The sequence below is a fragment of the Echeneis naucrates genome, chromosome 3 (genome assembly GCF_900963305.1).
Source record: "Echeneis naucrates chromosome 3, fEcheNa1.1, whole genome shotgun sequence".
In the NCBI taxonomy this organism is placed as follows: domain Eukaryota; kingdom Metazoa; phylum Chordata; class Actinopteri; order Carangiformes; family Echeneidae; genus Echeneis; species Echeneis naucrates.
In genome coordinates, this window is record NC_042513.1 from 5,228,855 (window position 1) to 5,459,428 (window position 230,574).

The 230,574-nt window shown below is 39.5% G+C and overlaps 11 protein-coding genes and 1 long non-coding RNA gene across 16 annotated transcripts; 6 read left to right on the forward strand and 6 right to left on the reverse strand.

Annotated features, from left to right (window-relative positions):
- Positions 1–3,168: 3,168 nt before the first annotated feature.
- LOC115041159 (homeobox protein aristaless-like 4) lies at positions 3,169–21,199 on the forward strand. Its single transcript, XM_075353360.1, is given in 6 exon segments — positions 3,169–3,213; positions 4,866–4,961; positions 5,137–5,584; positions 14,724–15,040; positions 20,648–20,776; positions 20,879–21,199. Coding segments are annotated over 6 exon segments (1,356 nt in total).
- Positions 21,200–25,199: 4,000 nt separating this feature from the next.
- Positions 25,200–44,388, reverse strand: ext2 (exostosin glycosyltransferase 2). The gene is made up of 15 exons (XM_029498007.1): positions 44,253–44,388; positions 43,147–43,474; positions 42,822–43,045; positions 42,499–42,588; positions 41,595–41,711; positions 41,196–41,391; positions 40,558–40,697; positions 40,384–40,477; positions 34,955–35,086; positions 31,706–31,895; positions 29,276–29,442; positions 28,520–28,663; positions 28,092–28,220; positions 27,298–27,380; positions 25,200–26,634 (listed from the first exon to the last, which is right to left on the reverse strand). Exons 2-15 carry the CDS (start codon positions 43,459–43,461, stop codon positions 26,496–26,498), a joined length of 2,160 nt encoding a protein of 719 aa, XP_029353867.1. The 5' UTR covers positions 43,462–43,474; positions 44,253–44,388; the 3' UTR covers positions 25,200–26,495.
- Positions 44,389–45,796: 1,408 nt separating this feature from the next.
- dagla (diacylglycerol lipase, alpha) lies at positions 45,797–75,425 on the reverse strand. 2 transcript variants are annotated; one of them, XM_029497585.1, is made up of 21 exons: positions 74,737–75,425; positions 62,958–63,059; positions 62,610–62,821; positions 62,294–62,395; positions 62,054–62,192; positions 61,828–61,915; positions 61,117–61,251; positions 60,939–61,016; positions 60,184–60,308; positions 59,677–59,827; positions 58,942–59,025; positions 58,157–58,234; positions 57,775–57,855; positions 57,434–57,576; positions 55,756–55,824; positions 55,593–55,665; positions 54,959–55,167; positions 54,139–54,265; positions 50,150–50,313; positions 49,855–49,872; positions 45,797–49,398 (listed from the first exon to the last, which is right to left on the reverse strand). In XM_029497585.1, the coding sequence occupies exons 2-21, from the start codon at positions 63,050–63,052 to the stop codon at positions 48,294–48,296; spliced, it is 3,276 nt and encodes a 1,091-aa protein (XP_029353445.1). In that variant the 5' UTR covers positions 63,053–63,059; positions 74,737–75,425; the 3' UTR covers positions 45,797–48,293. The 2 variants fall into 2 exon arrangements, with proteins under 2 accessions (XP_029353445.1, XP_029353446.1); XM_029497586.1 differs by lacking the exon at positions 49,855–49,872 and having other exon boundaries at positions 74,737–75,424.
- LOC115040674 (uncharacterized) lies at positions 75,187–79,503 on the forward strand. Its single transcript, XR_003840580.1, has 2 exons — positions 75,187–76,631; positions 77,357–79,503. It is a non-coding gene; the product is annotated as an uncharacterized LOC115040674 (long non-coding RNA).
- Positions 79,504–80,099: 596 nt separating this feature from the next.
- Positions 80,100–81,663, forward strand: polr2l (RNA polymerase II, I and III subunit L). Its single transcript, XM_029498048.1, has 3 exons — positions 80,100–80,224; positions 80,728–80,832; positions 81,114–81,663. Exons 2-3 carry the CDS (start codon positions 80,738–80,740, stop codon positions 81,220–81,222), a joined length of 204 nt encoding a protein of 67 aa, XP_029353908.1. The 5' UTR covers positions 80,100–80,224; positions 80,728–80,737; the 3' UTR covers positions 81,223–81,663.
- Positions 81,664–81,665: 2 nt separating this feature from the next.
- Positions 81,666–86,553, reverse strand: LOC115040912 (cleavage and polyadenylation specificity factor subunit 7-like). 4 transcript variants are annotated; one of them, XM_029498046.1, is made up of 9 exons: positions 86,094–86,553; positions 85,412–85,615; positions 84,085–84,188; positions 83,773–83,918; positions 83,330–83,669; positions 83,093–83,196; positions 82,605–82,749; positions 82,279–82,494; positions 81,666–81,975 (listed from the first exon to the last, which is right to left on the reverse strand). In XM_029498046.1, the coding sequence occupies exons 1-8, from the start codon at positions 86,175–86,177 to the stop codon at positions 82,284–82,286; spliced, it is 1,338 nt and encodes a 445-aa protein (XP_029353906.1). In that variant the 5' UTR covers positions 86,178–86,553; the 3' UTR covers positions 81,666–81,975; positions 82,279–82,283. The 4 variants fall into 4 exon arrangements, with proteins under 4 accessions (XP_029353906.1, XP_029353903.1, XP_029353905.1 ...); XM_029498043.1 differs by having other exon boundaries at positions 82,279–82,497; XM_029498045.1 differs by having other exon boundaries at positions 82,271–82,497.
- Positions 86,554–86,803: 250 nt separating this feature from the next.
- sdhaf2 (succinate dehydrogenase complex assembly factor 2) lies at positions 86,804–90,106 on the forward strand. Its single transcript, XM_029498694.1, has 4 exons — positions 86,804–86,959; positions 87,775–87,998; positions 88,128–88,237; positions 89,085–90,106. Exons 1-4 carry the CDS (start codon positions 86,927–86,929, stop codon positions 89,213–89,215), a joined length of 498 nt encoding a protein of 165 aa, XP_029354554.1. The 5' UTR covers positions 86,804–86,926; the 3' UTR covers positions 89,216–90,106.
- Positions 90,107–96,467: 6,361 nt separating this feature from the next.
- syt7b (synaptotagmin VIIb) lies at positions 96,468–133,694 on the reverse strand. The gene is made up of 13 exons (XM_029498481.1): positions 133,682–133,694; positions 133,409–133,512; positions 126,868–126,947; positions 125,632–125,766; positions 122,217–122,417; positions 117,911–118,258; positions 114,753–114,875; positions 103,054–103,189; positions 98,912–99,179; positions 98,633–98,802; positions 98,251–98,365; positions 97,847–98,046; positions 96,468–96,572 (listed from the first exon to the last, which is right to left on the reverse strand). The coding sequence occupies exons 1-13, from the start codon at positions 133,692–133,694 to the stop codon at positions 96,468–96,470; spliced, it is 1,998 nt and encodes a 665-aa protein (XP_029354341.1).
- A 45,271-nt stretch (positions 133,695–178,965) lies between these two features.
- On the forward strand, positions 178,966–180,047 carry saa (serum amyloid A). The gene is made up of 4 exons (XM_029498482.1): positions 178,966–179,033; positions 179,134–179,233; positions 179,392–179,530; positions 179,903–180,047. Exons 2-4 carry the CDS (start codon positions 179,146–179,148, stop codon positions 180,045–180,047), a joined length of 372 nt encoding a protein of 123 aa, XP_029354342.1. The 5' UTR covers positions 178,966–179,033; positions 179,134–179,145.
- A 16,592-nt stretch (positions 180,048–196,639) lies between these two features.
- On the forward strand, positions 196,640–222,642 carry apba2b (amyloid beta (A4) precursor protein-binding, family A, member 2b). The gene is made up of 15 exons (XM_029498280.1): positions 196,640–196,736; positions 203,546–204,042; positions 204,973–205,226; positions 205,380–206,018; positions 208,574–208,654; positions 209,897–209,936; positions 210,451–210,596; positions 215,197–215,232; positions 217,033–217,119; positions 218,141–218,326; positions 219,638–219,817; positions 220,873–221,085; positions 221,236–221,355; positions 221,889–222,029; positions 222,470–222,642. The coding sequence occupies exons 2-15, from the start codon at positions 203,586–203,588 to the stop codon at positions 222,539–222,541; spliced, it is 2,652 nt and encodes an 883-aa protein (XP_029354140.1). The 5' UTR covers positions 196,640–196,736; positions 203,546–203,585; the 3' UTR covers positions 222,542–222,642.
- Positions 222,643–224,234: 1,592 nt separating this feature from the next.
- sord (sorbitol dehydrogenase) lies at positions 224,235–227,622 on the reverse strand. Its single transcript, XM_029498212.1, has 9 exons — positions 227,479–227,622; positions 227,348–227,381; positions 226,686–226,850; positions 226,253–226,412; positions 225,999–226,117; positions 225,492–225,557; positions 225,220–225,398; positions 224,858–224,979; positions 224,235–224,665 (listed from the first exon to the last, which is right to left on the reverse strand). Exons 1-9 carry the CDS (start codon positions 227,530–227,532, stop codon positions 224,500–224,502), a joined length of 1,065 nt encoding a protein of 354 aa, XP_029354072.1. The 5' UTR covers positions 227,533–227,622; the 3' UTR covers positions 224,235–224,499.
- A 960-nt stretch (positions 227,623–228,582) lies between these two features.
- Positions 228,583–229,921, reverse strand: terb2 (telomere repeat binding bouquet formation protein 2). The gene is made up of 5 exons (XM_029498483.1): positions 229,827–229,921; positions 229,587–229,726; positions 229,216–229,277; positions 229,069–229,132; positions 228,583–228,725 (listed from the first exon to the last, which is right to left on the reverse strand). The coding sequence occupies exons 1-5, from the start codon at positions 229,919–229,921 to the stop codon at positions 228,583–228,585; spliced, it is 504 nt and encodes a 167-aa protein (XP_029354343.1).
- Between the last annotated feature and the right edge of the window lie 653 nt (positions 229,922–230,574).

Here is a 230,574-nt window from a genome sequence, read left to right on the forward strand (position 1 = left end):
CATTCATACATCTGCATAAAATTTTGTTGTCTGATATTCATCAATAAGCTTTGAAACAATGTCTAAAAGTGAACCCTCAAACAGAAGACCAATTCAGACTGAAACTGAATGATACAAGAATCATAGCATTATACAGCAGCAGTCAAACATTTCCCATTCAAACAAATAGAAATGTGTGTCCAAACCCTTGACTGGTACTGTATTTACATACCACTAAAGCTTTAGTTTCCCAAAATATAAAGTGAATGAAACTGTTTGTAATGTGTCACCACAAACACAATACATCTTAATGTACAATATAAAAATTCTGGGAATGTGGAGAGAAATTATGTGCAATATGTTAAATTTATGACACATTTTCATTTGATTATTGCACATGAGTTCAACAGTTTTTGAGTTTTAGGAATTTGGAAAATAATAATAAATCCAGTAAGTTATGAAACACTGTAAACTGCTCCAGATTAAAAATGTAAGCCTCCCTGCTGGTTTAAAAGGCAGAATCAGTTTCAGTAGTGCAACATGTGCGACTGTTCTCATTCATTTATCCAAAGCTTTTGTTGTGATTGGCATCATTTTCATAATTATCGGAAGAAACAGCTATAACCCAATATCCAGTGAAAACACAGCAAACTTCTATTGGAAGATTTCTTAAAACAACAAAAAAGAAACTTTAGAAGAATGCAGAAAGTTTGCTTAGAAACGCAATTCATCTCATTTTTCAGACCATCCTGTTATTTTTTGTTTTGCTGAATTGAAAATGTAATCTAGACATTTGACATTAACTTATCTTATGAATAATAAAACAGGTAGTCAAATGACCCTGAAAGGGCTGGCCACACCTCTGCTACAGTGCTGTTGTCCCACACAGAAGACATTGTAAGAGGATACAACAGGAGAGTGATCGAGTCAGATACACTCCAGATATTTACGTCAGGAAGATGAAACACGCAAGTAGGCCTTAGCTCATTCTGCGCACTATAAGAGACAGAATGTGGTCAGGACTAATTATAGATGTTTGGCCTGTGGGCAGAGCCAGGTAATGGCTGAAAACATTCCTCGATGCTGACTTTAGCCAGCTGCGCTGAGATCTAATTCCAATGTTTTTGAAAGTCCACTGCTATATGTGATGTGTTTCAAAATGCTGTTTTTCTGGCTTCATAAATGCTCGACTAATGTAGGCTCACACACAAACACACACTCACACACACACACATGAAGATGCCCAAACATGGCCTGTGAAGATGGAATGTCTCTTTTATGTGAAATTAAATAAGATCAGCTTGTGGCCCTCTCTCCTTCCTGTTCCGCTTTCCGTTTTATGTTCATTTCCATTCCCAAACAAAGCCGTCTCTCCACGGTGTATTAATGCCCATCAAAGGCCTCAATCAAGTTGCCTCGCCACAGGCTAAAGTCAAACTGGAGAGGCTAAAGTTTAATGTTGCCAGTGCAGCAAGGATGTGGGCTCGTGTCTCTTCCATGCCCTTATTTTCTTTTGAACCCCACATTCACAAATATCTTCCAAGTCTGGTTAGTAAAAGGAAGCATCTGAAAACAGGACACACTAACAAGCCATTTCAGGGTCACTGACTGTGACAACAGTCTCACTCATTGTGCCATTAGGACAATGTCTTTATGTATTTCACTGAGAGAGTAGAACATTCAGAAAATCAAATGTAATTACACACTGCTTCCTAAAAAATTAGTCAAGGTTGTGGGTCAATAGACTTTTAGTTTAGAAGCATCCAGCACTGTGAAATATTTAAAAAGAGGCTGACAACTTTCTGCTGACATTTTCTCTTCCTGAGTGAAATAATGTGCTTTGTATCAGTTTCAGTTAAACTTTCCTTTAACATATTAAAGGCGTCTATTGTGGGCTCAAAAAAGAGTTTATAGATGTAGTGGAACAAGCAACAAGGGAGGACTTCACTTATATTTTTCTCCAATGAACTGTTAACCTTAAGAACTAAATAGATTGCAAAAATAGATCATTTTTTTCCACATATACCCATTTTTTTTTCTTCTGCCATTGTTAGACATGTATTAGTCCATTCAATGAATAAAAAAAATAATAGATTTTCTCAACTTAATGTTTTATCATCAGGGAACTGTCACTGTGTGATTGTTATGCACTAGCAGATCGGCTATCCACAGCAAAATGAAAAGTTTGACTGTATGGGGTTTTTAATAAGTACAGTCAGTCCAAGCTTTGTTTTAAAAGACAGAATTTAAAAAAAAAAATGTCAGGACTACTTTTCTTTTTTGTTTGTGTGTGTATGCATGAATGTATGGCCGTATGTGTGTGTCTGTGTGTGTGTGTGTTATAAAGCTCACTCATTCACTGCAGGTGTTAAGTGGAAACTTTCACCCACCTTACCAGTAAAAGTAAATAACTTTCTACAGTCAGGACCACAGTCCCTCACAATTCAAATATGGCCATTTGGACTATAAAAAGGGATTTTCCTCTTGGTTTTCAGAATAAAACTATTATAATTTCTAAAACTAGAGACACTTCTCCCTTTTGAAATAAAGAAAGATAAAATCACGCTTGTGGCTAAAGAATGAACCACCACCATCCAAACAAGCCAACTGAAATATAAAACACATTGTGTGTCCATCTTTATTTACAGTGGTCACAGACTTTCTGGACCTACACGAAAGAGAAAAAACAGATTAGACAATATTTGGACAGTCCTGCTGATATGAATGGTGTTTCATGATGAGCTTTTTATATATATTATCAATCAATGACCTTCCAGTTCTGGTGCTTAGTCCTGCACAAAACAATGAACACTGAACACTGAACAGTCAGTAGAAATGTTGTGAACAGTAGTAGAAGCATTATTGATTTGCCCTGTAAAAATCCCACAAAAAACAAAACTTTCATTGAATTGTTGTATTGGTCTAAAAGCTGTAACATCACAAGATCAACACCTCCCAAACACACTGCTAAAAATAGCATTGACAGAAGTGAACTGCTCCAGCAGGTTGAAAAGTCGGCTAAGTAATCATTAAGTCTGGGTCGCTGCCATAAAGCATGCTGCTGAGTTCAAAGTAATTAGATATTTGACTGTATTAGATGAAACATAAACTGTCTTGAGAAAGTCAGTCCTCTGAGTCTCAGAGTGAGCCGTGTTTTCAGAGCATGAACATTACATCAGACCTATAAGAATGGACACCTTTCTGCCCGATGGACTTCATGACAAATCCAGTCATGTAAAATGGAGCAGATTCTTTCTTTTCTCTCTCTCCTTCACACACACATGTACTTGTATATGTGCATATGTCCACCATGTGTGCATGTCTGCATGAATATGTTTTTGCAGAATATGCACACGATGTATAGTTACTGAAAGGCGGTGGTGTTTGAAAGAATAAAAACATCAACAGAAAGTGAGACTTGCACACCTGATAGAGAATATGAACCAAACTGGGCTGTTTATCTCAACTGAAAGATGTTACATTTTTTAATTTTACAGCATTAAAATGTTCAGCTTCCTACATATTAAAATACATGTCAATGCGCTATTCAAGAATGATTTCTGTGTGAGCATGAAATATTCCCTTTTCAGTATGAGAAACAAAAAATAATAAACAAATTATATATATAGGATGACTTTTATAAATGATGCAGATAAGGAGCACAGCACAGGCTCTTCATTGAGCCCACTATTTAAGCTTGTGTATGAGAGAATTCAGCATGTCTCAATTTCAGGATTATACCCAGTCCCAAATGTAATCTAACAGAAGTATTCAAAACTGCAATATAAGAGAACATTTCATTGGCAGGGCCTTTCCTTACAAATGGGGTGGGGGAAATTATGTAGAATTAAAATAAATTGGATTATACAATCTACAATGCAATCTTATTTTAAGGACACGTTAAAGACGGTCTTGATATATATTTAAATGATGACAGAATAAAATGTCATGGCTCAGGAGGGGAAACGTATCAAGCCTAAAGGAAGGAACAGGTGTGTTGTGGTTTCCCTGCATGATTTATCAGATAACGAGATATTTTGCAGTAAAAACCACAAACACTGAAAAGCTTCCAGTCGGATTAAAATAAATGATTGCAGTGACTTTAGCATGAGCGATACACAGGGCCCTTAATACTGCGTCAGTTTACGGAGCAGCCTTGGACCGGACCTGCAATACTGTCTGCAAAGGAGTCACATAGACTTTTTCGATCCAGGTTGTTTAATCTTACTTGTTTCGGCTCCAAACAGCATAGATCAGGATCCTTTGGAAACAGCTCACTAAAGACAATGTCTGTATCACATCGATCATCTCATCTCTCCGTGGTCACACGTTGGCTGAGCACACTGTAAAAATGTACACACTGAAAAATGCACCGTCAGTCCAAACAAGCTGAACCTCTAAAACCAAATCTGAGGGGAAAAAAATAAATAATAAAAAAAAAAGAACAAACAAAAACAAAAAAACAAAACACAAATAATGTGGTTTGTGGTTTGTAGATTGATTTATTTAATTGATTCCAAACTGTCAAATTCTCATCAAATACCGACCTTCTCGTTATAGTGTCATTATCATTAAAGTATGTTTCGGTTAAATGTTATCATGCTTAACTACATTAATAAACTCAATACAGGTTAAGCGCGAGTAATGGATCTGAATCGTTTTTAAACTGTTTTATAGAGAAACCACAGACTTGGCTGCAGGAATATAATGGACTGTGTCTGAGCTGCCCCCGGTCAACCTCCGTGAACGAAGCGTCAAATTGTGCCCTCTCCGCCCCAGTGAGGTCACCCACAGCCCATATTCATGTCCTGCATTAATGTCATGTGTTAAACCCACCGCCCCTATTTCTACAAATGTTTTGAGTTTTTTTTTTCTCTCCCTTCCAGATAATAAGCGCCCAAACTGGCTCATGTCATCAGCAGAATCACTCGGGAGAGTCCTGGAGCCAGCAGCTCCGGGTTGGATCCTCCGAGGAGAGCCGGGTTTGTGTAACTCTCTCCAAACCTGCGGGGGAGTTTGGAGTGTTTGGTCAACGATAGTGGTTCCTGGAAAAGATCTGAATCGTTTTCTAACCAAACCCAGCTGCGGTCTGCTGCGCGCTGCACTATCTGCCTGCCTGTGCGTGTGCGCGTCCGCGTCGATGTGTGTGTGATGTAGACAGGGAGAGAGAGAGGAAGGGGCGTCTGCCTCCCCCTGCCAGGAGAGAGAGAGAGAGAGAGAGAGAGAGGAAAGTTAGGTATTTTTCCCCCTTGACTCTTTTTTTTAGGCGTGAACGCCGAGACTCGTGTTTCATACAGCGATATGACATCCATGGATTCATATTATAGCCCCTCTGCAGCCCAGGCTAGGGACCGCCAGACCGACCACTTTAGGACATTTCCAGCCTCTGACACCAAATACAGCCCCGCCGCCTTCCTGCCCGGCAAAGGTCAGCCCTACGGAGAAAAGCCCCGGAGCCCCTTCCAGCAGGAGTGCCAGTCATTGGATGCCACTGCGGCCGGGCAAGACTCTTTCGGTAAATACCACCTGTTTATGCAGAGGTCTGCTGGCAAACCCCCCCCGGAGGACGGCAAAGGACACAACGGAGCGCTGGTCCAGTGTTACGGTGAGTGGGACACAACTGGAGGATGGCTGAGACAGCGGAGACAGCACTAACACACACTCTTACTGTATGTGTATTATCAGGAGAAACCTGTCACCTTTAGTTCGGGACAGAGCCGCAGCTGACAGAGGTCACCGCTTTACTGCGTGTTTACTGCCTGCTCGTTTTTGGACTGTGTCGCAGGTTAAGACACCCAATCAGGAGACACATTCGTGTTTTTGTCAGAAACGGGACATGGGTGGACAGCACATCCCGGCACGGAAAGACACGGCCCGGCGCTTTGGTGCGTAACGCAGTTGGGAAGAGACATAATCTACCCGACTATCAAATTGTCCCTTTGGCCATCAAAATTAAATTAGGGCGCATTTAATGCGATAATCTGCATTACAATCCTCAATATTGGAGCTGAGTCGGACAATTGAATTAACAGGTTTTCAGATGGTACAAATTGTGAGCTCCAAACTGATAATATTTTCCTTTCATTGCGCTGCCCGCTTGGTTCCAATTAGGTTTAATTGCGCCGGGAAGCTGCTGTAATGGCTCAGTGATGAGAGTGCAAATAAAACTCTGACCCCCATTCGGCAGGAAGCCACTTTGACGCAATTCCTGCTTTTTTCCACCTGAGGACCCCCTGAAAGTGAACCCGGAACACACAGGACATCAATTAAAACCCAAGTCAGGGACAACCTGAATTAACATCGACAGTCTGCTCGCACTCGCGCGCCGATGCGCGTGCTCGCGAAGACAGAGATATTAACCTATGGCGTATAAATTATGTCAGAAATTACATTTCTGGCCACAGCTGGAAACGAATAAAAATCTGGACTAAAAAAAAAAAAAAACACACAAGCAAAGACACGGACCAAGACTTTTTCCTGCTCTGTAAAGACTGAAGATGAGTTGTTCATGAGGGGCCCTCCAGTTCAAACACGGACACACGCACATGCATCTTAAATTATGGGCTTTGTTTACCGAGTTGGACACATGAATGTGTTGGAGTTTTGAGGCATCAGGAAGCTTCACTGCTCCTTGTCTTTCTGCATAGGCAATATTTCATCATGATCCCCGAAAATAGGCCAAATTATCGGAAGAGATGTTTGACCAGAAATAATTCCAAGCAATAAATACCAACAAGGGGAGTTACACTTAAACTAAGCTGTGCAGAAAAATATCTGCTCAGAATCACACTTTCAGCTAAACTGAAACTGTCAGTAAATAATGCAAATCAAATAAAAATGTATGCAACTTAACTATCTATATTTAATGTGGAATAAAATAAAGGCCACATTTGTATGCATGACGTTAAAAGCTTGTAGTTGAGGTCGCAGCCGTTTGTCCTTCAGCATTTCATAGAAATGTTTAATGGATGTAGATTAAAGACGTTTTAGTTTCTGGATGTCGGCCTGCTGGAAAAAACAAACAAAACAAAACAAAACAAAACAAAAAAAAAACAAAAACAAAACAAAAACTCTAACTTCTGCAGAATTTTATAGAAAAATATGCTGCCAAAAGCTCATATTCTTTTATAACTGTTATTCATATTGAACTAAAAAAAATCTCTCGTGAATAATTCACAGTTTAAAGGCTGTGAATCAACTACATTTTAAAGAAATATTTATTTTTTTCGACATATAAATTCTTCCAAAAACTAGGTAACTTGGTTAAAAAATGTATGCTTTTTAGATAGAAATTTCTCAAGCCAATATAGTCCGATTAAATAATTGTTTTTAAAAAAGAATTTTCCTTTTTACATAATAAAAGGATTGCTTCTAGCAGATGATTGGGAATGGGATCTTTGTCGACTTTTCTTATTTCACCTCGAGGGTTGGACCTTCGCGGTGCAGCGATCAGCATTTTATCAGTCTCACTCTGACACCTGATATTCTTGTTTTACAACTTCAATGTGTGGATGTCCGGATTCACACCGGAGACTCAGGAAAAAACATCTTGCTCTGCAGACCAGAGCAGTCCAGGCAATAATGCCGCTCAGATGTCAAACTTCTGTTCACTGTCACTTTAAGATGATCGTTCAGATTTGGAGCATTCGTGTGTTCATCGTAGATGTGAAAATAATATCATGGTGCAAATTCAAGTTGACTTCGCTCATGTGTTAATGACGTAAAGACAAAATCTTTTCAAGGACTCGATCAAAATGTTTTTGGTCTGCAGATAGTCTGAATAGTCTGATAGACTGAAGGCTTTAGTTCATCCTTTTTACTGATTGGACGTAATTTGAAGGCAGGAGAAAACTTCGCAGAATTTACAAGCGGATCAGAAAAATGATAAACGGTCCCTGATGTTTTTAGTGGAAAGTGCTGGAGTATTTTACTTCCTGGCTCCCTTCTTTTATCAGATGTGTATTTTACACAATTGATGGATAGTTTCAAATTGTCAAAGTTTTGCTTTGTTGTTATAATTTGTGGCTTGATCCCTTCAGTCATAGGTGATGCGAGTGCTGCTCTCAGATCTGTGTGAAGCTGCCAGCTATAATTGAGGTTTTCTGGCTGGCAAAAGAAAAACTGTCCAATAAACATTTATGTACTTTACAGCCACTACAGCACAAAGTGGTATTGTTTTTACCGAATGCGCTGCCAATCATGCTGTTGCGTGAAATCGGCAAGGCAGCTTTTGGAGCATGGACAACACTGAATATCAGAATGAGTAATACGGAAAAAAGCAAACTGTATTGTAGGCCGTCCTACAACAGCCATTCAGGTCTGTGGCACAAGTAGCAATAATAACAGAGAGCAATACATAAAAAAACAAAAAAAAAAAAAAAAAAAACAACCGGTGGCTCAAGTAATCAGATTTAATTTTCTCAAGTCAAAGAAGCCCAACAACAACATAAAACCTCGGGCAAAAATAAAAAAGCCTTGCACTCAAAAAATGTAACTAAACTTCGTATCAAAAAATGGAAGAGTAAGAATTAAAATTACCCATCTAGCAGAAACTTGCAAGAAACATTTATTGTTGTTTTCACTGTTATACCTTCAATAGAAAATATATAAAAATAACTATATAATATATAATAACAATAAATAACTGAATCTATGACATCATATTACACCACATAAAGTAACTGTATATTTGGGATAGGATGAAATATTAATCTGAAAAGTGAGAAGTAGCAAAGGCGGTCAAATAAATGTAAATGAAATAATCTCTAAAACATGGCATAAAAGGGAGTTTAAGATATTTCAGCTTTGCTTCTATCATTTAAAACTTCTGCAGGTGTATAAAAAGACCAGCTGCACACAAAAAAAAAAAAGTCTTCAAAAAGCTAAACTGTATAGGAGTGACTTGATCAAAAAATAAGTTATCTCATATAAAATCCCAAAGCAGCTACTTACACATCTTTGTGAACCTCCAGACACGGCACACTTCCTCCTGTGATCTGTCCGGTCTTCTCTCAGTGTCTCAGGGTGTTGACCTTTAGCTCAGCTTTCCTGCCCTCATCTGTTTGGAGAGGAGGGTGAGGTCCCATGCATCCACGCAGCAGAGAAAATCCATTCGAAACCCCAGCTGAAACTCTCAGAGAGCTCTGCAACATTAGGAGTCCAGTTTTACACAGTAAACATGAAACTACTCTGGCGAGAGAAAGGATGTTATTTTGTTACAGGCATAATTACAGCGGGATCGTGACTTTCATCACATTTTAATCTGACTGAGATGAGCAGCATAATGAAACTGTCAAACCACTGATGGTGTAATTTGAAAACATAAAAAGCTGCAGTTTATTTCAACTTTGACTAAAAATTTGTTTTAGAGCAAACCTGGAATTCAATACAGTTCAGCTGCCTTGCAAGTATGACTATTTAATTTGTTGCAGAAGCAGTGGAAGACAGTTATCTCCAGGAGGATCAGCAATCAGGTGTGATTGCAAAATGAAGATCTCCTCTTTTGTATTTTGGTTCCCTCACCTACTTTGAGCCAACACAACTATTTCACCCCTTTGTAATGGCCGTTTGCACTGATTGGTTCGAGCAGGGAGTACTGGGAACCAGACATGCAGGCCTGACAACTGAAGCACACTTCAGCAAGGCAGTGACATGAGTGGAGGTGACAAGGACTCAGGATCGTTTTACCGTTTAGCTTAAAGTTTGGCAGGGCAATTTACATTAGGCTCAGTTTGCATGGCTGAGTGAGAGCAACGGGCAAAAAGGCTCATGCAGTCAAGGACTTCGTCTGGTGTCTTTGGCAGATGGGAAGTGAAGAACCAACTTGGAGTACTGCACATACGTACTACAGGACTGCACATCATAGATTGAGGTTTTGGCTTTTTTGTTTTGTTTTGTTTTACCTATTGTGTGACGGTGACTTTATTCAATTGTAGGTCCTTTTATTTTTCACATTCAGTTTTCTTTGCAAGGCTGAATTGTTTTATGTACATTCTGAATGGCTATGGTTGAATTTTATCAGGAAACACACAGATGGTGATTTTTAACTATTACCTTTGGAGCAAAGAGACAATTTATTGTTGTGTTAAAAAAAGAAAGAACTCCAAGAGGATAAGCAAAAAGGTACGGCATGATTTCTTTTTGTCGTTCGGAAAAAATGTTTACAGTGGTTGTGGTTTTTCAGACTATTATTTTGTTAAATGTTTATCATGCAATAGAGAAAGAATCTGATTTGTTGTTTTTGACATGTTAAATTGTGCAGATATGCCTACATTAATACATTTAAATATTATATTTTGCTGGTAGCTCTTTGAAAACATGAATAACTATCGTATGTCCAGGGATCTGGTTAGATGGACACGGGCCTCAGGACAGTAGGGCTGCTGTCACAATTTCAGGCCTTTTTCTGTTTTTTGTCAAGTAAAGTTTCTGGACCTAAGAGAAATTTAGGATGCGTTTTATCAAGATTATTGTCTTGGCTGGTTAAATTTGGTTGAATTATGAGCTCTGTTGTTTCAGCTTGGTTGTTTAAGTATTCACTGTCCCTGATTACTAGGAAGGAAGGAGCGATTGTGCACTCAGTTAAAACAGAGTGAGCGCTTTGCCATGTGACCAGAGACACAACTCCAAAGAGAATAAAATAATGCTGTCCCATAATTTTGGTTGTCTAAATTAGTAACTATTGGCTAACAAGTTCATGGTGTCAATATCAGAGGGGGTGAAGAAAGTGCTCAAAATTTGATTCTACTGCCTCCACGCAGTAAAAAAAAAAAAAAAAAAGAAAAAAAGTTTGAAGTCAAAGTGAAATGATAAATAAGTAATTATTCCATTCAAATTAAGATTTCTTCTGTCCTTAAAATTTTAAGTGTTTTATCAACTAACATGCTTAAAGTGTTAAAGGTCATCGAGCTGTTTGTGGCAGAGAAAGCTGAATTTTACTACTAATAACAAGTTAGTAACCAACTAAGCAGTCTGAGTTCCATCATATATTTGTGTACCCTAAAAGAAAATGTAACTTTTACCTCTTTTTTTTAACATTGTCTTGGTTTGACAACTTGGCTCACACAATATCATCCATCAGTATATCAGATTGTCTGCAACTGGGCAGCTAATGAAGATTTTCAGTGCTCCATACCCAATCATCAGTTTAAGTCAGAAAATCAAACTCCATAAACTTGTTCAAACAAATACATTGCTTTCACATTTCCTTACTACAGTTTGCTGCATTTAGTGCATTTTCTACTTCCTTCCATTTCACCTCTTTTCTTTTGCTCTCTCTATTGTTTGCATATCCCTTTATTCCAGATATTCCTCTTTCTGTTTGAGCAACACAGTGTTCATCTCACTCTGTTGCTACGTGGTGTAATTTATAGTGCTTCCCCTTAACACAGTGCACTGAACCCAGTCTTCTCAGTGAGTAAAGAAGCACGGAAGGTGCCCCGTCGCTTTACAGCCAGTTAAATTACACTTTGATGTCGCCCCCTCGTTTTTAACTGTGAATTAATAGCTGTCCACGCTGAACGTCTGACCCATAAGAACGTCAGTGGTGCTGATGTCCACATGGGCACTGTCTCACATGCTTAAGAATGAGCCACAGGGGGAGCCACTCCGTTTTGATTTTGATACCAATATCACCGGTGATATGGATTTATATGGCGTACATACTAAGCTGTTGTGTATGTTGGATTTGAAAACTTAGACTTGAATACAGACTGTTGTTCTGTGGTCATATCGAAATTTACATGAGATAAATTACAAATCACCGCCAAATTGCTCTGTAACACTTTCTCTGGGCTTTATTCCTGCGGAGCTTTTTCTGTGCCCACCACACAAACTCCTCCCTTCCATGCACAGTAACGGTAACAGATGCTAACTGTTGGATCTATGGTAGTGAAACTAGAACATGCTGTGGTTGAAACTCAAAATATTTTGCATGGCATATCCTTCTGAAAAGAAAAAAGAATTGCTGCGTGTGTGTTTGCTGGATTATTACTGGGACCTCGACACTACATGAAGTAGTGCAGTTGTAGGCTCAAAAAATCTTTTGAGTAATGGAAGAAGAAGACAAAGTTTTGATGCAGCATGTTTTTCACAGTCACTCCTTTCATCTTTCCACAGAGATTACATCCTGACAGGCATTGTTTGCAATAGAGCGTTCTTTAGTTGATCATACATGTGTCCTTGGCAGGAGGGCCCATCGCCATTTACCTTGGGCAGTGTTGGAGAGCCTCACAGCGACAGCAGATCGCATGGATAACAAGAAGGAGATTGTCACAATATCCCAATCCTGCCAAAAAAACATCAGCGACATGCAATATAAACAATGGTCTTTGATCAGCGAGAGGCCTTATGATTTTAAACAGTCTGACAGCTCTCGCCTTGTGGGGCCTGTGGGTGCCGGCCAGGGAAATATGATGAAATAACTAGAGAGTATTTACAGTGGGATAAAACCCATTTGCTCCCTTCAACCCAAACAGGATGTGTTCATCATGGATAGTGAGGGGATGTTGCAGGCGTTGAGACCCCCAGCAAGCGGCCTGCCACCAAAACATGGCTCCTCAGCCGGAGTCCATTTCCAGCACCGCTGGGCAAACATCTCAGAAACCAGAGCCCGATAGCTCATTGGATCTTGCAGGCCTGAATTAAATCTGGCCTGATCCACTGTCATCCTTCAAAATCTTTGCTGTGTGCTGCATGGTGCCTCTGATCAGTGGAGATTTACTCTCTCCTTGTAAGACTAAAGAAAATGAAACAGCAGCTTCATACGACACTTCTTACCTCCAGTGTTATTTGTGAGACAGGCAGTCAAACCTCACTACTTTTCTTGGTACAAACTAACATGTTCCCATGGAAGTATCAAAAACTATCTTACTACAAAAACTACCATTTTAATATTCTTGTTATTATTTCGATCAAACAGTTATTAGTTTAACTATGCATTGCCCCTAATTTAGACAGACAAACAGCAACATGAACAACAATAAACAAGCAATAGCTCTTGCCAATATATATTTTAACACCCAGTTCTATTTAAAGTGATAAAATAAGATGCATAAATCCATCACAATTCAGACAATTCAATATAAACGGATGTAATGTAAACTAATCTGATGTCAATGAATTAGAAAAAAAAAAACAAAATCAAAACAAGCAGTTTGCTACTTTTTTTTTTTTTTTTTTGGCAAGACAGTGCCTATCCATTCACATCACCTCGCAGCACATTACCCAACATGGCTGTAACTTTAGGGTCACTGGGTGCATGCCTGAGATCTTCTTCTGTGCTGACTGATTGCTGAGAAATGAATGTGGAGATCACTTGAACATACACACCTCCTAGTTCTAACCTGACAAATCACAGGATATGCTGATGAGCAGAGATGTCCTCGTTCCTGAAAATAACTTGACCTCAGATGTTATAGAGGATCAGGATGCTGTATAGCTGCCCACTGACAGAGCCAGAGAGAGTGTGCGCCCAGGGCTGAATGAAAGCATGCCCTGTACACAATTTCACCCATCACATCCTGCAAAACGGGAATGTGTGGGTGTATCAATCCAGCAACGTGTGTGCAAACTGATTAGTTCAATGAAGGGCAGCAGCAGATTGAGAAGAGCTGTCAGTTAAAACGAGAACACTTGCAGAGACGTGGCTGTGGAAATTTAGAATTATTAAATTTAGAGCTGCCTGAGGTTTTACAGTTAAGCTGCAGCCATGAAGCAAGCGTGTGTGTGTGTGCGTGTTACAGAAAGAGTACAGAGATTAATCTTTTTTATTTTTGCATGGCTACAAATGTGTCTGCTGCCAATTGCTTGTAGCAATCCTGCTGACAGGTGACTCTTTTGTCAGACAATTGACCTCGACCATATGCCAGATTGATAAACAGACCTAAAGACAGAGACAGAGGTCAAGGTCACAAATGGCAATAGATGATACGCAATAAAAGGAAAAAACAAATGATGCAACTTTCTGTCACCTTCAAATTATGGGCTGGGTGTCTAATCCTTCACACATCACAGAATGATCTACAGCTCGCGCCTGTGCAGCCAGTGTTCCTGGACATCCATTAATTACGGAGCCAGAAAGACAAACAGTTCAACACACATACTGGGCACCGCAAGCCAGATTCCAGCCAGCGAGTATGAAGGTTTATAGAAGAGGAGATCAATATTTTTTTTTTTTTTTGATTGTTTCCACAGTATATGTCACTGTTAATGTTCCAACAGCAGTTTGTTGAAGTTTCAAATTTTATGAATTTAAGGAGCAGATTAATTTTATATGGACATTTGAAATGTTTTAAACTGTTTCCCGAAAGCTGTCTAAGATGTCACAAAACCATTGCAGCAAGCCAGTTTCAATCATATGACTGAGTAAAGGATCTTTGAAGTCTGAATATTAACAGCTTTACCCTTGTATTTTATTGTCCTATTCATGTGTGTGGCTTCTCCACACACATGATTTAAATCAGTTAACTGTGCAGACCAGCCTAAATGTTGAAGAAGAGCAATATATCACAATTTGTCTTATTGTACTTTTATATGTTGTATCACAGCCAAGTTAAAACACCCCTTTTTGCTCAACTTCATGTAATGACTTTCATACTTTCCTCTTTTTTCAAATTCAGTTTCAGTTAGAGGCAAAAAAAAAAAATTCATAGAGAAATGTTTCCTTCCTATCCTTTCAATCCTGATGTAATTATATTTAAACGAAAAATAACCTCTTAATTTTCATCTCCTCCTTGTCTCTGTAGGTAAAGACAGTTCAGGTCAGACAGAATCTGAATTGGCCCCAGACTCTGACACACCTGGAATGGACACCAGTTATCTGGCTGTGAAGGATCAAGGTGTCAAAGCCTCTGACAGGCTGCCAGGCACTGACTTAGCAAGCTCTCTGGATAAGGCTGATGGCGGTGAAAGCAACAAAGGCAAGAAGAGACGCAACCGCACAACCTTTACAAGCTACCAGCTGGAAGAGCTGGAAAAGGTTTTCCAGAAGACACACTATCCCGATGTTTATGCTCGAGAACAGCTTGCTCTGAGGACTGACCTGACTGAAGCTCGAGTGCAGGTAAATTAAAGTGAGATGTCGTGCATAGCTAAATATTCTAAAAACACAACATAGGTCGAAAAAAAAGAAAGCAGAAGCTAACAGATATATATATTTTGAAAAGTTCCTATTTACGATAACAGTCTAATGGATGCAACCACTGCATACAACCACATGCCTGTCCTGTCAAGTTAAAAAAAGGGGGCTCTTCATCACGGCAGAACAGATGATGTTTAAACAACACAACCTCATGAATCCTTCAACATCTGCAGCTCTGCAGAGATAACGTCACTCATAGAACAACACGAGAGATTTATCTGGTAATGTGGGAGTTGTGGGGGAGAGAGAGATGGGGGAGTGGGAGCTAACAGAGGCCAGGGGCCCTGGGGAGGGGGGGGGGGGCTGAGGTTTGAGCTGCATGGGTCTCATATGTGCAGTTGTATGAGAGCCGGCTTTCATCAGCATTTGAGGAGCCATACTCAACTCTATGATTTCAGTGGGATTATAATAGTGGCCTGAAATCAGGTCAGACAGTAGTAGTCGAACTTGAGGTGCACAGTACCTCCGAGTGAAGTCCCTTTTGTGACCCTATGGCCCAATTGGGGCAAACAAATGGTTTGTGACTGCTCTAATGAATTCTAACACTGGCAAACAGAGAGGGAGACCTGGTGTATGTGTCTGTATGTGTGCCCTGTGGACTACCAAAGCCCATGGATTTTCTGTGTTTTTCTTTCATTAACATCCTGTCCAGGCAAGAATGTGTCCCTGTTGTGGTCTCCAGGGTAGGTGTGAAACCCTTCCCATGGGCTTTGAGTAAGTCAAAGACTGATACAGCAAATCATGTCTAAATTTTGAGGCATAGTTCACTAAAGCGAATGCAAGCATACCTACTACAGCTCCATTTTTATTGTATGCCGTAGATGTAGATAGTACCAGATAAGAGATAGATCAAAATTAAGTCCTTTACACAAGGAGCTGGAACAGTGATCAGAAAGGCAGAGAAGCACAGGAAGTCTGAGCAGCCAAGGGGTTATAACTCAACCCCATTCCTCTGCTCCATTGCTCATACTATCACATATCTGCCTGCCTCAGATGGATGCAGCTTTACAGCCCTCAGCTCTCCCAGCGGCCCTCTTAAACACTCAAGTTAAAAAGATAAAAGACATGAGATGCCTTGTCAGTCAGAGAACAGGGTTCTACTCTGTTGAGGTAATTCACACACGAAAGGACTAACAGATCATGAATTCCATCTCTGACATGAAAAAAAAAAAAAAAAAAAAAGCCTATACTTACTGAAAAGTTTGCTTAACTTTAAATCTTGACAAGCATCGTCGTTTAAATGTTAAAACTAAATGACACTTTTTAGAATATAATATAACACTGAGGAGTGTGATGTTATACTTCGCTGTCTGATGGTTCTCACACAGAAAAAACAGCTTTTGAGGGTCTGAAGTTGTTTGCTTTTTCAGTCTCTGGGTTTCAAAGGGAGAAAGTAAGTTCAGATCTGAGTCATATGCACTACAGATACACGTGGAGGTCAAAGGTCAGGGGTCGGGGTTTCAAAAACATCACATCTATCGGATTTGCCGTTCTGTCAGCCAAGAGAGCTCAGAGAGCCAAGATGACATCTGACATGTGGAGGTCACCAATCAAACACAGATGTCAATATGAATTCATAGATCTAAACATCATCAGCAGGAAAACATGATTTGACTGAAATCTGAATGAAGGGCAGAAGAGATAGTGGTCCCGGTAAGTGGAGGGCCTGTCCTAAGATTTGTTTGACAAAGAAAAAGAAAATTATCTGCTTGTTGAGAAACCATTTTCAAAATAGTTTTATATGATAACAATGTCAGTCGCCAAAGAAAGTCCATTTGTGAGACCTTAAGGCGGGAATCAGTCATTTAGCAACAAAAGAAAAGAGTTGATCAGGAGGTTGTCAGGATGTGGTGGGATGTTCAACAATCAAGGAAACACATGCCAGATTAATCTATGAAATATATCATAAGAGCAAACCTGGTGAGAATTACAGTCAAACTCATTTATAACACTGAGCGTGAGACTTTCATATACCGACACAAACATTTTTCTAAGTCTAGCCAATTGCCAAATAGCATAAAGCAGAGACATCAAATTCTCTGCATCCATTTTGAATCAGTCCAAGAGTGTCCCAGATTAACTTTTAATCAACGCCAGAAATGAGAAAAAACATGTTGGAGGACTTTTAGGGAAACAGGAACAAACTTAGATTTGAGGAACAACATTGGTCAGCAGTGTTTCTCTGATATTACTTGTGCTTTGGGGGTGTTGGAAAACCAAAGCCAGGCTCAGCTGAGGATTTCTTCTTACTTTGGTATGGAAGTTGACATGAGTGACAGCAGAGGCGGGTTATCAATCCTCTGAGCTGGTCTCTCACTTCAAAGTGTTTTCAACCCCATACAGCTCTCCTGCTGGGGCCAGTTTGGCATTTCTCTGCTCTTTCTCTTTGGGGCTGTAACATAAATAAAGTCTCATTGAAAGTCCACCAGCTACTTAAGCTGTCAAGGTCTTTACCAATTACTGTCACAATGCAGTGTGTGCAACATTAAAATATGTTCTCGCTGTATAATAGCCACCAGACTCAGATCAGAGATGTTGGTTGCACTCTATATTAAGACACCTTGCAGAGAGTTTTTAATTTTTTTTTTTTTTACGAATCAGGAGAAGAGCAGAGTTGCTTTGATGAAAAGTAAAAATTTCATTCACCATTTCTAGTTACAAAATCACCAGCCTTGACCAAAATTGTTACACGTTGGGATTTTCTGATGACTGATGAGTCTTTTACCAGCTGTATGATCAGTGATGTGCTTAGACACAAGGCGGGATGCTGGATGCTCTAGAGGGAAATTGTGCCAGTTGAGATGTAGCTCTACCGATAAATGTTACTGTGGACCAACATATTTCAAATGTGATCACAACACTGATTCAGTATCTAGGCATACAAATGAAAACCTCACTGTTGGATTGGATTTAATAAGAAGCGCAGGATGACTGTATGGTATCAAGCTCACATCATTTTCCTTTGATTTTTCACACTTATGAAAGCAGTATGTTTATTAAATATACATAAAATCTCAATAGATTAGTTTCTTTATATCTTGTGATATTGAAGTCATATTCAAGTCATTAGATGCTTATTTAAAATTCAGCATAGTATTCATTCCTATGTTTTATATGAAAAGTCATCTCCATCAGTGCCTTATCACCTCTGTTATTTGGGGCTTTTTTTGTTGGTTAAGAAAATACAAACTGATGGACCCTGGTCCAACTCTATTACATCATCTAACTGACATGAAATATATTTAGTTTTCATTTAAACCACTGGATTTATACTACTATATTCGGTGTACAAAGTTGAACACAAATCAGAATTATAAAAGAAAAAGAATTTTAATTAGCTGCATGGCATTTTTGACAATGACAAATGATGGTGGTGACAACAAAACAAACTAATAGTGATTTGAATGAATGCTTCCAATTGACCAAATTGTGTTTTGGTAGCAAAAATAAAGCCAATTAAATGTAAATGTAAAATATATAATACAAGGTTTTATATTGAACAGTTTTTTCTTTCTTTTTTTCCCCAAATGTCAAGTAGATTTTTTCTAAAACCTGATTATTATTTTTTTTCTTCAATTAAACATCAGGCTCTTGTACAGGGTTATCCTAAGTGTAGAGGAGAACATTCAAAAATATCAAGGAAAGAAAGATGATGTCTGCTGGTTTCTGTGCATCTTTGATTTAGAATGAGACTGAATCTAAGAAGTGGAGCTTGAGGCCTTTTAAATTTTAATTTTTAATTAAAATGGAAAAAACAAACAAATCGCACTTTTATTCCAATCGTGTGTTTAAATTTAAATTTAAACCCAAATTCCCTCTTAGGTTTATAGTAAAGTAAGCGTCCTAAGTGCAGATGCATGAGATGAAAGTCAGACAGTAAAAGGTTTTGTAATGCTACATGTGGAAAAGTCATTCCAGCCAGGTAGATAAAATCAAATAGCCAGAGTTGCTTAGCAAAGCATTAGAAATTGACATTAAATGGTATTTCAAGTACAAGCACTTCATTTCTTTCAGAAATCAAAGCTAAAATAGATCTATTCTGCATACCCTGGGTAGTGAAGGATGCAATACAATGTTGGCCAGATATGCCCATTTTTAAACCACCTTCAGGTGCACTACACAGACCAAGAAGCATAAAATGTTTTTGATGTTCATATGCTCAGGCTTTTGACTGCATTGTATGGGATCATATTGAAATTTTCTTAAGTAAACTTAGATTTACATCTATAAGGAAATATTAATTTTAGATTTGAGGTTTAAATTCTTGTTAGAGCAATCTTGAATGCCACTAGATGTCATACTGTACCAGCACCAGCTCACATCAAAACAAATGCTTTGTTGGCCTGATTTCCATTTAGCCAGATCCAAAACTGTTACAAAGCAGCTCAAAGAAATCACTAAATCCCTAAGCAGACAAAAAGATGCACAGCTGAATGTGAAAGTTAGCCAAGCGACAAAAAATAACAACTGCAACCATTAGCCCAAACTAGCCGTACTACAATGGATGCAATGCCACGGTAACATTTGCCAACACATTTCTAAGTTTTATTATAACTAGCTTGTGTTATCATGTTACTGTAGCCGGACACTGATGAAAACAGACAGGTAACATTATGTCTCATCCAGTTACTCATTCATGGAGAAGAAATCCAGTTCAGGGTCAAGCCGAAGCATCTCCCTCTGATTAAAGCCAGATCATTTGTTTCATGAACATCAGCCTTGGATTTATCCAACGGACTAACAGAGCTGGTGAAGACACTGATGAGGCCAGTTAAACATTAGACACTTTCTCAACGTGCAACCACCCAATCAGGATTTGAGTCTGTTGTTCCCTAGTGGCAGCCCATCACTCATCAATTTGTGAACTGACATTTTGAGGCTTTAAGTTTGTAAATTGGTGGTTGCTTGTTTTTTTGAAACCATATTTGGAGCAGAAGGTGAAGTTGAGGGGCAGGCGGGGCATGCGGGGGGGTGACCTGTCTCTGTGCAGTTTAGTCTGTCATTCATATTGTAGCCACACCTTGACACATATGCTGCTTCATGGTATATTTGAGTCTAAATGGCACCATGATTAAGCCTTTTCCTCACAGACTGCTATTTAAAGGGAGTTATTGTTGCAACCAGTGCAGTTACCTCCTAATGGTCATTAGACAGACTAACACTTTACAGCCCTTCAGTGTCAGCTTCATTTTTCAGTCGGAGTGTGTCTGCCAATTTCCTGTTTCTGTCTTTATTTAAAAAGTGCAAGTTTTCTCTTCAGTGGAGAATATTTAAGAGGGTTGGTATCACCTACATGCTGAATGCTGTGTTGATTCTTCTCAGATTGGTTTGTGGTCTGGGCTGGTGTGATTATAAACATGGGGAGGACTGAGGGTTTCTCAGGGGTAACACAAGCACACACTTTAACGCATGTGCTACCAAACAAGAACATGAACACATTCATACCTGGATACTCTGCAAGATTAAAGTATAGCTTGCTTTTCCTCACATATAAATATATTCTAACATTCAGAAAATTCATCTCTGCAGGTGTGGTTCCAAAACCGAAGGGCAAAGTGGAGGAAGAGGGAGCGTTTCGGTCAGATGCAGCAGGTGCGGACACACTTCTCAACAGCTTATGAGCTGCCTCTCTTGACGCGTCCAGAGAACTACGCACAGGTACAGAATGAATACTTCAAAAGGTACAACTAGCTTAAGAGAGCTAGTGGAGTTAATCAAGCAGTTTCATCTCTTTAAAAAGATTTCCTCTCAATGTTTCAGATTCAGAACCCTTCCTGGATCAGTGGCAGCAGTGCAGCATCTCCCGTGCCAGGCTGTGTTGTGCCCTGCGACACGGTGACCCCTTGTATGACACCTCACCCTCACTCTGCCAGCGGGGTGTCTGATTTTCTGGGTGTATCGAGCCCTGGAGGTCATGTGGGACAGGCTCACATGGGAAGTCTGTTTGGAGGGTCTCCTGGCATGGCTGCAGGCATCAATACGTACGATCTCAACATGGACCCAGACCGCAAGTCCTCCAGCATAGCTGCTTTGCGCATGAAGGCCAAAGAGCACAGCGCAGCCATATCTTGGGCTACATGATATGTTTATATGTGATGGATAGGGGGGTCCTTGATGGCCCCTGAAACATCTAAACATGGCATCATGGTGTGAGGGCGCACTAAAATCGAAATCTTAGAGGCAACAGTGACTACCTTTATACATGTTGCAATAAAATAATTGTACAAATATGCGGATGGGTGAAAATTACTCGAAGAGAAGACATCACAAGATTTGGTATGAAGTGGCATGGCACCGCCACGCTACTTAACTTCTGTGGAGGGAGAAAGCAGCTGCAGTCAACAGAGAAAGCTCTTGAAAGCCTGGTGGGAAGGGAAGCTGTACTGTATAACAGGAATTGCAGTGTATTACTGGCAATAGGCAAAAGAAAATGTTAGAAAAAGTATTAGAGTTTGGAAAAAAAGCCATGCACTTATTTACTAGATGAAAAGAAATTCAGTTTGTACAGAGCTTTTAGTGTCATTGTAGTTTTTGTTCAGGTGCTATTTTATTCTTACCGTGTTATTTAATTTTTGAGTGTTACTGTGTTTTTCCCTCCCATTATTCTCTGGCTGGCTTTGGTTTGACAAATAGTTCAGCAAGTATCATTAAAAACTGAACTTTTACATGTACGTACTATTTTAAGGCAATCTTTATCAACATTAACCCCTTCTTATCCAAAGTCATGCTGATGCTGGCAGAAAGCTACAAAAAAAAAAAAAAAAAAAAAAAGCTTATATGTAACATATCTCTATCTCTCTCATTTAAAAGTGAAATGTGGTTTGTTTCAGTGTGGTCAGGGTGAAAGATCCACCTGCAGCACTGGCTCCGTCTGCTGATGGCCAGAAAGGAGGAAGGGATGGAGAATGATGTGTGGGAGTATAAGAGGGGCACAGCAGGCCTGCTGCTCACAGGGCTGAGGAGCCGGGGAGCCCCAGGCTCCAAACAGAGTGAGCTCTGTCTCTCAGGAGGGCAGACTCCAAGTGGACATAACTCTGCCCTTTGCATCTCCAGTCTCAGGAGTTTCAGGGAGAGAGGTGCCTACTAGTCAATCAGACTGCCAGAAATAACAGTCAAACCAGCAGCTACGACCTTTGAAACAGAGGCAGCTGGTGGAGATTACACTTTGTGTGTTGACACTTTTGATGACTGAAAGGATGTCAGTGTTCTACAGCCTTTTTTGAACGTAAACATGGCTGTGTTTGACTGTCCAAGCTGTAAATTCAAATGGCAGCACTGGCAAAAATGTTATTTTTTCCTCATTTTCTCTCATTGTTGCAGTCTAAACCAAAGGAATTCATCGCTCAAATTATTGCATAGTAAAATAAAAAATAATATAAAAAACAACTTCATCAAGGTTTAATCACATTTCAACTGGATTTGGGACCACCTTTGTTCCCCAAAATTGGTAATTTGGTTATTTAGGACTGTATGTGTGATTTTGCTTGGATGAAGTGCAATATCAGCCGGGGCCATTGTCTATATGAAATCCTGTGGTATTAACTTTAAAAGGTTACACCACAAGATAAACGGTCCAATTGTCAAAGTCTACTACTAAAATCTTCCTTATTCCAATTTACATCTTGCCCACATGGTTTATTTGTCTAAAAAGGAGCTTGGCAAACAGAAGTACTGGGATCATTTGAATTCCAGTATGAGTGTACTAGTTGGCGTCTCTTAACTCTGGAGACTGTGAAGCTGTACTGTGCTCTGTGCACTGTTCTGCCTAACACCAGCTATCAACATCCATAAGGTTAATATTAGTCATTGTTTAGATTACAGAATAATCAGAATAATATCAGCTATTACACATGTACAGTGAGCATTACCTCAAACATGTCAGAGTATCACAATGCAAGAAATGAATCCCACACTCCCTGTTTACTTCAACATAGGCTTGGAATAATGATGATCATGAACATGATCGCTCTGAACCGTGTTGTTATGTCACTATCCTCTTATCATTCAAACAAACTGACTGTGGAAAAAGATGAGGTTTACCTGTGAGGTTACGCATGTCCTTCTTTGTTTACAATGCCTGATTTAAGCCTCAAGCATAACAGAGGTTTTTTGGTTTTGAAAAGCAAATCTGATACCCCGTAGTACACCTTCAGGCAGAGCAACCATTGCTAATTCTCTAAATCGAACCACATTCTCTGCCCTTCTGGGCAGGTAAGAGAAGCAGGGTGCAGGCTGTAACCTGTCAGCAGAGCAGATCAGCCCAAAGCCATCCAAATTACATCCAGTTTTACTCTCCGCGCTAAATTTAAGGCACATGCATAATCCTGACTAAAGAGCGCACATTTAAAAATTGAGAGGGTCTCCTTGCAAATGTGGACATGGGGCCCCTTTTGCTCTAGCTGTGGGGTTAGACGGAGGGTGAGTCGTGAGGGCGTCTGCTGTGTTCCGGTGTTCTGGGAAAAGGACAGTGCACACAGCTGCACTCGGGGGGTAAATGCAAAACAAACATGCCTCACACATGCTTCCCCCTCAGCTGTCATGGCTCTGCTTTCAAAGATTCACCCCCAGCTCCTCATCACCCACCTCAGCACACACATCGCACTGTCCCTCTTTTTGCTCACTTGTCAACTGGTCCAAAGCCGCCCCCACCCCCTCACACATTGCAGGGTCCGGGGCACAGCCGCACGGCCAGCCCAGGAAGGCTTTTTAATTAACACTGAGCCATGTGGAGGCTGTGCACCGCGGTATTGTGTGTCAGGCAGGGCCGCCTGTCTTCTAACTGGTTTAATGTGGACTGTAGCAGACGTTCTGGCTTTCAGTAGCTCAGGTCTACACAATACACGCTCTTTTTTAGTGTTTAAGTTTCATTATCCTTGGATTGAAACCTCTGTAGCTGTGTCTTCCTCCAAACAGTGTTTAGTCCAAAAGGTGCTCATGCAACATCAGCTTTACATATAAAGCCTCCTCCTCCTTTATGCTGCACAACCTCTGAATGATGATGTCATCAGCCACTTTTCTCATTTTCTAATACTACTGAAGTCAGGCAATCAGTATAGGAGTAAATGTATGATAAAATGTGTGCTGGTGTGTGCATGCGCATTTTCGTGCATGCTAAATGAACCGAAGTGTTATAAAACTCTTGGAAATGTTACGAATTAGATGTTTTGTTTTATTTTGGGGGCAATTTATGGAAGATTGAAGCAAAGTATCACTTTTTAAAATTGGGTGGTACATGGAAATATTGTTTTTCAGAAGTTGTGTTTGAACATTGTTTTTCTCTTGCTATGTTAATTCTGAATTTAAAAATGTTTTGTTTTTCCCACATTTTTGTGGCTTCAAGTTGTCTTTTGGAATGTGTGTATGAATTTACTAATTCTTGCTACATTTTGTGTGATTAAAGTACAATAAGTTATTGCACTTCTACGCAGAATCTGCATTTTTAATTTAATTTTATCATCAAACACTTAAAGCTTAAATTAGCAATAGACCATATTTCAAAGGATTTTCCATCGGATCATCGATTTAACAATGAAAGTGAGAAAACCAACACAATCCAGACTATTGTCTTATCTATAGTTAAAGAATGCTTAAATTATGTCCATTTTCAATAAAAGCCAAGTCTTCCACTAACTATGCTGCTGGGCCACAGCTTGGGATGAAGTTGTCTCCTGGTGTAAAAAAAACAAAACAAAAGATTTTTTTGTTTCTTATTGCTCCAGCTTGCCAACATATTGTGTCATCCTTATAGTCACATTCTGAAATTCCCATATATTTCAGTGCCTTTGAAGGGACACCAGTGCTGAAATGAGATCGCAGAATCCGCAAGAGTATCACTCTAATTGAGGTTGACAAAAATACGAACTGCACCCTTTTGAACTGCTGACATTGAACAGGGTGGATTAGGGAGCGTATATTAACAACAGGTGACAGGCTGTCAGTGGATCGGCCGTGTCATGAAGGGTCTGCTCTGGATGGTCCCAGATTGGAGTAAAAGCAGACATGAAAAAGAAAAATGTCTGACTTCATCTTCTTCCCACTTGACTCGCACATGGAGGGGGAAAATAAGAACATTAAACTAAGATGAATTAGTCTGGTCTTTACTCATCATGTATTATAAAGTCATATATAAACTTAGATACATAAACTCTGTCAAAAAAATTTAAAACAATGTCACTGACCTCATGATAGAAAAATAAAAAGGCAAATAAAACCATCACAAGGACGTGTTAACAGCTTACAGGTTGTGCTGCTGTATATGGTACAGCCTAAATACTGAAGCTGGAACAACTATCGATAAAAAGGACAAAATGAGGAACATACACACACTAAAGGTAAAATGGAAAATAGAAAAACCAAAGCACTGTATGTCATCAACTTTCATTGTAGACTGACAAACAAATAATTACTTCTACATATTCAGTGCTCTTTCACATCACTCAACCCATGAAATGATTTAATGGCTGCTTAAATAAGCACCATGGCTTTTTTTTTTTTTTAAACATATATAAATATGATGAATGTCTTCTCAGGCAGTATAAAATTACAACTTCTAGATGTTAGAGTAGTTTAGCATAATCTGTTTTTTTTTTTTTTTCAGGTTAGCCCCACCCCCATCAGCAGTTACTAACTCTCAATATCAGACTTATGGTAATAACTTTGTCTAACAGTCTAATAAGGGTAAAAAGGAATGCAGGTGAAACATTTACTGTACATCATCTGTTAGCCAGCACACTGCGTTATGACATGTATGCAACATTTGATAAAGCCTATGTAGATATGCAATTTAATAATTTACTATATGTAAAGCAAATTAATCATTTATTACTTTTCTGTTTCATAAAGTATAACTAAAATAATCCAATCCATGTCAGCTTTTGAAACGAGGAAAAGGGGGAAAAAAAGAGTCCATGTTGAAGCATCATTAAATTATGACTATTGTACAGCACTGCTGCAAAATACAAATATATACACTGTATATGCTCATTCCACCGTGGCACTTTTAGCTTCAAAACAGTAACATGAGGGACCACAAGCCTCCTATCATACAGCTTTTGAAATATCAGACCCAGAGTGACCCTCAAATAGTAGCTTCAGTAACGTTAGTATAATTATTCATATTTTTCACATTACGACCTGAAGGCAAATTGTCCTTATCACACCATCACCAGATTTTAGTCTCTTCTGTCGCTGAAGAGCAACAAATCTATGTTTTAAGTTTAATTTAAAAATGTAACTATACGTCATTTGAACTGAGATGTGACAAGAGCATGTTGCATCCTTACTCTGAATACTGATGCTCTGATATAAGAGTTGATGATGATGATAAGTCTTGAAGTTTTGAGGCTGTGACAAGGTCCAAACATCTTGTAGTGAGTGGTCAGAGGCTGCCGATGTTGGGGAAGCTCTTGAGCTTCTCTGGGAAGTCGTCTTTGTAGAGCACCGGATCTGCACGGTGTTCGACCACCTTCAGCGGCATTGTGCCAAACACTGACGCAAACTTGTTGATGCACTCAGATCTAAGAGTGAAAATAATGTTTTTACTTCAAAACATGTATTTATTTCTGATAAATAATGCTTGCAAATGATTTGTATGGATACAGGATATATATCTTTTTCTTTCTTTGCAGTTATTGCAAGGTGTTGCCGTCAAAGACATTTCATATAACTTAATATTTTTATTTCCGTTTTTGTCTTGTAGGGGGGGAAAAAAAAAAAAAAAAATCACAGAACTCAGCTGTGTGCAAAACATATATGCCTTGAATGAACAATTGCATCTAATTTTAAAGAGGTGAAATTGAAATAATTTGGGCACAACATTTTTTTAATTACATTTAATTGATAAATACAGTCGGTTTTTAAAAGGAGCTCCACACATATTTTTTGGCATTACAAAAGGTTGTCATGTTTGACTGATTCCTTCCAAGTAAGAAATCAAATTAAGTTTTCAGTGACAGTGCAACCCTTGATTGTCTGGATATTTTGGGGGCATTTTTGCCACTAGGGCTCTCCAGTAGCCTGATTTTGATATCAAATGTAAATGGGATTTTTTTTTTTTTTTTTTATTTATGTAAAGTGTGGTATAAGTGATTACATTCTGAAATTGCAAATAAAACCAAAACACAAACAAATGATTTAACAGTGCTTATGCCATTCAAGATTACCCAAACAAAGTTCCATACCTCTCCACCATGTGTGTCTGATCCAGGGAAAGTCCATCAATGGCAGTGCACTCAGGGCACTTGAACTTTTTCCTGGGGGTCACCTAAACAGGAACGGAGAAAGGTCACACCAGTAATGTCAGCTCACTTTAAGCATTTGTAAAACTTCAGCAGCCTAGACAGAGGCTAATAGCACTGCAACATCCTACAAGAACTTTTTTCATGTGCAGTGCGGTGAGACATGTCATCAGTGGGGTTGGAGACCGATGATGTATGGCTTTCCTCTGTCTAGCCTCCCGCACATGTACACATTCCTGCACCCAACAATCTGGAGCTGTGAATGTATGTGTGCGGAGTAGAAAAAAGTGAAGCAGAGAGGAAGACAGACAGGGTCAGATGAGTTGTTTTCTGAAGAACCTGCTTGAGATATGGCGGGAGGTGAGGGCATGAGTTTAGGCACGGTGAAGTGCGCAGTTTGTGTTTCGATGGCCATGGCCATGGCCGTGTGTGTGTGTGTGTGTGTGTGTGTGTGTGTGTGTGTGTGTGTGTGTGTGTGTGAGCCTGAGAGAACTCGGGAAAACACACTCAGAAAGCAGAGCACCAGTGAGTGATACCAAGATAAAGGAGTTTAAGGCTGGGCTTTAGTTTGGGCCCCTGCACCTGGGCATAGTCAATGTGATGGGGAGGGAGAGAGGCAGTGAATCAAAGGGTGAAAGCTGATCAGACCCAGAGATGGTGGTCCACTTGGTCAGGGTCCAGACTTCCCCTGCGAGCTTAAAAGACCTCGACAAGTGTAGCCAGAGCTATGTATGTACCTTTATGGGGGCTTTTCCTGTGATGTTAGCCACCAGGAAGTTCATGGCAATATCTTCACAGTTCATGTGAGCATCCACCCAGTTCTTGATGTCTCCTGGCATCTTGTAGGTGTACAAATAGTTAAAGTACTGGAAGGACAAGAGATTAAAAACACCAAATGATTACTGGATGTCATATAGATATTCTATTATGCAAAATACAACAATCTTTGACCAGATGTGCCTTTGATATGTAGTGGGCACCACTGTTCAAGTTAAGTGTGTGTCTGCGGCTTAGTAGAACACTCCTGCCTGTCACTGAACACTTCTTCATTGCACTCCTATAAAAGACAAAGCAAAAGGGCCTTGCATGACAAGACTAGCTCTTAGTAAAGCAGGAGCTTGAGGAGCCAAAATAACATAATTTTAGCCAGGCTTTGCCCGGTCACCTTGTGATAGAAGGCAGCTCCAGTAAGAACCATGGAGACCTCATTGGTCCACTCTGACTCGTACTTCCATTTCCCCATTTCATGGTCCCAGAGATGCAGCCGGCCAGGGTAGCCCACCAGCCTGTCTGGGAACTCCCTCCAAACCTAAAACCACATGAGAAGAGACACTGTCAGACCTTTTCAGGAATTGAATTCCATTAAAAGATTAACTTTTTGTCTCTATTTAAAGACAATGAGGAATTCTTGTTGTCTTGAGTTTCAAAATATCTCTGCTTTCCATTTGCAGACTAAAATGTGTAAAGACTGAGTGAGAGTCAAATTAGAATATTTTCAGAAGTAGAAGTAGCTTCACTACTGGCTGAATATCATAGGCTTGACACCAGCAGAAGGTCTGGTCCCTCAACAGCAAGCAAGAAGTAATATCATCCAGTCAGACAGACAGCTTCTTTATCCTGCCTGTAATTCCACGTAATTATCCTTAAACTGAGCACAATTTTATTAAACTGCATTTAAATGGATTCAGGTGAGTGTCTGGCTAAGTAGGGCTGGGCAGGTATGTGGGGATGGAAAGCATCAGCTCTAGACCTGTCATCATTCTTCACACATCAAACACACCAATTCAGCAGGCAGCCAAATCCCCAACTTGTGGAGAATGACACTGTAATCTCCCTGTATGACCTTAGACCCTGTGATCAAATTGAAATGGTTCCCTGTAATAACTGGCAAAGATGTGAAAGAATGTAAAAGTCCTCTCACCTCGTAGCCAAACTGCAGCTCATCAGATGTCAGCATGATGATATCATCATCGATTGCTAACACGGCTTCAGTCTCTATCTCGTCGTAGGGGAAGAAACGGTTGCTCAATTTGTTCTCTTTTGTCCGCACAACTTTGAGAGGAACACCAATCTTTGGCCAAAGCGACTCTGTGAGGGCGGGGACAAACAAACAAAAAAAACAGAAGAAAAATAAAATATTGTTTTATACACACAGAGCTGAAACTATTTAACTGATTCATTAACAAATGAATATTTACCTGGCAAGATTGATTTTGCTTTTTCAATAATCAATGAATCATTCAAAACAATGTTTCCTACCCAAAGCTTTTTGGTTTCCCAAGTGACCGTATTTAAATTTCAGACTGTCATTAGGACAAAGTAAGCTCTATAAATATCTTACCATAACCCATGTTAAATTAAATATATGCATAGATAAATACATTCAGAGCGGAACAGTGATAGTTGACAAATCTTTCGAGATTTAAGATTGACATCATTGAAGTCTGTTTTGGCAGTGAAAAACTGTCTCTAGGAGTTTAACTTTACTCACTGACTCATATCGTTACACAAACCTCAAGCACGTGCAAATCTAACCACACTACAATTTTTCATGAATAAGATCAATAAACCTTTTTTTTAGTGGAGGATTTCAAAGATCTTGGGTAGTGTCCATGGCACGGACTATGGTAAACACAGATCACACAGAATGTGATCTGTCATTAATGGGGGTAACTGGGGCCTGGCAGCCTTTGAGAAGAGCTCCAGGATGTCCTAACCACGTCTGAGTTCTCCCGTCAGAAGCTATTGTCAAGTAAAATCCGATGTTAAATGCACAGTCTTTGTTACTGTTACCCCTTCATTTACTTCTGAGGTTGGAAGGAGACAGTAGGAATGAGGGAATTATAGATAATTATCTTTAGTGCCAACTTAGTATTAGTCAAAATGTTTAGACTGCTAAAGCTGCTCCAACTCCTTAACCTGCATCCAAAAGTCTATCATACAAAATGGCATCATCTGAAAAAGAAATTATTATGCATATTTTCTGAGCTTACAGTGGCTGGGCAGGAGTTGCCTTGTGCACAAAAGAACAATTGTGAAAGAGAAACAAGCAAAAAAAAAAAAAAAAAAAAAAAAAGGTAAAATCATGGAAAGCAAGCCAAGACAATTAGATTAACATAATGTAATTTATGACAGTTGCAAAACTTTAGAAACAACAAACAACTGTTTTACTTGGTCAGTATATTCTTCTGAGAAAAACAAAAAATAAGCATGAAAAACAACAAAACAAAACAAACAAGAGCAACAAAAGTGTAAATATAATGAACCAAGGCTTGGTGTGAATGGGAAACAACTCTGCGTTTGTATTGTACTGAGCCCCACAAGTTTGACCTGTTGATGGCCCCTTGTTAATTCGAATAGGCCACAAAGCTTCAGCCAGGCGCCGCTGATGCCTCTAATGAAAAGGCCACTCACAGCCATGACTGAACACTTCAAAGTCCTCTTGCTACTTCATTACATTAGCTAACTCTTACAGCAACAGGACTGCTTACATTCCTGCTCGAGAAGTCTTTGTCAGGGTAAAGCCATCAGTCAGATAATGCACCATTAACTGTCCTATACTTGTGATATTAAGCCAAGTAATTTGAGTGCATAGTGATATAAATGACAACTACTGAGAGCTTACTCTGACACATCTGATTGACTAGAACCGAGGAAGGCTTTGAGCCATAAACTGGTGGTAATGAAAGGCAGCAAAAGGGACAGACAAAAACAAACGTTATGCCTCATAATGCTTTTTCAGTAAGAACGGGAACCTACTGATGGCTTCGACTTTATTGGTGCAAGGTCATGAAGTGCCCTTGATGTGTGTCTATGCCTGGGGTTCTGAGTAGGAAAAGTTTAGCTGTTCTGTGATCACTTCAGCCTCTGTCACCCAGAAGTAGCTCTAGTATTTGGCATGGCCTGACTGTGGTATGAACAAAAATCGTAAAGGACAACTCTACAACAAATTTCTGGGTTATTATGGCATCACTTCTACTCAGCTACTCTTATTTGGATCCAGCTTACATGGTGTGGCACCCATCTAAAAGTGGGAGATTTCTATGTGGACATTAAACGTTTTCTTACATTACAGTCAAGCTGATGTGGGGCTAAATTAGTCAGTTAGGGCAGCACCACAGTGCTTGCAGCTACCCTGTTTCTATCACTGAGGGTTGGCTAAATATTAGAAACACTGATCACACTGGAATGCCAAAAAAAATTGTATGTATATATATATATCATCATCATCACTACGAACCACAGGTTTAAGCATAAATATAGGATTTATTTTAAATCCCATGGGAAAGTATACACAACTACCTCTCTTTCAAACCTCATCGACTTCAATGTGAATTCAATGAACACTCACCTTCAGGAGGACTTTTGTTCTGATTATTCCACACGACCAGCAGCTTAGCCAAGCTTGGCACCTTGGAGATTTCTGTGATGACCCTGAAAAGACTCTCCACACGATCATAAGTGAGCACCACTGCTGTAAACCCAGGTGCCCTTGGTGGAATAAGGGGCAAGAATAGAGGGCTATTGACACTGGACCACTTCTACATAAGACAGAAAAACAAACAAGGGAAAAAAAAACATTAGACTTTTAAACCACAAACGCCTTTTTCATTTCTGTGTAAACAGAAAATAAGAGCTGGTCCATGGTATATTTTTCCAACTACATGCACTACAATAATAACTCACAGGACAGTGAAGTCACCTGCAGTAATTTACAGATGATGTCCTGATATTATCCCTGTGATGCTCTATAGAGAGAGAGCGAAGAACTTACATGAAAGTTACATGAAAGTTACATGAAATACCGAAAATGACTTGAACTAGTCTGTGTGCATATAAGAATTCCTTTTTTGTTTACTAAGGTTGTTTTCCTGAGTGAGATAAAAAGACAACCCATATATCTGATTTACAAGCACGTGTTCCTATAAGACTTGCAAATATATGAGCATTAGGCTTCACTTTTGATAGACTTCAAAAGGCACCAAAAACGTTCCACACTGGTTACAGTGACAATCAGTCTCTGGAGTGCAAAGAGAGCATATTTAACAGTTAATATGTGGGCTTCTTGAAGTCCATATAAACTTAATTTCTCCTCTGGTCCGAGGTGACCACAAAGTGATTATGTGGCTCCTTCCACAGCATCAACACGAGTCTGTCAACAGAGACACAGTCACTCCTCCAATAAAAGATCAGTTAACTGGCAGGTGGAAACTTCCTTGTGGTTGTTCTCACATTGTCATTCAGTCAGGGGGGAACCAATTAAACATACTCATATAGACACCAGAGCTGCATTAAAACAAATGCAGTCAGGAACCACTTAACTCATTTGTCTAATACTATGTATGAGATGAAAAGAAAACCACAACTAAATAACAGCTCTGATGAAGTTAGTGTGTTTTCTTATTGTTTTTACATTAAAATAGAATGCTGATTTGGTCATTTGAACTTCTTGAGTTGTTCTTTATTAAATTTCAGAAACTTGAACACCCTTTATTTTTAAAACCTTTATCTTGCTCTTATGTTGAATAAGCAAGATAAAATGAAATAATATGGTATTCGAAATGCAATTTGTTTATATGGAGAAACATCCCTACTACGACATTTTATACTCAATTTTAATAACACAGAAGATAGTGAACATGTAGATGTATGAAGATGTAGAGGTACAGTATATGTAAAGTGGTGCTAAATGATGCAAACAGTAAAGTTAAGAAGGTTGTGGGTTCTGTTCCCAGGTCTGGGGCCTTTCTGTCTCGATGTGTTTGACCTGCGATGGACTGTGGCCTGTCCAGGGTGTACCCTGCTCTTGCACAATTTGAGCTGGGATTGGCTCCAGCGACCCCCCGCAACCCAGAAACGGATAAGCGGTAGAAGTGAATGAATGAATGAATGAATAATTTTATTTATATTGGCCCGCCAACTGGATTTCAAAGAAAATGGTTGTGGCTAAGGTGCTGATTTTCATGAGGACACAGTGAAAATACAAATGTCCAAACCCAAACTGACTGTACTATAATTTTTTTTAAACAAGTCAGTGATCAAATAAGACTTTCACATGTCCAGGTGACAATCACCAAAAAAAGTTCTGAAATGCCTGAATCCTTGTAATATTTAAACCTTACAAGTATTCCCATTGCCTACAAATCCCAAACAAAAACCAGCTTGTCCTATATTCTGAACCCCCCCCCCCCCCCCCCCTCCTAAAGGCACCAGCAACCCTAGGAAATGTGCTTTCAATTACCAGACTAAAGAACTACAGGAAGAGAGGGGGAGAAATGTCTGCCTGATTTATTTAGAGCTCTGTGCAAGTTCTTCTCTCTAGCCAGTCACTGAAGCCATTGAGAAAACACTTCATCTACCATCTCAGGCAGAAATGGACAAAGGTCTGTACCTTTGACACATTTCTGACACATTTAACCTACAGGTCGGGACAAACCTAGAGACCTGAGTGACACAGAGATTGGGCTGAAGTCTGGATGTACAAGCACAACATCTTTTCATAAGAGGGCAAAGTCAAGTGTAACTATTTATTAACAAGCTACCTGCTCAGAAGAAAACAAGGAACCACGGTCAACACAAAGCAGCTGCTTGGCCAAAAACCTGGCAATCGTGAAAGACTGAATGAGTTAGAGAAGAACTAAAGTGGCAAGCACCAGAAACCACTCCACTTAGCACTGCCTGTTCACACCAGCATGACTGGATCTGGACTAGAAACCTTTCTATTTGAGCCATTTCCAACTTGAATTTGACTGTTCCTTTTAAAGGACAAACAGAAATGTGTGGAGTCGTTAATCTTCAACTCCTAATCTCGCAATATTCATTTTTAATAAAAGAGTAGAAATTATAAAAATTACACTGGCAATATCGTCAATTATGCAATATTGTCAACCGCTAGCTGCAAAGACATTATTAGGCATCACCACGCACACATGCATATGCAAATACCTCTACCCCACAGGCTGAGGAGACTCTAGATCAAGCCAAGCAGATTAACAACTCCTGAAGGAGGACATACAGCCAAACTGTCTGCAGCCACAAACTCCCAGAACCACAGGGAAGTTGAAGACACACATACACACAAACACCATTCTACATAGAGAGTGTTCTCTCAACACAATGACTCAGACATGCAGGAACTTATTTTTCACCACAGAGGAGGCATCCTCCTAGTCTAAAATTGCTGACACAAACTGGCTGTCTCAGAGCTAGCTGGGTGTAAACCAAACTATGAAGTGCTGCATGTGTGAGGCTTCAGAAAGAGGGAATGCATCTACTGTCACTCCACCACAGAGGCTTTGATTTAGAAGTCACAGGGGAGTTGAGAAGCTTATCTGTCACTGTGAGTGTCTCTATGGTCAAAGCTCTATTCTGGATGCTGTCAATTAGATGTCTGCAATAAAAAGACTTCTACGAATACAAATGACTGGCTCAGCACAGTAGAGCAAACATACTGTATGGATTAAAAAGTGCATGCTGGAAGGCAGCAATCTAAGGGCTATAGATGTGGCTAGATACCAGATTTAGGAATCATGGAAAGTAAGAAAGACAATCTTGCTCAATTACTAAAAGTTACAAAAACTTGAAAAACATAGCTACATACCACCACAGGTGGATTGTTCCACTGCTCGTAAGTTCGTGCAGCATATGGGTATATGCGGTCATTGATGATCTGGAGTGTTGTCAAGCCAATAGCCTTCATGGAGCTGAAGTAGGCCTCCCAGAACCAGTGTGCCTGTGGAAAAATTTAAGAAAACTTTTTAAAATGTACCATATATAAATAATGCATTTACCAATGGACAAAAAACAAACAAACTTGAATAACCAGATGTAGGATCAAGTAAGATGGACTACTTTGTTCTGAGGGCAATATTAATTAACATTTTCATTATTTTTGTTCTTCTTTTACCCTTTAAAGTAGAAGATCCCACTAGTGTGAGGTCATAACTGTAAAATCCAGATCTCCTTGGTACACTTCTTTAGAGACATCTTCGGACCCCTCTCCAGAAAAAAACTGTTCTTCTGAAGCCTACTAAAATGTCTTTTGACTGTGGCTGTTTTATTTCAACAGGCCCCTGATGTGTAATGCAGACTCTGGTGATAAGTTAACTCCTCACCCGTATCTTAATGTTATCATATTGGATGATAAAATGCTCAACTGTGAACGCCCTAATTCACACTTCACATAGTTTTACCAGTTAAAGCTACAAGTACGAGAAAGAATAGCTGTGCACTCAGTTTTGTTTTGGCTGACCAAAAACTTAACATTGACCCAATCAATTTGGTGTGGTGTCACTGACCATGACTTCTTGGCTCTCGCAGGCCCCTAAACTATTCAGGCATCATGTTAAACTGACCCAACTCCACCTCAACAGAAGGTTTGTGTGTAGAGCACTGACCTACATGTATATTTCTATCTTAGCATTTTATTTAATGATTATGTATTTTGGCTAATGTGTGTGCTACGTGTATTAAGACAGTCCTTTGTGGCATGTAAACAACATCTGACCACTTCCTGTATCATCTATATCTGTGTATGGGATAAGGCCTGAAGACATACATCACAAAAACAGCATTTATTTTTATAGAGGGGGTGAGGGGAATCCAAAAAGACAATCTAAACTCAGGGGGGAATCCCAACGGCTCATAAATCAGCCAGTGATGAAAGTTTCTTTTCCGACTGGGAGGAGGCAGAAAGCAAACTGTGCTGCCCTGAGGGCCTGACCCACCTCCCTCTACCCACTCCCAACGCCTGCAGGAATTTTTATGAGTGGTGAAGACGACACAACATTATAACTGCAGCATCTATAGTCTACACTTTGATCTTCTTTAGTAGTACAAATAAAGCAGCTGACACCAACTCACTCAATGAGCTAATGAATTACTTTCACCAATAGGGAAAAAAAAAACCTGACCCAAAAAACGATTAGGGGCTATGTTATTGCAACTATAAAAATGCCGCAAATCACAGTAGTGTCAAGTAGGGTTACAAAGGAGAAACTTTTTGGAATCTTTCAATGAAAATTTTGAATTTTTTTAATTTCCAATTTGGTGATTGATAAATTAAAAAAGGCTAGTAAAAAACAGCTATGCAAGGCCATTCAGAGATATATAAATCGTAAGCTCAACAATTGTAATTACAAATATTTCATAGGATGGATGAATGCACAATGCAGGGTTGAAAGTAAACGGAATTTCCACCAAATCCAACAGTTTTAACCAAGTAAAGCTTTTTTTTTTTCAGCTACATTGAAATTCCATTTATTCTTGTTAATTCCCAAAAATTCCCAAAGAACTTTGAAAATTCCCAGAATTTTTTTCCAAAATATATTCTTTTGAATATCAGAGTCAACAGTCAAACAATGCAATGGCTATCTCAAACTATTCTTTCCTCAGGGTGGGAGGGTTTTCAGTCTTTTGCTGTTTAAAATTGTTACAATAAAGGTCAAAGATATCATCACAAGTGGTAGATTACAGTCTGCAACACTTTGATAGAAGTTGCCCAATGTCTGACAGATGAGTCCGCCTATAGATTGCAATTGGCAGCAAGTGAGTTGTGGAAAGAGCCAGACAATCATTAGCATTTGACGTGACAAATCAGTGGCAAACAGAATTTCTCAAATGTTTGAGCAACTCCCCGTTTGTTTATTTGCACTTTATTTCTGACTGTGATCATTGACAAGTCATGTGTAAGTGTAGAATGTTTTGATCATAAAAACATTCCTACTCACACACAGACACACACCTTCCCTGTTAATAATAATTACCTAGTTCCCAGGTGTAACTCCAACTTTTGGTTGGTGTAACCAACCAAAATGTTGGTGGACATGATTGAAGAGAATTGCTTAAGCAGTAGCTTTCATGTGGGATTACACAGTCTTGGTGCAAGTGAGCCCCATGGTTTTCTGAATCACTGACTCACAGATGGACAATAGTAAGACATTCTGCAGAGCAACACAAAGCCTCATCATGGCACTGCACAGCATCCTCTTCTGTTCAACCCTTATATTTTGATATTATAATGATGTGTAGCTCTCAAGTTTAGGCTATAAAGTTCTGGTAACGCCTGTATTTGTGCCAGTAAAGAGCATTTCAGTTGAAAGCTAACGGAGATAAAAATCTGCAGGCCTAGACTGGTAAATCAAAAAAATAAAAAATTAATTTAAAAAAAAAAAAAAAATTACATATCTGACTGCCAGATTAGCAGACCTGTCATCGTCCTGACTGTTTAACTGTGTATAAGGGGGTGCAAAATTGACAGCATGTCAGGGAGAGAAGACCAGACTGACTTGATATATTCTATAAATCAGTTGCAGACAGACAGACATTTGGTCAAATGCTGCAGAGACTGCAGTTTGTATACAATGTATGGAGGCTTTCCAAAATTGAAAAAAAAAAACAAACAAAAAAAAAAAAAAAACAGGTAGGATTATTGTACAAGAAAAAGATGGCTGTCAGGAAATAGTAAGCAAGTGTAGAGTAAGGGACATGGAGGAAGTTGTATTCCATCATGCACTGAATCCTTCCTTCCCTCATATATATTCTAATTTACAAACAAGCTTCATTTGACTGTGGTAATCTGATAAAATTCTGGCATGCATGTGTGAGCTCAGTGGTCTCACTTTAGCACTGTTATGTTGCAGCTCTATGCTATGTAGCCATTTTAAATTACCTAATTTCATTTAATGGAGTGACCAAAATAAATGCTATTACCTCATTTGAAAATGAATTCAGCTATCCAAAATACGTCTCCTGATGGTAGCTCAACAGTAGCCTTTCACAAATTGCCCTCACGTGGGTAATTATCACTGTTTTACATCTACATGACAGTTTAAGCAAATGTTCTATCACTGTAGGATGAACCTAATGTGGACTGTTGATCCTTATTCGGATGTTTCTTTGAAATGGTCGAGAAATAACAATGGACAACAATATTTGATTAACACTTGACCTCCCTGACAACTATGGGTGACTAATGGACTAGTTTCAGGGACCTAACTTCCTTTGTTTTTGTTGTTCTCTGACCTATGAATCTTAAAACTATAAAAGTAACTATAAAATACTTAAAGTATTTTTAAGTAACATTTTCATGACTTGGTAGTTCCTTTTAGGTAAGTATGAATTAAGTAGTTTTGCGATCACAAAAGTCAGACTGCATAGGAACAAAAAGACATGGAATGATGGTATGAATGCAGAAGTTGCTGAGCCACCTGCTGGCCAAAATAATTAATGCAGCAACTACAACAATAAAAATGAAATCAATTTTTGCTAAGCTCACAGTATTCATTCAAATTATTTCTTACAAAAACTAGAACTGAAATCAAATCTTTCACACAAGAAAAGGTAGAGGACAATGTGTGGAAACGGTAGAAAATATTCCCATTTATGCAGGTTAGATTAAAACAGACATTGGCTTGGCTGTTACTTAGCATGGTTGGGATGGACATTATTGTGTTGAATCTTTTTAATTGTTATTTAGACATTTAACAGTAAGTTTCAGCTCTATGCTATGTAGCATAGAGGGTTAGGTTTCATTAAAACATGACAAAATAAGGTAGTCAATGCCTAACCATATCATTCCATGCATGTCTGAACTTCCAGATTTTATATTAATACCTTTTATTAGCTAATAATAATTTTAGCATCTATCCAAATACATTTGCTGTTTTTACCACTAAAGTGCATGAGCATTCAATGAAAGGAAACTGCATCCCAGGTTGGAAAAAATACCAATTTATGGTCTGCTTAACCAACATTGAATCTATATCTTTTCTTATTGGAAGCAGACCTAAGTCTGTCCAAAACTTCACAAGCCTACTTGGACACACGGTCTATGGTCTGGTTTCAAGACCCACAACAAACAACAGACATGAACACGTTTAAGTTTGTGGTATGTTGGAATTAAGGTGAATGCCACTATTACAAAATTGCTTCCCATAGACAACATTTGTGAGTGTGGTGGGATGTTCCTTTTAATCAATAATGTCCTGGTGAGCCCCCAAAAACTTCCTTATGATGGCAAGCTTGAGAGGTACCTGGGCACTATGGCAGTTACTGGGACTACATCACACAAGCAAGCTTTGACTATTTGCAAATATAGGGGACACTGAGAGAGGACATTGTGTAAAAATTAACCAAGTTGTCTAATGAGTGCTCAATTTTGTCTGCCATCAGTAAACAGTGCCCTTGTTCCCTATTATGTCTACCATCTCCAAACTCTGTAAAAAGAAATGTTTCTGTTTAAATTCTCAGTTAACGATAACAGATATGCAAGTCTGACAGAGAACTGGGACCAATGGCACCAAATAAACCTTTATCAGGGAACATGATTAGTTTCACTTAATTAATTTCTCTGCAAAATTAATTCATTCAGATAAGAACTGATCACAATTCAATCCATCTGCAAACCATCCAAATAGGCAGAAAGAGTACTTTTTGATACCAGGTTACCTGTGAGCTACAAACAGCAGGATACCCAAGTCCAATGGAACCATCTCACAAGCAAGCCATTTTTTGAGTCCGTCTGGTGTAATCCAACCCCATGGCTGTCTCTGAGCCCTGGGCCTAAAATGTCTGTTTGGCCGGTATAATTGGTAAATGGACCAGAGTTGATACAAGAGAATGAGGAGCAGCTGAACTGGTGCACTTCTCTCATAGCTGCTTTCACTTTTGTTTATTGTGGATTCATGCTGATGTCAAATAGAAAGGGAAAGTGAGCAGTCTGCATTTCACTCAAGCAAATATCAATATAGTTGATTCTTCTGAAAGCTTTTGAAAATCTAGTAAAGAAGGAAATATAAACTTGGAAAAAGGGAGCGTGGTATCCAAATTTCTGTCTGTCACACAAAACAAAATTTATTTTTACTTCTAACTTCAAACTTCTCCCAACTCTAAGACTTGACCAGTTGATTGGTTGCTTATGGTATGGGAACATCTCAGACATGAGCGCTTTAACCCCAGAGACAGCACCCCTGACCACCATGTCAATGTGAGGTCTCACTTTAAGTATTGCTGAAACAGGGTGACCATTACCTGTCTCTGCATTTCTTCAACTTGTCTGTGAGGGATACTCTTTAGGATGGTGTACATCTCGGAGAGCTTTTCCTCTGGAATAACCACAGATGCTCTGTGTAGACACATTTAATTAGTAAACTATAGATGGAAAAATTTTTTACTTTTCTCAACTGCATGGTGACTTATACTGACCTTTTCCAGTCAAGTACTTCAGAGAATGGCAGAATGTAAGAGTCAGCAAGAATGACAGGGACACAGCCAGCCTGCAAGACATCACTGAGGGCAGCCTGGCCCAATCGTGCCCCCCGCAAAACTACACAGAATGACGACTCCTGTAGAGATACATTGTGAGAACATTGTTTGTGGTCCATGCAGTTTTGCTGATGTTTTGCATACATTTTACAAAGTCAAACTGATTTTTAACAACAGTATCCTCGTTCTCTACTTTGGATGATGGATTGCAATTTCAACCTCCAAAAATATTTTTGCTATGTTAAAGGCAATTCACTCAATTTAACACCCAAGGAATACTCAGTCCCCAGGAACTACAATTAATTTAATCACTGAGCTGTGAAACACGAACCTGTAAGCTGCTCATATATGCATATGACACCCTTTCAGCCTACAACAAGCCCTGATTCTTAGAAGTATTAATCTTAGAACGTGAAATGTGAATTTCTATTGACAATATTAAGTCTAAATATGAAGCCAAAAGTAACATTGGATTTTTGTTCTGAATTCATGTAAGCAAATAATTTTAGAAAAATAATACAGCTAGATACACTTTGTCATTGAAATAAATATTTTTTTAATACAGCTGTTCTTCTCACCTGCAGGATCTGTGGGTAGTCATAAACCTGCCCCTTGTAGCAGCGTTTTCGTGCAGGGGCAGCACCCTGAGAGAGGTTACTACATTTGTCCAGGAGGAGCAGTGCTTCTCCATTTTCTTCTTTCAACCGCTCCAGTTCAGCCCGGTACTCACGGTGGATGGCCATTTGAGATGATAGAATAAAGTATCGCCTTGGCCTTGGGAAACAAAAAACACAAGAAATACTAGTTCACACTTCATGTTGATTTAAGTTTAGTCTCCAGAGTGTAATAATACACAAAGCACTCACATATAACACATCACTATGATCCTTTACAGCACTGTCTTAAAGAAGTTGTTGATGAATGATTTAGGTAAAGTAACTGGAATTTGATTAAAGTAAAGAGTGCAAATTGCTTACCCAGGCTGTCTTTCAGGCAACTCAACATCTGCAGAAAGTGGGCTGTAAACTGGAATGCTGACATCATAACCTTGTCTGTAGGTCCATGTAGAAAAACCACCTCCAGCCAGCAGTGCTCTGAAACAAATGGCCTCCATTTGTAACACTGCTTCAACACACTGAAGATTTCAGACATCAGCTACAGGGGACCACTTTTAATACTAACTATGTTCTTATGAGACAGGTGGTGCAATCAAACAAGGCTGAGAGATCTGGTTTATTGATCCTTTGTTTGACCACTAGACCAGATGTTATAATGAATTTTGGAACCTGTTCTCTTTCAAGCAAAGAGACTATAATGTGGAAACACATTGTCAGCCACACACCTGGTTCTAATGAAGCTCCATGCTAAACAGACTACAGCTGGATGAGCCCAAGAAATTCTCTACAGCAAGAGTGTTCGCTGTCTCAAAGTTCCTAAACTCACCTTCTTTCATAATCAACCATCACTGCTGTTAGAACATCTTGAGATACGCAAGCTCTGTGCTGCTATATGCACCCAAATTTCAAATACCTCCTCAAGGCTTCCTGAAAATATTTTATATCCTTATTGCTTGTAAATATCTCTGTAAGTAGTCTTTATTGTGTGATAGCTAACAGCACCTTTTGAGCACCTTTTGATTAATTAAATTAATACCAAGCCTTTGGTGAGACATCTATACCACTGGCCTAGATGTTAGTGTTAGCATGTCATTCCATTATATTTCCATTATGTCAATACAGCCCGTTCACTACAAGTCAGCAGTGCAATTCATTCCACTGTATTGTTTCGATTAATTCTTGATTCTTAATTATTTAAATTTCACAAATACTACTGTCAGAATATTATAGGCTGTCTGAACCTGTAGCATGTATTCATAGCTACCTGTCTCTGGGCACATCCAATGCCGTATTGTAGTCTGGGGGGCCTCCAGGTAACATGTTGAAAAGCACGTGATTCATGCCTTTGTCCCATCTACCAGCCACACACAATAAGAACAGATTGATTAAACAAAAAATTTTACAGAATGAGTTAAGACAAGATTTACCATTATTACTTTCTGTGCTGTGAGCTTTAATATTAATCATAAGAACACAGGTATGGGGTGAAATTCAGAAAAAGTTGTTCATAAAGAGGAATGCCCTGCGAGTAACGGAAAGTAACAAAGCATGATTAAAGCTGTGAAATGTTAAAGTATAAACGTTTACCTTGGTAGCATCGCCAGAGCCTGGGCTGTCTCTCTGATACGCAAGGAGTTCTGGTTCAGCACATCAATGGATGGGATGAAAAGACATGCCCTGGTGACGTCATCAGTGTAAAAGTCACTGTCAGAGACAGCACTGAGCAGGTCATTGTATTCTCGAGACAGTCCAGTGCTGCTGATAGGAACCCCCAATTCATCCACAAACCGCTGCAGGGGGTAGATGTAGACCTACAAAAACAATCACTTCCACAATGCAACTACTGAAGGGATATACTTGGTTTGTATGCATTTGATGATGCAAGGGCTACTTTGAGTAGCCTTCAAGTTACCTTGATTCTGTTCTTAGGGTTGTAGCCACATCTGTATACATCAAAACAGGTGTGCATACGGCAGCTGAGGTCACCCCTCTCAGGTATAGGGCTGGAGACAGGGAGGCGGACCAGAGGCGCATCATGGACACTGCGTTTATCAAGGGCCCAATCAGCTGTGGACTCAATGGAGTGAGGCCAGAACTGAAACATCCCAGTGGCAATCAACCCAAGCAGCACCACAGAGAAGAGGGTGATGTAGTAAATACGATGCTTGGTTTTCATCCGGGGGATAAGAGCAGGGCCACGCGAGCTGTATTTCCCAGAGGGATACATGGCTGACACCTCTCTGTCCAATCAGCCACCATAAAGACAGGACGCACATCAGTTACAGCTTCATGTAGTTTATATTAGAGCCAGAACAATCATTTGATTAATCTAACATGAGTAAAAAAAAAAAAGCTAATTTGATTACTGATTCTAAGTAAAAAATTCTAAGTAGCTTTTTCTTCCATCATGCCCTCAAGTAAGATGAACATCTTTAAAATAACACGCAGGGCATTTTCATTATTTTATGATATTTTACAGACAGAACAATTGGCACTCAAACATTAACCGACGAACTTAACGATTATGAAAATGATCCTTCGTAGCAGCTCTAGGTTATGCACTATTATCTGGATTATCTGGATGTTCCCCCATAGGTAACAAGAAAATAACAAAATAAATGCCTTTAAAATCTATCGAGAATTCGGGAACACGGGTGCTCCAAAATCTCAGTATTTGACTGTCAAGTTTTCTAACAAGACTAAAATGGGGATCTGTTTCAGATGATTCCAAGCATTTGCTGTCAATTAGTAACGATGCGATCAACCTCATTTTTACCAAGTCAACCCCAGGACAACACTATTGACCTTGACGTTGTGTAAAAATAAGTTGTCACAATACAAAGAGTTGTCTTTTAATCTAAAATGAACCGGGAAGCTAACTCAGCTAACGTTCTCCGTTAGCTAACTCAGCTGTGTTAACATTCATGCTAGTTAGCCAGCTACCTGGCCTGACCAAACATTATAAATGACGGGAAAAGGGGGTCATTTTCGAACTTTTTCTGAATAAAGTTTACCCACCTAGACGTTGAACGAACCTGAGTACCTGCTTCGCCCTTAATTCATGGTCACGGTAGGGAAAAAAGAACAAAAACAAAACAACCTACACTCTGGACTACAGTGCTAATGCTAACCTAGCTTCGAGCTAACATTAGCGGTCCAGGAAATGCTGCAGTTATTTCCAGAAGTCCTTCCTCTTTTTCTGTATTTGCTTCCCTCTGGCGGACTGGAGGTAAAGTGAACCCGTTACATCCTATCTGGAGTCGATATAAAAATGTTTGTATAGCGTCCATATCGTTCACTATGTACCTTTTCCCACTGCTCAAAGACAAGATGTGGTGAAAAGCACATAGCAGTGATGTGAAAAAGGCCCGTCTGCACATTAGCTTGCACACCTCACTTTTCCTCCCATTCAAATATTAGATCAGTAAAAAAATTACCAGTTTACATCCTTGCCACCTTACCTTTCATTTGTGTTTGTGCCACACTTCAGGGTCTTCTTCAGCTGGCTTTCTTGGTGTCACTTTTCTGTTTTTGGTCAGTAGTAAGGACATCTTAGTTTCTTCTGGATATAAACTTGCTGATTAGGTACTAAATACTGGGCTAAGCTTCTTGACAACAATTCGTTTCAATTTGTTGCTTGACTGTCATCTTGTATGATGATTCTGAGAGATTTTATCAATAATTTACCGCTTTTCTTTATCCTTACTTTGTAATATTCTAATGCTGGACATTTCCTTCTTCTGTCCCAATGGGTTGGGCAGCATATTCACATAGGACAGAGGTGGAAATAACTCCAAGATCATATCTGTGTCAAAGTCAGATATGTTGTGTTACTTTTGCACATGGATTGGAATCTGAAATCCAAACCTAAAAATGAATTGTGGTGTTTTGTGAGAGAAGTCCAAAGTTTGTCATCTGTGTTGTTAAACAGACACCTCCCATCCATGCTGTGTCGTTTGACCCAAGACACCTCCTGAAGGCTCAACAGTAGCAAACCTACTCTCTGTACACTCCACCTACACTCAAGCTTAAATATAGACTTGAACAACCCATGCCATCTTTACTTAAAATCCATCAACATTCAGCACTTCTAAAAGTGATGACACACTCTTAACATCGCATATAAAGCACAGGCTTTTTCAGGATGGATCCCTTTGGCAACATTTGCTCCCAAGTATAACACTTATAGATCCGGAGTACTCGGCATGGAAAATCATTACCTTAAAAACTATGCAATATTACGAAGTGCAAAGTCTATTTATCTGTGTAAATTTCTGAATAAAAATGTGCCGGTAACATTTGGAACTTTTTAGAAGAAAAATTTTAGCAAATACAATGTGGACACACATCTAAAAGCAGAACATTTATATTTACACAGTACTCTTATTACTATATGAAATGTAAATAGGAACAGGCTGCTAAATTCGTAGCAGTGTGGAAAACAAATAGTCCATGAAACTCTAACTACAATGAAACACAAATTTTGGCAAATTTTAAAAGACATTTGGAAAGAGATGGTGAAAGAGAGATGACAGAAATTCAGTTCTATTTTCATAGTTTGCAGTTTATTCCATTACAGGCAGGGTAGATGGGGGGGAGGGGGGAGGGGTTAAATACATTCTATTTGTGGGGCAGGAAAGGAGGGGAAGCAAACCAGGTAAACATGGACAAGACATAGTTGAATTATTCTTCTTTCAATATAGACCAATTTATAAATCTGCCAATAGTTTGAATAAATAACTAAAATGAAATATTTTTGTTCTATGTCAATACTGATATCTTTTCATATATCTTTTAATCATTATCTCATTATATATTTGTTTTCTATATGACTGTAGCAATTAATCTTTTTTTAGACATCTGCATAAATAATTACATATAGAGGATGGTGCTGTACACATTATGGTGGAAAGTATTATAATGCTTTCTTTCACCAGTGTTTCGCATATGACCACCTGCAAGCAAAGCCAGTGAATGCAGAAAACTGCTGGCTCAACATTCTTGTGAGAGACTGCTGGGACTGCCAGCATGATTTGAGTTGTGTCAGACTGTAAATTGTCTGGAAACGTCTGCTGTGAGTAACCACAGCAAATCTTGTTCCAAATGGAAACACTGAAGCTCACTATGGTGACTCTAGGTATGATTGTGGCGCTGCATCAAAGGTCACTGAGAACAGGCTGTCACTCTACAGCATGCCTCACCACTATGAAAGATTTTTAAAAAGACCATATTGTTGTCATGCCATGGGAGAATGTCACATACTTTTTTCACTCGGACAGAAAAAAAGCTGAAATATATAACTCCTTAAGTTTGGGAAAGTCTAAAAAATTTCCCACACTCTCCCAAAAACTGAGATATAAACCACTGACAACAAACCAATCAGTTGCAAGCGCATTAAGGATAACAATACCATCAAATATAGCAATAAAAGTGATATCAACATTACCAATAATAAATAATGCAAATTGTAAGCCACCTGCCACACCCAGAGTAATATTGAAAATTGTATACCCCATACAGTATCTAGAATTGGCATACATAATGTTAGAACCCCTTTTTTTTCCATTCAGTCCAATCTCAAGCATGTTTGAGATGAACCAGATTAAAGGGAAGCAAACACCTTGACATCCAAGATGACTTGGAGCACCTTGAGAAAAAGTGATATTATATCCTGGGATACTTTTATTATACACAGTTTGGCCTGTCAGGTGACTGGGGCATTTAAGAAGCCTCTCAAAAGTTTGAGTTTACGGGATTCGGCATCTGACAGTGTACGATCATGTCTGGACATGTTTAGAGCTTATTTACTATGTCTTTGTGAAAAAAAAAATTAAATAAACCAAAAAAAAAAAAAAGAACTTGTTATATTTCAACCATGCTACTCTGAGATGCATTAGGCATGCAGACCCTGACCTGGACAAATCTCTAAGAGCTCTCCAAAGACTAGTAAAGAGTACAGTAGTAAATAGATGAGGACTATTAGGAAGTTCATATTTGGGCCAACCAAGGTCCAGAGGTTATGTTTTCAAAATGAAAGCCATGGCAGTGCTTTGAGGTCAGGATGACATCTCTTCTGTGGTGTTGCTGTGTAACAGTCTACATGGGATTCAATGGTGAGGAGACCATAAACTTAGTCTGTGTTTAAACAAAGTCCATATGCATATACAGAATTACATTTCATAAATACATTTGGCAATACAATGTATTAAATTATTTGGCAAAAGGGGGCTAAATTGAGCAAAATAATGTGTGCAAGAGTATTCAAATGTCAATCTAAGTGGCTTAGTGACAATTCATTTTCAAATATGAAGAAAAAAAAGTCTTCATGCATTATAAAGAGTAAACAAAAGACTTAAAAACATCCATAGGCGTCTGTAATAACTTTGTCACTATCACTACATTTTTAAGACACACAAATTCTCACCAATGTAGCACACTTACTCGCTTTCTCAGTCAATTCTTTACAGACCTGAGGAACATTTTGTAATGTCTTCTCACTTCTATTCATTGACCAATATGTCCATCTTCACATTCCTGATTTTGGAAAACAAAAAATGTAAATAAAAGCTGGACAAAATTTCCAGAGCTTCTGAGGGTGCAGGAAGTTGTACAGTACATCAACCCCAGATGATGTGCCTATGCTAACCTCTTCTACAGTGTTAGTTTTTGAATCCCTGCTCAGTTAACTATTCTCCCTTTGATTTTACGTCAGGGAATTGATGTAATGCTGACACGTCCCTACGTGGGTGAGACAACATTGTTTTGGAATGGCAACATGAAGCTACAGTTATCTATATTCACCCAAAAGCAGCACAGCCCCCTGGCATGCAGAGAGAGGTATCTTTTTTCTTAGTCATTGCAATAGTGAGAAAATGCTATGAACAGCGTTCAAAGGGGACACCTGAAGAATGGAAATAGTTTGTGATCAAGTTAAAGTTCTGTCACTGGATTGCTGATGAGTGATTGCATTCCATTGCATGCATGTATTGTGATATGTTTCAAAATTTGGATGACTGCACCTCTAAATGTAGGGCGAAGGACATCAGTCTTAAGAGCACCCTACACCATAGATGATAGTGTGTTCTCTTCAGAGCAGTGGCAAGGCGTTGATGTTCGTAGGGAGTGCATGGCAGGAGGGGCGACCTCACCGGGGGAAAGGTCATTAAGCTCCTCAGATGACGAGAGAGGGAAGGAGGGTGACAAAGAGATGCCAGAAGAGGGATCAGCGGATCCAGCAAAAGTGCGTGGGGGCTTTGGGACTAGATTAGGCTCTAGTGTTGCTCTGGCCAGAAGTTGTTTGTCATCCAACTGCTGTCCATCTCCGAGGCACTCACCTTGCCCAAAGGAACCCCGGCCTGACTCTGACTCCCCATCAGACAGCTCCAGAGGTGGTGAACAGCTGCCATCCAGTCTGAATAGAGAGTCTAAGTACTGCGCAAACTCCAGCACTGCCTGGCTGGGGTTTCCATTGGATAGTTGGGGTGAAGGACTTGAATCTGACGGTCTAGTCTCTGCACTTAACAGGTTCTCCGCTGTTTCCAGCTCCCAAACTTCCTTTTCTGTATTCACTGGTCTAGAACCAATTTGAGGGCTAAGAGAGGCATTAGGAGTGCTCCCTGGGCTGTACACACCAGGAATCTGTTGGTGATCCTCATCAGGAAGAATTTCTGGGTTGGAATTAAGCTCTGGCTTGACAGGCTGAGCCAAGATGCTCTGATTTAGCAGAGCTGGGGAATGGTTACCACTGTAGTGAGGTGTGGCAGGAGATAGCCGCATTGAATATTCCGGGGTGGATCTGGATTCCACTGGGGTAAAGAAGGGACCAACCTCACCCAGGTGCTCTGGCGTTTCCTGGCAGAGGCAGTCAGCAGCCAGTAACTCAGTGCGAGAGCTGAGAGACGGGTTCTCCTCTGGGATTGGAGCATCCAAAGGGAATGGGAGGCTACCCAGTATTGGCGAACCTCGTAGTGCTGCTGAGGAACGCCGAGAGTCGAGACTATAGAGGGATTCGGCATCTGACAGACTCTCCATGACAGCCAGTGGTGCTTTGCGGTCCCTCAGTTCCACTGCCAAGCGCTCACGTGCTCCACGTAACACTACAGGCACTGGGGGAGGCGGGCACTCAGAGAATCCATCCAGAGATATTTCAGACTGGGCACATGAACTAGAGGAGAGGAGAAGAATGGGTTGGAGAGTGGTGACAGGGAGTGGAGGTTGAGAGGGGAATCCAAAATACAAGGCACACAAGTAAAATGGATCGAAACACACAGAGGGTTAAAAAAAGGAAAATGGGAAATGTGTTAGTATTTAAACCAAATCTAGATTCTACAGACTAAGTTAATACCATTGAAACAATAGACAGATGAAAGGAAGAACAGAGTAAAGGGGAGACTGGGAACCCAGGAGTGTAATCTAGTACAAATACTATGCTCCTGTATTAGCATTCATCTATCACTACCAGGAGTTCACACTGACTTTGGACAAGGGCTACACCAGGAAGGCTGTAGTGGGTACTGAATACTACCATATGTTGCAACGGCTCTGTGGTCATACAGCGTGCATGCGTGCATGAGAGAAGGGAACACATTATGCAAAATTAGTATTGGCATGCTTTGCTTACCGTGACAATGGTTTTTGTCTTGGTTTTTTTTTTTTTTTTTTTAAACCAAACGAACAGACAGAAATGATAATTTTGAGAAAACAATAAAGTAACCATTAGTAGTAGTATATTTTAGTACTGGATATATTATTAAAAGTAGACATGTCCTAATGATTACCAATTCAGTGTAGGAAGGAGGCTTTCTCCAATATATTTTAAGTTAAGAGAAGAAACTGAATATACAATGCATGAAATAAATTGTGTTATATATTGTTTTAAGCTCCAACACACCCACAGTGGTGCTTGGTGTACTAACCGAACACTACTGTTCCTGCGGTGGTGGGTTGTAGGCGTCGGCTGCTGAGAAGTTGACGTATCCATGAACAGGGTCTCAGGGTTCAAGTCCACTTCTGTGGGGCTCACCATGATCTTAGCTGCTGACAGCAAAGCTGTTTTCCCTTTATTGAAGTTCTCCAACACCTGTGAGAAACACAAAGTTATACGTCGACATGTGACTTCATTGGCATAGAGATGGTAAGAGTAAGAGAGCAGGCAATTTGTGTATTAGCACAAGGGAAACCGCGTGGATGGAATAGATATCGCATTAAGAAAGATACGCAAGGTCAGCTCTGAACCCAAAAAAGATATATCACCCTTTTTCTAATTTTCTAAATTAGACTTCGATTAGTGCTGTACAAAAGCAATAGACATTCAAAATAATTTGTTCCCTTGCTTATTTTGCAGACCAACCTAATAACCCTTCAGACTCACATCATTTAAACATTTCTCATCATTTCCCAAACATGCAGACAGGCATCATTTACTAATCTGAAAGAAAAATGTTAAACATTTTATTGGTATTAAATAGAGGTTTATGCTTTGATAGATGAACAATTGATCATCACATGGACAAAATAATGAATGTTGACTTATGTAATCACCCTGAGTAAGATCTATATTTAAGTGAAGACATGGTTACTTGTATCATTATAGAAATGAGAAGCTCAGCGTAGTTGAGAGAAGTGTAATCTAAAGGTGAGTTTTCACCTACTCTGTGTGACATGGAACACCCACATGCGAGTGATGATGCTTTGGCAAGAAGTACAAACTAAGACCTATAGTACGATAAAGAATAGTTAACCATATAACAACTGTATACGCATCTACAAAAACATTTAAGAAAACCCTGTCCCACACAATGTTTAATGGGTTATATGAATTTGATAAGATTGTGAGGAACAGAAACAAAAACAGCCAATCACATCAACACACAATTACTACATATATTTGTTAACTTTAATGGATTGGTAGAAGCACATTGTGGTAGAAAAAGACAACAAAACACACAAACCAACATATAATACATATGACAATGGAACATAACACAGGTAAATGAAAACTAATGTACAAACAAGTTAAGTTAAAAATGGCATGATATTAGAATGTTAATATGTTTGGGTGATGCAGATGTTTACTGATGAAGAATGAAAACGTGTTACATGGATGATTGTGACCAATGTGAATTCAAGGCATGACTTCTGCAGATGGCAAACAACAATAAATATTTGGCACGATAACAATGCTAAACATATCCCCTGCAGTTGTAGACACAACAAACAACTTTTTAATCACCAAAGAAAAAAAAAAAAAAAAATCAAACAAAACTAGAGCCCATGGAGGTAAATTTATGCTTGTAGTTATTGCAATGTGCAATGGAGTTTTGCATTATGTATTAGTGTATTGCTGCTGTTAAGCAGCATTATAGCCATAGTGTAATACGATAATTTATTAAATCATGACAAACTATTATGAAATGTAAAGTAGGGTACAGATAAAACAAAATTCCAGTTTCAGTCACTCCACTGTACCAAGTCCATTTATAAATTTTTCGTAATCAGTGAGCATCAATTTTGCAGCCGAGTCATGGAGGTGAGCAGAGTTCTCCATTATTTACACACTACTTTCCCCTTGTTACTCCATGTGCTGGTGATGAGTATCTGACAGTTCCTTGAAGGGTTATGAATTAGAAAAAGCTTTCAAAAAGGAAAAAGGGGAAAAAAAAAACTCTAAACAGAAGAGCTGCAGCTACTTAAAACCCCAGCCAGTAAGGAAGAAAGAGCAGTTAATGTGAAAGAATTTAGGTTACCATGGAAACGTGAATACAAAGACAACTTGTTAACTTGAGGACCAGGGTTAGCAAATTCATCCCACAACAATTGGCCAAATGTGCCATAGCTGTAAGAGGAATGTAAGAAAACGAAAGGGTGAATTAGGGAAAGATGGATGAAGAATCTTATTGAAGAAAACTGGAGTCCAGCTGGATTTGGACTCTTAATAGTATTGTAAAATACAGTTTTTCAATCTTTTGACTTTAAGGTTTATAGAGATTGTACTGTTATATACACACCATAAACCCGAAAGGTGCTTCAGGGACTGTTTAATGACCATTTACCACCTTGACGTGTTGGTTCCTACTTTTCCTGGAACATCTTTTCAACGCTTCGGTCAACTTGCCTGGACTTGTATCCAGCCACTAGCTTATGTGCAAGTGGAAAGAGCAAGGAAGAGTGATTACTCATTCTCCTCAACTGCTGCATTAGCTAAGCTGTATTGCAGACATTTCTGGAATCTTCTGTGGAGGAAATATCAGGCTCTCTCCACTTTGTTTATAATGATTATGCAGTCATCAGTTTTCTATGGCCCTTCTTAGACGAGTGACACCAAAGCCTGAATTGGCCAAAATCTTTCTCCTGTTTAACTTCATGGACATGAAGTCGCTTCATCTTACTCTCTCAGTATTAATCATAATAACAGCAGTCATCAAGTGCTAATAATAACTTATATTTGCAAACATGACTATTTAGATTGATAATTATGGTAAAAAGAGGAGAAGGAACGCAAAGTCTGGACAGGAGAATCAAAAGTATTGTTTGACATTTGTAAACAGATTTCGTAATTTTCAGCAAAAGAATCAACTACTGCATCAACACATGGGTGAGGGTTGGGTGGGTCTGATGGCGTTTATGGAGGAATGCATGAATCATTTTCAACTGAAAGTACTCCAGACTGGGAATCACAAGAAGTGTCACCCAGTGAGGGTATAGAAACCAAGCACTGCTGTGGGACAGAATTACTTTCTGATGGGGGAGAAGAAGGGAAAACAACAGATGCTGCATCTAAAAGAAATGGAAAAGCAGCAGCAGTCTGAGGCACAGAGACTGCTTCAGTCTCTGGAATGAAGGCAGCACAAGATGAGTCTTTGTGGGTGGGAAAAGCAGAATTGGGTGGAACAAGACTAGAGTTTATTTTGTTTGTGTGGCTTGTTTGTGAACAAATTGGTACTGCAGACAGGTTGACAGAATTCCAGTTGCTTTGGTTTTCCTGCTCAGACAGGGGACAAAATGGTTCCAGTACCTGCAGAAACACCAGAGGTATCATACTACAGACTAGGCACAGCAGTCTCAAACACATATCAGACCTAGAGAAAACCAAAGTACAGCCACAAGAAGGTGCAATAGCCAAGGTGGATCTGTCACACACCGACACATTAATGCCCTGTTGTCAGAACAGAGGTTCGATTTTCATGAAGAATATGCCCAGAAAAACCAGTGTAGACCATGGAACCAACCAAAGAGTGAGCAGTGCACATGCTTTGAGACCAGAACAAAAAAGAGGAGAAAATGAAAGGTGTTTTCAGATGCAGGTTAACACATGCATCAATCTTTTCAAAGAGCCAGAAAAAAAATGATCAACTGTGCATTAAAGGGAAATTCCAGTTAGTTTAAATAATCAAGTGGGTAGATTCAAATGCCAGGGAGGGTGTCTTACTAATAAGAACAGCGCCGGTTTGTAGACACACATATATATGATATAAAACCTTTATATGAGGAAGTAGTTAGAGAACCATTGGATCTCATAATTTTTCCATTTTAACTTTTAAAAGCATCAGGTTCAGATTTTCAAAATTAAACTCTGTGTTTAGGACACTGAATTTTTTTCACTGCTCTCTCTAGGCAAATCACAGCCACCTAGCTGGAGTTCAGCCACTGGTCACTAGCTTGAATTAATTATGTCTGGACTTAATCCTGTCTGACAGTAAAAACATGTCAGTTTTAAACAGTGGAATCCCCGTTAATGAATAGTTGAATATTTTTTTTTGTGAATGCCTCTGCATCATTTTTAAATAGTTCTGCTTCTAATACTTGTTAACCATCAATTCAGTCACTCATTGTTTGAAAGGATTGAAAAACCACCTCACCATCATTTCAACTATTGACCACTTGCATGCTCACACATAAAACAGACCTTGTTTAGACCCTCCATCACCATGTGAGGCATGTGCTCATTAAGCATAGCAGGTGATATGATGACCTCGTCGAAGGCTTTGTTGTCTCCCCACAGAGCTGAGTAGGTCGGCTCTTCCTGGCCACAGCTGCAGAGATATAAAGAGAATCCAAGTCTTTCAATCACAGTGGAAAAACAAAGTGAACCTATAGAAAAAGCTCATCAGCTGCCTACAACAAACTCTCGACATAAAACATTGAGAGAAGCAGAACAGGATAGGGAGTGAAGAAGTGTCTCCTTGATGCTGCACTTCAGCCACTGAAATGGCTGACTTGGCAACTTAATGAACAAGCAGGGGTATAGGTGTTCCTTAGTGCTTGATGTAGTATCACCACACTTTACAAAATACAAGACAAGCAGAAACAAAAATGCTCAGCTACAAAAGACACTAGGATTGGAAAATAAAATGATGTTAGAAGAAAAGTGCAGCAGAGAATGCCAATAGAAGAATAGGGCCTTACTGCCTCACCCACACTATAACAAATATCCAGTGCATGCCTTTGCCCAGAGCTGCCAGTTCTTTTATGTCACAGGTGTGAAATAAATTCAAGATTGCGTTTGAGGTAACAGTGACCACGCAAAAGTTACACAATACTTGAAGTGGAGTTGTACTATAAAAAAAATGTATACTTGTGCACAAAGACGGGCTCCAGCCAACAACATTTAACTGATGATCTCACTTGTGGAATGTGCAACACATACAGCAGAACAGTAGCAACGAACAACAACATTTGGGGAAATTGCTTTAATCCACCCACGTCTTTCAAATCAATTTTCTCACCATGTTTCTGGAGGATGGTTGTGCACCACATGGACGATTCTGCCAGGAGGATAGAGGGGGGTGGAGGCTGAAAGGGCAATGCTGAGGTCACTGGGGTGGAGCCACAGGCGACTGCTGGGAGGTGCTGCTGGCTGAGACTGAGGGTCCTCATCCTCTAGCGGAAGCTCTGATTTTGGGATGCATTTGGTGCCTCCCGCGATGATCCTCCACTGTTGCAAGGAAAAATGTATTATGTTACATAACACATCTGATTCTAAATTTATCGTCTGTATGTTGTATGGTTGTTTTCTGCAACAGTCAGGGGTTATCTAAACTATTCTTCAATTACAGCGAAGACACCTCCAGTGTTGTGAAATGATGTGAGGAGCAAAATCCAGCAGAACCATGATTTTACCAGGTGTATATCTTTGATTTTTATTGGTGAAAATGCAAATATCGTGTAATATTATTTAATCATTTATTAGTATTTGCACAGTAGAGGTGTTTTGAGGGAAGGCATTCTTCCATGCACAGATTTTAGTAACAGAACTTCTTGTCAAAACAATACTTTACTTTTCCTGTTGGATGCCTTTATCATACAAAACATGTTGGGTCTCTGATTGACATACACTACAATATTATGAGATCAAGCCACCTTTGACTTGTTACTTTTCTGTAGGACTTCCAAAAGGTGGCGTCGGAAACCCTCCAACTGAGAAAGGCCAAGCCTGTGAGAAACAAGAGGCAGGCAGTGTTTATAGTGGTATAACTGCAAAGTGATGTTCACCACTGAATTCTGCATGTAGTCAGAGAGATACCTTGGTACCAGGTCTTTTCCTAATACCACAGATGTTACAAACTCTTTGGAGTACTCCATGGCATCCTCACTGAGTAAATAGAAGAACGTTACATTTTGTTAGTATGTATTGTGCACAGAATAAAAAGTGTGAACTAAGAGGAAACTAAGTTCTCAACATACATTTCTGCCTTTCCAATTGATGTGAAATAGACATTTGTTTTAATGCAACACCTGGATCACATACTTAAGGAATACATTCATGTATACATTTGTACAACACGTGAGATCTTATGCAACTGGAAATGATGAAAGGGAAACAAGAAAATGAAATTTTCTCTGTAGATCAGAATCTACAGTGAAACAGAAATGGGAAATTGTAATGGCTGATTCTGGACATTCAAACGGTCCTCAGTGGGGCCATTAATAAAAGATTGAAGTTCTGATAAATGAGTACACCTAAATATGATAATACATTCATCTATTCTAACTAGTGCATAACCACAACTAAAAAAGTATTCCTCAAATGAACAGTGCTTTCGGTCATCCATTGAATAATGGAACCATTCAGGCAAGAGCATGCCACCTGCTTTATATCAATCAGTGACGTTGAACACCTTTGGGATAAACTTGCCTAAAGTATTTATAAATAAGGTTGACTCTACGCATAAAAAAAGTTGACACATCAGAGAAAAAGCTCATTAAGTGGAATCGGCAGGAGCTTTTAGAAATTCTACAATCTCTAAACCCACCTCTAAATATGAAATGTCAATGCTTTAAAAGATATTCCTCCTTTAGGTTTTTGGTGATGATGGAAGTGATTCAAAATCTGCTATGGTCATTCCATTAGGTTGAACTCTAGTGACTGTTATAATTTGAGGAAATTTCATGCTCAAACCTTCCAGTGCGACCAAACCAAACTGACAGATCGCAGATGAACTACTAACTGAACTAAAGATACAAACGGAGGTGTAACAAGTGTCACTGTTGTGACAAAGTACAGCTGTATAAAATGTTCTTGTTCCTGTTTCCTGGGTGTGGTAGAATGGGAAGCACATAGGAGATGTGATTACTAATGTGTGCCTCCACTGAATGAAACAAATTGAATTTCATTAAATAAATCCCAGCTTGCAGATACATGACCAAATGTTTTAGCTTTTCTGGCTCCATGGTCATTCTTTTTATCTAGGCATATGGCAGGTCAGTGACAGCTTGGCTTTGAAGAAATTAGAAACTACAGTATTACACCTGGTTTAAAAAAAAAACTATTATTATACAACAGATAATTTGGTGGAGACTTGTAGCTTTTTAACCAGATTAAAACCAGATTAAAAAATAGGTAGAAAAGTATATTCTATAAAACTTCACAATACATTCACACTGTCAGGCATAAGATCTAGTGTAAAATCAGGAAGGAGAATTTGTGATTAGTTGAAAATTCACTGCGCCGAGCCAAAATATTTACATTAAACTTGGTATAACTCTTGTTAAGGGCTGATGTGCACTGAGGACAGCTACAGAGCCTTGTCTCAGGTTAGCAGCGCTTGCCTGGGTATATCCCATGATAGGAATCTGGAATAAAACACATGTCGGTTTTCTAAACATGTTCATGGCTTTTAATAACTTTCTCCACAGTGTAGTCAAACAGAATGACTGATTTCCTCTTGTATTTTGTGGCCAACACACACAGATAAACTCACCTTAGAAGGCCACCTGGTGGAGAGTAAGAATAGCAGTGAAGTGTCGGGTACTGAGGTCTCAGTAGGAAGGAGAGGATAGCAGCAGTGCCTGCACCAAGAGAATGCCCGACTATCACCAGCCCATAATGCATGGTCCCCTTGCTCTGTGTGGGAAAGCCAGAGGCATCATGATCACAATTACACATTGTTAAAACAATTAACATTTAACCAATTACCTCTGCTATTGTTTGTAGTAGATTTCTTTGTATGCAGTGGTGTTTACTACAGTAACTACTGTTAATACAATTTATAGAACGTGCTCATCATTGGTCATTTTTTATATGCTGTACTGAGTCGTGTACCAAGTCTCTTCCAAAGGCTTGTGACAAGATCATTTCCTGCTCCAGTTTCTTCTTAATATATTCTGCTGAGTAAACCATCCCCTGAGAGTGGAAAGAAACAGAAAAAGATAAATTAGGAGGAGAGGGCAAGAGAAAGGTGAGCGCGAAAGAAATATGGGCAGGAAGGCTGCATGATATCTTCCATATATTATATATCAGTACATATTTATATATAGAAAGCTACTATTCTACTATATACTAATAAAAACTAAAGTGACCTTTGGACACATCTGGGAACTATGGGAAACTAGAACAGAGAAACTTTGGGAGGGAAAATGTCAGGGGAGATTTTACAGCAGTGTAAGTTTTCTAAGTGGGGTAGTTTGAAATAGTAACCTCTCACCTTGTGGCCAAGCCAGGTCCCATGTTGCTCCTCCACTGGCAAACGTTCAGAATCTCCTGTCAGATCAGTCAAGGCGTCCTGAAACATACAACGAAACATTTCATCAAAATTCCAGAAAAGATTTAACAAAACAAAGAATACAAAAAGGCAAGGCAAAAGTTAAAAAGGGATATTTCAACCAAGAAAGTGAAAGAACAGTGAATACAAAGATCCAGCAGAAGAATTGGGAATATCTGTAATAGTTTCTATTTCAAATCTATTTTTTATTTTTTACTGTGCTTGAAAATAAAAAGGAGCCACATGAATAGCTAATAATTCTTTATGCTCATATAGAGTAAACTTTAAAGACATTGTGGTTGCCACTCCCAAACTACTGAAGTATTATGCTCCCTAAGAAAGTGATTTCACTGTATCTGAAAGACAATGGCCACCATTATGCTAAGTAAGCAAAGCAAAAGCTTTTTTGCTTCCACTTGGGTCTACAATGATGCAGAGCACCAGCCTTTGAACAGCTTTTTACAGTAATATCTAAATGATGTATTATGGGCTCAGTTTCACTAAGACTCGCCACCGATTTAAATATTCATGTTGAAATTGCATCTTTGACCTCAGTAGTGTATGCATTTGTAAACTGCAAGTATTGACAGGAAGATAGCGTAGCATCAGAGATCAAAGAAAGAGAAGTTATTTTCCTCTCAAAAGAAGCTGTGCTTATGGAAAAATGGACAGGACATTTACCTACAGTTGAGGAGATGTTATAAACAAGATAAAAAAAATTATTTCACCTTTGGTGATAGGGTCCCTCTGATGCTAATCACAACCTTCTCTTTTTCGTGATCCACAGCCACAAAAAATGGAGTCTCGTAAACCTGCGTAGATGAAGAATAGACATTAGAAATTACAGCTGTTATTAAGTGGGGACAAGTGTGGAAAATGAGGAGTGGCTTTATGAGAACATTTGCAGGCCAGAAAAAGTACTAAGCTTGTCATACCTCTCTTATTATGTCACAGATCAGTCATAAAACTTACTCCATAACAGGAATTAATAGATGGAGATTGTGCTGGACAACACCACTAATAAGTGCTCTGCTCTGGTATGAAAAGTCTACATAAGAATAGAGTTATTAGTCAATGTAATTTGGAAGCATTTTTTAACAACTAATGTAAAAAAAATATGCATAAACCGTTATCACTAAAAGAGCAGAAATTTAATGTGTGGAAGTGGCGACTACACAAGTTATTTTCTTCACTATGTGACAGCCTGGTGGTTATTTTTGTAGCTAAAACCATCATGTCATTCAGTTCCATTGCCCATTTTTACTCATCAGCTCGACTGCCAAGAAATGAGATCTACCAACACTGTGCAACATAAATTATAGTGGACAGTGCAACAGCATACCAATCACAAATCACAGAACTGGTCTCCAATATTCACTCTTTAAAAACGGAATACAGTCATTTAACAGAAACGGTACAGAACAGCACGTGACTTTTCCTAAGTGCAATGGCAGATTACTCACAGCATCGTGGCAGGAAGTGTAGACAATGTGAACCTGCTTCAAGTCCCGATCCAGGAAGTGTCTGCGTATGGCCAGAACATTACAGCCACAACAATTATCCTCCTCCACAGTCACAGACTGCGACAACCTAGAGCCGGACACTGATGTACATCTGGGAGGAGACAGGGAAATAAGGGTTAGGGTTAGGGTTAGGACAAAAAAAGATTAATAGCAGATACCCATACCGCATTATAATGCATCTACATGCTTTGACTCAAAGCCATTACAAGTGAGGGACAACAGGTAAAACCAAAGAGGTGTAATCTAATATCCCAGTGCAGTCAGTTGGGATAAGTGTATGCCATTAGTTCAATATTGCATGTGTCAGTGAGTGGGTTTTTCTAGAGTGGCATTGTCTCAGTGGATAACCACTTGGATAAAATATTGACACATTGAAATTTGATACTCATGAGACACAGAAGCCAAATAAAACAAACTGTGCTGGTGTGTGTGTGTTTGATTGCATACGGGCAGGAGCTGGCGAGGTGGCACAGCCCACAGGCGGGCTTCCTCATGAGGTACATGGGCCAGCCGTATGCAGCCAGGGCAAATAGCATGTAATAACACACCTCCTTGTACATGTTCATCTCAGCCTGAGAAAAGAAAATGCAGACAGACGGACGGACGGACGGACAGACACACAGACACAGACACACACACACACAAAGATAAACAAACAAACGAGGGATAAGAGAAATAAATATTATTTAAGCTAGATCCATACAGCTGCACACTAAAAGCAAACCATACACCATGTTAGAAAAAAAAGCTTGTGATTGAAAAAGGTTTCTCATCCGACTGATTGTAATATATGATTCTTTACCATTATTTTTCTTGTCATATATAATATACACAAAGCTTTGTTTTAAATGCAGCTAATGGACCCGTGCGTCCTTTTAGTCTATTTCCCAACCATAATTTGTGAAATTCTCAAATAAAGTTGGCCTTACAAAGCATTTGTTAGCAATAGTACAAATTAGCCACATTTTTTTAATCAATTGTTCAACTCTTCACTGAACAAATAAAATCCTTTCAAGGGAAAATACAGTGAGGAGAGTTATGAGGAATGACATGAAATGCTTATTATATTTTTGTGATTTTGTATTTAATTTCTTACTTGAATTAAAATCATTTTTACTTTCACAATGGTTTGCAATGTATATTCTGATGAAAAACATCAGTCAACTATGGCACAGATAGTCAATCACACAGAACAAACTTACCGAGTTCTTGAGGTCCAGATATCTAGTATTGCGAGTTACAGGCATTCCAGATAAGAAGGCTAAAATGTCATTGTTGGCCTCAGGAAGAGAAAAGAAAATAGAAAGGGTATTTTTTAATCAGAGCACACAAATATAAATACAAAACACAGACAATAAGATAATTTATAGACAGTGATACCTGGTCCAGGATAGCAGATCTCTTAGATCTCTGTCTCTGGCGGAGAAGTACCAGACCAGCAATAATATCACTAGGCACAATATCCAGGTCTCTGAAGAACTCTGCAAAAAGGCTAGCTACTTCTGAATATGCATCCTGGAGAAGAAAGCAGAACATAGAACAGAGGACATTACAAAGAGGATTGGGTTGCAGAGGTTTTTCCAAACCCTGTGATGTAATGTGTTTGTGCATCACAAACTAAAGTTACAGTTTCACCCCGCTCCAAATCCAATTTTGTAGTCTTAGAGATTAGGTCATTATGGCTTTGCACTTTCTTTACCTAACAGATGCTACTTTTACAGCACATACACATCGCATCACATCATACCTCCATGCTTGGCTGCAGTCAACAAAAGCTAAAACCACCTGGATGTTAAACATTTTGAAATGTTAGAGTCTACAGTCTAGTCCAAATGAACAGAAGCCAAAATTTCCTATGACTGCACTTATATCCCAGAGGTTTGCACACAGGCTGTCCGACACAGCTTATGAAAGCAGCCATATTTTATAAAAAATATTTAATTTCACTAGTAAGTGGATAAGAATATCCACCAATATCTCTGTCTGTTAATCCTGACTGGGCTTAATCATGTATTTCTGGCCTCTTTAATGTTTTATTCTGTTGTCCTTTAACCAAAGACAAGAAATTATTAAGTGTTTGTCGTGACTCACCGATTGTGTATCTTGGGCTCTTGTGCAGCACATGAAGAACTTAAGTCTCCTGCTCCAGCTGCTGGCTTGGCCTTCCTCTAGTCTGTGTCTAATGGAGATGAAAGAGGCAACAAATACTGTCAAGTCTGTATATGCGTAAAAATGGGCAGGATGTGCATGCCTGGACTTATGCTTGAGTTAAATTTTGTGTCAAAACAAAGTAAAGGAATCACGGGCCTGTAAATACCTCAGTGTGTATGTAGTGAGGTTACGTTGACGACGCCGGGTGGCTTTCAGTTTGACAAACGTCCGACCAGTCGGATCAAAGGTGCACATGAGGGTAATACAAACGCTGAATATCACAAGCCAGTTACATGCAACGATTCCTGCAGAAAATATTTTTAAAAAATCATTCACATTCAAAAGTAACAAATCCATTTAATTTAAATGTCTCTTTATACTCCCCCTCATACCCTCTTTCACTCACCCAAAGCCAGGTTTTTGGCTGTGACATCAGAGCACGGTTGGTAATACTGGACAAGCCAGGCAATTCCCACCACGGCGTATACCAGCTCAACCAGCAGAATGGCTGGAGAGAGAAAGACTTAAAGTTAGTGAGAAGAAGAAAAAGAAAAAGATCAATACCTGCTTAACCAATACAGCAATGTTTCAATGTTAACTTGAAACACAGCTAATGTTTACAGCCACCTCCTTTAATTCCTTCCTTTAATCCCAAGGAACAAGAGAAAATCCTAGTAAAGGAACCACATATTAAAAAAGTGTGTGAGCCTGCAATGTCTTACCGAGACGTATATAGAGGACATACTGCACAGCTTCCCTAGGCTGTGTATACAAAATGCTTCCCCTCATGCTCAACCACATGATGGCGCTCTCACAGATAAGGCAGCTGACCAGGATGCCCAGGTACCCTCGGCCATGGTCCACCAGTGTGACAGAGCAGGACTGGTCTGACCCATATGGGAGGCCGAACAGAACCACCGACAGAACCACCAACCTGAGTATGAGTTGAAGAAGTTGCAATGAACATGAAGAAGAATGAAGAAGAAATATATGGTGTGTGATTGTAAGTGATCTCAGAATTTGTGATGCCACAGATAGAATTAAATGTATATACTGAAACACTGACTCACCAGATGCAGTGTAATAAAAAAAGGAAGAGGGCGGGCAGTACCAGGTCATCACTGCCAACTGACCAGCGCCGCCGAAACATCACCATGCCAGGCATCACTGCCCTGTGCAGAAACCAAAAGCAGAGAAAAGCTTCAAGAACAAATTACATCCATTCTCTCAAAGCTGTTAAAGCTGCTTTTTTTTTATTATTTTTTTTAAAAAGGTATTAAAAATGTTTTACTTAAATTGTGGATCATATTCTTACATGCTTCAAACAGCAAAAGAAGGATGGATGGAGAACCCATCACGTACATTCTCACAGTGCATAATACTGGAACAAACAGCAGGATAGATGTACAGCATCATCCATATGACACGGCCATTGCTCTCTTTTTTCTGGACTATCATCATACTAAAGTCAAGAGAGGGCTGTAGGTACCAGTTAATGAACAAATGAAAGGGAGACTGTTTCGGTATGAGATGACATCATGCTGGTTATGGTCATGTGATAAAGCTCAATCTTTTACTTACTCACTTTCAGTCACTCTGTCCATTATATGTTGAGAAAACTGAGTGTTTACTCAAGTTGCCTCTGGGCTGAACGGAAATGAACTATAAAAGACATAGTAGGAGCGAAAGAGTTGGTGAAAAGGAGCCACAGACAGGCTGATGGAGGCTTTATGGTTGTGTTCAGGCTGATGCAGCCTTTATGGTGCACTGCTCCTGCATATTTGCTGTTCTTTTAGTCATTTAGAAACTGGTGGCATTTTTTTTCTTTCCCCTTCCTCACATTTGTTAAATCCTCGCTCTGCATTGTGCTGACGTAAAATAGCAATTGCTATAATAGTGCCCGGTTACATATAAATTTAGGAAAGCAAAAGAAATCATGAGTGGTGTCATGTTAAGTGCATCATTTTTATTGCAAACAATCATGAAGTGCGCACTAGTTTCCTGGGTAACTTAATCCACTATGATGACAGAAGAACAGATGAAAGGCAGTCTCTCAAAGGCCTTGCTTTGTTTTGAAGAGATATAATAAAGCAAAAGCATTCACACCACTAGTCATAGTGGTAGGTAGAGTAACTGTCAAAGGGAGTGTGAAAGACCTAACTACCGAGACCATGTGGATCTAGGGCTGGGCAATAAAACGATAACGATAATTATCACAAAATAACTTTTCCTCAATATAAATATAAGACATGGTCAATAGAACTCATTCCATCCATGTTTTGACAGACAACACCAACAGCCAATGACAGTGAGAATAGAGCCGTGCCAAGCCAATCACACAGCTGGAATAGATTTACAGCCACGTCAGGCTAGGTTGACACACACAGTGAGTGTTGGTGATGCAGCCAGCTTAAATGTAAAAACGGCAGAAAATGTTAACAGGAGCGACAGCGTCCCCGAAGAAGACACCCCAACGGACACGGCCCAAGGCTCAAAAGAAGAGGACATTGTTGAGAAGAAAGGGCCGAGGAATTCGGTAGTGTGAGGAAATTTTGGCTATTTAAAGTCCAACAAGAAACAGAGTAGCGTGCACTGCAAATTGTGTCGAGCTTTTGACTGGTCAGAATTGAGACTTCTCTATTTCGTATTACCTATTTTATTTTTTTGTAGTTGACCAAAGAATTTAGTTTTCGGTCAGAATTAAGATTTTAGTTTATTATATAAAAATTTTATTTATTTGAAATACAGTTCTACAAGGTCTGTAGTACATTTCATATGTTTAACTTCTGACAGAAAATAAATAATATTTTAACCAATATTAATGTGGTAGCTTCACATCTCAGGAATATAAAGGAACCTTTAATCTTGACAGAAATAGTTATTGGATTTGTATCATATTGACTATCGATATCGACTAATATGAAATATCGTAATAGGATTTTGTTCCATATAACTCAGCCCTATGTGGATCCCAACATGTAATACATTCAGTGTAGTAGCTCAGCACATCAGCCTGAATCGAAGCAGGCTCTAAAATTGTTTACATTACATTGCATTACTTGAACAAAAATGCACCCATTTACCTCTGATAGCAAGAATCAAGAATCAGCAGGGGAAAAAAAAACAAAAACTAATTCAGTTATCTCTGCTACTACCTACATAATTTCCTCTGCATATCTGGTGGAAAAGTTGATTTTTACAAACAGAAGAACTGGACACAAAATTAAATATTTGCAATCCAGCAGGATAAAATGAATTAAAGTGCATACATTGCAAAATAATTACAGCCCTTGCAAAGCTAAAGAACATTATTAAGATTATGATGAGGGATGGAGCAATCAAGGAGCAAAACACCACCTCACATGATTTCACAGGAAACCACATAAATAGAAGCTATAGTGCAACAACTTATTGCAACATCAGTGAAATGAATTAGGGCAAAAAAAGAAAATCAAAAAAGGACATACTTAGAAGGGATGAAAGAATGTTTTGTGATCAGATGGGATCCCTCCTCTGACCAGGATGGGTGATTCAGGGATACATTTGGCCCAAATCTTGTGTTTTTGTCACAATTGCTGGGTTGGTTTATGATAAGGTCTACAGTAAAAATTTGATGTGATGGATGATGACAATAGGGGATACAGGGATGAAACACTGTTGTTATTTAGCCTTTATTTCCAAAAGGACTGCCTATTCAGTCTAAACATCTGCACTGCCTTGAAATACAGCTCAATACAGCTAAAAGGTTTCCCCTTTTGATTAAAATAACATGAGACCTGTGAGCATTTCAACAGGGTTGTGAATTTTCTCTTTCAGTCTTTTCTTTGACCTGACTGTGACCAGCTGCAATTATTTCACAGGATAATGTTAGATTGCTTTGTTCAGCCACTGCTGCTTCATTATGTGCAGCCTATTAACACCAGTATGTTTATGATAAATGCGATATGTATGTATGGAGGGAGCACATCCACGCATAGCACACAGTCAAGTGACACTGTTAACACATCACTGCTAATAGTTCCTTTGACAGGCAGATTTTGCATTTTCAGAGAAAGATGAGACATTGAACACATTTGTGAATTCCCAAGCATACACACAGTTTGTTTTGGTGAGTAACACTGAATGTAAACAAGGCACTTCTATAACTTTTATAGCATTATTATAAAGCTCTCGTAACACTACTATCCACTAACTAATACAATTCAGCTGGCAATTAGTTAGGGGCCATATATGTAAACATCATAGGCAAGGATTGGTGAAAATAGCATACACAGCCAACTCAAAATGGATCACATTTAAATGGGATGAGAGGATGTGGCAATAATTAACGCTTATTATTCTACCACAAGGAGGAAGTGACTAGTGTAACTACCTTTACTTTAGAAACCATATTCAATTAAACTCACATCCACTATTCACCTGACTGAAACAAGTCCATAATGGGTGCTTGAAAACTGATATCCAGTGGCAAAGAATTCCATTCTCCTTTTTTTGACCATGAAAATGCTGACTGTGCACATCCCAACAGTGGACAAAATTCAACCCTCGCTAAAAGGCTTCAACACAAAATCTGAAGAACTGAAAGCTGCAAAGTCAAATTTATACATGTTGGAGTTTAATAAACTTCAAGAAACTGACATTCGCCATTGGATTACAATAACTTGTGTTATACATCTTATTTGTCTTTACAGCAGCTGTCACATTGAGAGGGCTGAAACTCAAGAGTGAAAAATTATTGATTTGATTAAAACACCAAAAACCCTATGATTTTATGTAGTGGTAACAATTAGTTCAGGATGTTTCATGCCAACTCAAAGGAGTTTTCTTCAGTGGCATAATGACATGAAAATTGCTTTTGTACCAATTTAGCCTGGGAAATGCTGGCAGTGTGATTACAACCAGCAAACTGCTTCAAAGCAGAAGGGAGTCAAACTATGAGTAGTGGGGCGACAGTATGAAGGTTTCACCTCCAATCAAAGCACAACAGCAGGTGGTTTCACTGATTGGCACTGAATGGCAACCAAACATGACAGACCACACAGTGAAATCAAGAATGTTTTCCATGGCAAACGGTGTGACAACCCAATATGGAGCGTGTTACTTGCCATGAATATTCATCAAAGTGATGCAACACGAAGAAACCACAACAAATAATTCTTTAAGCTAGAGCCACAAAGGATGCTGAGAACCTGCTTTATGACACTTGACCTACAGATTCCAGTCTGGTTTTTCAGCTTTGAAATAAAGCAACAGAGTAAAGAAGACAGAGGAGTGTGAACAGGTTCATGTGACTAAAGGCAACTCCTGGCTTCTTGTAAAACTCTGTTGAGGTAACACGAAAGAGAAAGTTAAAGGAACAAAGAAGAAACAAAAAGGGGAAAAGAAATTATGCAACTTTTAAACTCTTGTTGAAATCTCATTTAGGCCAAAACAATCAGGCCAATGAAATTTTAAAGATCTGTTAAATGTAAGTCGCAAAGTAGATCGCCAGGGACACTTATCAGCACTCTCCTCCAGGCGTGTTGTTAAGATGTGGTTTAAACTCCCAGCAGAGACCCCCAACAGCGGAAAAAAACATCATGGCATAATTAGGAATTAAATGGGATAAGAACGTAACAGCATGACCTTGTTGTAGTGTAAATTTATTCAGTAAAGTTTGTTTAAGTAAAAGGTCTGAAGAGATAATGTCAGTTCTTCCCATCTGAGTATTCCTTTATTTTCTAAACAGTTTGTCTTCATCCCATCACAGGAGGCTGACACTTATTCCAAAATGCACAAGGCAATTTTGGTTTCTAAAATAATGGATGCTAACTTTAAGCTTTCTCCTTAGAAGCAACAGAAGGTTTACAAGCGCATAATGGGTTTCAGGACCATGACCTTTGCTATCAGACGTATTCCCCCAATAAATATTTCTTTGACGAATTTTTAAATTTTAGTTTGTCCATTTTCTTTTTGTTGATGAGCTTTAATTGTTTGATTTGGTTGGTTTGCTTGCACCCAATGCATATAACAATTTTTTCTGTTAATGTTCAAATCTACAAAATGTTGATCATGGTTAAATAACCTGTCTGTGGAGCCGTGTAGTCTGTTAAGTCCATGTCAGGCAGGAATGCCAACAACAGATCCAAAGGTCAATAGGTATTTCCTATTAGTCCTGCAGACCAAAGAAAAGTGCTGTGCAATCCCAGTCCAGTTATTATAATTAGTGGTGCTGTTTGGCCTCTATATTACAGGCTTTAGCAGATGCACCCACACTTTTTTTCACCACAGTGAAATGCTAACAGCTCAATCAAATGTTGCATTCAGCTTTTTAACACAAATACGTGGACTATTTTGACAAAATTTCACGCTAACCTTGTTGTTCACAACTATTCGTCATACAGAAGGCACAAATTTCTTTGCCAAGGAAAATGGTGTCTGATATTCATAACAGGAAAATATGATCAGAATTTCAAGACTCCATTTATCAGCTCCAATCACAGGATTATTTCAGACTAACTAGTTTGACTGCATAAATAGTTTGTGGTGCATTTATATTGTAAGACCAAAAGGTGGAGGTATTTTATTTCCATTAAAAATGGCATTTATTCAATAAGTAAAACATGCAGCAGGTTTCCATCTAGACTGTGAAATAACCTTGGTAAATCCACCTGATGTTAACCAAGCACACCATAAAATAAATAATATAAATAATAATAATAAATATGTACAAAGGCTGCCAGGATTAAAACATACGTTTATGAAACTAATTAAGATTTTAAAAATACACTTAGGGGTGTTAAGGCTTCACAATACACACAACTGTGAAATATAATATACTACTCTAATTATTTCTTAGCTAGACCAAACACAAGTCAACATGCTTTCACACACATACCTGACTCACTCAACTGTCACAGCAAACATCACCCCACACAAAAAGCCATTATTATAAGAAGCTTAAGCTACACCTCAACATCTTTTATTGTGATATAATCGATGCAAATACAATCGATAAGACGCTGGACAGGTCAAATTATTACCATTTTCTGGACATTCAAGCCTACAGCAAAACTCAGTTTAAATATAGACAATTGAATGTCATCGTTTAACTTTCCAACACTAATCTTTGGGTATATATGACATTTTCAAATTTAACATCTTGTACATTATTGTCAATATCTCTAAGTAATGAAGCCCTCAGTTCCAGCACTTTTAGCTGGCACACCACACGCTATGATAAAAAGTGCATTCTAAATATCTAAATCCAGACCTTTAGGTCAACTCTACTATACATACAATACCAAACTGAGTGGCTGCCTCTCACTCTGCTGTGACTGTTTACTTTCTGCACACCATGAGTCACACAAATCCTTAACTCTGATTATTAGCTTGTGATGCCTTCTGAATCCAAATGACATGTGTTTTGTGAAAAGACTGACATATTCCTGCATGTGAGCCATGCTTTTGTCCTCACAGAGTGCTACTGTGTGCCAGGCCCAGGCCCGTAGCCACGTGATGCGAGAACAACGATGCAACAACAATGACAGGGATCCCCAGCCATTATTATGTCTTTGTCTTTGACTTGGACTTATTTACACAAACAAAGCACAGGCATGCACACAGCATCTTTTACATATCCTATAACCTTATAAATCCCAGGGTCTTTATTTGCAAAAAAAAAAAAAAAAAAAGTAGTTCACCAAATTACTGATTCCGTCAATACACACATATTCCCAATTAAACACAAGTACGCTTTGACCTCATCACTGCTGCATCTTCCCTGTTTTACAGAACTGGGACTGTTCTGGTATGACTGGCAGGAGGTGTTTTGGTCTCCTACTGTTCTCTCTCAGTCTCAGCGAATCTGATTCAAAGACAGCAACATCAGCCCAACCTGTGGCGCACACTGTAGTCAGACTATTTCATTTTCTATCACATGCTCTGAATGTTTGTTACTTCCCAGCACAAGTTGAATGTTTACATTGTCTAAAAAGCAGCTTCACACACAAATGAAAGTAAATGATAGAACTGGTTGGACCAATTATTCAGATAGGAAATACAGTTTACTGGTTTTACTGGTAAACCTTCACTTAGAACCAGTATGCTTATGCTGACAAGATATTGTGATAGTAAGATAGTGGTAAGAAATTTGAGTTGGAGTCAAAAGTGATGTACTGATATCAGCCGATATGAGGTATTTGTCTATTAAACAACAGTAACTGTAGTCTGATAAATGATAAATAGTATATCATTATTATTAGTAGTAGCAGCTGTGAAAGTGGTAGCAGTAATAATGTTTCCTATCTTGTTTATATGTCTGTTTTTTGTTGAACATTTTGACAGATGGCAAATGAGAGACAAGGTAAAGAACAGGAGTAGTTTACCACAGACCCACGGCTACGGCGATATCCAACATCTGCACAACTTCCGTGTGCCAGGGATCTGTCACCTTTGTACCTTTGTTAAAAATACTACTTATGGCAGTAAAACAAGTTTATTTTTAAACTGCATTATGTCTCATTATCTTGATAAGGACTCCCAAATAACTAAACATAAGTAAGTCACCACTAAACATAATCAAATATTATGGAAAATCTTAGTCCATGCCATATAATTATTAGTTTTTTAAAACCCCAAATTTCTAAATCGTTACTGGTCATCAGTGGGGCTCTATAAAAATGATGATTGATAATGATTATGTGATTTTTGTTGGGTGTTGTACCAAACAAACGACCTCCCAGAAGCCCAGAGAATACGCTTTATACAACTACACATATTACACATACAGACGTTGAACAGATGTGTGATGGTACAGTCACCAGCAACAGGTGTCACCCTGCAGACACACCCATTTAGTCTGAAACTAAAACAGGATATATGGATGTCTTACAAGCAGTGGAGCTTTAATAATGTGGCCATTTGTTTTTCAGCACTTGATCGAACAAACATAAAACCTTCCCCTAAAATATTCCCCTATTGCTTTAAGTGGTTGATGGCAGCAGACAGCAGTTAGAGAGTTCATACAAGATGAGATGCTCTGCTCTGATGCACTAGATGTACCCTGATGAGTTAGAGGGTTAGGGTTAGGGTTAGAGTTGAAACGTTAGAAGTTAGAATTGAAACGTGGCTTCACATAATATTTCACTGGATGCTCTGATGATGTGGACATTAGTTCCATTCCTGAAACACAAACCCTGATTAATATAGTATGCAAAGCATTGCTTTGCTACTCAAGACAGTAAATACCAACTATTATGAGCACAGCATATATTTTACATCTGTGCTGGTCAGTTCACCTGTGGGCTAAATTCAGCAGGATGTGCACTAGAGGCGAGTAGAGACTCTAACTAAATCTAACTAGTCTGTACAGAAAATCTGCAAATCTCCGGTTCCAGTGACATGGTTGATAAACCATGTGTGCATGTGGAAGTCTGTTTGGTGGAAATTTGTTTAAAATTCCTGTATTCAAGCAAATACAAAACTCAGCCATAAGTACCCCTCAAAAAAGGATTGAGTCACAACAGTGTCATCAGGTATTCCTGTCATAATTTCTATTAAACATGAATTAAACTATTCCAAGATAAATTGAGGAAATATTATTAAAGAGAAACTCTGTGGGTGAGCATGTAGGCATACAGTTACGTAGTGACTTCACCTTTCCTAACAGTGTGATGGCAGAATCAATATGTATCCACTAGAAAAGTAAAAATGTTTGCCAGTCAGAACAATGAAGGCAGAATCTGGAGGACTGGATTTGTAGTGAGGTGGTGACACACAAAGGCTACTAAGACTGAGAATCAAAAATGCTGAGGTTACTCTGGGTTGGGATGATGGCACAAACGCAGCACAACTCTGCATGTCTCCATCTCATCTGCTCTCTGTCATACATCCATCTGCTCCAGTCCGGTTTCGTTGCCTGGGTCAGTGTTACACTCACTACGCTCAGATCAAGATTGCCTCCAGCATTCGTCACAACGCTGGCTCTGCTCCTGGAGCCTTTCATGATCCATCTCTCCCTCTTCTATCAATCCCAAAGAACTTTACCTTGTCCTGTCTCCATCTCGCCCCCTGCCTCTCTCACCTTCTGTCTTCTCATCTTCATACTCTCTCTTTCTTCCCACACACTCATTCCGTATTCACATTGTAGAGGAGATTTGTGAGCATGAAAGCAAGCATGTGCATCTGCACCATTTTCAGTGCAGAGAAAACCTACATTTTCTCCCCAAGCTTTCCTCTGTGTGCCTCCTCGTCCATATCTGGCTAATCCAGATTCTGGTTTTGGTTTCTTGTTGCTCATCTTTTTTTTCTTTTTTTTAGACCAAGAGCCATGTGCCACTCACTCCTACTCTGCCTCTATCTCCATCTTTATTTCCCACTGCCACCCACTCAATCCCTTTCACCTCTTCCCACTCAATTTTCTCTGCATCCATTCGACAGTGATAGTATGTGCACATCAGATTGCATGTGCATTCGTGTTGATATGAATATTTTTCTTTTGTGTTGGGGCGGTAACATATGTGCTCTGCCAACCTGTCTGTGGCCTGATACCACAAACCATGTACAGAATCTGTTTGTTGTTGCATCTGATTACATACTGAAAATAAATAACAAAATAGCAGTTTTGGCCATGTAACAGAACTGCAGCTATAGGTTTAAGCTGGATGCCCAGTGCATTACTCTAAATTGGCATTGCCACACAGTAGTACTGTCGTCTGATGATGACTTCTCTGCAGAATCAGTTTTGCAGCTTATAGATTCTGCAATACATCCAAACCTGTTCAGCAGAGAGCACACACACAAATATGCACCCGCCTGCAAAGCATCTGCCAGATCTTTGAAACTGTTACATGGATATTATCATTGTGATGCCGTTTTAAAAATTGTGGATCACCTGTCCCATGAGGCACTACTGAAAAGAGCAAACCCCAACTTAACATTCATGCAATAATCTATACATCTCTACGAGACACATGGAGGTCCTTAGGTAAATCCCACCCACCCCTGACACACACACACACGCACACATTCTCGAAATTCTCTTGTGAAACACCGTACACTACTGCTTTGACAGTAATAAGTTTCATTCAAACAACTCGTGTCTTGGGGGTTAAAGTTACTGGGTATTGACAGAAAAGAACTAAATTCAGATAAATAACTATAGCTTAACTGTGCAATGCTATAGTTTTGTTATATGCCTTTCATCGTACTTTATTAAAAGCTTTTGGTGTTTTATTTACTTATTTAATTAATCTAAATATAATTCAAATCACAACATGGCCAAATGCAATATCCAAATAGCAGCGGCTGAACATAGATAGTAAATAAATAAGAAAAGATCAAATGCATCACAAATGTTGCACCATAACAGTTAATGCTACATCAATGTCCCAGCCTATACATGTTATTCTTCAAATGTAAGGGACCATTATCATCAATTTCAAAATATTCAGTGAATTCGGTGAATTATGGCCCATATCACAATCAGAATATCAGGCAAAATAATCCAAGCATGACTTTGTCACATATTTTTTAGCCCAAATTCTGACCTGATTCAGATATAGACTTCATATACCTTACTGGTTGTATGCAACTTTATTGATGCACCCATGCACCAGCACTGGGCTCTCCAAAATCCAATGAAATTCATAAATCTGTAGTGGAGAAAAAGGAACCCGTTTTTAGGCACAGAAAGAGATGACACATGAGAAACTCACACACTCTGATGGAGAAAACAAAGAGGCAGCATATCTGCCACGGCTCACTGAGGGCAAGTTGTTTGAAATTGGGTTGTTTTCAACAAAATTGCGTAACAATTATGTTCAAAAGTCAAACTATTAAGGTACACCAACTTTTCCTATGTCTAATACAACTTTATTTTCTTGAAACTACAGCACTTAAATAGATGGTATGAGGACTCAGGATAGAAAGGTGCAGTGCAAGCCATTTTAACTTAGACTTGATCAAACATGTAATACCTTAAATTCAGGCTTTTCTTTGTTTGACAGGCTTATGGCTAGATACATGCCACAAACACCTCAGCGCTTCTGCTCACACTCAACTGGTGCCTGAGCATCAAGCAGACAACTAAAACCGGTCTGTACTCCAATATTTGCCATTCTGTGGGTCATAGGTGACAGTCTTCTCATTCCACTTCCCTCAAGTGACTGTATCACTCTCCTGGACTGGAAAGACATATCATTATCTTTCAAAACCTTCAGATATGTTTACCACTCTAGTTGGGACAAATGACACGGTCTGTGATTTTTGCCCAAAGGTGGAAGCATTTTTTTTGGCCCCTAGGTGAAATGACTGTGATCAAGCTGTCAGCAAGTGAAATTCATCAGCAATCAGCAAAATATTCTCAGTGTGAGCGATAAAGAAGTGTCACACTCCTCTTGCTGCCTCTGTGCCAGGTCCTTGCTTAAAGAGGGAATGTGCATGTGTCTACAAAGGGCATATACTGTACTGCACTGTACAATATCAATCATTTGTTTGGGCCCCTGGTTAAAATCCCAGTGACAGTTAAATACTCAAGAAAAAAAAACGGTTGGCACCATCACTGGTAATGGGATCCCAATTGACTTGACCATCTTATAGCTGCAGCTCCACTGAACAAACCGTCTCATCAGTTGTTGCCCTTACGACTTGTGATTTGACATTACGGAGCTACCGTAAGTCATCCGTTATCTGTCACTGTCGGTAAGTGTAACAGCATCCAAACCTGCTGCTGTAATCAGGACAGCTGCTTAAATTGGCATCGGGGCCTCGATCCCCGACATGGGGCCTTACCCATCAGCAGGGCGGGGGCCACAGAGCCGGGTCACTCCACTTCCCCCGGAGCTGGAGGCTTTGTATCAGTCTGCTCACCTGTGTTTTGACGATCGCTTGCGAAGAGCCACTGCATCGGTTCCGCTCGCTCTCCCATATCCTTCCGACTGCCGTACCCCCTCAGCCCCGTTCGCCCCGGTACGGGCTCAGGTTTGGGAGGACAGACACATAAACGGCTCTCCGGTTAAAAAGAATGGAGGAAAAAAAAAACGAGTTTAAAAAAACTGCAGTAGCCGCACAGACGTCATTATAACGGGAAAACGCAGAGACATCAAGGACCCGGGGCTTCCTCGAAGATCCGGGCAGACCTGACGGCGGGCATCGAACAGCGTCTTGAATCACACGCTGCAGTCGGTAGCTGGTGTGCGGTGACACCTCCCGGACCTCGGTCCGGAGAGCAGCTGCACTCCGGCAGTGATTCCTCTGAATCTGGCCCTTCCCCTCGGACACTTACGTACGAAGCGACTATTCCCCTTCCGTTTTAGGCAGCCTAACCCCCGCTCTCTTCACGCACACCTGGCTATCCTACCGTCTCGGGTTTTTTTTTCATCTTTCCTTTATTTATTTAAGTGTGTTTTCTCTTTTTTTCTTTCTTTCTTTCTTTATTTTGATCGCCAACACTTCGGAGATCCTGCAGAGAAAGGGCGCCACCGGTGGTTTGTGAATACCAAGCAGCGAGCTTCAAAGAGAGGGGTGTTTGTCGAGAGGGACACCGCTGCTCTCCAAACGTCCCCCTGGTGGTTTAAGCGGTTGAAGCTGAATGGATGAACGAGTGAATCGACGCTTTTGGCCAACGATCACTCTCTTGGCGGACACCTCCTCTTTGGAAGGACGTAGACTGGGCGTGGACTGGCGTCATACTGCTCAACGAAGATGATGATGATGATGGAGAGATGAGCAGGAACCTGTCAGAAAAATGTAGACGGACGAGCAACGTCCCAGTCAACCAGACCCACACGAATCAGCCAAAAAAAAAAACAAAACAAAACACTGAAAGGCAGCAGTCATGTGGCCTCTCCACTTTCTCACAGCACTCTGCAGAGATTGCTGACCTTGCTGCCTAAAAGTAGAATATAGATGTATTTACTTAATCAGATTTTAGTTTGTGAAGCCAACATGAAGTATTGTTTGATAAAGTCTTTAATGTGAGGAATGCATGCTATACAATGTCTAACCTGAGCTCATGTGATTACGTTATTTTGGTGGTTGCCCCACCAAGAGAAGGTTCTGGGTTCGTTTCCCGAGGTTGGGCAGGATTAGCAGTTGCAAAAAGTGAATGGGTTAGGACAGAGATAGAGGTGAGGCTGTATAAATCAAAGATCTTGTAACTATAAGCCCTTAAAATGCACTTGAACTTTTTTCAGCATCCATTGGCTTTGAAATGAAATGCCTAAAAGTCACTTTTAATTTTAGGGTTTTTCCATCCAGCTGTAGCTCAGCTCCACCTAGCACAGAAACATTCAAAGGGGTAATGTTTTCTCCAGAGGCAGTTTACAAAACAAATATGTCGACACACCCAAAGTAACCTAAGTAAACTGTTAAACTGTGTTTAATCCAAATCAATAAAATATCCTCTAAGAAGTACTCCTGTTATATCAACAAGATCAGACAACTAATCTGCATTGTATCTGATGATTTGATAGTAAGTTTTTGTCTCATTGTAATAACCCTTACTATCTTCCAAACAAACAACACGAGATATGAATTCAAAAAGACTATGGATATAATGAGGGGATAGACTACCCCTATTGTTCGTACCAGATGGTACATCCCAGTTTCTCCTCCTCTCCTTCTTATTCGCCTCCCTCCTGCTTCAGTGTCCTCGATCTCTCTGCTTTCCCTTATTTTCCTATTAGGACATTCTGAATTCTACAGATCGCCATACTTCCTCCTCAATCTGTCATTTTTGCCATCTCTGCAGAGCCATTTGAAAGGTATGTAACATCCACATTTTCTTTCAACACATCACCACCTCAGAATTTAGGGGGCATTTTCTATAGATGTGTCCTGCCTTCATTCTGTAAAGAGCAAGCTGCTATGATGTATTTATGATACCAGAAGTATTTATTCCTCGTTGTTTTACATAATTTGCATTTCCATTAATATGTTATGTCGCAGGCACTTTCTTATTTCCCCTCATCCATCTTGTCCTCCATTTATAGCACATATGACTCATGCAGTTTTAAAGTGGGAGAAGAGACAGCAAAACGGGGAAGGATTAAGTCTGTTTCTGTTTTGTCTGTATTATCTCTTGTCTGAAATACAAGATTCAACCCCTGACTATGAATAGGCTCTACAGCTGCAGTATCATTGTCCCCTCCTCCATTACAAAATTGACAGATTGTTCCACGAAATAGCACTGAACAGGAAGTAGCTGTAACATTATATCGTTCTAGTTCATTATACTCTCATTACAGTTTAACATCATGTCACAGCATTTGTGACCAAAATAAACAATTCCCTGTCCCTGTGAGCATTGCTGTATTCGCATCAATGTCATCTTTTTCCAAGGTCACATGTAAGGCCTCAATGGCACATGAACGCTGCAATGCATGAATATTAAGGACAGTCCTGGCTCAGTGTCCCTTCACTCAACAGAGCTGATAACATGATGTCTGAACCTAATTTAGAGGTTTAATGTGGCTGTGTTTTTCTTCAGTGAAGCAGCACAGAGCTGACCTTATAGAGACGCCTCCTGACCAGACCACACCTCTGCCTCCGAGTCCATGGAAGCCAAAGCCAAGTCTGGAGCTCCAGCGCCCAAGGCAGCCTCTAAAGCAGAGAAGAAGGAGACAGCAGCTACACGTAAGCCTGATCCAGCACCTGCCGCCCCTGAGCCTGAGTATCCTCCCGCTCAGGATGGAGCAGAAGAAGCTGAGGCTGCAGCGGCAGGTGATGAGGCTGCAGCCTCCAGCACAGACTCTCTGGAACACCTGAAGCCTTTTCTTATTGGCGGTGCAGTTATTGCTGCAGGAGCCATCTTGCTGGGAGTGTTGCTAATGGCGAGGAGAAATTAGAGTGTCACTGCTGATTGGTTCACAGACTACCGTGGTAGAGATGGGGGAATGGGGAGACATTGTGCAAATTATGTTCCTTTTTTTTTTTGGCCTGCTTTTAGTTGTAGTGTTTCAAACTATTGATATTTTGATCAAGCCTGTATATGGAGCATAATGCACATAGGATATGCATTAAGTTGCTTAAAATTTGCATCTAAACTATATTAATGCATTTCTTACAAAAAAAAACAACAACAACAACTGTAGTACTGATCTTAGAAGCCTAATCTCTCTAAAGGTATCATATTTAACTGCTTTTTCTTATTTAATCCAGTTGCACAAATATTGGCATAACCTTGCAATGTTTGTACATTCTTGCACTAGAAATAAGCTTGGTTCACTTTGCTAAAAGATCATGAAAAACTGTGTTCATACTGTTGAAACCTATAGATATCAGTACTGATTATCGAAGTTGTTCTACATTTCTTTTACTTTGTAATAAGATAGAATGAAATACCAGGTTTGAAAATGAATATGCATTGTGATATATTGCATACATTCTGGCTAAAACAGTGCCCAATGAAAAGGGTTAAGTTTCTCGTTAATCTGAGCGCAATATGATGCATATCAATGAAATGTCAAAGAGAGGACAGTACAGGGTATTTTGAAGGATCAGCTTTCTCAGACACTTAAAATATAAGTATACAGTGATTCAGGAATAGAATATAAAGGATTGTTAGAGATAAAACAAGTTACATCTGTGGGAGAGAACAAAAGTAGAGTTAAGTGCTGCTGTAGATTAAGGAACACTTTTATTTTACTGTCAAATTATATCAGAAATCACTAATCTTTCATGTGTAACATATTGGGCACAGTTGTACTTGTTTCAATTTGTTTACATCTTACTGTAGATAATTGGCCATAGCAGCCATTAGTGTTGCAGTATTAGTTTTGAAACTTGTTGTCAAAATATGTTTGTTTCTGTTTTTGCTTTACTCCCTGTATGTAGCGATACAGAAAAATATTCTTATTTTCCTAAACCTCATCTATAACAACGTAAAACAACAATGTATTGAGCATTCTGAGATGCTAATACAATGACAGTGAAGTGTAGATTAACTATTATTGTACAGTTTACTCAAAGGAAAAAAAATTATTCAAGCAGTCATAACTTTGTTGCTGAATACACTCACCTGTACAGCTGTACACAACATCCACTTGTGTAATTGTCATGAGTCCCTGTTAGATAAGCAGATTGCAATCGACTTAGAGACAGTTCTGACACAACCATTACTTGACTTTAGTTGTAAGGGGCATGTATGAACAATTTACCAACCACATATACTTTAGGAACGTACCACATTCACCACAGTTAACACCCAAAACACATCTAAAGGATAGTATGCCAACACCAAACAAACTTTACCATACATTGTACAATACAGTGTACCAAAAAAAAAAAAGAGAGAGAAAATCCTATTTTCATAAATTCAACAGCGTATAAATGCAATAATTCAGATAGGACTCATCATTTAGCACATGTGCCGTAGCAAATTAAATTATATGAATGATGATGTAATATTGTTGTTGGTGATTATGATATACGATGGTAGTGATGGCAATGATGGTGATGTCTCAGAAAATGATGATAATGGTAATGATGGTTTCCAAGGTGACTGTAATGATCAAAAGAAGGTTATGATATATTTTTGATATATTTCTAATATATTTTCCTTATGCACATTCTTCTGCCCCCAAACCCCTAAATGTAAAAAAAAAAAAAAGCAGTTTGAATGCAACCCTCATTAAAGGCAGTGAACCAGCCCAAGTGAGTATTTCTTTTATAACTGCAGTCTTCATTTAGGTAAGTCAGAGTTAACCATCAAATACGAGAATAGTCTGTATATCAACCAGTGGTAAATGGGCTAAATGTTAAGTAGTTCATATGTCAGTACATAAACAAAATCTACCTTTTCAAAAGCTGATTGAAGGCTAATGATTTGGAGATACTGGCTTTGAATTTAATAACAGCAACAGAAATATGACAGAAAACACCCACTCTCAAATTCGTGCTTTCATGTCCGTTTACATCGAAACATGGATGGGGTACGCTTTAAGATCTGAACCACTTTTTTAACTGCACCAGTAACTTATTCATTCAAAGGTTACTGAATATTTACCAATTTGTCTAAAAACTGGTTATTGTTATGTGGCTATAACTCTCAGTTATTATTATTATTATTATCTATCTTGAAAAACATTACCACGAGTTGACTTTTCTCTTTGTATAGAAGATCAGATCTCTCTGACTGTGGAAGACGTGAGGAAAAAAAATCATAATATCAATGACTCGAAACTTAATAACCAGCTTATTAGTAGACGGAAGTTGCGCTCTTATTTTGAAAGCTTTGAACCGATAGTGTATCTGCTGTAGCATCGACGGAGGAGGGAAACGACAGCTCCTGTCTATTTACTCATTTCTGTTAAGAGCTACACCAGCTTTAACTTTTAGGGTAACTGGCCTTGTGACGGTGAGTACATCGAATTTGAAAGGTTTCTACGTTTCTCGGTTTACTAATAAATAACTGTGTTAACACGTTGCTAGCGGGCTAACGTTAGCCAGCAGGACTTTGTTGTGCTAATCGCGTGGTTCAAGCCAGTGGACGAGCTGATGCCGTGTACCTCTGAGTACGAAGGGTCCTGTGGCTCAAACACATGTGAAATAAACCTTTTAACGAATACACTCTAACTGAAGTCAAATGGCCTTTTTTAAACAGAAATTTTCAGCTATCGACATGAGTTAGCTTTCCGACACAACACTCAGCTAAAACATCCCTAATTGTGTGATTAAACTCGTGAGCTGGTTCACAAATTGTCCAAAACAAATCAGTTACCACTAACGGTACTTTAAGACAAACAAAATGGCGTGGTTACCATTGATCCGCTAATCTAAGCTTTCTGTCTAGTTACCTTGCTAGCGTGACATCAAAGTTTCAGGTACAGATGCTAACATGAAGATATGCTCTGTTCCCAGGTGATCCACAATGATCATCCCTATCCGCTGCTTCACGTGTGGGAAAATCGTGGGTAATAAGTGGGAGGCATACCTTGGCCTGCTCCAAGCCGAGTATACTGAAGGGTAAGTTCATTTCCGCTGTTTTCAATTTCCAGAATAGTTTTCCTTAAATCGTCCCACTGAATCTAATCATACATAAACTTTTAGTCTATTCACTTAACTTCCTCTAAACTTTTGAGCTGTCTGCAAATAAGATCAAAGATGCAATGATGGGATAACTGATAGCAATTATCAAACGCCATTTGGCGGACATCCTCCCTGCTGTTTGCAGTAATGTGCATGTACTTTACTTGACCTATACGTAATTCATTACAACTGACTTTACCTTCTCTCTCCCTACAAAGTGATGCACTTGATGCTCTGGGCCTGAAGAGATACTGTTGTCGGAGGATGCTACTTTCCCATGTGGATCTTATCGAGAAATTATTGAATTATGCTCCGTTGGAGAAGTGATTGGAACTGGTTACCTCTGAGAAGCATACAGACTTTGTTGGGCTGTGGCCTGGACAGATACATGTTATTATATTGATGTGACAACAGGCTGACAGTAGAAAAAATTGTTGAAACATTACTTTGGGCACCTATTTTGATAAATTGAGTTGTAAAACTAAATTCTTATTTGGATTATTTGTCTTACTGTCTCCCAGTAATGGTATTCATTAAATCAAGTTTGCATGTTGTATCAGGGAGAAATGACTATGCCACAGAAGGAACCCAAATCAGTTGATTGGAAAACTATGTTAAGCCTTCTTTTTTTTTTGTACACATTGACTGCTTAAAGGTGAAATGCTGATAAACATCTTTCCAGTATGTGACTATACAAATTGACTTGGCTTTCAGTGGGCATAGGATAGTAATATGACAAAACCTTGTGAAATAAAGACCTGAAATTACTGTTTCGGGAAATCTTTAATTTGTAAGTTTAATACAAAAGCAAGTCATGAAAACAATACACTGTGTAGCGTAGTTTATAATGGAGTTCCTGTGCATGCAAGCATTGAACTCTGAAGTCTCAGCAACAAGTCTACAACCGCATTTTTTTAAAAAGAGGAAAAGTCCCAGTTTGTACAGTTGATAAACAGAACACAAAAAAGTACACTTGTGGTACTTTTGATACAGTCTCACCTTAGGTTTCTTCAGCTTTTTTCACAACTTGTTGCAGAAACTGTTTTTGCACAGATTCGTCCTATGAAAGACTCAACCAGTCTGAGGAGAAAAGAAACATATTTGGACAATTTAACAGATAAGACACAAAATAGCACAAAAGCAGTCACACAAGCACACGTCTCTTAAAATTTCCTTAAACAAATACTTAGATTTTAAAGTTTCAACTTCTCAAACTTTTGGGCAACATCATTTGATGTAATTTTACTCAATTTTAAAGCACAGAAATTGAATGGAAAAAAACAAAACAATGATGGAGCTATTTATCAAACAACTAAAAAGTAATGAAAAGATCTGATGATGAAAAGGTATTTAAATCAAGTAAAGAGAAGATTACTAAATTACTGAAGTCAGCGGTATCTGTCCCTGTGATCTCTGTGCCTTTCCCGTTCCCTCAAGCGCTCCTTGTCTCTGTCTCCACTCCAGGAACGTTCCCTGTGTCTTTGTGACATTCGTGCACCCTCCCAGTCTGAGGAGTCCTGGTCCCGATTTCTATTGCGCTCTCTCTCTCTTTCATGACCCCTGTCACGGTCTCTTTCTTTGTTTCTAGAACGGCTGCTACTACTGAAAAGAAATGGTTTATTAGCGTGATCTAAACTTATCTTAGATTCAGTTTTAGCTTGTACAATAAAATGCATCATGTTTTAGAACCCTGGCATAATTATACAGACCTGTAGCCATAGTTGCCCTGGATAGAGACTAAGCAGTCTTTGAGTGAGGTGACCAGGGCTTGACAGCGATCGTCTCCATATACTCTGGACTGCTTGATGATGGCAATGGCAGTTAACAAAGTCTCCATGGCAACCCGCAGGTCTCCTGCATTCATAATTAAAAGGGATTATTTATTATTTTTTCAAAACAATTACTTTTTGATGACATATCCACCAATGAATCAAGGAGGCAAACATTCAAATTGAGCAAGCACAATTTTGTTTTGTCATTAATAAAATGTAGTAAAAGTCTCCTGTCATTACAAAGGTGCTGTATTTGAACTAACTTTTACAACATCTTTCACAACATAAAACCAAAAATTCTCTTACTGTCTGATCACTTTGTGAGAGTGGAGAGAAAAAGGTCTTCATTTAAATTTTGTCAGATGGCCATCACATGGTTTGTTGAGGTCTGTGTTCTTGCACTTGACAGAATGAGCTATACTTACCAGCTGCAGCTCCAGATACAGCCTTGGAAATGGCACTGCTGGCCACAGCTCGATTTCTGTTCATTAGCTCATCAAAATCTCCATCTGAACTGTGAGATGTGTGTCTGGAAAAATACAGACAGATTACCATACTGGCTGCCTGTTATTAAAATTGAGCAACCAAAGGTTCTTAATAACTGCTGTCACAAGACTTAAGGTATGCAACAGCTATGAATTTAAAGTAGTATATGTTCTTACTTTTGTTGGTTGTAAGTTTTGCTGCTGTGTCCATCTTGTGCCAGGGAGAAGAACGCTGGATTTAAATGTGAATTGGGAGGTGGTTGGCCAGAAACATGGGCTGGATGAGGAGGGAATAAGGGGGGTGGCAGAGGTGGTGGAGTGATGTTTGCAGGCATATGTGGGAAAGAAGCAGATGGCTGGCCGTGAAAAGGGCCAGACAAATGGGGATATCTGTTTGAAAGTGATGGAAAAAGTGGAGGTATGGGGGGAGGGCTGGGCTCCTGTGATAATAATGAGGGAAACTTATCTGATGAATCAGAGTCCTTGGAATCTTTGGAAGTAACACGCAAGGGAATACCTGCAGAGCGACAACTCGTTGTTTTTGTCAATTATGACGATCACACATTACTTTAAAAAATGCATCATTGAGTTCAAAATGAAGGTGATTGTGGTATTCTTACGTTTATTTGCTATTTCCTCGAACACAGTAAGGTTTTGCCGAGTGGCAAAGCGACAGTCAATCCTTTCCCCATTGAGTTCACACTGAGGTATTTTTTCCAACAATATTTTGAATGACTCTTCTGAGGTCACCACTACTTCTGCAAAACTGTAAAACAGAGTAGAAGAAACAATGCATGCAATACTGTACTTTGTATTTTCAAATATATCCTGCCTTTTGCACATTGATCATGCCAGGTCCAGACCTATTCCACATTTTTGCAATGCCTTGTGTTTATATGTATTTTTCAAAAACTCAATCTATAACCACTCACCCTCTTGACTGGCCATTAATTCTGTTCTCTGCAAATTTGATCTCTTTGATGTCCTTCACACCCAATGTGTGGACCATACATGTGAGGTCCTTATCAGACGTCCACTGCAAATGTGCACAGGTTTGGGGAAAGGGAATGAGAAAATGATAGGTGGTTAGATAGTTTCAGATATGTAATCCTAATGACTAGAAAGACTGAGCCAATTACAGCACCAGACTCATAATTCCGGTTAAAATGTTCTATTTCTTATAAATTTTTTTCCTCCATCTTCAACCGCTTATCTGTTGATCTGACCTAACCGGAGTACCCAGAGGAAACACACACTCCCCAGGCCCCAGGCTGGGAACCGAACCCACAGCCTTCTTATTGTGGGGCAACAGAGCAGACTCCTGAATGCTTAACTTCCACTTTTTAAGACAATCCATCAAAACAAGCATTGGAGGTTATTTGCCCTTTAATTTGTGTTGATGATTAGCCTAATACTCTAAGGGTTGCTTTTCAAGGGAGTAACAGTTGCCAGTGGTTGCCACAGAGCAACAACAGTTCAAGTTTGTTGACGAGAGGCCTTTTACACATTGTTAACCTTGAGGACCAGCAGAAAATCTTGAGACAACTGAAGAAATGTTATGTCGCCAAGCGGATGTGTCATGCACTTGATCATAAAAAGTGCTCACTGAGTCTACATTTTGTTTCATCCAACATACTATAGTCATATTCACACCCCTCATCATCAAGTGTTATTTTGTCCTTTTCATATACTGAAATATTGCACTCATCTCATCACCTCTCTCCAATGATGCCTGCAAGTAGTACTTAAACAAAAGCAGTCTAATATGAAAGTCTTCCAGTACATTCTTTGCTTATAAAAGGTAAAAGTTTTCAGCTTGAAACCTTTTTCAAGAGGTGTTTTGTTAAACTGTGAGGTGAGTTTGGCTTTTGCTTATCTATATTAATAGGCAGGCAGAATAATAAAAAAAACACCTGGCCTCATAATGGAACATATTTCAATATTAGCACTAACTGCAGCCTCCAATTTGACCAGAATGACATCAGTTTAACTACAAACACAACTTTATAACCTTCATGAAAATAGGATATATTACCGCCCTGATGTATTAGACAGAATACATCAGGGCTGTAATATATACCTTTTTTTTTCCCCTGTCTTGACATTTTACCATATAGTTCCTGATACAAGAGAAAACCATGCCATTGAAATTCTGTCGGGGTACACTTAAAAATTGATTTACAAATCCAAACACAAAAACGGCAATAAACAATACAATAAAGAAATCATCGCCATGAAGACAAGGAGAACATTACTCACCCAGGGAAAATTTCCAATATATAATGACAGTTTCTTCAATGAATTTCCTCCTTTTGGGGATTTCAGTGCCGCTGATTTAGCCTCCTCTTTCACTGATGTCTCCTTAGGAGAGGACGTCTTAACTGTAACTTTCTTCTCCTGATCAACGGAGCCAGTCAGAACAGCATCAAAAAGTTCATTCGCTTCAGCAATTCTGTTCAAATCCTGTGTAGGAAAGAAAACAACACACAACAATTGTGGAGGGCATCAATGAACAAACACAACCTTAAGAAATACAGATCCTAGGGGTCAGTTGAAAGAATGAAATGAACCATTACCATACAGTCATTTTAACAGATCACAATAACTCTAAATAATTAAAGGAATATTTATATACTATAAGCATATATGCTTGTTGTAAATATTTAAGTAAATAATGATGAGCAGAATACCTTAGGCATACTAATAGCTTGTTGGATGAAAGTACTTCAACCAAGCCAGTTGTCAGTTTATTAGGAACACCCAGTTAAAAATAACGCAGTAGTCCAGACAGAAATCCTCAGTTTGTGTTGAAACTACATTAAACAGGTGCCGATTTTATCATGGGATCATTAGTTCCTAATGCCACTACAGTCACAATAACTGACAGACCTCTTTGGACAATGAGTTATCGACTGAAACTTGTTTTGCTTTTTGCACTCACCTCCTCGGTTTGACTCAAATCACCGTAGATATCTATGAAATCATTGGAAGTGCTCGGTCCGGACGCGGTTCCTGCAGCAGCCATCGTGTGGGCCGAACAGATGATCCAACTGGTGGCACAGCAGCCTCCGGTGTTTTCCCTTTGTTTATGTTCAAATGATAGGACTACCGATCCAACCTCACCGATCTCAGCTGCTCCGTTAACATCCAGCACCTGGAACGTCACACCGGTTTTTTTTAACTGTCCAACTGTTAGCTAATGCTGCTGTCGAGCCCGAAAAACAGGAAAATATTAAAACAAGGCAAACCACGAAAACGCTAAGCCATCAGAAAACATGTTGTTGCAATTTTAACATGTAAAATATATGGAAAGGATTAAGTGAGTGCACACACTGGTAGTATCTTGTCACTGGTTACTGTATATGTGATAAGCTAATGCTAATGTTTCGGCACAACATTCAGATGCATCACGACGATCGGACCGGGTGACACAACATAATTAATTGGTTCCTAGCGTCTTTCCATTTTAATTTCTGACGTAAAGGAGATTGGTGTTACGTCGACTCTATTAGATATTAACTTAATATACACATATAATAAAATTAAAAAGGTGCATATTATTTTAGATCTTCTCCCGAGGGTACATATGACGGGCACCTTATCTATGAGCCTCAGGCGTGCGCAGCCCCTAATCGTCCCCCGATAGTTTCCCGTGAAGTGAAAAGGCTGCTTGTGTAATTTCTCTGTTGTGTGTCTGACATTCAGGCATCGGTAGCAACTCTCGCAGGCGTACCAGCTCATCGGCTTGATTCTTACCGACCCAGAAAATAGAGCATGAACATGCTGTCGGCTGTCGTGGCTAAAAGGGTGAGTTATGGACCAAACGTTACTTTTCTTTGTACATTTTTGTGGGTTAAAGTGTCGAAGTGAAGGCAACGCTCATTTTAAAGCCCTGATACTAAATCATACGATGTGATTTGTCCTTGTGGTTTGATCACTATTCGTTAATGTTTAAGCAGCTATTGTATCGTTCAGTATGTGCAGGTAGTAGTTGTGAGCCGAGTTGGTGGAGGGCAGTTGTACAACAGGGCAGCCTGTGGTGTCTGTTGTGTAACCCTGCCCCCCTCTCTCTCTCTCTCTCTCTCTCTCTCTCTCTCTCTCTCTCTTGACTGCATTGATGTTCGTGTTCACATTCATACTAAACCTTCGGTTCTTCAGCTACACATAGCTCCATTATCTAAAGGAAAAGGCAGACATTATTGCTAAGATTAGATTTCCTGTGGCTGTTCTTAACACTGATACTGAACGTATCGTAACCTTGAGCTTCCATTTTCACTGCTTTCTTATTGCACTCCGCTTTAAGGATCCAATGCAAAACTTCACACAGAGGTACATATTCCGACACGTGCTTGTCCATATTAGTTTGTGCATATCAGATGTATTTCCTTAAGCAGACATGAGACTCACCGACCAGCTTGTATATAGATGAAATGTCAATTTAAAATATTGTGCTCGTTTCTGACACAAAGGCAGGGTGGGACAGTCTGATGTGACACACCGGCATTGCATTTCAGCAGATGTTTAACAGAGTGCATAATGTAGTTCTTGACTTGTCACTTATGCTCGATGACATAATACAAAGCACTTAGTATTTGTTGAATTGTGTTTTTGTTGCCCATCAGCTGGTGGCAGGGGTGTGTCGGGCAGCATGGAGACCAGCTGCTGCAGGACCAGTATCATCTCGTAGTTACCGTGGAGATACACCAGATGATACCAGAGGGGACCTGATCGAAATCCCTCTTCCTCCTTGGGAGGAGAAGCCGGGCGAGCCCACTGACATCAAGAGACGCCGGCTTCTCTATGAGAGCCGCAAGAGGGGCATGTTGGAGAACTGCATACTGCTCAGGTTTGTCTGCCAGTCATGTAGCCATGCGGGCAATTTTGGGTGTTTTTTGTTAGTTTTTTTTTTCTCTTCCATTTCAATCTCCAAAAACAGGAAGCTGCTGCTCACATGAATTATCCACCTCTCTTGTAGTCTATTTGCAAAGCGGTATCTGAACACAATGAGTGAGAAGCAGCTGCAACAGTATGACAGATTGATAAATGAACCAAGCAACGACTGGGACATCTACTACTGGGCTACAGGTGAGAGAACAGTTCTGCCGATGTAACAGTTTGTGCAATCTCAGTTCAGCACTCACAGAACATAAAAGCAAGTCATAAGTTAGTGAGCTGGCAAATGATAGAATCACTTCAAGAGACATTTTACACTGACAGGAATTCATATACTCCCACAGCAAAACATTTTAATATTTAATGATGCGAAAACATTTAGCTATGCAATAATAATGCTCATGCAATGTGCAAATTAGAAGTATTTGCTTTGAGTTTTAGTTTTATATTCACAGCAACAAATAGATCATTTAAAATTATGTCTGTAACACTTAAACATGTAGGAAAGTCCAGTGACAGAATATTTGACAAGGCTTTTTTTTTTTTATTAATTCTGCCTGGTAATTCTAAAATATATAGATTTTCCTTACAAATTATCTGTTTTGTTTGTTTTGGTTTTTTTTTACATATCCTTTTGACCTGATCTTTAAAGCACTTTCACTGTATCAGGACAACTTACCATTTATTCTAATAGTGTTTTGTGAATTTGATACAGTTTTCATGTAATATGCGAAACAGCTAAAAGGCACAATCAGTGTGACCACAGCAAAAACACCAAAATAAAAAAAATAAAAAAATTGTAGACTGTCTGTATTTATAGAAGTAATTGTTATGCACATTTAACTCGTTATTGCATTTAATATCACATTGTCAGGTGTGAAATACCATTATTTCATGCTGTGCTCATTGGTCTTTACTTCTCTTATAACAATAAAATAAAGACTCGCTAATTTTCTTTAGACTTCACCCTCAAATTAAGATTTTACGACGATAATTAAGAATCTCCAAATAATTAAACCAGATCTGTTTATGCTTCCAGAAGCTCAGCCCACCCCTGAGGTTTACCAAGGAGAGGTCATGGATATGCTGAAGGAATTCACAAAGAATCACAACCACGAACAGAGGCTGGATGCACCCAGTCTGGAGTATCTGGAAAAGGAAAACCAATGAGGTGCACGGCCCTCAGGACCTTCTCAGAGACTTGGGGCATGGAATGAATTTCAGTATCCCTCAAAATCTCTCCAGCAAAACATTATGGAGTGCAAAATATTTGGAATCCATCTAATTCTGAGAAATAGTCAAACGGCAGCAATTTGACATTATAGGAATTATAACATTTGTGGAAGATTCTTCGGGATTTTATGTCTCAGATAAAGACTGATAAACCACAACAGTAGGAGCGTGTTAATATTTAGCAAAAATTGTGTTGTAAATTTGTGATTCTGTAATTAAAACTCATTGTACGAGTTGCTTTCTGGATAAGCCAGATTTCATGAATGGATACAAGTTCATCTAGAAAATGATTTCACCGTACCTGCTACAGACATCATGGGTTATTTAATAAAAAAATTGGTTGGTGTTTTTTCTCTTTGATGGTTGTCTTTTACCACAGGGTTGGACCACGTGACTGGAGGATGACATATTTGTCAATACTTAAGGCATCAGTTACATTACACTGGTTGCGTTGCCTGCAATGTCTTTTATTGGACACCAGATGGCAGCTTACCACTTAATTTTCAGTGACTCCAAACTGGCACATGCTCCTCTCAGTCTCTGTGGCAAATGGGTCACCTCTAATCTACATATGCTTCACCTACCTTTTTCTTAATGCTGGATACAATCAATTCTCTGTAGCTTTATTACATATTTGCCTGCCCCTCTGTTGAGAAGCTTCATACAACAAGTTAAAGATGATGAAATGTAACGCACAAGCTTCCTGTAAAAAAATAAACATTATATTACTGTTACTACATTAATGCATTTAAGGAGGATAAATGTGATGGCTTTGGCACTGTCAGTGTGCTGTGTTGTATTGCAGTACTAACCCTAACCCTATCAATCACATATATGTTTGCAGACTTTTCAGGCTGGATAGTTTAGTCATCAGTGGATGAGTGTATGTGTTGATTATGGGGAAGAAGTCTTTCCTGACTTGTCATGTCGGTTAGTGAAACGACAACCCTGCTTGGGTGTTTCCGATGAATTAAAAGTACACACATGATACGCTATCAAGGTGATTTCAGAACAAGGCAATCTTACACATAAAAGACAAATGAGTTCTTGTCACCTTCACATGAAAATATGTTGGGTAAAATTTCCAGCCTTCCAAATCCCAATTTCTGTGTTGTCAGCTTCTCCTAAAATAGACTGAGATGATGTCAGAAGGGTCCCCCTCTGTGTGTGCTTTGCTCCTCACCATCTGTCTCTGGAATAAATAATGTCTGTGTGTAGTATGTATTGTAACAGTATGGATATAAATAAGTAAAAGTATAACTATAATGATTAATAAATACACAGATACAGATAATTGTATTGCAAATTTGGGATTCTGTAACTAAAGCCTCTCTTTTTTGAGGCTCTATTTGACAGTAGTTCAATGTGGCCCATTACTTACAGTAACTATTTGGTATCTTAAATAGAAGAAAAGGAAAAAAGAAGATGCCGCCTGTGGGTTCCACATACAGGGGGCACAATTCCTCTAGTTACTGCTCTGAGGCTTGTTGAAAGTGTGTATCATCAGTTGCCCAAGCACACCCCTGTGCTTCTCTATAGCCCAGAGCTCCTGTCATCGTCCACAGCTGCTTCCTGTGTCGTGACAGTTCCTTCCCATCACCCTCTGCTCCCTTGGAATTTCAATTTCACATTCTCATGTTTCCTTTCTTCTCTACACCAGCAGAACCAGCAGAAGCACCAACAGAACCAACAGCACCAACTGCAGCAGCACCAACAGAACCAACAGCAGCACCAACAGAACCAACAGAACCAACAGCAGCAACAGCAGCAGCACCAACAGAACCAACAGCAGCACCAACAGAACCAACAGAACCAACAGCAGCAACAGCAGCAGCACCAACAGTACCAACAGAACCAACAGTACCAACAGCACCAACAGCAGCAGCACCAACAGTACCAACAGAACCAACAGTACCAACAGCACCAACAGCAGCAGCACCAACAGTACCAACAGAACCAACAGTACCAACAGCACCAACAGTACCAACAGCAGCAGCACCAACAGAACCAAAAGAACCAACAGAACCAACAGCACCAACAGTACCAACAGCACCAACAGAACCAACAGTACCAACAGCAGCAGCAGCAGCAGCACCAACAGCAGCAGCACCAACAGTACCAACAGAACCAACAGCACCAACAGAACCAACAGTACCAACAGCACCAACAATACCAACAGCAGCAGCACCAACAGAACCAACAGTACCAACAGCACCAACAACAGCAGCACCAACAGTACCAACAGTACCAACAGAACCAACAGTACCAACAGAACCAACAGCACCAACAGCAGCAGCACCAACAGTACCAACAGAAACAACAGCACCAACAGAACCAACAGTACCAACAGCAGCAGCACCAACAGAACCAACAGTACCAACAGAACCAACAGTACCAACAGCACCAACAGCAGCAGCACCAACAGTACCAACAGTACCAACAGCACCAACAGTACCAACTGCAACAGCACCAACAGAACCAACAGTACCAACAGAACCAACAGAACAAACAGCAGCAGCACCAACAGAACCAACAGTACCAACAGCAGCAGCACCAACAGCACCAACAGAACCAACAGTACCAACAGCAGCAGCACCAACAGAACCAACAGTACCAACAGCACCAATAGCAGCAGCACCAACAGCACCAACAGAACCAACAGTATCAACAGCACCAACAGAACCAACAGTACCAACAGCAGCAGCACCAACAGAACCAACAGTACCAACAGAACCAACAGTACCAACAGCACCAACAGCAGCAGCACCAACAGCACCAACAGTACCAACAGCACCAACAGCACCAACAGAACCAACAGCACCAACAGTACAAACAGAACCAACAGTACCAACTGCAGCAGCACCAACAGAACCAACATTACCAATGGCAGCAGCAGCAGTAGTATGATCCTTCAGCTTCATCTTATCTTTACCTGTTTGCTGGAGTGTCATGATCAGAGGAGCACAAAGGAAAGCTGCTGTGAAAGAGAGGGAAATTGCCAGGTTGCCATACTTCCATTCAGGCCGTGTCTGGAAATGTTAGATGATAAATTAAACATGCAACTTTTTCAACATCACATCCGCACACAATTTTTCTCTCAGAAGTTGTCTTGTTTGGCAGATGCAGTGAAGTCTCGTGTGTAGGAGTAAATCTAAAGAGCCATGTTAATTATCTCCTTAAAATTTCAGCCATATTTAAATCTGAGAGAGGAAAACAGAGGGAAAAAAGCAGCTGTGTATTTACAGTTGTTCCTGTGGCAAATGCTGCAAAAGAAGCTCAGACAACTGAAATTAAGTTTCTTTTTTAGCTTGCGGCCTTTAATAACACCTCGTTAGGTGATGTTGTTTCTCTCCACAAATCCTCAAATGTTTTCCTGCAATAATAAGTTAAACAAAGACTTTTTGAAAAACCTTTTTTTCTATCCTAACTATTAAATCACATAACCACAGATTCATCATGGGGCTGTTAATTAGGAACATGTCCTCTGCTGGAAGTCACTCATCTAATGTACCTCGTCAGACTATAGTAGCATGCTGCCTACTTTCTTCATTTGATACTATTAAATATATTAAGGTGCTGGTATGGTGAGGCAGTGTGGAGAAAGAAGGTTTTGGTTTTGATTCCTTGAGCAAAAAGTCCAAAGACACGAACCATGGGGTTAACTGGTGACTCTAAATTTCCCGTAGGTGTGAATGTGAGCCCAAATGCGTTGTCCTGTGGCAGACTAGCAACTTATCCGGGGTAATTACACTTAATATACAATATACAAGTAGGGTTTTAAATGCAGGACATGTAATGTAAGTAATGTAATATACTTGTAGTTAAAGTGAGTGAACAACTGTTGAAACCAAGTTTCTGAACATGTCAGACCAGAATTACATATGTAGACACACACATACAACACCAGACCAGAAGTATCTTTGATTTATATACACATTTATATTTTTATATACACTGTACAGATTTCAAAAAAATAAACAGCTGATATTTAACATTGTGCACCCCACATGTGTGACTACAAAGAGAAAAGAGAGTGAGCGAGGGGGCTGAGTGATACCAAGTACAGACAGATATCAACAACCCCAGTAAATACTAATGATTTTTTTTTTTTTTTTTTTACTTGGTCTCTTCATACAGGACACTTCACAATCATTTGTACAGTATATAAATTAAAATGTTGCTGGTTAACCTCTCTTTTTCTCAAGCAGAATGCCCCAAATCGGAAATGTGAGCCTGTCAACTAAAATTTTTCAGCATGTGGCATTTGGCAGCTGAAAGTGTTGGAGAAAGTGGAGAAAGACAATTTTAGCTCCATTTCTTGATTTTTAAACAGACCCGACCCTGACTGATATCTACCAATATTCAAGTTGCATTGCTTGAAGTGACTTTTATGAAGCCATTGGAATGTAATGCTTTGTCAGCAAAATAAGGCCTTGTTTAACACACAGGGCCATCAGGACAGATGGATGATGGGGTTTCTGGTTATTTTGGGATTCGCCAATGCGCTGCTCTGACCTGAGACCTAGCTAACAGTGATGCAGAGAGGTGATGATTATCTCCTATCACACCTTTTTTACTCTGCCCTCACTGACACTTGGAAGGGGAACGCATATGGTGAAGAGCTAGGCATGGTTCAGTTCATAAGGCACACACAGGAGACTTTGTGCCAGAAAACATGTGTGCACAACGGGGGTGTTTACAGGGAACGTCAGCCGTAATGTTTGGGAGCCACCCTTCATGCTTTTTTTGGCTTTGGCGAATAATGTTGGACCAGATTGGAAGGACAGAGAGGACAAAATGTCAGTAGCTGCTTCTGTCTGAGTTCAAAATCTGGTGCCTAGTGGAGAAAGAAAACTGGTTCGAACTTGGGTGGTGTAAAACCGGATTATTACATTTTTCGTTTGACCTTCAGGCAGAGCTCATGCATGACAGATTTTTCCTCTGCGCAAACCAAGTGTTTGAACCACACAAGAACCACACAAGGAGAATGACCCTGCTAAGAAGAGAGGTTTGTTCCAGCATTGTCGTCAACAAGTGCAGTGATTCTTAAAGAAGTGGCAACTTTTAAAAAAACACATTTCTTTGTACATCTGGATTTTTTCATACAGAATAGAAACGGTAAACAATGTTGTTCTGTATTAAACTGGCAAAATAGAATTCATTGCAGATATACACAAAAAGGGACTCACAGTAAATACAATCACACAAACCAAAGTTCAAATATTGACACTCACCCACAGCGCAAACATACGCATACACACATTCAGTAGACAAAAACGAACAGTGGAATGTAGAAAGACCACCTCCCCATCACCACCACAATATTATTACTGTGAGTTATTTCCCTTCATCCTCTAAACATATGTCCATTTGGGACTTAGGGGAGGTCACGTTCAGGCAGTGAAGCTAACATCTGGAAGACTGGCCTGTATTTAAATTTAAAACTACATAAAATCAGGTCTAACATTGTCCTTTGACTTGTAGTTCTTTGTAACAATGAAAAGAAAATAATAATAAAAAAAATTTGTGTCGTGACTGTTCCAGGTTTAATGCCGGATAAATGCTGACATACTCTTCATGAAATGGTTCACAGGGGACAGAGAGTGAACTATTTAAACTCCACATGATTCCTTATCTTACTGTCTTAACACTAGTATTTTATTGCCTACCCTTAAATGTAAAAAAAACAAAAAACAAAACAAAAATTTGAAAAACACACTGTCACTGTAATTTCCAAAAGCCATTTCAAATACAGGGAGCACCAAAATGAAACATCGCAATGACATGGGGGACATTGGCTAAACCTCATATATATGTGTGTGTGTGTGTGTAAATACAAATATTTATACACACACACACACACACACACCTATAGTTTTTGGGGTGTTGTACTGAGGTATACTCTTATCACCTTGGTGACCTCCCCAAGTCATCAGCTAACTTAAACACATAAATAAGTCCTCTTTTTTTTTTAACCTACTTTCATTATCAAGGGCATTGCTATTTTCGACAACAACTTTTAATTTAGCTGTGCAAGTCTAAAGTACTGCCTCAGTCATACGCACAAACACAAACACACATGCACACATGCACACACCCATTAACCCACACCTCCACACATATGGAAGCTGGCTTTTTGCTTATTTTCTGTCTGGAAGAACAGGTTGATTTTTTAAGTTCTTTTGAAAACCAAAAAAAAACAAAACTAAACACAACATTAATAATTTTACTCTTTTTTCTGTCCATCAGGATTTCTTTTCCAAGAAAATAGGAAAAAAAAAAGTTTTTTTGACACTTGCCCTAACGGGCCAGTGGTAAATGATCATGTTCATATATATTTATCTTTTTTTCTTGTTGTTGAAGAACTTCATTTGGGGTTACACCACATCACCCACAGCACGCACAGACGACAAAGGTTTCCAGCCAGGGGAGAATTATTACAGTGGTGCAAGAGAGAGAGTGAAACGTGAAAAAGATCAAACATGAATTGAGTGACAACGTACAGTTGCTGTCCAATGCCATTCTTAATAAAGACCATCACTGTTCCACTGCCTGTGTCGGTTTCCTGATTTTCTGGGCATTTCAAAAGTATGGAAAATTAGTGACAGCGACAGAAGGGGACTCGAACGAAGAAGCAAAGAGCAGAGTGGAAGATTCCTCACTGCAACACCAGATGTGTTTGGTAAATTGGTTGCACAGATCAGCACCATTCACACTCAGGTGCATTTTTGAATGCAGCCCATCTTTTGGCCAAAGTGAATGGTTGGAAAATCAGTTTGTTACTTTTCAGTTGGTATTTTATACTGATGAGTGACAAGAGGTATTGCCCTGATGTTAAGAAAGTGGCTGACAAGGGGAAGAAAAGATTTAGGGATGGATTGGGAAAAAAAAAACCTCATTGAAAGAGGAGGAAGTGAGGAAAATACATCAAAGATGTTTTTAAGTTCAGACAAAGTGATGAGAAAAGGTCAAGTGGGAATCAGAGCTTGACAAGTGTGAAAGTTTAGGATGATGTCAGGAGGACTGAGGGCAAGGGATATCAAAGAGGCCTGAGAACAAAGAGATGACAGTTTCTGCAGCCCGTGACAGCAGTCAGGGAGTGAGGGATACATGTCGAGGGCAGGAGCTGATCAGCTGATGCTAAATTCTGTGTGGACAAACACTGTAGGCAGGTTGGTTGTTGGGTCCCTCAGGCCTTCAGAGCATGCCACTGGGCCACGGTAGTACGAGGATGACCCATCATGTCTTTCCAGTGCTTTACCTCTGCAGGGCCACTCTTCCAGGAAAGGTAAATCTGTGAGAAACAAAGTGCCAATGTAATATCACACATCATACGGTTAATAAATAAATAAATAAAATAACTGAGGGTCTTGAGTCTATCCCTGCTTTCACAAGTAAGCTTGACACTTTAATCAGAATTAACCTCAAATCCTGGGCGGACAAGGAGATGTTACAGGAAGAGATTACACTTGCTGAAATACTGAGAAAGGCTAAAGTTGACACTGATAAAGATCAAATACTAAGTGTTAAAGTAATCGTGTAGAAAAAAACTCCAGCTCTCTATATGTCACATGTAACACTGTCCGAGTATTCACTGTCTCAACTATGACCACTTTTAAGTTATGAATGTGGTTATAACACACATTATAACTACAATGTGTAGGCAGATGATATATGTGGTTAGGATTGTATCAAGCAGAGTACCTGCAGTTCCAGTAGAGGTCTATGAAAGGCAGAGAATATAATAGCTAATCTCTGCAGTACATTAACTCAAAGAGGATTTTTACAGTTACAGTTTTACAGAAGGATCAGGGGCCTGAGTGTCTTTTCAGCATTTGGGGTTTTTCCAGCATTTTAGATAACAGCATGACTTGTGCTTGTGCTCAGGTATGTGCTATATCTCTACACTTGTAGAGAGGTGAGCACTAAGCATTAAAATAAACATATGTCAACATGCACAAGGATGTAGGGCTCTTTAGAGCAGAGTTAAATATATTTTTTTATCAGTAATGGCATAAAATGAACGTAGAGAAAGTAACAGAAACTAGGAAAAAAGTGTTATATAAGTACACTTCAAATGGATTAATGCCGACCAACTGTTAAGCGAAGCCGAGGCTATCGTGCACTATGCGTTAATGTTTGCTTCTAAAGCAACCACACTGTTATACATGAGAGACAGGGAAGTTTCCAAAAACTGATGAATCAAGTCATCTTATTCAGACATTTCAACCTTGTTTGTTTTTGTGGCTAGGAAAGTGTGGTTAGACTCTCCACATGGTAACTGTCCTCAGGGAGTTCTCCTGCACATCTTTCCTTGACATCATGATGTTTCCCATCGGGGTCAAGGAAAAGTCGTTAGGAAATGGGATCGCTTTTGACTTTTCAATTACAGCCTAGGTATGCATCTACCAGCAGGGGGCAGTAAATACTGGCTGAGTGATCAGCTGCTGATGATCTGTCACAGTCAGAGAAAAACACAGAGCAACAACAGAAGACGGGGGAGAAGAAGGAGGAGCATGAGAGAGCAGGAGCAGAAAGAGCTGAGAGGAATAAAGGGGAAGGAGTTACCTTTCCAATGACATCATTGCGACTGAGCCTGTCCTTGTCCATGACGGTGATAATTATGGTGGTCTCCCTAAGCACGTGGGCAGGCACGTCAAAGGGGAAGGACTCATTGAAAACAGGGTTCAGACAGCGCTTCATTACCACTGTCTTCTTCTTTTCCACACGCTTGTCCTTGTGCATCAACCAAACTTTTACATACGGGTCTGTGGAAAAGGAAAATCCATCTGTTTGTGTGCTGTTTACAATGCTCAGTCACTGTTTTCTACTAAGTAATACTATATTTGCTTGTGTTCTCTCATCTCAGGGCACTTTCCAGTGGCAAATCTGTCTCTCATCTCTATTTTGAAACAGTGATGTTGTAGAAGGGCAATAGTAAAAGGACATGTGAGATGAAGGAGCATCTATACCAGAAGTGCCTCCGATGTCCATGGCTTTGAGGTTGCGGGCTTTGATGATGCTTACAGTGATGGTGTTGGCTGTGGGGTTGTAGCATAGAGACACCAACAGATCCCCCCGACTCCCCTAGAGAAATCATATACAACAACAGTGAATTTTTTGCTTTTCTCCCCTTTTCACATCCCTTTCTTTCTCTTGCTTTGTGTTTCTGCTCTTTGCTCTGGCTGTCTGTTGTCTGTATCTACCCGTCAGGGGCTCCATATTCCCACCTATCTCTTCTCCCACCAGCTTGCTGCCATTTTCCCCCTGGGAGTGTCGTGGCAGTCAGGAATGCTGTTACATTCTGTCCCATCGTCTCTCCCCCCTTTCCTCCCCCCCTTGCTTTTCACTCACACTGCCATCGCTACATGGTTTCAGCTCCTTCCAGAAAGTCTGCATGTTGGCCAGGTCCAGTTTGTTGAGGGGGATGGACACCTCTCCTATGGGGTCATTCCTGCTGAAGCGGTCATAGTCGAGAACTTGCAGATATAGAGTCCTCTGGACAACCTTCTCGTAGGGAAACCCTGAGAAAGAAATCAACAGGAGTCCTCAAACCTCACAATAACGCAGATAAAAAAAACTGTTTAAGTATGCCTGCATGTGTATCAGGTATTGAGTAAGCGTCAACCAAACCTTCAAACAAGAAGGTCTCGTTCCAGTGGGGGTTCAGATTCTTCCTCTTCACTTTAGTCTCCAGTTTGTGCTTCTTGTCAGGCAGCAGGTATAGTTTCACAAATGGATCAGAGGTGCCAGAAAAGTCCTTAGCAGGCAAATCCTGGCCCTTAAGAATTTTGACAGTGAGGGTGGAATCCTGAAAACTGTACCCAACACTGAACTGAATGCGACCAAGCTTTTCACAGATTGGACCCTCATGGTCATCTTCCTCTGAACCTGGAGACAGCTAAGAGACACGGAAGAAAGTAGAGACAAATGTTATTTCTCTGAATTAGTTATGTAACATTTAGATAAATCCGAGGAGGTTAATTTGCTCCTCGTTGGGTACCACGTCTTTTAAGAAGCTTAGTCCAGTGAGAGGGAAAATAATTCATCCTTAGAGTAAACAGTCCCATTCATTTTAGAGCAGAGTTCAAATAATACTTCACATGAAACTAGTTTGTTCTTAAGATTGCATTCAATGTACAAATTACTTAAAACTTTCAACATGATAAAGTAGAACCTAAGACATGACCACAAAGTTGCTGATATAATCATTTCAAATTATGCTGCACAGTCCCAGGTGGTGCCTGAAGTCACCTCCTGTTTATCAACATATTGCATTAAATTCACTATCTGACTTTCATTTGCACACGGAAAAAAATGCCCTATGATGCAATGCATTATGTATGTTATGACTCATGCTGTCTTAACAAAAGTAACTCACAGCATGGTTAATAAATAAACCAAATCAGGATCCCAAACTATATTTTCACAGCACGAGGTGGGAAAATCAGCAGTGTGGTGTGCATAAGTGTGAGCGTGTATTGTCAGGTGTTGTAAGGGAACATAAGGATTTGAGGAAATATAACCGAGACCCAAACTGGTGGTGCGTCTGCAGAGAGGAGCAGAGAGAGAGAGGTGCACTTTACACATCCTGCAACACACTGGACACCACACATATTTGAGATTCACCATTAAACTACCTCACAGACAGAGACAGAATAGTAAGGTGAACTAAAACCAGGAGAACCACATGGGTCATTACAATAAATCACTGATGTATCATAAACCATCAATCTATAAAAAAGCCAAATGTCTAAATGTGACTGCAAGAAATCTCTCTGTTGAGTAAATGACCGAGGACTCTTAGACAAGGTGAAGAAGGAAGACACTTTGGATACAGTCCCTTGGACTCATGGTTAGTTTGGGCAATTGTAGCAACAAATTTAGTGCAGCATCAAAACATAAAAGGGGGATATCAAAGACACTGGAGATTCCACCATGAGGTCAATCAACACATCTAAAAACATCTCGACAACAACTGAAGCCTAGCTCTTTAATGGAAGGCTCCTTTACTGGACTGATGTCATAAACACATTAGGCGTACCCATTTAACCGTCAACAAAGTTTATAAGCATGTGCACTTCTGTTAACCTGACCAGAGTGACACATTGCCATATGTATGGCAGGGTAGCTAACATACAGCATCACAATAAATGGCAAACGTGGGCTCCAATCCACAGGGGGCACTAACTCACTAACTGCACTTCAACATCCAAAATAGCTCTTACTGGAACATTAGCATAATGTTAAGTCTCATTGTTGCTGGCAGCTGTGCAACAAGGCCCCACAGTGTCCATGGCTGTGTGGAGATGAGATTATCTGTTGGCAGACAGACCCTCTGACTGACGGGCCCACGACGTGGAAGTAAGGAAAGAAAATCCATTTAAAACGTGCTTTCTGATGGGGGAAAGAGCTGAGGCCATCAGTCATAGAGCAGTTTCAGAATTGCAATATCCAATTGCATATTCTCCCACACATTTCTGGTGGTGCTGTGAACATCATTCTCCATGCTGAATATGATCGCTCTTAATGCAGTCTTCCATCCAACAGCTGGCCAAAATTGCTTTTCCTCTAGTTTCTACATTTGGCCACCCTCTCTTTTTCCCAGAGCTCTCTCTTTTCATTTAATTCCTAAATTCTCTACTCTAATTTCTTTTTCTGAAAACCCAGATAACTCTGTGTTCAGAAGATGCAAACTCTCTTGGAGTACAAAATATGGCCAGGTACTTGTAGCAATTGTGATGGCTAAATCTGATGATTTTTCTATATTTGCTGTTTAAGGAATAAAATGACATCCACACATTTGCAAAAGTGTGTGTGTAAAATGTACTTATTTACATAAAATTAAAATATGCATCCAAAACATGTAGGTTGGACTACTATAGCAGCCTATTGATGGCCCTCCAAAGATCAGCTGTGCAGCAATTTCAGTTCAATTCAAAACGTGACAGCATCCTCATTAGAGCTAACAAGTTTGAGCACAGCCCCAGCTGTTCTTTCAATGGCACCATATTAAAACCAGAGTTGATTTAAAAATTCTTCAGATTGTATAAAGCTCAAATCACCATGCACCCCAGAATATAAAAGAACTGAGAGTAATAAAATTTGAGCTGATAATCATGTTGTGACAACCACTTATTCCTCTTCATGCATATTGTTTGAAAATATGTCCAAACTGCTCCTGAATATCTTTGACCAATTTTAAGATGTGCTTCCTCTGTAAGATGGAAAGATCTCAGTGCTGAGAGCAACAAAACTGCCAGCCTTATCCTTCCACAAGTGAAGCACATAGAAACCTGGGCACGTGTGTGGATGTGTGATGACACAGAGGCAGAGACACATTCACACCACACTAGCCATGGCTCTGTGAACCTCACATGAAATGAAAGCAGTGTCAGGGTACAGCCTGATAAGGGCCATGTGAGACTGACAGGGCCCACACCCAACCTCCCTCCAACCCTTATCACCTGAGGAACCTGACGGGGTTGGATGTGATGTTCAGTGCCATTTCACAGCAACCGTTTTCTGTGGCGCAAAGTCTGCATATGCTGCCATCCCTTTCCCTGTAAGAGCGCAAGTGGCTCAAAAGTGCTGGATGGGTATTTTCAGCATGAAAAGATGGGTTGTGTAATATATAGCCGCCTTTGGCAAAACTGCCCAGAATGAGTATTATCATTAAGCACCACTACTGTGAATTCCTCAGACACGCCATGAGACCCACATAATTACACACTGCTCATACCCATCTCTGCCATACTCTTGTAGCACCCACAGAAGTGTGTGTTCTTTTGCAGCTAATTACTGAACCTTACTGAACAAGGCCATGTCCCCTCCCCTACCAGTGTCTCTCCTCGGGGTGATGATCACAATATGTTTCTGTTAGCTGAGATACTGTATGGAAACTAACTGTTGCTCTGCAGATGGGTGAGCTGAAGTGGGATGAAGACAGCACTTTTTGATTGATGAAAGACTTGGTAGGAGGTAACACTTCTCATAGGACTTTGAACAGAAGTGTGGAGGCTGCCTTTCCTCCCAGTTTTCTCTACAACCAACACAGTGTGTTACAGCCTGTACTGTAGGTGTTAAGCAAATAAAGGTTAGCACCTCAGACAAAGTTTTTTAGACGCTTAACTCTGCTTTGTTGGTCTCATTTTTGTGACTTTGGACCTGGAACATCAATTCTGAAAAACAAACTTCAGTGGAACTTTTAAAGTTTGCGCAGCTGCAGTTCATGACGTTAGAAGGAGATGGCTCTGCATCTTTAAGCTAATGCTATGAATCTTTAAACTGTTACATTAGACAAACCCACATTTGCTTATAAAGAGGAGGTTGCGGTGGCATAAGTATATCAGCAGAAAAATACCTCAAGGTGCCAGTACCACTCCATGCACATAGTTTAATAAGTTGGATATATCCAACTAGGGGGGCTATATTTCCTGATAAATTTAATTGATGGTGATGGTGTTTAGAATAGTGGTACATTACCAAGAAGCTGAAGTCATGTGTTGAAATTGTTACATTATTTCCTCCATGCCTTGGCTCGCTTTCCTCTTCCCTCTCTCAAATCCTGCTTGTAACATTTAACTTACATCAGGAGAGACCATTTGGAAGCAAATTGCAAGTCTCTTGGCTTTCTCATTTATTGTAATTTTTTAACTTTGCTGACTGGAGTTTTCCTAATCTTAATACAGATGAGTTCAGCGAAGCAAAACACAACAGAGTCAATGGTCTACCAATAAAATGTGTCTCATGGGTTTTGTTATTTTTTGTATTACCATGAGCATGTCACTGGTGACTGAGTTGGCCAAGTCAGAAACAGATGAGTTGGCATCATGGCTTGGCCCCTGGCGGCGTCCGGTCTCATCTGGGGTCTGACCTCTGGGACTACTGCCTGGTTTGTTACCGGGAGTCCTGTTAAAGTGGAGGCAAGCAAACACATATTAATAAACATGGCCATACTCGGTTCTGGTGTATACACACACACACACACACACACACACACACAGGGATCTGCCCATCGACTTTTTTGCACTTTTAGCCTGGGGCTCTTTTTCATGGTTTGGACCAAGCCTTTCAGTTCAAATGATGGGAAATGTTCATACTGCAGTGTACACTAATATATATGTATATTTGCAATAATTTGGAGAGGGTTGTTTCCAGTTTCAAAATGATAATACTGAGGTGAACAGGGAGTTCATTAGATGTTTTTCCAAATTTGGCATTGAAGACTCTGACCTCAGCCCCATGCATTACTTTTGAGACAAACTGGCGCACTGATGGGCAGCACGGCGGCGTAGTGGCTAGCGCTGTCGCCCCACAAAAAGAAGGTTGTGGGTTCGGTTCCTGGGTCCTTTCTGTGCGGAGTTTGCATGTTCTCCCTGTGTCTGCATGGGTTTACCCCACCATCCAAAGACATGCGTGTGTAGGTTAACTGGCGACATTAAAATTGACCGTAGGTGTGAATGTGAGTGCGAGTGGTTATTTGTCCTTGTGTGTTGGCCCTGCGATGGACTGGCAACCTGTCCAGGATGTACCCCGCCCCTCGCCCAATGTGAGCTGGGATTGGTTCCAGCAGCCCAACGATACAGATAAAAGCGGATGAAGATGAGTGATTGAGTGGAGCACTGATTGCCAGCCACACTTTATGGACAACTATTAGTCTCAGACCTCTCTAATATCTCTGTGGCTAAAAGGGAGCAGCATGGCTCCAATGTGCTGTGGAAGACCGCCCAGAGATGGAGGTTGATCATGTGATCATGTGAGACATGTGAGACTTACAGCCTGTATGGTGAAGGTTATGTGACAGAGGAAGGCAGCTGAAAGAACAAGTAGTCAGCAAATCTGGGAGTTTTTTTGTGTTTATTTTAAACTTTCTTAATTACTTTCATAATTACACTTTCTGTATTCAGATTTGTCAAGCTGTACCTTGTTTCTGTGATAAGCCAAAAGATGCAATTAAAAATAGAACATGGCAGAAAATGCTCCTGATTTACATCATGTAACATGGAAAAGAAAAAGGTCTAATATCAGTCTAGGCATAGTGACAAATAAGATGAGCCATTTAGACAGAGAGTGAGAGACAGAGACAGAAATAGTGTTCAAGTGATCAGGTGAGCAGTAGAACACAAACGTAAAATCAGAGGTGGCATTAGATGACGGTATTGTGAGAAAGATGATGTGAGAAGGAAAGATAATTTGAAAACTCGTCTGCAGACAGAGGTTGGGAGAAAGTGAAGGTGAGGATTTGTCTTTGTTAAGACAGAGGATTAAAACAACAAACAATGAGGTTACTGAATGTGAGATGTTACTGGACGCACACAATAACACACGCTAGTATTAACTGAAAGAGAAATTGAGGAGAGAAGGGAATGGAGATAAAAGCATGTTAACAAAAATGAGCCAGATTTGGTTTGGGATAAGAGTCAGGTGCTCTAAAGCCAAGATAGGAAGCAAACTGACTGTTACATGTGCAAGTAGCCGGAGGAGGCTGGAGAATGACTGGTGAGAAATGGACAAGGGTTGTCGACCAAAGAGGCAAAATACAGGAAGGACATGGCACCGAAGAGAAAAGAATTGATTCGTCACCCTGCTTCTATTTCCTGTGATCTGCAGGTCATAGGAGTCAACAGCGCAGAACAGACTGAATTCAAAATGTGATTGTTTCTGTTTCAAACTGAAACTGAGGTGTTTTCTGTTCAAGGACCATTTACAGTTTTCTCTACAGTGGTTTAGCTGCTGTGTAACCTTTGTAGAGTAGTGGATCATTATACAAAGCACACAAAAACAATTTAGATAATTTTCCTTTCTTCCACGCAGCCAAAAAGAGAAAAGCACTGATAACTAAATTCAGTTATTATTGTGAATTCCTGTGAATCATTGTGATGTTTTGTAGTTTTTTGGTTTTTTTTTTTGGTAGGTAGGGCCACAGACCCCCAGTTTTTAAGGAGGTTGCTGAAGGAACTGCATATACTGTGTCTGGTCTTTCAAGAGCTTGTTTGTACAGAATCATTTAATTTTCTAGAGTGTTCAGTCATCAAGTTTCAAATATATGGTATTCTTTCAACGCGTTGAGGTTGGTTTGAAAGAAGTCAAGGTAATCATCATCCTCTCTCTGTACATCTGTGATGCTATTTGTTGATGTACCATGCGCCAACACATCATCCTTCTCACAGTGGTTTTGGCTGACTGGTTGTTTATCTTCCAAGTAGATTTTGTGGCATGACAGACAACCAGCTGAAATTGAAAACTTTCTCTTAAGATGAGGGTTGCTGAACAACTACGCCTCTACTACTCCACAACAGTTAAGTTGAAGCAGAGCAACATGGATGACTCTGAAGAGCCCTTGCCCACTTTCCCTATGGAGTACATAATATATGCCTGTCAGCGGGGTCTCAACCCAAAGAGACTATAACAGCTTACTTGTCAGAGGCATTGGTGCAATGACAGCCCAGTGAACCCTATTAAAGCACCACCCACCCCAAGACGAAGACCACACGAACCTAGAATCAGCTTTACATCCCTGAACATTTCCTCCAAAATTTACAATGGAGATGTGTATTTCATTCTACCATGCTACTGTGAATATGGATATAAATCATTTTGTGCCATGCTGAATACATGCAATACCTTAACGCAGTCCCTATAAACATTTTTAAAGCCACTGTAGGCCTACATATATAATGAATGTTTTTTTCTGACTGTTCAGATTGCCACTGTCCTGTCTACTCAAATATAATGAAACACAGAACCAACCAAAAAGTCAGACTGGGTTTTTTGGTTAAATTAAATTCATCTTAAAACCCGAGGCTCACTTTTGCCAGTAAAAAGGAAAAAGAAAGCAGAAGAAAGGTTCGTTAAAGTACCCACTGTAAATCTACAAGCAATCTGAAACACAAAGACATGCAACTTGGTGTTAAATTGCCAGATATACGTTTAGAGATTATAGTATCCAAAAAAACTGATGCTGAAAATAAAAGATGGCGGGGGGTACACCTTGGACAGGTCACCAGTCCATCACAGGGTCAACACACAGAGACAGACAGAGACCAACAACCACACACACTCAAACTCAGACCTACGGACAATTTTCCTCCATGTTATCACTTATTAACCAGTGATGTCACAAGCACGTGCAGGCTCACTAGCCAACCTGTCAAGCCAAGCACCTGCAAGTTGGTGTTTTTAATCACTGTTGGCTCTTATAATACGTTGGACAAAAGATATTTCCCCGGTGTACAAGCAGAGCGGCCAGATTCAACACTCACGGCTTTTTTTCTTCTTTGTTTTGTAGTAACGAGTAACAATGGTGGTTCTGGGAGATGCAGTGAAGTAAAAGCATAAAAACAGGTCAAGGGAAGTACAGATACTCCCAAAAACTATTCAAGTATTGTAAGGAAGTATTATTACTACGTTACAATTAGTGTTGCCAACTCCCTTACAAAAAGAATTAAGGGACACCTAGTGGGGAGTGCCCTCACCATAAATATACATATTTATTCACCTTTACATATACACACACCTGCAGTCACACTCACTGATACTTCACAATATCAAAGCAGACCTGATGACGTATATCAGCTTTTTGTCCAGAAATATCAAGACAGTCATGGTACAAGCTGCAGAAGAACTGAGATAAGGGGCGGGAGCAGCTGTTCTTAAAAATATCTGAATTACACATTTTTTGGCCATTATTGTAAAAAATTAATAAATGAAAATGTATCACAGTGGAATTCATCCAAACAGAAGGGAAATATCTGTAGTTGTGAGTTTCCCCTTTCTGCCTGCTAGTGACTATCTCATCCCAAACACAACACCACTTACATAATTCATCCTTTAGAGGCTGTTGTAACCATGACGACAGAAATGTGTGCTCCCACTTAAGATTGTACTTACTACTATCATGTATTTTACACAGGGTTGCAGTAACCATAGTAACATGAGCCTTTCAAATAGAGCAGTAAAATCCTGCCTTGGGCAAAGGGAGCAAACATTTAGAAAGCCTTTGAAACACTGATTGACTTCCCCTCAATCTACACTTCGGCAACCCGCGTGACCCTGCAAAAACACCACTGCACATATCTCTGCATGTGTGTGAGCGCATGGTGTAAGTGGATTATTCATAAATGCCAGAAAAAAAGGATAAAGAATCCCAGACAAAGATGGACCGAGATGAGTAACTAGGGAGTCAGTTTCCCTCCCTGTCCGAATCATTATACTGACACAAACTCTGCCCTCACTCTGCACACTGCTTTTTTGGTGCAGGGAAATGCTAATGAAGAAGTAGCCAGTCTCAAAATCAAAACAAATGAATGCACACACACACTACCTCCCTGTGGGCAATGGCCTGGAGAAGGATCGATCGATCTGGTGCATTGAAACTGAAAACACTGACTTTTGACCTCATGGCCTCGATCTGAGACTGAGCTGTGAACCATCTTTTGTGTGATCTGACTAAGCGGGTCATTATATCCCAGACATGCAGACATATTTTCATCTCCTATCACATGTGTACTTTCTGTTTCAGTGCCAGTTTAGTACTTCATGGAAACAACACACAAACATTTAAAGGAGTGTGTTTTGCTAAAAATAAGAGAAGTCAATCTGCTCTTTTTGTGACCGTGTTCGTGGTGACGCTGCACAGCTGTGACATGGAAAACAATGAGAGTTCGGTTGAGAGCCAAGGTGTAGCTTCTGTCTGTTTTTGCATCACTTTTTGCATCATATGTGAGAGTTTGTCTTTTCTAAAAATAAACAGCACCAAGGGAATGAGAACAAAATAGAACCTGTATCAAATGCTGATTTCAGCAGCTCTGTCCCAAATGATCCATTTATTTAATTACCTCTTTAGTGGTCCTTACACAGGACATAACACTTCCTCCTTCCACTCAGAAAACGAAGCATTTTGAGTGAAAGTAATGTTCATTCATTCAATTCAATTTCAATTCTTATCCCTTTCTGGGTTGTGGGGGTTCTGGAGCCAATCCCAACTCACACTGGGCATGGGTGGGGTGTAACCTGAACAGGTGGCTAGTCCATCGCAGGGCCAACACACAGAGACAGGCAGGGACAAACAACTCACGCTCACACTCAGAGTGTGAGACCTACGGACGATTTAAAGCATGCATGTCTTTGGCCGGTGGGAGGAAACCCACGCAGGTACAGGGAGAACATGCGAACTCCGCACAGAAGGCCCAGGGTCCAGGAACCACCTTCTTATTGTGGGGCAATAGCGCTAACTACTATGCCGCCGTTCTGCCCTGAAAATAATGTTTCTTGCCAAAATTAACCTGAAAATGAGTTTTGAGTTGGATTTATTTTGTGACACAGTTGAGAAGTCCACTGTGTATGACTGTGTATGCCTCGACTAAACAGCTTGAAAATAGGTGCAGTTCTAATTAAAAGTCAATCAGCGAACTGATTTGATCTAAAAAAGCTTTTATAGTTTGTATTCTACCTTCCATCAGCTGGTAATTTTTCCTGTAAAACCTATTCTGCTAACCTGCCTTCAGATATGAGATAATTTATAAAGTGATACAAGTGCAGATTTATCTTCATGGCTGTTGTCATGTGGACATAAGATAAGATATAATAAGACTGCCTTGTCATGTATGGTGCATCTGGACATTATTCAGACCGTGCTAATTCTTTTACACATTGTTCTATTGAAGACTTGGGCCTGAGATAGTAATAAAAAAAAACAAAAAAAAAACAATCTAATCTATACTCAATTCAATATAGCCACAAAATCCAACAGAATTTTAGGATTTAAAAGTAAAAACTGAAATGTCACATTGACTTCAGTATTCCATCTCTTTACTGAAACATTTGTAATTTAGCTCAGGTGCCTCACTTTTCTTTTGACAATCAATTTTTTACATCTTGACTGTAGTCTACTGTAGTCTACTTGTGGAAAAATCAGGTCAGTGAACATGCTTTGGAAAGACACACCTGTCTGTACAAGGAGTCAGATGACAACATAGATCAGAGCAAACATGAAGGTATGAAGTGAAAGAAACTACCTACAGAACACAGAGACTGGACTCTATCAGGACAGATCTGGGGAAGGCTACAAAAAAAAAAATCTGCTGCACAGACAGTTCCCAAGAGCACAACAGCCTCCATAATTCTTAAACAGAAGACATTTATAACAACCAGGACTCTTTCTGGGACTAGGACGCATGACCAAACTGAGCATTCTGGGGAAAAGGTTCTTAGTAAAGATGTGAACAAGAACATTAAGGGTACTGTGGCTGAGCTCCAGAGATCCTGTGTGATGGTTCAGATTCTTTATGTCAGGTTTTGTCCTACAAGTTTCTGAATTCCAGTTTCCAACTGTTTTCATGGGAGTGTTGAGTGTAGATTGAGGTATGTACATTCTTTTTAGCTGCAATATAGCAAAATGTGAAACCAGTTAAGGTGCCAGAACACTTTCTGAATAGTGGGGGATGTAGGTGAAACAAAAACAACACACCTGAAAGTGTATTAAAGAAAATAGAGGGGTGTCACATTAAGGGTCAGGGTTAGTGTGGACGTGTGAGCAAATATATTGTTTATCAGTGCATGAAAATCACCCACAGGGGACTTTCTTTCCTTTTTCTGATGTTCAGATTTATCAGAGTCTGGATGTGCTGACAACCAGACTAAGAGAGGGGCTCTGTGACATCATCCTGTCACATGCCAGTCAACACCCAGAGGAAAGGGAAGAATAATAAGATAGTGACATGGGAGAAGAGGAAGGAAAGGAAACCAACTGATTTAACAACGGGCAAAGATAGAAAAAGGCTTTAATAGATCCAATTAAATAAAGCGCAGCAGAGAAAGCAGAGGTGGAGAAGGAATGAGAGATGAGGAGACAACGTCTTTATTGAGAGAGAAAATGAAGGCTATGGAGGGTAGAGAGGAAATTGATGAGGGAATGGGAAGGGGAATGGGAAGGAAAAGGTGAGGGAGGGAAAGTGGATCGACAGGTGAGAACATGAGGGATGATGGTTACCAGTACGAGCTGAGTAGGAGGTGTGTCCTCATAAACAGAATATTGTATCTGGGTCATGCTGATCATACACAAGCCCTAGGAGACCATGAAACACAATATAGGTCCCATGTCCCATGATGGATGAGGCCCAGGCTCCAATGTCAGCCCACTCAGCACTCCCAAACAGCATGGACAAATCACTCAGCCGCCCCTCACCCCGTCAACACGCAGGCTAATACAACTAATGGAGCCATCTGCACTATTCGACTGGCTTGATGCTTTGTGAATATATTTCTGCTGCCCTGTTAAGATTTATCCACGGAGGCCTGATGATTTTGGAAGTCATGCTCCACGCATAAAGAGGGAGACAAAGTAACACGCAGTAATGTCAAATACTTTTTCAATATTCGAGATAAAAGTGAATAAAATTTGATAAATTCCTTCCACTACCACCGTTCCACTACTCACTGTCACTTTTGCTGTGACAACCCCCTCCCTCTCATTTCATGAGCTCTATTAAGTAAGCTTCCTGCTTGCAGCCTGAAGCAGCAACAAGGGAAATGGTGAATGAGCTCCAGACTTAGATCTGACAGGTTTTTCAGAAAGATGCCTTGTTTTGTGCTGACCTATATCGCTTTTTCTCTCCAATCATCTCTCCTCGTGGGGTATTGCCGGCTCCAGACGCTGCCACGGGTACCAGTGGCCAGCCTGGGAAGTCATTAGGAGGCTTGACTCACAGGTGACTGTTGGCAAAGGCTTATGATTTAAAAAGTCGGATATGGGCGGCTGATAGAGGATGGGCACAACCTCCTGCTTGATTAATTCTGTAGAGTCCGCTGTTGCGCAACTCAGCAAGGGCAGTACAACATCGTCACTGCCGTTGGCAAGATTCAGCCTTTGATTCCCACTGAGGCCACACAATGTACCTACCCATTGTTTGAATAACTGCCCACATCACGTTATGTGCTGCTGAGCAGTAGCCTCAGTTTATTTAACCTCACCTCCACCATGACCATCTGGAAAAAAGTTTCCTGGCCAGATTCTGAGTAGAAATATCAATGTCCTCCAACAATACTATATCATTTTTGATACTATTCAGGAAAACACTTTCTCAAAAAAGTTAGATGTGAAAGAATTACCAGTTAAGTGACAAGTGCACCATTTACTTTCCTTGGCTCTTAATAATATCAGGCTCTTTCAAGGCTAAATGTTTCACAGCTTCCTACTAACTATGCACTACTAGTGTTACCAGGATGTGCAGCTGAAACTACACAAATGAGAGACAGTTCATTTTTTGCTTGTACAACCAAAACAATGACCTTCAAAACGCTAAAACACGTGTGCCTTTTTTACTTTTTAACTAAAGATATGGATTGTTGCAGCTTTAAAAGGCCACAATGACCTTCACCAGACATTTCTGTATAAACAGTATCATGTTGCAAAGAAGCACCTGAAAAAAAGCCAAGAATATTTTACAAAGTAACATGGAAAAAAGAAGATGGTAAGGGGTGGGAGAGGGGGAATATTTTCTGTACACGTGAGTGCACCACACTGACAGTGCTCATTATAACAGACTAGGACAAGAGCCAAAATTATGTGCTTTAGTACACGATTCTTCTTTGTAAAGGAAAAACAGGATTATGTAGAGTCAGATATGTAGCTTTATGGTGTAATGAATATATTTACTGATACCAACTTAATTTGAATGTGCTTTTGAGCGCAACACAATCGTGGCTTGCATTGAATGGAAGCAGCCACTGCCATGCCCCATTTCTGATACTGTTGTACATTTCATTGCCTTTACAAACTCAACATCCAGAGTGGAGGCTGTCCAGGGCCAGTGAGCTCTTCTGGGCTTATTCATATTTATTACTCTGTTGCATCTCTGTGCGTGGTGAATCTCTCAGCTCATTAGGATGCAGCTTTGCCATGCAACAACAGCTTTCTGAGGTGGCAATAACGTAAACAGCTTTAAAGCTTCTATTATGGTCATCTGCAGGTGGGTGACTCCACCCTGTGTGCCTGGACATACATGGCTTTGACTGGCCTACAACAGTGATCCAAGGTAACTCACAAAACAAAACATGGGATGAGATTGGAGGTGGAAAGATAAAACAAAGAAAAAAACACAGGCTTGTCTTTGCATTGAAAGAGAATATCTTCTTTGATAACAGCTAACTGTAATGGTAACTGTGTTTTAAGGGATTTGATCCCCAAGATATATTAAATACAAGACACCTGCAATGTCCCAAACAAAGCGTTAGTGATAACTGACTCTGTCAGTTTGTTCAGGGGAGATTTTACTGCATCACCCTTATCATAGCGCACATGAATTCAGCTGTAGTCAACTAAAACAGGCTGGGTAAGTGTTTTATCTTTTAAATGAGTGACGTGGTAAAAATAAAATAAAATAATATTTTTGAAGCTTTGATGGGCAGTTCTGAGTACAAGAGTAACTACCTGCATATCACTGCTGATTTACAAACTTCATATTCAACATGAATTAAGTCAATCATCTCTTCATTCATGAAACGATGGAGACAGTTGGGCTGCTTTGAAAGTAATAGTGATTCCTGACATGACAATCTGATTCAATCCTCAAACACACAGCTGCACCGATATTTCTGTTTCAAAAATCCCTGTATGTCACATCAAAGAAACATAGATTCATTGTGTTTTGGTTTACACTGTACACAATATTATAAGTTTATCAAACACAAGACTTACTCAGAATAAATGGTAATGCTCTGTGTCTGGTGATTAAATGACAAGGCAAATGTGTGCCACATAACATGTTGATGCAACAACAACATAAATGTTGTGCCCACACCTTGTGGCTTTTTAGAAAGCTTAAATTATAATTGTCTGAATATATGAAAACTTTTACTTTAGGACAGTGTCACTTGGTCTGCTTGTTTAATTTCCATATTTAGAAAGGTTGTCTGAACAAATATAGATAAGACCTAATACAAAGTGCACACTGGTTTTGCTTTAATGCTATCATTTCTCTTTTGTCAGATCTGGTCTTTGTAGATGTTTGTGCTCTGAGATGTATTTGATTTCATTAATAAACCAAGAGAATCTCAAACCTCTATGGTAGTTTCTATTTTTAATCTTGTAGCATATTTCTCTAGAAAGCTGAGAGCAAAGGTTTCCCACTCTTTCTCTCTGTCGTTCACTGTCTGACAGTGACTTGTCTTATCACATATATTCTTGGCGGGATCATCCAGTTCCATCGTTCTCAGTCTGCTGGTCTCAATGAAAACAGCCCAGAGCAAGCCAGCAGACGGGCAGAAAGAGGTTACGGGTTAACTGCAGAGACAGAGAGATGAGAGAGATGGACAGAGATGATGACGGAGAGCTGGTATTAGTTATGGAAGGACACAAAACAACTTGGCCCACACGACCCCTGAGGGAAGTTGCTACTGGTTGGTTGTGATTACAGTTAAGTGCTTGAAAGACCTCAGCTCAAAGATAAGGAGACTGGATGAGCGATGTAAGCTGGTCCTCATCCTCTAACTGACCCTCAGAAATGGTTCAATAGAATTGTGAAAGCAAAGGCAATCAGAAAGTTGCAATAACATCAGAAAATGGGCAAACTTATCATGTTCCTTTCTCACAGGACAGACCACTATTTCCATGAACCGCTAACTCACAGATGACCTACTTAGAACAGCACACTTGGATGCACTACTGAGAGGAGTTTTAGATTTGATTTAATTCCAAAGTCGCATTTCTGTTAAAAACAGCAAAAACAAAAACAAAAAAAAGCAACAAAAAAACAAAACACGCAATAAAAGACATGGGACATCTTCCAGGTTCAAGCTCAGCCCAGTCGTGTCACAACAGTAGGTGAAGCACATCAGATGTGATAACCGGGCAGTCTGTTTAGGCCTTTGTTCACCAGATAAGAGACTGTGTTAGTCTCATAGGAGCTGTGAGATCACTGCTAGATGAGAGATTAGCATTTTTTAAAGTGTTTCATGTGAGGAACCTTGCTTCTACATAATGAGGTTGGCCTTTTTTCTTTGCCGACATGAAGAGCTGCCTGCAAGCAGACTTACAAAGGTCTGGGCGGAGAAGAGGGAGGACATGGAAAATGAAAGAGACTCAAAATGTGAACTTTGGGGAAAAATGTGGTGATATGCAAGGAAAAAAAAAAAAATCTTATCATAGGAACAAAAAAAAACCCAACCAAACAAACAAACAAGTAAACAAAAAACACAAAAGAACCACAAGAACAAAGAAACAAACAAAGAAACAAAAAATTTATGTAAAAACAAAAAAATTGAGTTAAATTACAAGTGGGATCAATCTTAATCAGCCTTTAATTAATGTCCTCTGAGTAGAATAAACAACATTACTACAGAGATTTTGTATTTTGGGGGGGGCAAATGACCCCTCCAGTTCAGATCATGACCTGTTTGTTGTGGCCCAGTCCTTATTGTTGTGCCTAACTAATCACATTCTGAAATTATCCTTCTCTCACTTTCTCTTTATTACCTCTTTTCTGGTGTGGTTTCATTTTCTTTGCTGGCTGGTGCTTCCTGTAGATCTGGGAGGTTGGCAAAGTCATCCTGTTCAGCTAGCCCGATCGCTAGAGACACAACAACCATCTTCCCCTCACTGGGCACACAGGCAAACAAGACATCACAAGGCCACAAAGGTATGTAGACAACAGGTCCAAGTTACACATATCACACACACACACAAACATATTCCACCATACAGGTAAAATGCACAGACAGGTAGAAACACAACACATAACATGCATTCATTTCATGTACAAAGAGAGAGTGGGAGAGAGGTGGTAAACTGTTGTGAGGACATTATTTCATTTCATTATCTCACCAACAAATGGTTAAAAAAATACATACTTTAAATTAAAGTGCATCTTGACCAAATCTGTTTGCCATGGAGCTGAAGCGACAACACTGATGGCATGCATTTCTAGAATATCTGTATAACATGTTTGATTTTCTTACAGTTACATTAATGTTAAGCTCAGTGAAATTGATCCCTGTCAGAACACAAAACGAGTACATAGAAAGCAAGAAACATCCAGGATTAGAATAGCTTTTTTCAATGGTGACTTCATTCGTCACACCAGAAAACATTATCTGCCATAACAGCTATCTCCCTTACAAATAATAATTAATTTTAAATAAAAAGTTTCTTATTTTATGTGCTAGCGAATTTCGCCTCATTACCATGAAGTAAAAAGGAGATCTGTTGTTACTGAAAGTGGCTTTACAGAGCTTTTCTTTACCATTCCCTTTATCAGCACTGGGAGGTTGATAGTGTGCTATTAAGAGCCATCTGACTAATTAGTCACTGAGTATGAATACTTAATGTGCTGTATGCTCTACCATTAGCTCAGTTGTTACAGAAGAAACTGACTTTTTTCTGATTTTGTCTCAAAGTGGGAACACTGGCATGTTGTTGTATGGAACCTATTAAAGTACTCACACGTTTCTAATATCTATTGTTTTACAGTTTAGTGTGCCAACTAAAACACAGGGGATAGTATACTGTAGACTGCTTAGAGACAGGCAGCGTTAAATAATGCATCAGTGAATTCTTATTAAAACAGGGATAGCAAACATTTCATTTCAGGGTTTTCTTGAATCCACTGCAGATATGGTAATGTTTAAATGCAATTAGATAAAATAAGAATCATTAGATGTAAGTGAATTATGGTGGTCTCCATGGCTTCATCATTATCCGTTTCATAAAGGAATAAATGTATAAATATAGAAAAGCAACAGTCAAAAAGAGTGCATTGGATTGCTTATGAGACCATTAAAATGACATACAGAAATAACAGAAGAAGAAAAGCAAAAGGAGATCCAATGAACATTTTGGTGGCCTTAACAAAACCCTGCAACAAAGAAACAGACCACATTGATTTCCAGTTGTTTTTCTCCTGCTTCACATGCCTGAAGTCATTTTGGCATGTCAATTACATCTCTAAGTGTGCTCTGCTGGGAATTCAGGCCACCATGCAAACATTTACCTTAACAAATGACAACTAACCTTGTAATTCACAGTCACCAAATATGTGCAGCACATAAGGAAAAAATCCTTGCTTCTCATAAATCTCTGCCTTAGCCAAACTCTTTTCCTTTTCATACAGCTGATTCAAGGACAGGTTTTATGTGTTTCCTTTGCTCATGTTTTAACTTTACCTGACTTGAGGATTTTAAAACATGAAGGGATTAAACTTCATTTTCATTTTTATACTTTGGATTAGTATCTGTCTTGCTTTGGTTTTAATGTCAGCTTGACCTGGGGATGAATGAAAGAAGGTGGTGCAAATGTAATCACAACCATGAAAAGATTATATAAAAAAAAAAAAAGGTGCAATGTGCTGATGAACATGAAATAGTAAAAATAATAGTAATAATAATAATAATAATATGATCAAATACCAAAAAAGTGAGATTATGGTAAGATTAACGTTTCATTGTGCCTTTTTTTTTTTTTTTTTTTTTTTTAAATATGGTTACTCGATCTCACATTTGCAGTCCATTTTCCCAGCTACATGCACTTTCTGTTGTGCAATCACCCTTTAACAAGCGGCTGTTAGCTGAGGCAATATCAAAAAATATGAGGAGCAGATAACCACTTGAGAGACAGCAACCCACTGGGGATGCGTAAACAGCACCTCCATGATGCTAATCGATAAAGTAAATGGATTTGTATTGATGACCAAGAAAGACACACACATTCCAACCACAGGGCATTGAAATCACTAGCTCCTCCACCAGCTCTATCAGTCAGAAATTTAAGCGGACTGGCTCAGCCCCCTATGCCGTGTGACAGGCATGGATGCACATAGAAGGTGAAACTGCTGCATCTGATTGTTCATACCCCACTGATCGCAAACGCATAATATCCCCTCTGCCCGGGGGTTAACAAGTGATGTATTTGGTCTAGTAAGATTCATGAGGACAGCGACAATGGCTGATGCCACCTCCCTGTGTATGTGTACAGCCTTATTTGAATGATGATTCACATAGGCAGGGAGGTCATTGGCCTGGAGACACTGTTAATGGGAAGACACGCAAAAAGTACAGGAGCACATGGATGTGTGTGTGAATGTATGTGAGTGTTTGGGACGGGGGGACTGTTTATGTGAGGCTGCTTTGTAGAGCACATCATCTGTAATCTATCATTCAAGTCATGTGGAGGAGGAGAGCTCTCCCTGCTTGTACCTCAAACAATCAGCCTGTTCTTCCCAGCATGTGGATGAATTGGATAAGGCGGCTTTGCTTCATCATAAGAGCATTTAGGAACATATTTCAATTATGTGTACTGTCCTTCCTAATATTTCTACTCTACATTAATTTCACAGTTTCCATTTACTTTGTACATCAAATTTGAAATCACAGAAAGTATTTACACTCAAAAATAACAAATAAGTAATCAGTGATTAAATTTAGATTTTGGGTTAGGTTAGTTTAGACCAGTTCTAAACGCTTTTTATGAAAGGATAATATTATGATTAGAATATTATGACAGCCATAAATAACCATAAAGCCTGCAAAAATACAGAAAAGGTAACTTAACACTGAAGACAATTTTGTTGTATCACTGTATAACCATATAACTGATGATAAAAGCAGCAGGTAATAAACACAAGAGTGGAAAACACTTACAGAAATGACTTGACATCCAGTCCTCTGTTACGGATCTGCTCCATCATGTGATCCCAGCTGCCTGGATTCGACCTTGATCGACCCGCCCCTGCCCCTCTGTATCGAGAGGCTCCAGCCGGACTCCCCCGGACCCCCCGCGGGCCCCCGCGGTGACCCCCCCCACCTGGGCCTGTGTGGAGTTGGCCCAGGCTCTGTGAAGTGACTGGGGGGTCGTTGGGGCCCGGAGGGGGCTGGTGAGTGAGGGGCTGTTGCAGGCTCTGCTGCCGGACAAGGGGCCGTGGGCGTGCCACAGCTGAAGATGGGATGTGCTCCAGGGTGGAGGCAGTCGAGAGCGAGGTGTCCCCGAAACTGACGCCGGGCACCGAGGAAAAAGATGGATACAACAAGGTAGACATTGGAGTTAGAGATAACATGACAGACAGAAGGCAGGGCAGGAAGTTTTGAAGGATTTAGAAAAGATGAAAGTATAAAAAAGGTGGTTACACATGATCATGGTGATCTCAGAAGGAATGCAGAGAGGATAAAAATGTCAAAAACATATATAAACAAAGCATATATTAAAATGCAAGAACATTGTGTGCACAGTGAATTTCCAAGTCAGAGAGGATCAAGAGAGAACAAACAACAAAGCAGGTTAGTAAAAGAGTAGAGAAAAAAAAACAAATGAGGTGTGAAACGGCTTTAGAAAACTATATGTCTGTATGAATCCCAATGGGTATAATTCTAAACTTATTCTGTTACAGTGTATGTGTGGATGAGCAGGCATGCAACGTGTCATCGTGTGATTATTCCTCTGCAAACTGGTGTCAAAACAGACCTCTGCTGAAGTGGAATGAAACTCAAGCTGAAGGTAAACTATCATTATCACTTAACTTGAGTCTGGTCTCTAGCTGCAGTGGTAAATTCTTTCTGTACATTACCTCTCCCACTAATTAGTCCTGACCTACTTCTACCTTTTTGCCTTGTTGCCTGATCCCTCAGTCTTCCACTGAGATACTGTCTGCTCTTGCAATTTTTTCTCTTTCTTTTGCATTTGTGCTTCTGATGTCAACTGGTCTTCATCTCCTCTATCTATTAATCTTTTCTCTCAGCTCTCACATCAATCTAACTCCACGCCACCTCCATCGCTGCTCTCTAAGTCTGCTCCCTAATTACCGGTCTGCTACTTTAACAATCATGTAATAATGCTTCACCCCTTACCTTCGCCTCAATCACTGCCCAGCCTAATGACTGCAAGTCTGTACTACACAACTCTGTCTGAAGCTAATGCTGTGAGGGAGGATTTACTGCATGGACCTGAGTTGTGTTAGCGGGACTCTTCAGTATTAACTCAACCCTACTCTGTTGGAGAGCCAGGATACAGCCCCCCTGAGGAACATAGCAATGCTGGATGAAGTGAGTACAAGCCAGATCTCAAATACATGCACTCATGCAGACATATTTTATCACACACTCTCTCTCTCTCTCACTCTTGCTCTCTCTCTCTCTCTCTCACACACACACACACACACACACACACACACAAAAGCAAAACCACTCATATGTTGCAAGCTGTTGGAGTCTTTCCTGAGGACAGGCTTTGATGATATTTTAACTTGTGCAAAATATTTTAGCAGACATAATGTGACTGAATGTATTCAAGTTGTTTGCCGAATTTCTGTTGATGGTGTGTGTCACAGAGTCTTGAAGTGGCAGAGGTTACTCTGAGCGTTTAGGGCTCCAGATGGTGAAAGTCTCAAAAACATTAGAGGACAGATAGCTGGAGAGCGCCCAAGCTTGAACGAAGCTCCCAGTTGAATAAATACTAGAAAGGTTCGAGAACTGCATTCAAGTATATTTTGGTTCTGAAGTCTGTGCTCATTAAAAACCTGTTGAGAGATGTTTACCATGTGCCCTCAGGTGTTTTTTGATTAGAAATAACCAATCATGGAGCTTGAAACTGTCAGCTGCTAACAGGAAAAGGAAACCAAGAGGAACAACCTTTGAAAATTAGTTATACAGTTTTAATCTGATTAATCTTGGTTCCTCTCCTCAAGTTAACAAGTTTTATTAAGAAGTTAATATTTATAGTGGGAGAATACTGACTGACACTGGGTCCTGGCACTTCTCCACTCAATGTGATAAAGCAGTTCAGTCTAATCAAGTAAATAAACTCAAGGTCTTTAAAGATCCATCTATGTTTTTTACAGTGTAGTATGTGTTAAATATTTGAGAATTCTTGACAAGGCCACATTGAAAGGTCTTGAAGCAGAGTTAATCTGATGAAATCTGTGGTCAAACTTAACATATGAAAGATATGAAATTATTGTTATTTGGCTATTCTAAATATGAAATATGAAGGATAAATAAAAAGGTTAGTTGTTGCACCTGGCAAACTCTACATTGTTCATCATTTTCTGGGCCCAACAAATATGTTATCAGAACTGACATCATGATAAATCAATATATCTGGCTGGATTCCTGGTGGTATTTGTCCAGACATCTCGGAGCCACTCCATGTGCTCATAAATTTTGCCAGTCTGCAATGCGTCATAAATCTTTCAATGAATTAACTCATATGAAAAACTGAAAGGCTCTCCAACCCAGGCTCCTTTTCTCACAGAGATGTCCTTGATGTTAATTTCTGGTTGTGCTTTCATGGACTGTAGATCTTCCCTTTTATGCTGTACTATTCATTCATATGCCCTAAGGGTGAACCCTCTATATAAGTTGTGTCCTATACTGATTGGCGCAGTACGTTTTCTCTTGAAACTCAATTCATATGACTATAAACATTGAATGATTATGTGATTATGAGGAAAAGTAAGGGGGCGAAAAACAAGAAGGGATTCAGGCCAAGAAAAAAAGAGCGAAAAATAAAGGAGAGATTGAAGAAGACAGTGAAGGGAAGACTCAAATGCCTGAAATGGAATTCAACTACAGAGGGGTGGAAATACAGATTTAAGAAAAAATGGAGCAAGATAGGAGAGTAACAGGAGTGAAAAATAATACAATAACTTAAAATCATGAGTCCATGTACTATATGTCAAATCTGACAAGTCAGAGTTAAAAAGTTGGTAAATGTTGGCTATAAATGATTAAAAGGGTCACTGACTGTGAAACCTCAGGGTTACATTTGTTTTTTGTTTTTTTGTTTTTTTTGTCATTATTATTTGTCGGGTTCAATGAATCAACTATTTGGGCAATTCAGTAAAAAAGTTTGTTTGGGCTCTGATTTTCATGTGGGGATCTAATGTTTATTATTTTTCATTCATCTGGGACAGACTCTGAATACAGAGCAGAGAACAGAGAAGTTGGTGGTATTTTCAGCTGCCTAATGTTTTCATGATAAGAGCTGCCCTATAGCATTTAGCTTACATCTGCCTAAGACACAAAACAACAAAACAATTTAATGCATATTATGTATTATGATTGATATATTTTTTTATATATATTTCCTTTATAACTATTATTCAAATTAAATAACTCTACAAAATCAAGGAGGATGGGCAACTAGTAGATATTGGCATTTGTTGTTTTGGTTCATTTGAAGAAATATCACATAATTACACTTTAAACGACCTGCAATATAAGTCATTAAATAACAAATGATTCATGGTTAATCCAGAATTCGTAATCATGAGTTTTCATTTTATTTTGCCAGGTGTCAGAATGTTTGGAATCAATTACTGTTTAAAGTTCAATCATTCGTTAAAAAAATGTTGCATTAAGCAGTGTTGCAGAAAATGGTTTCATTTGCATCACTCGCCTGATAAAACTGCTCACCTGCTGTTTATACAACAGCCCACTTTGAGTTTGAAAAGCTGTTACGTCAGATGAATAAACAAGCTATTTCTGAAGACCTTCTGTGAGCATCTGTCGTGTTTGAAATTCTTGAAACTGTCACTGCCTTCAGTAAATTGGAGCCTGCAGAGGAACAGTGTGACTGTGCACACTCACTTTGTCTGAGACTGTCCTCACATCATCTGGTGGATATTTGGCAGCTGACATAAAATTGCTATTTGCTTATGAGTGTGGATGCCCTCTGTAGTCAAGACACATCAAAGGTTTTCAATACGTCAGAGGTAAACTCAGCAAATCAGCTGGCTTCTCCTTCGAGTCTTCTTTACATTATCTTATCATTATCTTCATCTGCACAAATAAAATCGCTTCAAAAATAGCTTCATTTCCATGTTTGAGAGCACATGCAACAGTCTCAGTCATGATGCCTTTACAGACTCACACTCTTCGTTGATATCCACACCATTCTGTTCTTGTGTCCATTGAAGCCCCTCATGCGTGCCCCCTGTCACCATGCACCACTCACTTGCTAAACCGCAGGCCTCCAGCATGCATGTGGCTCTGGACCGTCTGCCAGCGCCCGGCCTTGCTGCCCCCCGTCACCATGCTTCGAACGCTGTCACTGCGACTGGGTCCCGCCCCAGTCCCAGAGCAAGTACCACCCCCGCTGTCACTGGCCCCTGGTGAGGGTCCAGCACCGCCCTGCCCACCCTTATCCACAGCCCCACTGGAAGGAACGGTGGGGTTGATCGTAGACAAAGAAACACGAACAGACAGGAATAAAAAGGACCAAGAGAGGATAGAAAGTAGAGAGAGATGAACAGACGAGAGACAGACGCACAGACGTACAGAGCCGGAGAGCAAAAGTATTATCAGTTAGTCAGATTTGTGAAAAAGACACTCATGGACTCTAAAGTCCAGTCACAAGTGTCAAGTATACAACAAAAAACTGGAAGAGAAGTTTCTAGTCAGCCAGAAACTCAATAAATAAAGCAGTGAGGAGCTCTGAGCTGACATTTGATGTGTAGCACTGAATAAATTGGAGAGCGCACTTGTTTCGCTCTTTGGACACTAGACTGAGATACACAACTGAGAATAGTTCTGTCCAAAATTGCACACAATGTTAAGGCCATTACTTTATTTACTCATTCACTTCATTTATGTACAATGCCCAATTCCCTTAGTGGTTAACACTGGCAAGATACTTGCAAAACCCAGAGATAACATTGATTTTGCAGTTACACAAACCACACCAATCTATTTTTGGAAATATCTAAGGTGAGAAATGGGCCAAGAGATGCAGCAGGTCTGCTCCATTTCACCCCACACAGGGGGACAGCAACGGCCAACCTGCTGGCTCTGTGGATTGGCTATAATAGCCCAGTAATGATACAGATGCATCATCTTCAAATTTCAGGACTGCAGATGAAGGTGATGAGAAGAGACCACTAATGTCTCTGTAAGCTCACAGCATAGCAGACTTTGTGTAAAAATGTTTTGGGCAAATATTTTTAACAGGCTATTATAATACAGTTTCTGTTATTTCTCATCATGCCAGTAGACCCAGACTTTGAACTTACAAAGATGAGTACAAACAGAACGTGAACTTCAGAGCAGGAATCTGCCACTGATTGAAGACAAATCACACAACACACACTGCACACTAGGACAACATCTTCAACAACATTTAGACGTTAAATGTAGGCTTACAGTAAAATGAATAATTTCTCTCTGAACAGCACTCAGAATTTGAAATGTGATACTGAAGCCAAGAGGGAGTGATGTACTGAATGTATGTGGCTGCAGGGCTTAACAGCAAGTTAACCTTGAGTCTTGCTTTTATTCGGTAGTGCTACAAACGTGCATTAGCAAAAAGCAGTAATCTTATCATCTGTTGGTTTATTTCATTATTTACTTTGCTGCTCCAAACTAACACAAATGGAAACTGTGCTGATACTAGACCGTTGCTAAACAACACAAACATTTTTCTTGACCTGCACACTAGCCTTCTCTTACTTTCCTTTCTACTTGTACTTGTGGCTGAGGATTGAAGGCTTTAGCGGCTAGCAGAATTTTTAAGGGATGCTACTGGGCAAAAGGGAATTTACTTCTGTGCAATCACAGATAGATAACAGCTGTTGGTTTAACACTGATTTAAAAAAGATTTCATAGAAGCTGTGCAAAGTGGAGTGATATTTTTAGTTAAAAGTCTCAGCGCTGCTGTGACGTGTATCAAGATTCATCCAATAAAATGCTTTCGTTGGAAATAACTGTTGTATAAACATAAACCAGTTTGCCTTGGCTGCCTAAAAGCATCTCGTTTTAATGGTATGGAATAGGAAATGGTTGACTCTGAGACATGCCATTATCATCCGTCTATTCAATGCCATTCAAATATAAATAATTATATTATTTATAAGATAGCGGGTAATTGATCACCCTGCAGTTTTCAGTCAAATGAGATTTAATTAGAGAGGGTAAGAATAAACAGGTGCACTTAATGCCTCAGTGACACATGAGGTGCATCCAAGTGATGGAGTGGAGGTTGATATGAAACAGACGCTTTACCTTTCAAACACTTAATTGCTGTGCTGTACTGCACACGACAGATACAGTGTCACTAAATGTAGAACAGGGTTCAGTAGACTAGACTCAGGAGGGCTATCAGCCAGCCTCAAAACACTTACAGTATCATGACGGATAGCGAGAGTGGTGACAGCAAATGAGCAGAAAACACAAGAAAACAGAGTGAGACGTGAGATTCACACACACAAAAAACGAAAACAGTGAAACAGGTAGAACAGAAACCACCGCATTAAAGGAACAGCTGGACATTTTGGGAAATATGCTTGTTGGCTGTGTAGTGGACAGTCAGATGAGAAGACTGATACCAGTTTCACAGCTGCCTTCTAAATACAAGACATCAGCCAGATGCCAAAGAGATAATGTTGGCAAAAGAGTTTTAAAGTTAACAAAATCCATTAATTACAAAGTTGATTTCATTTTCAGTTTCAGTAAACACATGGCTTTTCAGCCTTAATGCAAAATGAATATTTATCAAGCAAACTGTATAAGATTTGTGTTTATCTTATTTAACTCGCTGCCAAAAAGCAGCACAACCCCACTCAAAGATAAAGCAAAGGGAAAAAAACTAAACAAAACACAGGAGTCTATATGATTAAGTCAGTTCTGCAAATTTGGCTGCAGGTGGAAGGTAAAGAGGGTCTGATGAGTCTAGCAGGGCTGTGTGGAATGGAGCTATCAAACCTTTACATTTGTACACCCTTTTCACTGTTAAAAATGATATGATTATAATAAATCATGACCGTCGTTTTCCTGATTTATTGTTCAGTGTTTAGAGTTTTTACTGTAACATCCAGACAGTGCAAATGTATATGCTTAACAGCCATCATTTAAAGTGCGATTTGAGTTTTCCTGATCTGACACATTCACTAATTTTGTAGGGCTTTTGTCAGAAGTAAACACTGTTGCTCTATCTCAAAGTCATCATTTGGAAAATGGTTGCAATTTCTGCCAATGTTAGGGCAGTCCTGGGAATCAGCAATATTGAGGGATGTTGCTGCACATCTCTATCAGATGTTACACGGCCGGCAGTGCATACTAAACACCACCTCAGTGTGGGCATGCCTGAATGCAAAAACATGAGTATTAACAGGGAAGAGAGGAGACCTCTGTCAAATCTGACCTTTTCACTCCTCAGGGGCTCTATTGATCAACCACTGGCTTTAACTCTGGGTATTTTTTTTTTTTATATGTCAGGTGTTAAGGTACACAATTCTGATGAATTTTTGTGTGCAAGAAATCTCAAAATGACTAATGTCCAATTTTGGGTGTGAATTTTTTGAGGTACACACAAGCCCCTGTTCACAACAGCCCTGCCCAGATAGAGGGGTCCCTTACCAGCCGTGACTGAGACTCACTTGGGCGTGAGGCGAGGGTCTCCATAGGGAGCATATGGAGACATGTTTAAGAGGAACTCCTTCGGCGGGTATGAGCTCCACCTCTGTTGGACGTTGCTGCTGTCATTGTTATTCCAAAAGTCTCTGTCTAAATCACTGTGCCAGGGAGATAGAAAAAGACAAAACAAGTAAGAGCAGCAAACAAAGACAGTGAAAAAGACTTAACTAGTGAAAGATGTGTCATGATTCTAAAGGTTAGCAGGAGAGCATTAATAATTAGGGGAAATCTGATCACATACATTCCTATAAAGTTATATTGTAAAACTTTGTCTCAGTGTTTTCACAGATACTTCATATTTTTGTTTAAAAGCAATCAGTTGAACATTACATCAGTCAAATAATTCAGCATGATAAAACTTTAAGATAATAGCAAAGAAAAGGTTTAATATCCTAGGTTTCATAGCCTTATGCCCAAAACTCTTTTATTCATAATATTAGTGCTGGACAAAACACTGATGACATAGAAACGAGAAGTGACCTGAATGCTTTAGTACTCGGTCAAGGATGAGCAAACAAATAAAAACAAAACAGGCATAAACAATAATTATTATCAAGTTACTGAAAACAGACAGTTAATATGAACCCTCAGTAACAATCTGCAAACTGAAATAAGAGTAAAACAGTGAATAGTGACACCACTCAAAAGTTTGGACACACTTTCCTATTCATTTGAATGACAAAGTGTGTATATGTATTATGTTTCCAATTAATGTTAGAAAATCAACGCAACAGCACAGATACCATAAGAGACTGTTATAGACATGGATATTCTGAATTAACCATTTATTGTTTCCTACATGAAGTTGTTTAAGAGATGGCCTGTGTTTGCATGTGCTTTGCAGTGAGCATAATCTTAGCTTAATCTGATCTATGTGTCATTTTGTGTAGCCAGTCATGCCCAGACATTAGTCTTCTTCATGGCCTTCTAACACGTTTCAAGGGAAAGCTTATTCATCCTTCGACCAACAGTGGATTTATAAACTTTACAGGTAAATTTAACCTACACTGTGTTTGTACACAAGAGTTTGCAAGATTTCATCTCTTTGATAAATGGGAACTGTAACACTCAGAGTGGACATCTCGGCCCATGTGGGGAGCTACAAGTTTCGCTTTCCAATCAGAAATGGTTGTTAAAATGCGATACCATCATCACATCATGGGCCATTTCCATATGCCTCCACTCTCCCTGACACCTACTTGATGGCTTTATTTTCCCCTCGACCTCGCACAGAATCTGGAGAGCCGGCAGTCTCCACTCCAGGCTTATTCCTTTTCCCCTGCAAAGAGAGAAGAGGGACATCGAGACAAATAACAAATGGCGGAGGAAGAGCTTAAAGCCACGTTGTGATTGTTGTTTAGAAAAGCAGTTTTGCTGCTTAAATGCTCATTATAGAGGTTGCAGGGGTTTGCAAAATGACGTAAATACAGTATGAAGAACGAGGGAGGAACAACATATTGGTTTGATGCCAGGACAGCAGCTGGCTTCTGAGGATCAAAATGTAACAAGGGACCATTTTAACTACACTGAAATGCAAAACCATGCTTTCACATGCCTGACATCTGCAGGGACATGTCTGCATATACAAACAAAAAGAAAGCACACACTTGCACAATGCAGAGTAAGTAAGCTTTATGTTAACGTCTGCAGAAATGTGAACAAGAACATTCATTAAACACCAAAATTGAAGATAGAAGATAGCGAATAGTTTCCCTCTTCCTCCATCAAGCTAATCTACAACACAAACTTCCTGCTTTTCATTGCGGGGAGTAAAATAATATACTATGAGTGTGAATGCAATTATTGTTATTAAGTTTAATTGAAAATGGTATATTTTGTGCATGATAAGGCTGCATCAAATCAGTTGTTATACAATGTGACTGTGGCCCTGGTGACAAGTATAAACCCAGGTTCACATCCAGATGTGGAGAAGAGGAGGAAAAAAGATGCAAGCATTAGAAACAGGATGTAAAGCAGGATCACTTGGAGGGTATAAAATTCTGGATATCTAAATTTCTATAGTAACATATTAAACTGCTTGTTTTGGTTTCTTTTAAATTTTATCACTAAATAAAAAGTGTTTTCAACAGAGCAATAAACAATAGTTGAAGTTATGGACCCCTATATTTTAGAGAACCCTTTATTTATTGAACTCTTTTGGGCAATAAAATTGCTGAGTGACACTCTGTAGTTTCACACAATGTTTTTCCATATCCTCACGACAAGGAAATGAACAGCACTTATGCCATAACATGATGTTGACTGTCTAGTCTAGTCTGTCTCTTAATTTGTCAAACTGCTGTGAAACAAAATTGGACATACCATGTGATGAAGGGAACATTTATATCAAAACTAATTAAATCAAACCTATGTGGACTTGATTGTGTTTGGAGGGCTCAGCTAAACTAGCATCCAGTGCTGTTAATGATTATCTATATCATGTATGACAAATGACATGTCTTGACAAAAAAACGATGCACTTTGTAAACGAGAAATATCATATCTGATTAGAAAAAGGTGAAGCTTTTTTTTTTTTTTTTTTTTACCAGAACATAGTGTGACTGGATGATAAAGTGAGCAATACTGTAGTCACTTTGATAATTCTGTTTTTCAGGCTTTGCAAAAAAAATGTGTTGTGTTAAAAAGCAGTTCACTTTTAGGGCTGTAATAAAACAGTTATGGTCATTTTATGAATACTATTTGATATGGGAGGCAGGAAATTGGACAGAGTGAAGAGGAATGACACGTGAACATATGAACACACATGATATGTGCCCTGACCACCTGGCTATCAGGTCGACTTAGTAGTTAGTTAACAGGCTCACTTTATTTATACCTTCCATCCATTGCACAGCTGGAGAAAGTCCCAACCAGCATCAGTCAAAGTGAGGTACTCTGGTACACTGGACTGGTTTCCAGTCTATCACAGGGCTGATATATAGAGACGTACAACAATTCACATTCAAAAGGGTCATTTGCAGTGAGACACACAGTACAGAAGCTTTGCAAGAACACTGAAATACAATAGAACGAGCTCAGGAAAAGACAGGTGGCACTATGAAGATGCAGAATAGGAGTGGTGCTATTTCGTTGCAACAAGAGGAAGAGCTTTATTTTTATATGGGCATCCTGTTCTGCTGTTGGAATTTGACTGTGTACACACGTCGCCAATGCCCACTTTATAACGGTGCTACTTTCACGACACAGTGCAGTGTGTGGATTCTATTTTAACTTGTGCTTCTCTCGCATTTTCCAGTATGCAACAATCAAAATATATTTAAACCGGAGAGCTTTGGAGTTTGCATTTCTGGAGTGGACTGCATTTATTTGGACTATTGGAAGAACATATAGAGAGAACATAGAAATTGAAAAGAAAGCCCACGGGTGATCTGCAGGTTCAGGTTCAAGCCCAGGATCATCGTGTCCAAAGAGACAGCACTATCCTCCAAGCCACTGCACTGCCATGTGGGAGAAGAGAGGTCTTAAAAGGAGGACAGTCTGACATTATGAGTTGCTGAGCAGACTGAAAATGTGTTCCTCTAATTATTTATGAAAGTGAGCAGAGTCACTATAGAGCCCCTGTTGTGGATTGTGAATGAAAAAAACATGACTGGACTGTATTGTAAGTTTTACAATGTGAAGCCAACCATCACACCTTGTAGGGCAAGAGTGGGGACTGTATTATTTGTGTGAAATCACTGAATATAATTCTGCAATAACATAGTAATCAAGTTAAACCATTATGATCTAGGCAAAAACAAGCAAAACTGATTCAAAAGGACAAAGGAAGGATTTCACTATAATCTAGTTTCAAGGCTCTGGATGGTATTAAGACACTTTAAATGCAGTATGGATAGTCTTCATTGCATCTTATAAATACTGAAGAGCTGTCTGAAAACCTGAGAACAGATGGCATCACATGTAGTTTCAATGTAGACCAAGAGGAGTTTACAGTTTTCCTATTTACCATCTGTGTGGCTTTATCGAGTCTACTAAACCCTCATCTTTTGTTTCAAATGCTAAAGTCTCATGTTATATCACAGACAGTGAGTTCTGTTTTATACTATTTCCTGCTCATTGACATGTCCATGTGAAGCATAATTTGTGGAAAGAGAAACATTTGCCACCGATGTACGCTTATTTTTGCATGACAGTTTTATTTTTTAAACTTTGATCATGGATTTGTTTCTGGTTGAATTATAAACTCTCGGCTGCATGCAGTGCTTGTGCTCATTAAATGACCTGAAGCAGCATGCAGCCACAAAGCTCTCAGAAACAGCACTGTGCTGGATGTTTATCTTAATATAGATTTCAATGTCCGGCAGACAGGTGGCCTCTTTAGATATCTTTCTGTATCTATCTCTTTCGCACCCACAATTTATCACATTCCTTGTATCAAGTTTGGCACGAACATTTTAAATAAATCCTGATCTGATCTGTTTCTTCAGTACCAGTCACGGGTTTTTTCCGTTTGCATACTGTTTTGTGGGTATGCACAAGACCGAATAATATTCAACTCAGAGCCTTAGAGCAGGATAGAATTCTAGCAGTCAAGAATATGCTATCAAGTGCTGCTCATCTATCATTAAACAGAATCATGAAATCTTCACGAGGCTGGAGAGGTGAGGGTGGAGAAGGTACAATGTTGAGAGACTGTGAACTGGGAGGATGTGAGAAACAAAATGAAAGAGTGAGAGGATTGGGAGAAAGAGGAGCAGCTGAATACGACGACAGAGCAGAGGGGCAAGTGAGGAACAGAAAGGGACATAAAAGAGGAGATTTGAAACAGAATCAAGAGCAACGAAGGCACCAAAGCTACACCGAGGAGACTAAAGACGCCACATGAGATGGTTCAGATGTATTCCCCTCAGGGCCAGAGGAGGCTTCCTGTTCAGAGCATAACCCCAATCCCCCCTCACCAATAGCAGGGAAATCTGTCATCCATATGACGCGGATTTATGAGAATGATTTGTGACATATCACTTGATTTGAACACATCCTAAGCAACTTTGATTTCCCACTCATTTTTTGTACCAAACATAGTGTATGTGGATTATGCTCCCTGGAAGCACTAAGGCAGCAGAGGCACGGTGGTGAAAGTCAGAGAAAGATCGTAGTTCTGGCTAAATGTTAATAAGTCAACCTGGCTGCGCTTCAAGCCAGTGTTGACATTTTCTATATTTAACCAAGAAAACAGTGTCCCTAACCTTAACCTGGTGCTGTGTGCTGTGAGTGCCTGAACATCTCCATGCTTTGAAGAAAAGCTAAGCTCTTGGAGCGTGAAAAATAATAACAGATTGTCAGTGAATATTTTGTGCATACAGATATATCTCCCAAATGCAATAAGGGCCAACAGTTCTCGTTAGGTTATTAGAAAATATATGTTTCCTTTGGCTGTTCTTATTCTCTACAGTAAAATACATCTAACTTTAAAGCAACATACATTTATTTGAATGTGTGTGTGTGTGTGTTCTGAATTGCTTTTTAAAGCAAATAAGGAAATGACTTACTGTAAACCCACTTTAGTCATGAATATCACAGATGCTAAAGTAGGTCTTTACTAACTAGAGCTGAAGCAATTTCTCATTAATTATTTATCGATTGGCAGAAAATTAATTGATCAATATTTTTAAGCGTGATTAGCTGTTATAGTAGCTCATAATGATGAGTGAGGAGCAAACATCTCAGCCTCACATGTGAGGGCTTGCTGGTTCTCTTTTCTATATGTGGATAATACATTTGAAAAGAAATGCCTAAATAATGAATCAAGTTATGAGCCGATGTAAAAATAATCACCAGTCGGTATCACTGACCTTTTCAGCACATCCATTTACATTTCAACAGTTTTTTAATTTATCTTTTAGATGTTACATACAGAAAACATAATGGTATGCAAGATAGAAAAGGAGACAAGGACTGTGAAGGGTAAACTATGGCAGCAGCAGAGGTGAGAAAAGAGAGCGCGCACCCTTGAAAAAGAAATCAGTGACATTTTGACAAGGACACAGAGACAAACAAGATATAAAAGAAAAAGTAGGGTGATACAGAAAAAAAAGACAAAGACATAGATAACTGGGGATAAACAAAGATAAGGCATTGGTTCGTTTGTCAGATTATGCATTCGAAACAATATTAGTCTGAGTATTATCCTTGGGCAGTTGTAAATGTTACCCCAGGAAATAATGACATGATGCACAAAGCTCAGCGCACACAAAGCCATGTTTACAGAGCGCACGGAGGTTTCTGATCATGATTACTGTGATGCCCAAACATGCAGCCTTTCAGTGGCTCCAGCTCCAGAGACCACATAAAGCAACACATACACAACAGACACATAGCAGGAAATCACTGTATGCATCCAATTCAAGGTCACACGGTCATCAAAAGAAAACACTTGTCATACAATAGAAAATTTTACTTCAAAGTCATGGTCTTGTTCATGAACATGCATGAAAAAAAGGAAAACTAGAGAAATGTAAATTGGACAAAGGTGTTTTTGTGAGTCATTTCCCTTCAGTCAGAGAGTTGGAAGCACTGGAAGATCGAGTACAGAAAGCTGATGTTTGTGATGAATGTTTTGTCAGATTTCTAGTCTTGTTTTAATCCATTAAGCAATCCAATACATCCTGGGTAGAATTAGCTTTCTAATTTTAGATTGGATATTAATACTATCTCATGTTCAGTCCCATCTTGAGACAGCATCCATCTGACATTGGTATGTGTTGAACTGAATTGGCGATGAATGATATGAACACAAACACTAAGTCTGCCTATGCAGTTTGAAAAGGCATTACTTTTTGTGTCCATACTACATGAGTCGTCTTTTATCAAAGGAAAAACCTTTTGGAATACTTCTGATCCCGTTTAGGTTTGAAAACTCTGGCTCCAACAGCCACAACTACCAGAAAGTGGTGATTGGATTACAGATAGTGACTATTCACTTTGAAACACAATTACATTGCTGAATATGATGATAATATGATAATTGTAATGGTGAGAGTTAAAAAAAAAAACAAACACTATGGTGATTTGTAATATTGCCATTTTTGATTTCTTAGTTTAAATATGTTATTAAAAATATTTTTGGTATGGGAATACATTAGTTTCACTATCAGGTAATCAAAAGGCAGTAAATGTCTTTAACATACAATGAATTCTTTGAGCAGTTATTAGGTCTTTGCAGAAATTTGGCTATCATCATTTCCTGAAGGCCATTAAGACTGTAAACGTTATTTTTTTTCTGAACAGTGTAAAACCAGATATGATATTACTGATATGAATCAGAACACAAGCAATAACCCCAATCCTTCACATTGGAGAAGCTCTGTTTTCTCAAGCATCAATACCAAAATTCAGACATCATATCATATTTATAGGTGCATGGATGCCATTGAAAAAACTCATTTTTGTTTTAACCCGATTAATAAACAGCAACTGCTGCAAATGGAAGCGCATCATTGATCACACTTAAGTTATTATGAGGTAATTTAGCCTCTGCCACAATCCAACATCCAACAAAAGAAGGAAACATTACACACAGCTGCACCAAAGTACTGCACGATTGACACGATCATCTGCATTGTTTTCTGATGTTGATATGTTTCTGTGTCCCAAAACAAATACCTTTTAAAATAAAATTGCAAACACAAAATCCCCCCCCAAATTTTTCCATTCCAGCGTACATTGACTCAGTTCAAATGACTTTGGGCGTGTGTGTGAAAAATAAGCACAGAAACTTACCAGTTTACGTTGGCACCAGGTGCAGACTCCACATAGTGTTACCAGCCAAATGGCACACACTACCAATGCAACAGACACCAGAAATACACTGAGAGACACTGAGCCTGAGGGAGAGAGACAGACACACACAGATTGGCAGGTATTAGTACATTTACTGGAGCGCTTTGCATTCCGAGGCTTTGAGGCTCATTCACTGATCAAAATTTTGTCTGAATATGAAGGTACAATCAGGAGGAAATGCTTGGCAGAGTGCATTCCCTTCCTCTTCCTCACTTTCTCCATTCATCTATGTCATCTGACATCTGTCATCAGTGAGACAGAGAGAATGAAACATGAAACAAGAGTGAGGGAGGGAGAGATTGCTTCATGCTCATGCTCCCCACATCTCAATAGGCGATCCGCCCGTGTCAGGAAGAGATAATATCATGAGGCCAGAAGCCACGCAATTAGTATTTTCCGTTTTCCCTCTTCTCGTAAATCCTGTAAACTTCCTCCTGTGCCTCCTATTCCTCGTGTCAATTTTTCAATTACTGCCTCAAAACAATGCTGTTCATTCAGCTATCTGCCACTTTCTCTGCCAAGTAATTCAAAATGCAGTGGCACTCTGGCAAAACAATGTCGGCAAACACCAAGCTCAAAACTGCAACACTTTTTTCCCCTTTGCAGTTCACTCTGTACATTTTCTACATTTGTTTCCATCTGAAAACTTTGTTCCACTGTAGATTTTCTCCTTTATCCCTCAATTTCTCCGTGCATTTATAAATTCACTGCACCAAATAAACGGAGTAAGTGGATTAGCTAAGACAATTCATTTCCCCCTTCCCACATCTTGTTCATATTTTTGAATCTCTTTCCTTCATCTCCTTTTCATGTTTTATGCTGGTTATTATTCCCATCAATTGTCAGCTCCTTATACAAACAGTTCTAAAACAACTATTACCATCTGCCATTACTGGATTGGATTCAAACAGAGCTAAATTGGATGCTGGGTTGTGCTGTATTATTCTCCATCTATCTGTCTCAGATATCCAACAAGACTTAAGCTTACCAATCTGTTTGTAACTTTTGGTTGACTATCTTTTCATAATCGCTAACGTTTTCAAGAAAAGTTAAAAATAAGTTGCCTAAACCTTTTCTAATGCTAGAAAACAGACTACAGACAGTGCCCATCCATACTGGTCTGCCACCCAGGAGATCTGTGGGCCTGATTCAGGTTGGAACTGGGTGATCAGGTACAAATGGTCCTCAGCAGCATCTTTGCTGTCCTCATTCAGAGAACAGCAAATATATACAAAAAATGTTTACTGCCACTGCACCAATGTCTGCATCCTTAATCTGTGTCAACCAGAACTGTCCTCCCTCAATCTCAACACAAAGATGATTGCATAGATGTTTTCAGAGAGCCTCCTTTCCCCTATAGAGAGACCAACGACCCAACACAGAGACATCTGATTACAGATGAAAAATAGGTTATGCATTGTGGTTCCGTTCTCACTTTAATATGATGACAGATACAACACCTGGATTATTTCAGCTGCTGTGCGCTAATAGTTTTTGATCTCCACTTACTCACAGTCAAGATCTGGCAAGAAGTGCGTACTCTCTAAAATCTAACACCTACCGTGACGTTTCTCATAAATGGCCTACTGAGCATCTGTTGGCGTAACTGCCCTCATTAAAATGTACTAATGACACTGCAATGATCAGTGGTGATAGTATATAACTATAAAAGGATTAATTGAAATTTGCCAAACATAATCTGTAGGAAGAGATTCTTAATTTCATCATGAATTAATGCAAAAAAATTATGTATAAATAGAAGTGGATGGAACATTTAATTAAGGGGAACAGGAAACTGATAGATAGAATTTAACATATTATGAAAGGTTTAGGACCTCTGGGATAGGAAAGTACTCCCACTGAAACGGGGAGAGAAGTGATCGAGCCATCAGGATAAAAGAGCACTCTGCATTAATGTTGTGATCGTAACTGTCATGGAGACCACAACACAACATCTGGCTTCTGGCTGGAGCTGCTAATGGCGAGTCCATTTGATCAAAGGAACTGAGCATGTCAAAAGTTAGATAGAAAGAGAAACTTGGTCAAAAAGCCAGCAAGTTTTTTCATCCACCAATTACCTTTAAAGTTTGCCTTAGTACTCATAATTTGTCATTTTAACGAGCAGAACTTTTCATCTTGTCCAAGTCCTCATCAATGGACCAAGTTTGTTCAGTCACCATGGTGATGGGCCTGTCGATACGCCATCACATTAGCCTTATTTTCATACAAGCTGAAAATATCTTACTATCATTATTTTGTATTTCTGAGGTTTACAATCAATACAAAATATTAAAATTGTCATTATGTCTTTATCTTAATTATTGTAACAGTTGAGGTCGTCTTCTTTAAAAAACAAAAAAACATCGTGATACCATTCCTTGAAAAGTACATCCATTGCCAATGAAATGATATTAAGTCAGGTCATGGAAAGTTGAAAAATGGATTACCTCCAGATGTAGCACCTACTGTGCTGTGTTTGGTATCATACTGGGTGCTTTACTTCCCATGGCTCTGCGTATAAACAAGGGATTCTTAAAGTACTGCTGCTATCAGTCACTCTCGTTCTTGATGTGTATTTTGAATTAGCTTCCTATATGGTCTGAGATCATCCATTTCAGCATCCCTAAATAAAAGACTGGGCCTCAAAGACAGAATCAGTGAGTTTGTTGTTTTTCTTTCCTCCTTTCCTTCAACACGCTGTTGTTTACTTATAGAATTTATAATTCAAAATTTATAATTCTAATAATTTGAACCGCTAAAAAAAAAACAATAACAAAGAAAACACGTTGCCTCATGGCTATTAATTTTAAAATTCATGAAAATATGATCGAAAGCACTTATTAAACACAGTCAAGCTAAGAGATGAAAGGGGAAACTGATCTGTTTAAGAATGCATGTACTTTCTCTTCTGAGCAGTATTTCAATAATGATAGACTCTCAGTCCATCATTACTGAGTAGGCTAACACAAATCAATGGATAACGATTTACTGGCATTTTGACTTCAAGTGTATTATCCATCTTTGTAACACATGACACATCAGGCTACAGTAAAACATTTTAAGCAACACTTAATTCACTCCAATTTCCTCATTCTTTTATTTAATGCCACGTTTTCATTCATTCATTCTTTGCCTGTTGCCACATTATTATTTTTGACTTCAGATTTAAAATCGATTTTTTCAGCTTTTGGTTGTCTCACCATCCTGCTAATAGTGGCCATTTCTAGCAACCCCCCTGCCCCAAAAAGTCAAAAAGCCCCCAAAGCTGCATGATCCCAGCAATTCCTTTTATTGAGTAGTCTGCTAGTTTCAGTTTTAGGGAGGACGACCGAAATTCTGAATGTAAGACTAAGTTGTAATATGTTATCCTTTTAGATGAAGCAAATCTCTCAATATCTCTCAAACACCCCTCTCTCTACCCTTCCTGATACAATCCATGCTCATTTCACTTGTTGCCGCTAGTTTACCCTCCTCTCTTCTACTTGCCATTTTATCTGTTTGTGCTCTGTTCACTCAGCCCCTGGTGCTGTCACCTGCCGCGACACAGAGAATAACCATTATTCGTCACTGGGGACCAACAGAAAGCGTCTCTTGTTGAGGGTCGCAGCAACGCGGAAAGGCCCACCATCATGGGAGGAAACCCTCGACTGGCACAACAGACACATTGCCAGAAGAGTAGCGACCAGTGGGAGGAACATGAGCAATCAATTATATATTTGTGTAAAAAAATGAAGGAGAATGAATAAAAAAGCCCTTGTCTATTTAAAACACTGACACTGTATTACAGTATCTGTTTTCTGCACTGCCTGTAGGATGGATGTCATGAACTGACACTTAGGTACCAAACTGATGCTTGCCAAGATGAAACTAGAAAAGAAGACAGGCACAATGAACAATTACAATATAAAAATAAATAATGTTGTCGATGAAGCAACAGGCCCATTACAAAAACATTGCTAAGAGTGATATACTTACTGCTTTTGATACTGATCATTAGGGAAAAGTTGCAGTCAACCAAAAACCAGCATGCCGACAGTGCAAGAGAGTGTTTCAAATTAAAGCAGCAAACACCTCCATACCTCTCTTGATTTCTGTTTGTTGCATGATTAAATTTGATATTGAGAATCATGATATTGGTGCTTTGGTAATCTTTGGTATTGTGATGTCCCTAAATTGAGACACAAAGAATAAAAGGATGCAGTTCATTGACTCTGAAGATTGCATTATTTATTCCTCATGACTCTGTATCAGTGGCAGGCGTGGAGAGGAGGGAGGAAGCTGTGACAAGTCTGGCAGGTAGAATCGACAGCCAGCTCAATCTTGAATTGCCAGCAGGTGTGTATTTGTCGCACATGAAACCACCTGACTGTTGGCAGGGTTCACTTTTGTTGAGCTTCCCTGTCATACGAACATGGTGATATATTCAGTCGACATTTATTAGTTTAATTTGACGATCAAAAGTTTTCTGTGTGTGAAATTGTTATTAGTATCAAATTAATTGATAGCAGATGTCAGCAGGCACACTAATAGACGTACTTGATCACACAGAGCTAATTGTCAAATTCTACTTACACACCACTGCCCTCCCTCAAGACCTCTCATTCACAGCAACTCGACAAATCTTTGTCAGAGATTGGCGGTTGCCTAAAGAGGGGTGAGGTCTCTCTCAAGTACAGCCTGAAGCATGACATTTTTAAAAACAGGAAAAAACCTTTCTCTGCCAACTAATCTCTATCTAGTTGCCCTTATATCCATAGTGGTCCGAACTAACGTAACTAACGAACGTAAAATGGTATAAAAGTATAAAGTCAGGCTTTTGGTGAAATGGAGTGGCTGTCTTTGCATTGTGTAATCTCAGTCAGGAAACATTATCACTACATAATTGTTCCATGACACTGATGTCTCAAGTTGGGGTAGGGTTAGGGTTAGGGTTAGGGTTAGAGTCAGCATAGTAGCTCTTGAGTCATGGCCAGTGACCTTATCCTTTGACCTCTAAACAGGAATGAATACATATTTTTGTCCAGGTCTGTATTATGCAATGAGCAAGACTGTCCTGAAGAAGGATGAGCCTTCTTTCTAGTTGCAGTATAAATGATAATAAGAGGAAGTCAGAGGTTACATTATATTCACCTATTATTCCTTAATAATGTGTTTATTATTATAAAGCCCCAGTTAACCACCATCCTTAAACCACAGTCATCTTTTTTGTGACTAAACCCTAAATCATTGTATTACCACTTCAGACAATGTATTAATTTTTAGTGGTTATTTGCAATGATTGTAAAATGCAACAACTTTATAGGTCAGTTAGATGAGAAAATATTGTAAAATATGTTCTATAGGGCATGAACTAATATTTATCAGTAATTATATTTATCAATATCAGTAATACAGAGGATTTGTTGATTGGGAAACAGACCTGCCTAATGAGCTCCAATTAATAAATCAAAACGAAATGAAATGAAAACAAAACGGGTTTGAATTACAGCTCATTAAAAACACGACAGAAGCTCCAGTGTGGGTGGCTGTGGAAAGACTTACTGAGAATGCGTAGCCAACTGTTTACCTTGAGAAAGTTCAACGTGGCACGTGGGCATCCAGCTCGAGACCAGGATTGCACTCAAATATTTGTAACATTTCCGAAAATAAATGTTTGTTTTTGTTTTTTTTTTTTACATTGTGACTTACACATGAATGAGATAAAGCCCTTTTACATTCAAGATGTTCAGTTTGAGTTTGCCATCTCACATGCCATTAAGTCCTCTGTTTGTTGGGAAAATACATGACCTAGTCCATGCCAACAGTCTTCTTTACAGTCCTGCCAAACCATCACTGTGACGACGTATTTCTTAACTTCATTCAACTGAAATGTCTGATGCAGTCACTATATTGCCTGCTTGATGACCAATCTAGGCCCCACACGCGATGGGCATCTGACACATTGGCCACGGTCCAATTTAAATAGTATTTTCTCATTTCGATACACGTGACTATATCAGAGACGACGTGTGACCACTATTTTGACCATGCAAAGAGAGAAACCTTCAACAAAATCAAGCTTATGAAGTTTGTACAGTGAGGAAAAGCAGTTTTTTGTTTCAGCACGAGCGACATCCAGCAAACAGGTTGTTTTTGCTGTCTCAGAGGAGCTTAATACTACACAGCCATGACAGACTCATAACCTTATACCCTTATCAGGCAGGTGCGTTTATCCAGGCAAAACATCTTAACAGTCTGCTGGCAGAGCTATCAAAGTGTGTGTCTATAAGAACTGTGATCTGTTGACCATAATGAAGAGGAATCAGAGGTTTACTGTGTGCGACAGCCAGGCTATGCATGAATGAACACAGCTGAAGAGTCAACATGACTCACATAGTGATGCTGAAGAGTACTGTAGGAGAGAAGATAAAAGCTAAGTAGTTGCTAAGAGGTTAAAAACCCTCATGAAATAGAGGACCGTATGAAACACAAAAACAAATGCCTGCCTAAAATCAGTGAGGACAGCCACTGAGAAAACACTATTAGAAATTCATTATTATTAGCTTCTGATTAAGTCTCACATAACAGAATTGAAGCTCTCACCATACAGCAATTCCTAATATTCCATAATATGTGATTCGATATTGCTATCTGTTGCAAGACTTTTGTGTATTTTAATCATTTCACAATTCATTACTTTTGACATAGTGACCAGCAAAAGCAAAGAGGTAATTTAAATTTTAATTATTATCTACAAACTTCATCAAAAGCACTTAATCAGCAGATAAAAATGGTGCCAAACATACTCAGCATTTCTTTTTTGGTCGAAAGACTTCTGGTTAGAAATGCCAATGCCCAGTTGTTTGAGAAATTCTTTGTGAAACTTTGTTCAGTTACTATTTTTAATATCTTTATCATGAATGTCACGGCTCAGAGTGGACTGTAGGGAAACTGGAAAATGTCAACCCACTTGGTGTTTGATCATAATCAATATAAATAGTTCATTTTGATATCAGGTGGTGATTTTGTGAGTGACCCCAAACTTTAAGAACTCCCAGCATGCTTCTCTTCAATAGAGGGTCTCCAAACCCAGTGAGAAGCAATATTGAGGGGGACCTACAATAACATACAGTCAACTCAGGAGAAACTAAGTACAAAAATATGATCAGAAGCAATAATAGTTTTCTTTAAAGATACAATTAGTCCCAAAATAATACCATTTGAATCATCTCAACATAAAGCAAGGTGTGTAAAAATTCACAATGAAGCAGTACTTTCCTTCAGCGTATTTATTTAAATATATTCTGAGGAAATATTATCAAATGTTGAGCAAAAATTTGAACTTTGAAATTAGTTCTTTTTGGATATAACACAGGCAGTATGAACAGCTCATCCCTCAAGCAAAAAAGCAACAAACAAAGAACAACAAAACATTACATAACCCCGTCTCTAATATGTACTATCATGCAAGTTTAGAGCTTAAATCAGCAATATATGCAATAATGTCTCTTTGGATTCATAAAGTTTGGATAAAAATGGCATTGTCTCCACTAGTAATTGGTAATTGTAAAGTGCAACCCTGATGCCATGAGAAAAAAAGGAAAGACAGAAAAAATCGATCAGAACGACACCCTGTCACACTGTCTCACTGAGCCTTTAGCACCTTTGGATCCTGAAAATATATATACTAAGATGGCATATTGCAACGCACTTGGTTAGCTTGAGGTCATCCTTTCTAATGGGGAGGCTGTAGGCATAGATGCAGTTTTATTTTGAAATCTTACACAAAGTTTGTATCCTTTAATAGAGTAAGAGTTACAGATGATTTACTAGACAAGATGATACAGCCGCCTTCTTGTTCAAGGCCTGGGGTGGTTTCAAGAATAGCTATTAACCAACCAGCCAATTTAAGATAACCCAAGATCTTATTTCTTATTTTAAGGATGTTAGGTTATGGCATTTTTAAGCGTTATTTTAGACTCCTTTGGTCTCGACTTCTGGATGTACTGATTGTTTCACTTTTTAACATATCCATTATAGATCCTCTAATCCGAGTCGCTGAAGAACCGCAACTGCTAATGTGAACGTTGTGATACAATCTACACTCTGAGATGAAAATGGAACAAGCTAACACAGCATGTTCCTTTTCAAAGACTCCACTGGACACAACCATCTTATAAAACCATTCTTTTCCCACAATCCAGTGGCTGCTTTATCATGAATCAATTAATCATATCCTTCCAACGTTTTAAAAAACATTTCTTGGATTGCAAATTAATGTTTGAATTGTGGAGCACAGAAAAGTTCACATTTGTGGCGAAAGCCGTTGCTGTCATACACTAGAGAAGAGCATCAAGGTAATTGACAGAAAACACACACACAAAAAAAATAAATTTATGGACAAACCAATGTAATACCAAATGTAATATTCATTTCATTACCGTAACATATGCAGCATCCATACTTAGCTAAAAGCAGACCTGTACATTAATACATCAAAGTTAATTTACAGTCACATAAAGTCACCCTGAAACACTTATATGAATCCATTTGCTGCTGGTCTGGACAGAGTGCCAGGACTGAATAAAATTCAATGCAGCAACATGCAGGAAGCCAAGTTTGAAAGTCTGGTGTCTGTTCCATCTTCAGGCCACCAGTACACATTATCTGGAAAGGTCTACTACAGTTACGCGAACACATATTCTCAGTGATGAGTGTAGTTACAGCCTTGGACCAGACTTCCACTGTATGACTGGTGAAATAAGAGTCAAGTTATTTTCTGTTTTTATGTTGATCCTTTTTTGTGTGAGTAGTGGTTAAATGCCTATGACACTTTATGCTTATGGCGTATATATAAGGTAAAGATTTCCTGTCTAAGCAAGGTATGCTAAGTTTTATTATAGATGGAAATCAAACAGAATTGTATTGACTATGTATACATGATTGTATATTTTCATTTTTAACCATAGGAGGGCTTTCAAGGGTACTTCACCGCTTCCCCTTTTCTGCTTCACTCCATTACTGTTCTACCTATTTTTTAAATGCACCTCTAATTTAATTTCTCTGGCTTGTTTGTTCAGTTTCTGGGTGTGGCATGGAGGAGACTACAGCTCCACTTCAGTGTATAATCCTCTATTGCAACATGACAAAAGAGCTGAACCTTCTGTCCTTCATAAAAAAAAAAAATAAATCTCTCGATTTCTCACCAAATGTTAAACAAAGCTACATTTTAATAAGGTTCATTTGTTTAACAAGATAGCGAGGAAGCTACAGTTATGAAATGGTCACATATGCTGTTAGGTGCCTGCTAAAAGGCTCTGTGGGGCTAAAAGACGGCAAAACATTATTATTCTCATTAACTTATAATAAACTGTAAATACATTTTCCGACTTGAAATTCATTCTTTGAAATGTACTTTGAAGTTAAGTTTCAAACTAGGTGATAATTCTGTGTGGCAGAGTTTTGTGTCTGTTGGTTAATATGCCCTGTAATCTATTCATATCATACTAAAGAGGCTGAATATTGACTAAGGTGACAGAAATGTAATGTGTGAACAGTCAAGTCAAAGAGAAGAGAGAAAGGAGAGAGTTTACTTTGGGTTTAGCCAGCTAATCTGCCTGCAGTGCTAACACAATCAATCTAAAATCTAGTCTATGTTTTGCCTTGAAATAAAAATGTTATTTAATTTTTTTCTTTGGGAGGATAACGGCCCATGGTCCCATACATGTGCAGCTAATCATCTCTAAAAGCAGATGGAGCACCCACACTACTGGGGAGCTTCACAATACAACGTTATGTACAAATTGCTGCTATCCAGCAGGGAGCTCCAGATAAACTTCTACTTTGTTTCTTTCAAGGGATATTATATTTTAAAACATCCACTTAAAATCAACAACTGCCACATAAATGTGTACAATGTGTAGCATCATTAGACCTGATGCGAGACCCATTTCATGCACTTTTTTGAACAATGTACTGCATAATTTACTTTCCCACTTTAGTGTCTGTGCCCGTAAATTCAGACCTGCGAGCCTGTGCCAGGATTCAAATTCTAATCTTTGCAGTGTAACATCACTGCAGCGATAAGGTCAGTCTTCCATCTCAGCTCTTCCGCTGTCTGTCCAGTTACAGTCTGATCTGTCTCCATCTCTGTAGCCGTCTGTCTCTCCTCTCTCAAATACAGATACACTTGAGCATACACACGCAACAGAGTTTTCCGCTTACACAGTACACTGTATATTGATGGCATGACTCCAGAGAGCATTCGCTGTCACATGTAAAAAGAATATAACTTTAACCGTTGATGACGGTTGAAATCGAACTGAAGAGAGTCCCCTCTCCTTTGTTGCCAGCACAGGTATAGATTACCAATAGTTCTGGACTATTATGAGCTGTTCAAATGAGGCCAGCATGTGGTAGCAGAGTGCAACCTAAGAACAAATCCCTTCTGCCAAGTTATTTTGTTCAGTCAACTTTGAGACAAGGCTTTGAAATCATTGTTACGTCAAAAACAAAGCAGGACAGACCCACGCTACTTTGACACAGAGCTGCTGTGAAGTTAAACAATAACATCAGCATGTTAATTTCCAGACTACTAAATACCAAGTGAGTGGCTGTGACTGACAGTGGTCTCTGGTGTTATTGCACCAGCATGATGGCAACAAATTTAAATATCGATGAATACCTTTTCTCTTAACCGATAAATCTACCTTGCCAGCAGAATGATACAATCACCCCCGCATCGCAAATAGAGAAGCTTTTAATTCTACATGCATCTATATATAATACTTACAATCAGTCAGTGACTCCTGACTGAACTCACTACTGGTCTAATAGAAGCTGTCAGCTTGGACGTATTCAGGCTTAAAGGAAGAAAACCTGCTTCTCTCGATTTCTCTCCAATTGTTGCAATTTTTTCTCAACAATATCTTTTTCAGCTGCAATGTAGCAACAACTGCTCAGTAGCATACTTACTACTGTGTGGCCTGGAGCAATGTGACTGGCATTTTTATACTGTGCTCACTTGTCACCTTAATCACACAAACACAACATGAAGGTAGGAACAGAGTCAAGCAGAGAGGACAGACAAGCCACACTAATGCTAGCAATGCTTTAGATCCTACAGCCTACATCAGACAAAGGTTTAATGCATGGCATACATAGTATATCAGCTGATGTCACACTGATAAGAATGTAAAGCCGACTGAGGATGAATGTCAGTTAGACTGTGTAGTCAAGCCAGTGTGAAAGACATCAGGATTTCAAGTGGATGAAACACATATATGCTTGATATGGTTGACTGACACTGTATTTTTGACACTGATACAAACATTGACATTGGCATTTTCAAGTCTTTCCACAGAATACACTGACAAAAGCCATTTTAATCCTTGCATATGCATAATGCATATGAAGACAACAGAGTAGAAATACTTCTATTTACAACTCAAAAGTAGTTATTAAGTCAAGTGTCCACCACCGGAAGTAAAACTTGTGGGTGCTAGTAAAAAGCATCTTTCTGGTGATTAGGTAATAGTTATTTCGTTAATAAATATATATAAATGGCCCTCCTTTAAATATATTAATATATCAGTATCATAAGTGAAGGCCCAATAAACCAAAACAAAAGCAGGAATAAGTAATAAATACATTTCTGTCCTGTTGCTCTGCAATTTCAAAATGTTGGCCATTCTTCAAGTGGAAAGTACTTCCAGATTAACTCAAGTTAAATGCTGAACCTGATCCTCATAAAAAAAAAGGATTAACAAAAGAAGAGTGTTTAAATGCCATCAACTGCAACCACTCAGTAAAAACTATGGCATAAAAATGTTTGGTTTTTCAAGGATTGCGGTCGAAGCAGACTTGAGGTTTGTTGCACTATAATTTCTCTTAACTGACTTGCAAGCATAAGATGATAGTCATCTGTGATAAGCTACCAATGATTTGTAACATAGGCCTGGTCCACTCACACAAACAACAGAGGCCTTATCAGCCTATGTTTACAGTAATCAACAGCTAAGGGAGGCAGTCACCCAGTGTCACAGTGTTGACACTTATGGGTCCCTGCATGGAGTGCTTCATGACTTCATTACTGGCTCTAAGACCTGAACACAGCGTTAACCCTGCACCACACTGCTATGATGGACTGCCAAGCTGAGTGGCTTTGACAGGGACGTCCATATGGACACACTTCCTTGAGCCCTTCTGTCTGCTGGTCTCTCTCTGAGGGTCTGACTGGGAGGCTCTGTCACTACTCTCCTTAGCTCGCCCCGTGTGGCTTAATTTCTGCTGCCACCTCTACGTGTTTTAATTGTTTTCTCCTGCTCACTGAGAGAAGGCAAACTGTCGACAGTGTCAGTCAGGCATGAAGGTAGGCCAATGCAAGCCAAAGACAGACATGTACACACACCTGGGTCATGATATACAAGGATCAGTGATCAGTGGAGCCGGAAACAGCTGTGCAGATGACAGTGAGTTATCAGTGGCTGTGTGTGTGTGTGTGTGTGTGCGTGTGGCCAGGACAGTGAGACCTCCAATGTGAATGACTATATGTCCCTGTGAGGCTGACCCCCTCCTTGGCTCCTGTTAAAATTACACATAAAATAGTAGGATGCCCTGACAAGGAAAAGTAGGCGGTTCATCATTTAAAACAACTGTTACTGTGAAAAGCAACTGTAACTTGTATAGCTGTAAATAATCTGAAACCTCTGTACCGTTATGTAGAAATACGTTCTTTCTAATCAACAAGACTTGAACTTGAGTCTGGAGAAGATGTGTCCTCTGACCCCCCATGTTGGGATGTAGTTAAAATAATCTGGAACAGGAATGTGTTCAAAAGCCCTATATAGCTGTTTTGCAGAACCGTGTGATTTTGAGACACTGCTTGTATTATCCTGTGTGTGAGTTTTGTCTCCTACATTGTGCAATGAGGTGTGTTCTGGGATATGGAGACTGGTTGTTCATCTGTTGCTGTCTTCTGGCCGGGCGATCACTTCCAGGGGCTTCTGAATTCTGCTTTTTGTCAGAAGTGGCGACACTTCTCTTGGACAACAGCACAGTGAGTGGCCTTTTTCCCATATGTTTAATTGTTAGAGAGATTTGGTATTTAATGTGAAAATTAATTGCTGCATGAAGCTATACAAAGCTATACAAAATTTTATGGGTACACTGATTTGGTGGAAGTGTTCCAAGCAGGGAATTCCATGAGGGAGTTTTCTGGGAAAAGGCGGAAAGCTGGGATCTATGGCCAAGGTCTAGAAACAGAAAATGGGTTCATTTTTGACCAGAGAAATAGAGAAATGGGGAAATAAAGGGAAGAGGTGAAATAAAATGTCAGAAGAGGCAGGGAAGCACCGTGGCCTGGGGTCCCGTCAGACAGGAATAACTGACAAAGCATACAGAGAGAGAATAGGGCTGCATTCACGCTGCTCAAACTTGTGAGGTTGTTCCCTTGTGTGATTGATAGAGATATGGCCGTCCAACCTGGCATGAACATAGCCTACCCAAAAGAAAGAAATAAAAAAAAAAAAGAAAAGAAAAAGGCACATAGAATACATGCTGATAAAGGACTAAAGTACTAAAGCACAGGATAACTAAGTCAGCTTATATTTGTCTTTGAGGGAAGAAGCCTTCTGCAGAAGCATAGTTGTTGATTTATTGTTGGGGCTGGCATGCCTGTCTGATTGCCAGTATTTGTAAGAGGGAAAAAAAAGGTTCACTAAGGTTCACCAGCCACCAGAAAAACTTTCAGGGTCCAGTTACAATTATGTTTAAGAAGCATGGTTCTAGAGAAGAGCAGTTCCTACCAAAATGGCGTAAAAAGTTGGGCTTCCCTCAAAGTGACAGTTTTCAGCATTCTTTGCTTAGAACCCTTAGGAGAAAAATGGGGAAGAAATTTGAAGATAAAATTAAAAAGCAAAATTTGTGTATGTAGAAAAGTAGCTGCTTCGTGAACAAACCCAGACAATAGAGATGTAAAGGCGTTTGTTTCTTTGAGCATAGATTAATTAAATGAAAAAACCTGAATCCAAGAGACATTCCAGAGACAGAGGAGACATTACAGGATCAATTTACTACACAACACCATTATTTGTGACCAAATAATGGACTGTGATCCGACTTGGCCACGAGATGGTACTTTTGATAGTTCTCTTGTAAAACTATTAGAATTTCCAAGTCCCATGGTGCCGCCCGAATGGCACTATGACAGACTGCCTTGGGGTATGGGATGCCAAAAGTCGAAAGGTCTGTCTTACTAATTAAATTATATCAAGTCGTCCTAAAACTGTTCTTGTTGGAGTGCATAAAATTAATGAAATTGATTATTCTGTGCAAGCACAATCTCAACAGCTAGGAGCCGTGGCATCTTCAGTGAGAACACAGCAACAAGAGGTCACTTCTCCTGTGAAACCACCCCCCCCCGCCCTTTTTTTTTCTCGGCTGCTGGAGGAGGCTTTAAATACGCTGAGAGCTGCAGATGATGGTGACTTGGTGAAGACGAGACAGGGAACTGTATATCAAGCAAGGACTCCAAAGCTGGCTCCTAAGTTTTAGCCTGGCCAACCAGAAGAAAGTGATGATGTTATGGACAGCTCGTTCTTACGGCCAATGTTAGAATATCCTGATGGATCAGGAGGAAGTCAGCATGTTTACTCAAACAACTAAACTACAGACCATCATTGATAAGAGTCTAAGCATAATGGAAAACTATTTGCAAATGCTTTGGAGAAATTGGTTGCAAAGTGTAGACCAACGATGGCTGAGCTTGAACATGTTTCTGCAACAACAATCGTGCTTGCCTGCAACAAATTAGCACACTTCAAACTAGAGTTCAGGTATACCTTGGGCTACTGCTCAGGCAATATGTCCAACATGGAGATGTCATAAAGTGGGTCACATTGCTAGGAACTGTCCTACAGAATTACCAGAAGAGTGGAGTCTTGGGCAACGAATGGCACCTCCACCAGTGGGTAACGTTACTGCAAACAGGCCATTTGGAAATAGAAACCAAGTGCCACATTCTACTATCAGAAGAATCCTCACCTGGCAAACAGGGACAGAAAAAGGATGAAAGATGATTGAATCTGAAAAGATGGAATTGTTCTCTTTCCTCAGCTTTTACAGATCTGCTGACCTCCCAGTGTTTAAGATCAAAATCTATGGAATGTCCTGTGAGATTCTGGCTGATAGTGGAGCTACTGAATCAACAACAGATGCTTTCCAGTGGTCTAAAAAAAAAGTAAGATGTGTCTTGGCTTTTCAGGAACTCTTATGAAGTGTAAAGTGACAGAACCATGTCCATTTGAGTGTGATGACTTTGATGTTCCAAGCATCAATCATTCATTCATCATTGTCCCTGACTGCCTGGTATACCTAGCTGGGAGAGATTTTTTATGTGCTTTGGGGCCAGCTATTGTTTGCAAAGAGACTGCTTTGCTCTTGAAAAAATCTGATCCCTCAGATGACCTTTCCACTGAGATGGCATGCCATTCCCCAGTATTCTTTAGGATTCTTTATTTTTGGGAAATTGGGCCTTCTTCTATTTTATCTGATTTGTGTGAGTTTGTAGAGGCTTATAGTAAGAGAACACTAGAGACTCAACAAGGTGTCCCGGCTCAGGACACCAGCAACAGTTACATGGTAGTGGAACAGTGGTTACAAAGGATTTTGTTGTTTTGCTTATTAATTTGAGTGAAATACAAAAGAAATTCTTCTGGAAACTTGGAATTCCACATGCTATCCTTGCAAAGGCTACAGAGTTAACAGTTTATTTCAAGTTAAGGGAAGTCTGACATTGATTAGGGAATCACTATTCATCCATTCCACTATGTTTTAAAGATTTACAAAACAGCAACTATAAGAGAATAGTTCACCATTAACTAACACCATCAGAATTTTACAGTAACAAATCCAAGAACAGTAGTATCTAATCCAGTCACAATTTTATCTTCTGTTCCTGGTGATGCACAATGGCCCAGTGTGATTGATTTGGCTAATGCTTTTTTAGTGTTCTCATTGATAAAGAATCCCAAGACTGGTTCACTTTAATTTTAAAAGGGAAAAAAAGTGTACAAGGTGCCCACAAGGATATGTGTCCCCACTGACAATTTATTCAGCTGCATTACAAGAAAATTTGGCCTAACCCTAACCCGAACCCTTTCTTTTCCAAAACTAAGCACCTTAATTCAGTACATGGATAATGTGTTAATTTGCTCTACATCTGAAGGAAATTCTATTACTGATACGAATGCATTGCTGAAGTATTTGGTATCACAAGGACATAACAAAGAAACAAACAATGAGCTTTTTCAGATGCACGGGTTATTGTAGACAATGGATCTGTGGTGATACTTAACTGGCACAACCTCTTTCTGATATGATGCATGTGACTGGCCTGACTGTACATGATATATTGACTTGGACTCCTGATGCTACCGAGTCATTTGAAAAAGTGAAAGAAGCTTAGCTTAGCTTAGCTTCAGCACCAGCTTTAGGCATCCCTGATTTATCAAAGAACTTTACCTTTACCGTGGATGGGAACATGGCTTCTATAGTGCCGTGTTGTTGCAGGAACACAGGGATAGACTGAAGCAGTAGTGAGGGGCCTTCCTCCTTGTGCTAGAGCCATAGCTGCAGCTGCAGCTGCTATCACATCATCATCATCGCCCCTTGTTGCTCATAGGTCACTGAAGGTCTTAGTTCCACATGCTGCTACTCTGTCAAAAGCAAAGACAGCTTGCTTTACACCACCTTCAATTCTTCATTACTATAATATTTTGATTTTGCGTTTACAAATTTATGTTATGTTAGTAAAATATAAAATCTTGAATCCAGCTACTCTTCTCCCAACAGAAGAAGATGGATAACCACATGACTGCTTAGCAGTAATTAATGAAGTTGTAATCTCGAGACCAGATCTTTCCAGTGTACCCCTACCTAATCCAGATAAGGTTTTTATGTGGCTAGATTGGCTCGGAAAATAAATAATAAAGGATATGTTGGTTATGCTATTGTCAGTGACAGTGACGTTGTTGAATCTGCAAGGCTTCCTTGTAATCTTTCTGCCCAAGCAGATGAATTATTTTTCTTAACTTGAGCATGCATTCTTGCAGCAGGACACTCTTAATATTTTTACTGATTGTCATTGTGGATCTGCTGGTGAATGGTGTTGACTCTAGAGGGCCTCAGGATCAGGGAGATCATCAGTCAGATTACATTCTGTCTGTCTGACAAACAGAAGTCTTGCTCATGTCTCACCCATGAATAAGCACCCAGCACACCCTCATTAACCACTACATCAGGATCACTTTTAAAGAGATGGGGAGCTGGACCACATCACTATGGTTTTGATGGCTGTGTCCTTATTATTGCGTTGGCTGTAATCAGCGCCACATTTGCCCTTGCATTATGTCTTGAACCTTCATGTAACTCACAGATGAACTCTGTAATTTGTGCCTTTGTCAATCATCTCAACAACAACTGAAGGAAAGACTGAGTCATCCCAGCTCCTGAACCCAAACTGAGTTAAGGGTGTGGCACTTGAGCCAACAGAGTAGAAAATATTTCTCCTGGATCATACACTATGACATCTTCTTTTCGGGACGATTTGGTGTCGCATTTTCATAAAATTTGGAGGTTGGCACTATAAGTTGAAACGCGATGTTGTGATCAAATGGTAAAACATTGTGTCATGGCAGAAGTCCTAAAGATAGCATATGCTGTATTTTCTCATACTGGACAAAGCTCACCAATAAACCACATACGTTATACGACTGTTTTCACCGGCTGAGTGGTATTCCTCATGATTAGTTAATTTTTCATTTGTAAAATTTGTGACACAAGGATAAATGGATGAGTGCTTCATTCAGACTGTTGTTGAAGGGAATTATTCATCTCAGAAGATTAATGGAGGGCAATCAACATAGAAAACAAAACATAAAACAAAGGAAATAATGCATTGTGATAACTGGGGTGTTTTGTGGATTTGGGGAAAGCTCTATGAAGCACTTTTTTTTCCCCAGTAAAATATCAATATTTCCAAAGATTAATAATAAATGACAAAATGTTAATATTGGGGATGGCCAACACTCATATATTTCCTTACATAAGGAAGTGAATATGTACAAGGTTAAACCTTTTTTTTTTTAGGCTTTATGATTTATTAATTTCTTAAAACAAGGTTATTGTCCATTTAAGGCTATTTAAACATTGCACAGTAAATGCATCTCACACAAATCAACAAACTTCTTATATTTAATCTCCAAAGTAGAAGTTTTCCAATGCAAAGGGTTTATTTTTAATAGACATTAGAGACAGATGTGCTTTTTATGCCTGACTCAACTACATTTCATATGCATTTCATATTGGTTTTGCATTTATACTGCTATTCCCTGCAGTCCTAAAGTCCTAAGAAATAAAAAATTTGCCAATAAATTTTGAAAGTGCAAGGGCAAATGGAGGGAACAACTCAATCATGTGCCATTTGGCTGACCAATGGTAGAATTATGCCTACACACTCAATAGGTCGTTGAAAGAGTCAGTCACTCACACACATAATATGCTATCGTATCGTATAATGAAAAGTAATCTATAATTTAATAATATTAATTGGTAAATTTTTCTTGATGATTCACTACCGAAAGCAATTACCTTATTCCTTTTCCACAATTCATCTATGAAAAACTTGCACAAAGGGAAAAAAAAAAAAAAGACTTAAAGGTTGGTGAATACTTTTGACAACAAGCCACACAGGCAGGTGTTCAAAAGCTTTTTACCAAACAACAACATGAAGAATGGAATGAGAAGCTGGCATGGACTGAAAACCATAACAATAACTTAAAATGTCATCTCTGTTAAGTCAAAGCACTTAGTGTTTAAAATGGTACAATCTGAAACAGGCAACAACTTGTATAAGCAGAAAGCAAACCAACACATTAGAGTCTTGTATGCAAAGAGCTTTTAATGTTAAAAAGAACAGCACATATTTCTTGCTAAATTATCATAAAGCAAGACAGCAAAGGTAAACTCAAACAAAAGCAAGGTTAAGTAGGGTGTGTAAATGTGACAGTATTAACGTGGACGTTTCCTTCATAATGCACCAAGACTAGACAGTGAGTTAGGCTGTGACTGGAAGCAGCTTAAAGGGCTTTAAATAACTTGAAAGGGGAGCAGAACCTGAACAAAATACCCAACCAGATAACTTGAGAAAATCAAATTATGTCGAATCAAGTCAATATTGTGTTTTGTTATGGTCCAAAATCACAAAATGGCTTTAATGGTTTTACAATTTGGGTTGTATAATACATTCGGTATCCTCAGATTTTGCGTACCTGGTGTGATGAGGTGGTTGGTGGTGGGGTGGTCTCCGGTCTGTTGCTGGAGGTCTCAAAGTGTGCGTAAAAAGTGTTGTGGTCATCTGGTAGCCTGTCTGTTGACACGAAGGTGCTGGTCCTGTAGTCTGCGATGTGCTGGAGGCCTTGCCATATCCGCCCAGGGTCAGCAGTAGAGTAGAAGCCGTCCAGCTTCTGTACTCTGTCTTGGCCACTGTGATGGCTTTCCTCAGTCCGTACTTCACAGCTTTGTACTCAGTCTCATTGCCTGATCTGATTGCCGAGCACGCAGCATGTGACGCACCTGACTGTTTATCCAGGGCTTCTGGTTGGGAAACTTCTTGACTTGTGTGGTGGGCATAATGTTGTCAACACGCGTGCTAATGTCCTCCAGGGTGGCTGCAGTTTGGACACAGTCTGTCCAACCAAAAAATACCTCAGGGTGCCCTCAGTCTCACGTGTCCAGAGTTTAATCTGTTTGTTTGTTTCAGTCTTTGTCTGTAGGCCGGGTACAGGAACAAAGAAATGTGGTCTGAGTGTCCGAGGTGGGGGCGTGGTACAGTCCTGTATGCACCACGTATCTTGCTGTAAACATGGTACAGTGTGGGATTGTCCACATGTTGATAATATTTGGGAATACAGTCCACAGATTGCACTGGCGGAAGTTGCCAGCAGTGATGAAAACCGCGTCAGGAGTGCTGAGCGCTGCCATGGTGTTAGCTTGTGGGGGGATGTGAACAGTGGCCAAAAACAGAGTCCCAATTAGGGATGGTACCTGCCTTTACCATTAACCACAACTTAAAACAACACCTTTGTTAACATGAGTAATACCAAGATTGAAAATGTTACGTTCACAGGAAAGAGAGGGTCACTAACGCTAAATTACAGATGAGCAGTCTGACGGAACAAAAGATTCTCAGCAAAACGCCACAGAAAACACAGGAGTTTTTACTTTGTTTTTTGTTTTTTTTAAACGGACCAGAGTGAATTTAAAGGTGGCCAAATTGCCGAATGAAGCTAACGCTGCTACGGGAACAATGGCAGACGGTGCGAGCAATCTTTGCCCACCCAAAAAACAAGTTAAATCATTAGTGTGGGAGTAATTTGGTTATAAAAAAGATGACCAGAAGGTTGTTCAGGATGACAGCCACCCAATCTGCAAAACCTGCCAAAAGAAAAACTGCCGCCAAAGCGTTCAACACATCCAATTTGGTACAACATGTACGTGCTCACCATTCAGGGATACACTCACAATTAAAGGTACACAACAGTTTAACTACACTACAACACTGTGTGGTGTAGGAGGGGTGTGTATATATATGTGTGTGTAATAAAAACGGGAATGAATGCCAGTACCATCAAAATTTATAATAGTCATGATAATCTTGAAGCCGTGATTATTTCTCGATCTATTATCATACCATCAAAATCCATAATCATCCGATCTATATTCCAAATATGTCCAAAAATAGTCAGATAGAGAGCAGCTCTTGACAGTTAGTGCATAAAGTACAGAGCTATTAAGTCTATAGCCCACTTACTATCCCCTGGATCATACAATATGTGACCATATTAAACGTACAACCTGATCATTATGCTATTCTTAAAGTGTCATCTCTGGAAAGGTTAACAGTATTTGGTTTGTCCTGAGATGGATGATACAAGAGTCCATGGTTCATCCCAAAGTAAAAAAAAATTTGCCCTTTCCGGAGCAAAAAAGTGAATTTTAAAGCAATTTGCCAATGAGATACTCACACCTGTCAAGAAGTGGAGGCCACTTTGTATTGATTCTGGTGCTACAGGTCACCTAAAACATTAGAATTACTCATCTGTGACTGATAATTATGCAGAGAAACTGTGATAGATATACAGCCTGACGTAGACCGAGGAGTTGGTCCAGGAAATATTTGTCGAGATGGTGTCAGAGAATCAACTAAATAACTGTCACATCCTCTAAAAATGAAATATGTGCACTGAGAAAATAGTTCTCTGGACAAAAGACAGAAAAATAGATGATGTGTTGGACTGACAGAGCCACACAGCACCCAGCGCCCGCACTAACACCGTGATGCAATAGACCCAAATATGACCAGGACAGGTTTCTTGGGTCATTGTTCACACTAAGGAATTATGGAGCCATACCATACAATAATTGATGGAAATCCTTTAAATAGATATGGAATATTGTATTGGACTTCTTTTAACTATTGTACATTCTTCAGATAATAAAACAATTTTCTGTTGATTTTGTATTGTGACAATTAGATGTTATTATCCTGTGTTGTCGTGAAGCGCAATGCTGTTGACTTTGGAAATGGCTGGCCTTGGTCTTGTGACAGAGTTGTAAGAATATAGGTGCAGTTTATTGAAAACGATTTCACCTCGCCAGTGCTGTAAAAAGGTATACGGTCTGCTGTCGAAAGGCGTGAATCACTTCAGGTGTTAGTGATGGAAGGCGCTCACCCCTGCAATATATAACTTATGATGTAGCTTAACTCACCTTCACCCCGTTTGGTATGAAATCTGAGCCAAGTCTCAATATAGACACTGAAAGTCATCAATGCTGTCATGTTTTGAAAAAGAGCTCTTTAAAGATATGAGAGGTTTCAGAGCTAGATATGCCTTAGCACTACTGCCAACCTACCATATTTTTAGAAATCAGTAGGTGTTTCCAGTCCAGGATGGTGCAACTGTTCGCAGTCTTAGAAACTTCACAGATGACAGAAGACATCGGTTGGAGTGCTCTGACTTAATGTCAGCAAATGTAATGTCCTGGAGGGTGCCCCCTTGTCATGCCCTTTGTCCCCTTCTCTTGGCTTTTCCTGTCTTGCTTTGCTTGTATCTTCCCTGCTGGTCGAATTTCTGATAGTAGTATGTTTAATTCTTGTCACCTGAATGTCTGAGCCTCACTGAGTTATTTAATCTTGTCTAATCCCTAAATAGCCTCGAACAGTTTAAGGGACATTAACCATGACTTAATGCTGTTTTCTTTTTTGCTCTAAATCAGGATCAAATGGATGAGATTACGTGTTCTCAATCCTGATTTAAGGACTGGAGATGTGTTACATTTATTCCATCAGTGAAATATTATGTAAAAATGTGCCGGTTTATATTGGGTGTTTTTTTTAAATCATACACCACCTGTAGGCTCAGTATCTGTATCTACACTGTTCTGAGACCCTGAAAAATACTTCAGGCACTGAAGAGATTAAGAACAAGAAACTGTGGAATCCTAGTGAACTAAGTTTATCTAAATTCATCAAGCAGATGAACACGCCTGTGGCATGTTTTTCTACAATGAAACTCAAATATTGTCCACTACATTTCTTCCAAACCGCTTGCAGAACTTCCAACCAATCTGTTACACTTGCAGTTTACTTTTCTTTCATCACCAGTTCATCCCAAACTGCCTTTGTACAGGCAGTGTTTGCAAGTCATCGGCAAAACTGTAGAAACTATTTGAATTCATTTCATAATCTAATTTCCGTCCATTGCTGGAGGAAATTCTGATTCATATTGATGGAGTAAATCCCCTAATCCCTGAGAAGAAGTACACAATTCTGAGAAATGTAACATTTTCAGTGTTTTCAGTAAATGTAGTCAGTTTTTTTCCTGTTGTCATGAATGCCAACTTTCCAACTATACTGACAGCATTTATCCACCTCTGCCATCACTCTTTCAACACACACTTACAGTCTATATGTCAAGGCCAGAATTGAACCACAGAAATGTGGGTGGACCAGCTCAAGTTCATGTTGGAATAAGTCATCTGTTTTATTTAATGCATTGAAATTGTGTGATACATGACCATTCAGTAATTAGTTCATTCAATGGGGCATGTTTGAATGGCTGAAATATGAATTGCCTGGTGCTTTCTTAAAATTCACTTTGAACTTATTTTAACATCAATAGAAAATGTGCAAAGTGCATCAAGCATTCAATTTATAAAAAATCTGCCACCAGGGTGGATATTTTCAATTAATCAGTTTGACAGCATGTCATTTCTCCAACCAACCATTAATAATATGCTTGCTTCTCTGGAATTAACAAATACATTTCAAGGCTGCAACAATTGGAATATTTTACTTTCTATCCTGTTGGTAAGTTTTTGCGTGTTTAGTTTTTTTGTTATGAACACCCATCACACTAGCATACATACTTCACTTATTCAAGCCTTTCAGCAATAAAATTCAATGAGCTTCTCAAGACTGCGTATACAGATATTCTTACTCAAACAATACTCACACCAGCTCCAATACAGGTTGAGTGTCATTCACTTCTGTGAGGAATCAGCACAACAAGCTAAACAATAGCGTCATCGGATAATCAAGTTTCTTCTGCATGCTCTGATACACCTATACTTTGACTTTGACCCATATCAGATTTTCACTTCATGATTATCATGGCCAGAAGATTCCACGATAATAATATTATTGTGAAAACTACAGAAAATCTGAAAACAAATGAAACCATGATAATGATAATTGGATCATAACGATTCCTTTTCAGCCTGGGTTGTTATAACCAGCTATTATGAAGGGATGAAAGGAGGAATCAATTCATTTAAAAAGCAATTACATACTAGGAGAAAAGAATTTGTGCAATTTTTTCTTCTTTTACCTTGTTACAGTATGACTTTTTAATGCACACTAACATAGTTTCTACTAGCAACATAACATGACAATCATAATGACTCTTTTTTTCACGATTGGAAGGTGACTACCATCCACCTTAATCTGTTTTGAAATGGAATACACAGTTCATTAACAGTGGCAGGCTCTTTGTTTTCTTTGTCAGATTTCCTCGTGCTACTGGGTTGCTTTGGTAAAACCAGCTTAGGCCATATAGAGATCTTTTGTTTCCATTCTGCACGCACTGTTGATAGACGACTATATTTTGTTGTAAAAATGCAACGTTGTGAGGCGTTGTACAAGGCCATAGCACCTCTATAGTTTAACATCTTTGCAAAAATGCAATTATCTAGAACTGTGGCGGCAATCTTTTCTTTTTCTTTTTTTGCAAAGCAAAAAAAGCAACAAAAAAAAAAAAAGCACCTCCTCTGAGTGTATGACAGTCTCAAATCACTCAAAACAATTCACAACAATTCACCACAACAGGACAACTTTCATTGAACCGAGACAACATGGTGTATAAATCGGGCTTTTGAAGACACTCATAATAGTAAAAAGTAAAAATATAGAACTCAACATTTTGGATGAGCGTTACTGGTGTGTATCAAATGTGGACAGACAGCAGTCTGATTGACTGAAGAGGTGATTGGTTCATTGTCACCAGGTAGCTGCAAGCAACACCAGGCTATTCAGACGTGCTGTTGGTGGAGTTAGACTCTCACGCCTCATCTCCCACCTCAGCCACACTGACCTCATTTGCTGCAGAACTGTAATTATAAAATGCCATATGTGTCATCGTGATGGTGCTTCTATGTCGGGTGATCGTAGGGGTGGAATTCAATTTAAATTTTCCTTTTTCTGTCCTGTTTCCTAGTCAGGGAGGTAAGTAATTGCAGCCTTTTCTTTGATGTTTGGTAATACATTTTGCATTACATTCATTTTCTTTGTTATGTTGCCCCACAGAAGCATCTTCAATACTAAGCTGAGACAGAATACATAGGACCTTATGAGATTTCTGGGAATAACCCCAAAGGTATTTCTGGGAGGAAAAAAAGGGGAAGAGTCAACATTATATTTGGGACACAGTTGCAACATTGTCTTGACGACCACAACAACAACAAAATATATATATATATAAATAAAAAAAATCTGTGCTCTGACGCCTAGTAATGAAATAGCGAAAAAAAAAAAAAAAGGAACAATTCATCATGACTGGCTGACCTGATTTTGTTCTGTGAAAAATGTGATGTTCTTCAAATGTAGTAATTCTTATCTACTCCTGAAAAATTATTATTGTCATGCCAAGTCAAATCACTCAAAAGTAATTGACAGATCTGATGAGAGTATTTTGAATTCTAAGTTCTAAAGATAGTAAAATATTTCAGATTTGAGGGGAAATAATTAGGGGATTAATTTGGGTGTAGTATTAAAAATGTTTGTTTTCAGTTAAATGCATGTCATGCATGCCATTTTAAATGTATATACACAGCAGTGTACGTAGTATATTTAAGCACAGCAGTTTGCAATGGGTTACTACTGACTGCAGTCTAGGAGACTGGCCTGTCTGCCTAGTTGTTCTATTTAGGAATAGGACAAGAGTTTTTCTGTCCCATTTTACTCACTAGAAGAACAGTCAGTGCTTTTAAAGTTGTTTTGCCATGAACAGAAACCACCCAGCGAGAAGAGGTTCTCACTGTAAAAAAGGTAAAGGGATGTGCGCTGATAGCTAAAGGTATGGGGAAGTCAGTTAGTGTGTTCCTCCACAGGCTGACTCTCACATAATGGTGTGCATGAGCATGCAGGCATGGCTTGTTCTTTGCTACTGATATGGTACCAAAAATACTCCTCTGGTCTCAGGACTCTCCTCTCGCAGTCCATTCACCAGGAACTTCTCCACCCTCTACACAAATGCACTGATGGCAATAAATCTACCACCTCCTCCACAACGCCTTTTGATGGACTATATCCTGAATCACTCCAACATCTCCTTCAGCTCTGATGGTCAAACTTTGCTGCAACCAGAGACCCTGCACATTGCCCCACCTCCAGACTTTGAGATGATTATCCCTGGACTGAGAATGACGTTAAAGAGGCAGCACTATGTCTCCCAGAGGTGGTTGAAATGGGAGGTATGGCGTTTAACAACAGGTTTGGAAGACCTCTGTGGAGAGTTCAAGCCAACCACAGCTGAACTGTGTTATAACGATGGTAGACATCAAGATGCCCCTTCATTCAGGCGAGGAAGAGGAAGAGGGCTGTGTCAAAGGTGGTAGAGGATGAGGTTCCATAGGAGGTCCATACCAGAGCCAGCTGCATCAACCTGGAGGTGGTTACCAGCATGAGCACCAAAACTCCCACACTGCTGATTGAGAAACAACAGGGCAACACTCAACTTCTGGTGAAACATGATGATGACTCATCTCCTTCACCTGCACAGCAAGGTCATGCACATACACCCACACCCATTTCTGACACATCTGCTCCATTGACATTGCAAGATGCAATTACATTATTAGAGAAAAAGTTTTCTCCTATTTCTGGCACCGGTCTAAAATGTGATTTGTACAAAATCCTTCCCACCTATGAGCTCACAGTAAATGGGAATCAAATTAGGTTTTGGTTGATTCCGATGCTACACACTCCACCGTGCATGTGTGCAAAGTCAAAGATCCACCTAAACCCAGTGGAAGGTTCATGCACGCTATGTCTCCTTCTGGCTCCACTGTAAAAAGAACAAAAAAAAACAAAAAACAAAAAAACAACTGCTCCACTCAGCACATCTGAGATGGTGATATGGTGACATATTACTAAAACATTCTTTCCAGATTTCATCATGTTGTTCAGTAAACATGCTGGCATTTGACCTAATGATTAGATTGGGTATTTGTCTGTTCTCCACCCCTAATGGCATTGAAGTTAGAAAGAATTCACAATCAATTCACACTCACAGCATGTGCGGATGGACTGTGTTGTGTCATTGTACCAGTTTCATGACTCCCTCCCTGACTTTTGACCAATGCTATTATTTTCAGGTTGAAAATTCTTATCCTGTCTCACTGTCAAATTCTCCTGGCCTGGGATGGCAGGACATTGGTCCAATAGCAAAAAAGTGTGACTGGCAGGCCACAGATGATCTGAAAGTATTTTTCTCTTACCATCTAGGCTACTACAAAAGCCAATATCAGGCTATACGTCATTGTCTATGCACTGTGCACTTGGTTTCCCACACCAAGATGTTCACAATGCCTGTCCACCCAGGTATCGGAAGAACATTCTGAACCGGCAGAGATTCCATCTGAATGATGGGCCACAAACGACTATGGTACTGGCCTCATTAAAAACTGTCCAAAATCCAAAATCAGATCATAGACCAAATGTACACCAGTGCCCCATTGAACCAGATTCCATGGAAGGCATTACCCCATTATTTGACTCATTATTGAAGGCTGGAGTGATCGTTCCGACCCAAAAGACCTCCATGCATGCCCATTTACCCAGCTGGAAAATCATGTGACAAAGTGGTAAACCATACACGTTCACATGCCTGAGCCAAAGGTTTGTTAACTCGCCAACATTATGCAGTGCAGCCTTACATGCATAGCCTCTCATATCCTGACACAAGGCTCTGTCCATCTACTTTATGTTGATGACATTTTAATCTGCAGCCCCACTCATGATCATTGTGTTTCTGACACACTCAAACGGCTCAACCATTTAGCTACAGAAGACCACAAAGCTTCCCTGCCTAAACTGCAGTTTGCTTAACAGGGGGGTTATGTTTCTGGGGCACCTTATTTCACGGGCTGCAAAAATACTCTTCAAAACGCGTTGAAGCCATCAATAACATTCCTTTTCCCATCATCAAGAAGCAGTTGATATCATTTATTGGAACGGCTTCTTCTGCAGAAATTTTATTCATGACTTTTCCTGCAGAATAGCTCCCTTACAGGCTACGGCCACTGATAAAGCTGACTGGCCTGTACTCCCATGTTACATAGTCTGACTGCAAGTACGGCATTCACTGGCTTCTGCTCCTGCTTTGGGAATTCCTAATCCAAATAAACCCTTTGTTCGGACTGTTGATGCTAAGACTGGATGTATGACTTCGGTTTTGTTAGAGAAGTATGGCTCTAATCTTGCTCCTGTGGCATATTTCTCATGCAAACTTGACCCTGTGGGTGCAAGACTCCCAAACTGTCTGCAATCAGTGGCTGCAGCAGAAAAAGCTGTTCTGGCTTCTAGAGTTCTCATTGGCTGTTTACACTTGACACTTTTGGGTCCTCATGCTGTTTCTCTTCTCTTGACAGAGCAGAAAACTTCTCAATTCACTCTAGCCCTTTTCCAGAGATATCACACCATTCTTCTTGACCTGCCAAATATTACGGTCAAACGTGTACAATGCTTAACCCGGCTACTGTACACCTGACTGAGGATGATGGTCAACCACAAGACTGTGCCCTCTCTGTGCAAACATCTTGCTGTGCAGCTGCTGGGAAATTTAAGTTTACCCATGGGTCGGACCATGTGTCAAAAGGGGGAATGCTACAGGAAATAATAAAATCATGGTTCACAAAAGGGGCAACACCGTGGCGTAGTGGTTAGTGTGCCCACCATTAAAGAGGTCCTGGGTTCGGTTCCTAGGCCTGGGGCTTTTCAGTGTGGAACGTGCCTGCATGGGTCTCCTCCGGGTACTCTGGTTTCTTCCCACCGTCCAAAGACATCATGTTTGGGTTAACTGGTGACTCTAAATTGTCTGAGTGTGAGTGGTTGTTGGTCTCTGTCTGTCTCTGTGTGTTGGTCCTGTGATGGACTGGTGACCTGTCCAGTGTGATTCTGTATTCACCCAGTATTAGCTGGAATTGGCTCCTTCACCGCCGCAACCCGGAAACAGATAAGCAATAGAAGAAGGATGGATGGATTGTTCACAAAAGTTTTCGCTACATTTGCTGAACAACATTGCAAGAGGTGTCTTGTATGTACACAAAACAACCCAGGTCAACCTTCCAAGATACAACAAGCAGCACACATGCAAGTATCAATTCCATTTGAACATCTGGTGACTGATTTCAGTCACACCATCGAACTCACACCATGTGAAGGGAAGAAGTATTGTTTTTGTTTACGGTTGACATGTTTTCCAAATGGATAGAGGTTGTCTCAGCAAAACTTTGCACATCTGCTGTTGTGGCTATAACATTGCTAACTGAAATTATTCTCAGATTTAGTATACCATCAAAAATTTCTTCTGACAGTGGATCACACTTTCACACGTCAATGAAGCCTTAAATTAACTCGGCACTGTATTGGGCATAAATCTCAAACCATCCACAAAGGGGAGATGCAGTACAAGTAAAAGTAGTATTGGTAAAATTCAGTGTTATCTTATTGTAAACAACTCATAAACTTTGTTCTGTTGCAGAACAAGTGAAAGCAAATCTACCCGAGCCAGCTGACGGTCCACTCCACAACCTTCAACTTGATGATTGGAAAATGTGGTTGTTAAAAATTGCAGCTCCTGTGGGGGTCATCCTGATGGTATGAATGATTATCTTGTTGTATTACTCACAAGATCAGAAGATGCATTTCCAACATGATCTCTGTTCAGATAATGCAATATCAACTGCTCCAACAAAAACTAGATGAAGATAATGACATCCCTGATCTATTTCCTGATAGTGATCATGACTGTGATGACTTTATAGAAGGCGATTTGTAAATAAGGTAAATAATATCTTAATATTGTTCCTCATTTACTCAACCCTATCCATCACAGTGTTACTTTTATCTCTCAAAGACAATCAGCTACTTTTCAACCTCTGTCACTGAAGCATTACAGTAAACTGATAAAGGGTTGTAAGGTTGATGTTTTAGAGGCTTGACGTATATTACATTTTCAGCGATCAATGTATGATCAAAAGGGGAAAATGTAAAGGACTTGTTACTCTTCAAATGTCGTGATTATCTATTTATTATTGTTGTAACCCGTACATGAAATGTGACCTCATGAGGGAAGAGTGCTCTGTACTTCATCACGGCCTTTTTCCAACAGGTATCTGCAGCTACTGCAGCCTTATCCCTCTTTGTTCGTATCTGCTGAGTGCTTTAAGAAAGGGTCACTCCTCACTCCTTGCTCCAGACTTCTGAGCCCGATGTGACTGAGTACCCCTTGCTGCAAGATATGTAATAAACAAAGACCAAGACGCCAAAGTCTCCTGGTGTTATCCTCACCAGAAGAGTTCTGCCTCCACCACAGTTCTATATGACACTGTTGTAACCTGTAAATAATTAGTCATCATTCAAGGTAAAACATTTCAAATTGGAGTTGAAGTAGAATCCCTTGTAAAATGATTAATTAAATACATGTCTAATATGTTATATCTCATTCAAAAGAGAAGTCAAGCACTCTCCATTGAGAGCTACTTTGCAACAGCTGGGGCATGATGATGGTAACCTAGTGCACCTTTCCATTTAGCGTATGAAGCCACTGGATATTACTGTAGCAATAACTTTCTGAGAATTTATGTGCAGAATTAGCTCCAACCAGATGCACAATGGCATTGACATACAGTAACATAAAATAGCATAAAGACATCACAGTTTTAAAGCTGGAGTGTCAGACTTTTACATCAAAACACAAATTTTAAACAAGGCTGATTTAACATCAGGTAGATCTCAACATATGTCATTAAAGTTGAGTTTTAAAGCTGGTGTATCTGCCGACATTCGCACACTGGCACACTGGCAGCAATGCACCAGCAATGATTGGCTGGGAAAGACTGAAGAAGGGGAGGAAATATAACAACAGAGATGGAGTGTGCAACAATAACTAGTTCGAGAATTGCAAAGACTGTAGGGAAAAAATCTTGTTTATGTGGAGGATATCCAATACATGTGCCAGATAAACAAGAAACTCTGCATTCATAAGGACAATGTAAGTCTAAATAAAATGGAATTGACAATAAGGACAAACTCTAAGTAGCAGTGGTGTGGTATTTGTTGGAAAACTGTATGGTCTCACTACCCGGAGGGGGAAGTAAGTGAGTGCTTTGGGGGGATCAGCTGAAATCTAAATTGTGAAATTGGTCCGAAAACAAAATCACAATTTGATGTTTGAGTTTTTCAGTGCAACTCAACCCTCCTTGTGTTACATTTTATTGCTGACAGTACCTGAAATAACGCATCTGCATTATGCAGAGCCTTGTTTTGTTAACACAGTGTCTGTTTTCAGTCTCAATGCGTCAGAAGACATATTGCAGGTTAATATACTCCCACTTTGTGTCAAGAATCCCAACTCTTACCTTGCTTTCATGTCTCATCATTAACTTACCAGTCATTTCAGATCACGCCCCCACTCTCAGCCTATGCGATCTGCTCATTTCCTGCACCTGGTTTTCCCCGCCCATCTCCACACCTATGGTTCATTCTCCCATCAGTCCTGCTGTATATATACACCAGTCCATTTCCCCTGCCCTCTGCCAGATTATCTTGCGCTCCTGTCAAGCTTTCCAGTGCCCCCCTCCCCTTTGCCTGATGTGCTGTATTTAACCCTGCCAGCCTGTTTTTGGGACTCTGGATTCCCTGTCTGCCCCTTGTCGGATTTGTCTGCTGGTTTGTCTGATTTCCTGGTTTTCACTCTGCCTGAACTGACCAAGTAAAAAGAACTTCCTCTGCACTGCCTCCATGTCGTGCATTTGGGTTCAAATCTGTACTGGTGATCCTGACAGTCTGACACTGTGATCTAATCCTTTTCAAAATAAATGTTAAACATTTGATACCTAAGTACAGCTGACTGCACTATCTTTAAACTCCTGCTTAAAAGTGGAATTTTAATCTGTAAATTCAGCTCCTTCATTGAGGAAACTGATTATGCTTATGAAAATATTTTTTCTATCATTTTGAAAAAATATGTCTTGTATATGTATCATTATTTTGTTTATGTCTGCATTGTTTGTTTGTCTGGGAGTGTGCAAAATTATTCGGGTATGCAAGGTGACTCACCAAAGAGCTGGAAGAGATAGTGAGAGACAAAGAGAAGGCAAGTAAAGAAAAGCAACAGCTGGATGGAAAGACAGAGTGGTGAAAGATTGGAAGGAAGGGAAGATAAACATTTACCTATAAATGGTTTAAAATGTAGATTATAGACCTATAATCTTGGTTTAAAATGTCTGGGCTGCATACATGTGGTTAATGTACAATTTACTACGCTGAGACTATAACAAATATTTGGCTGCTGAGCATAAAATAGCTGTTATGAACTGTGAATAAACAAAGCAATTCTAAAAATAACATGTTGTGTGCATTTGACACACAAGGACGTTCCTGTCAACAGTTCCCCGCTGTTGTACTGGTAGTAAATAATGCAGCAAACAAATTGTTGTATAACTGAGAGAAGAAAGGGTCAGACTGCTAGCATGGGTGCTAAAACTGAAATTTCCCCTGAAAATGTTCAAAGTTTTCAGTTTGCAAACATTTTATCACAAATACAATACATGCAGCACATTCACTTTGTTTTATATACTTGCACAATTCATATTGGTGAGTGACACTACATGGAATTAAATTTAAATTTCATCATTGGCTTTTCTACCATTTTTAATCAACTAATTTGGTTGGCAAAAAAATTAATCAGGTAATTAAAACCTGGAACATAAACTATAAACTAATACGTCCATTATGAGAATGAAAAATGTTGCTTTTGTATGGTCTTGCACCAAATAATTACATAATGGCCATTAGAGCTTTTCAGCACTGTCTGATTTTCAGATGGATACACACATTCTTTTGCATTACATCTCCATGTTGACACAATAGAAATAAAGGATTAGGATTGTTAGCGCTACTTTCAATAAAACAAACAAACAAACAAAAAAACAATCAAACCTAACCCCCTTTTCAGCCAGAGTTTGGGCGATTAATATACCATTGCCAATATTTAACTGAAAAATTACATTTACACATTGCTTTTCCATCAATTCAGATTAAAGCTTCCCTCCTGCTCCCCTCCTTTCTATGCACAGGCAAGAGTGTAAATGTAATGTAAGTCTGTAATATACTTGTTTCCTTGTACAGTATGCTGTGAGCCAGCCTGGGCAACAGCTTCAATGTCTTTGTGTGCTGGACCTTAAATATATGATAAACTAATATGAATGTTAAGCTGAAGGCGAAGCTTCAATCAAGTGACTGGCTGGATGATGTAACAAGATGCAACTCGTTCTGGGTTATAGAGGACATAAAAGAAAGTCTATAACTGAAACACCATCTCTTACAGTGCATTGACTAGATGTATTTACATATATATATATATATATATATATATATATATATGTAACCCGGAAATAGATATGCATTTGAAGATGAATGAATAAATGAATATATATGCAACTACCAACTCATTTAGCCCATTTAGAGTTGGTTTATTTAACTCTAGTCTCTCCATCTTCTCAATATCATATTACCCATCATGCATATCCATCTCACACACATCCACAAACCCAGTTGTACAGTCACTCTCTTTTGCATTTTTTTTTTTTTTGCTATTTATCTCTGCCTCCGTGTGTCTGGATTGTGCTCCCAGGATCCACACAGTGTGCCATTGTTTCATGATTCTCAGCCCTCGTGCCTCAGCAATCTAGGACAATATCACATCACAAGGATCAGACACTGCAAACACTGTAGCATACATACTGTAGTGAGTCACAAAGAGACAGGCATTGTGAGGGAAGGTTGACAAATAAAGAGATTGCGACAATGACAAATGTTTTCCTGGCACACTTAACAAAATGTGGACCAAACTGGAGATTGTTTAATATCTGTAATATATATGTTTTATATGAATATATAATATATATATATGTATATATTATTTTTTACATGATCAAAAATTACTTTCCTTTCTGTAATACACCTTTTCAGGACAAGTGGACATGATAAAACTGGCAGTACCGTAAAAATTCAGGATATGGTTTTATATCCTCCTGCCTATCTGACTAGGGAAAAGCAAATGCGGTCTCTTGTTGGTTCCTCTAAATTATTTAAAGTATTTATTTATAAAAAATGACTGACTGGCCATGCACCCAGCTGTCTGCTGCTGTCTCCTTTCACGCCAACTTCCAGCAACCAGTGCAACCAAGCTGTTCATTGTACAATGGTAATCATCAAGGCCATCAATAACCATGCAGAAATGCCAGGAAACTTCTTATGCCGTCAAGGATTTAGTTTCAAATGAAACTTCTCAAATTCAGACAGACTAATGAGTTGAAAGAAAAACAAAACATCATTAAATGAAACTCTTCAGAATAAATAAAGTTTTTAGTTCAGCTCAGAGTAATAAGTACAAAGAGCAAGAAGTCCTTACCAATGCTCCAGCACCATGTGACAGTGAACAGTGACGGGTAGTTATCCTTTCACATGGTGTAAGAATTATTTACATTAAAGTTAGACAGCTCAGCCTTGGACCTTGGGGCTTTTTTTCAGTATTTACATATTCTAGCAGATCAGGGATGAACAACTAATCAAAAAATAATAATAAATAATAATGAGCGATCATGGTTGCCCTTAAAGCCTCTGCAAAAATCATATCCTCATTATAGGCATATTTTTTCAATGAAATACCATGCCCATTGACTAATATTTCAGTTGCCCAAACAATTGCAAAATTACATTTTTTTTTTTTTTTTTAATCCTTAGGCTCTCTACCAGATTAGCTCCGCTTGTTTCGTCAGTCTAGCAACAGAACAAATAACTTCTGTTCAGCTTTCTCTAACTTTTTCCAAATCCCTTATTGGTGTGCCATCATTGCTCCTCCTTTCCTTCCATCTCCCTTTATGGCCAGTTTACGTCGGCATAATTTAAGCATTTAAATTGAATGACAGATTTAATCACACAGGGGAAATACAAACAAAAACTATGCATTAAAAGCAGGGAAAAGAAAAATGAAGGACAGATGTGCAGAAGTGATGCCGCAGCAGGCAATCAGCCTCACAATGACACAAAAACTGATGTGGATGCTGGATGTCACGTCATTGCACAGACACACACACAATGTGGTCTAAAATCTGACCCAAGGAATGAGAAAACACCGTATGCATGTTCAAGCACTTAATTTACAGAGGGAAGGGACCTTTCATTCTGCTAACAGGTAAACAGACACACACAAATTCATATTTCTCCAGCTCATTACCCTGGAGAGAGCACATTATAGGAATAGCTGATAACAAGAGAATGACAATTGTAAGTGGCAGTGTCCAGGTGGTTGGTGTTTATTATTAGTGGGAAATAAGGGTGAGTCGCTTTTACTAGCACTTCATATTCTATATGTGCATTTATACTTAAAATTTTATATTTGACATTTTTGTCTTTTTCTGTCTATTCAAACATATTGACTGGCCATACAAACAACGGTAAATAAGAGAGAAAAAGACCTATCCTCCCTCAGGGGGAACCCTACGGATGAGTGAAAGGAGGCCAGAATATACTGTATATTCTGGCAATATTAAACCAGGGAATACACAGGTACTGTCAAAATAAAGAATATATCAAACAGAGTGGGTAACGTGCTGTACAGGTGCATGAAAGGTTGATGCTGGAGTTTAATCAGGGGAGGACAGCTGCACATCCTTTACTTTCCACTCAGAACTAAAGTACACTTTTGAAATGAGAATACCTACTGAGGATCTTATGAAAAACTGTTGATGCTTGAAAGTATAACATGGGGCCTGAGCCATAAGTGGGGTCAATGTGCGTCAATAAAAGTGGGCTACAGTAAAAACACCAACTCTCTACTACAACTGGTGAGTATGACAGGCCCCCAAGACTCCCATGACTCTACATGCTACCTGGACACTAACTGATGCCTGCTCTACAGATGGGTGACGCCGAATTCAAGGTGTCTGATGTGCATTTGACAAAGTAAAACTTAATTAACTGTGAAGAAAACACTTGTACTACATTCAATAATCCATGGGAGCTTCTTCGTATTGGCTTATTTAATTATATTGCTTCTCTACTACCTGTAATGAATAATTGACCAGTCAAATGTGAATGTTTTTTTTCTGCCAAGTGAAATCCAAAACCAGATCAAATAAAAGATCATCATATCATGCCGGCATCCGTGTTTGTTTATATTCAATGTGATACCATGATATTTAAAACATTTGATAAGACATTAAAAATGTCTTAATAAAAAATAAAATTGGAGGGTTGGTGAGGAGAATCTGCAGAAGAAGTTGAGGGTTGGTACAGTAAGAAAATTTCTAAAAGATGAGGAAACAGACCAAAACAGCAGAGAGGAAATGAAGCAATGCGTGTGTCAAAGTGACAGCTATGCAGCCTTTGAGATCATTCTCATCAAGACTTGTACAAATCTAAGACTGTGTTTGTTTGTTTCTATGTGTCTGCGCATCCTCTGTCTATTCTCTGTCAGTCCTGTGTTGGCAGGAAGATCCTGTCTGTGAGTAGCTCTGTCTCACCATCTGTTCCTGGCTAGACTGCTGATAACTGTTCTTATAATATCCTGTCCGCCTCTCTTTGTCTAGGTGGTGTGCACACATCTTTTATCTGGATTATCTCCTCTCCTCTCCATCCATCCATCCATCCATCCATCCAACACTCTAGCCAGCCAAACATTCAGCAAGCTATCAATCCCCCACTTAAATACTGGGTGAGCTGCACTCTTACTCTTAGTGCGACATTGTTTCCTCCCTCTCGAGCCTCAATTCTGGGCAGAAGAGCAAACCACAAATAGCCCTTTGCCTTCCTCATACTTAGAGCCAGAGCCCTTTGGAGTCCATTGTGGGTGAAGACAGGAGTCCCAACAAGTATGTACCCATCCTATCCTGGATGGCAAACCAAAATATAGTAATAACAATTTTTTATTTGTTTTTTAAGTCATAACTGAGAGATCAACATAAAGTGCTCTTTAAGACAGCCTATTGGATGCCCTTATTCAGGATTCATCCCTGAAGTGGCAACTGGGGGTGATGACCTACATCTGAGCATCCATAAAGGCAGTTTACATATGATAGGAAGACTGCAATAGAGGTAGATTACACGGAAAGGTGAAATGGATGGAAGTGATTGTTTTGTTGATGTTGTCTATTTAAGCATGATTGTTCCTGAATATTAACCAAACATTTTAAATTGACAGAATGAGGATCGTATTTACGCAAACAACACTAACTAATATTAGTGCTGTTAGCAGTTTACCACACAGGAGCATATTCACTGAATAAAAGCCATAGTATATGTCTCTCTCTCTCTTTTGCTCAAGAGTACTCACTACTCAGGCACACGATAGATATTCTTTCAAAATCTACATGGCCTCTCTCGCTTCCTTTCTGCCTCTGTCTCCAATTATCTATTTCTGTATTTCTCCACCAGCCCCCTATATCTGCCAGTAACATTTTCAACCCACACTGCTGGTACAGTGGTAGGCTACTTTTCTTGATGCAATCTCATCCAAAATCGACTGCACAATCTCTGGCCGTCTTTTATGTGCTGCTTATCAATAATTGCATGACACAAAGTAAAACCCGGACAAGATGGTAAACAGGGTCAAGTGCATGGGGAGACAAAGCGAATGCAGAGAACAATTAAGATCCTGTCTTTATCAAAGGTATGCTGCTGAAATAGAGTTATGTAACAGCATGGGCCTATGTCTAAACCACACATCAAATCTATTATACATCAGCACAATCACAACACCAAAACATAGAGATATTGATGCTGCAGTATTCTGGAACACAAAAATATTTACTTGTGCGGTCCTGCACACACAGACCCATCATCTTTCCCTCTCTGTGACACTGTATGTCTTTTTATTTTGACAAGCTCTTCCATCATCCTCTTTTCTACTTGTAAATGTGCGCACATCTATATAAAAGAGCAATGTCTCCCAATGCATTTCTTCACTGTCTGATCTCTTTGGTATGTGAAAGTGGCTTGCTCCCAACACTGAATAAAAATATCGTTGTTTGAGACTTTATTAATTACCACTGTCTCTCTTTCTCTCCTCTCATACAGCTTGTCTGGAGCTACTAATAAGATTCCAGCCCATTAGTTTTATCCATAAGATTAATTACACATTTCTATATGAATGTAACTAATATCAAGCAATTATTTCTCACTGTGCACATGTCAAACTAATAATGGTTCTGTTTTGCTCTTTGAATCAAGGCCTGCTTGACACCCAATTCTTACTGTTCTGGAGAGACTACAAAAACACTAAGGAAAGATTTCCACACACAAACTACAAAATATTATCTTAAGAAATGTAAGTTAGCTGATACTCTACAATGCTGTTAAAAACTTTGGCTTGTCAAAATTTCTGGGGAGGTACAGTTGATTGTGCTCTTGAAGAAAAACAGATTGGACTCTTCGTGGAGCATAGCCTAGGAAAACCTGATCAATATTTGTGAAAATGAGCAATTCAGAACTTGAATTGTGTTACAGCATGACTATTTACACCCATCCACTGACCCCAACACAAATGAGGTCCAGCATACTTTCTGATTTTAACACTATCATTGATACTGTATATACACTGTAATACACTGTTTTAGATTCCATCAACTGTTAAAAAAAAAAAAAAACGCCTTCTTTTCACTGTTCATTATATTGTATACTTGTGGCATTAAAAGCTCACGTCTTCGTTCAACTGTAATAAGATTAAAATCTAATGGGGGTAAAAAAAAAAGTAATAACAATAGGATATATCATTTCCATATGTGAGCAATATGAAAGAAGAAGTTCAAATAACTTCTTCTGCTATTAACTCAAAAGCCCATTCTTGGAGTAGAAGTGGTGATTTGATGAAAACACAAAAATTGTGACTGAAAGTAGGTTTTATTAGCAAAACGTACGTAAGGATCAGAAGTCAAAGAACTCATCATGCAGCAGAAAACTCCCTATCAGGAATCATCAGCTGAAAAAATCATTAGGAGACCACTCAATAGCGAGCGGCCACTCAGAGAGCACAGACTCCTGCTAAAGCCAATGTCAAACAACATACATAGGACTTAAAAAAATAAAAAAGTCATAGTAAATAATAAGGATCTGATCAGAAATGCAATGGGTTATTTTTCTCTGGCTTGCGTCCTCATCACTTCACCTAGTTTGCTGAAAATTGGTTCTGTACTTTTTCCTGTTGGTTCAGTACTTTAAGCGCAATCCATCTGACAAACAGACAAACAAACAAAAGCCAACTGACAATTGTGGAGGTAAACAAACCAATGTAACACAAGAAGGAAATGGTGCAAACTCCATACACAAACGCAATGGCTAGAGAAATACTTCATATTCATTACTTTTCTTCTTAGGGACGTTCTGATCATTGGCATTGCATTAGTTATGGTGCCAGAAGTGACTATATTGACATTATTCATAGTAAAAACAAAAACCTCTGTGTTTATGCCATTTATTCAATCTCTATGGCTCAGTTTTATTTCATTGAGTTACCTTCTATCAAACCAAACCTAACAATGACTTTCATACATTTAGTGGCATAAATGGTAATACAGCGTTGGTAAAACTTTCATTTGTAATAAAAGCCCTGATTTCGAAAGATGGAGTATGAAGTATTGGACATATACATATCAGGAGAGAGAAAAAAGTGTCAGGCTTAAAAATGTGAATTGATTAGTTGATCCAAAAAAAAAAAAAAAAAAAAAAAGAACTGGTTCTAAGTTTTAAATTGTTAACATACACAGTATATATATATATATATATATATATATATATATATATATACACTGGATAAACAAATGATTGAGCCACTTCTAACATTACAAATATGGTTTCAAATTGAGACAGCTAATAACCTCCTCTAAGTAATGTCCAGAAATATTGGCTACTTTGATTGGTGAAACCACATCTTATTTGTTTCACAGTCAGCAGATGAAAAAAAGTTGCTTCATCCCCGAGCTAAAGCTCAGGGGAAACTAATGTCCACTGATTCAATCATATTCTCTGTCATAAACTGCCACGTTTGTCTTTTACAAATGCTGTAATAAACAAGCATTTTATTTTTTCTAACATTTATTTAGATTGTCTTTGCTGGATAATGTGTTAAATGTATTTTCTGTATTGTCTACACTATCCAGGCTAATGCTCCATGACACTTAAAGCTGGAGGCAGCATGGACTATAAATATTTTTGGTAATGAATCTGAACTATTGATCTGATTCACTTGGACACAGCAGACAGCTTATATGCATATAACACCATCTGCTTTAGCAGAAAGTTTAGATAGTAACAAGGCGACCCTTACTGAACATTTAGGAACTTGAGGCAGATTTAACACAGCTTGTCATGAGAACAAGTGGTCCATTTGTTCTTCGTACGCTTGTTTTACATCTTCATTAAGTCTGTTTTATGGAAACTTTAGTTCACATTATATTTGTGTGCCAAATTTTATGAAAATTATTTAGTAATAATTCATAAAAACATCAACATCCGCACTTCTAGTTGTAACTTTAGCCTTTGTATAGAACAATCATCATAGACACATACTTGATGTGACTGAAAATATTAGCAGCTGAAATAATGCCACAATCTGCATGGGTTTTATTTACTGTTTTCAATAAAACTGCCAATGTTTTGTTCCCGCAGCTTTTACAGAAAACGTCTAAATTGGTATTTCGAAGGTGCTGCGCTTTAGGATGGCTGGGCTCTGATGTACTATTTCACCTTTTCTCCTTTTTGACTTGCACAAAACTACTACAGGTTCCGTCCCACTTTCAGGTACACAGGCACTTACAAAGATGCACTCTCACGCTCACACACGCACGCAAGCATACATACACACATATATATTCTCTCACTCAATCACACAACAGAGCCAGAGACACACACATACACACACCTGTCATGTAATCATGAAATCACTTCTAGTTGCAGATGGTGACTCATCTTTTGTCCCTGGTGAGAACATATCTGGCAATGAGGTTGTAAGACATTTTAGAGGAGGGAGATGCAGTGTGCCAATGTGCAAGGCATTGCTCTCGACATCGGAAACTCCTTAGTGAACAGCAAGCTGCTTTACAGAAACAAAGATATTAGCTGCCCATTACACTTGACAGCAAACGTTGTATTCCCTTGCAACCAATATAACATCTCTATCAGAAGCTGGTCAGGTGTGAGAAAAAAGAGTTCCTTACTATTCCAACTTGTAATAACGTGATTCTTGTCAGATATACTGAGCTCATTTCTTACTTATTTTACATTTGTATGTCTGGTTGGAGAGCTTTTTTTAACCATTAAATGCAGTAGACTGATGAGGCTAATAGAAGTCAGACCCTGCTGATAATTGTCACACTGTACATGCATGCCAGTCATTAATACGGAGCTTTAATTGCTCCATGTGGGTGTGGTGGAATCAGGGGGGCAAATCTTACTGCTGTTTATTTCATAATGCTTAGTGGAAGACGCTGGCTGCGTCATGTCGACGGACGTTCAGACGCAAATCTCCTACATCAGGTGTTAGTCAGTGACCTCGACCTCAGTTCAAAGACTGAGAGTAAAAACAGCCCGTATGGCGCCTAATGAGGCATCAAAAGAAATGTACTCCACCATTATTCCTCCTGATGGACGAGTCCGTGTCATGGCACGCCGTCTGCTCGTGATTTCCCCCTCCGACCATGACGGAGGACACACGTCCGTCCGTGGCGGCTCAGTTGGAGACAATAACACAAACGCTCACCGGACAGCCGCACCGACCAGGTGGGCTGCTCACCAACTGGGGGCGACAATTGATGGATGACCTTGTGGATTGATGCTCTGGTGACCTCGTGTGAGGGAAAAAAAAAAAAAAACACGCCGGATTTACCCCCCCACCCAATTACGAGTACAACAAGTGCTCAGGGCAGACGGCAGACGGTCCACAGTGCCGCCTTGGGTGGATGCAACATCTCCTCCCGCTGCCACCCGAGGCTTTTCATTGCTTTTTCATTCAATCCACACAAGCAAAGGCAGAAGCATCGCAGCAGTTGCCAGCAGCTTGTTGGAATGACCCCCAGTACCGTTACTTTACATCAACATGACACACTCAAGGGCATCTGGCAACCAACGCCAGAGCTTTTGGACCACAGTGTCTGGGTTAAAATGGTCCAGGAATGGCCGCTGAAATCTTTTGCTCACCTTTGCTGTTATCTTCTTCTCTGTTGAGATGCATGACTCTTCTTACAGTGTACTCATTTAGGCTGCCTTCTTTCTTCTTCTAGCAAAGCTGGGTTTCTTTTTGCAAAAGAGTACTCGGGATAAACTCTTACTCCAAATTTTGGATCTGTGGTCCCCCTTTAGCCCGCTTATTGTCTTGTTCGGCTGGCACGCATGGACGCGCCTGCACTTGTGCGTCCTCCTCCCCTCGTAGAGCTGGAGCAGGTAGTCTAGGTGATGTTGGGAGTCTACATGTATTTTGGCTCTCTCACGTTGTCTCTCCCACTCTCCCTCCCCCCCTTCAGCTCAGAGTCTCTCAAAGGGATGGTCGCAGCTAAGGTTTCAGGGAGGAGACGGCGGGCAGACGGGCGGGGTGCCGTGAAGTAAGCCGGGAGGAGGTCGTCTACTCGCAGCTGAGGCGAACCATCCGCGCGCCCTCGGTGTTTGTGACCATTTCATCGGAGGCTCCCCTCTTTCTCGTCCCAACCACACCGAGACATGTACCGCACCACTTTCACTCCCAAAGAGCAAAATGCAGCTCATGGTGACATCTGAACAGATAAACCTGGATATTCATGTGCATGAATCCTGTTTTTATGTTAGCCAATATCGCTCATCTGTTCAGAAACAAAAAGCAAATAATAAAAATAAATGAATGAATAATAAAATACAATAATAATAATAATAATAAAAAAACCTTAACAAAACGCCATGCCGTTCAGCTCGCAGACATGCTGCATTAACCCTATTTGATAATATTGATAATGTGACAGACAGTCGATTCCAACAGCCAATATACAGTCAGGTGTTTAAGTCCTCCGCAGCTCTGAGACGAAAAGAGCGCATCTGACAGTAGCAGCTAAAGAACAAATCACAGGTAATTTTCTACAACCAGCCCTGATCCTCAATTATGTATAATCACCGTTTAATCAATAATCAATAGGACTCGGTTTTACGAGAGGGCAGGACAAGTTGTAGCCCACGTTTTTGTTGTTGTTGTTGTTGTTTGTTCTTCCCAATCTGTGGCTCACGTGTTGAGTCTCTGCTCTCCGTTAGAGTCGGTGTCAGGAGCAGCCGGTGTAGACCACTCTCATTAACAGCCAACAGGCCGGTACAGTCCATTTACTCACCGTTCACGTTCACCCAGAGCCCCGCGTGTTTCACGGCTCACTGGCGGGCCCTAGTGTTCACCATGAGCCGGTGACGGTCACGGCAGGAACCGTCCCTCTGCGATCAGAGCGGGTAAATTCTCCAGGCGGCGGTCAGCCACGCCAGCTACGTGCCTATAATCAAAGATATTGGATTAGGGTTAACCTGATTTGACTGTAGTTCAACAAGAAATCTCAAGTGAGCCCGTGCGTTTCTAATTAGCAGAGAAAGAAAAAGAAAATGAACGATCTATTAATATATAACATATATATAGAAAGGTATTCAAGAAATTCAACAAAAACGATCATGATATTTTCTTTTGATTTTGAACTTATGGTAGCTTTTACAATAACCATGTACAGAACACAGAACTACAAAGTTATTCCAAATGGCAGATTTATTCTATTTATTGCATGCCTCAAACTATATTCTATTGCATCTCCTCTCATTTCTCATGTTATTCCCACAGGAACTATTCTAGGGAGTTTTTACTTGTCAGAATCGAGGGTCTAAGAATAGAGGGTATCATGTGGTGCAGATTGCAAACTGCTTTGAGGATAATTATGCAATTTGCTATTTTTGGGGCAAAATAAACAACACTTGATAAGCGAGATTAACACAAATGTTAAATCTGTATCTGACCAGCTCATGGTTTGCCAAGGAACATAAATTTAAAAAACAGACTTTGATTAACGATTCGTGAATCTTTCATTAGCAGGGAAAGCACACGAAGAAATGCTTTATATATCTCCATCTCTGACAACGAGAGCTGACAAACATCAACACAGGATTTCTGTGAAAGATTTTCAATTTCTCACATCCTGATCTTGGATTACAGCACAGTGCAGTTCAGTGCTTTGCTGTGTTGACATTCAGTTGAACATTTGTTCCTGTTCTACCACCCAGATATCACCATGATAACTCTCCTGTGACAGCTCACCATGTGTTGTTTGTGCATCTCTGTAAAATCAATAGTCTCCTGGTAAATTTTTACTGGTACAGCTTTATCAAAAGTTAGTCTGCTGCATAAACAACAGATTAATACTTTGAACATTAGACACAATCAGCTATTTCTGTTCCAAAATTCTCATCGCATCAACTCCCTCCATCACCCTCACTATCTTATTATCAAGATTTATTAATTTGTCACAGTGTCTTCTCTGAACTCAAAGAACATATTCATCAGCAATACATCAGCTATGCTTTAATCCTCCAGCAGTTTTAAGTACATCACATATTTTCCTCACAAAGATTTGTTCAGTCTATGGGCTGTTGTGTTATTTGAAACTATATTAGAAATCCTTATGAGCAGCAATAAACTCAACACAGTTTTAGAGTGTGTGGAAAGTAACACCTCTAAAATATAGCGAACAGCAGCCTTGGGAATAAAATGCTATGTTTTCACGCCATATTCATATGCCTTATGATATTGTTGATTGAACATTGATTGAACATTCAGTAGTTAAATGATCAATTTAGTTCAGTGAATTTCTGCATGTGAGATATGAATGGCATACAATGTTAAATGTGTATAGATGAAAATTTACACCGATATTTGAAAAATTACCCCTTTAACATTAACACTTTAACACCCAGGGCACCAAAATGGTTTGTGGTTTTTACATGGAACAACAATTGTATGTGTGTGAGTAATAATTAACTATAGCAAAGAGATAGACAAGAGGAGTTTGTTTTCTGATGAAAAGAAATCCATTGTTAAAAGCATAGACAACTGTTACAACATTACATCAGCACAAAGAGAAGTTTCACTCAGGGAATGATGAGAGCTTTAGATGGTACTGATAGGTCAGTGTAGTTGTAATCCAGCTGAATGAATCTAAAAAGATTGCGATGAAAAACAGAAACTGATTTTCCATGCCAGAAACACGGTTTCACAGTTGCTTTATAATGTTTATATATAGTTGGTTTTATAAAGTCATCTTCAGTTTTATTGATTAGAAAATCCTGTTGGGGAAAAATCTAATATGTGACTGACGACAGGTTGCCAACGTGTTTTTTTAACCTTTGCTCTTTGCCGAATAACTTCAGCGGCCCTGCTCCCCTCTGCTTCACTCATGGATACCTGCAGTTTGGCAAATATGGAATTTCCTCAGGATGTGGACATTCGGGGTTAGGACAGATGTTGTAACGCTAGAACAACTTTCCAATGCCAAAAATACAGGACAGATGTCCTAAAACTTTTTTTTTTTTTCCTCAGTGTTTCAAAACACTTCCACACAGGACAGTATATAAGACGGAGTCACCATTAAGCTTCAGTGAAGAGATATTCTACAATCAAGACTTGTTCTCCTCTGCTGGCACTACACAGTAAGATTAATTTCAATTTGAAGAACTTTTAATTGAATTAGAACTTGATAACTATAACGACATGTGTATAAAGTGGGATTATTATTTTTTTTTTTTTTAGGCATCTATAACCATGAAGTTGCTTCTAGCAGGAATCGCTCTGATTCTTATTGTGGAGACCAATGCTCAGTGGTACAGGTTTCCTGTTGAAGCTGCTCAAGGTTGGAAACGTGGCTTTTATGAACACATTTACAAGAATAATGTGTATGTGTGTATAGTAAACATGTCGTATATGCAATATGTAGATAGATGTTTGATATAAAATTTTTTATTCTATGAATTTTAACATTTGTTTTTCTAAACATTTTGTCCTAATCAGGAGCTGGTGATATGTGGCGAGCCTACGATGACATGAGGGAGGCCAACTGGAAACACTCAGACAAATACTTTCATGCAAGAGGAAACTATGACGCTGCCCAGAGGGGAGCAGGGGGAAGATGGGCAGCTGAAGTCATTAGGTGAGGAGCAAAAAGTAAAAAAAAAACAAACATTTTGTTCAAACTGTTGAATGCTGCATATTAGGTTTTTTTTTCCTCACAAGAAATAATTGTTAAAGTTGCAGATGGCTCTGAGCCATTATTTTTTTCTATTGATATGCTACCAATAGATTACAAAATTCAAAAGCATTTTTTATTTGTTTTTATTTTCAGGTAAATTAAAACTTAATCCTCCTTTTTATATAACATAATTTCATCTGATAAAGCATCTGCAGTCCTGCCTGTACAGCTCCATCTCAAAGCATACCTGGTGAAATACAGATGAGTTTAAAGAGTGTGTTTTTCCATGCTTTATAATAATAATATTATATTATTTGTGTGGTGTTACTCCAGCGATGGCAGAGAGTGGATACAGGGATTTATGGGTCGGGGTGCAGAGGACACTGAGGCTGATCAGACAGCAAACCGTTGGGGACGGGAAGGAAATGACCCCAATCACTACAGACCACCTCAACTTCCTTCCAAATACCGAAGATAGAAGCAATTGACTTCTCATGACAACATTACCTGCTATGAAACAAATTTAACTTCTGTGCGGCTGTGATTTAAACTGCAATTTTACAGAATGGCCACTCAGCGGCAGCACCTCCAACTAAATAAAATCTCTTGAATGAAAAACTGGAGTGGCGACCTTCTTTGTTTTATGATTTCATTTTTTCATTTTCAAATTTGATCAGTTATGAAATTGGTATTTCACAGCGTGTTTAAAAAAAGAGACACGCTTACCTTCTGTCGTGTCGAATCTCAGTCCAACAAGCCTTCATGACGAGACCTCGGTGAACCTCGGTGTGAACGGCAGATGTAGGATCTATTTAGAGAAGAGAGAAACGAAGTAAACCAGATAATATGTTAAGACACATTGCTGGTGTGCATTCAATATGTAATATTTTTGTGCTTTATGCACCTAAATTGAAATTACACGTATCTATATTGTACTGGTGTCAACAGAAAATGTGTGCTGGACCTTGCAAAGCCTGCAACAGAAGATGTGTTTCATGCTGATCATCAACAAAACTTTCACATTTCTCAACGATTCTTAAATGTCATCCACATGGAACTAAGTCTTAATTATTCTGAAATGATAAATCTATCAATTACATACAGCAATACAGTGTCAAAACATGCTTTAAACAGAATATTAATCACCTATGCAGTATCGTGTGGAGAAATTGTCGAGTTGTTTATAATTCTTGGGCGATTATAAAATACGTGACACAGTTTCACTGGCAAACCATACGTGCACAGAGCACCGAAGGTCGGGCGCCATTCATGGGCACGAAAGGCGCACTAAAGGCACCGAGCTCTCTGCACACCTCTCTGAGTTATTATCAGATGGGAGCTGTGATAACAGGCAGAAAACAAAGATGCCTCACGGTTACCTCAAAAGTCGTTTGCATCTTGAGTATCACGGTATTTTTCTGAACGCGTACAGGCCAAAAGTTTGGACACACCTTCTCATTGAAATGAAATGAAAGTGTGAAAGGAAAGTGTGGCCACGCTTTTGGCCTGCACTGTAAATGCCTTATCTGTGTAGATAAAGTAAAGAGTTGCAGTAGTAAAAGTGCCCACGTGGTTCTGGCTCTAAAGAAGTGAGTGATTAGAAAGTGCAGGGCAGTGGAGGTGCTCCTGTGCCGAGAGGCTGACAACAATACTGCATTTAAAAAACTCTAGATGAAACCCGCTTCCACCCAAAATGTCATGCAACTACCCAGGTGGCAACCCGGGAAAGTCCTCCATCTTGGCATTCTACAATATCTTTGTTGCACCAAAGCACACTTGGTGTAGTGGTTCACCACTAGAGGTTGGGGCTTTTTATTCATTTATGTATTTATTTATTTGAGAAGAAGTCGAGTCGCTTTTGGGGGGCTTGTTTCATTGGAGCTGGTTGCTTGTTTCTCTCAGAAGATCTGGTAACACTGCTTTGGACAAAGGGGGAGTATTCAAGTCCGCTAAGTCCGTTAATGCTAATGAATCAGGTAATATGATGTTCTGCTGTCGCCAGCTTTTGTGGTCTGTGTGACAAATGAACCCATTATGTGTACATTATATCCCACACTAACCTGCCGACCCTCCGAGTCAGTTTGTTCATTGTTCCGCTGCCGAAGCTCATTGTCGTTGTCGTGATTCGCTTCCGGGTTACACTCTTGTGCCGGTTTCCCTTTTAATGTTCTTTTCTTTTATTCTACGCGTGGGCCGTGAATTACTTTGGGTGGGTGTTCAGTTTTGAATGTAGGCACTTTTTTTTGTGAAATTGAAGGCATTAATAAAGACAGGCATGAAAAGGATGATTTCCTCCCGTTCGCCCCACCCATCGTTATCTGGGAGAATCGCGGCTGCAGACCAATCAGATTTTAACAGGTGACCTCGGTGACGGACGCGTTAGTGGTTGGATGAATGTCTGATGGTTTACAGGGAAAAAATGTTTGTAACATATTGCCAGGTGCAACAAACTTTTAAAGCAATTTAAACCCAAAACATATTTAATTACAGTACAGTATCTGGTAAGTGCAGCAACAAAGAGTAGTTTGCATATTTGTTATATTTTTGAGACAACGTCTAAATAATGGATTACTCTGCCTAAGTATCGCTGGTGAGGCAGCGGCCTCTCTGCTGCGGGTGGTGCATTCACGGACCAGATGACTGCAGTGGGCTGGTTCTGTGTTATACTGGTTCCGGGGCGCCGCTGTCAGCCACTCTGCCTCCGAAGCGATACGGTCTCAGTCACACCGTGAGTGATGCTCGACCAGGCAGCACCAACCCACACACATCTGAAACGGAGGTGACTCGACCATCATATGAGATTCTCCAGGTAAGAGGCAGTCATTAAAAATAAAAGAGTGTTATGTCGATACTGCCATTTCACCCCGCTCGGTGCAGGGAGGGTACGGTGTTTCTCCTCGGAGGCACCCGGAGCGGCAGAGGATGGATGCTGATCCCTCAGCTGCTGGGGTTGTGCTCGGCGTCGGTGAAAACAACGGGGCGGGGACACTGGGCCGAAAATGTTTCTGCTGTGGAAGTCTGGTGTCTGATTTAGACAGCGTTTCTGGGTATCCCCGTCTGCTACACATCGAAAGCTCCCCGGTGATTCATCAGTGCACGGCGTAGTCTACGCCTAAAATGATCGATTGTAGTTGTATTGCCAAAGGCCTTTAGTGTCTCATCAGGATCGGGAGGTCATTCATTTTTAGATTCCCTCAATGGGCCAGTTTCTCTCTTGCATCGTGTCACTAAACGATACCTTAGGCTTTTCCAGGCTACTCTGAGTTCTTTTTGTGGAAATGGCGTTTCCAACCCTGACATTTGCTAATTTTCCTAAAATCCTTTCCATGTTATGACCCCATATATATGTTTGATTCCCACAAATTGTTGAATTGTTGCTATCTAAGTTGAAAACTGTGTGTGTTACATTGCACCCCCCACATCTAAGTACGCCACGATAGCCTCTTTCAAAGATATTGGTTTCAAGTTGTGTAAGACCTCAACATACTATGAGTCTCCTTGGTATATAAAGTATTTATCTGCTGTTGGATGTGTTCATCCCTTTGTGCCTACCGTGTACCACTCTGTGTCAGTGCTAGCCACAGGGGAGGGCAGTTGCTGACAGGCGTTTTGTCTGGCTGTTTATTGTTCAGAAGGAGCTGGAGACAGGCTCGCATGATCTGTTTTGCATCATACAAACTTTGTCCTTATTGTCCTCATCCAGTCACGTAGAATGTTTTTCAGTAGCATCTATCCACTGGGGATATGCTATATATATATATATTGCAGGTCTTTTTTTTTTTTTTTTCGTTTGTATGTTTTGTTGGTTTCTTTCATAACAGCCGCATTGTTGATGTGGCCCACCGTGGAATTTAATGTTAAGCTGCATTTGGTTACTAACAGAAGTGTAAACCTTTTAGGTTGATATTATCAATTTGTAATCATTTAGACACCCATGTTTAGCTATACTACAAATGATTGAACATAATAGGCAGGCTTAGAAATGTATACTCATTGGATCAATATGACAGAACAAATAATTTTTGATTCCATGGACTCAAAACCAAAACTTTGTATTTGGACGGTAGTTAATGAGATTAAAAACACCCATGGTAGGCTCTTAATTTAGACCTTTGTGCATCTTGATAAAAAATACAATCATAATCTGCTCAGCCAAAGGAAGTGACCAAGAAATAAAAGGGGCTTCTGTGAGACAGAAGCACAGACAGTAAGAGAAGGAGAACAATGCTGGCGTAGCTGAGGAAGACAGTGTTGACTGCTACAGAGGATGAAGGCATAAAGACAAGAATAATGCATGGCTATTAGAGCAAGTGAGGGACCCCAGAGTGCTATGAAAGAAAATTTTAAGGCCTTCCAGGATGCACATAGTAAGTTGACGTGACACTATATTCAAAGAAGAGATGCTAACTTTTCATCATTATCCTGTCCTTTTCCTCCCATCTTGTCTCTGTCTCTCCTCACTTTCATGAGACTGTCCTCTTGTGTCTATCTCTTTAACTCCCCTCCTCTGCCACCATATCTGAAGCACCTACCTGCACTGAAGGACAAACCCCCTCCCTAAAACCTACTGGGATCTTATTCATGCTGCAGCCCAGCTGGAGGATACTCTGACTCCAAGGGAGGAAACACAACAAGACAAAAGCACCACTGCACACATGGTTAATAGGGACGATTAAAAAAGGATTATAGGAACAATAAAAATAAATAAAACCATGACCCTATTAAGGCATTGATCTACACACACTTGTTTAGAGCTTAAGCCAAGCAAAAACGCCAGTGCAACAAAGAAATCAATGGTCTATCACGTCAGTGGCATCTTCTTCATGAAAGAAAGATATATATATAGTTACATGGTGGATGTTGACTTTCATGTTGCAAATTTGTTATAAAGGCACAAAATAAACATTGATTGATGAAGAGACGTTTGATGAGGGATTACAAGTAAGGAGCTGGGTAGAAAATTGAAAATTAATCCACTTGAAATTAATTTGATTATTATTTCAAAAAGCAGGAATTGACCACTTTGGTAGAAGACAGTTACATTCCCACCTAAAAGTACAATAAATATTTTGGTTTTGGACTACTACAACACTGCAGCTGAATCATATTTTCTTATCAATAAAATTTAAATTAATTTAGACATCACCATGATTCAACTTGCGTTTAATTGGGGAAAAAAAACACTAAAATGGTTAATTACAATGACAAAAATAGGCAGTAAATTTGCAAATGTGAGAAAATGGAATCAACGTAATAGTTCCTTAATGCATAGCTAAAACAGTTATTCAATGATGAAAGCGTTTGCTCATTAATTGAGCCAACCTCGTTCACTGATTATTTTAGAAGCATTTTGGACAACATTAAGACTTTTAATGACACTGCACTCCATGTGAGTTGTTCAGGGTGCATAGGGAACCTACAGAGTGTGTCTGTGCCATCGGAAACTGTGGTTTATCTCCTAATACCTCTCTATGTTTATTTAGATAGAAGCACTTTGGTTAATATAGTAGAAAGAAGGTGGTTTTGGTTTAGTGTTAAAAAATACATTATGTCAGAAGTAAACCTGTATTGTCCATCCATCCATCCATCCAGCCATCTTCAGCTGCTTATCTGGGGTTGGGTCGCGAACCTGTATTGTGTTGTACTAAATTAAACCAAGTGCTGTGAGTGCCTAAATATAATGATTTTTAAGTAATGTAAGTCAATATTGTGTTTGCATTTAAACAACCTTGTATTTTTCCAATAACCATGGTGCAATGTATAGATACATACATTTTTCTTAATTAGATATTACTTTCCAAATTGTTTCTAAGTAATATCTGATCAAGCGATTTTGCATATCATAGCCACGTGTATGTAACAGTAACAGTAATTTTTCTTGGAAAAAAAGCATGAATAGCCTGAAAGAATTGGGTCAGCTCTTGTTGTTTTTATTCACCAGATAATATCAGCCTGAAGTGGCTTGATCAGTCTTTCAGAGGGCAGGCAATAGTCCTGATGAATTGTTGACTTTTGGGCCAGGCATAACATTTTTTTTCATTATGTCTAAAGAAAGCGTACAGATTTCTTTCATCAGGAATAATTAAAGGGGAAATGTGTCAACATTTCTTGTTTCATTGTTTGTGACAGGTCTGAAAAAATAAGCCAGTTTTTTTTTTTTTTTTTTTCTCAATGAGTCCTAGAACCAAGGGAGTTCTGTGATGTCTTGGCTAGTGTATAGATAACAGACATAGCCGCATTTTACATAGTTTCTATTCAAACATGAAGGAAAAGAGAAAAGTCATCTCTGTGCCAGCAGTCAAACAGCAAGCTAACTTCAATGGTTTTTGGTTTTTCTTGTGATAATCACATCTTGTCTCTTTGGCCGCCTTTTAAAGCCTTTAAGGGTTTCAGAAGTCAGTCTCCACAATGCATGAAACAATAGTCTTTTTTAAACATTTTTAAACCCATCAGTGACGTGTACATTCAAGTAATGAATATCAAAGCAATGACTGGTTAAAGCTTGGAGAGGTTGGTGAGAGATGTTGCAGGCCAGCAGGTTGTGTTATTTATAATTTCCCGAGTGTTCAATAGGACACTGAGCCAAGTGTGATGGCTATGACTACATTGTCTCCAGGCAAAGGTTTTCAAAATATACAGCCAGTATGTTAAATCTACTCTGACTGTTTCCTTACCAGCCAAGCTTGATGCTTTAAATACCACATACAATCACAACCACGATAATCTCAACATATGCAGTTATGCAATGCAAACTGCAGTTGTCCTCATATTTGCTTATGAACACAATGTGATGCAAAAATATCTGAGACATGCTGTCTGTCTTCTCATCAGAAATCTTTGCCTTATATATTTTCAAGTTTAGCATCTTTTTCAAATGATTTTTCTTTGTCTTTGTCTTTTGACAAAATTACATTTGAACAACTGCTTTAAATGCAGTGACATTGGAACATGCCTTTGCTCACTGAATGCATGAACATTACAGTAAATGATACATTTTTACCTTTTAAGCCTTCTAAAATAACAATGCTTTTTTTCTCACTTTTTCTTTTTTTTTACATTTTACAGCCAACCCTGCTTGGCACATATACATTTGGAATATTAAAGGTTCTCACCCAGATATACGTATGTAAATGGAGTAAAATGGAACAGCACCAAAAAGGGCAGTTTAAAGACTTAATGGAACACAAGCATGGCTAATTGATTATGTTGTTTGTTAGCTTTAACTGACAGTGACCTGCACATTGTCAGTGGCTTCTGCTAATGGAAACTGTCATTCTCTATACTGACAGGTTTCTGGTTAGACCCCTTACAGCATGAATATTCTGGGTTTGCTGTTCTGGTTTACATGTTCTCCCCTAGCCTGTGCTGGTTCCTTTCAGGGACTCTAGCTCCTTCCCACAGTCCAAAGATATCCACATAGGGGTTGATTGGTGACTAACTTGTCCAGGCATGAGTGTAAGCATGAATGGTTGTTTGCCTCTATGTATTGGCACTGTGATGGACTGGCGACGTGTCCAGTGTGTACCCCACCCCAACTGTCATCCGGGATTGGCTCCAGAACCCCCAACACTTACAGATAGTTAATGGATGGATGGAAGTGTCCAAGGAAAAATGTTTGCTAAAGAGTTAGCATTTTGTATTTTTTTTGTACTGTTTGTTAGCTTGGAGCGTGGAGCTGGCAGCAGCTGACACAGTGTAAGTGGTTGTGCGAATGCAAACTATAGCTTGCTCCACTGACGAGATTTGCGGTTTATTTTGGTCTCTCCTCATCTCTGAGAGTCAACAGTGTTGGTTCATTAGTAATGTTATGTACAAATTGCTTCCTGTTTGAACCTGTTTATATTATGCTCATATGGATATGTGGAAATGTTGACAAAGTTAAAAGCTTTTGTTTTTTGTTGGAGAGGGGAAACAATGAGATATTGACATTGTGTGGGTTTGGAAAACACAGCTCCAATTTATGTTTCCTATGCATAAAGCTACTAATAATACAGCATCATGTCTTCCCTCAGACTGAATGTACCTATAGATGGGTCTCCACTGACAGGTAATGTAGCATGCTAGGGCTGGGTGATAGGGCTTAAAAATAAAATGGTCCCTGATTTTTTATTTTTTATTTTTTATTTTTTTTTCACAACAAACTTCATGAACAATTTCCATCTTGTTTTTTCCTTCTTCAAAACAAACTAAAATCACAAGGAAATTACTTAAAACAAGTGATGCTTTCTGCTTCCGGAATTAGATAAAAAAATTTATCCCCTTTCTGGTTAAAGTGTAAAAAGTTCGTATTTCTCATTTTGCGTTTTCTCTGTCTGTCTGACGCCATCTTCACTCAAGTGGAGTTGCCATATGTAGCTGTCCAAGATGGTGAATCCATTGCATTGCTGCACTTTTGCATATTACGTCACATAATGACAAGCTCAGCCCACTCTGAATTACTGGAGCCCAAAGGGGAGCGTTGTAGCAGAAGATAAGAGACCTATTTTTTTATTCACAAGAAATGGTCCTCGACAACAAATTTGAATTAATCAATTAAATCAATTTACCGGCCAGTGCTATAGCATATTTATAGTGAACTCCCTCTGGAACTGTTGTTAATTGCATGTTAATTACAAACAATAATTACAAAATCTATTTTCTTTTCTGGACCTGGCCTTCAATCTGAACCAGCTCATACATTAGTCTGCCTTCGTGTGGTGGTTTGCTTATAGTGTAGATTCCTCTGCTGAGCTGAGTTTGTTTTGTGTTTTTCTTTATTGCCCATTCCCAGTATGGGCCACATCCCAACCCAAAGGAGAGAGTTCATATATAACTTGTCGTATGAAGACACACAGATCTTCAAAATGTCTTTCTACAGCACAGTGTTCTTTTTTAGTCTGGAAATGTGGAATAGTATGTGATGGTACTACATGAAAATGGGTTCTTTCTTATTATTCCCTTGTTAAATTTAGAAGGTGAGAGTTGGTGGATTACATAATTTAAACTGCTGATCATTTTTCTAAGTGTGCCGGAGTCCCTTCGAATCAGTGAGGTGGTGCATACTTAGCGTTTCACTGCTCTTTATGGCATTAGCATGTAAATGAGCTCAAATCAGTTTCACGCTCTGACCAAATTGGGCCACACTGGGAGGAAACCAAGATGGCTCAGAAACAAAGAAAAGGAAAGAACATAAGAAACTCCTCTCTTCAATAGTGTAAAGCTCAAAAAAGGGAAGCCCATTCATCTCTGCATTTATGATGGGTGGCAGTAAAGAATCAGAGACAACATCTAAAGAGAACAGGACTGAGTTGAGTAGCATCAAAACATCCATACCTAACTGCAGATGTGTGAATCACATCAGCCTTTTTTCTCTTCACAGTTGTGTCCTCAGTGTAACTGTTATTAACTGAGCTGAAAATTTTTGCCAGATGAATATACTTGGAATTTAATTTCTGTATGTTAGTGTAAATCATATCAAATAATAATAAAATATCAAATTTGCTTATCAAATCCTAATCCTTTCAAGTCCTGAACTGCCTTTTTTAGTTTCTTCTTGGAACATTCTAGGTAATTAAAGAGATCAAGAATTTTATGACAAAGTTTATAGATGGCTGAGATCTACAATCGCAGTTTTGGCGGAGAAAACTGAAAGACCAATTTTTGACAGGCTTATGAATTTAATGTTCACAACTTCAGGAGCAAAAAAAAGATTTGAAAGGAGATTATTTACCTTCAGAGTTTATTGTATCTTGAACATGTTGTCAGTATGGAAATGGACCAGAAATGGAACCCACCCCTGATCTTGAGCTATTAACTTTTTGGTACAGTACAAGATAAATATAACCATAACCATAAGCTATAGTCCAGGGCACCAGGCCAATGTATCCACTGAAATGGATTACTCATAGACACTGCAGCGTGTACTCAGTTTTGCTCACGTTTATTAAATATTCATGTGTAAATACAATTTGTAGAACCTCCCTACGACAGTACTTATTGACAAATACTATAATTTGAAACTTACAATTTTAACTTGAATCAGAGGTCTGTCTGTTCTCCTCAAAATTACTCAGTTACCTAACTAGCTGACCCTGACACCTCCTACTGTAATCCTTTTCATTAATCTTTTATATTTTCTGGACGTTTTAAGCAATTAGGTACAAACATCCTTTGATGCAATATAAAACAGGTCAGTTGCTTGGCAAGTTTTTGCCTTGTGATAGTAGGTCAAGTCAACAATGCAGTGAATAACCTTGTAAAACGTTGACAGGGAACAGTTTAGGCAAGGTTTTAGAGGGAACGGGCTACCAGAGGCCCTTTACTGTCACAAGAAACAAGGAAGTGAGGTTTCTGATCAATGAGGATAGACTGGGAGGGAATAGGAATAGACCCTGCTGTGGATGGACTCAACAGGGTCTGATGAGCTGAGCTGTTCATACATACATACATACGTACAAGGATGTTGTGTAACTATCAGATTTTCTTTTGAGATTATTTAACCAGTCCGCGATTTATGTATTTGGCTTTAGGCCAGTACAGAAAGTGCAACAAATCTGGTTTTCCATATTTGCATCACTGAACCTAAGACAACAAGCTGCAGGGAATAAGGCTATACTGTTATTTCACAGTCCTGGGTCCCAAGGTCCCCATCCGTGGACTGACGTATCCTTTGGTCCCATTGTACTTGTAATCTGCTGAGTGTTTTGTGTCAAAAACTGTACTGCTGCAGTGTGCTGCAGTGTGAAGTGGACCTGTGGGACCACTACACCCCTCAGGGCTGTATGCAGTGGAGGGAAAAGACTCATGGTGAACTACAGCAGTGGTTATATGGGAAGGGCATCATCATTGTAACTACTGATCTCTCTCTCTCTCTCGCTCTCTGTTTCTCTCAAAAAGTGGATCCCGCAGTGATAAACTACTTTTTTATCGATAGACTCAGGCATAGCTCTGGGGTTAAGGTAAATTAAATGATAATGTGAACTATTTCATGTCTTCAGGTGCACTGTAAGCCTCTAGGGAAGTACTAAATGCATGGCTTCAGAAGAACAATACAAATTCTGCATGAAAAGGAGAAAAAAAAAACCTAAACAGTATTCTGTTTTGTATTGTTGATTTGTCCTTTTTATTGTGCTGAGACATTGCTCATCTGTATTCCCCTGGAAGAATGAGTCAGTGTTGATCACTTGCAGTTCAAATGGATATTTTTCTCTTCTCTTCATTCAATTTCTCCAAGATTTGGCCAGAGAGACCAATGAGGTCTAGTTTAAAGCCGGATGTTTTTGAAGTAAATGTTTGATTACGCATCTCTTTGAGCAGTCAGTATTGCATTACCTAATGCATGTTTTTTATCTGATTTTGTGTTATCTGGGAACTATGGCAGATCAGCTGGTTTGCTATTTAGTGAAAAGATTCCACTTTTCTCCCTACCCCCATTCTGACAGTAACACTGTTCTCAATGCATTCCTACTCTGGCTGCTCTTTAAGAGCTATCATAATGACACCAAAAGTGTGCTGCTGCTGTATTTTCTCGTTTATCTGTTCCAAGTGCTGGGTGGCGAGAGCAAACCTGAGGTTGTCACTAGCAGAAATGAAATATGACATTTTGTGTTGGCACAGTGGCTGATGGTGAAGCTCTCATGTCAGAGTTCAGAAAAATACAGAGCAGCTAACATTGGGTGTTCATTAGTTTAATTTAACATCTACCCAGAAATCTTAACCTTAGTTATCGTCATTTGGGAACACCTCTGTCTCACACAATGGAAGTATTGGGAGAAAAATGTGTTTTGCGCTCATTACAGTAGATGTAGATACTGATTAGAGCAGATCAAATGTCAAGTTTTGCTCTGATGATTTTTTTCTTTATTTCATCCCATGTTTACAAACTGTATGGTCTCTCTGTAACTCAACATCATACCTTCTGCAGATCAAGGAGAAAGAGGTGAAAGCCTCGTCTTAATATTGAACGATGTGTTTTACAAGTGTTATTAGTTTAACACTCAGCTTGATATTCTCTTTCCTTTTGTGTTTTAGGTCATTGCTTGGAGTAAACAGTAGAGTGGCCCTGCCCACCTGAATATATCGGTAAGTTAGCTTTACTGTGTCTTGGTAGGCCATTACAGTATTAGTGCATACTGAGGAGTGTGGGGGGAATTTTTATAGTATTGAAACACAGAAAGTACTTCAGTCCTCCCAAACTGTGGGGACTGTTCAGCAATTGTCCAATGTTGTATGCTTCCTTATTGTTATGTGTACCACAGTGTACACCATTTTTGTTCAACAAAATCCTCAAAAGACTAAACAAAGCCTTGGTACTTACCCTTACCACATCCAGAAGTAGGTGGTGTTTCATCTAAACAATAAAGGTGTACTGTTAAACTTAGGCTTGTTGCTGGATTCTGAACAGGCATAGCTGCCGTAACCTCAAAGCCATAGAGAGCTGATTGACTTGCCTGGCATCATACTGAGTCAGGCCACACTGGCATATTAACAAAGAGTGAACATGGGATGAGAAGAGAACACAAGGACTCGACAGATGGAAGATACAGAAGATAATGGCCAAAAGGGAGATTTTGTTGGGTGGAAGTTTAAGTCGTGTACTTAGTCCTTTGAATTCTGATAGTACATCTCAGTTATCTCTGTGACTATGTTAAGAAAGTATAGTCTAGTCTAGTCACTTTATAGATAAAGAAAGTGTCATTCAAAAATATTTCTTAGGTGTCATCACCATCACCATCAGCACTTGATAAACACCAGCACAGGATGAGATGAAAATGAAAGAGCACAGAGACGAGAGGAAGAAGCACATCAGAAAACCTGGCTGAAGACATAATGTATCAGGGTGGAGGAAAAGCATGCAAAAACAACACTTCTCAACACCGCCTCGCCTCATTATTTATTCATCTTCTGCTAGAATATTCATCCACCCTGGTACAGAGCCACATCCTCCTAAAGAAATGGAGAGAGAAATTAGCAGACCTAATCACTGTATCACAACCTTTGTTACTATTGTCAGTTGATGCCATCAACCCACTTCTCCCATCAGCTAGCACTTAGCTGAGAATTACTGAAGTTTTACTTCTGGTTTTGACCACAGGCTTCTCTTAAAGAGAGACAGGGTGGTGCTGTTTGTTTCACCATTTGACCCAGTCTCTTGAAAGAGCTGTGACTCCCTAACCACATTATTGACATGAGCCCCATGACCATGCTCACACTTGAGCAGCTCCATCATCACCCTCAAAATAGGTCCCCACTAATCTGCAAGCCACTGATAATGCTTATAGGATTCATACAGGAAAACCTTTTGAACTTGTGTCAGCTAGTGCAGTGGAGAGATGTGCGCTCAGTCTGCAAGCTGCTCGGCTTCACTTATTCTGATTAATTCATTTTCAAATGAAGTGGAAGACAAAGAATATGGGGGTCCCCTAACTTATTATGAATCATTGAAATCCTCTGTGGCTTTATTTATGTGTCAAATAATTTTGTGCAGGCAGACTGTGAAAGTACTGGAAAATGACATCACAGTCATGGTGGAATATGATGCCTGCTATGAAGTTGGCCACATCTGTCATTACATATGCTGTTAACTGTGTGAGGAACTGTCTGTTCTTTTCATGTCCTCTGCTGGTTTGGAGGCCAGCAGCTATGCAGGCGCTTGTGTTTCTACCTACTTCTCATTTTTATATGTGTCTATGAGTGGCTGCATGCAGCATAATAATAATTTTATTGCATCAAAGTTCCTCTGCCTTGTTGCCATTTTGTCATATTTGCCAACCCACAAGAAAAAAAAAATTGTGGTATCGCCATAAATTATACTGTGCCCCCTGAGAAAACTCTGGAGCTCATATACTGTTCCACCATATACTAACAGATCACTGAACCTGTGACATTAAAACCCTGGAATATGGAAGCTTAATAAATTTAGTCAGAGTTAGTTTGATGACCAGAGTGCATCAGTGGCAGTTCTCATTACCTCAACTCTGCACTGTTCTTCTTGAAACTGCTTTTAATAGTGATGATAATGTCGCAACATCAGCTCTTGAAAGTTGATAAGAGAAAGTTAGAATGATCTAGTGACACCCCCAATGAAACCTCAGCAAGATGAAACCACAGCTGAAGGACAGCATTTTTATCCGCACAGCAACTTTGCCTAACAAACAAAACGAGAGCAAATACAGCGTGATGTGATGTAACAGGATTCAAATGAGAGCTGCAATAATCCAGATTTCATGGGATCAGTGCTGCTGTCAACTCTGTTTGGTCAGCCATCATGACCAAGCTCTTTTAGACCGCTATCTGTCCTTGCTGTTTGTGATCTCTAATGATCCCTACCTCCATTGCATGTGACAGTGAACATAGCACTCATTGCACAACAGTGAATTGACTGAGGCAATTTATTAACAGGCTGTATTGTTTGACTCTGATTTATTTCTCTTCCAGTTTGACCTTTTGCAGAATAAATAAAAGCATGACAGTTCGCTCAGTAAGTCATTTTCGCACACCGATGGAATAAAACACCATCATCACTGAAAACATAATCCTGCATTTTCAACTGAAGTCTTTAGACACACACACACGTTTACATTGCAGCTTTGATCTTACGATAAAAACAGAAGAGTACGTACATGAGAACGGTTTTATGGAGAATTTGGGTGTACTAAGATCCTGCATATTATGTGATCATAGAGAGTATGAGAGGAATTCAGTTAAAGAACTAAAGCTGACTGATGCAAGGCAGAATGCAAATAACCTATGATGTCCTTTGTTTGACTTTGTCCTTTTATATTGAATCATTGTGGCTTGTGATGATCAAATAAAACAAAACAGGAAGAGATGCATGCACCTGAAAACTGCTTTGATCAGATCTAGTCTTGAAATCCCATGCATTGTGTTGCCTTGGCACATACATATACACTGATCGAGAGCCAGTCTCGTTACCAAACTGAGGATCTGACTGAATTTTCGTTTGGCACAGTTTCCATTTAGCAGCATGAGTGAGATTTCCCCAAAGAAATCTAGGTTTAACAATCTTAAAATAGCTTGGAATCATACATTATTTCAACAGGCCTGCCTCCTCTGTCAAACTGCACTTGCTGCCTTGATTATTGACTTGTTTTCTCCAGGCTTCCACATCAGAAAACATTCCCTCGCTTCATTAGCATAACTTCATTGTTGATATGAAGAGAATCACAGATGGCTTTTATCTTGTAAAAGTAAATGCACTTAAAAACCATAGTACATTATGCAACACACATAGATAGATAATGTTATTGATATTTTGGTCGCATGTATAAAAGAACCGTTCCTGTGTCATGCAGAAAAAAAACAGAGCTGCATTCAGAACATGAAGATAAGTATTATATATGTGTGTGGAATGGAGGTGGGCAGATTTCAATCTCCCCGCCTGACTCTGTGTGTTTCCCCTGGGGAAAGTAAAGCATAATGGATGCTGGGAGGTGTGACAACCCCTCCTGAACCCACCACTGCTTCTGAAGGATTGATGTGACACTTTCATAGTACAAAGGAACACACATGCACACACCACACTTAGTCAGCCAGATGCAACAAACGGGGGCCACAGTGTCAACTAGGTCTAACCAAGCGTATTTTTGACTGTCAGTCTGTCTTTTGTTCTTGCCAGAATTGTGCTCCTCCGTGCGTCCGAGCAGTCACTGTCTCTGTGATTAATCCTCAGCCTTTCAGCTGGCCTGTACAGATACCAAAGCCAAACAAAAACTTGTACAAAGCTCAGCTTCAATCATGCTCCCATGGTCCTTTTCAGGATGCACAGATGTGTCTAGGTCGAACAGGCAAACCACTTGCAAAGCACAGAAGCAGTAAAGCATTATTGTTTTCAGGAGCAAACACTAACGTGGTTTGTTTTTCAATTTACAATCAATTTTCAACAATGCTCTGGTGTGTTGTTTTCAAGGCATTTCAGTCACAAATGCATGTAGCCCAAGCAAGCATGTGTAGAAGTGGAAATAAAATCAGGTTAGACCTGATGGACTGAACACCAGTGTGTGTGTGTGTGTGTGTGTGTGTGTGTGTGCGCGTGTGCATCAATGTGTGTATTCACTTGTGCGATGGAGAGGCTGATGAATATTTTCCTCCTGTTTTCCCTTAGAGGTTGTGTGATTGACCGAACCCTGAAGTTATTTCATGTGCCTGCCACAAAACTACATTAGTGGTCTTGGCTGTTGCCGCTCAGTCTGCCTCTTTCTCAACAAGATAAGGGGATATTTCCTGGCCCAATATGTCTTGCTCTGTCCTGCGCTGTCACTGAATACAGTGACCATCACCATATTCAATGAATATTAGCATTTTCTGAGGAATCTGTCAGCGCAGAAGACACCTTTGTGGGAGTAGAAGTACATTATGTTTTTGCCATGTTTTTGCCATGTGATATCTGAGCTGAGTTTTCAAGAAATACAGTTGATACTGTGGTGCAGTGACCAGTCTGAATTAAGTTAAGAGACACCTATCAAATCTCTAGTATTGCCAGTCATATATCTGGAAGCTGCTGCCATTGTACTGGTTTGAAAAGACCTCACAGAGGCAGCTGAACAATAACTGCCATAGATTTAAAGTTGATGGAAGAATTTGGATTGAGGCCTGAGCTGAAAGCTTTTTCGGGAGATAGGTGATTAGGAAGCAGGACTGTGAAAGACCTCTGACTGAGGAATCAGGTGGACCATTGTGTCAACTAGGGAGCAATTCTCACTTTCATCTCTCCAAACTTTAAGTGACAATTCAAGAAGAATAACAGGCCAGTGTTGCAGGGCAGTATGTTGTATTTCCAACCCTTTGGCAACCTTATGGAGACTATTCATCTGGGACATACAAAATTTCAAATATATATCCAGCAAATATGCTGCCAGTGGCTAATGATGCCTCTTTTGAAACTTAAACTCAAAGCATTGATTTTTCATCCCAGGGATCCAAACGAAAACCATCTGTTCAATTACGCCATCTCAATTTCAATATCACCACTACAAAATTTCAGAATCTACTGTTACTGTACTGTACTGTTAATGTAACCTGCATTATGTCATGAATATTTTTGGGTCAACAGTGTGCAACATCACAGATTATCGGGTATTGAAGATAGCCTGAAGGAGAACAAAGGAAAGGCTGCCAGCGTGGGCTACAACTGGCCTCCTTCTCCTACTTGGATGCAGGGTTATTGCAGGTACACAAGCAGGCACAATGCTCGCTATCTTCACTGTGTTAGCATGCTAAGATTTGCTCCATAGCATTAAACATGCTCTACAGATGAGCTTGATAGGCGTGTCATCAGTTTAACAGGCATTTGCTCCCAAACCAAAGTATTCAGCAAATTTAAACTTCCACCCTGATAAGAGGAATAGATGGGTGGCGAAAGTTGCTATAATGTGGCGTACTGACTTATAGAACCTCAAAAACAAACACCATGGGACAAATATATATCTGCATAGAGAGGGAACAGCCTGATGTCCTTATATCTCTTTTATCCTGATCTGGAGAAGGCTCCTCTTTAGTCTTGTCCTAGAAACTGGGCTGTGACTCTGAATTGAGGCTTGCTGCTTGTGCTCATGGAGTTAAAACAACCCCCCAAAAACCTTGTTAATTCATTATGCCTTTATTTGTTGTGCAGGAGCAAATTTTCTTTCCACCAAAAGTGTTTTCTTTCCAATGGCTCCAAAACCACAGTAGCATTGTTTGAATAAGGATTGCATGCATATGTTTGTCCTGTCAAAGGGTTATTTGATGATTGGCTAAGATGGTCCTCCTCTTAGAGGCTGCACAGAAAAACAAAGAGTTGCCATGGTAACAGTCAAGGGTGAAGGAGGAGGGTGTGTCTGGTGTTGTGCTTGAAGTAGTGAGATGGGCATTGGCAGTGAGAGTGCTGGGGGAGCATGCGATGCGTTCTGTGGTCCTCTGCCATTCGTCCAGCTTACCAAGTCTTTGCTTTCCCTCTCTTCCTGTCGCCTGCATCGCTCTCTTGTTGTCCTGAAGTGAGTAGGAGGCTGTAAGGAGAACAAACGCTGAATCTCAATGAGACAGCTGAGAGGAAACTAATTTTCTCACTCTGTATCCCCCTCATAGTGCTTTTATTCTTTATTTACAAGCCACATTACTCAACATGGACAGGTTATCACACAATATGTTTAATGATGTGGCGATGTTGCAGGAGTAGTTTCATTTGTTATACAGTTAAATGTTTCCAGATCAAATGATCAGAGCAAGCCCTAATTAAAACAAAAAACAAAAAAAAAAAAACAGACTGCTGGCAATAGTGTTAAAATGTTGTCTTATTCTACATGTCTCATGCAGTCAGATTCTTCCAATCATGCTTGAATGTGCTCCTCAGTTTCTTAGTGATGGTTTATCAATATGTGCATTTTGCAGTTGGGATACTTCCAGTGAAAGATTAGGCTCAAAGGGTGTTTTGGTTAAGAGTGCATGTCCCAGTTAAATCGACCAAGGCTTACTGCTTGTCTAGTTTGTTTTTTCTCTGACCAAAACGAATGTAGGTTTTGATTTTTCATACTTAGTGTCTGACGGAGGTTCCCCACTGCAGATTAAGATTAAGTTGGATGTGATCATTGTGACAAAAGACTTGAACCCAGGTCCACAGTTGCCAGGTCCTGCGCTTATTGATTCAGAATTGTTGCTGACTGTTTGGGATCAAATCCGAACGCATCACATTCACAAAACTGAGTTCAAGGAGGTGCGAATAACACTATCATTTTATAGTTTCAAATGGCTGCACACTGTGAAATGAAACATCAGGAACAAGGCTGATGGTGAACCTGCTAAAGCACTGTGGACTATAAAGACTACATATAAATTGTATATACGTATATATAGTATATAGATTATTTACACCATAACCCTAACCAATTGCTAAAATTATGTCTAATGGAATTTAAATTAGCAGAACAAAAATAAAATGTACTGCATTTATTAAATGTGGTTTTCACTGATTTTATCTCCCATCACATCTCTGCAGATTCCTGAAGAATAGAAGCGTGCATTTTTGGTGCATAATCTGATTTTTGAAAACTAGAACAGATTTATCTTTGCATTTGTCTGTGTAAGTGTCTGTACAAAAGACAGAATGATCATACTAAACAAAAGCAGACTTGAAACAGCAATTTCCTCTGTAGCAGCAGGTAGCCAGGACTTCATTTAGAAACAAAATTAAATTCTTTCTCTCCATTCTCACTCACCCATATTCCATCTCTGCCTGCTTTTAACTTTGAATTCAGCTGACAGGCCTCAGTCTTTTTCTTTCCATGTGGTTATTGAGCCAGAGATAACATTTAACTCCAGTAGCAGAATAAAATGAAGTTTATAATGTGATAAATCAGACACAGTATCTCTACATATAAGAACCCCCCGAAAATATTGAAGAATGTCTTCAACTGTGAACTATTTATTTTTAATGCAAATCACCGTTTAGATTATAAAATCGGGTTAATAAGACCTTCGACTGGTTTCATTCCAGTATTTTATGTTGAAACTTTAGACAGAGAATCCCTTAGCCTCCATTACCAAACAGTTACCCATTTATAATTTGAGTTGCTCTCCGGCTAATTTTAGTTTAAGCAGTGGACCTTAACATGAACAGGTTTCTTAAGTCAGTCATGCAATGATATGAACATTGTAGCAATGAATTTGAATTTATATGAGACAAGGGAGAAAATTTAAAGTGAAAAGTTTGAGTGCCACTGTCATAAAAACTTATTGAGTCTAATGAGAAAATGTTTTCTAAATATCCCCTGGGCATAAATAAAGTTTCTGATTCTGGTATCTAGGTATTTGATAACACATCCAGAGAATTTCGCAGTGATGTAGAACCATCAGAGGAGTCAACACCCAGTTAAACAAACACTAACAATAAGAGAGTAAGAAACAAGTTTTGTGTGTCACTTTGCAAACCAAGCTGCCACTGATAATGTTCACCTTAATGCAACTGCAGCCATATAGAGAATGCAGGGTGCTCTATCTTTCCCAAGACGTTACTGCCTCCACTCCAGCTCCTTCACAGCCTTTCCACAGCTCACACACAGTACGCCTTAGCTGCTAAAACGTAATGAAAATGAGGAATGGCAGACATCAGTGACTAAAGTGGTCAGGGCAGCAGATGTTACAACACAAAATATATCTTGAACTTCACTTGAATTAATAGAGCCTGACAATGAACATCTGAATAATATTAACATTTATCCATGTAACTCTGAAGGAAATTACCTTGTCGACTTGGTTTAGTTTTGCAGAACATTGATGAAGCTAGTGGCAAAGGGTGGTGGAGCTGAATAGTCTAAATGAGTATCATAAGATGAATATGCACTTTTTTTATGTTGGTATGCACTAAATGTACATATTACATATACACAACAAAGTGAATTAACATCTTGAGTTGAGAAGTTAAAAATATTGGTTGTTGAAGTACTGATTTTTTTTTATTATTTGATTTTCAGCTAGGATGCTGTAGTTTTCAATGAACCTTTCATTTAGATTATTATTCGTGTTCACATAACCATACTAGTCTTCTGGTGAAAGTTGATAAATGTGATGACATAATTATTGCCAAGTCCTGAAAAAAGACACTGCAGATGGTCATTGCAGCCATGGTCATGTTTTCTCTCCTTCAGGCAACTAAATGGCAGAGACCACATTGACAATAATATTTTGGTCTTTCTTTGTTTAAAGGAGATTTGAATTAGATTGTCTGATACTTCCTCGTTGTCAGCATTCCTGTCGTCTCTTCTTCTTATCTTTTAATGTCTGATTGTCTAATATGTGGGTGTGAGCAGAGGTCATAACTTAGAATTCAAGGCTGTGAGATACGGGTATTCCAGAGGTTGCACTCTGACAGCCATCTGCTGTTATTTTTTATTTATTTATTTATTTTTGTACAGACAAATCCTCTGTCCACTCTTCAGCCTTGTATTTAGGCACACACACACACACACACATATCTAATACATGCATCTGACACTTAAAGCTTTATATTACTGTAGCAGCTGTAGCAGTTCATTGCAGACATGAACAGGTTTGTCCATGGAGACAACCTTGCACAAGTGGTCTCCAGCTGCTGCTCACAACAGACTAGAGGGATACTGCAGGCAGGGAGGCCAGTGTGTTGCTCTAGATGTGGTGTGATGTGTCCTCTTTTTTAGTAATAAACAGCTTGAGCCAGTGTCTACTATTCAGTGCAATTACGTGGGAGACGTGTGTGTGTGTGTGCGCGCGCGCGTGTGCATGTGCGTGCAGGTATAGAAAGAAGCACAGAGTGATGGAGCCAGTTGGATTTCTTTTGGCACTAATCACTGATTCAATTTTCTTGTCTCTTGATTTAAATTTGGAGTCCCATGGGGCTGGAGAGCATCCCTGCATACATAAGGCAGAAAGCAGGAAAGTAATCTGTCCTGAGTGTTTTAACCTCACCATGGTTGTCACCTGCAATAAAGTTGTAGAAGAAGGTGCTGGCCATCTAAGTGGAGTATTCTCAGTTTCATCTAACAGTGTTTCTGGTGGCTTTAAGGTCAGCTGTTTTTTTTTTTTTTTTGTTTGTTTGTTTTTTTTTTTGGGAGGGGGGGTTGGTACAACTGACTGACTATTTCCTGTGATAACTAGATCCACCTGTAGGGTCACACATGGCAGTTTACTGTGAAATGCTTAGAGATGTTTCAAAGGTATAATATCCTTAACAAATAATAGTTCTGGCACATTCTCTGTTTATTAATCAAACATGGAAACATTTTCAATTTGACTCTAATGGTGCTAAACAGTTGGAGCAGATCTGGTCCATGTCTTTGATTGTTATTATTAATATTATTGTTGATTGACTAGGATTTCCAATTTTATATGGTACTGAGGAAAAATCTCTGTATGTATGTGATGAAAACATTGTGGAATATACGTTTGGCAACAGTGGAGCACCAACATACTCTAATACGAGGGTTTGTTAATCCAGAGAGTAAAAAAAGAGAGGTCGGGGGTATCCGGCCCCGGGGGATGCAGTTACCCATAGTTACGATTCTTCCTCTCAGCTCCAGGGGATTGGACAAGGCGGGGCTGGGTCTCTACAGGAGGATACTGGGCTTTTTATTGTGAAATAAAAAGGAGGGTGGAGCCAGGGAGGTGCATACTGTGTAGCAGCTGTGGGGGAGGGGAGGAGCAAGGAGTAAAGTGAGGAGAGAGGAAAAGAGGAGGATGAGGCCGTTGTTCCAGCAGGGCCCAGTGCTATTGTACCACATCCCAGCTTAAGACCTCAGGTAAGAGATCAAGTCAAAGGCTTTGGGAGATGTAAAAAAGGACATTAACAATATATCTATGAATGAAATCCTTTAATACGCTGTTTTAAATGAACAAATGGCCTCATTAGATGTTGCTGCATATCATCAGGTGCAGTGATCATGGGAGTCAGTGTGTCTGTGTGTATTTACAAAGCCTTCATACTTGGTGGTGCCCCGTCCGTGTTGTGTTACAGTTGGTTGTGTTGTTCAGACCCAGTCAGCCCAGTACATGAATTCTGAGTGCACATGTAATATCACCTGAGGAGCATCCAACTGCATGTGTGCATGTGTATGTGGGTGTGCGCTCCTCAGTCCGTAGGATGTGTTTGTGCCAGGTTGCTCAGAGGTAATTAACCAGTAGAATCACTGGTGATGGAAAGTGTAATTATGGTGAAGTAAAATGGAGGAAAGCAGCAACAGGATCCTTCTGAGGGCAGTTGTTCATGGTAACTGGATGGCACAGCAAAATGGGGATGGTAACAAAATGGATGCCAAGGCACAGAGGGCACACCGAATGGAAAGAAATATACAAAATTTATAATCTTAACTTTGTTAGATATACAAATGCTCTCTTGTGGGTCTAATCCTGCACTATGCATGTTAGTGTGATGATTTTGGTGTTAATGTGGATGTAAATATGACTAAATATACTGTAATAGAACATTAGGGAAAAAATAATATAATACCTTGTAGTTCATCATGTGTTGTAGAGACTGGTCTTTTGGTATAATCCATAGGTCATCAGGAGAAACAAGGACAGTTAATGTTAATCCTGCTGACTATTTTAGGAGTGACATTTAATGTTTTCAGCAAAGGGTTTGATTAAAAAGTAGAGAAGTGTTACCCAAAACTAAAAATAAGAAGCTTATACCCTTCAAAGGGTGAAAATGTTGGTGAAATGCACTTTAATTAAACCTTTAAAAAAAACTCTTCTTTTTCCCGTGTCACTGTGATTGCATAGTGCCTGTCAAATTTGCTCTACATATAAGTTATTCTATTTATTTAATCAATTAATTAATTAATAAAAAAACATCGTGTTTTTTATATTTCTGATTAGACAAAAGTTTTGAAAAAGCCTTTGACAGTTTGATTATTGATTGAGCTAAAGATGCTAGAATTAGTCATTGTTGAGTTTCATCACGTACATCAGGATACTTACAGTAAATCATCTCAACTGACCTACTCCAAGACTTACATGGGAGTACTCTTCTTTGTTTTCCAGGTTCACCATTCTCACTCAGCCAGAAACTGAAGAATCAATAATTGTCTGAATTGACTGATCATCTAAAAGCCCAGTAGTATCAGTACAGCACTTATGTGAAGATAACCTTGATTTCATTATTGATCCTTGGTGTAGCTATGTCTGATAATTTTAATGTGGAGGCATTTATTCTTTGTCATTATCATTCTAAATATATTCAGTATATTGAACAGACTGTTGTCTGTTGTCGCTGTTGTATATCTGAAAGTTTTTGGTACAAAAGTGTAGCTCTGGCTGTGGATGAAGCAAAGAGACTGTCAAGGTCACTTGTAGATCAAGTGGTTTATTGAATATGCGTTTTTCAACTATACGCAAAGTGTAGAAAATCAGTGAGAGAGATAAAAGACTGTTTGTATAGTTTATGTGTGTGTGTGTTTGATAAATGGAATTAGAATCCTCTTGTTTTTAGTCCTACATTTTTTCCCTCATGTGTCCTTGTCTGTTTTCCAGGATCAAGCCAATAACAATGAATGGCCTTTAAACCGCCCTCATGGCTCATAGGAAGAGACCAGGGGCTAATGGAGGAAACAGCATGGCCACTGTCGTCCCTGTCCCCTGTCCCACCCCTCATCCTACAGAGCCATGTGATCTGAAAGCCCTCCCTCCTCGGCGACGCCCAGTCCGCTACCCCAAAGAGACACAAGACCGGAAACCCATCCCTCATTCCTGTAAGGGACAATATTCTTCTCCCAAGTCTCAAGAGACTGTTCACAATCATTCAGATGTGGATGTAAACACAGAGGTTGCAGAAGTCAAGCGATACAGCAACCAAGCTGATGCCGGACTGGAGGATCAGCGACCAGTGACACCCTCCACACCAGAACATGAACATGATCAAGATGACCATGACCAGGTGGAATTCCACGCAGGAGGCGACAGCCTGGATGACGACTCCAGCTCTGACTATATTAATAACACCTCAGATGACGAGGAGGATTATGACGATGGTGAGTGTGGTGTCAACAGTTTTTGTTATTGTAAGCAGCAACAATAATTCTTTTAAGCTTGATCATTATTATTTTCCATAATCAGTTATGTAGATTCCCAACAAGCTTTTTTGTTCAAAAGACTTTCCTAAAGTTTCCAGCACTGATTTGGTTGATTTCTTTATCTGAGTTCTGCAAGCACTGACTGATAGGAAATGTAAAAGCATGTTCAGGAATGCACAAAAATAAAATCATAACTCGATTGCAACAGCTAAACAGAAACTGTGCTCTGACTGGATGAATCAGTTATTCAAGGATTCATATTGTCACATGACAGCAGTTTGGTGAAGCTTTGGTGCTATAAATTCTACACAAGCTACATCAGTGTTCCCACAGTGGTTCTACTGATCAGATGGGCCTCAGTTAATTTGTATAAAAAGCAAAGTACAACTCAGGCTGAGGAAAATACAATGGTTCTTGTATTATTTTTTTGTATTTAGTCGAGAGTAGGAATTTTACTATGATAACCTCTTCTAATAGGCATTCAGGCATCAGCAATAATGATAATAATAGTACGCATTTAGTATACACAAACCTTGTGATATGATGATGGGTGAAATTGAGGGAATCACTTGAGAATTCATCCTCTGGGGACCACTGATGTCAGTGAATTGCAAGAGCTGTTAAGAAATTTTCATCAGAACCAAAGTTGTGGACTGAATATCCTATGCTGCAGACTGGTGCTGCTATACTTGCACAATAAATCCAACATCTTCTCATTTGAAAAATATGTGAAGTTCTTAAGAAAAAAATTTAAACTTTTCCTTCAAGTCGCATGTAGCTGTTTGAGCTTCATGGATATGAAATATAACGTGGTGCTGATGTAACATACTTTTTGATGGATAAACTGCAGATTAAGAAATATATTTGTTTGTGATCTTAATCCCGCAGGACTAGCAGAGGAGGATGAGGGTGTGACTTACTACATCCGCTACTGCCCAGAGGATGACAGCTACTTGGAAGGTATGGACTGCAGCAGCCAGGGAGACTGCAACCACAGCCCTAACCAAGGGGACTGCACCAGCACCATGCAACCGGTCGGCCCCCACACTGATGAATGCCAGGAAGCTGTTGAAGGATGGACTGAAGAGGATGAGGGTGAGGGGGATGTAAGAGAGGAGGAATGGGTGGAAGATGAAGAGGCAGCAGTGAGGGAAGAGTGGAGAGAAGTGGAAAATGAGCTAAGGGAAGAATGGAGAGGGGGAGATGAGGCAAGGGAGGAGTGGAGAGGGGAAGGCCAGGTCAGGCAGGAACAGTGGGTTGGAAGAGAGAGACATCGGGAGGAAGAATGGGCTGAGGGAGAGGGCGAGGTTCGCTGTGAGGTGGTGGAGCAAGATCCAGATGAGCAGATATACAATGGAAGACCAGAGCCCATCCTGGACCACCACCATCATCATCACCACCACCAGTCCTCCCTGCAGGACACACTGCACACAAGAAAGGAAGAGGAGGAGGCAGAGAGTGAAGACTACTGCCCCAATGAAGAAGAAGATGAGGAAGGTGATGAGGAGGAGAGACATGGAAGGTCCTACACTGGAGTCTACTATGCGTCTGAGGACAATGGGAACTCGGTGCGAGTCTCTCCCTATCGTGGCCGTAAGGTTCTGGTGGTAGAGGGTGAGACTGGGGAGGAAGCGGAGGAGGACATTGACCAAATTGTCGCTGAGATCAAGATGAGTATGAGCATGGGGAGTTTGAGCAGTGGTACTGATCAAAGCCCAGAGGAGATGACTCAGGACCCTGCGACCAGTGACTACCCCCACCCTAAGCCTGATACAGCCCCCTACCCACCACCTCATCACCGCCATGACAGCAGGCCCAAGTCCCTTAATCTCCCCTCCATGCACAACAACAATCCTGACCTCCAGAGGGGCATCAAGGCAAATCCACGCTCTCCTGAGGATAGGCAGATGTGGCCACAGGAGCAGGTAAGCAGAGTATTTCTATTGTTTCACATTGTATATGTTAACCTGAGCTGTGATTATATTTCCTGTAAGAACGTACATCGGGCCTTTTCAGGCTTCTGTTGCTGGGAATTTGCAGTTGTTATTCATCTACCGTCACCTGTTCGTAAGACCGCCACAAAACTATGCCGTGCATCATCAAACTTCATTGTGATTCAATCATAGGCCCCAAAGACTCCATGTTTATATTATTTAATTTCCTTTGTCACATGTGGTGGCAGCAACAGTGGGAAGGTTTGTCTTGTCTAATTACTGAAGACAAAACTGATATCCCATTAACACCCCTGTCAGAACAGCAGAAATGACGATCAGGGTGTTTGCTATGTCCTCAATAGATCTCAGACTTTTTCTGCTCTTACTAGGATTATTGAACCTTTTTCAAGATTATCCTGTTATAGAGTTTGTTATCATTGATCCCTTAATTTATCAGTATCTGTGTTGCTAGTAGTAACAAAGTATTTTAGGGGTAATAGATGTGATATGTGTTGTTAATGTAGTCAATAATAAAAGCCTCTGTTCTTCCCTTCCCTCTGAAAAAGGTTAACCATAAAGTGGATGCAGTTTCTAATTCTAATACAAATCTCATTGGTGATTATTGAATTTCCCCATTCTGAGTGACAGAAATGACATAACAGCACAACAGTTATACAATAGTGCTGATGTGGTCAGAGCCGATGAAGAAGATGCACTGTATGTCCAGGTTATTTTACTGATCTGTAGAAGAGATTTTTTTTACCACAGGAAATTATTAAAAGGGCTTTGTGACAAAGAGTAGGAGATCAGTTATATGTGACATGCTACTCGTTGCCATCCAGAGAAGAGCTGGTGCCTCACCCTTCCCCCATGTTACCTAGAGAGTCCCCCCCCTGCTTATTTCTCTCCATTTTGCAGACCTGAATGAATGTACTCATACTGTAGTCACACTGATAGACCCAAACACATCCTGAGCTCCCCCATCATCTAAAAGTCAGATTGTGAAAGGAGAACAGGGATAGTCTCCTGTGGGCATCGTGCTGATACACACCTGCTCCACCGTTTGCACATGTGCTTTTACACTCACTGTGTGCACCTCATTTATATCACAAAACTGGGTCAGACAGTGAAACTAGATTAAATTGGAAGAATGTACAGTACACCACAGATTTAGATGACTCCCATCATCAAAGAGATTATTTTGTCGTTCTGTCTTCTGTTAGCAAATGCAATGTCCTCTGTACACCAGTTCGACGTGACCGTGGAATGAACCAGAACAACAGTAAATTTTAAAAAGCAGATTTGTTGCGCAGCACGGAGTGAAATGATTATGCTAACAGAAGAGTTATAAAATCAAGGGGGTTCATTATACGATCATGTTCTCGTGGTGCAGTGCATTTCCAGAAAGCAAAAATATTGCATGGTATTAAAATCTCTTTTCAAATGTTGCTACATCTGTATGTCAATATTAAATTATGGGTTTCATATCGGAATGATCACAGGTGAGAAAGAGCTTGAGTTTACAAATTTGTGTATTTAAAATAATGTATTACAGGGCTAGGGTTTTATAAATTAGCCGGAGAAAGTATGCCGACAAGAACACAACATATCATTTCTATACAACATCTCATTTGTATGTTTTTTGCTATGTTTATATATAATTTTGACTTGACGTGGATTTGATGAGTGTTTTTTGATGGGAGGAGCACAGTGTTCTGCAAAATATGTCCTGCTGTGTACACATGTACACATTAGTATACTGTAGGCTGCCAGTCATCTCTTTAGTGCTCTTACGAATGTTAATTATGATAATCGATTAAAATTGATGTGATACTTAATTATTGATAGTAAAGTTCCACAAATAGCTGAGTAAACATTTGTTAATACAGATGAAGCAATGTACAAAGTTTGACTGGGATCACTTGAGCATTCCAGCCCACCTAACAACAACATGAATCTCATTAATGTAATGACAGTTTGCACAACTGAGTCACCCTGCATGAAGAATACTGATCAGGACTCTTGTTTTCATTTCGTTTTCACTAGTGTTTTTGGTGATTAATTTCAATTACAGATGTATAGCAGCATGGCTTGCTTCTCTGATTTTCTCCTTCTCTCTGCCACTGTAATGAGGAGGGGAGTTTGTTGGTGTTTTTTTTTTTTTTTTCCTAGTAATACCATTGAAAGTTAATGAACAGTTGAAAACTGCAAAATGGATTTCAAAGGGAATACATGTAATCTTCCCTCTTTGTTTTCCACCTGCTGGACATTCTTTTTGTGTCGTAAATGTGAAGGGAAATGAGACAAAAGGTAGAGCTGAAGGACAAAGTAAATAATCATGTTCGCACAGCATTTCAAATCCAGACTACCTGGGCTCTCCACTGACGGATTTTGTTTCATTTAATTTATTAGTTGACTTTTCAATGAAATACATAATGGTTATTCAGAGCAGAGACAATTTTTATGACAAGGCACACATTTTTATTAGTCATTCTTATAAAATCCAACCAGTGAAAAGAAGCACAAAGCCCTGTTGTTCTCTGTTGACCTGCCAGGTGAGTAATGGTGCCGAACAACGCAGAAAACAGCAGCGCTCAGACCTCAACGTTCCCCTGGAGAACAACAATGTACCCGAGGTAAGATGTTGCTTGATATTCTATCTCTTCCTTATCGTACTTGAATCTATTTTGAGGTCGTTTAAATTTCAGACAAAGGGTGTTTTTGTTTATGTGTGTCATTGTCTGAATAAATGAGTAATTGTGTGATTAAAACCTCAGCTCATGCCCTCTGCTTATGGCGTGATGACGTCCTGGTAATTGACATATCTGCTCGCAGTTTTATGAGACACATTTTTTATTAAGATGTCTGCAGGTTGCTGATGCTCCTCATACAGGCTACACCCTTCGTTCTACTGACAAGTAAACTTGCTGACTGTTTGTGATTAGGTTGAAGTGAGGAAGAATTTCATGAATTGCTTGACAATACACAGAACTCTCTGTGGCCATCTCCTCTCCTTCACTTCTCCCTTCCAACTCATATAGTTCCCCATTTCTGCCCCAGTGTACTTATTAATGTATGAATGCATGTTGCGGCATGATTGGAGGCAGGGGACCACTGGAAATTGCAGAAATGTCTGGATTTATGATGCCTATACCAAATAAAAACACAGAAGGGAATTATGCTGCAGGAATCTAAAGTTTAGTCAGTCTTGCGTTGACTAAATTTTGTATATATATTTTGTATCATTGACTTGACATTGACATTTTTTTCCCTTCAACTACACTTTGGGTGTTTTGCTTCTTCACATTCAGGTGAGGCCTCAATTCACCTTCTGCTGAAGGAAATACTGATGCCAATGATGGAGCGTTGAAGACATGAGAACCACACAATTATTGTGTGTAAATATGTCAAAACATACAATTTGCATCAACTGGTGCTCACAACTACTGCTCACAGAGAATTTTTTGTTATAGTTGGGTTTCAGCAAAATAACAGAAGGGTAAGAATTATGCACAGTACCAAACAAATTGGCTTATTTCTGGACAGATCAGGTATTTTGCAACCCCAGAAGTAAATCACAATAAAATGTAACTAGTTGTTTATGCTTGAAGGAAATCATCAAGCTTCCATGGTGTATTATGTCATAAATTGGACACAACTGTTAGTCAATTTCTAAAGTAAGCCAGCTATTTAAAATAAAAAATCATTATTATGAGATCATTATTGCGCATTCCAAAAAAAGCAACTGTTCCTCGCTAAATGACATTTCCCGACTGAAGACAAAACATTACGGTGCTGATTTACTGTATGAGGCCATTGTGACGTGACCCACTGTACGTATATTCACAGCAATTTCTCTCTGTGTTTTTGTCTTTCAGCCAACAAAGAAAGTTGCCTCATTCCCCAGCTTTGTTGACGGTAAATTAATCTGTGTGCACACCTGTTTGTTGATAAAATTAAATTCTATTCAAATCGTAATTGAGGGAAAAGGAATATTCTCGGAATCATTCCATGCAGTCTGTCACATCACAGGCCTGATATAAGTTTTCCAGAGCTTTCTTCCCTTTACTGGGCAGATGTTAAACCTAATAATGCGTGAGGGGCTCAGTTGCCTGTCTGTTTCTTCAGATCATGACAGCACATTGTGTCCCTGAGTGGGTGCCTGCAAGTTCACATCTCCATATCACAGACACAGATTAATCTCAGCCCAGCCTCCCACCAGCTCTGCACTTCCATTAGCTCACAACCAGTGGCCATTTCGCTGCTCAGTCCCCCAAGCCTGTTATCACCTCCAGAGCAACAGAGCTTGGCTCCATTTCTGCACACAGCATGTTGACTGCAGTGATTACAATACCCTCTCCAGCACTTTTTGAGTGTAACCATGCTCTGTTCCCCCCTCTATGCTAATTACCACCATCTCTCTCTGGCTCAGTCCCAGGACCATGCGAGCCAGAAGACCTCATTGATGGAATTATCTTTGCTGCTAACTACCTGGGCTCCACTCAGCTGCTGTCTGAGAGGAACCCCTCCAAGAACATACGCATGATGCAGGCCCAGGAGGCTGTCAGCAGGGTCAAGGTACTCAGAAACACACCCACATGGCCTTGCAAAGGCAAACGCTGTGCTGCATTTTTGTCCTGAAGGTATCCAGTTATCCGAATCAATGCAAAATACACATAAGCCATCACAATCGACAAGCCCTTGCCTTGTTGTTTCTCTGAAAGAGCTATAGATCTCCAAATAGGCTCTCTCACCACTTTTTAACCAGAAGTCACAGGAACTGATCGCATGGACTAAGATCTTTTCCCTTTTAGGAAACTCAGGAATTTTACCTGCTTTTCACTGGGAGGGAGCAGAGATTACATTTTGTTCTTGTGCAATAATGTTGCTAGTCTGGAAGTAATAATTTCCTTTGGTTCAGGCTCAATGCTAACAGGTCAAACACAGGTACCACAGCTAGTTCCAAGACGTAACACCTCAGACTCATTCATACTGGGATTAACAGGTTGACATTTCTTGTTTATTACAAAGATTGAAAATAAAGTTATGTTTTTACACTGAATAAAAGAAGGTAAGGAGAGCAGAGAGAGCAGCAATCAAACAAGATGGAACCAAGATTAAGAAAGTTGGAAGATTAATCTGAGAGGCAGCACCAATGAGGCAACAATGAGTGTGAGCAAGCAAAACAAAACTTTGCGACAGGGTTATGGAGTTTTCCGCATGTTTTTTGTAATTAATTAATTTAATCAAACACAACCAGCTTTTTCTGTTTCAAACAGAGCTGTGGTTTTCTTAAACTGCCATTGGTCTAATTTGCCTAATCTGCTGCTTCTGAATCACAACCACTAATTCAGAAGACCAGTGTATGATACGGTGATATGATAACTTATATATAATATATGAATCATCCCATTGTAGTTTGCATTTCACATTTGATTGTCTTATGTTTGAACCAATTTTGTAAGTCAGGAAGTCACCCACTCTGTGTAACCTGGATGTGAATATCTGGTGAATATCTGGTAATTTCATATTAAAACATCTTCCACTCTGAAGCTCTTACTCCAACAGTTGTAGCCGCTCAGAGATTTGTGCTGAACCAATCTGTGACACAGTGACACAGTCCAGGTTACTGACTCATTGTAAGATGCTAGAAGTACAATAGTACAGTAGTTTGATGCCAAGCACTAAATTTAGGTTGAGGTTTCTCAGAAAGCTTCCTGAAAAAATGTTCCTGTGATAGAAAACAGTCTATTTCCCTATATCTTATATCCCAGGAGCCCCTAGAGGCATTGTTAAGATGTGTTTGTTCCCACCCCAGGAGACAGCCTCAGATCTGTGCTCTCGGTTTGTTGTCCCACTCTTAATGTGATGGCAGCATCATGTTACAACTGTTTTGCTGTTGTTTAGGTTGTGTCGGTAAAACTCCAGTGAAATATACACTAGATCTGCAGAGAATATGCCCAGTAGCTTTACTTCAGCTTCGGCTAAAACTGCTGGTCTATCGCGTTTGCTAGTGTTGTTACACAAACGTCCCGATCATCAGTTACACACAGGCAAAATGTTTTTTTGGAATTTTTTTGGAATTTTTATTTTATAGTAATGAGACATTTTTAGTTGAGGTCAAGATTGCTCCCAGTAAAAATTTGCATGGACATTATCAGGGATATTTGGTTCTGCAGTAAAAGATACATCAGGCATGAGTGGCCTTCCAGGGCAGCTAAAAATCTTGGCCAGATTGGGCCGCAGGCATGTGTGCGATACAGCCAGAACAATAATGGGACTGCTGGCATGAGACCTTTATATTTCCCTTGTTGACACCCGTTCCCTGCTCCTCTCTACGGTGATGGCATTGACTCAGAAAACTACTGCGGCTGGTACTGATGCAGCTTAAAGGAGCTGGATTATTGTTCATCAGACTGGTCGCTAGTTCATTACCGTTTCTTTATCAAAAGTGAGTGATGGGTCCATCTGCACAGAAGATTAAAATTCTGATCTTTCAGCAACGTGAGTTTCAACTTGTTTGGCATTTCCTACTCATCTACTTCAGACGCAGGTGACAGGGGATCTTGTGCGATCAAATAACATTGGGCTGATGTTTTGTTTTGCACAGTTGCTACTTACATCAGTCTGTTTTATCTACATCTCATGTGGGGGAAATAGCGTGGCTGTATTTCTAAATATTGAATGATGTCATGTGTAGTGGTCCACTTTTAGACAGTTACGTGTCGTGCTCAGATTGGATGGATAAGCGTGGGTACAGCTGTCCAATGGGACGTGTCACAGAGGAGACAGACAGAGGTTTGGAATATCAGGTCAGCTTTCACGATCACGTTTCAGGTATTAGCCAACATCAAAGAAACATTAAAATGTAAATAGCAGTCAGTTTTTAATTACCTCGTCTGTTTTTATGTCCAGTGAAGAGAATCATTTTGGCTTCTAAAATTGATTGTATTATCATTCTGCTGGTCATTCATGTTTTTTTCCATATTAAGTTAAAGATGTTGTTTGAGCTTTTCATTAAGGGACAAACTGCCATTACTGGGCCCCTGTTGTTGTACTAGTCCAACCACTCAGCCCTATACTTTAATTTTACATGTCAGCATAGTGTAAGTTCTCTCACATCTTTTTAGATTAAGGAACAGTGGGTCCTTGTGCAAGATCCAAAATGAATTTTGATATGAAACTGTGAGAGAGGCTAGAAACGGCCACTCATGTCTGTAAACAGCTACTTCACCAATCTGAAACTGAAAATGGTGACAGGAAAACTGGCAGTCCAAAGTCTTTACATCTGCATAATTGGTTGCTGCTCTCAGTCTAAAAGTCATCACAATAAGGATGTCTCTCAGTGTCATTTCACATCTGTCAAATCTGTCTCTGATTCTTCTCACCCACTTACTTGCTCTCTGTCATGCACAGTTGATTTCCCTGCAAAAAAGTGAGGATGAAACCATGGCAACAGTCAGCCATCACTTTTTAATGCTTTCCACTGGAAAAAGACAACTGAACATGAAGTCTTTCATTATCTCCTTGATTGTCCCTCATGGACAAATTAATAGTTGCACAGCAAAGAACGTTTAATCCCTCTCATTGAAATGAACACAGCGGCCTGCACACAAACACACTTACTTAGTACTACCTACTAGGCAGTGTAGATAAGTCCTTCTTGTATATTTGGTTTAGAGCAACCTGTATTCAGAGAAAGTAGTTCAAGCACAGGAAGACAGGAAGACACACCAAGACTCTGCTAAAGTGAGCAAAAAAACAACTGTATCAGGTAAATTATAGCGAGGCTGTAGAGGTTATTTATGCAGATCTTTTTGCCTTGCTGCTCTCTCTCTCTGTTTGATGTAATATCTGTACACCCACCTCCACTCACTCTTTTCTACTCCTCCAGCCCGCCACTCAGCTTCTTCTTAGCAGAGCAGTCGATACTGCTGAAAGTCCCTGATGTCTGTCCTGCGTGAGAGCTGAGCTGATCATAGAGGACGAAACCAGAAAAACACTCTACCCTTTGGGCTGTTTACTTTGCTCTTAGCCACTATTTGGTATTCTTAATAGTAACAGCTCTGCCCAGGCAAACATCCACTCTCACTCTCAGAAATGTAATGAGGGTCAAACTAATTTCCTCTGGTAGATGTCAGATGGAGAGAGAGAGGGAGTTGGCTCTGCTTAAACGTTATACTGAAGGGCTGATTCTGAAAGATTACATTGCTAAGAGTACTCCAGAGGATAACTTATGCAAGAGTCCAACAACTCTACAGCTAAATTCCCAATAAACTAATCAGACCCTCCAACTGGGTAGAATTGCCTCCATTTTGATCTAAGCTGCTTTACTGCCGCTACCCTGTATTTTTCACATTTTATTTTATTTTTTAAGTTAGAACTTTAGACGATAAACCCCAAGCACACAGTTTAAATTTTAGTCAGGACTCTATCCCCTCCCCTGCCGCTGAGTGTTTTATTTCCTGGTAATAGTGTTTAGACTGTGAAATGCTGGTCGAAGCAGTGTCCGTATACACAGCCCAAATTATTGACTTTAAGTTTATTTACCAGACTTAAAAAGTTGGAAGAATCCTACTCCTAAATGCTTTACACACACACACACACACACACACACACACACACACACACACACACACACACACATATATATATATATATATATATATATATAGTTTAAATGCTAAACCTTATAGATAGAATAAAATGTAATTCAAAGTTGTTTTTTAAGTTTAAGTTTAAGTTTTATTAAAAACTCCAGACTCCTGATTGAGCTATATATTGATGTCAAGATTGCAGAAACCGTGTCAATTGATGTCTGCACGCTTTTGATTTGTGTTGAAGAGAAAAGGCAATTATTACCCTCTGTAATTGCTGTTTTGATTTGTATCTGATAACCAACATGGCTGTGCAAACGCTATCTCTACATCCACACAAGCATATGAAGGCACACACACCACTTCTCTTTCTTTTTCTCTGTCTCTCTGTATCTGAGAGCAGCGATAGCACACCTGCCATTTGGTTTGAAGCTTTACTGTCTTACCTTCTTTTATTTACCTTCTTTATTTCCTCCTCCTCTTCCTCCTGTTTTTTGTGCTCCTGTATCTGCTGACCTTGTCCTGTCCCAACGCCTGCCTGCCTACCTGCCTGCCTGCCTGCCTGCCTGCCTGCCTGCCAGAGGGTACAGAAGGCTGCCAAAATCAAGAAAAAGGCGGTGTGTAATAAACAGAGCAAAAGAAAGACCCTTAAGCTGCTTCCCCTCCACTCTCACCTTTCCTTTCTCATTTTACTTGTGCCTGCCTGTGTCTATGTATCCTCTTCTATCTGTGTGTCACACCTTTCTGAGCTTTATTCTTAAATCCTTGTCAGGTTTCTCCAACCTTAAGCGAGCATATTTTGCTCTATGTGAATGGCCATGTGTTTTGGTAATGATTGTCTCAAACATGCCTGAAGGTGGAAACATTTTTCAAACAGATGGATTCCAGTATTTTACAGTGAAAAAAACTGGAAGGCAGCTTTAAGGCAGGCACCAAAAGTTGTGTTGTAAACACACAAGGCATCATGACTAGAATATATAATTTTTTGGGTTTTCCTTGTTACAATGGCATTATCACTGTCTATTAATAATAAGTTGTATGTGCACAACAACACAATTTCATGAGAGTATAAATGTATGCTAATAGATGTAATGACATTGTAAGTACGAGTCCCCATGCTATTATATTAATTGTGTTGGATTTAGATGTTGTGGAGCAGCCAATTGGCACAATTTCCTCACAATTATGAGTATTTGTTGTTAAATTGGAAGGAGAACAATAATTACAATCCCTCTGCTCGTTTTTGCTTACAAAAAAAGCACTGCACATAAATATAATGACCCCTTAACAACTGCAAGTTAGCTAAGAGATTATCACCTAACCCAGTACAAAAGCGTGACTAACATACTTTTCAACAGCTAGAGCAGAGAAGTCCCTTCTTAGTCCTCATCCATATCTTCATTATTTTTGTTTTGGTGATCTTGACACAGAGTGGTTTGAAAGATCATCAGTAAACGACTTCTATATGAATGCACTTTAGTTTTGATGTTATGAACAAATACGGACAGTTCAGAAAAAGAATACGGAATTCTTAAACACTGAATGGCTATTTTTCAGGTGCCTTCAATTTCTGGTCTAATTTTGGTTTGTTGTATATTTTTGTGATATATTTGAATAGGCATCCCAGTTTCAACCAACATTTCATTGGTAAACATCCAGGTTTATCAGGATTCAGAACCACAGTTCTGCAAAAGCTTCTTTCTCCTGTGATATTACCTCTGTAAAACTACAGTACAGTTAGATTTTGAAGTTGAGTCATGGCTGCAATCCCAAACACTCACCGGTGTTCACAAATGAGTTACCTGTGCCCATCACTAAGCCGTGAATTAAAACTAAGTTCATGTCTGTCCCTCAGAAAAGGGCACCCCGGGGAACTGGTGCCTCCAGACATGAAAACAAACACAAAAGACAAATAAGTTGTAGACAAAAAGTGAATTAATTTCAAACACTTTAAATAACATAATCACTGATAAGGGCTATAAACCACCCATCTCAGATCCACAATTTATTTCAAGAAATATTATGATTCCCTTATTTTCAATCCTTTGGGCATTTTTTATTAAAGGAATTGAATATAATTGTCTTAGTGTGCAGCACCAAGAGCCATCACTCTCTCCAACAGGTACCTACTTGGGGTTTAGGGTTAAGCTGTTTTTTGTTTTCCACGCCAGTGCCAGGGCATTCAATGCAAAGTAACACTGCCAAATGCTTCCTGTTTCTGCCTTTTCCACTGCACCTTTAACCTGAACTGTATTTTGAATGTCTAACTGAGGCTTTCCTCCATTTTACACAGATGCTACAGTACATAGGCAGTTATGAATAACTGTTTGTCATGAGTAGTCATACTTACAAAGATCTTGAAACATCCAAGTCAAAAAAGGTTGGTTTGACTGAGTCTTATTTGTTTGTTTATTCAGAGTGCAGATGGAGACGCTCAAACCCTAACTGAGGTGGATCTGTTTATTTCCACACAGAGGATCAAAGTCCTAAATGCAGACTCACAAGTGAGTACCAGAAAGCACGCACAGTGTCTCAGTGTCTTTAGACTGAGGCTTCCCTCCATTTTACACAGATGCTACAGTGCACAGGCAGTTGTGAATAACTGTTTGTCATGAGTAGTCATCTGTCTATCTAAGTGTCTTTAGACAGATATACTGAGCTGCACAAGGCTCTGCATCAGGGGCGCGTTGTTGTGTCACCTTAAAAGCAGCTTAACTGTGGACACAAACTGCTTCTTATGAAACCTGACTGTTGATTCTAATTCTGATTTTATTTTTTTATTTCTTTTTTAATCTTGTGACATCACTGTCAGAGTTCCCTTTGATTGGGGATAAGAAGAGACATTTGAGAGCCAAAAAATGTTGCATGAACATCTGCGCAGGGAGTTTGACTGGGAGAGAACTTACTGAGCAATCTGTTTGCCTGCAGCACAATCTGCCATCCTTATTTTCCTTCTTGGACGATGAAATTAGTTTTTTTTTTTTTTTTTTAAGCCCAAAAGATCATTCATGGTATTGATTAGTCATCTTTTAAAATCATATAAGAATAACAATGTGGACTCATCAATTACTTTAGAGCCATCCTCAGTAAAAAAAAAAAAAAATAAATAATCACTTTGATTTTGTGTCAGTCCATATGAATGAAAATTCTAATTTTACATTCACTTTTCTTTGCTTTGTCTCTCTCGCCTCTTGCCATTTAGATTTAAAGCAATCAGCTGTGTGAAGCATCTGTAAAAGCTTGAAGTTAGAGTGCTTGATAGAAGCAGAACCATCTCTGGGAGCTTTACAGGTTATAAGATCATGAATAGAGCTTTGAGCACAGTTAAATGTATATGCATTATGATTCATTTGCAGTTTTTTAGCCAGAGCAACAGTATGAACCGTCTGAACAGTGTCAGTGTCAGATAGTATGTTCATTCATTTTCACTATATACAGAGCAATTTGATATGGAGATGGCTGTTTATCTTTTAAATTCCCAAATTTTGCCTTTGAGGTGTGTGGTTATAATTAATATCCCAACAGGAAACGATGATGGACAACGCGCTCCGTACTATATCCTACATCGCTGATATCGGGAACATTGTAGTCCTCATGGCCAGACGTCGGATGCCACGCACAGCCTCACAGGACTGTATTGAAACTACGCCAGGGGCACCCGAGGCAAAGAAGCAGTACAAGATGATATGCCACGTCTTTGAGTCTGAAGATGTAAGTGTGTCCTGTGTTGTTCACAAATTATTCATTTTAAATTTTCTTGACTAGGAGCAGTTAAAGCTGCACAGATAAGGACATCTGAGGGACGTTGTCATTTTTCTGTTTTGTAAGAGAGGACTTACCTGGTACATGAATCCTCCAGCATGTAAAGATGAGGCTTGTTATTGAGTACTTGAGTCTCAATTAATTTTTGGATATTATATTGGTCTCTCGGCGGAGACCAAGGCATTAATATGTTTATCCTGAATTCTTACTGCTTTTTTAAATCCTTGCTCTACTTTTATTACAAATTATGTCTAACCACCTAGAACAACCAACAGACGTGAAAAGATGCAAATAGGCTGGTAAGTTTAGATTTTTTTATTTATTTTGTCAGCAGAGATGCTTCTTGTCTTGTTGAAGTAGATTCAGAAAGACTTGGCAACGTGAACAACATTGCTCAGAAGAGCTAGCAACTGAGTGTCTGTGCCAGTCAGACACATAAAGGCTGGACTCCAATCCTTCCGCTCTTCTCTTAATTTTGCTGCAAGATTTTTAAAGGCAGGCCAGAGTTATGATGGCACCATTCGGTCGCTTGTCCATCAACTTCTGAACTGTTTCTGTTGTTGTGGTACACTGCCTGCATGCAGTGTTTGCTTGTCTTTGACTCTTTTATTATTTGCAAAATTCACCGTGTATTGATTTTGAGAGTTTGGGGCTTTAATGTCTGCAAATTCTGCAACTGATTTATATGCCATTGTAGAACTCAATTAAATTGGAAAGTAGGGAAAATATAGCCTCGCAAATGAGGCACCCTTTTTACTCTCTCAATCTATATTATCTCTCAGTGCTAGGAAGTATATGTCTTCTCTTTTTTTTTTTTTTTGTTTTACTAATGTTTTTTCAAAACTTTTACTCAACTCAGTTGCACTGGAACAGCTCTTCAAACCAATAAACAATGTTCATATTTTTTTCTTTTAGTAATTCAATCTTCATGTTGTTTATTGTTTTCCACTCCTGGTTGGTAATAACCCCTTAAGAGCTAGAATGTAGACTAGAAGCTGACACTTGATAAAGCAAGGAAATTGATGATTTCATAATTGTGGTGAAAACAAACGATTACTTTATGAATAGTAAGTGACTTATGCCTCAATATATTCTTGGTACACTCAGTACCACTATTGTTTGAAGTCTCCAAATGTTTTTTTGCCCCTCATTGTGTTCTTACTAATATACAGCTGACCGAACATAAGCTTCTGTGGACAATACAACAATACAAGATTACAAATACGTTTTTGTCATGATTCCCAATTGTTCTGCTGGCAGGCGCAGCTTATCGCTCAGTCCATTGGCCAGGCATTCAGTGTAGCTTACCAGGAGTTTCTGAGAGCCAACGGCATTAACCCTGAGGACCTGAGCCAGAAGGAGTATAGTGACATCATCAACACCCAGGAGATGTACAATGATGACCTCATTCACTTCTCCAACTCTGAAAACTGCAAAGAGGTTGGTTTATATAGAGTGAGGGTTCACACATACAACTGAGAAAACTGCATTCTCGCTGTCTGTGTTGGTGTGTGAGTGTGTCATTGCAAGAAAAATGAGACACAAACACTGAGACTTCAAATGTGTAGCACAAATCAGATTCAAGCTGCAGGCCCACACCAGAAACTGAGGAGTGTGCAGTAACTTATTGGACAGATCAGGAGGCAGATGGTACAGGAAAATCTACTCAGAGCATGCAATTTCTTGGGCTGTAGAAATTCTCCTTTACTTAACACTGTGGCCTGAAAGTATTACTGAGGGTTTTAAGAGAATTATAAAGCGTGAAACATTTTTTTCTGGATGAGCAGAGAGGCTGCCTGGGCACCACCGCACAGCTGTTATATTACAGGCACATGAGTTATTTGGAGTCTGGAGAAGAAAACTGGGCTTTCTTCAAGCGCTAAACTTTCCCAACCAACTGTGTTGAGGCTCCAAAGGCTGTAGGTAACAGGAAGATGTATTCTCCTTGATTATTTGAATGTGTAAAGGCCTTCTAATTGCAATAAATATTGAATTAACAGATAAACCATAAATAAATTATAAGTTTGGGTGACATTTTATTTTTAGCCCCTCCCCCCTCAATTTAGTATTAATAGCCCATACTAAATGGTTTATGGTAGAGTAGCTAGTAGTTAGTGAGTAATGCAAAACACAAGAGGGAAAGGGAGCAGGAACAAGTCGTGTTAATATTGAAACAGGAGGCAGATTTGTCTTTGGAAAAGAAAAAAAAGGTTCTCTGAAAGTTTTCCATCAATTTAAAGCTGAATCAAGTTTGTCTCAGTCCAGCTAATACCTAAGGGAAGCAAGACTGATGCAAAGAGACCAATGTGTATGTCTCTGTTTTATCTTAGTCTGTTGAATCTGACAGTAGAGTTGAAATGTTTGTATCTTTGCACTATAACAGCCTCGAATCAGTCAATTATCATTTATGGTTTAATGTTGGCGGGTCCGTCTGCGCATGATTGACCGTAAAACAGACCAACAAAATGTTTGCTGTTCCTCCTCGTCCTCTACAGCTGCAGCTGGAGAAGAGTAAAGGGGAGATCCTGGGGGTGGTGATTGTGGAGTCTGGCTGGGGCTCCATTCTGCCCACAGTTATCTTGGCCAACATGATGAACGGCGGGCCAGCAGCTCGGTCTGGCAAGCTCAGCATCGGAGACCAGATCATGTCAATCAACAACACGAGCCTTGTGGGGCTGCCACTCGCCACCTGTCAGGGAATCATTAAGGTTAAGAAACACTGACGATGTATCCAAGAGTGTAGCTGGAGGAAAAAAAATGGAAGCAATCCAATATTATATCATTTAAAATAGTTTTTAAAACATTTATCTATGTGGTTTCTGTGATAATGAACACGTTTTTATGTGTGTGTCTCAAAGGGCTTAAAGAACCAGGTCCAGGTCAAAATGAACATTGTCAGCTGCCCTCCTGTCACGACCGTCCTCATTAAGAGACCAGATCTGAAATATCAGCTGGGCTTCAGTGTGCAGAACGGCATTGTAAGTTTTGATCTGACTTCTTTCTCTCCATCATGAGCATGTAGGAGGGTTACTTTAATATCCACAGTATTTAAAGAGGGAGGCGTGAAAACATTATTAATCCTTTGTATATATTGTAAACTTTAATGTTTAATATCAAACTTCTATAACTTGTGAGGGAATGGTGTTTTTTTTTCACATTGCTGTCTCAATTAAGATTAATCTGCTCATTATTTTAGCTCCTGTGTGAAATAAAGTGTCAGAGCTGTGATAAATGACTGTTTCCACTCGAGATATATTTCTTTACTGTTTACCCAATACAATCCAAAAAAGGCCCTTCTATTCTTCTATCTTTAGGGCAGATTTGAAGTGTAAGTTATATAGTTTTTTGTTGAACTTCCAAGCACAAACTGTATCTTGTTGGATTTCTGTTAATTCTCTGACCTCTGTGTACACAGAAACGTCACACCTCACCTCTCTACACCAGCTCCATCCTGCTGCGGCTCTTCAGTCTTGCAGTGACTTTATCTTGTGTGTGTTCTTTTTCCGGTTAGATATGCAGTCTGATGCGAGGGGGTATTGCTGAGCGGGGTGGAGTCCGTGTGGGTCACAGGATCATTGAGATAAATGGTCAGAGTGTGGTGGCCACGGCACACGAAAAGATTGTCCAAGCTCTCTCAAACTCTGTTGGCGAGGTTAAACTGATGCATACAAACACACACTTACAATCACATAGCACAGTCACGCCAATTCTCACATGCTAATTTTCCATTAGTTAAAAATATCCTGTATGATCCAGCATGATACGACAGGAAAAATCAGGAATCTCAATTTGGCTTTAATTTTATTTTGACAACTCTATCACTGAATTATGTGTCTGCCCAGCTTTTTAGAAGCGCAATTCTCTATTACTGGTATACTCAGAACTATACATTTCATTTTACACCACAAAAATAAAGCGCATGATATAACAGTGTGGTTTTTATGTTTTTAGACTCAATGTTGGGGTTTAAAGTTAAACTTTAATAGTGCTACAGAAGTAGCAAATAGTACTCAAATACGGGCACACATAATCCAATTTACTGTTTTTTATACAAAAATAGTTTTTGATTGGCGTTATTTCTCTTCCTGGTAGATTCACATGAAGACGATGCCGGCAGCCATGTTCAGACTTCTAACAGGACAGGAGACGCCTATGTACATATGAGCGATGGCCGTGTGTCGTTTCCCAGGAGCAGCTCTGGGCTGTGATTGGTTATCTTACAGGCCAAAACCGGCTGAGCAGTGACTCTGCGGGAGGACGGCACCTTCCTGTTGATTCATTTTTCTCAGTTGTTTTTTTTTTTTTGTGTGTGTGTGTGTGTGTGTTTGTTTGGGTTTTTTGTTTTTTTTTATTCTTTAAGCTGATGACTTTAAATATTCATCATCTCCTCCTCATCTGTGCTTATTAACATGCAATGGCTATTTTATTGACATGCTTTTTCCATCTTTAGAGCTGAAGAGTCAGCATGTGTGTATGTGTGGTGTGTGTGTGTGTGGATACTGTTATTTATTTGTCCTGTCCGTGCTTTTGTGTGTGCGATTGTGCGAGTGGGGCTAATGTGTGACTGTTACAATTAAATTTTTTTATATTCATGTAATGGAGTGCAATACTTCTACTAATTGTAGAGTTTACTTTCTTTTGGATTATTTATTTGTCATGTAAATACATATTTGCTAATATTGTAACTGAAGGAAGTGGGGGGGGCACAGCTAGACTGTAAATATTTATTGAATCTTGCTGTTGCATTGAAAGCAGACCTTGATGATGGCGAAGACACAATTGAATGCCAGATATTATAGTGGTTGCCAGTAAAAAGGGGAATTGTTTAAGTGTTTGAAATGTTGGTAAGTTGATATATATATTATGTACATGTGAATCGCACCAATGCTTGCAGCAGGGGTTGATGGGAGAAACGCCATATCCTTTTCCTTTACTTCATTTTACAGCAATACACAATAACAAATTGAACCTCTGAATGGTAAGTCTTTTCTAAACCTCATGTACAAACACTCACGTACATTTAAGTTTAAACAAGCAAATGAACTAAACTATTAACATGCATTTTGCTTTTGATATCAGCGTCACATATGAAAAATTAAGTTTCTTTTGCGTGAATCTCTACTGTATGTTCATCTTTAGTGTTTCTGACTGAAGCTCATGAATACTATGAGTGGATTGTGAATGTACCTGTTCTGTGTGAGCTGTCCCATTGCCATAAGCAGTATTAGAATGTCTGTACATAAAGAGAAACTTGTCTAGTGTTGTGCTCATGTTACAAAATGAAACAAAACACACAGGTTTAGTCACATCTTCCCACCTGTATGTTGACCTTCAGTCTAGAAGAACTGTGAATTTCACACTGTGACAGAAAAAAGGGTACCACTGCGTAACGGTTTTACAATGCATTGTAGTGAAATATTAACCATATGAACATTATCTGTGTGCATGCTTCGTAAAGTAGTATCATGTCATTGTGTTAAGAAAATAAAACCTGAGCTAAACCTGGATGGTTTTGTTGGACTTGATCAAAAAGCTTTCTACGGAAGCTTGTTGCTACCAGCAAAATAATAATAAGACATGAGAAGTAAAATATGAGTAACAAAACAAATTAAACACAAAATTAAAAGTGCCTAAATTGAGAACACAACTCTATATACTTTTTTTTTTTTTTTTTTTTTAACAGTAAGACATTCAGTCTTCGTCTGATAATCCTTCCAATGAGACATTGCTGTGAACATACCATGAACCATACACATAGAAGAGGGTTAAATGATTCCTTTTTGAGTTTTTGGTTCCCCCTATTGTCTATAATTAGTTAATGCAGGTTCTGTACAAAAAGAATCATCTCAAAGTCATGTAGCACTTGCTCATTTATAGTTTATTATTTTAACAATGTGTTTGCTGGTGTGACAGTGTGTAAAAAATATAAAAAACATTTTTTTAATTATATAACAGGTTTAACCATCATAAAATAATCACTTGTACCATTTGATGTCAATTACTTGTTTACTGACAGCAGTCAATGCTGTTTTTATTGTGCAATCATACCAGCTCTGTTATCTTTCTCAGGTCAGTGTCCAATTTGTAGAACTGCCTGTCATGCTGAATCTCTGCAGGCCACATCAAGGGTTCTGGTCATTCTGGTCACACTTTAACATGACCTTTATCCCAAGACCCTGACGTGTGGTCTCAAAGGCTTGGACAACTTGCTCCAGAGGGAAACGGTGGGTCACAAGGGGCTTCACATTCACTTTACCTGATGCCAACATCGCTATAGCCATCGGCCAACTGCAAAACAACAAGACAAACATTTCAGTCCAGAGGTCACTCTCTTGTGCCTTATAATTACTTTATGAGTTGAGCTTCAGCCAGACATGTACTCGTTCCAACTGTTAGTCTCTGCAAAGGAACTGCCTGCAGTAATTATTTCTGCACGTCGGTGTGCAGAAAGAGGCATTACTATTACTGATATTTTCTTACGTGTTGCAGTAGCGGAAAGTTCCTCTGATGTCCACTTCTCTCACAGCAGCGTTGACCAGAGGAACAGAGGCCATTTCAGAGCCGAGACCAACCAGCACCACCACCCCGCCTGAACGTGTTGCCTTAGTTCAAGACGTACACAAGCATAATCAACATGAAATTGTTTTATGATTGTTTGGATCCTGGAACTCTTTGTCCTCACTGTGAACAAAATGTCAGAGATCATCTGATGTAAAATTCGATATCTCCTACTGTAGTAAAAGCAGAAGCACAGCACGCTGAAAAATACCGAGTTGGGGAATGTAGGGGAATACCTACATTCAAAATCGGTGTGAGTTATCAAAAATTAATATGTCACATACATAGATGGCACTTTGGATGCTGCTCTCAACCCCAGTGCATTCAATAGTTATCTGAGGTGGCGCCCCAAGCATATCCCCTACAGTCTTGGCGAGCTGCTGGGGCTCATCGCCTCTCTTCACCGTCACCTGGAAGTCTGCACCCAACTCTTTGGCCATCTTCAAACGCTCTGGAAACAGATCTGAAAACAGCAAAGGAGACAGAGACAAAGAAAATCTGAATCTGTGTGTCCTGTCACTTCAGTGGAGGTAAGTGTCAATTAACTGTGTGTTACCCGTGATGATGACCTGCGAGGCCCCCATTGCTTTGGCCACAAGCATACAGACCAACCCAATAGGTCCTAGAAATAATAAGATATGGACACAAGCAGAAGAAATGAAATTGTAATGTGAAAGCATTAATTTAAATGTGGAATTTTAAGTTTGATCACATACAAGGAAAAAAAAAAAAAAACTTTTACTGTTATAAAACTATCTGCTATTAATCTTGCTTAAAAATGGCATCTTAATTTTCACTGACTTGTTATAAACACAATGGATTTGTTAAACATTAAGTCTCATGAGCTGTGTAAAGGTGCACAGGTTTTTGTTGAGTCAGTGTGATTTCAACATTTTCAGCAGATCCCACTGACTAAACCAAAGTCTTTACCTGCACGGACATGCAACTTTAATATAGAACAATCATGTCTTTATATGAGTCTGCTGCAAGTCCTGAAATGTCAAGGAATGTTTATAAAACAGTGGGTGACCTACAGTGTGAGTTTGATAGATTTGTGTTCTACCTGCACCACAGATGAACACAGTGCTGCCGAGTGTTACACCAGCTCTGCGGCAGGAGTGGATCCCAACAGACAGAGGTTCAATCAGAGCTCCTTCCTCAAATGTCACATTATCAGGCAGCCTTGATCAGAGAGGCACAGAGAGAAGAGAAAGGAGGAGGAAGAGATGGTTGTATTTAACGTTAATTACGCAAGAATGTTGGCTAGCAGTTGTTAAGCAACTGCTGGTTCCATGCAATGCTGCAAAAGACTATTACTTGTAACAGAAGTTAGCACTGTGTGTGTAGTATCTGCACAGATTTCCATCATCGGGGGGTGTAGCACAGAAGAAGATGGTGGGAGACAAGTTATATCTTCCACTTTTGAAGTATTCGTCCATCTCACGAGGAACCCCAGGTTCAATGGCTACCCTGTCCCCTAAAAATAGGTTTACAACAGTAAGTTTATCCAAGTTCCTTTGTAAGAGTGTTGCTCAGAGTGAACACAATTTTTTGTCACATACCATAATGTTTGTTGTGTGACATTAGCGTGTCATGATTGCATATATAAGAAAACCCATTTTTTTGGTCTCTAGGGAGTTGCTTTGGAAGTTGAGATAATATGAACTTTTCAATGGTAAATATATATTTGAAATATAAAAGCTTTAACCTTAAAGAAGAGACACACACACACACCATTCAACCTCCTCACCTACTTTAAGGTGCTTGACTGCTGATCCGACCTTCACTACTCGCCCTGATGCCTCATGACCCAACACCATTGGCTTTGTGAGCACAAAGTCTCCAATTCGCCCATGCTGCCAATAATGAACATCCGAGCCACAGATTCCAACAGAGTGCATCTGCAATAAGACCTCTGGATCATGGTAAGATCCAAGAAAAGGACAGTGACACTGACTGGCTGATAGACTGCACGTTTTCTTGTCAGATATGGACAACACAGTCTGAAGTCTAAGTTTCTGATTAATTCAAAAGGGAGTGAATGAAAAAAAGACTTATGACTTATTTTTTTTTTTTGTTTAACACTCAATTTCTATTAACCAATACCATACCTCTGAATAATGGACTTCCCAAATAATGATTTAGCTGTGGCCAAATTTACTTCTGACTGTCTAATACTAAATTCCAATATATTTTTTTTTTACTCCAGCAGCTTAAACTACATCAATACAGAAAATGAATTGAGACGAAGCTGCGGCTTTTGAAGAGTAGGGCTGTAGAAATGGTTCTATGCATTAGAAGTAATATAACCGTATACATTATACATGCACTTAATATCCACGTATTTCCAAATGAAGCTGTCCGCACATTATAACCTGCACCTGTACAGTATGTATAGATAAATATATATACCGTTAGGTCCTGGCTCCCGGATGGGCCGATCTTCCTGTCGGAAAAAGACAAAATGCACCAGGTGACAGAGTTTCATTAGCAGAGATTGGTGCAGATGTGCAGGTTATCCAGGTCTGCTGTCGGCATCCTACCAGTCTGAGGTCTCCTTGAGAGTGAAGCACCGCCGACAGGTTTTCCTGGGCCATCGCGGAGAGCAGCCGCGACTGTCAACACGGAGAAAGAACTAAAAGGAGGCAGCCTAACTCCTGTTTTCTGTCTGTACCAAAGTACGGACAGCCAGGTACTTCCGGAAATCGGGGGCGGCCACCAAAAGCTAAGTGTGATTGGTCGGAAACCTGGGGACTAGTCCATCCCGCAGTCGGGGACGGGGGTGGCAACCATTAAAAGCAATTAAAGCGTAAAGCCTGTTTATAACTATTACGAATTATAATTGAGTCTGTACCATTGATAAGCAATTTTAAACTCACACACACGTGTATTTTTTTCAAGTTTAACTGAAAACAACATTTAATCAAGTGCTGCATTAATGACTTCAAATGGACCACAAAGTGTTAATTTGTGTATAGTTGGTGGGCGGGGGATTCAATGATCCATTCATGTCTGCACAAATCACCTATCCAGTTTTGGGTGGAGCTCTGTTGCAATAGCAGAAAATTAAGCGATCCAGGACCCTGCACACACTGTGAGCCTGACTGTGGATTAGAAATAGGGACCTATTTGTACAGGAGCAAACCATGTTAGGACAAAACCCCTTTCATGCATAGTGGCCACTACAGTGCACATCTATTCAAAAGCTCTTTTCTTCTATATGTACAATGCCAAAGTTGTGCATTAGTCTCTAGAGTGGACACTAGTTTGTCATGCCATACAGTGCAATCCATTAGTCAGCTGTTCTGAGAGCAAATGTTTTTTTTTTTATTAAAAACATATTTCATCAATTAAAAGTTCAAATGCACATTGTCCAGCCTAGTGGACATGTTGCAAACTCCTTGAAAAATGTACTTTTTAAAAAGTAGGCTTTTTTTTTTCATGCCTACAGAGTAATAAAAACTATCTGCGGGAGGTTTTCACAATTAATGCATGAAAGGCTTAAATTAAAGATAAATACATTGCTAAAATTAAATCAGAGGTATCCATGTTACTCTTTATTTTATCTCAGTGTGTACATGAGTGAATGAGTCAATGCCAATATAATAATCCATTTGCAAGCATCTTATCTGAAACGTATAACAACTCTACTTCTTCCTCTTAAACAGTTTTCTCCCGCTGTGCATGTTTGTTGCTGGGTGAGCTTCACAGTTGGAGCAATGGAAATACACAGGATGGAAATCATGCAGCTCACCTGTATATTTCTGCAGGCTGTCCATGCTGACAAACCCTTCAATGAAAAAATCAACAGTAAACAAAGGAATCTTGTTAAGACACAGGAGAACAAAATAATTGACAGCTTTTAAATATTGCCTAATAATCTAAATAGGGGAATCACCAGAGGGCAGGTCATTACTATCTCTTTGGAAACTAGTACAAACATTTTCTCACTGAACACAGAAATTTGTGATGAATTCTTCACCTGAAAGTTTATCAACATCTGGACCATCGTGAAAATGACCATATAGACGGGCATCACCTTCTGATGAGTCAGAAAACAAAACAGGGATTTAATGGCGAGCTGGTTTATAATTTATTGTGGGACATTCAAATTAGAAGTCTAACATAATTGCCTCTGGTGACTTTGCCTTCACTCTTCTCAGTCTCCGCCTGGAAACTAAAACTCTTACAGGAAGCCTGCAAAACAGAAGCCGGCCAAATGGAGGTGTGTACAGTCATTTCTGTGATTTGCCTCTAAGTTAATCACCTGTTGTACTTACGTGTTCCACTAACTGCTCATCTTCACATTCCCAAATCAGCCTCCCAACTACTTTTCTCACTTCTAAAATTACAAATGGGGAAACACTGCATGAAGTATAACTTTTAAAAATTGTGTTTTAAAGTGAAGCAGCTGTTATTTGAAAAATGACAGTGAAAGTGTATTAATGAGGACATTTTTAGCTGAGCTCTGACATACAAACAGAGCAAGGAATTGCTTATTGGCCTGTATACAGTTCATGCCACTGTATCAATAGTGAAAACATTTTTTGTAGTCCGTAATTCTACAAAGGAATCACAAGACCTTTTTTGAGGTTTTTGCAAAAAGAAAAACTATAAATATATTACAGATATCACAAATCTGAGTCCATACCATCCTGCACTGAGACCGGAGGTAGCACGTAATGGCCGATGGCCACAGACTTCACACTCTGGCGCTTCTCACACGTGGACAGAAACAAGCTCTGAAAAACTGTCACATTGTTCCACAGGTAATCTTGGCTCTCAAAGATCCTGAAGAGTAAAGCTAAGGTTTAGTGCCTTTCTTAGGAATGGATTGCTTTTGCTTAAGTATAATTGGGTGGCATTTTAGTTTTGTGATCCTCCCTTTCACCTGACAGTATCTGGACATGCAGCATCTCCACTGAAAAGATAGTCTGATGTCCTCCAATCAGCAATGATCCCACCCTGCAGTACTACAGGAAACATCTTTATGAGGAAAGTTCATGTTCATGTTGTCATCATTCGCTAACTTTGAGTCACTATATTTACTTCCCTTTTAAAAACGATTCCTGACATAGTTATGATATGAAACTAAAATGTTTGTAAAATGTATTTTTTTAAACAGAAAACGAAAAATAAAATTCTAAATGGGTTAGGTTTGTTTCAACATCCTAGCTAATTACATTATAAGTATCATCAAGTAAATGACTTAACTAGCGGAGTAGCTATAATGCTATAATCCTAAAACCTTGAGCTGACAGTACTTGCCCCAAAAGTTGCAACATGTCTGTGGTACACTCGTTGAAAACCAGGCAGATATGTTCCTAAACATGACACCAGTCTCGTTTTTGGCCAGTTTACTAGTTTTAGGAAACAACTTTGTATTAATATTATTATTATTCTCTAAAATGGCGGCCGTCCAGTTTTCGCGGTTCAAACGGCTCCGGCCTCCTATTCGTTTCCTCTTCACCGCATTGCTGCTTCTTCTTCTTCTCTGTTCTTTTGTCCGCCACCTACCGGACCGGACCGGAGCGGGCGAAGAAAGCAGAGCGGATATGGTTAACTAGGGGAGGCAGGACCATGGAGGTGTTTAATAAAAACGCCAGTTTTGGCCTTAACTCTTCTCAAAACGACTTCAC

Bases quoted from the DNA above. Each gene is read 5' to 3' on its own strand.
- sord (XM_029498212.1), bottom strand. From the start codon at position 227,532: ATGGCCCAGGAAAACCTGTCGGCGGTGCTTCACTCTCAAGGAGACCTC. The intron at 225,399-225,491 runs GTAACACACAGT...TGCTGTTTTCAG, and splicing joins CTCGCAGGTCATCATCACGG to ATCTGTTTCCAGAGCGTTTG. The intron at 224,666-224,857 runs GTAAGAAAATAT...GTTGTTTTGCAG, and splicing joins ACTTTCCGCTACTGCAACAC to TTGGCCGATGGCTATAGCGA.
- terb2 (XM_029498483.1), bottom strand. From the start codon at position 229,921: ATGTTTCCTGTAGTACTGCAGGGTGGGATCATTGCTGATTGGAGGACA. The intron at 229,133-229,215 runs GTAAGTACAACA...TCTGTTTTGCAG, and splicing joins ATGAGCAGTTAGTGGAACAC to GCTTCCTGTAAGAGTTTTAG. The intron at 228,726-229,068 runs GCAATTATGTTA...TTTTCATTGAAG, and splicing joins TGAAGGCAAAGTCACCAGAG to GGTTTGTCAGCATGGACAGC.
- ext2 (XM_029498007.1), bottom strand. From the start codon at position 43,461: ATGTATCCCTCTGGGAAATACAGCTCGCGTGGCCCTGCTCTTATCCCC. The intron at 40,698-41,195 runs GTGAGAAGAACA...GTATCTCTACAG, and splicing joins ACTACCCACAGATCCTGCAG to GAGTCGTCATTCTGTGTAGT. The intron at 26,635-27,297 runs GTATGGAACTTT...TTTCACTCTTAG, and splicing joins CAGACACACATGGTGGAGAG to ATCTGAGTGCATCAACAAGT.
- dagla (XM_029497585.1), bottom strand. From the start codon at position 63,052: ATGCCTGGCATGGTGATGTTTCGGCGGCGCTGGTCAGTTGGCAGTGAT. The intron at 60,309-60,938 runs GTAAGTTTGTTC...TTCTTTTCTCAG, and splicing joins ATCTGGACCTCAAGAACTCG to GCTGAGATGAACATGTACAA. The intron at 58,235-58,941 runs GTGAAATAATTT...TGTATGTTTCAG, and splicing joins GAGGGACCCTATCACCAAAG to GACGCCTTGACTGATCTGAC.
- syt7b (XM_029498481.1), bottom strand. The intron at 125,767-126,867 runs GTAGGTGTCAGG...TCCCTGGCACAG, and splicing joins GGGGAAAATAAAGCCATCAA to TGATTTAGACAGAGACTTTT. The intron at 98,047-98,250 runs GTATAGATGCTC...CCTTTTCCACAG, and splicing joins GGACATCGGAGGCACTTCTG to ACCCGTATGTAAAAGTTTGG.
- LOC115040912 (XM_029498043.1), bottom strand. From the start codon at position 86,177: ATGGCTGCTGCAGGAACCGCGTCCGGACCGAGCACTTCCAATGATTTC. The intron at 85,616-86,093 runs GTGAGTGCAAAA...TTTCCTACACAG, and splicing joins ATTTGAGTCAAACCGAGGAG to GATTTGAACAGAATTGCTGA. The intron at 82,498-82,604 runs GTCTGTATAATT...ATTTCTTTTCAG, and splicing joins CAGGGCAACTATGGCTACAG to TAGTAGCAGCCGTTCTAGAA.
- polr2l (XM_029498048.1), top strand. From the start codon at position 80,738: ATGATCATCCCTATCCGCTGCTTCACGTGTGGGAAAATCGTGGGTAAT. The intron at 80,833-81,113 runs GTAAGTTCATTT...CTCCCTACAAAG, and splicing joins CAAGCCGAGTATACTGAAGG to TGATGCACTTGATGCTCTGG.
- sdhaf2 (XM_029498694.1), top strand. From the start codon at position 86,927: ATGAACATGCTGTCGGCTGTCGTGGCTAAAAGG. The intron at 86,960-87,774 runs GTGAGTTATGGA...GTTGCCCATCAG, and splicing joins CGGCTGTCGTGGCTAAAAGG to CTGGTGGCAGGGGTGTGTCG. The intron at 88,238-89,084 runs GTGAGAGAACAG...TTATGCTTCCAG, and splicing joins CATCTACTACTGGGCTACAG to AAGCTCAGCCCACCCCTGAG.
- saa (XM_029498482.1), top strand. From the start codon at position 179,146: ATGAAGTTGCTTCTAGCAGGAATCGCTCTGATTCTTATTGTGGAGACC. The intron at 179,234-179,391 runs GTTGGAAACGTG...TGTCCTAATCAG, and splicing joins TCCTGTTGAAGCTGCTCAAG to GAGCTGGTGATATGTGGCGA. The intron at 179,531-179,902 runs GTGAGGAGCAAA...GTGTTACTCCAG, and splicing joins TGGGCAGCTGAAGTCATTAG to CGATGGCAGAGAGTGGATAC.
- apba2b (XM_029498280.1), top strand. From the start codon at position 203,586: ATGGCTCATAGGAAGAGACCAGGGGCTAATGGAGGAAACAGCATGGCC. The intron at 210,597-215,196 runs GTACTCAGAAAC...CCTGCCTGCCAG, and splicing joins AGGCTGTCAGCAGGGTCAAG to AGGGTACAGAAGGCTGCCAA. The intron at 221,356-221,888 runs GTAAGTTTTGAT...TTTTCCGGTTAG, and splicing joins TCAGTGTGCAGAACGGCATT to ATATGCAGTCTGATGCGAGG.